A 288,358-nucleotide genomic window follows, 5' to 3' on the forward strand; every position below is an offset into this window, starting at 1 on the left:
TGTCTAAATTATTAAAGCAATATTTCTTATACTGCAATCAATTCCCAACAAATTCTTTAAAAAACTAAAAAAATTATATTCTGTACACTGTCTTGTACCTATAAATTGTTTAAGTAAGCAATATTCGACACATTGTATAAATTGTTTAAACAATATTCCATACATTGCAATCGGTTTCCCGCCAAACACTAAATTAGCTGAGTCTTTTCCTGCCAATTTGAAGGTGTTGGAGGGGAGGGGAAAGGCTATGGTGCTTTCCAGATGCGGAGGGATTAATTAATTGATAGATTTAATTAATTAGTTAATCAAATTGATATCAGAAGTGTGGTTAAATTGGCAAGGGTATTTCCCTGATTGGTGGGAGAAAGGTGCTGGAGGGGGAGGAGCTGTGGGAGGGGGAGGTGAAATGGCAATGCAGTTAACTGAACAATAGCTTAAGGACCTGTCAATCAAAAGTACAAATTATCAACAGGGGTCATAATCATCTTAGCAGAACAATAGGTTAAGGAACTGTCAATCAAAAGAGAACAATAGGTTTGCCCCTGAATGTATACCCGCCCCTGCTCTACGCAACCTGCACTAACAAGATGCGCTCATAACCCTGTTGCCCTACTACAAATGTTATCTGACCAGAACAGATCAGATTCCAAAGTAAACTCTCTCCTGAACTCTGAATTACAGAAATCTTACAAGACAACTTTTATCAACGATATTCAAAAACTGGAATGTGGTTGTACATCAAAAAGTTTACGATGAAATATGGTGTGTGAACTTAATTGTCAAGATAAACTAAGACACCGCCATAAACAATTGTTATGTAACACTGATAACTTCCTTCAAGACAGGAAATTATACATGCTCATTGACGACCAGAACTCTGCCAAAAATCAGTCCATGCCAGTATCCCACAGGGATCTGCAAACGCGCCAGCACTTTTCAACGCCTACATCAACGACATACCCACAGCTCCACAAGTGTCAGTTAGCCTTTATGCTGACTATATTAAATTTTCAATAAGAGAGAGGAAATTAGATCAAGGGATTGCGAGACTGCGACGACAACTGGCTCTCATAGAGCGATGGACATAGCTACACAATATTAGCATCAAACCAAATGAAACAGTGGCCATTATTTCCACAAGACGCCGACCACTTATCTGAACGAGTCTCCATATTGGAAACCATCTTATTCCTTGGTCACCTTTGATAAAATACCAAGGCGTTTATATAGACACAGAATTACTCTTCGCCCATCGTTCTGCTGCAAATAAGAAAGCTGGACTAAGCATATTGAGACGTCTCATCCCCTTCTTCAAGGCTAAGGATCTGAATGTTGCCACGAAGATGAGTCTGTACTGAACTACAGTGGAGCCCACACTGCACTATGGAGCGACTTTCTGGGTCACAACATGTGACACCAATTACAAAAACCTCCAAGTCAGAGTAAACAAATATCTCGTATGGACCCTTGGAGCGCACTGGAGGATAAGGACAAAGGAACTCCACGATGCCCTCCATGAAAGATAACTGGGCCAAAAAATGCGGGAAAAAGCCCTAAAATATCTATGACAAGATCAACACGCAATGTCACACCACTCGTCAGATAGCAACAATAGCCACAGTCCTCCACCAATGATGGCACACATATAATATGCCACGATCGATCCTGGCAGACGATGGAGTTGCGCCTGCAGGACACTAAATAACCTCAGTTCATGTATGGATCTTAGTAAAGTAAATAAATAAATAAAAAAAGTATGCCCACACCCCTACAGGCTAAAGGAGCCCTTTGTGTGCCAAACACCTGTAAACAAAGAGCAATAAATAAGATCTGAAACCTCTCCCTTACCTAACACACAGACAGCAAAATCACTTAAGTTATAAGGTCCCACTACAAGAAAGCCCCAATGGGACAGTTCAACATTGTTCCAATATTATTACTAAACTTTATGTCCCTCGCAGCAATTATTCACTTGTAGATAGGTGGCAGAAAGCTACTCCCCTGCACTTGAGTGATAGTTTGCTGTCCTTTTACTATTACCCATCCTTCGAGTACCCTACATCCTTCCACACCAGCGATTTGCGAACTGAAGTTCTGTAAATAAAGAATATGTAAATGTTATTGCAGAGTCTTGTACCGCAAGGACGCAGGGGAAGGATGTTGTTATGGGTGGCCGGTATCGTCTTTCTACAACACAAATGCACACATCGATTTATACAGTTCTTTATTTCCAAGCATTGGAAGTTTTACTTAATTTGGATAGAGTCCATGTGTTAATAGTATAAGCTAATCAGTAATAGTCCTCTTGCAGACCGATATAAAGTACGATATTCACTGCTAGTGAAGTACTATTCTGGTTGAGGTAAACAAATCCAGTTATAGACACTAATCTGGTTGCTATGTACTGTCATAGCCTGTGATGAACTAAACCTGCTCTGTGAGTAAACTGACACCAAGCTGGATGGGTGACTCAGTGAGCGAGTGACGCCCTTTGGTTGGTTGGGATGGCCTAAACACATGCTGTCGAGAGAGCGTTGGCGGAGTTTTGCTTGGGGTGTGTCTTTGGCCTCTATTGTGGAAGGCGCGGTTGAACCAGCGCCTGCTAATCGACCTTCGCGCTTCATCATTGCCGACGTGTGTGCTGGCGACAGCTTACACCAGCGCTTTCCTCCCTCCCTGAAATGCTGTACCGTTGTTGTGTCTCGCGAACGACAATGGGAGAAAGGGGGGGGGGGCGGCGAGAGAGCAGCAAGCTGGCCATAGAGATGAGCAGAATCATGGGGCAAATGCGACACATAAATTTGATTCTGGTGACGGAGCTGCAAACCATCGGGACCTGCAATCAAGTACGTTACTGGACCACGCTTTTTTCCCAGTGCCCACGGGTGCCATAATCCCTGCCCAAAGCAATACTTGCGTACCACTGGCGGCGCTGGATGCTGCGGGGGATGTAGCAAGTGTAGTAGCGTCCGATGGCGTCGGGAATGCAGAAGTTCCGCCTTTGATGGCCTGTCTCGTTGGTGGGAGCGATAGGAGACGAGAAAGGGTTCCCGTGTGTGGGTGGCGCGAATCTTGACCATCTGTTGTTTAAAAGTGCGTAAGAAGCTTTCTGCTTCTCCGTTGGACGGGGGGTGCAACGGAGCACTTGTTAGATGACGATGCTATTTCGTTCACAAAACTGTTCAAAATCGAGTGAAGTGAACTGTCCTACACAAGTACTTCTGGTAAACCTTCGATGCAAAATGTGGAGGACAACTCTTGAATGGTACTACGTGATGTGGTAGAAGCCATAGGCACTGCAAATCGGAACTTGCTAAAACAGTCTACCACTATGAGACAACGAATGTTCCAAAATGGTCCGGCAACGTTTTTGTGCACTCGTTGCCTTGGCGATTGAGTCTTAGGCCAAACTGCGAATATCTGCGGCGGAGGTGATTGGTTGTCCGTGGATGTGCGGTACTGAGATGTCATCCATTCACCCATGCCCTGCCGGCCGCTGTGGCCGAGCGGTTCTAGGCACTTCAGTCCGGAACGGCGCTACTGCTACGGTCGCAGGTTCGAATCCTGCCTCGGGCATGGATGTGCGTGATGTCCTTAGGTTAGTTAGGTTTAAGTAGTTCGAAGTTCTAGGGGACTGATGACCTTAGATGTTAAGTCCCATAGTGCTCAGAGCCATTGGAACCAACATCCTTTTTCAACACTTTGGGAATAAGCACACGCGATTTCCACCGTCATTTTGAACTAGAATCACAACCTGTTGAACTGAAAAGTTATGCCGACGTGCAAAATATCTGCGCACGGCTGACTTCTGGGTACTGTTCAGTGTATGAGGCCAAGACGTGCGAATGCAGACGTGGGTCTGCTTTCGTGGCGTGTGCGATTTTTCTGTAGCGCAAGGGAAAAGATTCCAGAAATTCAGGGTCCTGTGCATCGACTTGGCTCAAGATACGGGAGATACATCAAAATAAGAGTTTAAGCCAATCGGAACGTGAGATATGGCGTCTGCAGATACATGCTTTGCTGTAGGTCCATACACAATTTCATAGCGATACTGCGAAAGCAAAAAATCCCAACGTTACAATTTTTGAGCAGTGCGTGTAGGAATCAGCTTTGACGGATGCAACGTGGACTGGAAATGCTTGTGAGCTGCTACTAAAAAGAACTAGCGACCATACAAATAGTAATGGAATTTTGTCACACCATACACAATAGCGAGAGCCTCTTTTTCAATCTGTAAATAATTGCAGTTTCAGTGGGCAGCTTTGAGACAAAAGCAATAGGAATGTCTTACTCACCAATTCTGTGAAAAAGCACAGCTCTGATTCCGTAGGAAGAAGCGTCGACTTGCAACACTACTGCCTTGGCAGGCTCAAAATGCACTAAACATCTGCCACTAAGCAAAGTATTTTTGAGTTCCTGAAACGCATCTCGACAGTCTTTAGTCCCCACAGAAGATACATTTCTGCGACGCAAGCGATCCAATGAGGCCGCGATCTGAGTGGCATTCGCTAAGAACCGAAAGTAGTACGTCATCTTGCCTACTACTGGCTGCAGACACATTGCGAGAAACAAGCTGGTCACGGTTTGCAAGCATTTGAGGTTAGAGGGGGTGGACACCCTGACTGTTTATCATATGGCCTAAGTACTTTAGTTCTGTTTGAAAAAAGTCATACTTTTCGAGACGACACTTGAGTCCTGCTTCTGAAAACACTCGAAAAAGGGTACGCAAATTGGCTATGTGTTCCTCTGGTTTAGGACCTGAGACGACAACGTCGTCAACGTAGTTTGAAGAAAATGGCACTTTTGCCGTCAGCTGTTCCAAGTAACGCTGAAAAATGGTGGATGCGGCAGCACTGCCGAAGGACAAACGCAAAGAATTGAATAGTCCTAAGTGTGTATTTACAACAAACATTTTCTGTGTTTCTTCATCCAATGGAATTGGCAAGTAGACACCACGAAAATGTATTTTCGAAAAGTAACGTTCTGCACCAAGCCTGTCCATTAGTTCCTCAGGGCGAGGTAACGGATAAGCGTCCACTATTGTCTGTGGGTTGACTGTAGACTTGAAGTCAACGCAAATGCGAATATGGACAGTAGGGTTAGGCCACAAAACGAGTGGACTTGCCCATTGACTGGCCTGAATGGGAGCAATTACACTATTACCTTGAAATTCTTTCAATTCACTGACTACTTCGTCGCTTAAAGCAATAGCACCAGTGTGGTCCTGGAAAAACTTACGCTGTGCATTGTCAGTCAGTTTAACGTGTGTTACAAAGTTATTAGCTTCTCCCATTCCTTCTGAAAACAGTTCAGGAATTTCTTCAAGCAAGCTAGCTTCACTGTCTTCTGGTTCAAAAGCAGACACTGGACGTAAATTGTCTTGGATGCTAAGTCCAAACAAGTCAACGGCATCTAAACCGAATATGTTCTCACTGTCTCTTGGTTTAGAAAGAGCAAAATTCACTGTCGTAGTGGGAGATTTGTAAGTGACAGGAAAACTACTCTGTCCAAGCACTGGAATGTCCTGTCCGTTGTAAGCAGTGAGGTGCCTGCTAGATTTAGAAAGGCGTGGTGAGCCCATTATTATGTGGCATGATTGAACAAAGTTACTGAGGCACCTGTGTCTAACTGAAAGTTATCACGATGGCCAACAATTCATAATGAGACAAATAGTTTGTTTGAACGTCATTGCACACCACTACGGCGATAAGGAGGGCCAACCTTAATCTTACTTTTGTCAGAGACTTTTGTAGGTATTGAAAACACGGCGTTCACTGCATGTGCACGAGCCTAGTTTTCCTGGGAGCGGGCAAAATTGGAATTATTGTGGCGTTGAAAACAAACTGCTCTGATGTAGGTGTGCATAGGTTGACAGCGATACGTAGTAATAAATGTTTCTCGGGCTCCAGCCGCGTCAAGCTCTTTAAAATCCACGAGTTTTCGGCCGAGTACTCTTAGGCCATTTTCAAGCGGTGATTGTCTTCTGGCTGCCTCTGCCGTCCTTATATAGCAGTGCTGCCTTCAAATGGTTCAAATGGCTCTGAGCACTATGGGACTTAACTTCTGAGGTCATCAGTCCCGTAGAACTTAAAACTACTTAAACCTAACTAACCTAAGGACATCACACACAGCCATGCCCGAGGCAGGACTCGAACCTGCGACCATAGCGGTCGCGCGGTTCCAGACTGTAGCGCCTAGAACCGCTCGGCCACCCTGGCCGGCAGCGCTGCCTTCCGTGACGTCATTGGTACCCGCTCCGGCACCATAAATGGTAATCTTTGCGCTTCAACCTTCCGATGGCCGGGTCACACGCTATGCTTAGCTCCAGGCCGCCGTCTCTATTGAACGTGTGGTGACAAATTTTTATTTCGATCGCTTCTGTTATTATGCTGTCCCTTAATCGGTTAGTGCATGTGGTAATAGATGTGTCGTCGAATGCTATACGATGACCGTTTTCTAACGCATGGTCTGCTACCGCTGATTTTTCGGGGTACCGTAGAGGAAAATAATAACAGGAAAGATGAGCCGACTTCCAAAGAGACATAAAATCAAATCGGTCTTCAGAGCTCCAGTAAAAATTCGACAACTCTTGAGGCCTGTAAAAGACGAAGTAGGCCTCAGAACGCCAGGAGTATATGAAATACCATGTGGGATTGGACAGTTCTATATCGGACACACTGTGCGTAGTATTGAACAGCACTGTGTAGAACACGAGAGATGTTTTCGTTTACGGTACCAAGAGAAATCAGCTGCACTGCACTTGTAACCCCTTTGCTCCATTATTGCTGTATTCTGAAACTATTTGTTTTTGTTGCACGCACACTGTACATTTCTGGACACGTGTTCATAGGACCTTTATTCCTCAATTTTCAGTCAAGAGTCAGTCCCTGCAGTTTGTCGGTTTGATTAATGTTCACCCTGTATACACATAAACATGTTTACTCACACTTTACTTGAAAACATGTATCAACTACTTTATTCCATTAAGGAAGAGGGAGGCAACGCAATTGGAGATTGACCAGATGTCCTAATGTAGAGTAATTGTCCGGTCCTCCAGTGAAACAGTGCAGTGCAGTGATGGTGTTTGGCCGGCTGGGGTGGCCGAGGGGTTCTAGGCGCTACAGTCTGGAATCGCGCGACCACTACGGTCGCAGGTTCGAATCCTGTTTCGGGCATGGATGTGTGTGATGTCCTTAGGTTAGTTAGGTTGAAGTAGTTCCAATTTCTTGACCTCAGAAGTTAAGTCCCATAGTGCTCAGAGCCATTTGAACCATTTTTGGTGGTGTTTGACGGAATAAGACTACTACTTGATTCGTGTTTCTGAACCATATCTTGTCACGGAAGGAGATTGCTATGAAACAGTTGTAGATCTTCTCGTCCTATTAGAAGTTGCAAAAAAATTCACCATCTTCAATTTAACTGCCTCCTACTGGCAAGTACCGCTACTGGTATCGGAAGAATAACGGAAGTATACCACCTTCCCAGTAAATGGACATGCCCACTAAGATAGCCCTTTACATGCCGGTGTTAGCATGATCGTGACTGTATTTATTTGGACCTTGGAGTCAGTTCTGTGCCTGGACCTTGGATTTGAGTAATTCTGCATGCCGATGACATTTTCTTGACCTCAAGGACGTTCCAAGAACGCTGCGAAATGAAGGAAGATCTACTAGCACCCATTTCCACCACAGGGATGAACCTGCTGTTGAAAAAGGGGAAGTTGTGTTTCCAGGACACACGCTCCCTAGGTCACGTACATAGCCTGAACAAAGTTAGCGCTGGGGTAGACGTTTCCTGTCCCCGAAGATATACCGACAGTTACGAGTTTTTCTAACCGTTCCTCTGATTTTTCCAAAAGTATGTGCGGAGATATTCGAAGTAACTGAGCTGCTTTAGAAGGATACTGCCTTTCTCTGGACGACAGAATATGAGACCGAGTTCGAAACCGTTAAAAATTTGTTAGCTTAAAACATTGTGCTCTGCCATCCGTAAGTCACTGAAGAATTCATTCTAAAGACAGACAGTTGCTATTATCAATTGGCTTCCGCACTATTCCAATAGTATTGGCAAGAAGAACATCCTGAACACCGTATCATGTAGTTTGCGAGCAAAGTGATGCCATGAGAATTTACGTTTTATACTCGTATTACCGCGAAAGAGTTCCTGGCGTTCGTGTGGGGTCACCAGAGATGCCACAGTAGGTAATTAGTCATCAGTTGACGCTAGTAAATGATCACAAGGATCTCCATTTCTGATGTGATCTGTATACTCAGTGAAATTCTTTCAGTGGAAAATGAAAGTGATCGTATGGCATTGCTGGCCGGGAGGCCCCGTACGGGAGAGTTCGGCGGCCGTATTGCAAGTCATTTTTAGTTGACGCCACTTCGGCGACTTGCGAGTCAATTATGATGACGAAGGGCACACAACATCCAGTCCCCTGCCCGGAATCGAAACCGGGCCCCCTGCGTGGTAGGCGGTAACGCTACCGCTACGCTACCGAGGCGGACTCTGTCAGTGGAGAGACTTATAGATGCGCGTTTTCATCTACGACTTGGTATGCCAGAGGAAAATCTGGACCACCCTGAAAGTGAAGAAATCGACGTGTTTGTAGTCAAAATTGATGCTCACGAATTAGGAAAAGTTAAGGAATTCGATTAGCTTGGAAACAAAATAACCGGTGACGTACGAAGTAAGGAGGATATAAGAAGTAGACTAGCACAGGCAGAATTCATTCCTGGAGAAGAGAAGTATACTGGTGTCAAACAAAGACCTTGATTTGCGGAAGAAACTTGCAACAATGTGCGTTTGGAGTAAAGCATTTATGGTAATCAATCATGAACAGTGGGAAAACCAATACAACAATGAAACGAAGCGTTTGAGACGTGGTGCTACAGAAGAATGTTGAAATTTAGATGGTATGATAAAGTAGGGAATAAGGAGGTTGTCATCAGAATTGATAAAGAAAGTAATATATTGGAAATACTGACCAGAAGAAGGGACAGGCAGAAAGTACATGTGTTAAGACATCAGGGGGAAACCTCCAATGGCACAAGAGGGAACTGAATAGAATACAGACTGTACGAGAAGACAGAAATTAGAAAACACACAGTAAATAATTGGGCACGTAGACTGGTGGTGCAATTATGATATGATGAAGAATTCGTGGCTGGCGGCAGCAGACGAGTCAGGAGACTGGTGACTCAAAACAAAAACAAGTAAAAAATCGGATCCAGGATATCCAAGTTGATGCAGTAATGAAATTCTTTACGCACCAATCCGAATACGGCATATTAGCCGCAATTCGGGGGAAAACCCTTTCAGATAACACGAGGAAACTGGTACTGATCGACCACAAGGCTGAAGGAGATGTGCTACACTGTTGTTGCCACCGAGACACCGAGAATTGTGTATTCTCAAATCCAAAGACGTCCGAAAGAACAGACACCACATATGTAACTTAGGCAAGGAAGGCCAGTGTGGAACCGCGTGACCGCTACGGTCGCAGGTTCGAATCCTGCCTCGGGCATGGATGTGTGTGATGTCCTTAGGTTAGTTACGTTTAAGTAGTTCTAAGTTCTAGGGGACTGATGACCTCAGATGTTGAGTCCCATAGTGCTCAGAGCCATTTGAACCATTTTTTGAAGGCCATTGGTCAGTGCAATGGTAATGACCACTCTGTCCGGATGGTGTAGTGGTCAGCACATCTGCCTAGTAACCAGGAGCCAGGGTTCATATCCCAGTCTGCCACAAATTTTCAACTTTCTCCATTGATATAAATCAGTGCCCACTGGCAGCTGAATTCTTTAATTCCTTTGAGTATTAACGCACATTAACATATATTCAGTAAGTACTGCGAACGTTATACTCTTTATCACGTGTTTGGTGAGATATGTAGAAGATTTTTTTCATATCTGTCCCCTACCCGCGTCCTCCCTAAAAAGCAAAGGAACATGCCACAAATTGCGGTCGCAGACATTCGAAGCATTTTTTATTCTTCAGAACGCTGCCATAGCTATGCATCTTGAATAAACGCTAGTGGATTTCCAAACTGTTCAAGTTGAAGGAGTAATCTCTAACTGGAAAAGAGGAAACGTACCCTAGCAGAATCCGCTGATTTTCTGCATAACTACTGAGCTCACTGAATCGATGGGTTTTTAGTTTTATAACAGGATCCGATTGTATCGCACGTTCAAGTGATTTTGATCTATCTTTGATGGAGATGACAATGTTTGTTCTATGTGTGTTTATTTTTCGTTTTCACTCATTCCTTCCTTATGCAAGGCTGTCTAAGGCAAGAGAAATACTGACTGCTGCAGTGACCCTATATTTTTAGTAATGATCACCATTATGGAACAGCATACCTGAGATAGTTTAATTGTGTTTGTACTTGTAACGAGATAATTATTATATGTCTGTCACATCTGACAGTGAAGGTAAAGTAAGAATATGTCAGTGGAAAATTTCAGACTAGAAACATCTGTTAGTTATGTTCAGCCGAGTACCGTATTCCCACCAACCAAGAAGTGGCCATAGATATTACTCTTGGCACCATGGTTCCCTCCCCATTCAAGATTATTATAAAATATCCCTCTAATCTGTCAAAGAGAATCCAGTCATTATCTGTAATTGTAGTTAGAAAAAGTAGTTTTTTCCAATGGTGTATGTGAATGTTACTTATGTAGGCATTTAAGTTAATGCTTGCCTTATGAACTGTGTAGGTGATAACCATTACTTGCAATTTTCAATTTGAGTGCATTGCTACAAGAAACCATGTTATTCAATGTCTTTGTGTCAAATACCTAGGTGTGAATGATCATCTCATGGGGAACAGCTTTTGTTACAGACAATACATTTGCTGACGCTTTCCTGCGACGCTAGGGGTCTTTTTATTATTGTTATACCCCAGAGGGATGTAAGGGTCTAGGCGCTCTATGTCATACTCTATGCATACACATGTATGCAGTGCATCTTGCCTGTAATCAAGTCATCTGCTCCGCATCGGGTGGGTCGATGAAAGTTAAAATACCTGATTCGCTTCTAAAATACCTTTTGCCACTTAAAGACAGTGATTCTAAACGTTTTCTTGTTGAAAATACAGTAATTTAGTAGGCCCTGCCCCTTAGAGGCGTAACCAGTAATAATTAGATGCCTTGCAACGGTGGAAATCGTCAACAAACATTTTGTGTCTAACAGACGTTCTTCTCCATGACTTGATCTATCACTACAAGACGTTTTATGCAAAGACTGCTATCCTATGTGTGTAAGAATAACTGTTAGTACCCACCACGAGCGTCGGTGTTTTTGCGATTTATTTCACTTGAAAGTTGTCATAATGTACTTCACTGAGCCAAAGAAAACTTTGACTTTCTGGATTTATGCTACGTTTATTGAACTACAGGTCAATAGGGCGACTAACTTCTTACTGTTTCAGACCACTACGTATGTAGATGTGTTACTTCTGTGAGTGATAGCAGTAGTCGTCGTGTCAGAAAAAAAACCACTGGAAAAAGTGCACTTCACCACTCTTCCACATTCTTGAATATTGCGCCAGATACTTAACCCCATGATTGCGTACCTGCAGAGAGAACAGGAGACAAGAGTTCCGGGAATCTCACCTTCCTCAATGAATCTGTATTAATTCATTTGCGATTACCACCGACCACAAATCCTACTTTTGGTGTGGGCCAAGAGTGCTTTGACCTTAAGCAGTTGTTTGTCCTAAGGGGAACGGCTACTGATCGAGAGACTGGTAAGCGACCGAGAGATTTCGTGATGCTGCACAGCTGATGCTCCATGTTATATCCCAAGGACGTCCTACCTGCTGCCTACCCAAAGAGGGATGGTGGGAGCCTTCTGAGGTGTCTGACTTCCCGAACGACGACGATGACAAGCAAGACTGATCCCCTTATCCAGCTGCTTTTTCGCCGCACGAGTGCCGAATGTGTGTGCTGTAGTACCAAATATACGTGTAGTACTTTTATGTGTTTTTATTGTATTTGTGTGTACTATGAATTTTACATTCATGAATTTTTTGACGGATAAACCAGTTATTTTGCCTTTCGTTACGTTTACCTATGTTTGTATAAAGACCAGAGAACAGTTTCTTGACAAAAGGAGTGACTCTCTAGTAAAGCAGTATATTGCTCCCTCCTACGTATATCTCGTGAAGAGACCATGAGGATAAAATCAGAGAGATTAGAGCCCACACAGAGGCATACCGACAATCCTTCTTTCCACAAACAATACGAGACTGGAATAGAAGGGAGAACCGATAGAGGTACTCGAGGTACCCTCCGCCACACACCGTCAGGTGGCTTGTGGAGTATGGATGTAGATGTAGATGTAGATGTAGATGAAAGCAATGAGCCACGAACTGATTCCACAGTATGGTCTTTGATTTTCTTGAAAAACGCTCTCCGTGGGCTATAGTACCGTTTGAAAAGAGGTTTACGGAATGGTGGGTCAAAATAAATGAAGGTAAATGCCAAGCTACATTTCACCAAAGAAAAAGACTGTATTTAGATCACCAACTTCCGTTATTCAATGAAAGCCTCCCTTAGACTGATTCCACCATATACCTTTATGTTCACTTCTACAAACATCTTAGGAGTACCTCAACGAAACATATAACTGATAAAGCAAACAGTTTATTTGTAAGCTGCCATCAGGTTTTGTTCGTGGTTTAAAAGCTGAATCTTCTATTGGATTTACACGAATCGTCCTGTATTTCTCACATAATTAAATCACTGCTCAACAAAACAAACATAATCAGTTCGATTACCTACGAAATTGAACAGTTACCTCAATTAACTCAGTTTAATACACACAAACGCAAAATACCTAGTTTAAGAGTCATTGACAATATTAAGCTAATGCCTTGGCAAACCTGGACATGGGACCTGGAATGTGATTCAAATGAACACGTATTTCGATGAAACAATAATATTCGCATAAGTCATACCATGATTGCCGAAGATTAATGTTTAAGGACAGAAAGCGCTACAGATTGGTATGCGTATGCATCTCAGAGTTCAAAGCATGCTGAATCTTTAACTGCAAACGAGTCTTCAAAATGAAGGTTGACATTACTCAACATCGTTATAAATGACTCGAGTTCTCTACAGCCAACTTCAAGGTCATGGATGTATCCCACCATACTAATAATCTGCAGACACACCTAACTTTCCATGAAATGAATTCGTTCTCTCTCGTCATGGCGACTGCTAATCCGAAACATAAGCACAAGGATAATATGGTTCTCGACTCGTGCTAGAAAATTTACAATGCAAAATCTTCCTTTAGCCGTTTTTTACTTCAGTGGTTCCTTACCTTACCATCTCTTACCCTTAATGGTCACCTTACCATACATTTACAATGATTCGTGGTCGGTCTATCTTGTACTGAAAATCATTGATTAAATTGCTTCGTCCTTGTCGTGTCAAGTTCTGTCTTTAATCGTCTCTTATCCCTTTGGTTTTGTCATGGTTTTGTCTAGAAGCTAAGTTACCTGTTTTGTCAAGAGTTCGTGGCGAAACACAAAGATTATCACTTCATGCAGTCATCAAACTAGCCAATAAAAAAATCAGCGTATTGTTTTATACGTCAATTATCCTCATCTACATATACATCTACATCTACATTTATACTCCGCAAGAAACCCAACGGTGTGTGGCGGAGGGCACTTTACGCGCCACTGTCATTATCTCCCTTTCCTGTTCCTGTCGCGTATGGTTAGCGGGAAGAACGACTGCCGGAAAGCCTCCGTGCGCGCTCGAATCTCTCTAATTTTACATTCGTAATCTCCTCGGGAGATATAAGTATGGAGAAGCAATATATTCGACACCTCATCCAGAAACGCACCCTCTCGAAACCTGGACAGCATGCTACACCGCGATGCAGAGCGCCTCTCTTGCAGAGTCTGCCACTTGAGTTTGCTAAACATCTCCGTAACGCTATCACGCTTACCAAATAATCCTGTGACGAAACGCGCCGCTCTTCTTTGGATCTTCTCTATCTCCTCCGTACCTGGTACGGATCCCACACTGATGAGCAATACTCAAGTGTAGGTCGAACGAGTGTTTTGTAAGCCACCTCCTTTGTTGATGGACTACATTTCCTAAGGACTCTCCCAATGAATCTCAACGTGGTACCCACCTTACCAACAATTAATTTTATGTAATCATTCCACTTCAAATCGTTCCGCACGCATACTCCCAGATATTTTACAGAAGTTACCACTACCAGTGTTTGTTCCGCTATCATATAATCATACAATAAAGGATCCTTCTTTCTATGTATTCACAATACATTACATTTGTCTATGTCAAGGGTCAGTTGCCACTCCCTGCACCAAGTCCCTATCCGCTGCAGATCTTCCTGCATTTCGCTGCAATTTTCTAATGCTGCAATTTCTCTGTATACTACAGCATCATTCGCGAAAAGCCGCATGGAACTTCCGACACTATCTACTAGATCACTTATATATATTGTGAAAAGCAATAGTCCCATAACACTCCCCTGTGCCACGACAGAGGTTACTTTAACGTCTGTAGGCGTCTCTCCATTGAGAACAACATGCTCTGTTCTGTTTGCTAAAAAATCTTCAATCCAGCCACACAGCTGGTCTAATATTCCGTAGGCTCTTACTTTGTTTATCAGGCGACAGTGCGGAACTGTATGGAACGCCTTCCGGAAGTCAAGGAAAATGGCATCTACCTGGGAGCCTGTATCTAATATTTTCTGGGTGTCATGAACAAATAAAGCGAGTTGGGTCTCACACGATCGCTGTTTCCGGAATCCATGTTGATTCCTACAGAGTAGATTCTGGGTTTCCAAAAACGACTTGATACTTGAGCAAACAACATGTTCTAAAATTCAGCAACAGATCGACGTCAGAGATATAGGTCTATAGTTTTGCGCATCTGATCGACGACCCTTCTTGAAGACTGGGAGTACCTGTGCTCTTTTCCAATCATTTGGAACCTTCCGTTCCTCTAGAGAGTGGCGGTACACAGCTGTTAGAAGGGGAGCAAGTTCCTTCGCGTACTCTGTGTAGAATCGAAATGGTATCCGTCAGGTCCAGTGGACTTTCCTCTGCTGAGTGATTTCAGATGCTTTTCTATTCCTTGGGCACTTATTTCGATGTCAGCAATTTTTCTTTTGTGCGAGGATTTAGGGAAGGAACTGCAGTGCAGTCTTCCTCTGTGAAACAGCTTTGGAAAAAGGTATTTAGTAATTCAGCTTTACGCGTGTCATCCTCTGTTTCAATGCCATCATAATCCCGGACTGTCTGGATATGCTGTTTCGAGCCACTTACTGATTTATCGTAAGACCAGAACTTCCTATGATTTTCTGTGAAGTCAGTACATAGAATTTTACTTTCGAATTCACTGAACGCTTCACGCATAGCCCTCCTTACGCTAACTTTGACATCGTTTAGCTTTTGTTTGTCTGGGAGGTTTTGGCTGCCTTTAAACTTGCAGTGAAGCTCTCTTTGCTTTCGCAGTAGTTTCCTAACCTTGTTGTTGAACCACGGTGGGTTTTTCCCGTCCCTCACAGTTTTACTCGGCACGTACCCGTCTAAAACGCATTTTACGATGGCCTTGAACTTTTTCCATAATCACTCAACATTGTCAGTGTCGGAACAGAAATTTTCGTTTTGATCTCTTAGGCAGTCTGAAATCTGCCGTCTATTACTCTTGCTAAACAGATAAACCTTCCTCCCTTTTTTTATATTCCTATTTACTTCCATATTCAGGGATGCTGCAACGGCCTTATGGTCACTGATTCCCTGTTCTGTGCTTACAAAGTCGAAAAGTTCGGGTCTGTTTGTTATCAATAGGTCCAAGGTGTTACCTCCAGAAGTCGGTTCTCTGTTTAATTGCTCGAGGTAATTTTCGGATAGTGCACTCAGTATAATGTCACTCGATTCTCTGTCCCTACCATCCGTCCTAAACATCTGAGAGTCCCAGTCTATACCTTGTAAATTGAAATCTCCACCTAAGACTATAACATGCTGAGAAAATTTGTGTGAAATGTATTTCAGATTTTCTCTCAGTTGTTCTGCCACAAATGCTGCTGAATCGGGAGGTCGGTAAAAGGAGCCAATTATTAACCTAGCTCGGTTGTTGAGTGTAACCTCCAACCATAATAATTCACAGGAACTGTCCACTTCTACTTCACTATAGGATAAACTACTACTAACAGCTTGAGTCTGGACACCCGCGACCGCTACGGTCGCAGGTTCGAATCCTGCCTAGGGCAAGAATGTGTGTGATGTCCTTAGGTTAGTTAGGTTTAAGTAGTTCTAAGTTCTAGGAGACTGATGACCTCAGATGTTAAGTCCCATAGTACTCAGAGCCATTTGAACCATTTGACTCATTCCTTCACATCTGCCAAATTCTCACAGCGCAGTATTCCTTCATGCCTGCTAACCTCAAACTCTCGTCCCCTCAGTTCTAGCTAACATCACTGACTCAATTTATCAAGCTCCGTGACTTCTTGCTCAGTGCTCCTTCGCTTCTGGTGAGCATATAACAAAAATAAGTCTAAACCAATGCACTTATCAGTACTCCCTACACCGTCTTCCAAACTTAACCTGATGACACTTGGACTTCATCCATACAAAACTCTCCTTTACTATCTCATGATTCCTTTATTTTTACATGGAATTACTTTATGTTATTCTTACATCTTTTTTATATCGTACCTGAGAGTGAGTATTGTGTCTCAGTTCATTTCTTATTCTTCTCATTCCCTACCTATCTTGACACGATTAATTTTCAGCTTTGTAGAACATATAGTTCCGCGACACTGTGAGGCACAGTTTTGTGTACCTTGTAAGGTCCACAAAATATCTAAAGGAATTTCCTGCTTGAAAATCGACTCCTCTATGATCCAATTGTTGTTTACAGTGAGGTCAATTTCTCTTATCAGTCTTTGCTTACTTTCCTTTCTATCCAGAGCTAATTATAAGAGTTAATAGTGACATTTACGTCTGACAGGTGGCTAATTTATAATTTCTTATATTCAGTCTGCAGGTGGTTGGTTCGTCAGAACTACTCTTGGAGTCGTTCCAGTAGCCTTGTATGGTAATTCGTTAACTACATCCTGAAAGTCTACCAGATACATGTCCAGCAGTCGATGCTTATTCTTACAACACATATGGCATATCTCAGCAAGCTCTCTGATTATCCTCCTTGCACGGTTCGAGATTGGGTAGTATCGTGATGTATACATTTTTTACCTTCTTTTTCTTCGTAAATTTCTTCCAGCACCATGATCTAAATTTTGGTCCACTGTCCTCATTTTGCCAACAGGACAAGGAATGTAACTGGTAAAAGCACTTGTTACTTACCTATTAGTGGCGTTCTTCAGTAGTGCGAACACAACAAAATTAGAAGTGAGTTCAATGGTCACTAGTGTATACTGATATCCCATCTGTGACGTCGGTAGTGGCCCAAAAACATCCGTGGCCGCAACGTCTCTATTATCCTGTAGCTACAACTGGGAACATGGGAGCCCAGTGCATGACACAAGTGGGTTTTGCCTTTTGACAAGGTGTACATTTACTCTGTACCATTCTTATCCTCCTGCCCATGTTATTAAAGTGCAATGACTCTCTCAACTCGGTGTAACGCTTGCGGAGTCCAAAATGAGGGTGACTGAGATATGTGTACCAAACCAGCTTGTTGACAAATTCCTCTGTGATACACAATAACCTGTTACTCTCAGCTGGGTTGATACGTATAAACAAAAAGCCGTATCTGGTCAAATAGTACTGCCTGATAATCGCTTAAGTCCTCTAATGACGTTTCTCCTTGACCTCCCTTCATAATGAATCTCTGTCCTGCTCTCTTCCTATATTAGTACGCATTGTACCATCAAAACTTTCAAACTTTACTCTCTTCAAGAATAATACGTCAGAATTTACGTCTTCGATCTCACTGTCACTTTTCTACTTTGGTTCTCTAGGCGCTCTTGATAGTGGATCCACGACTATGCTTTCTTCTCCTGGCATGTGTACTACACAAAATCTAAACTCTTAAACATAAGTTGCCCACTGTAAAAGTCGTTCACATATAAATTTGGCCATCATAAAGAACTCCAAGGCTTTGTGGATAGTGTATACTTCCATCATCCATCCCATCAAGAACTGCCTTAAGTTTCTGAACCCCCATCCAAGTCTCTCACTGAATAATTTTTTTCCTTTCATCAAAATACGACTACCGAATAAGACAATTTCCTTCATTATTTCTCCATCTTATTAAATTTCTTAAAACAAGGGAATGCCAATCCCAGTCCTTGATGCATCTGTTCACATGCAGAACACCTTCCTTAAAACAGGGTGGTATTGTGAGTAATACTTTACTAAATTCTTCGAATTAGGGGTGTTCTACGTCAGTCATTCAAGCAACTCAAATTGAGTATGACAATGGTCTCACTTACGAATCACTTGTAAATGTTTACTAGGTCGAAAAATGCATGGAGTTGATGTTTCGTTCTTGGTACTGAGTACTTTCCAGTGGCTTCTAATTTCCCTCGATTTTGTTGGATTCCATCGACAGAAATTATATGTCCAATGAAATCTACCTTATTGTGTCCAAACACAGATTCTCCTAAATTAATATTACCCCTTGTTTCTCAGTAGCTTTGGGTAGTTGATGTAAGAGCTTGTCACGCTCTCTCCATGTGTTTCCTGCAGTAAGTGTGTCATCAAAATACAGTTTAACAAAAATCTACGGTGCACTTTCTCTTCGAATTTCTGTAGAAAGGTTGGAATTATCTGAGGTGTATGCAAAAATACTCGGTCACGTAAGTTTAGTACATATTCCAGTCAAATTCTTGCTTCTTCTGATTCAGTTTGTCTCTGTCTCCCTGTAGATAACTTATAATTCACTTTTATTTGTAATTACCAAAGCACAGATTCCCTCTTCTGTTCGTGAGTTTTGCGGTAGCAAATCTACCTGCCATGTACAAATCCATGTCATATGTCTTCAGAAAGTAGAGTCCCAGTATTGTTTCAACTTGTAAGCCATGTACAACCATTAACTTGGCTTTGAAATGAAACATCTGGAATGAAAAATCTACCATCACATATTCTTTAACATCTTCACTCTTGGCGATCATGGCAATTTCAATCTTCACCTTCGATGTCTTAAATAATGGCCATCTTTTTTCACTATTTCTAACATAATATATAAACATTTCTAAAACTGATACTTGGCGAGCAGTATCTCTTGTACACTCTGAACTATTCTACCATTCAAATCAGTGTCGATGGCTGGATAGTCACAGTGGTCTATCTCTTTGTCCTCACCCTACAATGTGCTTCCAAGCTCTGCTGAATCCATGTAGAATACTCCTGCTGTCTTAGCAGGGAACAGTCCTCCCAGGAGTGTGTGCAACTAGCCAATTCCAGGAATCGCTTTTTGGTAATTGTTGCTTTGTTTGCGCCTTATGTCGGGTTCATGAACTTTTCAAATTTCCACTCCTTTTTCTTGTCTGTCGTAATGTCTCAGTTATCTTGCCAGTTGTCACGACTCCAGTTATTTCTCCTATCATCTCAGTCCAAATCTTTGGGGGTAAATGGTTCGATGTTCCTGGAAATAAAGAGTAACTTTCCACTGATACAATCTTTTCTTTGTTCTTGTTCATGTAGATCGCGTGACAAGGTATCGACGGTTGGGGTGGTGCTACCGTTGGATGGTGCTGCATTGTAGGCTCTCTTACTTCGTCTTCCTCTCGAATTTCTTCTTCTATGCTGGGATTTGTCACATTCTCTCTTGCATTAGTCCTCGAATTTCTTCTGTTCTCCATCTCTTTCCTTAGCGCGTCTTAAGTTTCTCTTTTCTTCCGGCTAATGTGTGCCTGCATCTCCTTCGTTTCTGCATCTCTTCGTTCTCACGCAATCGTGATGTCCTATCTGATGTGGTTTCGTTGTGCGTCGACAACTGCACGACGACACTGGTCACATAAGGAACGATTTCCGTTTGAAAGCATCGCTGCAGCATACATGCAACGCAGCGCCACTCTGATGCGGGTATATAAGCACCAACATGTAGTCAAGGGATTAGTGTGGCAGTCGTGTCTTCCTGACGTGTGTGCGGCAACTGCCGAAATGTGACTTATTGCGATGTTATTACCCAATTCATCGAAACAAGACCATTATGCTGTTGTTCTTTTCTTGGCTGCCGTAGGACAAACACTGGTGGAGAATGATGAATGTGTATGGAGCAGCAGGTCTTTCGAAAATCACAGCTGTGGAATGATGCACCAAGTTCTGTGCTGGTCAGGATTTGACACAAGACGCCAGTCGATCTGGGTGGCCAGCCTCAAACAATGTGCATGATGTCAACTCGTATGGGAGACACTGAAACACCTCCCCTATAGTTTTGACCTCCCCTATGCGATTACCACGCCTTTGGTCTCTTAAAAATGCCTTGAAGGGTCGACGATTCCTGTCAGACAAGGAGGTGCAGCAGGCAGTTATGGACTTCTTCATACAGCAGGACACTGTGTTCTACCAAACGAGTATCTACAGCCTGGTGCATTAGTGGGATGGTTACTTCAATGCTCATGGCGGTTTTGTCTGACTGGCATACCAATTCTGGACTTAAAAGACTTTGAACGGAAACGTTTTGATGACCGCTTACACTTCGACTTGATCTGTTACTTTTACTGTCATATTCTTCTGTAAGTTTTAATACTCGTCCTTCCATGACTTCATGCTTTCAATATTGTTTGTGTTGCTATCAATGTTCTACATGTTGGCATCAACATGTTTCTTTAACCCGTCTGTATTCTCTGTCAACGTATCAACCTTCCTATCGGAGTCTTGTGCCTGTTAATCCATTTTCTTCGTGATGTGTTTCTTTACCTTGGTATCCTGCCAGTAAACCTCTCTGTCTAACGATTTAATTTGTTCTTCGCATTTCTTCAAGTATTCGTCAATTTTCTTGTTCATAGACCCAACTTGGTCTTCTATTTTTTGTCTAGATTCTCGTTAATCTTGAGTCGTTCTTCCAGTTCTCGCGTCCCTTTATTCCTCACTTTTCTTAAATAAATTTTCGCTTTTTTTTAATGATTCATCCATTTTCTTGAACTCACTCATTTTTTCTCTTGACTTTTCCGTAATATCTCTTCATTCTCCTTGAGTAAGCCTTCGGTATTCTTGAACTGCATGTCATGTTTCTTGGAGTGGTCAATGAGGAAACTCTGCAGATAGAATGCTGCAGGTTGTTGCGGTGTGCGCCAATAAGTGGCAGTGTGTTCTGTAATTGCGTGCCGTGTTGTGCTATCTGTGAAATTTCTCTGTCGTCTTCTGTTCTTAACTCAATGTTAGACGCTACGTAGTTAACTTTCGCCTGTCTCTGCTCATTTCCCATATTAGTTTGTTTTGTAATGCTATATCCCATGGCTCATTAAAATTTACATTCTGTATATTAACTTGTAGCCCTCCATGTCTGAACCAGTGTCTACCATTTCTTAGTAACCCGGAAGTTCTCTCTCTACTTTGCTCTACTTGCTAAGGTTCTAGTCCGTGGCTTGTAAATTTCGGTGTGCCTTATAATCTCTTAACTTCAACATTCCTAAGCTCTGAATAAAAACCATGGTCGGCAATAATCTGCTCAGGTCTCACATACACACTATAATTCTATCCGTCCTAATACAAAACACACAAAGTACATGGTAAAGTAATTAAATACTGTCCAAAGGTACAACAAAGATCTTCAGCTGAGCAACGATGGACCTATGTCAACCTCGCTTCACTGAAATAAACACATAAAGTAATTACTCACCAGCAACTAAAACTAATTTACGTTGGTTATTTAAATGATAATTGCGATGGTAGATGAAAATCCTTTTTCAAATTTTAATTTTAAATTTGGAAAAAGTTTCACTGATCTGAATGAGGCGTCAGTAGTTCACAAGTAAACGCATCCTGAGCAGAGTCGCCAAATTGTAACATGTCGCTGGGTTTCATTGTCCGTTTCAAAACGTAAATCTTTAATTTTATATACACTCTAAGATAAAAAACAAAGAACAACGAACCACGAAGGAATTATCGGAATGGAATGGATATCGGTACACGTGAACTGGGTGATTTATTCGAGAGAAAGAGATTCACACATTGAGCAAGACAACAATGGGTGGTCCTGCCTTTGGCTACCTCTGGCTACCTCTGGCTTTACACTGATTAACAGAGTTATGGGATGTCCTCCTGAGGGATACCGTGCAAAACTCCGTCCAAGTGGCGCTTATATCGTGAAAATATCGAGGTGGTAGGAGGATCCTGCCTATAATGTTCCAAACATTCTCCACTGGGGAGGGATCCGGCGTTCGCTGTGCTGTAAGGGTGGCGTGGACGAAAACCAAAGGAGTTCTGCTGTAGAATCAAATGGCACCCCACGTCATCACTCGTGCTTGTCAGACTATATTCCTAGTAAAGATCAGGTAGGTACCCCACCGCTGTCCATGTCGTCTCCAGACACGTCTTCGCTGGTTATTGGGGTTCATTTCTAAGCGAGGCTCGTCGCTGAATTCAACTCCAGTAGATGAGATTCCAGACCCAAGATGTGTCTGGACACGCCCCTGACAGCCATTGGATACCGACCTTACTGTGGCCCGCCATACTGCCGACAACCAGGAGTGATGGTGTGGGGTGCAATATCATTTCATAGGAGGGCCATTTGGGTGTTGTGGTATCGATAGCTACGATGCCACGGCGTAGGTGCAAGTTCGTAGGTTGGCACTACTACACCGACACCGACGACAGCGCCCTCTAGCCGACGCTGCGCAGCTCTACGAGCGCCGCTTCAGATTCAGCCACTTGATTTCGAGCAGACGACCGACCAACATTGTTTCATTTTCATAGTGGGCAAGCCACTACAGGTTTTGCCTGTGTTAGCTTTGATACATCCGGCTTCGCACCTACGTGCTCATCTGTACGCAAAGTTAAGTAATATTTTAATTTGTATATGTTCATACATTTGTAAAAGAGCTTTAATGTAAAAGCAGTACCGAGAGTTGTAACTCATCTGCTCCTCCTAGCTTCCTACATTCGGCCTACCCTTCAGTTTTCAGGAGCAGATCCACACGCCGCCTATCCAGGCGGGATACAAAAGATGTCGTCCGGGTCACCCTTACAGGTTAGCAGGATGTCGACGATATTCTGTGCCCCGTTTTGTTGCCCTTCAAGGCAAGCAATCCTGGGCTTACATTTCTGCCAGATAATATCCTCCCACTCACGGCCAGAGTTTCTACTGCTTATTCTCTTTCTTGCCAACCCTAACTTGGCCAGCAAATTCGCCGGTTCTATTCACAACTGAGTTCGTTTGGAGCAGTATGAGCAGGGCCCGTGAAACATATCGGGACATAAAGCTCTGATGTGCCATTTGGATAGAATTGGGCACGATATCCCTCAGGAGGACACCCAATAACTCTGTCAATCAATACCAAGCAGAATACCTGTTTACGTAAGAGCCCGAGGTGAACCGACGCGTTACTGACTTACTCAATTTGTGAAGCTCTTTCTCTTGAATAATCATCCAATCTTTTTGAAACTGTAGTCATATTTGTGTCTACATATGTAAACCACACCTACCGATATCTTTTTACCACGATTGCTGAAAGTTTTTGTTTAAAGATAGCGGCGTATCGCTATGCTGTAAGGGTGATGCCGATAGAAGGAAGCCATGCGTTTGCTGCGTCTTTGGCTGGAGTTGTAAGAACGTCAATCCTCTAACTTCAAGGAAGTCATTACAGTAATAAATGAAATTAATGAAAATCGTTAAAAATGTCTCGAGTTTCCTTACAGTTAGCCTCGTGGTTACGGCTGTATCTCATCGTACTCATAATCTGCAAGTGGTGGATGAAATGGCTGCAGAATCAGTCACCGACTCAGTACCAACAACTTACGTCTAAGTTCAGCTTAGCCTAATGAGTACCTCTCACTGTCGAATTGAAGTCTGCCCGAAGTGCCTCCCAGCTGTGAAGTACTGCCCAAGGTACTGAGATTCATTGGAAGAATCCTAAGGAAATGCAATCCGAAAACAAAGGAAGTAGGTTACAGTACGCTTGTTCGCCCACTGCTTGAATACTGCTCAGCAGTGTGGGATCCGTACCAGATAGGGTTGATACAAGACATAGAGAAGATCCAACGGAGAGCAGCGCGCTTCGTTACAGGATCATTTAGTAATCGCGAAAGCGTTACGAAGGTGATAGATAAACTCCAGTGGAAGACTCTGCAGGAGAGACGCTCAGTAGCTCGGTACGGGCTGTTGTCAAAGTTTCGAGAACATACCTTCACCGAAGAGTCAAGCAGTATATTGCTCCCTCCTACGTATATCACGCGAAGAGACCATGAGTATAAAATCAGAGAGATTAGAGCCCACATAGAGGCATACCGACAATCCTTCTTTCCAGGAACAATACGAGACTGGAATAGAAGGGAGAACCGATAGAGGTACTGAAGGTAACCTCGCCACACACCGTCAGGTGGCTTGCGGAGTATGGATGTAGATGTAGATGTAGAAGGTGCGACCTGGCTGAAGAGTAACTTCCTCCAGTCTACTTTTGACCCAGAAGACTCGGTTCTCTCCGTTTTTCTTGCATTAAATAATTTTGGTTGATCGAATGATATACCCTGTAAGTGCTGACTAATGAAAATCTGCCTTACAAGTTGCTGGTCTCCCTTCCTTACTCTCATATCGGCCGGTAAACCAGTTACGAAAATCGTTATATTTTGCACTAAAAACTTTTCCAGCTCTTTGTCCCTGTCTGTCAACGATAGCCTGCCAACCAATAAGGCTGGACTTCCGTAAGTACCGTCGTGTTTCTCACTCCCACTTCTAATCTGCTTAGGTTAATCAGTGGTAGCTTTTGTTTCAATCTGTCGTACTTTTGGGCTTTTGTGGGTTGACTGAACATAGCGGAAGTATCTCACAATCTGCAACGGTGCCGAGATCTTTGCTATTCCCACACCATTCTTATAGATATTATATTAGCGGCCTGTGTATTTCGACGAATCCTGACTGCCTGCAGTTATGTCCACAACAGCCGATCTTCCGGGATAGTGCCTAAAGGACACTACTCCCTAGCCCACTCAGCTACCTGGGGAGGGCCCTCGCACATGGGCTTGCAGGCGTTCTGCGAATCCTGCCAGGGCTGTTTCCTTGTCGCCTTTTATGACCATGGTGGAGCCCTTCATATACAGCCAAGTGGAAGATATTTCCATAGAGTCATCTTATTTAAGTGTATACAAATTTCAGTATAGGAGACTGTAATGTACATAGTTAAGTATTGGCACTCACTGGTGCCCATTTACATTTAATTTATCTGTGTGTATTAATTTACTTCAATCCGATTTGTCTTTTTATTGCTGGATATGCATCAGTTACGGGACAGTTTGGTAAAAATGGTCAGGTAAATATATTAGCCTCCACATATGCTTTGTTAAACAGAAGGCCTTCTCTACATAGGAAAAACAGTCTCTTACTTTAAAAGAAGATAATACAGAGTCTTGTGTGCTTGCCCCATATGGGGACATAAAGTGTCTACGCATCTCATCAAATTTCACGTTGTCCACAATATGACATTGTGAGTAATATTAAATTCTCCATGGGTCGTTAGACACACAACGATTCACAATGACTTACAAATTAAAACCGATTCAGAGCAGATCCGCTCAATATCTGAAAGATTTTTCACTGAACTTCCTTACTCAGCCAATAATCCACATGTGATATCACTGACTAGCACTATCATAAAAATCCCAAATTGATACTGACACCAAGTCAGTAATACAAACTAAGGCTGACATACAGGGGTTAGAAAAAAATATGGGAACACCACAAACCCATTAATTTACCATGCCTAATAAGGGTGTAAGAAACCCGTTGATATTGTAAACAGCTTTCATTCGTAATGGATAACTACACGTCTTGTATGGTTTCAATGGATTCTTATACCATTCTCCCTCTAAAATAATGGCAAGGTAACGATTGTGAAGGTGGGTAGTGACCACACAGCCTTCTCTCCAAAGTAGGCCACAAAAGCTAAATAATAATGAGGTATGGTGACTGTAGTGGCCAGTAGAGTTGCGACAAATCGTTTTCGTGCTCACAAAACCAGTTCTGGACGATACGAGCTGTGTGAAAGGTGGCCCTGCCGTCTTGGAACACAGCGTCACCATTGGGGGCGAAACACTTTACAGCGGAATAGACCTGGAAGGGCAAAATAGCCACACAATCCTTGCCAGTAATGCGCCCTTGCAGAGTGACCGTGGGGCTAATGGGGCCCAATTCATCAGAGAACCCCCGTCATGTTTCACTCTTGCCTGGTGTCGCTGAGGCAACTCAGTCATCAGGACAGCACCAGACGGGGAGTGTGTATTCGTAGGTGGAGCAGAGAGCGTCCAACAGCAGTGAGAAGAGCGGCCACTGGTCGAGGGCTATCACTGAGCAGTTGGGCGGGAAGCAACCCTTTGAAATCGCTGAGCTTGTAGGTTATTCGTCCAGCCGATATATATTCCTCTGGTGTTCAGGTAGCAGTCTTTCTTAAGCAATGACGTCATCTGGTCTTGCATTGTAAATTGGACTGTGGTGGCCTTTTTGGTGAGCATATTGCATGTTAGTTTTCCTTACAACATTGTACTACACTCTCGCTATCGTTAACAGTGACTCACGCCATGTATATAGTTTGAGATATATCGCTGAATGTGAAAGGATGATAACTAATTATTATTCTATTGTGATTTAGCCAGTGTTACCCAGGAGTTGTGGTCTTGGCAGGCCGTCAACTGATAACTGAGAGTCGGCTGCTTCTGAAGACGTTATCATTTACAAATTTTTGGGTTTCGTTCTTCCTTGGGCACCTGTCGGTACACACCCATGACCATCTGCCAAGAATCTCTATCGGAATTGCTCCACTTCATTTCTTACATTTAACTAACACATTCCTCGGTCATGGCAGATCACCCACTTCCAGTTGAAAGATCCCTGTCTCTGGGCCTGGCCACAAAAATTTGATTTATGGTATTTCATGTCATTACTCACCAAATTTTAAAATTTTAAGTGGTAACACAATCTATGCATTAAGAGATGTAACCTGGGGTTAACATGAATGTAGAAACTCTGTCCATGTCTTGAGACAGCGTAACTTCGCAAATTTCCAAAATTAAATTCATCCACTATTTGAAAATGAGAGCACTTATCGACTTTCATCAGTCTTCACACATAGTTTATAAACTTTTCGAAACTTTTCTCGCTGATATACAAAATCCTGAAAGGAGGAAAGTTCATCGCTTACTACGCTTTCGCTATTCATGCAGTATAACTTTAGTATCAGCCATTATATTTTTGTTTATTATTTCTTTAACTACTAAGTCTGTCAGCAACAGACTTTGCATTCAGTCTTCACATGTACTACTAAATGTACCTACAAAATTATATAACTGAACAACACGTATTTGAGAAGATATGAGATCACAAACATCGAGATGTGCTATCAACTAGCTTTTCTTAAAATGGAGCGCAAATTGCCCAAACATACTCCTCCATTGTTCACACATGGGAATTCTGTTCCTTAAAGAATCAGAGGTTGGAGTATTACTGCTTAATAAACTATCAATAGGGTCCTCGTTTTATGTCTTTACACCAGCTAATAATCCCATGCTCTTTGCAAGGAAAATTATCTCTGTTTCACCAGCGTCTAAAGTTAGTAGTTGCTCACTACAGATCCTCCTCTCCTCTGATGGATTGTTGAGACGCTGTTCCACGTTGGCTACGAAATGCCTGCAGGAATGAAACGAGGCTAAAATTTTGTTTTGACCGTTGTGCCTAAAAGATTCACACGGGGAAGCAAAATCGATTACTGCAAAGAATTCCCAATCTCGTTATCGTTAGTTCGAGTCCGCTCCTCCGGACCTTAGCAAGTCATTTTACATTTCAGTGTCCCGCTACTGTAATGGGATCGCCGCCTGTGTGGCTGTTATCCCGCGCGGGCTGCCGGCGAGTGTAGGAGGCGGCCGGGCAGCTTCCGGGGCGAATCCGCTGGGAAGCTGAGCACAGTCAGCGATTCTTCCACGTCACCTGCCAGGCCGGACCGGGCCGGGCGAGCTGGAATATGAGATCGCAGCGAGTGGAGGAGGGTGCGCGGGCGGTGGCATCGCGGAGCTTATCTCTGCCAGGCTTCCGCCTGTCTGCTGCTCCCTGTCTCCACGGGGCCCACTACTGAAAAACAACGGCCGGAATACAGACAACGCTGTTGATGGTCTTCTACAGCAGGTTTGTCGACGCACCTCTCAAGTCCTGTGATCCTCTTACATGGAACTTGTTCCCTTCCTTCGTCACATTTGCAGGTCATAAGTTTTAACTTCAACAGAAACTGAATTTCTGATCAGAATCGCTAACGTAGCCATCTGTGAAGCAGGATATCCTGAGAGAAAAACCTGTTTCCTAATACAAATGTCATCAAAAGTTAATCGTGTTAAGAATACAGGCGAACGAAGATCTAGAGAATGTCGTCAGTGTGTAGTATGAGTGCCAGTGTGGTATGAGACTAACAAGAAAAAGTCTTAAACGATGGTTTGCAGTACTGAAAAAAATATAAGACTCTCAGAAGTGAATGACTATAGTTAGAAGAGATAGAGAAATTTACATACTTCCGAAGTGGGATCACACGGAATGGTAGAGAGATGAAAGAATTTATGAGCGAAATACAGCGGAAATAAGTTCATTTAATTTGGAATGGAAGTTACTCACCAGCAAGAACATCAGTTTGGAAATAAGGATGACGGTTTATGAAAGTATTTGTCTGTAATGTGGCCCTATTTGTTGTGTGGTTTGAATAACAGGTAAAAATGAGAGACGACAGCAAGAAGCGCTGGAAATTTGGTTCCACTGGAGGATGTTAAAGATCAATTGGAGGTTGCCAATGATGAGGTACAGAGAAGAATTCATGAAAAAGAGGCAAACTCGTCGGACACATTTCAAGACACGATTACATCATTAGAACGATAGCAGGTTTCAGTTTCTGAGGGATGAAATCGCCGCAGGTAAACAGGAATGGTATATAGCCACCGAATTATGGGTGATACACGGTGCGATATGTCTGATATGTAGTCGAAAATCAAGAGGAAAATAGAAGGATGGAATGACTTATTGCTGCTGGAGGTCAACTTCGGGGTTGAACGCTAAATAATAGGATAAATAATATTTTGTCTTCGAGAATCTCAGAACTGGTTTTCCCGTTTTTTTGTGGTCTTCCTCTACGACGTTACTATGTGATTACGTATTTGTACATAATTTTTGAATATCTATTATCAGCCAATACTTAATCATGATCTAACCATATTAACATATGAGCTTCAGTTGCTTGGTATGTACTCTTTATGTTCTGGCGTAACCACAAGCGCCGAAACGAAGAGGAAGAACCCAAGACCAGAGAATGCGGTGTGGCGACGTCAGCCAAATAGCCCGTTGACAAGGACCGCGCTGCGCCAGGAGCGACCTCTGCAAGAAGTCAATATAAGCGCCGCTCTGCCAACCTCGGCTGGACATTGGTGGACAGGATTCGCACGGCGTAGCGTAGCAGACAGTGCTACGATATAAGATTGTAGTAATCCATATCCACTGCCTCGTTGAACGTTGTGTATAGCAAGGATTCGGGTTTATGTTGCATGTCGCTCACTTTTTGCGACACCTTTGTATATTAGAGTTAAGTACTGTCTATCTGCTTTATAGAAATAAAACTACTAATGTTTTTGCTTGAATTGTAGTGTAGCATTCCGAAAACGCAGCATACCTAAGGTACCCTATACGAGAGAATTGGGCAAGACCCAACAACTGGCGAAGAGAATCATCTGAACCCAGTGCCCGACGGCCACGAACTTTTCGTTAATATTGTGCTGGCGCCTTAATTCTCACTTGTCTTTACCTGGCAGGGGCGCATATTGCTTTAATATTTTCTTGTCGTTTTTGCTAATAAGTGTTTTCAGATGAGCGTTGTATAAAATCTCTTTGTATATATTTTAGTCTTTTTGTTACATTTGTCACATCCAATATGCCAATCCGACCTGGTCCACGCCCTTCTCAGGCGCTGCAGCTGCAAGTGTTCGATGCAACACAGCTAATGCAGATGTTTCAGTTTCAGACACAGCAATTTTCTACTCTGCTCAACACGGTGCAGCAGACCACCTTTCGACAGTTTAGTGACCAAGAGGAGGAATGGCTCGAGTGGCTGCATTAGTTCGATGCCCATACGCTTGCTCACAACACCACAGTTACTGTGAAACATCCCTATCTATTATCCACTGTAGGAAATGCAGCGTTCAGGTTAATTCAAAAACTTTTTCCTAACGCCTCTCCAAGTGAACTTGCGAATGACAGTGTTATCTACCCTCTAACTCACTATTAAGACAAACAAGGGAATGTGGTAACACCTAGGTACCAATTTTTAAATTGCAGAAAACGGTCAGAACAGAATTATAGCGAGTGGGTAGCAGATTTGCAGGGTATAACAAGGAAATGTAAATTCAAATGTGCTTGCGGTGCTTTATATTCAGATGTCATATAGCCTGATGAGCACAAGTACAATGTACCTGATGTCAAAATCAGAGAACAGATTTTAAAACGGTCCTATCCATCATTTCAGCAGTTGGTGCAAATATTAGATCAGTACGATTCTGGTTCCCTGGTGGTTGATAAATCAGTGCAGTCCCTTGCTTGCGGTCGCCCCATTCCGCACCGGCGGCGTGCACTACCCACGCCGAGCAAAAAACGTTGCACGCCGCCTCAGCAAATCCCTACCAGGTGGCTACACAGGCGAACAGAATTAAGTTTTGCGTTACGTCTTGCCCTAGGTTTTATTATTGGCACAAACGCCAAGACTGCCCCTCCCGACAAGCTCAGTGATATGCTTGTGGTAGGAAAGGACATCTGCAGTCCGTAAGTTTGCAACGGAACAAATTTCAGAATTCGGCCCACACACAAAAATCTAGTCACAACGCCAATGTCATCAATGCCGTATATTCCAAGTCTGCAGCACGTAAGTGTGCAGCTTCTTCAGTGATACTCCAGTCAAACAAACTTTTTGTTCATTTACTTATTTGTGGGAAACGTGGGGAATTTCAGTTGGACTCGGGTGCCTGTGTCACATTGCTCAATCGTCACACATATGAACTGTTAGGCTCCCAGCGCCATTCTAAACCTAGCGTAGAACTGACGGCTTATAATGGCCAAGACCTTCCCGTTCTTGGAACATGTACTTATCCTGCTATGTATCGCTCGCATACGCGAACAATGACTTTCACAGCGCTACAATCAAGAATGAGAGAACATATTTGGTCCTGATTCTTTTGATTTTTTTGGCCTTCAACATTCAGACAATGTGTTGACAGTGTTAGCATTCAATGCAAAAGACAGTGTAGTTAACTTGCTAACAGAATTCCCAGAACTCTTTTCTGAAGGTTTAGACAAGGATCACAATTTAGTTGCAGATATTACTCTAAAAGATAATTCTCAGTCAAAAATTTGCCGCGCCAGAACTGTTCCCATTGCCTTACGGGACAAAGTCGCGGCTGAACTTAAAGAACTGCAAGATAATGGAGTTATTGCGCCCATATCAGCTAGTCAATGGGCAAATCCACTGGTTTTGCTCCCCAAACCTTCAGGCCGCATTCGCCTCTGTGTTGACTTTATGTCTACAGTCAACCCACAAACTGTAATTGATAATTATCCATTGCCACACCCAGAAGATCTTATGGACAGATTAGGCGCTGAACGCTACTTTTCAAAAATTGATTTGCGTGACGCATTTCTTCAAATATTGCTCGATGAACAATCTCAAAGAGAGTGTATAGTAAATACTCATTTGAGCTTCTTTAAATATTAGGGTTTGCCTTTTGGCAGTGCTTCCGCAACCCTCCATTTCAACGGTATTTGGAACAGCTGACTGCAAAAGTGGCAAACTATTCAAACTATTTGTACGATATTGTGGTAGCAGGTCGTAAACCTCAAGAACGTACTGCAAATTTATGTGCTTTGATTCGTGTGTTATCTGATGCCGGACTAAAGTGTATACGACAAGTATGATTTTCTTAAACCGGAGTTGCAGTATCTTGGTCTTGTTATAAACAGTCAAGGTGTACATCCACAGTCGCTTTTGTTAGCCATACGTGACTTGTCAGTTCTTCGCAGTATCACGGAACTGCAGTCACTTTCAGGAAAAATAAACTATTATATTCTGTTCATACCGAATGCTGCACAAATCGCAGCTACAATGTTTCGCTTGCGTCGCAAGAATGTCCCTTTCGTTTGGACAGATGAGTGCCAAGTAGCTTTTCAAAAACCTTAAGATGCAGTGCTCAGTGATCGATGCTTAGTTCCCTTTGATCCTTAAAAACCAGTTGTATTGCAAGTTGACGCTTCCTCTTACGGGTTAGGTGCAGCGCATTCGCACAGAATCGGTGATAAAGACAGACCTATTGCTTTCGCATCAAAAGTGTTTTCCAAATCTCAGTGTAACTATTCACAAAGATGCTTGGGCTATTGTGTATGGTGTCACCAAATTCCACCACTATTGGCATGGCAGAAAATTCCACATAGTAACGGATCACATGCGTTTGTAGTCCTTGTTTTATCCGACGAAACCGTTTCCTGCACGAACTGCCCAAAAATTGCAAAGATGGATTTTGTTGTCTGAATACCAGTACGAGATTGTGTATCGTCAGACAGCTCAATATGGTAATGCGGACGCGCTTTCACGTTTTCCGATTGGCTCTGATTCAGACTTCGACGCCTCTGCTGCATCTTGTTGTCACACACATGCTCAGGATTCTGAATTGCTGAGGTCTCTTCCACTGAACTATAGGAAAATTGCACAGACCACGGAAGCCGATTCTGATTTGAAAATTTTGCTAACATACATTCGCACATCTTGGCCTCGTTCTTTGCATAGCTTAAAGAACTCTGTAGTTCGCCGATACTTTTGCTCGTCGGCATAGCCTCGCTGTACAGAAAGGTGTGTTTCTTGTTCAGAATGACAGTGGACAGTGACGTGTGTTGATCCCTAAAGGTTTGCAAAAAGAAGCGTTTCAGTTACTTCACCAAGGACACTCGTGTCACTAAGGACACTGGGGGATTGTTCGTACGAAACAGCGCATCGACACTCCACTTGGCAGAACAGGTGACGTCATAGTGTCACGCATGTGCGGAAAATCAGTCCTCTCCGCCACAAAAATTCTCTGCTTGACCTAAGTCGCAATCGCCATGGCAACGTGTGCACATCCACTTCGCGGGACCTTTTTGGAAAAATCGTTGGTTGATTATGGTTGAGTCATATAGGAAGTTTCCTTTTGCAGTGCCAATGAACTCGACAACGTCACGTCGCACAATTCAGGTGTTGTCATCGTTTTTGTCTAGAAGGTTTACATGAAGTAATAGTGTCAGACATAGAATCTCAGCTCACCTCCAATGAATTTGAAACATTCTGAGAGCGCAATAGCATACAGCATGTAACTAGTGCACCGTTCCATCCACAGTCAAACGGCGAAGCGGAAAGTTTTGTCAGAACATTCGAGCACCATATGGCCAAACTTCGCTCCACACACACCAGAGATCAAGCCTTGGAACTGTTTCTCGCCTCCGATCGTTCGCATCTACGAGATGGACCATCGCCGTCGGAAGTGCTTCACGGCCGCCGCCATCGGACGCTGCTCCACCTGCTCCACCCTCCTCAGTATGCAGCACCGAAGGAAGGACGCAAGTATGGCTTCGCGCCGCACGATATTGTCTTTTACAGGGTTTTTAGCGGCAGCAGACTGTGGGCGCGAGGCGAGATCGCACGTCGACTAGACGCTTGCATGAATCTTCTTTCATGTCCAGAGTGCTTGCAGCTCCGCCATCAAAATCAACTTAGCCTCTGTCATGAATACGATTATATTTCAATCTCTCTTCCCTCAGATTCACGGGTCCAGAGGACAGCGCCGCCACAGCAGCTGCCAGAGGGTGTAATCACGACACTGCGAGACGACCCCATGGAGATGTAGCCTTCGCCTCCTTCGCCTCCTCCGCCTCCACTCTTCCTACCAATGGAGCCGGAGACGCCCACACCGCAGCAGTCGCCAGCTTCTTCATCTGGTTCATGGCAGCAGGATGTGGACGGATGCCCTTTTAAACTACCTCCGTGGGCTCCACCAATTGCACTAGTTTAATGAAATGTTCTACGTCCTAGTTCTTATATCAGCATCTGCAGACATTGCAGACATTTCAGTACAACTTTTTCACTTCTTCCCCCATCTGTGAACATTGCATGAATCCACATTTTGCATTTCACGTTTCTCATCATTTCTCCTATTCTATCTTCTCTACACAACCCGTACCATTCCTCTGTTTTATGGGTAAGTTTCCGTGGTGGCGTCCCGGTAACGTTTTCAAGTTCACTAAAAAAGTCAGCCGGCCGCGGTGGTCTAGCGGTTCTGGCGCTGCAGTCCGGAACCGCGGGACTGCTACGGTCGCAGGTTCGAATCCTGCCTCGGGCATGAGTGTGTGTGATGTCCTTAGGTTAGTTAGGTTTAAGTAGTTCTAAGTTCTAGGGGACTTATGACCTAAGATGTTGAGTCCCATAGTGCTCAGAGCCATTTGAACCATTTGAACTAAAAAAATCTTTACTGTGTCCTAACACTCTTATATCCCCGTTTGTTCGTATTTACAGCATGCTTCGTAACTGTTGAATCAGGTACATTGTACCTCGGGTACGTACATTTAATCCATGACCCGCATATATCGTTGTAGCTGAATGAAATTATCTGAACTCCAGTTTCCATACCGCGTTTCTGTTCCCATATTGTAATAAAAAATAATTACTTAACTAATTTCATAAGATACAGAACGCACTTCATCACATCATTTCTAGACGTTATGTTGCACTAATAGTGCTAAACGCAATTTTCAAAGTTCACTATAAGGACAAGTTGCTTAAATTGTACCGGTGCAATATCGGAAATTTGGAGCTGCACTGTACAGGAAACGTCACCAGTTCCTATTTGTCAATTTCCTACAAATGAACCATAACGAATACAGAAAAATGTGTATTCATCCACAAATGAAACATTTTGTTGTCCTTTTCTTATAAAAATATTGTTTTTCGCGGCACACACAAGAAGTTGAATGAAAAGAACAACAAAATCAACGTTGTCTCAGAAGACATGTTCCTCAACACAAAGAACTCAGAGACGACAAAATGGGTCCAAGAATTAGGTACTTCACTAGCTTAAGCCGTACGGATTTTGTAGCAGTGGTACAAGTTAGGAGAACATACATTATAGGCAACTCTTTCCTAACTGTTCTTTTACAAAGGACACTCCAGGACCACGGCCCCACTATAAATCCCACACAAATACAAATATGAGTGATATACAGATATTAGTGGCAGCGCCGCTATGAAATAGCTGAAATCGCTGAAACTGGACGAGGAATCACGATATAATGGACTTACTCTTAGATTCTATACAGTGTTTGCGTGTTATTTAGACCGTCTTTTAACCAGATACATCGCAGATCTCTTTAACAAACCAACTGTGACCAGCAGTTAGACGAAAGTTGTCACACCCGTCTAAACAAGAGATCAACAAAAACAGTATCGAATATCCCTGATATCCACTAGGTGTATTCAAATCAAATGTGTGTGAATTCTGAAGGGACCAAACTTCTTAGGTCATGGGTCCCTAGACTTACACACTACTTAAACTAACTTATGCTAAGTACAATACACACACTCATGCTCGAGGGAGAACTCGAACCTCCGGCGGAAGTGGCCACGCAGTCAGTGACATGACACCTCAAACCGCGCGGCCACTCCGCGTGTCAACTACTTGTATTATCTTAGCATATATTCCGATATGGAGACATCTTTCATGTCATCAGCATGGATACGAAAAACATAGGTCATGCGAAATAAAACTGCCACTTTTCTCTCATATTCTGAATGCCTTCGCTCTAGACAGTCAGGTAGATGCAGTGTGTATTGACTTTCTAAAAGTATTTGACTCCATACCATCCCAACACTTTTGAGTGAAAGTAAGGTCACATGGAGTACCAAATGAAATATGTGGATTGAGGATTTGCAGACAGAGGACACAGCATGTTATCTTGGATCGGGAGCCATCAACAGATGTAGAAGTAGCTTTAGGTCGGACCCGCAGAAGTCTATTGAGAGTGAAATGATAATTAAATGACACCCTAGCTCCAAACATGTGTTGATATACTTCATTGGGGACATGCTGAAAATGTGTGCCCCGACCGGGACTCGAACCCGGGATCTCCTGCTTAGATGGCAGACGCTCTATCCATCTGAACCACCGAGGGCACAGATGATATTGCGCCTGCAGGGACTTATCCCTTGCACAATCCCCCCGAGACCCACAGTCCCAACATGTCCACACCACTACATTCGTAGTGCGCATAGTGTAAGCAGAAGATCCCAGGTTCGAGTCCTGGTCGGGGCACACGTTTTCAACATGTCCCCAATGAAGTATATCAACACCTGTTTGCAGCTAGGGTGTCATTTAATTATCATTTCACTCAAACGAAAGCTGCGTGGTCATCAACTGTAACTGTTCTGTTGGGAACGGATACTACATTCATATATATGTTGAGACTGTTTCTGTTAATGTTTGTGTTAAAGTCCTGGCGGAACGTTTTAATAATATTCTCAGACCTCAGACTTTTTACAGTTGATGCAGCAATCAATGAGGAAGCACTGCCGAAAAATAGCTGAAAGTCTTGATGTCAGGGCAGTTCAATGGCTGCCACTTGCTTTAAGTGTTCAGAAATGTAAAATCGTGCACTTCACAAAATGCAATAATATAGTATCGGGCTACGCCAATATCAAAAGATAGACACCTCACACAAATATCTAGATGTAGCACTCCGTAGAAATATGAAATGCAAAAATCACATAGTCTGCACTGGGGGTTAAGTAAGTGGTAGGCTTTGGTTCGGTGGAAGAATATTGAGTAAAAGTGGTCTGTAAAGGAAGTTGGGTACAATTACTACTTTGACACAGCCTACAATTTTGCTGATGTCTGTAAGACTCAAACAAAACGTCACTGGCCGGCCGGTGTGGCCGTGCGGTTCTAGGCGCTTCAGTCTGGAACCGCGTGACCGTTACGGTCGCAGGTTCGAATCCTGCCTCTGGCATGGATGTGTGTGATGTCCTTAGGTTAGTTAGGTTTAAGTAGTTCTAAGTTCTAGGGGACTGATGACCTCAGATGTTAAGTCCCATAGTGCTCAGAGCCATTTGAACCATTTGAAAACGTCACTGTGTGGTGGAATCCATCATATGCAAAGAAGAAAATGCTGAAGCAAGCCTGAACTGGCAGACTCATGAGGAACCAGATCAGCTATCCTACGAAAGCCAGCTTACAGGGCTTCAAGGACCAGTGTTAAGTGTTGTATCTGGGAATATGCTCCAAATCTGTTCACATCGTTCCCATAGTGAGGACAGAGACTAGATCACAATAATCACACAACATGCCCAGCATCCTTTAGGTTGTTATTCGTCCCGCGCTACGTATGAGGATGGAATGAGCAGAAATGCTAATATGTGCTCCAATAGGAAGTAGCCTTTGGCATTCACTCGAGGTAATAGTACAGATGCTTATAAGAAAGTAAAAACTGTAAATTTTTTCTATATTACTCGTGCGCGACGTTTATCTCGAAATGAGACCTCAGTAGATATGGACCAATAAAGACGACTTTTTAAATGAGGTACTTTGGTAGCTGTCTTGGATTTTGTGATTTGTCGACGCAAAGAATTGATGTCTGTTAAATTTTAATTTGCCTAACCTTCGCTAGAGTCGCCGTAACTACGGGTCAGTTTTTATTACAAATAAACACACACCAAAAAAAGTTTTGCATTACCTCTGTTCCGAGAGTTCCGGGACCTGTACAGAAACTGGAACGGAGATTAACATAAACATCATTTCTGCCCTTGTTGTTGCTCATGAGAACCACACTTTGCATGTTTTCCACCTTACAGAGAGACCTTCAGAGGTGGTGGTCCAGATTTTTGTACGTCTAATATCCAGTAGCACGTACTCTTTCATTGATCCATGCCTGTATTCGTCTTGGCATACTATCCACAAGTTCATCAAGGCACTGTTGGTCCAGATTGTCTCACTCCTCAACGGCGATTCGGCGTAGATCCCTCAGAGTTGTCGGCGGGTCACGTTGTCCATAAACAGCCCTTTTCAATGTATCCCAGGCATGTGCGATAGGGTTCATGCCTAGAGAAAACGCTAGCCACTCCAGTCGAGCGATGTTGATATCCTGAAGGAAGTCATTCACAAGACGTGCACGATGGGAGCGCAAATTGTCGTCCACGAAGACGAATGCCTCGCCAATATGTTTCCGATATAGTTGTACTATTTTTCGGAGGATGGCATTCACGTATCGTACAGCCATTACGGTGCCGTCCATGACCACCAGCGGCGTGCGTTGACCCCACATAATGCCACCCCAGAACAGAAGGGAACCTCCACCTGGCTGCACTCGCTGGACAGTGTGTCTAAGGCGCTCAGCCTGACCAGATTGCCTCCAAACATGTCTCCGACGATTGTCTGGTAGAAGACCTATGCGAAACTCATCGGTGAAGAGAACGTGATACCAATCCTGAGCGGTCCATTCGGCATTTTGTTGGGCCCATCTGTACCTCGCGGCATGGTGTCGTGGTTGCACAGATGGACCTCGCCATGGACGTTGGGAGTGAAGTTGCACATCATGCAACCTATTGTGCACAGTCTGAGTCGTAGCACGAGGTCCTGTGACTGCACGAGAAGCATTATTCAACATGGAGGCGTTGCTATCAGGGGTCCTCCGAGCCATAACCCGTAGTTGGCGGTCATCCACTGCAGTAGTAGCCCTAGGCGGCTCGAGCGAGACATGTCATCGACAGTTCCTGTCTCTCTGTATATCCTCCATGTCCGAACAACGTTGCTTTGATTCACTCCGAGACGCCTGGACATTTCCCTTTTTGACAGCCCTTCCTGGCACAAAGTTACAATGCGGACGTGATCGAACCGCGGTATTGACCGTCTAGGCATGGTTTAACTACAGACAACACGAGCGATGTACCTCCTTCCTGGTAGAATGACTGGAACTGACGGCTGTTGGACCCCCTCTGTGTAATAGGGCCGGTCGGGTTGGCCGAGCGGTTCTAGGCGCTACGGTATGGAACCGCGCGATCGCTACGGTCGCAGGTTCGAATCCTGCCTCGGGCATGGATGTGTGTGATGTCCTTAAGTTAATTAGGTTTAAGTAGGTCTAAGTTCTATGGGACTGATGACCTCAGAAGTTAAGTCCCATAGTGGTCAGAGCCTTTTTTTTGTGTAATAGGCGTTGCTCACGCATGGTTGTTTACATCTTTGGGCGGGTTTAGTGACATATCTGAACAGTCAAAGAGATTGTGTCTGTGATACAATATCCACAGTCAACGTCTATCTTCAGGAGTTCTGGGACCAGGCTGATCCAAACTTTTTTGATGTGTTTAGTTTCTAACGAATAAAAAAGTTGTCTCTTTTAATTTAACATACTCGCAATTTTTCAGTTATTTCTGTATTGTGTTGAGCACTACATCTCTGTATGTCATATCCTATTGTTACTGTGTCAGGATCAACAGTATTACTATGTTGTATAAGAATTATTTTATCAAGTGACACTCTTAAGACCCACTCTGTAGAGTTGTGGCACTGTGATAATGGCTTACGCTCTGAAGAATCTCGTTATAGCTTCACAAATAAAATTAGATATCTACAGAAAAAGAATTAGCGAGAGTGGATCTAGACCGGGGACTGGTTAACGAAAAACATCTAGTGTGTGAGAGTGCCATTACCGACGGTGGTACCCAAAATATTTCGGCAAAACTTCACTGCACTGAAATGTAGTGGTTGGAGTAGAGGAAAGAAGAGACACCTAGTAAGAGGCACCACAGATCGTATCTTATTCAACAGCAAGTATAAAACATATCTGATACCTAATAGCAGTTTTTACAAAATCTCTTGCATTGACTGTAACAAACTGTATACTGATCGAACAGATAGGCCTACAATAGCAACACCGACTGAACATGAACATAGGTTTAGAAAATACGTGCTGAATTGAGGTCATAGGTACGCAGAAGTGCTACGTGTAGTCAAGAAAGGGAAAAACTAGAAGCAGTTAAGCTAATAATGATGTAGTTCGAAACCACCACCTGAATCTAAATTATATCTGATAAAATCCTCACTCTCAAGCTTCACGTCATCCTTTCTCTCAACAACACGCTCCCATCACCACATTAGACTCCACATACTTGTACAATATGCTTTTCATTGTATCTCACTTAGTGTTTCCTTACAAACTTCAGCATTACATTCATACTACTTCTATATTTTAATGTGGTGTGTTTAGCATTCTGTGTTTGATATAAAGGCAGAACAGAATTTGTGCAGTTTAATCCTAGCAGCCTGAACTTACGCAAAAGGAAACATTTCTAAAATTCAGTATGCTGATGCTACTTGTCATGTTTGAGACTTACCATTCTTATACACTGAAGAGCCAAAGAAGCTGGTACAGCTGGCTGATATCGTGTAGGGCTCTCGTGAGCAAGCAGAAGTGCTACAACATGATATGGCATGGACTCGACTAGTGTCTGAAGTAGTGCTGGAGAGAACTGACACCATGAATCCTGCATGGCTATCAATAAATCCGTAAGAGTACGAACAGGTGGCGATCTCTTCTGAATAGCATGTTGCAAGGCATCCCAGATATGCACAATAATGTTAATTTCTGTGGAATTTGGTGGCCAGCGGAAGAGTTTAAACTCAAAAGCGTGTTCCTGTCGTCACTCTGTAGCAATTATGGACATGAGGGACGTCGCATTGTAATGCTGGAGTTGCCCAAGTCCGTCTGAATGCACAGTGGGTATGAATGGATGCAAGTGATCAGACAGGATACTTACATCTACATCTACATCTACATCTACATCCATACTCCGCAAGCCACCTGACGGTGTGTGGCGGAGGGTACCTTGAGTACCTCTATAGGTTCTCCCTTCTATTCCAGTCTCGGATTGTTCGTGGAAAGAAGGATTGTCTGTATGCCTCTGTGTGGGCTCTAATCTCTCTGATTTTATCCTCATGGTCTCTTCGCGTGATATACGTAGGAGGGAGCAATATACTGCTTGACTCTTCGGTGAAGGTATGTTCTCGAAACTTTAACAAAAGCCCGTACCGAGCTACTGAGCGTCTCTCCTGCAGAGTCTTCCACTGGAGTTTATCTATCATCTCCGTAACGCTTTCGCGATTACTAAATGATCCTGTAACGAAGCGCGCTGCTCTCCGTTGGATCTTCTCTATATCTTCTATCAAGCCTATCTGGTACGGATCCCACACTGCTGAGCAGTATTCAAGCAGTGGGCGAACAAGCGTACTGTAACCTACTTCCTTTGTTTTCGGATTGCATTTCCTTAGGATTCTTCCAATGAATCTTAGTCTGGCATCTGCTTTACCGACGATCAACATTATATGCTTATTCCATTTTAAATCACTGCTAATGCGTACTCCCAGATAATTTATGGTATTAACTGCTTCCAGTTGCTGACCTGCTATTTTGTAGCTAAATGATAAAGGATCTATCTTTCTGTGTATTCGCAGCACATTACACTTGTCTACATTGAGATTCAACTGCCATTCCCTGCACCATGCGTCAATTCGCTGCAGATCCTCCTGCATTTCAGTACAATTTTCCATTGTTACAACCTCTCGATACACCACAGCATCATCTGCAAAAAGCCTCAGTGAACTTCTGATGTCATCCACCAGGTCATTTATGTATATTGTGAATAGCAACTGTCCTATGACACTCCCCTGCGGCACACCTGAAGTCACTCTTACTTCGGAAGACTTCTCTCCATTGAGAATGACATGCTGCGTCCTGTTATCTAGGAACTCCTCAATCCAATCACACAATTGGTCTGATAGTCCATATGCTCTTACTTTGTCATTAAACGACTGTGGGGAACTGTATCGAACGCCTTGCGGAAGTCAAGAAACACGGCATCTATCTGGGAACCCGCGTCTATGGTCCTCTGAGTCCCGTGGACGAATAGCGCGAGCTGGGTTTCACATGACCGTCTTTTTCGAAATCCATGCTGATTCCTACAGAGTAGATTTCTAGTCTCCAGAAAATTCATTATACTCGAACACAATACGTGTTCCAAAATTCTACACCTGATCGACGTTAGAGATATAGGCCTATACTTCTGCACATCTGTTCGACGTCCCTTCTTGAAAACGGGGATGACCTGTGCCCTTTTCCAATCCTTTGGAACGCTACGCTCTTCTAGACACCTACGGTACACCGCTGCAAGATGGGGCGCAATATCCTTCGCGTACTCTGTGTAAAATCGAACTGGTATCCCATCAGGTCCAGAGGCCTTTCCTCTTTTGAGCGATTTTAATTGTTTCTCTATCCCTCTGTCGTCTATTTCGATATCTACCAATTTGTCATCTGTGCGACAATCTAGAGAAGTAACTACAGTGCAGTCTTCCTCCGTGAAACAACTTTGGAAAAAGACATTTATTATTTCGGCCTTTAGTCTGTCATCCTCTGTTTCAGTACCATTTTGGTCACAGAGTGTCTGGACATTTTGTTTTGATCCACCTACCGCTTTGACATAAGACCAAAATTTCTTAGGATTTTCTGCCAAGTCAGTACATAGAACTTTACTTTCGAATTCATTGAACGCCTCTCGCATAGCCCTCCTCACATTACATTTCGCTTCGCGTAATTTTTGTTTGTCTGCAAGGCTTTGGCTATGTTTATGTTTGCTGTGAAGTTCCCTTTGCTTCCGCAGCAGTTTTCTAACTCGGTTGTTGAACCACGGTGGCTCTTTTCCATCTCTTACGATCTTGCTTGGCACATACTCATCTAACGCATAATGCACTTACATACGTGTCACCTGTCAAAACTGTATCCAGAGGTATCAGCGGTCCCATATCACTCCAACTGCACATGCTTTACATTATTACAGAGACTCCACCTGCTTGAACAGTCACCTGCTGAAATGCGGGCTCCATTGATGCATGAGGTTGTCTCCACATCCATACAATTTGAAATGAGACTCGTACGATCAGGCAACATGTTCCTAATCGTCGACAGTCTAACGTCGGTGTTGACGGGACCAGGTGAGGTGTAAAGATTTGTGTAGTGCAGTCATCAAGGATACAGGAGAGTGCCTCCGGCTTCGAAAGCCCATATCGACGATGTTTCATTGAACAGGTTGCATGCTGACACTTTTTAATGGTCCAGAATTGCAATCTGCAACAATTTGCAGAAGGGTAGCACTTACGTCACGTTCAACGATTCTTTTCAGTCGTCATCAGTCTCTTCCTTGCAGGATCTTTTTCCAGCCGCAGCGATATCGGAGATTTGATGGTATAGCGGATTTCTGATGTTCACGGCACACTCGTGAAATGGTCGTTCGCGAAAATCCCCACTTCATCGCTACCTTGGAGATGCTGTGTCCCATCGCTCGTGCACCGACTATAACACCACGTCCAAACTCACACATATCTTGACAATATGCCATTGTATCGGCAGTAATCGATCTAACAACTACGTCAGAGACACGTTTTCTTATATAGGCGTAGCCGACCGCAGCGCCGTATCCTTCGGGCACTTTCCTAATGATTTCGTTGCCTTTGAGTTAACATTGTGTACAAACTCCATAAAAAAGTTTTTGGGATTGTTTAAATTCCGCCACTGTGTGAATCATTACAGTGAGTATGAGTGTAATATGTATGATAAATAAAACCGTCATAAAACAGTTGTAAGACTTTTAAAACATGTACAGTTCACTCAAATAAATTACATATCTTTCAAAACGGCAGCAGCAAAATGTATTGTTTCAAAGTTTAGAACATGCTTTGTACGGAGGAATATGTTCCTCTCAGAGTGACAAATAAAATTTTAATTGGTGCTTTGAAATTTGACATGTGTATATTAAAACTGACAACTTCGAATCTATTTGTACGTATTCCAGAACGCATACCGGGATATTTCCTACTACGTGGCACGACATTCTCAGAGACCTGGCCATTGTTTCCTTACCACGGACTGTAGCCAGGTTAGAAAGATTTATGAAGAGGTCACCTAGATAGTTCTCGTTTCTGAAATCTCTCCAGCTCAGTTCCGTCAAGTAAATGAGAAATTCATCAAGCACACATGAATTACGTCTTGCGTCACAAAGAGAAGGGAATATGGCAGTTCGTCTGGTGCTGCACTGTGCGCCCACAAATTGTCGCTGCCAGCCAAGCCCTGAAATGAAGCCGTTCCTAAGACCAGGCACGGCCTTTGTGTGAGATAACTACATTATGGCGCCGAAGTGACGAGTTCCAGCAAGAGGAGCAAGCAGCTGCTGAATAGGAGATCGGGAGTCTGCTGTCATTTCGACTTTGAAAAAGAGCAAAGAGGGCCCCCATGTAGTTGGTTACGAAATTCAAATGATACAAAAACGTTTACGTACTTTTTACAACCTCTTGCTTACTATCAATCAGCCGGCCGATGTGGCCGTGCGGTTCTAGGCGCTTCAGTCTGGAACCGCGTGACCGCTACGGTCGCTGGTTCAAATCGTGCCTCGGGCATGGATGTGTGTGATGTCCTTAGGTTAGTTAGGTTTAAGTAGTTCTAAGTTCTATGGGACTGATGACGACAGATGTTAAGTCCCATAGTGCTCAGAGCCATTTACTATCAATCAAAGCAGCTTTTGTGTAGTTAGTTTTGTTGTGAAGGGCTGTTTCATATGTGAGACTGAGACTGTTGTTTCCAAGAGAAAGATTATATGATACACTACCGATGTAGTGTACCACAGATACCACTCTTCCAGTTTTTATGCAAATTATTCTCTTGACTTCACAATGCAGAAGAAAATATTACATAACAACTGAGTAAGAATAACAGTATATTTGTTGTACGTTATAGTTTGTGAGCAAGTAATTGGATGCTTGCGTAATGTACGTTCTCCTCTTATGTCTATATGTTGGACTTCTTTTTCGCTTTTAAGATATCTGCAGCTGATTGCAATTCTTGGAATCTTTCATATTTACACGATAAAATAAGTACTCTGGAAATTCAATACGCAGACTAATTTTCGACGGGAATTAAAATAATCTTTCGACGTCTTACCTGTTTGTTCACCATCTACACTGTGAAACTGTTACTTAGTCTACCTTGACGATTATGGATGTTTTGAATGACACTGAAGGTAGATGTTGTCTGAGAATTTATAACACCGAAAAACTTCTCTATAAAATCAAATGACAACTTTAACTAACAATAGAAACGGTGCAACTGAATCGCCAGGAGATATAGTGTAGTTCTCTGGGGCAAAGCTATGAGTGGCGTAAAAGCATCGGTGTCTGAAAATGTAAATAGACACCAAGATTCAGGTCTGAATGAAGACCATAACACTTCCAGCGACATACATGATTACACACGTTGCTTTACTTTTAATACACTACTGGCCATTAAAATTGCTACACCAACGAGAAGTGCAGATGATAAACGGGTATTCATAGGACTAATATATTATACTAGAACTGACATGTGATTACATTTTCACGCAATTTGGGTGCATAGATCCTGAGAAATCAGTACCCGGAACAACCACCTCTGGCCGTAATAACGCCCTTGATACGCCTGGGCATTGGGTCAAACAGATACCACAGTTCGTCAAGAGTAGTGACTAACGTATTGTGACGAGCCAGTTACTCGGCCACCATTGACCAGACGTTTTCAGTTGGTGAGAGATCTGGAGATTGTGCTGGCCAGGGCAGCAGTCGAACATTTTCTGTATCCAGAAAGGCCCGTACAGGACCTGCAACATGCGGTCGAGCATTATCCTGCTGAAATGTAGGGTTTCGCAGGGATCGAATGAAGGGTAGAGCCACGGGTCGTACCACATCTGAAATGTAACGTCCTCTGTTCAAAGTGTCGTTAATGCGACCAAGAGGTGACCGAGGCGTGTAACCCATTGCACTCTTTACCACCACGCTGGGTGATACGCCAGTATGGCGATGACGAATACACGCTTCCAATGTGCGTTCTCCGCGATGTCGCGGAACACGGATGCGACCATCATGAAGCTGTAAACAGAACCTGGATTCATCCGAGAAAATGACGTTTTGCCATTCGTGCACCCAGGTTCGTCGTTGAGTACACCATCGCAGGCGCTCCTGTCTGTGATGCAGCGTCAAGGGTAACCGCAGCCATGGTCTCCGAGCTGATAGTCCATGCTGCTGCAAACGTCGTCGAACTGTTCGTGCAGATCGTTGTTGTCTTGCAAACGTCCCAATCTGTTGACTCAGGGATTGAGACGTGGCTGCACGATCCGTTACAGAAATGCGGATAAGATGCCTGACATCTCTACTGCTAGTGATACGAGGCGGTTGGGATCCAGCACGGCGTTCCGTATTACCCTCCTAAACCCATCGATTCCATATTCTGCTAACAGTCATTGGATCTCGACCAACGCGAGCAGCAATGTCACGATACGATAAACCGCAATCGCGATATGCTACAATCCGACCTTTATCAAAGTCGGAAACGTGATGGTACGCATTTCTCCTCCTTACAAGAGGCATCACAACAACGTTTCACCAGGCAACGCTATTCAACTGCTGGTTGTGAATGAGAAATCGGTTGGTAACTTTCCTCATGTCAGCCCGTTGTAGGTGTCGCCACCGGTGCCTACCTTGTGTGAATGCTCTGAAAAGCTAATCATTTGCATATCACAGCATCTTCTTCCTGTCAGTTAAATTTCGCGCATGTAGCACGTCATCTTCGTAGTGTAGCAAATTTAATGGTCAGTAGTGTATTATTTTGTAAAAAAGATCTTGCATGATAGGCGTTTGACTCTCATAAAACTGATCTCATTAAAATCAACGAAGATTTGTAGTGGAGAAGTGCTCCATCTCTTTTCTTGATTCCTCCAGCTATTGACAAACGCTAAATTTGAATTTCGACAGGAAACAGGTGATAACACGTGTCATTTTGCAGATGACATAACTTAATGAAGAGCACAAATATGTGCAGGACGTGACTACCAGCTTGATCGGATCTGTACGAAAATACCAAGTGGACCAAACACATGTGTATATGAAGTTTTAATGATAACTGGAAACATTTCTGGCCATTCTGTAGAAGACATTCAACATTACCACTTGTTAGGCGACACAACAGCAACTGATGTTCTTACCATGACACTGTCGCCAAAAGGATACGGATTACATCAGTGGAAGTTTAGCACATACAATTTATGTGGTTCTCAACAGATACAAGTACTTCTACTTCTCAATAACATTGCCCTATAGTTCCAGCAACAATGTAGAGTTGTGAAACATGGAAAATCTCGGGCAAAATGAAAAAGAAAAAATGAATTTTTGCCAGTGACGTTGCCTTAGAAGAGACCTTGGCATCGTATACCACAAACAGTAATTGCCGAGAATGTCTTTTGCCAAATCTCTCTCCATATTTGTAACAGGACACCAGCTCCAGGTCAATGGAGCTTCACCCTCATCGCCATCTTCACCAGCCATTTGATAGCGACTGTGTGGCAAAGTCCTGCTGTGGACACTCCCTTGCAGTTCGTCTTTCAGCTACACGCGTTCACGTTGCTCGTTGTTTTTTCCTGACATCATTAACCAATTCTCCATTATGTCATCATTTCTGTATTTCTTACCTATCAGAAGCCAGCAAAGGAAGTCCTTGGTCCATCTGTAGCTTGAAATTTAGATTCTTGGTTCTTTCTTGCACCAGTTAAAACTCATCCGGAATGTGGTTCAGATTATAAGCGTTATGGCAACTTGAATTGTTAACAAAAGCTTAAGTATAACATTGCCGATTCGTTCTACCCAAGTCAACGTCAGACAGATAACAAGTAATAATTTGTGGTCACAAGTGCCTATCTCTTTACTTCTTATTGCTGTTCACTGGAGTTTTACTCATGATCAACTTGGAGTGAAGTATACCACGCGTAATAGGACCGAGTAAGGAGTTAGAATCCAGGACAGACAATTTGGAATAGGCTTCAGTGTAGTACGTCAGTCTAGAGCCTCGAAACTACTAATTAATAGAGGAAAATGTTTTGTATGTTCTACGAGTAGCAACTTACAGATTAACTTTCAATATGCACTGATGATAACGAAATGTACCATGATATTTTAAAAACTATCCCTCACATAACAAAAAGATTTACAGTGCATATTTCTGCTTAAAATCATTATTTAGATAAAACATTCCGTGGCGACACGTTCGCCACACAACGTACCTCCGTTCTACCTTCATTACTATTATTTCGTCTAATCTATTCTTGATCCATTTATTTCTTTTCCTTCTTCTCCGAGTATTTCCCTATATGCATTCACCAGTTGTTCCCAGAACGACCGTAAGTCTTTAAATGGTTCTCACATTGAAAGTCTACCCTATGAGCCAAAACATTATGACCACTGTCCACCGCTAGACTATCTGCTGCCCGGTGGCTCTGAGTGCACGTGGCGCTGTAAGAGAAGTATAGGAACAGAGTAGAGAGGAATGAGGAATCATTGTGACGATAAGTGGCGCAAATGAGGAAGTCCGACAACTTAAGCGACTGTGGCTCAGTGAGTGGGAGCGAGCATCTCGGAAACGGCGAAGCTGGTCGGTTGTTCACGTGCGGCTGTCTTGACCGTCTATGGAAAATGGTTGAAGAATGCTGAAACCATGAGTAGGCGACAAGAAGTTGGACATCCATACCTGATCACAGAAAGTGGGGATCGGAGACTTGCCCGCTCTCTAAAGCATGATAGGCTGCAATCTATGGCAGATCTGACTACAAAATACAGTGCTTGCGTAGGCACAAGTATTTTTGAGCACACCGTTTAGCGCTCACTGTTGAACATGGTGTTCTGCAGCAGAGGACCCCTACGTGTTCCCATTTTGACCCAACAACATCATCAGTAATGATTACAGTGGGCACGCAATCATCGAGATTGGACCTCAGATGTATGGAATCGCTTCGCCTGGTCGGATGAGCCCAATTCGATGGTCTTGTCCAGACACGCCTTCATCCAGGCAAATGACTGCTCCAGATATGCAGCGCGCCACGGACGCAGGCCAATGGGAAGAGTATTGTGTTACGGGGCACATTCACCTGGGCCTCCATGGGACCTGCGGTGGTCATCGAAAACAACATGACACCTGTGGTCTGCATCAGCTTTATTACGGACCACCTGTAGCCCCTTGTGATTCATGAGCTTTATTAATAACCACCTGTAGCCCCTTGTGCTTCACGTCTTCCTCAACAGCGATGGAATCTTCCAGCAGGAGAACGGTCCATGTCACAAGGCCAGAATCGTGCTGCGATGGTATGAGGAGTATGAGTGAACTCACGTTGATGTCTTGTCCGTCAAATTCGGCTTATCTGAGTCCGATGAAACCCAGCTGGGATGATATCGCGCGCCAGCTCCGTGCCCACAAACCAGCCACCAGTAAATTACGCGAAGTGTGTTACCTGATCGTAGTCATCTGATGCTACAAACCTCTTGAAACCTACCAAGTACTTGTCAAATCCATGGCACGCAGAATCACTGCTCAATTGCATTCCAGAAGTTTCAAATGTCCAAATGTGTGTGGATTCCTAAGGGACCAAAGTGCTGAGGCCATCGGTTCCTAGATTTCCACACTATTTAAACTAACTTAAACTAACATATGCTAAAAACAACACATACACCCTTGCCCAAGGAAGGATTCGATCTTCCGGTGGGAGGGGCCGCACAATCCGTGACATGACGCCGCAAACCGCGCGGCCAATCCGAGCGGCTCCAGAAGCTTACCAACACACTTTTAAGTAGGTGGTTATAATGTTTTGGTTTATCAGTGTACTTGTTAATGTAATAATTGGGTCTGTACGGCCTCTCTTGCTGATTACTATTGTACTCTACTTGAAATAGTATCCACTGTTATGTCTAGCTCTACCCATAGGTCTGGATTCCTAAGCGAGTTGTATGTGTTTTCGTGTGTTATCCTTTTTCGTCTGGAATCTGTATACGAGGTGCAGTATAGTTTTATATGTCCAGGGGAGCCAACTTTGTTGAATGCCCTTTCTTGGTGCGGGTGAACGTTCCTCCGATGGGTCTCCAGGTAGGAAATTTGGCAATCCGCGGTTTGGGGTAACGTGTTTTATTCCTAGTGCATGTTCCACTTCCTTTTCTCTATGTCCATTCACCGTCTCTTAAAGTGTCGTTTACTGCTGATGTCGTCTTATGTGTTTCCTCTTATTTTGTCTCTGAAGAAATACATAAAGCTAAGAGTAGTTACATATGAAAGAAAGCCCAGTTCCGAGAGAATGTGGAAGAAGTGGGTCGACAGGAGAGTGGAAAGTTCGTTATAAAGTTGACTCAAATATCCGAATGAAGGCCATTAAACGGAAATCAATTAAGTCGCACTCGGACTAAAATGACCAACATATCATAATTCATTTCAGGGCATTGACACAAAGTTTTTGGCAATTGATAGTAGAGTTTCGTTCTACAGTTAGCACAGACGAGGTGACTATGTCTTTTTGATCGGTTACTGCAGCCATGCGGCCGCGACGCCAACCAAAAGCTCTGGGGAAGCGGCGAGGTCGGGACCGTTGACAGTGCAGCGCGGCGCGCTCTGCTCTCCCCACCATCCATCACGGCTGCCCAGAGGCGGCAGCTTCCCGATCGCCCACCACCTGACTGATCGGCGGCCTAACCCAAAAACAGGGACCTTCCTGGCGGCGTGCAAACCCTTCTCTCTCTGACAAAGCCTGTTTTTACACCTAGAGGTGATTTTTCCTTTCAGTCTGCACTACCACAACAATGTACCTATTTTATAACTTCTAGTGCCAAATATTCTTTTATTTTATTTACACCAGATGTTAAGGGAAGTTAAATGAGACAAAACGCACTATAAACGCAAATGCTGCTGTCGATGTAATCGGTGGCAATACTCAGAGCTACATGAAGAATTATGTTACAAACTAACAAATAGTGATCAAACGTATGTGTCAGATGCTATCGTGCAAGATAGGAGATTGCTCTGTAGTAAGGTATATCGCATGAACGTTAAGTGTGACTGTGAGACATGGCATGCGAATCTGACTTCGAAGTGTAAGGGGTAATTTTAACAGTAACAAAGGGTGTATTGGATGAGCAGAACTCCGTGAAGATCACTATGGCCTCTTGAGGAATGCAGGAACACGTGAGGCAAATACTAACCCTAAGTAATATGTCGAAACAATTTGTAGATTCAGAAGAATCTTTTGAAAATGTTGAATGGAATGTGCTCCGAATTTCCGATGGTAGCAGCCTTGAAATACAGCAAGCGGAAAGATGTTCCCGTCTTGCACCCAGGACAGCAGTTAAAAGAGTCTAAGGACATGAAAGGCATGCGGTAGGTAACCAGGGACTGGAACAGGGCTGTAGCCTATCCTCGATGTTATACATTGAGCAAGTAGTAAAGGAAAGCAAAGAGAAAACTTGAAAGGGAGTTAAGGTCTGCAAGAAGAAATAAAAAGTGTAAGATATTAACTGAATTTTCTAGCGGTGCTTCACGGAACATTAAAATTTCTCTGTAGAGTAGTTTCATAAGACTGTTGCTTCGTTTTTTTTTTTTTTCAAATAAGGCTCGTGTGGTTCACCGCGTTACGGCGGCTGTGTTTGTTGATCTCCACAGGAGGAGTGAACAGCGGAACTAAGTCAAATTTTAGGCCTAATCAACGTAAAATGCATGGATTTTGTGGCATTGAATTAATATTTTAATATACATCGAAGAGCCAAAGAAACTGGTACAGCTGCCTAATATCGTGTAGGGCCTCCGCGAGGACGCAGAAGTACCGCAACACGACATGGCATGGACGCCACTAATGTCTTAAGTAGTGCTGGAGGAAATTGACGCCATGAATCCTACAGGGCTCTCCATAAATCCGTAAGAGAACGAGGGGGGTGGAGATCTCTTCTGAACAGCACTTTGCAAGGCATCCCAATTATGCTCAATAATGTTCATGCCTGGAAAGTCTGGTGGCCAGCGGTGTTTAAACTCAGAAGAGAGGTCCTGGAGTCACTCTGCAGCAATTCTGGACGTGTGGGGTGTCACATTGTCCTCTGGAATTGCCCTAGTCCATCGGAATGCACAATTGGCATGAATGGATCCAGGTGGTCAGACAGGATGCTTACGTACATGTCACCTGTCAGAGCCGTATCTAGACGTATTAGGGGTCCCATATCATTACAGCTGCACACGCCTCACACCATTACAGAGCCTCCACTAGCTGGAGCAGTTCCCTGCTGACATGCAGGGTCCATGGATTCATGAGGTTGTCTCCATACCCGTTCACGTCCATCTGCTCGATACAATTTGAAACGTCCAACCAGGCCACAAGTTTCCAGTCATCAACAGTCGAATGTGGGTGTTGAGGGCCCAGGCGAGACGTAAAGCTTTGTGTCTTGCAGTGTAAACGGTACACGAGTGGGTCTTCGGATCCGAAAGAACATATCGATGATGTTTCGTTGAATGGTTTGCACGCTGACACTTGATGATGGCCCAGAATTGAAATCTGCAGTAATGTGCAGAAGGGCTGCCCTACTCTGACCTTGAAGGTTTCTGTTCAGCCGTCGTTCGTCCCGTTCTTGCAGGAGCTTTTTCCGGCCGCAGCGATGTCGGAGTTTTGATGTTTTAGCGGATTCCTGACATTCACGGTACACTCGTGAAATGGTCGTACTGGAAAATCCCCACTTCATCGCTACCTCGGAGACGCTGTGTCCCATCACTCGTGAGTCGACTATAACACAACGTTCAAACTCACTTAAATATTGATAATCTGCCATTATAGCAGCAGTAGCCGATCTAACAACTGCGCCAGGCACTTGTTGTCTTATATAGGCTTGCCGACTGCAGCATTGTGTTCTGCCTGTTAACTTATCTCTGTATTTGAATACAGATGCATCTACCAGTTTCTTTGGCACTTTAGTGTATTACGTTCCATTTTAACGTTCCTCATCCAAATGTATCATGTTCCTCCATCATTTTACCTGGTCCGTTCGTAAATGTGAGTGAATGAATCTCTTTTAGTATCCTTCTTGTTTATTTTCTGGTGGGAGTGGAGTTGGTTATCGTCTGCTGAGAGCACGTGATGTGTGCTTCTCGTTAGGAGGGGAACACAGGATGATAAACTGAGAATCCCTTTACCTGGGCAGAGAGGTTTATCGCTTTTGGTCCGAGGTTTGTTTTCCTGTCAGGTTGGTGGAGGAAGCAAACCACTGTTCAGAATGACGTCAAATTGCAACGGAATATTATTGGAGAAGGGGGAAAACGTATGGCAGAAGAAAAATAAATAGTTACAAAGTGTACCAATAGGTGGTGCTCTAAGCATCATAATTTATTAATGGTCGACTACAAATGACAAATGAATCATACAACAATGCCTAAGGTGTTCGTTTGACGTTAAAAAAAACTGCACTACTTAGTGTGCATGGGTGTACAGGTGTGGTACTGTTACTTACATAAGCCCATCACCACGGCAAGGCCATATCACATCGGACGGGAACAATCGATTTTTAATTGTCTGAGGCCAAAAACCTCATGAAAAGCATCACTCATATCGGTTTTAAGTTGTCCTGAGGCCAAAAACACATAAAAAGCATCACTCAAGTCGGTTTTTTGTTGTCCTGAGGCCAAAAACCGCATAAAAAATCATCAATCAAAATCAAATCGGATTATTAATTTTCGTGTGACTGGCGCAAAACGTGTTGAATGTGCTGTCCACCGTTTTCTGCAACAATTTGAAATCGAGAAACAGCAGGTTCCACAACTGATCGAAGTGTTTCCGGTATCATGTTAAGAATGTGTTGCGCAATGTGTGCCTTCAATGCAGCTGAGTTTCCAGTCGGAACACTGAACACCACATCTTTCAGATAGCCCCACAGCCAGAAGTCAGACACGGATTAAGATCAGGCGGTAGGAACAGCCAGGCTGCAGGGAAATGGCGGCTGATAATTCTAGCATTTCAGCTGCTTAACTGAATTTTCATTGTGCAGAGTTGCGCCATATTGCATAAAAATGATCCCATGCACACAGCCACGCTTTTTGAGAGCTAGAATGACGTGGTCGCCCGAAAGACACCCATAGCGCTTGCCAGTGACGGTACAGGTAACAGGATCGGAAGCACTTGTCTAGCCCTATGATGAATGATGCCGTAGCCCTGCACCACACAGTGACGTTTCCACGATGAGGTGGTACTGATTGATTTGCGTGTGGATTTTCCGTTGCCCATATTCGACAATTCTGTGTATTAACACACCCTGTCAGATGGAAGAGGGCTTCGGTTGTCTACAAAGTATTCCACGGCCAATCAATGTCCACTTCCATGTGAACAAGGAATTGTGAAGCACAGATCTCTCTTGCGGGCAGATCTACAGGAAGCAACTCGTGCACATGGATAATTTTGAACGGATAACAAAGAAGGATGTTTCGTAGGATTTTACGCACCGTATTCACGGGTGTGTCCAATGTTCGGGCAATTCTCCGTGCACTACACGTTTGCACAACACCAATCGTGTCCTCCTGCATTGCTGTGGCCACTGTTTCCACTGACGTCGAATCAATTCGTTTCCTTCCTCTACCAGGTTGCACACCAAAAGAACCCATCATTTCGAATTTCCGAATAATTTTCATCGGACGAACGCCCTTTTTTTAAACATCTGCAGAGCGACATGTGTACGGTCATCGTTCATGTAATACAGCCTTAGAAGCAGAGCTCGATCCTGCATTGAGGCATTCATGGAGAAAGTCGCAGACACGAAAGGAGGAGAACCCTTGCACCTGGCGTGTTTATACCAACTTCAGTGGGTCGTGTGTATGAGAGGTGTTTTCATTCACGTGTTATGACACATATAGCGCCATCTATTGATCAATTTTCAGACTAATTTTTCTTCTGCCGTTTTTCCCCCTTCTCCGATAATATTCTGTTGTAATTTGACGTCATTCTGACCAGTGGTGTCATTTCTACATCGTTTTGAAAGTTTAACTATAATCACCCTGTCTATAGAGTCGCGCTTTGCCTAGGTGAAATTTCGTTCAACTACTTAAGTTCTTCAGCTTAACTGAAGCGTCATGATTTCAAAGTCCGTCTGTGCTACGATTCTGCAGTATACACTAATTATTATCTTCATAATTACATTATTCGTACCTTGCTTATTTTCTTCGGAACCTCGTGGTGGGCACGATCCACCACAGCCATGCAGAGATTGAACTAGTGAACCTATATCTAAAGTGAATGTGAGTGTAATTGAATCTTCGTAAGTGTGTGACACAACTTTTCTGTTCTTCCATGAGTTTTCCAATCTGTGTTTCGTGTACTTTTATCTTCACGTTGCAACTTGTACTTGCGATTCAAGAGCCTCCTGTTCTACTACTGCAGTGTTATAGGTCTCTTGCTGATTTAATGTGTTTTGTGCTCGTTATATTTGTGGAATTATCTGATCTTCGTGGTTTAAAGGGTAGTTTTTGTAACGCTTTAGATCGGTGGGTACCACGTGCGCTTTGGATTATCGGAGGCCGTCATCCTTGGTGTTTTAATTCTAAATTGTTTGTTGGGAGAATTCTAGGAAAGTGTTGCTCATGTATCACGAGACAGCGTACGGAACAATAGTGTAACCCATTCCTGAGCACTGTTTGAGCGTTTTGGTATCCACACCAGGTGGAGTTAAAGGAAGATATCGCAGTAATAAACAGGTGTTCTACCAGATTTGTTACGCGTACCTTCAAACAACTCGCAAGTATTGCAAAAATCCTCTGCGAAACTAAGTGACTGCTTAGATTGAACACAGCGGTCCTTTCACAAATCTACACTCCTGGAAATGGAAAAAAGAACACATTGACACCGGTGTGTCAGACCCACCATACCTGCTCCGGACACTGCGAGAGGGCTGTAAAAGCAATGATCACACGCACGGCACAGCGGACACACCAGGAACCGCGGTGTTGGCCGTCGAATGGCGCAAGCTGCGCAGCATTTGTGCACCGCCGCCGTCAGTGTCAGCCAGTTTGCCGTGGCATACGGAGCTCCATCGCAGTCTTTAACACTGGTAGCATGCCGCGACAGCGTGGACGTGAACCGTATGTGCAGTTGACGGACTTTGAGCGAGGGCGTATAGTGGACATGCGGGAGGCCGGGTGGACGTACCGCCGAATTGCTCAACACGTGGGGCGTGAGGTCTCCACAGTACATCGATGTTGTCGCCAGTGGTCGGCGGAAGGTGCACGTGCCCGTCGACCTGGGACCGGACCGCAGCGACGCACGGATGCACGTCAAGACCGTAGGATCCTACGCAGTGCCGTAGGGGACCGCACCGCCACTTCCCAGCAAATTAGGGACACTGTTGCTCCTGGGGTATCGGCGAGGACCATTCGCAACCGTCTCCATGAAGCTGGGCTACGGTCCCGTACACCGTTAGGCCGTCTTCCGCTCAAGCCCCAATATCGTGCAGCCCGCCTCCAGTGGTGTCGCGACAGGCGTGAATGGAGGGACGAATGGAGACGTGTCGTCTTCAGCGATGAGAGTCGCTTCTGCCTTGGTGCCAATGATGGTCGTATGCGTGTTTGGCGCCGTGCAGGTGAGCGCCACAATCAGGACTGCATACGACCGAGGCACACAGGGCCAACACCCGGCATCATGGTGTGGGGAGCGATCTCCTACACTGGCCGTACACCACTGGTGATCGTCGAGGGGACACTGAATAGTGCACCGTACATCCAAACCGTCATCGAACCCATCGTTCTACCATTCCTAGACCGGCAAGGGAACTTGCTGTTCCAACAGGACAATGCACGTCCGCATGTATCCCGTGCCACCCAACGTGCTCTAGAAAGTGTAAGTCAACTACCCTGGCCAGCAAGATCTCCGGATCTGTCCCCCATTGAGCATGTTTGGGACTGGATGAAGCGTCGTCTCACGCGGTCTGCACGTCCAGCACGAACGCTGGTCCAACTGAGGCGCCAGGTGGAAATGGCATGGTAAGCCGTTCCACAGGACTACATCCAGCATCTCTACGATCGTCTCCATGGGAGAATAGCAGCCTGCATTGCTGCGAAAGGTGGATATACACTGTACTAGTGCCGACATTGTGCATGCTCTGTTGCCTGTGTCTATGTGCCTGTGGTTCTGTCAGTGTGATCATGTGATGTATCTGACCCCAGGAATGTGCCAATAAAGTTTCCCCTTCCTAGGACAATGAATTCACGGTGTTCTTATTTCAATTTCCAGGAGTGTAGTATCTTGCTTCTTATATTTAAAAAAAAATTAAGATTTATCACATTGATTCATTAGAAAGTTAAATGGATCTGAGATTCTCCTTGAGGGCAGTGCAGGGGCTAATTTATGCACTCGTAAATAATTATTGTTGCTACACTGGACAGTTCATTTATTCTTAAAAATGTTCTTAATATTCAAAATTTTCTTAAACATTAGGAAGGGCTTGGAGTGTTGGCGACCGTGAAATTAATACTAATATTAGGTCTAGATGCTTTCCCGCTCTCAGTTAGGACATCTTACAACATGATAACAATATTAAATAGGAAACACTTCGTAATGTTATAAAACGTTATATTTATTTGGTCACCAAATAAATATAAATATGTACATCATTAGGAAGTGTTTACGATTTAATTTTAAAACTTAAAAGGTCTCCAATGACACTGAAATTCTGTCAGAGACCACAAACGGCTTGCTTGTTCTGTGGAGCCAAATGGACAGTGTCTTGAAATGAGATTGCAAGATCGATTTCAACAGAAGCAAAACAAAGGTAATATAGTGTAGTCAAATTAAAGCAAACGATGCTTAGAGAATTAGATTAGGAAATGAGACACCAAAAATAGTGGAGGATTATCGCTATTTGGAGTGCAGAACTGCTAAAGATAGTCGAAGAACAGATGGTGCAAAATGCAGACTGGCAATAGCAAAAAACGTTTTGGGAGAGGAGAAACTTGTTGTCATCGAATGTAACTTTAAGTGTTAGCAATCTTTTTTTTGATAGAATTTGAATTTGAGTGAAACATTTTGTGGAATTGAAAAGTAGACAACCCGAGGAGTGTAGAAACTTTTTAAATGTGGTGCTACAGAAGAATGTGAAAGATTAGACGGGTAGAACGTATAATTAATGTAAAGGTACCGAATCGAATTCGGGAAAAAATGGACTACAAGGAGGGATCGGTGGGAGGATGCACCCTGAGGCATCAAGGAGTAGGCAGTTTGGTACTGGATGGAAGTAAGCGGGTTGAAGCCCACATCTGTTGTAATGCTCAAGTAGAGCTAGTGAGGCTTGTGCAGTACACATTTGGGTGGAGAGTTGCGTCAAACCAAACTTAGAACTGAAGAAAGCCAAGAAAAGAAAAGGCACGACCACATCTGAATGTTGTAAATTATGCGTGCTCTTTGAAAGTCGCATCTGGAAGCGGGAGAGATCTGGAGAGTTGGAATGAGAGTCCCCAACCGTTCTTTCCAACAACCTGTCGTCTTCTAAAGTTGTGTCCCCAGCGCAGAAGACAGCTCATCGGTCGTGGGATCTTCTTCATCAGAGGCTGCTATGCTGTCAAATTGAACCTGTGATTGTGCTTTTTACGTGATGCCACTTGCCCATTTTAGCCTCTGTATTTACAGAAGGCAAGATATGTAAGGACTGAAAATGATGGTAGGCGACACCTTTCATTAATATATCACGTTTGTTTATATTTTAAATAATCACACACATTACACTGTCTTGTACAGCACTCGACATAGCATTTTTAATTGTACGGTGACTTTTCTGACAAGCGGCTGGTCCCGACGGAGGTTCGAGTCCTCCCTCGGGCATCGGTGTATGTGTTTGTCCTTAGGATAATTTAGGTTAAGTAGTGTGTAGGCTTAGCGACTGATGACCTTAGCAGTTAAGTCCCATAAGATTTCACACACATTTTTTTTTCTGACAACTTCCGATGTAGAGTAAGACATGTCCGTCCATCCTTAACGAGAGAAAGATAGTTACGCTTCCATCTTTCTAGGACGCCCGAAAGAGAGCTACATGTCCGCCTGTGAAGAACACCCGAAACATAGTTACACGTCCTTCGCTCCAGAAGGCCCGAAACAGAGTGAGTAGCGCAGCCAAAGTACTTCATCTCCCAGGCGCGCCAAAGACACCCGAAGGTGTCCGATGCACCTCAGATGCAATGTCGTTGCTCTTATGTTTCCAAAAGTAGTGAAATTTAAGAAACAAAAACGATAGATTCGTAGGGTAGCCATGAGAGATTGTGATACTAAAAACTGAGTTAAATGCAATGAAATGTATATAAATAATTAATAAGAGAACTAGGCGTTTTCTCGCCTAGCACCCGAATGTGCCAACCAATCAGAAGCAAGTTCAGTACAACTCACGAACTCTCCCACGAGACTGGTACGTACTGTACCATCTGTCGCTTGCACCTCACCCCACTTTTGTACCGTATGCTACTTCACGTGTATCCAACTACATCAAGGTGAGCTTCTAGAAAAATAAAATAGTGGCAGCCACAGCCAGGAATATCACACATCCCCCTCCTTTGATTTCCAAAATTAGTCTGTTCTCGAAGACAACTATCAAGTCAGGAAATTAGAAAATTTTGCCCCAAGTTTAGAAAAAAATTGAAGTTTCCAATTTCTCAGTAGCTCCAATACTCTCTTATTCATGGAAGTTCTTAAAAAAAAACCTAGGAAATGGTTGTTTCTAAAATATCACCCCAATTAACAAAAAATATAGTAAACATATATTTTCTCATCTTAATTCTATCAAAATACCTTAACTCATAACATAATGAGCTTCTTCTTGTTAGAAAATATCATATATGCCTTTCGGCTCAGTGCCGTCCACTTTTTTTTTTTTACTTATGCCAGCTTTAGGCCGTCCATATGTTTACTATCACACAGCTCAGAAGTACTCTAAATTATATATGCATATAAGTTTCCTTACATTAAATTCATACACAGATGTTACATAGTTTTACAATATACAGAATGTTGCACTAAACGTAATACATTAATATCTACAAAGTCTTTCTCACTGCTATGATGGCTAAAGGGCTTTCATTTGAATTGTCTCCTCACGCGGCTATGACATGAATTAGATTTTTGTGTACAGACACTAGAAACTTCAAAACTATTACTTCTACTACGTCAGATTCACATAAAGGATCAGGTTAATACTGGTTCTTTTCCCAATAGCGCTGAAAGTAATCCTTATAACTATCGCAGCTGCTGTTTTTGAAGCTCCTAGCTTCACATATTTCTATTCTTATGCTGTTTTGTGTACTTGTGGACCAGTATTGGTTTAAGAATGCTCTAACAAATTTTTGGTATGTTTTACATGTGTTACTGGCTCCTGTTCCCCATGAAATTGCGTCCCCTTAAAAACGACTGGTTACAAATTTGGTTTTTTGCTGTTCTGTCATGTTGGCAAGTATGATGCCATCAAACTGTCGAATGAAAGAAAGCTTTGCTACGAAAGTTATGAAATTTGTAAGCACCGGCATTACTGTCTACTTCATTAAAATGAACAACACCCTTACGTTCTTCCTGTTCAAATCACTTTTCGAGTTTCTGTTTTAACACAACTTCCATATTATCTATATTTTTATTCTATTTCTCTCCAACACCCTGAATCATATTGGTAATACCACTACAAACAGATTCTATTCCTGATACTTTACGGCTGAGGACTGCAGTTTGGTCCTTTAACTCTACGACTTGCTTGTTTTGCCTTTCGTGGGTGTCTTTGGAAGTTTTGTTTATTTTACTCTCATAATTACTTAATTTAATGACTTCATCCCTAACTGACAATACCAAAGTATCTTGAGCTTGCATGAGATCATTTATTTTCACTACTTCATTATCAATCTTACGATTAACCATACTTTTATTATTATCTTGTGTAGTCAATGCATTTGCTCCTGCTGTTCTATGGCTTAATCTACTTGTTCTACCCGTTGATTCATTAGCAGTGGCAGTGTCAGAGACATCACCTCTGACATCACCAATCACCTTTTAAAATTATCATTAACATTTATGTTATCTATATCAGAATCCACCTCTCCAATTTTACCATTGCTACTATCTGAAATTATGTTTAGTTGGAAAATGGTTAAAATGGCTCTGAGCACTATGGGACTTAACTTCTGAGGTCATCAGTCCCATAGAACTTAGAACTACTTAAACCTAACTAACCTAAGGACACCACACACATACATGCTCAGGGCAGGATTCGAACCTGCGACCGTAGCGGTCGCGCGGTTCCAGACTGTAGCGCCTAGAACCGCACGACCACCTTGGCCGGCTTAGTTGGAAAACTTCAGTTTCTACATCAGATGTTTCTGGTAAATAACTATCATCCATTTTATTTTGTACACTTTCCTCATCTACCATTGAATGTAATTTTTCCTGTACATTCTCCATTATTGACATTAGGTTAATATGCTCTTTACTTATATAACTAGTTTCATCTGACATGTCCTCTAATTGGCTTGCCTCTTCAATTTCATTACCCTGTGGCTGCACTGTCTCTAAGATCGTATCGCGTTTCTCTGTCCCCCGACATCTTGTTATTAAAGGAATTGTTGCGAAACAATTTAACAATATTCTTAAAAATCCCTATGATTGTCAATACTAGCTTCCTCTCACTAGGTGTAAAGTGATTAGCGTACACGCTATCTCCTTCTCTGCCGCGATGCTGCTGCTCGGCATATTGTTTTTGTCGTGTTGGGTGTCTTCGGCTGCCGTAGTCTATTACAGACGCCGATCCCTGCCGTTCGCCGGTCTCTGACGTTGGAGTGCAATTGACGGAGGAGGCAGGTGTTGCTTCCAAGTCATTCGCCTCGCCTGCTGTACGCTGCTCTGCTAACTGCTCCCTGAAGAGTTGTTTCTCGTAGCGGGAAATAAAATGTAATCTCTTTGGACCGCGCACACACTTTTAACTTAACACTTCGATTTGCGTTTTCGCGTTTTCACTTTCAACTACACGACGCGGATTGATTACAGGCATTTATAAAGTACTTTGCCTAACATTTCAAAGAAACTTACAAAAGTTGAAACAGGATATAATTTCACAGTTAACACAGTGTCGCTTTTTATCTTATTCACTGTTAATACACTACTGATTCGGGCATTTTATGATAATTCTTATAGTTCACTTTTCTCACTATGATTTTCACGTCTCATACAGTTCACAGTTGTCATTAACGGATAGTAGCCTACAAATTAGGTGTGCTCTTTGGAAGTCAGATCTGGAAGCTGGAGAGGTCTGGAGACTGAATATGAGTCTCTGAACGTTCCTTCCATCAACCTTTCGTCTTCGAAAGTTGTCTCTCAGCGCAGAAGATAGCTCGTCGGTCATGGATCTTCTTCGGCGGAGGCTGCTAAGCTGTCAACTTGAACCTGTGAATGTGCTTCTTATGGGATGCCACTTGCACAGATCTTTCCACTGTGTCTACAGGTAGGCTACACCTCTCATTAGTGTATCCTACTTGTTTATATTTTAAATAATCATACATATTACACTGTCTTATACAACATTTGACATAGGTTTGTTAATTGTATAGTAACTTTTCTGTTAACTTTCGATATAGATTAATGGATGCTGATATTTTGCCGAATGTCGAGCACAGTTACATTTCTGACACGGGTAACATGTGTGAAATATGTTTGGTCATTAATCTGTTAGTGACCGACTTCCAACAGCTACTTTTGATATTTGAAAGGAACTAACGCAGACCACGTCGAGGTAGACCCCCAGAAACTGACGAAAGCTCTGTTTGATACCGGATGAAATGGACGCTTCACACAATATTGTATCTCAAAGACTGAGATCATGAGCAGTTTCATAGTTCTAATCATTTGTGATTATCAATGTACCTAATTTGAAGTGTTGATCCATTTCAGTCACCTGTATAGTACTTGATCTCACTACTTTTACAAACTCTGATGTACCGTTAAATTATTCCTTAGAAAAAAGTGCTGAAGAAATCCGTTTCGCCGAAATGGAAAGCCTTGGAATATATTGTTTATGAGCGATTAACGGACTATGCTATAACATGTAACATCTGCGATAACACAAGCAGGCTACCGAAAACCACACCACACGGAATATGCATTAATACAAATTATGGACGCTATTAAACACCACGAGGAAAGTCATGAAGTGACCACCGAGACGCTGCTTGACCTCATCAGGATTATTGATGCTATTTATTCCAACATATCAGCTGCAAAACTGAATCTGTCAAATAGGACAATAGTGTGGGTCGACCTCTGCCTTAGAAACAGAACCTAGCTGTCACTCTGAAAGGATAAAGTACCGCCCGACATTGAAAATAGGTGCAACATTCTTCGTTATTCTTGTAAGAACAACATATTTTTTGTAGTAATAACTCAATTTCACTTAATACACCGAAGGAGAGAAGGAAAATTTATTTGTTTAACTGATCACATGTGCACTCCCACAAAATAAATCCCTACATCCAATTTGGTGAGATCTGTGGAATGAATGAACGTATGGTCGTCTGCTAACAACAGATAGTGAATGTGCTATATATGATCATCTTAGAGACGGTCCTTTGGTCACCCTTGGTGGAACCAAACAGAAGAAATTTACCTGAGCTTTGAGCGCCGGAAAAGTGGCTGACCAATACGGTAGCATGGTGCTCCCCCACCTCGGCGGAGATGCAAGATGACCTGAAGAACGGTCATGTTTCAGCACTGTCTTAGGTGTGCTCTGTAAAGACATAAGAGAGTGGAGAGGATGGTATGCATGTGAAATACTTAAGAGCAGTTTGGAATAATTATTTCTCTATTTCAGGAACTTTCGGGGGGGAGAATTAAATGACAGGCAGGTAATATTAAGGGGATCGTAGTAATCGTCGGAAGTGACCAACGGTCACAATGAAACCACGTGTAGCAATAAGTTGAAATATTTGCGATTGCTAGTACTAAGTTGAAATACTTGCGAGTGCTAGTACTACGTTGAAATACTTCCGAGTGCTAAAGTTAAGCTGAATTACTGGCGGGTGTACTATAAGTTGGAAATATTTAAGAAATGGCGTCTGCACGACTTGAAATGAGGGACGAGCACTTCCATGTGGTGAGTACTGTGTGAGTCTCAGTCTGTGTATGAGGCAAATGATAATGAGAAGTACTCGTCCAAGGTATCAGTTGAGGATTCGCGTGTGTGACGAATATGATCTTAATATTACTTTGCGTGTTATGTTTCCGTGTGACGCTAGATTCAAACTCTGATACTCTGAGGGAGAAGCAAGGTGAGTCAGCCCTCTATCCAGCAAACGCCACTTGGCTTGCATTGCACAGGAAGACGTGCATATATCCGCCAGAGTTTCTTGTAGGAAAGAAAAGTTACGAAGTGGAGCAGTGTCGTGTGAAACTGGGATGAATACTAATTGAAGTCGGAAAGCTGAAAGTGAAGTGATTCTAGCGTTGTGACTATTCTTTGTGATGTATTCTATGTTGCCAGTGTGATGTATTTAATGTAATTTAAGTATGTGTGGTTTGCATGGGAGAGCAGCAAGATAGGTTCAGAGGCAGTGGGTTATGCGTGTTCCTTTTTGTACCGCTCGGTCTGGAGTAAATTTTCGTGGTGATGGGTGTGAGAGTTGAAGTGTGAGATATAGCGAAAGATCCACCATCCTATCCAGAAAGTGAACTGTAGCGTTAGATAATTACGAGACCATAAGATAGAGAATCACCAATGTAAAGCCATGCACACTGGGCGGAGTTTCTCATGTGTAATTGTTGTATAAAATGTAATGGTATGTTTAGGTTATCTTTGAATCATAATAGAAATTATCGGAATAAAAATGATAGTGAAAAGAAATAGATTGGTGGCCTTGTTCTTCGAATAGTGTGTAGTCATAATATCCAGAATTTATAATGTGTGCGCCATTCATATGCAGTGCGATGGCCACGTGTTGATGAAAGCCGTTGGGTAAGAAAGAAAATGTGGTGTTGCCAGAGCGTAGTGAACAATCAGAGTTGTGTAAATTCGTAATAGTCAGATGTGCGTTATCCGTTTCCGTTACGTAATATTCAAACAGGAGAATAATTTGTAGCTTAATTGTGGGTACTAGAGCTCATAATCAGTCATTGATGTTACTCGAGAAATAAGAATAAATCCACTCACTTTTGCAGACCACTCATCTTTCAAGCCTGACTGCTTGATGCCACAGTATGAGCAAGGCATGTGGGTGCCTCTCAACGTACCTGCTGTGGACGAAGAGGTCTATTGCCTTCATTTCTCTTTTTCACATTCAAAAACAAACCATATGACCGATTTCAGGCCATTAAGACAGCTGACTGTAAAAAAAAACTTGGCGTTGGCTATCTGTCACTTTTTGTATCATGTTATCCTTAGCTATACGTAGTTCCCCTCCCCCCTAAACCCCCCCCTCCCTCTAAAGGATCACCATCTTAACTAAACGTGGGCCTCACGGATGGGAGAGGGGTGTTCAGGATGCTTAGTGAGTTAGCGAGACGCATATCACAGCGGCCCATTTCATGTAACTCTCGAACCCTCATACTAACGATTCGACACAGATATTGCTTTGCGATTGCATACTATAAGCTCTCTGCCGACACCCGTCCAAGAACTAACGCTACACTCAGCAGTTATCTCGAAGCTTGGCGGGTGCAGCGCTACTGCATAAACCTCAAGGGCACTGTCACAGTTATTCTGCTGGGGTACATCTATAATCCTGGCACGGCTACGGTCACCGCAAGTAACCTCTCCTGATAGTCCAGTATCTTCTAACCGATTAACCGCTGCCCGTTTACTGGAAACCTCGCACCCTCACATTGACGATGCGACGCAGAAATTGCTTCGCCATTGCATAATACAGCCTCACTGCCGATTTCCCTCCAAGAGACTAACGTCCGCTCTCAGCATTTGTCTCGCCATTAGGCAGGTGATGCGCTACTGCATAAGCCTAAGGGAAATTGTTAGTCATTATACTAGTGTACATCTACGATAATGGCGCATCAACGGTCACCGTATGGAATCCTACCTGGAGGTCTCGTAGATTGTAATCTATGCACCACTGCCCGTCTGCTGTAGCCGTCGTACTCTCACAATAACGATGTGACACAGAAATTGCTTCGCGATTGCATACTACAGTCTCCCTGCCGACATCTCTCCAAGAGACTAAAGCCGCCATCAGCACTTTTTCCGCCATTAGGCGGGTGCTGCGCTACTGCATAAGGCTCGAGGAAATTGTTGGAGTCATTCTGGTGGTGTACATCTATGATACTGGTGCGGCTATGGTCAGCGCATGGATCCCGTCCTGGGAATCTACTAGCTTGTAACTGGTGCCCCTCCCGTCATTTAATGTAGCACTGTCACCCTCCTATTGAAGGATTCGACGCAGAAATAGCCTCGTGATTGCACCATATAGGCTCTATAGCGACTTTTCTCCAAGAGACAAATGCCGCCCTCAGGAGTTGTCTCGCCATTAAACAGGTGCAGCGATACTGAATAAGCCTGAAGGACAATGTCTCAGTCATTCTGCAAGTGCACATCTATGATCCTGGGTGACAACTCCTCCCCTGGGAGTCCTATAGCTTGTAACTGATGTACTACTGCCCATTTACTGTAACCCTCACAACGGGAACTGCTTGCGAAAGCATACTATAGGCTCTGCTGACTTCTCTCCATAACACTAATGCCATCCTCGGCAGTGGCCTCCCATTAGGCGGGTGCTGTGCTACTACATAAACCTTGAGAACATAGTCGAAGTAATTCTGCTAGTGCACATCTGTGAAACTGGCTCAGGTAAGGTCTCCGCATGGAACCTGTCCTGGGAGTCAAGAAGCTTTTATCTGATGCACCGCTGCTCGCTTACTGTGAAACTCGCACCATTACATGGACGATGCAACACAGAAATTGCTTCACGATTTCATACTACAGGGTCCCTGTCGATTTCTTGCCAAGACACAAATGCCGCCCTCAGGAGTTGTCTCGCCATTAGGCGGGTGCTGCGCTGTTGCGTAAGTCTCGAGGACGTTATTGAAGTGATTCGCAAGCGTACATCTATGATACAAGTGGGACTAAAGTCGCCACATGGAACTTCTTCTGGGAGTCCAGTAGCTTGTAACCGATGCACCGCTACCCGCTTACTGTAACCCTCATACCCTCACATTAACGATGGGACACCGGAATTGCATCGCGATTGCTTACTTCAGGCTCCCTGCCGACTTCTCTCCAAAAAACTAATGCCGCCCTCAGGAGGTGTCTCGCCTTTATGCGGGTGCTGCGCTTCTACATACGCCTCGAGGAATTTGTCGCAGTCATTTTTCTAGTGTACACCTACCATAAGCGCGGCTATGGTGACCGCATGAAACCTATCCTTGGAATCCAGTAGCCCGTTTACTGTAACGCTCACACCCTGATATTGACGGTACGACACAAAAATGGCTTCGCGATTGCATACCACAGGCTCTCCACCGATTTACTTCCGAGAGATTAATGCCATCTTCAGAACCTGTCTCGCCATTAGGCGGGTGCTGTACTATTGCATAAGCCTCGAGGATAATATTGGAGTCATTTTGCTGGTGGGCAATATTCACTAATGGACACTACCGGTGCCATGGTGACTTCTTTCCAGGAGACTAATGTCGCTCTCACGAATTGTCTCACCATTAGGAAGGTGCTGCGCTAGTACATAAGTTTCAAGGACATTGTCTGAGTCATTCTGCTGCTGTACATCTATGACACTGGCGGGGCTACGGTCGACCCATAGAACCTCTTCTGTCAGTCCACAACCTTCTAAATAATGCTTCGCAACCAATTTACTGCTACCCTTGCATCCTCAAATTGACGATTCCACAAAGAAATTGCTTCGCGATTGCATACTACAGGCTCTCTGCCAATTTCCTTCCAAGGGACTAATGCAAACCCTAGGAGTTGTCTCGCCGTTACTCGGACACTGGGGTAAGCCTCGAAGAAATTACCGGAGTCATTCTGCTAGTGTACATCTATGATTCTGGCGTGGCTTCTGTCACCACATGGAAGCTCTGCTGGGAGTCCAGTAGCTTGTAACCGAAGCACTGCTGCCCATCTGCTGTAACCCTCGTACCCTCACATTGACGATGGGACACAGAAATTGCTTCATGATTGCTTACTACAGGCTTCCTGCAGACTTCTCTCCAAGAGACTAACGCTGCCCTCAGGAGCTGTCTCGCCAGTAGGCGGGTGCTGGACTATTCTATAAGCCTCGAGGACACTGCATGGGCCATATCCTGCGAGTCCAGTAGCTTGTAACCAAATCAGCACTGCCTAATTACTGTAACCCTCGCAACCTCACATTGACGATGCAATACAGAAATTGCTTAGCGTTTGCATGCTATAGGATTCCTGCCGATTTCTCTCCAAGAGACTAATGCACCCTCAGCAGTTGTCTCGCCATTAGGCGATTGCGTACTACAGGCTCTATGCCGACTTCTCTCAAAGAGTCTAATACCACCCTCCGGAGTAGCCTCGCCATTACGCAGGTGAATCGCTACTTTATAAACCTCGTGGACATTGTGAGAGTCATTCTGTGATTGTGCACCTATGATCCTGGCGCAGCTACAGCCACCGCATGGAACCTCTGTTGAGAGTCCAGTAGCTTATAACCAAAGCACTGCTGCGCGTCACTCGTACCCTCACACTGATGATGCGACACCGGAATTTCTTCTAGATTGTATACTATAAGCTGCGTGCTGACATCTCACCAACGGACTAATGATGCCCTCATGAGTTTTCTAGCCACTAGCCGGGTGCTGCTCTATTGTATTAGTCTCAAAATATTCTCGGAGTCATTCTGCTAGTGGACTGCTACTACCCTGGTGCGGCTATGGTCATCACATGGAACCTCTCCTAGGAGTCCAGTAGCACTGCTGCCCATTAACTGTATCTCTCGTACCCTCACATTGGCGATGCGACACAGAAATTGCTTTTAGACTGCATACTACAGGCTCCCTACCGAAATCTTTCCAAGAGTCTAATGCCGCACTCAGGAGTTGACTCGCCACTAGGCGGGCGCTGCACTATTGCATAAGACTCAAGGATATTGTCGCAAACGTTCTGCTAGTGTACCTGTACAACTACGGTCAACACATGGAACCTCTTCTGGGAGTCCAGTAGCTTGCAACCGATGCACCGTTGCCCGTTTACCGTAGCCTCATACCATCACATTGATGATGCGACACAGAAATTGCTATGTGATTGCATACTACAAGCTCCATGTCAACTGCTCGCAGAGAGACTAACGCCATCCTCAGGAGTTGTGTCGCCATTAGCTTTGTGCGTGGCTATAGCATAAGCCTCGATGGCATGGTTGGAGTCATTCTGCTTGTGTACATCTAAGATACTGACGCGGCTACAGTCACTGCATGAATACTCTCCTGGGAGTCCAGTAGCTTGTAACTGATGCACTGCTGCCTGTATACTGTAACCCTCGCACCAAATGACGATACTATACTGAAATTGCTTAACGATTGCATACTAAAGCCACCATGCCGAGATCTCACCAAGAGATTAATGCCACTCTCAAAAGTTGCCTTACCATTAAGTGGGTGCTGCGCAGCTGCATAAGCCTTGAGGAAATTATCTGACTCATTCTGCTAGTGTACGTCTGTGATAATGGCGCTGCTGCGGTCACCGAATTGAATATAACCTGGAGGTCGAGTAGATTGTAATCGATCCACCAATGCCCGTCTGCTGTAAGACGCGTACCCTCACATTGACGATTCCATATATTACAGCTTCGCGATTGCACACTACAGGCGGCATTGCGTCATCTCTCCCATAGACTAATGCCGCCCTCAGTAGCTGTTTCACCATTAAGCATGTACTGTGCTAGTTAATACGCCTCGAGGACATCTTCTCAGCCATTCTGCAATTGTACATCTGTGATCCTGGCCGACTATGGTCACCACATGGAACCTCTGTTAGGAGTCCAGTAGCTTCTATCTGCTGCACCGCAGCCAGATTAATGTGACCCTCACACCCTGACACTCACTATGTGACACAGAAATTGCTTTGCCATTCAATATTACAGGCACACTGCCGACGTATCCCCAACAGACTAATGCCACCCTAATGAGTTGTCTCGCCACTAGGCCAGTGCTGGGCCACTGCATAAACCCCGAGGATATTGTCGGAGTCGTTCTGTTGATGTACGTCTATGATACTGGCGCGGCTATGGTCACCACATATAACCTCACCTGGGAGTGCACTGGATATAACCGATTCACCGCAGCCAATTTACTGTAACGCTAGCACCCTCACTTTGACCATTCGACACATAAATGGCCGGCCGAAGTGGCCGAGAGGTTATAGGCGCTTCAGTCTGGAACCGCGCGACCGCTACGGTCGCAGGTTCGAATCCTGCCTCGGGCATGGATGTGTGTGATGTCCTTAAGTTAGTAGGGTTTAACTAGTTCTAAGTTCTAAGGGACTGATGACCCCAGATGCTAAGTCCCATAGTGCTCAGAGCCATTTGAACCTATTTTGACACGTAAATGGCTTCTTGATTGCATACTACAGGCTGTCTGCCGATTTCCTTCCAAAAGACTAATGCCGCCCTCAGAAACTGTCTCGCCAGTAGGCGGGTGCTGTACTATTGCATAAGCCTCGAGAACAGTGTTGGAGTAATTCTACTTGTGTACATCTCTGATACTGACAAGGCTACTACAGTCACTGCATGGAACACTGGGAATCCAGCAGCTTATAACCTCTGCAACACCGCTCATTTACTGTAATCCTCGTATTCTCCCAATGACGAAGCGACTGAAAAATTGTCTTGCGATTGCACATTACCATCCCCCTGGGAACTTCTTTCCAAGAGCCTAATGCCGCCCACAGAAATGCTGTTGCCATTATGTGTGTGCTGGGCTATTTTACAAGCCTTGACGGCATGGTTAGAGTCATTCTACATCTGTACATCTCTGATACTGAAGTGGCTACGGTCACTGCATGTATAATTTCCTGGGAGTCCATTAGCTTGTAACCGGTGCACTGCTGCCGTATACTGTAACACTTGTACCCTCACTTTGACGATACGACACTGAAATTGCTTCGCGATTGCATACAACAGCCTCCCAGCCGAGTTCTCTCCAAAAGACTAATGCCACTCTGAGCATTTGTCTCGCCATTAGGCGTGTGCTGGGCTATTGCATAAGCCTCGAGGAAATTGTTGGTGTTATTCGGCTAGTGTACATCTGTGATACTGGCGCGGCTACGGTCTCCACATGGAACTTCTCTTGGGAGTCCTTCAGCTTGTAACCAAAGCACCACTGCACACTGTCTCTATCCCCTACACCCTCACACTGAAGATGCGTCACAGAAATTACTTCGCAATTGCATACTACAGGCCCTATGTCGACTTTAATCCAGGACATTAATACCGCCCACCGGTGTTGTCTCGCCGTTAGGCGTGTGTTGCGCTTCTGCATAATCATCCAGGAAATTGTCGGAGTCTAATAGTTCAAATGGCTTACCACTATGGGACATAACACCTGAGGTCATCAGTGCCCTAGACTTAGAACTACTTAAACCTAACTAACCTAAGGACGTCACACACATCCATTCCCTAGGAAGGACTCGAATCTGCGACCGTAACAGCAGCGCGGCTCCAGACTGAAGCGTCTAGAACCGCTCGGCCACAGCGGCCAGCTTTCGGAGTCATTCTGCTAGTGTACATCTAGGATACTGGCGTAGCAACGGTGGCCGCATAGAACCTACCCTGTGAATCCAGTAGCTAGTAGCCAGAGGTAACCAGAGGTTGCATGCTGAGACCATAGGCGCGCCAGTATCACAGATGTAGACTAGCAGAATGACACCAACAGTGTTCTCGAGGCTAATGCAGTACCCTAGCACCAGCCTAGTAGCGAGACAACTGCTCTGGGAGGCGTTAGTCTTTTTGAGATATGATGGCAGGGTGACTGTAATACGCAATCAACAAGCAAATTCGGTGTCGCATCGTCAGTGAGAGGGTGCAAGTGTTACAGTAAACGGCATGCGGTGCGTCAGATACAAGCTATTGGACTCCCAGGAGAGGTTCCAAGCGGTGACCGTACCTGCGCCTGTATCATAGATGTACATGAGCAGAATGACTCCGATAGTGTCCTAGAGGTTTATGCAATAGGTCTACACCAGCCTAATGGAGCGACAACTCCCGAGGGCTGCAAGACTTGAGCCTGTAGTGTGCAATCGCGAAGCAATTTCTGTGTCTCATCGTCAATGTGAGGGTATGAGGGTTATAGTAAACGGGCAGCGGTGCATCGATTACAAGGTACTGGAATCCCAGCAAACTCCTGGAGAAACTACTAGCTGACAGACTGACTGCTCACCGAGTGCTGCATAGGATGAGCAACAGGCCATTCGGTTTCAGGCCTGGGCGATCGGCTTCTGATGCAATCACCTTGGCGGCCGAGGTCTGCGGCTCAGCCCCGTGTAAATATTTTGGCATCATGGTGGACATCAGTGGCGCCTTTGACAGCCTGTGGTGGCCTTCGCCCTTCTCCTTCCTGCGGGAGAAAGTGTCCAGGGCTACTATAAAGCTGTTTGAGGAGCTATTGTGAGGATCGGGAGGTCTGGCTATCATCCCCTAGCGGGAAGGTCGGAAAAAGCTATTACAAAGGGATGCCCCCAGGGCTCCGTGTTGGGTCCCCTTTTCTGGGACATCCACATGGAGCCACTTCTAGACAGCTTGCAACAAAGCGAAGAGGTGCTAGAGGTGATAGCCTACGCTGATGCCCTCCTCCTATTGGTCGGCGGCCGAAGTCGCGAGGATATAGAACCAAAGATAGAGAGGGCTATGGAAAAACTACAACTGTGGTGCCATAATACTAAAATGACCATTTCATCCACTAAATCAACTTACCTCTTCCTAAAAGGACAGCTAGTTAGAAATCCAACCGTGGGAATCGAGGGCGCACCGGTTCTTTGGGGACGGGAGACACATTACTTGGGAATCATCATCGACGAAAGGTGGAACTTCAGAAGGCACATTGAAACTGTAACCTATAAAGCTTTATAAGTATTAAATAACCTCATTTCCATTGGACACAAAAGATTTTACCTTCACCATCATCTGATAAAATTATATCATAACAGCATATTAACGTCAATAGTGTGTTACGGCTCGGGAGTCTGGGCACAGAGGCTCACGGGGGTGGTGCCCGCCATGATAGTGAGAAGGGTACAAAGGCATCTGTTACTAAGATCTGTGGGGGCTTATAGAACATCCCCAGTGGGAGCCCTGTTAGTCATAATGGGGCTCTGTCCTCTGGACATTAAAATAAGAGAACAGGCCGCATGGTACTGGGCTAAGAAAGACAACATCACAAAAATAGAAAAAATTATGGGAGCACCTGTTAGGGATAAGGGTGAGATAAGGAGGAGGGGTGAAGATTTATCGCAGGAGTTATGGGAGATGGACGAAACTGGCAGAAGGACTTTTCAGTTCTTACCAAATGCAAGGGAGAGAATGGGAGTGAAATATTTTGAGCCGACTCGGGGATTGTTCCACTTCCTCACTGGTCATGGCCCCTATCCGGCATATCAATGACGGTTTGGGAAGAGGGCGACGCCCGCGTGTGACTGTGGCGCATCGGAGGGTACTCCTGACAATGTGGTTTACGAGTGCCCCCTTTTCGATGATGTAGCAGCCGCACTACGACAAAAACTGCCGAGTAACAATACTTACGACCTACTGAGACAAGAAGAGACTTTTCAAACACTGAATACATTAGCCAACGAGGTATCACGAAAAGTAATGACAATATTCTTGAGAGACATTTGTGACTAGTTGCTAATCATCAATCGCGTCCAGCACTACTATCCCCGTTCGTGGATAGGTCGACTAAACAGTTGGAATCCGCCACGTGCAGGACTAGGGTGACTGGGGTGATCTATTTCACGGAATTGACACATGCACCGGAAATGACGTAGATTAGTTAGTAGTTTAGTAGAAAAGAATAGGATAGTAGACTAGGAACCTGCAGCGACAATAAACTCCTTGCCTGCCTTGTGTCAGAGGCACGCTCATCTGGCTTAGCTCGATGAGCCAGGCACTCAAGTAGGTTTATACTAACGCTGGCATACATGTAACGCTGCAGGCAGTTAACACAAATCACCAGTAGTTATTAGAAAGTAATGTTAACATTAGAAATAGTCTGCCCATTAACACAAGTAATACTGCCTGTAGTCTTGCAAATTGATATGTAGTAGCTGCAATTATAAATAACATTGTGCAATATTAGGACCCACTAATGATCGAGGTGGTGGGTTATTCTTGTATAATTATTGTGATTGGAAATAAAGATTTTATTTTTAAAAATCCCAGCGTAGGATGTATGTGGTGACAGTAGCCGCGCCAGTATCATCGATGTACACTAGCAGAATGACTCCGACGTCTTCCTCAGGCCTTATGCTGCAGCCCAGCATCGCATAATAGCGAGACTGATCCTGATTGAGGCTCTTGTCTCTTGGAGGAAAGTCGGCAGCGAGCCTGTAGTATGCAATTGCAAAGTAATTCCCTTATCGCATCGTCAATGTGAGGGTGCGAGGGTTACTGTAAGTGGGCAGCGATCCATCGATTTCAAGTTTCTCGATTTCCATGAAGTGACCGTAGTCGCGCCAGTATCACAGATATACACTACCAAAATGACTCCGAAAATTTCCTCGATACGTATGCAGTAGTGCAGCACTCACCTAATGACGAGGCAACTCCTGACGGCGGCATTAATCTCTTGGAGAGTAGTCGCGCAGGGGGCCTGTAGTACGCAGTCATGAAGCAATTTCTGCGTAGCATCGTCAATGTGAGTGTACAAGGGTTACAGTAAATGGACAGCGGTGCATCGGTTACAGCCTCCTGGCCTCCCTGGAGAGGTTCCTTGCGGTGACCCTATCCGCGCTAGAATCATAGATGTACAGTAGCAGAATGACTGGGACAACGTCCTTCTGGCTTATGCAGTATCCCAGCAACCCAATAATAGCGAGACAACTCTTGTGAGCGGCATTAGTCTCTTAGAGAGAAGTCGGCATAGAGCATGCAGTATGCAATCGTGAAGGATTTTTTGTACCGTATTGTCAATATGAGAGTACGAGACTTACAGTAATCTGGCAGCGGTGCATTGGATGCAAGCTACTTGACTCCCAGGAGAGGTTCCTTACGGTGACAGCTGCCATGCCAGTATCATAAATGTACACTAGCGGAATGACTCATACAATTTCCTCGAGGCTTATGAAGTAGCGCAGCTATGGCCTAATAGCGAGACAACTCCTGAGGGGGCTTTAACCTCCTGGTTATTAGTCGTCATAAGGCGTGTAGTACGCAGTCGCGAAGTAATATCTGTGTCGCATCGTCAATGAGAGGCTACGAGTGTTACAGTAGATGTGCATCGGTGCATCGATTACAAGCCACTGTACTTCCAGCATAGGTTCCAAGTGGTGGCGTTGGATTTTTACTGTAGTATATAGGTTCGAGAAAGGTGATTCGCTTAGAGATATGATTCACTTGTGGTTGTGATTCTTCTCAGTCAGTCATCGCCTTTAATTCAGTGGAAATATAACGGAACGTCTGACATGGTATCGACACATAATACGTTACACATACTGGATAAATATCTAGCGGCGCGAGGGAGTTGCAGCCGGCCGGAGTGGCCGAGGGGTTCTAGGCGCTACAGTCTGGAACCGCGCGACCGCTACGGCCGCAGGTTCTAATCCTGCCTCGGGCATGGATGTGTGTGATCACTTTAGGTTAGTTGGGTTTAAGTAGTTCTAAGTTCTAGGAGACTGATGACCTCAGCAGTTAAGTCCCATAGTGCTCAGAGCCCTTTGAACCATTTTTTTGAGGGAGATGCAGATACCAGTCACATACCGCGTTCCTTAGCCGAATGACTTTCAAAATTCACCGATTCTATCAGGAGGTTACACAGTTGGCTGTTAATACATACATTCCTACGGTTATGGGCCCGGTATTTGTCTGGACAAAAAAGACCTAATTCAGAGGTAATGTCGTACCTAGATTTATAAAGCAAGCATATAGCTTTTAACATGGATACCAGTGCTCACCTGCAGAACGACGAGCGCTTGTGAGAGTAACATGCAGTAGTAGTTGTGATCGGGATTTTTTGTTTAACATGTGCTCGATTCCGTCTATGTCACGATGGTATGACTCTCAGGATGAACATAAGAGACATACACACCCATCGTTGATTTTTGGTCAGTATTATTTGATGTCGTATGTAACCAGTTAATTAAGAGGTAATATTATACTTAGTATTAGTGCCGCGTGTGTAATATGTTTCCATTTGAGCATCAGGTTTATAGAGTATATCTATTTGTGTAAAGGAAATGTCTATGTGCTGTTGTAGGGAGGGTATGGATTTGACTTGGGGTATTGTGATAGCGAAGGGAAGAGTATGTCAAGTCATAATAATGGTAGTGATATTTATATTTCCAGAGCCACTGCCGACAGCAGGGTGTATTTCCAGTACTTCGGTCAGTGCCGAATACACTTCAGTTGAGGCCGCGCTCATAAGATTTGGCTCAGAGCACTATGGGACTTAACATCTATGGTCATCAGTCCCCTAGAACTTAGAAATACTTAAATCTAACTAACCTAAGGACATCACGCAACACCCAGTCATCACGAGGTCATAAATTTTAATTCTAAGTATAATCATAGAAGATATATGTGAGGGGTTTTCTGGAATGTGTCCATGTATGCAAAGTCTGTGGTGGTATTGATTCGGGTTCCCCTGTTAATGGTAGCAGTCTTCTGAATGCAGAGCACTCTTGTAGTGTAGGAATGTATTAGAGTTAACTTTACCATCTTCTAGACGAACGAATAGCGACTAATACTTAGTATGTGCTGGGCGGCTTTCGTGATCAAGTGCAACATTGAGAAGATGGTGCGTTTGCGGTGGAGCGTTATTCCCTCCCATGCAAATTGTTCGGTCGACGGCTTCTGGACATTTGGTGCCTTTACTTAGTTGAGGGAACATCGACTGTGGTGTGTTGGACACACGTTTTCCTGTTCTCTAGACGCGGGAAAGATCATAGTTGGTTTGTAAAGAATATTGATCGTCTCGAATCTGTTAGATGGCCGACTTCGGTATTCGAGAGTGCGAATATGTTTTCTCTACGTTTTTGTAGTTAGTCAGTGGTTTACAGCACGCTGCACCTCGCTAAAGTTTGACGTTGTGCATTATGTTGCTAGTGCGGTGTTTTTGATACCGAGAAGTACAGCGAAAATTGACGGTACTCGGTGATATATTGCCTGGTTGGAGATCGGTTTTACGCTTCAACATTCTTGCGAGCATCGTTTGTATTTGATGACCTGTACACAACTTTGCGATGTTTAGTTGTCTGTGCAAAATGGTGAGCAGTGTAAATAGTTTATTACTACTGAGTGTAGCGTCTGTAGAAAGAAAGAACAGGGTGGGGGTGTATAGATTGAGAGAACCGACGGTGCCATTTAGCAATCTTGGCCAAATAATGACAGAAAGCCCCAGAAAGAAAAGGTGGATGGTGCTTTAATACCGATGGCGTTAGTAATTCGACTGGTAAATTCGATACGAGCTAAAGAGAATGCTCAATTGATTGTGGTGGGATATAGGAGCGATGAGAACATTTGCGTATGTTGCGAGCAGGAAGGCTATCACGTTACGTCCGGCAGGAAGACTGGATTCGGCGATATTTTGGTAAACAGTTTCTGTTAGGGCAGGGATTTTGGTGCATACAAGCTGAGACAACAAGACAGCGAGCGTTAACTATTTCTGGGGCACTATAAAAATTACGGAGAGCTGGACTTGGCTGATTTTTTTTTTTTCACAAAGCCATGTGACGTAAGAATAACATTGAGAATGTTTTAGGTGGCGATGTGTCAGTCAAGCTGGAGCGTGTACGTGCGGTTGAAAGCGTGTGTCAACACGCTCTGTGCTATTCTGCCTTCAATGGTAAAGACAAGTGGCGCCTGGAGATGGCTCGAATATGAGACTGGCGTGAACGCGCTTTGGAATGCAATGACAGTATAACGGTGGCTGCATAGAGCAGACTTTCACCTGCAATCGGCGGCCGCGGCTTGGGGCTGTGACGGAGTGCGGTCCTGGACGAACGTATGTGTGTGCTTTGACAGCTGACGGGCGCGTCGACCGCAAATGGGCGCGAAAGAGATTGTAGCGTTTGCGCTCTGTAAATATGTCTTCGCTCCCTTCCGATAGGCGTCCAGGTAAATACGTATTGGGATAGGAATTTATCAGAAATGATGTATGCATGAGATGGCGCCGTTTGCGGGAAGCGGGCGGGGGTCTGTACGTGGTTTGACAGTTGACTGATGCGTAAGTTATCGCTACCTCCTGTGTACTCTACTGGGCAAGGCGCGGTGGACTGTGCTTGCGAGTGTTGATTGCATTATTTTGCGAGCAGGTCTGTAGGTTGTGATATACGCTATTTGGACAGTTTGCGAGTACTTAGCGTGTCTAATCATCAATGTGCTGTATTATTTAGGAGCAGTTTGCTATTTTGTACTGAAATTACGAGTTGGTTGCGTGGTTGCTGGCTGTGCAACATGGCCCCGGGCACATCCGGGTGGGTGTTTTGTGATAGTGTGATAGATATACCCTACCGTTAAATAAGTTGTTTCAAAATAAGTAGAGTGCTGTGAATCCTTACTCTCCCCTGCAGCCCAGAGCAGGCTGAGTCGTTCTCCCTCACTATCTTGGTTTACGTGACAAAAGGGGCGATAGCGTCCTCTGCTGGTGGTACTGGGTACTTGACCTTGTGGAGAACACACGGTTTGCCAGCATCGTAGATAACTGTACTTGCATCATCACTTGGTGTTACTGTGGCGTGCTCTGGGGGCGACGAAATGTACTAAGCCAGTGGGGGTCTGGAGCTCGTGGTGAACCCACTAGGTGGCGCCATCTTAGGTAACGGTACTTGTGTCATCACGTGACGTCACTACAGCGTCCTCTAGTGGCATCGATATGAACTAAGTCAGTTAGGCTATGGACTCAGTGGCGGATACACTTGGTGGTGGTGCTGCCTCTAATTGTTTAAATAAAGACTGGTGTATGATTTCGACAGCTGACGATTAGCAAGCAGAGTCTTTTAAAAGGATTATCATTTTGACAATTTAGGAGTTGTTTGGCTATCTGGACGTAAATGCTCTGCATTGTTTATGAGTGGTTTGCATGTCTGTAGGTTGTGCAATGTGTTATTTTTGATGGTTTACAATTAGCAAAAGTGTGGGTAGAGCTTTATACATGAGTTATGTAGGACTAGTTTGCCTCTCTGTGTGCTGTGGGGCATGTCTGAGCGTGGGTTCTGTGATACATATACTCCATCGATAAATAAATTGCTCCCAAATAAATAAAGTACACTCCTTCCTCTCTCCATCAGTGTAGTGTGTGCTGAGTCCTTTTATCACCCATCCCTAGAAAGGGGTGGTGGTCTGGCGACTTAGGTTAGTGGTGGTGGTGAGCTTCGTTTGTAGCAATTTTCTTACGTTGGTAGCGAAAACACAAGTGAGCTTTGTTTACTAGCAGAATTCAAACTTGACGCCAGTTCCTAGGAGGAAGTGGCGGTTGAGTAGCTGAGGATAGTACTAGTGTCCTTCCTTTTGCACAACTTTCTTAGGTTGGTAGAGAAAGCGCAAGTGACCTTTCTTTACTGCCAGATTTCTAACTCGGCGCCGGTTCCTAGGAGGAGGTGGCGGTCTGGACCTTCAAAAGTAGTTGAAACTAGATACTTGAACACCTCTTCATATCTATATGAAGTCGAATCATGTGGCCAATAGGAGTGCCGCATTCTACGGGTGTGGGGTTGCTAGGTCATGAATGAACACAGCGCTGATGGTGGGAAAATGTGTAATTTCTCATTTGATCGTGGAATATTGAAATTGTAAATTTACATATTGAATATGATTAAAATTGAAATCTAATTAACTACTTAGGTAATTGATAGGTTAGATGTGCAATGTGGGTGTTACTTTAATTAGCATGTTTACAGAAGACTACGTCCGGCGCGTGTATGAATGTGGTGGTCGAGGGTGTGTGACGTAAGCGGTCGGTCGCCCATGGGCTAGTATCGTGGCGCGTGTCCAGTTATAACGGGCATGCGTGAGAAAGAGCAGACGATCTTGTGCCATCACCCGATGTCGCGGTGGCGTCCTCTGGTGTTGACAATATGAACTAAACCAGTTGAGCTCTGGAGCTTGGGGTGGATACGTTGGGAGCAGCCATCTTGAATAACTGTACTTGCGTCATGATCTGACATCAGGAGAATGCCCTCTGGTGGCACCAATATGAACTAAGCCTGTTGCTGTCCAGACCCAGGGGCGAACACATCTGCTTGAAATTGTTTACATAATAAAGACAAGTCCATATTTCCTGCCATTTTCCAAGTTGTGACGCATTATCATGTTGGAATTAGAACTTCGAGCCATTACCTAGAGGGGGGGGGGGTTACAGGGTTACGTTAGTGGAGGTAGCCTAATTGACGTTCATCCCGCCAAAATTCTAACTTCCCGCCAAAATCCGCCATCTTGGATGACGTCACTGAGGCACTTTCTGGTGGCGACGATATCAACTAAGCCAGCTGGGCTCTAGAGCTCGTGGAGAACACACATGCTTGAAATTGGTTAAATAATAAAGACAAGTCCGTTTTTAACGCCATTTTCGTAGTGTGACGCATTATCCTGCTGGACTTTGAATTTTGCGACAATTTTTTCTGGAGGGTTAAGTTAGTGGAGGTAGCCCAATTGACCTATCTCCCAGCCAAAATTCAAACATCCCGCCAAAATCCGCCATCTTGGATGACGTCATGTGCTGTTGCCAAGTCTACATGTTGCCATCTTGGATGATGTCAGCGCCGCCATCTTGAATAAATTTGACAACAATAGAATGTCGAGTGGCACCTGTGTAGCCCCCCTACTACTGAATGGAACCTCCCCTGGGAGTCAAGTAGTTTGTAACTGATGCACTGCAGTCCATTTACTGTAACCTTTGTAACTTCACATTGACAATGCTACATAGAAATTTCTTCGCAATTGCATACTACAGGATCCTTGCCAACTTCTCTCCAAGAGATTAATGCTGTCCTCAATAGGTGTCTCGACTTTAGCCAGGTGCTGGGCTATTCTATAAGCCTCGAGGACATTGTCGGAGCCGTTCTGCTCATGTAGATCTACGATCGTGGCAAGGCTACAGTCAACACATGGAAACTATCCTGGGAGTCCAGTAACTTGTAGCCGATGCACCGCTGCCCGTTTACTGTAACTTTAACCCTCAGTTTGACAATGCGTCACAGAAATTGCTTCGTGACAGCATACTACAGGCTCCATTCCGACTTCTCTTCAATATACATATTCAAATAGATAACTATAGCTTTTAGCTTTTCTGTTCCCTAAGAATTTCGTTGAATTTCAAATATTTCTTCTTATTGTTTCAGTGCAAATCCAGAAGCACTAAATCACGGAGAAAATGAATGCTGTAGAGCAACAGCAGAGACAGTATCAGCAATTTTAAGTTCTCTTGAAGCAATAATATACCTTAACAAGTAATTAACTGTGATAAGACTTGGAGAAACACAGAATCACGTATCTGCAAAACTTAAACTAAAGTGAGATAAAGAATACTGATGGTGGTTCATCAATCTGGCATCACTCATTCGAGTCATAATGCTAGAAGCAGGGCTCATACTTTGAAATTAGTTCATCCTTTTGTAACATGTCAGCTGGCAAATAATATCTGTGCAATATATATCACGTAGTAGTGGTACAAGTTGCATAGGGAACATGTAGTAATCAAAAGTCTTCACGGGGCGACGACTCTTAATCAGTTCCATGTAAGCATCTCAGAGCACATTACAAACATTTCTTGATTTCACCCGCTCAAACACTTTGTAAGCAGTAACATTCTCTTTTCCCCACGAATCCGTAGTCCTCAAGACTAACTGTCGTAACTTGCACTATGTGATCAAAAATATTCGGACGCCCCCAAAAACATACGTTTTTAACATTAGGTGCATTGTGCTGCCACCTACTGCCAGCTACTCCACATCACTGACCTCAGTAGTCATTATACGTCGTGAGAGAAAAGAATGAGGCGCTCCGCAGAACTCTAGGACTTCGAAAATGTGCGAATTATTGATAGAGAAAGCGAATACACAAGCCAGCATTTCGTGAATGTAAACCACTAACACTCACACTAGTAATTTCATGCAAGTAATTTCCCAGACCTGTGCTATGAGATGGTGTTCTGAGGGAAGGAGAATTTTACGACAGCAACACTTGTCCAAATGTTATGCTGAAGCCCACACAGTGGGACATCTAGCAGACACAGTGAGACGCCGGAGCCATTGCGCAGGCTGTCGCCAAAAGCTGACCCTGTCCCTGCTTTTAATCACGACCCTTCAGAAAGCCTTTCTACAGGAACACAGCTAGAGTTGCAGATAAACGTCCATGGAAGCCCAACTCAAAACACTGGTGACCCATTGTAACTACCTGTGTTAAAACTCGCATGAAAGAAAATGCTGTTTATCTTAGTATTATGTAGCAGAAGTTAAACTCTGCCCTACAAAAGAAACAACGACTGTGATAGGCAAAAAGCTCTAGTGGGTGGAGTTATAACAAGTACGAAAGCTCTGATTGGCCAGAAAGAAAACGCGTGGCCACCAGCTTTGATATAGGCAGATGTAGACTGAGAAATTCGCCATGAGACGATTGGCATAGTCATTATGTGAACACTTGTTCACAGGCTCGTCTTAACTTGTAAGGAGTTAAACTGCAACGTCTTCTAGTACGGATAATAGCACTGAGCACTGACAGTTAACGCTTGCGAGCCATTTGAGGGCAACAATGTACACGCTATTCCAGCCAAATAGAGTGTATCATCCCAATTAACTTAGCTAAGGGGCGGGCAAACGTTGTACGCGACTCATGAGCGCACACCGCTGCACGTGTGCTGCTCGCTTGCAGGCGTCGACCGGGGCTGTGGCGACAGCCGGCAGGTTGCGGCAGTGTAGTGCCAGGCTAAGCTGCGGACGTTGATGCGAACCGAGCACTATGTAGTGAACGTTGTATTTCAAGAAACGGAGAAGTGGAGATTTGCTATCTTTTAAAAAGTAATGGGAGAATCATTTTTTCTTTGTGCAAAAACGTGAAAATTCGAAATGTTTAATATGTGGCAGTATTCTTGCTGGTGAACGGAAGTTTAGTATTGAAGGCCATTATAATAAATTTCACAAGTACGAGTACAATTTAATGTCGGATTCTGAGCGGATGGGGAATTGACTGAGCTTAAGAAGAGCGATCTGACGATACCAGATGAATCTGTCGTAGTTGGCCGGCCGGAGTGGTTGAGCGGTTCTAGGCACTACAGTCTGGAACCGCGCGACCGCTATGGTCGCAGGTTCGAATCCTGCCTCGGGCATGGATGTGTGTGATGTCCTTAGGTTAGTTTGGTTTAAGTAGTTCTAAGTTCTAGGGGACTGATGACCACAGCAGTAAAGTCCCATAGTGCTCAGAGCCATTTGAATTTGTCGTTGTTGCTGTTGTCACGAGAGATCTGCGACTTTCTCTCGTCATGTCTCTCATCTAACTGATTTAACATTTTATGGAGCACTGTTTTCAAGTTTTCAGGACGACAACAATAATAGCCCAGCGGTATGTGCAAGTTATAAGACTGCGCTTAATATAGCGAGAGCTGGAAAACCATTTGCTGAATTAATAAGTCTCGGTTAAGAGCAAACATCAGTGATGAAAATTTACGTAACTGTTTGTGTTTGCCTGTATGTAGAAATTTAGTTCCAGATATTAAACGTATTCTAAATTCCACCTGTGATATTAAGTAAAATGTATCGTAGGTAATAGGTACTCTTTCAAACCATGATTTCTTTCAAGCACTCTTACTAACCTTATTCATTCAGTCAATAAAGCAAGGTAGGAAACAAAACGCATTACAGAGAAAGGAGCGGACAGAAGGTATGGTGGGGATGGGAGGTAAGAGGGAGGCCAGCTTGCCCCTGTGTGCACGTGGAACACCTGTTAACTGCACGCGTGAAAGTGCACTGCACATGTGATGATGATGTTTGGTTTGTGGGGCGCTCAACAGCACGGTTATCAGCGCCCGTACAATTTCCCAACCTTTGCTCAGTCCAATTTTCGCCACGTTCCTGGATGATGATGAAATGATGAGGACAACACAAACACCCAGTCATCTCGAGGCAGGTGAAAATCCCTGACCCTCTGGGAATCGAACCCGGGACCCCGTGCTCGGGAAGCGAGAACGCTACCGCGAGACCACGAGCGGCGGACGCACTGCACATGTGCAGGATTCCTGCCCGCCCCTGACTTAGCTAGAGATCAACTTGGAATCTCGGCTTCACCGAAGGCATAGGAAATGTATTGCACTGGTGTTTAACAGTCGAGAGAGATTTAGAATAGATTCTCAGGTTCACAGCTCGTGCTGACAGACGCCACTACCGCCGCTTAGAACTGAGGTTGTCTCCGAGTCTCCTATTTTTTTCGTATATTCAACCATGACTTGTAGTTAAACATATTCACGATTGTCAGCCTAAATTGAAGCAGAAACTCGAGATATCCGACTTAACAAAAGAACTGATCGGTCACTGTAGACTGCTTTATATGCTGAATTTATTGCATTCTTCTAATTGTGTAATTCTTTCTGATTGCTCTTTACCAACCCCCATCCATTAAATGATTATTTTAATTGTAACTTTTATGTCTAATTGATATCTCTGGCCCCAATTTTATTTAAGTTGTATCGAGCCCCAGACGTGGTCATCAACCCTCTTACTATTAAAAAAATTTTCGAATGGTTAGGAATTTCTTTTCACTGTCGGGAACGCCCAATATCAATATTTTAGCATCCTTTACTCATTATAATTATGATATTATGAAGTTATACTTCGAGAAAAAAATAAACCTTGATAACGAAAATCTAAGATTATCATTTCTTTCTAACATACAGTTATGCCTGCACCTGTACATTAATTTCTGTCGGCGATAGCGTTTCCTGTACAAGGAATGTAGTGGAACCAACATTGAGATCATTGTCTGCTTACATCACTATCTGTCCTGCTGCACTCTTCTGAATTCTGCATGCATGAGACGATATCTTCCTACGATGCAGGCCATTGTTTCAACACCCAATTCCTAAAACACTCACAGAGCGTCCTTGCACAACTGTGGTAGGAAGATAAATGAGAACTAGTCTCCGACATGTTAGAGTCCCTGAATGTATACTTGCCCCTGATATAGGCAACCTGCAATGTGGGACGATGCTCCTATTGCCCCACCACTGTCATGGTGTCAAAACTGGTTCTAACATTCAGCGTGGAGTCTGTTTGTTCTAAGTCGTGTATTCCTACCACTTTCACGCAATGACACTCTGAGCGTGTTTTTTAGGGAATTGACTAGTTTGAACCTGCGACCTGTTGCTGGTAACGAGACGCCAGACCACACATGACATGTAGAGTTCAGAAGAGTTCAGTGAGACTAGCGATGATATAATCAAATACTTAATGATTTCAGCGTCAGCTCCACTGCACACCCTGTAAAAGAATCTTAATACCAACTAAATTTAGTGGAAGGGGTTCAAGGCTTCCCTATTTTTAGTTAGCTGGTAAAATAACGTCGAAAAAGCAGTTATGTTTACCATTGGAAATTTTGTTCTACTCACAAAACATTGTTTATAAATTGCACTATTGATAAAAGGAAGTATTTTAATACAGGATGATAGAAACCAACTGCGTTCAACAAAAATGTGAACAAATATTCCCTGAATGGGTTTCCTAGTTCTACAATGGATTGAAGGATGACCTATGCCATATCACATCTATAATCTAGATTTAAGTTAAGTTTCATAAAAGAGAAAACTATCAAAATGGTCTACAGTGACCCTCAATTATCTTTAATTACTTATTTAACTTGTCGTAAATTAAAGTGGCTGATGTGGCTTCTCAATAATTATACAACAGAAAAATCATCACGTTTCAGATTTTAACTTCTAGTAGCAAATGCGAGTACCACGAAGTTTAATTGACGACCGACACTAATATTACGCAAAAAGGGGGTGTAACAGATGAGACTTCTGCAGTTCTGAGTGAAGCTTTGTGCGCCGTTATGTGGCATCATGTGCGTTCATTACCTTGTCGTTGGTTAGGCAGCGTCAGGGGGCGGCGGGCGGCGCAACTCCACACCTCGCCATCTCTGAAGCAACTCCTCCTAACTTCTCTTTACTACAATTTACCGAAGTTGGTTTAAGAAAAGCTATCTGGCTGTGTTTTCAACTGACCAGTCAGGGTCTCAATGTTAACCTTAAGCTCTGCCTACAAAAATTCTGTCTGTCCAATGAGAAACGTTATACTTTTCATGGTGGGGCAATGTTTTTAGCGTTTGAAACGTAACAGAGACGCGAAAAAGTCTTATGCTAAAACTTGCAGCTGGTGTGGCCCTTTTAGTGTTATCGTAAGATCTATACTGTTCTTCTGGAGGGCTCTATCTTTTAACATGGGCTAGGGGGTGGTTCTGGCGGTCAGCTGGCGACGTGGGTATCTGTCCCTTATCGTAGGGCCTCCTAGCCTACACGATTCTGCTCATGGCTTCTGTTCTCATTTCTCCTCTCGGAACTGCGTCTGTTTCACGATGGGAAGGTATGACATGCATTTAGGCGTTCTTGTGTTAGTCTGTGGTATTCCATTTGCTCACTGTTTGATCGTATGACTTTGGTTAATTTAATGTCAGCACATACTGCCGGATTTGCTATCATCTCAGGGTTTTCATGGAAGGTGTTGGATTTGCCGGACACCTTACATATCACCACCCTTCGAACTTAATTTTTGCACTGAAGTTAGGCAGTGATTGAATAGTTGTCTATGTCAGTCAAAAATTATTCCATTATCTAAATTTTGTTGCCTACTGTTCAGTCACGTTATTCTGGTTCTATGCTAATTTGTAATACTAATTTATATATTTATATTCTTCCACATTATTTTCAAAAATATGTTTATATTGACAAGAGAGAATATTTTTATACTATTATCTTTATTAATTTTTAATTATTTTTCTTTTTTATTTAAGTGTGAAGTTTGTTTTTTAAGAAGTTTGTTATCGAAAGTGAGGAGTCTTTCACATCGATTTTCTTAGAAGTTACTTTTATATAAATGTAGTAATTAAGTAAAATCTATTCCTAACACAATTTCTAAATATCATGTACAAGTAAAATGTTTTTGTTTCTAGACACTCATTTCAACATTGTTACACAATTAAGAATTATTTCCAAGAATTGCTTTGACAAAGAAATATACATACACAAGTATTGAGATATTATCCTAACAAATGGTACAAATGTTAAATAAAAGGGAAAACATCCTACAAGATAATTTTTAATTCTTTGTTTTTATGAGGAGAAAATAAGTAAAATATAGTTATTCTTTTATTTTTATGAGGAGAAAATAAGTGACATACAGTTTTAGTGTTTATTATGCCTTAATTTTGTTCTTTATATACCGTCCATTTCAGAACTAATGACTTATTTTTATCGATAGTCTATTCTTTTACTTAAGTCCATAGTCAATGACTGTTATTTTGTAGTTTATTAGCTGTCTGGTGTGCTTAACTTATTTACTTTTTCACATGTTTCTTTTGCACAATTCCTACATCACATAATTTGATTTCACACATTCACACAATCCTATGAATGTTTACGCATGAGGTTGGCGAATGTTTTTACACAAAGGTGATGGACTTGAGCGAGATGGATGTGGGCAAGTATTTGATATACAGCTTCGTTCGTCGTTCCTTGTCGGCTTTGCAACGGTGTGTTGCTGTTGTGGAGGTCCCATAATGTAATGGCGCTGTGAGTGCAGAATCTCGTGGTTTACTGGCTTTGTATGCGTGAAAGTCATCGCTATGTGTCGCTGAAAGCGGTCGTTTTTCGTTGTGCTACTTCGCTGACGACTAGATTACAATAGGATAGGGATTTGGGAGGGTATGTCGTCTATTCTTCACCCATCTTCTTTCTTTGTCTCAATTTTGCGAATCTTCAACTTCTGTTCTTCCTGCTTTTTCACTGCTTCTTACTTTATTCTCGGTTCTTCTCTGGGCAGGAGATGGGAATATTTATTGCTAACTAGTTGCTTTGATGTTCTCCTCTTAGTAACAGTTTGATAAATTGTTTGGACATGTCATTTTTACTTTGTGGAAGTTTTCTTCAGTTTCGTAATGCAGCGTGCTGTTTAATAGCAGTAGTGTGACTTTTACACATTTTTTTTGCCAGTGGTGGCTTGCCCAAGCCCTCTTCTCGTCAGGCCGTTTTTTGCTCGCTCCGCTGAGTCGGGGCGTCCCAAGACCCTCTCCGCCTTCCGTGTGTCTCTGCAGGGATCTGCTTAGCAGCAGATTTACTGCCCACTTCGGATACAAGGGCCTTCTGTTGGTCTCGCTGTCCTTTCCCTCCTCTCGACGCTTCTGCCTTGTAGAAATCGTGTCTTGCTAATTATGTCCTTCTCTTTCTTGACACTTCTCTCGTTGCAACTTGTGGGTCTTTGCATCTGGTTGTTGCTGGAGTTTTTACAATGGTTCTTACAAAAAAATTTATTTGTATTCATGTAACATACGTCTAGTACCTATATTGTTTTACGCATTTTTAAAAAGATTTACAAATTTCGGCGCCCTTTCCATGTTACAATTCTAAGATATTTTGAGTCTTAACTTCAACAAGAATCCTCAAATTCGTTTTTTATTTTTGTGTGGTGTCATGGTGTAGAGCATTTTAGTATTTCATGCTGTTAGACTATCTATGCTTTATCCCTTCACCTTAATCTATGGTACTACTGGTTTTATTTTTGTTTTTATTTTTATTGAAACTACTTTCTTTTCCCCACCTTCCTTTCTCTTCATTTTTCTTTCTCCTGACGACCTTATCTGCAACATGAACTTGAAATAGTGTGCTAATTATTTACCAGTAATAAAATTAATCTTCAAACTTTTTGATATGGCTCACATGGTGAAGTCCTAAGGTTTTGCCTGTTTTTGGGTTCATTAGTTCCACAGGATTGTCATGAGCAATGAGGGTAATTATGACAGGTCCTTTGTATGCAGCGTAGAATATATATATTTTGTGTTTCTGTTTGCTGGAGAGATGGTGTGTTTTTACAAATACTTTCTGGCCTACTGACAATGTTCTTTTAATTGCTATTCTATCTGCTCCTCCTTTTCTTTTAATGGCTGCCTTTCTGATGTTGGAGAGTGCTGTTACTTTTAAGTACAGTAACTGGAGGTACTAGTGTAGTGCTACGTGGCATTTCATTTATTACTTCTTGAAAATCTTTAAGGTATATATCCCAAGTGTTGTGTCTTTTTCCTGCATATAATCGGCATAAAGTGCCTATGTTCTTCATATATCGTTATGCTGGATTTACGCTAGGTTTGTACTTAGATATGTAGATGGGTTTTATTTTGTGTTGTTTTAACATGTTCTGCCATTGAACTGATTTGTATTGTGGGCTATTATCCGAAATTATTCGTTCCACTCAACCTACTTGTCTGAGAAAATCTTGTTTAAATACTTTACTTATAGTAAGACCTGGTGCCCGTTTTAATGGTGTCAAAGTAACATATTTAGAAGTAAGTTCCGAAACGACAAATATGAAAATACATCCATTTTTTGTGTGTGGGAGGGGCCCCATCAAATCTGTTGCAGCTATTTGTTTTAATTTTTAGGGATTATTGGAAACATAGGTGGCTTGGTTTGGAAAGTGACGTGTTTAGCCCTCATACATTTTTTGGTTTTGACTAATACTGTTCTAATTCGTCTTTCCATATTAGGAGAATGGATTGTTTGTTTTATTTTTAAAAAGCATTAATTGGGTCCAAAGTGGCCATTACTTAAATGTGTATACCATATGTACTTATTAATTAGTTCGTCTGAGATATAAATTCATTCATCGCAACATTTCGTCTAAAAAATAAAACATAGTTTTTTACCAGATAGTGCTGTCGAATGTCTGGAAAATCCTTACTCCTCCACTTGCGTTTGATTCCTAGTATTTCGGGATCCTTGTCCTGTTCTTTGCCTGTGTTTTTCAATGCTGCCGTAATGTAGTTTTCGAAAGGTACTTGTTTCATATAGTACATTGTAAACTAGTCTTCTGCTGCTTCCAAACCTATGTTATTGGATGCACCCTGTGGACATCGTGGAAAATCATCTGCTAATACATTCGCTGGTCCTGGTATGTGTGTAATAGTGAAGTCAAATTCTTGTAGTATTAACAACCATCTGGCTAACCTCCCATGAGTTAGTTTGGCCGATAACAGAAATTCTAATGCTTTGTGGTCAGTGTATACCTCTGTTTTTCTTCCGAATAGGAAGTATCGAAAACGTTGGAAGCCCCATACAATGGCCAATGCTTCCAGCTCCGGGACTCAATAGTTTTTCTCGCTTTTTGTGAGTACACGACTGGCAAATGCAATTGTTCTATATGATCTTAGCCCTGCCTGTTCGTATTCTTGGAATAAAACAACTCCTAAACTTGTTTTCGTGCTATCAGTGGCCATACAAAAATTTTGTGTTAGACCAGGATTTGCTAAAATTGGTGCTGTTTTAAGTGCGTTTTTCACTTCTAAAAATTCTTCATTGGCTTGTTGATCCCATACCCATGGCGTGTTTTTTGCAGTCAATGCACATAGGCGTGGTGTTGCGAGAGAGTCGATCCAAATAAATTTTTTATAGAATCCGGTGAGACCTAGAAATCCTCTGAAAGATTTCTTCTTGTATGGAGTACAGAATTTTTTGATAGCCATTAGTTTTTCTGGGTCGAATATTACCCCTTTCTCTGAAATTATGTGTCCTAGAAATATGACCTCTCGCCTTCCAAATTTGGATTTTGTTATATTTACTGTGACCCCATGCTCTTTCATGATCTGTAAAAACTGATTTAACGTGTCGTTGTGATGTTCCCAAGAGGGTTCTGCTATAATCACATCATCAACATAACAAGTAGTTTTTTGTAAAATTTCAAGACTGGGTATAGCATTAAATCCCCTAATAAACGCTGTTGATGATATGTTGAAACCAAATGGCAATCGTTTAAATTGGTAACATCTACCGAATACGATAAATGCTGTAAATTTTCTACATTCTGGGGCCAATTCTATTTGCCAGAAACTACTCCGTAAATCAATTGAGGAAAATCTCTTAGCACCGTGGAAGTTTTGTATAAATTCCTCTAATTTTTCTGGGCGATCTGTCTCAGTGATTATGATTGTGTTGATCTGTCTGGAATCAAGCACTAACCTGATGCTCCCATCTCGTTTTTGTACAATATGGAGCGGGCTGTTATATGTGGAGGTAGCTGGTTCAATACTACCATCATCTAACATTTTAGATATCTCCTAGAATACTTTATTCCCATAGCTTAATGGGACTGTATAGGGTGGCACTCTAAATGGTTTGTGCTGTTATACTTCAAACTTGTACTGAAAGTGTTTAATATTGCCAGTCTTAGGTAAAAATACCTCTGCTTTATCTCGTAAAATACCCTCTAATTCTCTTTTACTGTGTTCCGAAATACCTTGAACTTCTTGCAATTTTTCGTCGATTTCTTTATGGACTTCTAACATGAGTTGAGGCGATCCCCGCTTTTGTGCATACCATTCTACTTCTTCATCCTCTTTATCTCGCATCATTCTTAATTGTTTGTTTATAACTGGTATTTCTTCTAATTTTAGCTTTTGCTCAAAGAGAAGTGTGACATTCCCGAATGTTACACTACCTTTCCCCATATCTATTATCGCTCGTCTCTTATTTAAAAAATCTGCACCTATAATCATATCTACAGTTAGTTTGTGTATAATCACGAAGTTGGCCTCAATCTTTTGACCTTGGTACGAAAGAGTTAACCTTGGTTGTCTCGTAACTTCCGCCGCATTGTTTCTAATAGGACCTCTTACTTTAATCTTACGTGTTTTCAGAACTGGCAATTCCTCATCGGCATTACACTGCATAAATACATTTTCTGAGATCGCGGTCAGTTCACTTCCGCTATCAATTACAATTTTGACTGGGATATGCTTTACCATTGCCTTCACAACTTGTTGAATTTGAAAGGGTTGGTTCTGTTCTTCTTCTTCTTGCATCAACGAATCCTCCACTGAATCATACATGAGTCTTTTCAGGAATTTCCCTTGTGAATTCGAACTTTCTGTAGGATAAGCTTCGACTGCTACTTCTCTCTCTTTTATTTCCTATTCTCTATTTCTTCTTTCATTTACGCTTTCTTCAACATCCTCTACTTTTTCCTCATCTTCGTGTATCTTCTCCTTCTTCGTCGCTACTTCCACATAATCGCATTTAAATGCTCTAATTATCGCTTCATAACTTCCTTCAATATATACGTTGGGTTGTGTGCGCACTAGTAACTTATTTTCAACTTCTGTCGACGGCGCATTATCCTCATTGAATTCGCTTTCCCTGGTTTCCATCTCAAATAGCTTCGCAATACTCATTACTTCGTCCTTTCCTCCTACATTCGTTGTGCATGCCTCTGTTAATACATCTTCCTCGTCAGTATTCTTCCAATTAATTTCGTCCCAACACGATATTGTTATTTTCCTGTCTTCGTTTTCATATGGTCCCTGCGGTTTTGTTTCTTCCTTCTTCTCTTCTCATGATAAGATATTTACTTCTCTGTTCAAGGTGCTGCAATTATCCTGGGTCGGTGCGTCATTCTCTTTGGCATGGGCGCTTAGCTATCAACTCGAACGTTTTTCGGGGTTTGGTGGTCTTACCTCCACCTCTTCTATCTGTATTCTCTTTTCTTGCTCCGCTTGTTGATATTGGTTTCTTTGTTGACAATTTGTCGGTCTATTGGTTCTCCAATACCCGTTCCGGTTGTCATTGTTCCCTCTGTAATTGTTGTTGCCGTTCATGGGTGAATTATAGTTATTGCCGTATTCTCTTCTAAATCCATAACCGTTTCTTTGTTGAAATCTGTTGTCGTTTCTTGGTGCGAAGTTATCACGTGGTTCATAATTATTGTTTCTTCGTACTGTGTCTTGTGGATTCCACTGCTTTTTGCTTTCGTTTTCACGTGCGCTTCGTCTTTTTCTTGCGTCATATCCCGAAAATATAAACTCTAGTTTCCCTTAGAATTCGTTTAAATGCTTCGACGTCATTGCCTCCGCGACCTACTAATGATTGCTGGTATTTCAATGGTAACTTCATCGAGCATAATTTAATCAACTCTCCGTACTGTATGGTACATCTAAGTATTGATTTTTCCTTGCCATTACATCGAAAAATTTCACGGGACTCTTCTCTCCTGAATTTGCGAAATATGGATTCTGTAATAATTCGTACTTCACACTGTTCTGTGCTTCGCTGGACCAATATCGTGAGAGAAATTTTTCTCTGAAATCTTCGTACGATCGGCATGTCACGGCAACATTCTGCATAGTTTCTGCGAATGTTCCTGACATGTGTGCACATATAAAGTCTAATTTGTGTGCTAGCGTCCAGTGTTCTGGTAAGCCTACTCGGAATTGATCAATAAACGTTCGTGGATGTAATGAGTCTCCTTCTCGAAAGTGATGACATTTTCTGACTGTGAGGAAGTGATCGTTGTCGTACTTCGTCATAGTTCCGTATGAAATTCGCGATTCTTCGCCACTTTTATTTCTGTTCATTTCTTCCGTCGCTATTTTCGGTTGTGGTAGATCCATTGGATATTGTCCACTGTAACTTTCGCCTACCCTTGCGTAGTATCGTTGGAGTGGTACGCAATAATTTTCTTCCATCGGTTGTGAACGTGCACTGTACTCTTCGCGACCTGGCTTTCCATTGTCACGTATTGGTTCGGTATCTTGTCTGGCTAACCTTGCCGCTTCATTGCACGATCGAAACTGTCTTGAAACATACATTTGTGGTTCTGCATGTGTTTGTGGTGCCGTTTGTTCATCAAGAATTTCGAAACGTGTTTGTTGCTGTGCAGGCTGTCTGATTTCACGTATGTTACTTTCCGCCTGTGATTGGAATCGAAAATGCATGATATCTTCGTTAATTGCTTGTTTTTCCGGTGCTGTTACAGATACAGATGTGGTTGCAGACTCAGTGCTTGTTCGATCCTGTTCACTACGCTCTTCAATGGTTTGCAACAACTGTGCTCGCAATTTCTGAAATTGTTGCTTCGTTTGCGCTTCTATTTTGGCTATGCGATTATCATATCTTTTCAGCGTTGCTTTTGTGATACGTTTGTGTAACACACTGTTTTCAACAATTTCACGTGCTCTATCTGCTGCTTGTCTAGTAATTACGTTTATCTGTTTCTCTCTTGACTTCTCCCTGGGTGTTGTTACGTAATGTTTTGATCTCGTCCTGAATGTCATTACGCAATGTTTGTACGTCCGCTTGTACCTTGTCAATGTCTGTTCTCAATTGATTCTGACCTGTTATTAAGTTTCCTATCACTTTTCGGGATTCTTTTGCCTCGTCTTCAATATGACTTAGGTGTAACTGAATTTTTTTTGTTTTGTGCTTTCATCTCACGCTTTAGTCTCGTGGTTTCTGCATTCTGAATTTTAATTTGGTTCGCAATTTCTTTATTTTGCCTTGTCATGGTTTCCATAATTTGTTGTAATAATTCTGTCAGATTGGTGGGTCCTATTGCGTTTTCTTCCGACGTCCTACGCTCTGTGTTTTCGCCCAAGTGTTGGTTTGCAACCGATTGCATTGAACTGTGCGGTGACACGTTTCTGCTCGCATTCCTTGTACTCTGTGGTGAGGGAGCTCTGATTACTTGTACTATGGGTTCTACGTATTCAAGACGCAAGTTAGAATCCTCATCGACTGTCTCTCTACTTTCCTGCTCCTCTGTCGTATACTGACCTACGTTTTCTATGCCTTGGCGTACATTATCCTCGTTATGGTGCGTTATCTGTCCTATTTCTCGCGATACTGCATCGTCTGTTGTACTGTCCTCTATTCTCTGTCGATCTTCATGCTGGGTCTCTACCTCAATTGGGTCAATGTCTCGATCTGCTATTGCTAATCTTTTCGAATCCCTTATTTTCTGTTTTAAAAGCAATTCACGCGCCCTACTTCGCGTCAACATGCGCTCATACGATCTCACGCGTTTCATAAACTTTATGTTCACATGACTTGACACTTATTATACCCAAGACTGACAATCCATTCTGCTTGTTGGGTCAGAACCAACTTGTCAACGATGTATCCGCCACCTATGCGCTTGCATTGGAGAGAAAACTTAATTCTAACAATATTAAAATTCATAACTTAATTTTGGTATTGTCTCTGCTAGAATGTCTCACTTTCTATTGAATACTTTCTTACTATCTATCGCTGCAGGTACTGTTTTCAACTATTTATGGCTTTAAAAAAAATTTGTTACGAAAAATTTTTAACAGGATATTTTTCTGACCTAGTTGGGCATGTGGTCGACCTTCAATCATGGTATTTTACCATCCTGGCAGGTCGCCATACTCTAACATTCAGCGTGGTGTCTGTTTGTTCTAAGTCGTGTCTCCCTACCACTTTCGGGCAACGACGCTCTGAGCGTGTTTTTTAGGGAATTGACTAGTTTGAACCTGGGACCTGTTGCTGGTAAGGAGACGCCAGACCACACATGACATGTAGAGTTCAGAAGAGTTCAGTGAGACTAGCGATGATATAATCAAATACTTCTACATCTACATCTAGATTTATACTCCGCAAGCCACCCAACGGTGTGTGGCGGAGGGCACTTTACGTGCCACTGTCATTACCTCCCTTTCCTGTTCCAGTCGCGTATGGTTCGCGGGAAGAACGACTGTCAGAAAGCATCCGTGCGCGCTCTAAAATCTCTGATTTTACATTCGTGATCTCCTCGGGAGGTATAAGTAGGGGGAAGCAATATATTCGATACCTCATCCAGAAACGCACCCTCTCGAAACCTGGCGAGCAAGCTACACCGCGATGCAGAGCGCCTCTCTTGCAGAGTCTACCACTTGAGTTTGCTAAACATCTCCGTAACGCTATCACGGTTACCAAATAACCCTGTGACGAAACGCGCCGCTCTTCTTTGGATCTTCTCTATCTCCTCCGTCAACCCGATCTGGTACGGATCCCACACTGATGCGCAATACTCAAGTATAGGTCGAACGAGTGTTTTGTAAGCCACCTCCTTTGTTCAAATGGCTCTGACCACTATGGGACTTAACTGCTGTGGTCATCAGTCCCCTAGAACTTAGAACTACCTAAACCTAACTAACCTAAGGACATCACACACATCCACGCCCGAGGCAGGATTCGAACCTGCGACCGTAGCAGTCGCGCGGTTCCGGACTGAGCGCCTAGAACCGCGAGACCACCGCGGCCGGCCCTCCTTTGTTGATGGACTACATTTTCTAAGGACTCTCCCAATGAATCTCAACCTGGTACCCGCCTTACCAACAATTAATTTTATATGATCATTCCACTTCAAATCGTTCCGCACGCATACTCCCAGATATTTTACAGAAGTAACTGCTACCAGTGTTTGTTCTGCTATCATATAATCATACAATAAAGGATCCTTCTTTCTATGTATTCGCAGTACATTACATTTGTCTATGTTAAGGGTCAGTTGCCACTCCCTGCACCAAGTGCCTATCCGCTGCAGATCTTCCTGCATTTCGCTACAATTTTCTAATGCTGCAACTTCCTGTATATTACAGCATCATCCGCGAAAAGCCGCATGGAACTTCCGACACTATCTACTAGGTCATTTATATGTATTGTGAAAAGCAATGGTCCCATAACACTCCCCTGTGGCACGCCAGAGGTTACTTTAACGTCTGTAGACGTCTCTCCATTGATAACAACATGCTGTGTTCTGTTTGCTAAAAACTCTTCAATCCAGCCACACAGCTGGTCTGATATTCCGTAGGCTCTTACTTTGTTTATCAGGCGACAGTGCGGAACTGTATCGAACGCCTTCCGGAAGTCAAGGAAAATAGCATCTACCTGGGAGCCTGTATCTAATATTTTCTGGGTCTCATGAACAAATAAAGCGAGTTGGGTCTCACACGATCGCTGTTTCCGGAATCCATGTGGATTCCTACATAGTAGATTCTGGGTTTCCGAAAACGGCATGATACTTAATGATTTCTGCGTCAGCTCCACTGCACTCCCTGTAAAAGAATCTTAATACTAACTAAATTTAGTGGAAGGGGTTCAAGGCTTCCCTATTTTTAGTTAGCTGGTAAAATAACGTCGAAAAAGCAGTTATGTTTACCATTGGAAATTTTATTCTACTCTCAAAACATTGTTTATAAATTGCACTAATGATAAAAGGAAATATTTTCATACAGGATGATAAAAACCAATTGCGTTCAACATAAATGTGAACGAATATTCCCTGAATGGGTTTCCAAGTTCTACAATGGATCGAAGGATGACCTATGCTATATCGCATCTATAATCTAGGTTTAAGTTAAGTTTCATAAAAGAGAAAACTATCAAAATGGTCTACAGTGGTCCTCAATTACTTCCCCCCACATACGTCTCGCGTAATGACCATGAGGAGAACATTCGAGAAATTAGAGCCAATACAGAGGCTTACCGACAAGCATTTTTCCCAAGCACTACTCGCGAATGGAACAGGGTTGGAGGGTTCAGTTAGAGGTACAAAAAGTACCCTCCGCTACACACCATTAGGTGGCTTGCAGAGTGTTAAGTAGCTGTAGATGTAGATCGTCGCAGGGCTGGGAGTGGTACGTTGCGGGGAAATGCAGCAGCCGGAAATGTATGGGAGGCAAGTAGTTTTGTTTGCTCATCTGTTGCATGAACGTGCCCACAAATCGTCGAGATTCTCTGTTCGACTGAGGATGAAAGGGAGCACTGCTAACGTGAGTGATGCCATTGGCTGTACAAAATTGTTCAAAGTACTGAGCCGTTGTCGGTAACAAACACTTCAGGCAAACTGTCAAAGCAAAAAATAGATGACAAAACCTGCATGGTACTACACGACGTATTCGAGTTCACGGGCATTGCAAACGGATGGGAGTCAGAACAGATACAGACAAGGAAGGAGAGAAGTAGCGATGGCCAGTGGCAGGAATCCAAAATCATCTGTACAAAACACTTTCTGATTAATATAAAATTTTATTTCTATTAACGGAAGACACATAACTCAACTTGATTCCTACGAATTCTGTGCCCCCGTGCCTCGCACATACACAGCAGAAGTACTTTACTGCCCTCTGTTTCCATTGGCGTGCGGATCACCACCTTCTTGATGCCGTTTCGCGGCGCTGCACTGGTCGGTGTGCAGTCGATGCCTTATGACTGTACAGATTATTAGGAAAGTTATAAAATTAACTGTGAGCACTAGTAGACACAACAGCAAAAATAACCTGCCAGCACGGCAATTAGATTATTATAGAACCACCCTGGGGATACAACGTACGTTATGTTATATGCTCAGTTAGTGGAGCTAACATTTAAAATAGGTGATAGCTGTCTACAGCCAGCAATATAGGCACTGAATACGTCGGATTAAGCCCACTGAGGCAGCAGAAGCAGACAAAAAAACTCACAAAGTGATAATAACGTAGAGGAGAACACTCCAACGCAGTAAAAAATTTACTGTAAAGTGTATACATGAAATTAACTGGCAAGCTTCACTGGCTAAGTTTCACAAAGACACCTGTATCCAACGCTCTATAGAGGATTAAACAGAGCCCCGAGGGTACTTTTTTCTCTATTATTTTTCTTTTGAATTAGCTGTGAAGTCAGTTCTACTCCAAGGTACACAGGGCAATAGAGCAAGGTCCGCTTGCGGAGTCCATTTTGAATTCAGTACAATAATAATTATGAAATGACCATTAGCTCCCCTGAAATTCTAGCGTCACCAAAACAAGAAAACACAAGCACTAATGAGTCGTACAAATGTGACGTGGTCAAGAAATGTGAAAAGCAAGAAAGTTTAAGTTCACTTACTCGAGTATGCGGGTCCTCATACGAGGTGCATTCAAGTTCTAAGGACTCCGATTTTTTTTCTCCGGACTGGATAGAGATAGAAACATGCGCATTGTTTTAAAATGAGGCCGCGTTCATTGTCAATAAGTCCCAGAGATGGCAGCACCGTACGGCAGATGGAATTTTACCGCCAGCGGCGAGAATGAGAACTATTTTAAATACATAAAATGGCGACGTTTTCCTTACTTGAACGGTATGCAATCATTCGTTTTCTGAATTTGCGTGGTGTGAAACCAATTGAAATTCATCGACAGTTGAAGGAGACATGTGGTGATGGAGTTATGGATGTGTCGAAAGTGCATTCGTGGGTGCGACAGTTTAATGAAGGCAGAACATCGTGTGACAACAAACCGAAACAACCTCGGGCTCGCACAAGCCAGTCTGACGGCATGATCGAGAAAGTGGAGAGAATTGTTTTGGGGGATCGCCGAATGACTGTTGAACAGATCGCCTACAGAGTTGGCATTTCTGTGGGTTCTGTGCACACAATCCTGCATGACGACCTGAAAATGTGAAAAGTGTCATCCAGGTGGGTGCCATGAATGCTGACAGACGACCACATGGCTGCCTGTGTGGCATGTTGCCGAGCAATGTTGACGCGCAACGACAGCATGAATGGGACTTTCTTTTCGCCGGTTGTGACAATGGATGAGACGTGGATGCCATTTTTCAACCCAAAAACAAAGCGCCAGTCAGCTCAATGGAAGCACACAGATTCACCGCCACCAAAAAAATTTCGGGTAACCGCCCATGCTGAAAAAATGATGGTGTCCATGTTCTGGGACAGCGAGGGCGTAATACTTACCCATTGCATTCCAAAGGGCACTACGGTAACAGGTGCATCCTACGAAAATGTTTTGAAGAACAAATTCCTCCCTGCACTGCTACAAAAACGTCCGGGAAGGGCTGCGCGTGTGCTGTTTCACCAAGACAACGCACCCGCACATCGAGCTAACGTTACGCAACAGTTTCTTCGTGATAACAACTTTGAAGTGATTCCTCATGCTCCCTACTCACCTGACCTGGCTCCTAGTGACTTGGCTTTTTCCAACAATGAAAGACACTCTCCGTGGCCGCACATTCACCAGCCGCGCTGCTATTGCCTCAGCGATTTTCCAGTGGTCAAAACAGACTCCTACAGAAGCCTTCGCCGCTGCCATGGAATCATGGTGTCAGCGTTGTGAAAAATGTGTACGTCTGCAGGGCGATTACGTCGAGAAGTGACGCCAGTTTCATCGATTTCGGGTGAGTAGTTAATTAAAAAAAATCGGAGGCCTTAGAACTTGAATGCACCTCGTACAATGTAAAAGTGTAGAGCTTGCACCGACGATAACAAAAAGTTCAAATAGCTCTGAGCACTATTCGACTTAACTTCAGAGGTCATCAGACGCCTAGAACTTAGAACTAATTAAACCCAACTAACCTAAAGACATCAAACACATCCATGCCCGAGGCAGGATTCCAACCTGCCACCATAGCGGTCGCTCGGTTCCATACTGTAGCGCATAGAATCGCCTGGCCACTCCGGCCGGCGACGATAACAAGCCACCCAACTCAGCAGTATGCAAACAAAATGTCATAACTGCTAACAGTAAAATTAATGATTATTCCACGTTCGTCACATGAGGCGAAAGGTGCTCACACGGCTAGAAACAGCCCAGTACAGAAATAAACGAGTGCCTTCATGCCCACAGCGTATAAGGCCAGCCACAGGAAAATCACTTGCAAACTAGAAAGATTACCAAGATGCCAACAGACACAGAACTTGAGCATAAAATCACTGTCCGTAGCTGGAAATGGGCACTCACCATGAAATCCGCAGTCCTGATGTGAGACGGATTCACTTAGCCGAGTTTGCTTCCTCCAACTGATTGGATATCTGTTATTTTTAATTAGAACCGCTGTCTTAGTGCCTACAACACACAGCACAGAGAGAGACTGCTGATTTCACACGATTTTCAGCCGACACCGACGTCGACACTTCCGCGGCGAATGCATGCACTCATACATGGTAGAAGGAACATTGAATCGTTGTTCTGAAAACCACAGGCATTGTAGCAACGACTTTGTTCGCCGACCGATAAAACGACTTTAATTAAAACGTCTCCCTCTGTAGGGGAATATAAATAATGAATGTAGGAGTGCAAGTTGTAGACAAATGGTTGACGAGATATGGAAGTTCGGGTCGAGCCTTGTGTCCTCCTCGGCTAGCCTAACGGTAAGGGGACTGCTCCCTATAAATGAGAATTCTGGGTTGGAGACCCGGTCAGGCACCAATTTTCACTGCAGTCATTCCATTATCCAGCTGATGTTTTTCCATATTTGTAACTGAGGATACAGTTCATATATTTCTCTAAAGTTTACGTATGTACGTTAATGTTGAACAGTCTGTTATGACAATCGCAATTATAACTTTCCATAAGAAGGACGTGGAAATTTGACTAAAATCATTTTAATAGTTAATTTCATAAAGAGAGAGAAGCGGAAAATATGGAATTGCATATTAGGCGTAGCCGGGGATGGGGAGGTTGCTACGATGTCAAGATGGCAGGTGGTGGAGGGTTGAAACTGTGTAGAAGGCCCAGAGAGGTGAGGCTGTGAGAACTTGCGCTCTAATTTCAGCTCGCTACGGTGTGGGGCAGCAGCCAAACCGGCCCTCCACGTGGAAAGAGCTGTGGGCTCCACCATCTGACAGACCGCGTCCTGCCTGCTCGCTGCAAATCGCGCGTCCAGCTCTGCTGACGCTTCTGCTCAGTGCTTGGCAGGCGACCGCACGAACACTTGGCGTCACCGGCGCATGGAAAAAATTGGCGATGTTAGTGCTGTGGCCGACTCTGCAGTGAATGACTGCGCCCCAGCAGCTGTTGGTACGCACTGTCAAGGTGCGGCCGCTTCGGTGGTGGAGGACGGATATCGTGTGCGGGATACGACCCCTGCGCAAGAATCCAGATGTTCAAAGGTGTGGGAATTTCTAAGGGACCAAACTGTTAAGGTCATCGGTCCCTACTCTTACACACTACTTAAACTAACTTATGCTAAGAACACCACACACACCCATGCCCGAGGGAGGACTCGAACCTCCGGCGGGAGGGGGCCTTGCAATCCGTGAAATCGCGCCCCCTAGACCACTCGGCCACTCCACGCGGCCAAGAATCCAGCTGGAGTGGGCCCGGAAAGACTGTTGCACCCACGCAGTAAGTTCTGAAGGTGGACTTAGTATAGGAAACTGGAGCCGAAACAGAGACCCGAATTCGTTACTGCTGCTGGCGGCTCTTAGTCGTCTCTTTGTCTGGCGTAGCCGCCCACGTTTCAGTAGAACTGCTACAAAGACTATCGCGTTTTATACAAGGTAGCTAGGTATCTGTTGTGCCAATGTGCCACTTTCTCTTGGTGCTTGACAACAGCACAGAAACCTGCTGGTGGAGAAATCCCTTTGCCTGTACTGCAAGGACTTCTCATTACTGCTGTGGTGGCAGGTTTCACCAAGCAAGCCAAGTCCTTCTCGCAATAATTCGGCAGCTCGGTTATGCAACCCAAATGACAACACACTGAGCTCGCCAACCTCCAGAGGCTTCTGCTATACTCCTGCACATGTTCTCACAAACTTGCCCATATAATGGTAGCAGCACTACAGAGGAGAGAATTTCTTAACAGACACATATGGCACCAGATGCAGAATCTACCATCTTCTTCTCCCTCTCTTCTCTCCCTTTCTTTTTTACAAGATATAAATATCATTCTGCGCGCTTTTTGCCAAGAGGGTGGCTGATGATGCAATGTACAGCTGGATGTGTTAGAGTTGGGAGCCCTCTGAGTGTCAGTGAGGTAATAGGAATGTGTTTTGCCATACTTTCTTATTTATGCAAAGCGTAACTGATGTAAAATATTTATCCAGTCCATCAACCAGCGGCTAGATGGAATCAGCAACCGCTTCGTAACGCCCCAGCGTCGAATCGAGACCGCCCCCGCCGCCGCAGTCTGACAGTCTTTACACTTTAGGGCACAACTACTTCAGCGACTGAGGCTGCCCTTGTTGGGTAGAAACAGAAAACAGATGGAGACTTCTAAATCCCTACTTTTGTGAGAAGCGGATTTGACTTCATGTGCGAATGTAGTTATAAAGTGGCTCTGAACACTATGAGACTATACATCTAAGGTCATCAGTCCCCTAAAACTTGATGCTACTTAAACCTAACTGACCTAAAGACATCACACACATCCATACCCGAGGCAGGATTCGAACCTGCGACCTTAGCGGTCGCGCGGTTCCAGACTGAAGTGCCTAAAACAGCTCGGCCACTCCGGCCGACAATATAAAAGCGAAAAGCGATGAATGTATTTAGTGCGTGAACTAGTTTAGTGGTTATTATGCTAGTCAGATAATGGTTAGAAACACACTCTGTCAGTGCTGAAATAGCTCAAAGAAAACTTTATTTCTTATCTTTACCTCCTCCCATGAACCATGGACCTTGCCATTGGTGGGGAGGATTGCGTGCCTTAGCAATACTGATAGCCGTACCGTAGGTGCAATCACAACGGAGGTGTATCTGTTGAGAGGCCAGACAAATGTGTGGTTCCTGAAGAGTGGCAGTAGCCTTTTCAGTAGTTGCTGGGGTAACACTCTGGATGATTGACTGATCTGGTCTTGTGACATTAATCAAAACGGCCTTGCTGTCCTGGCAAGGCGAACGGCTGAAAGCAAAGGGAAACTACAGCCGTAATTTTTCCCGAGGGCATGCAGCTTTACTGTATGGTTAAGTGATGATGGCGTCCTCTTGGGTAAAATATTCTGGAGGTAAAATAGTCCCCCATTCGAATCTCCGAGTGGGGACTACTCAAGAGGTTGAGAGGGGAGTGAGACAGGGCTGTAGCCTATCTCCAATGTTATTCAGTCTGTAGAGTGAGCAAGCAGTAAAGGAATCAAAAGAAAAATCTGGAGTAGGAATTAAAACCCAAGGACAAGAAAAATACTTTGAGGTTTGCCGACGACAGTGTAAGGACCTGGAAGAGCAGTTGAACCGAATGAACAGTGTCCTGAAAAGAGGATATGAGGTGAACATAAACAAAAGCAAAATGAGTGTAATGGAATGTAGTCGAATTAAGCCAGGCGATGCTGAGGGAATTACATAAGGAAATGAGACACTTACAGGAGTAGATGAGTTTTGCTATCTGGGAAGCAAAATAACTAATGATGGTCGAAGTAGGGAGGATATAAAATGTAGACTGGCAATGGCGAGATAAGTTCTTCTGAAGAAGGGAAATTTGTTAACATCAAGTATAGATTTAAGTGTCGGGAAGTCTTTCCTGAAAGTATTTGTATGGAGTGTAGCCATGTATGGAAGTGAAACATGGGCGATAACTAGTTTAGACAAAAAGAGAATAGAAGCTTTCGAAATGTGGTGCTACAGAATAATGCTGAAGATTAGATGGGTAGATCACGCAACTAATGAGGAAGTACTGAATAAGATTGGGAAGAAGAGGAATTTGTGGCACAACTTGACTAGAAGAAGGGATCGCTTGGTAGGACACGTTCTGAGGCATCAAGGGATCATCAATTTAGTATTGGAAGAAAGCGCAGGGGGTAAAAATCGTAGAGGAGACCAAGGCATGAATACGCTAAACAGATTCAGAGGGATATAGGTTGCAGTTGTTACTCGGAGATGAAGAAGGCTGCTCACGATAGAGTAGCATGGAGAGCTGCATCAAACCAGTTTCTGCACTGAAGACCACAAAAACAACTTTGTATATAGAAGTAAAATAATGTTAACGAATATATGAACACGTGGTTAGTACTATGGCCTTCGAACAACCTTAGTCAAGCCCTGCCCTTCGGCAGTACTTCTTAGTGACGGTATACCATTCTTGTCAAAAATAATCTATTCAGTCACACAGTGACCGCGCTGTCACTGAAACGGAAGCTGTCACAGAAAAGGCCGAAATGCTGAATGCGATCTTTTGAAACTGTTTCACCGAGAAAGGTCTGAATACGATTTCCCTTTTCAAATACCGCACCAATGCCGAAATAGGAGGTATTTAGATAAGTGATACTAACTATAATCTACTAACTATAATCTGTAATTGTGGAAAAGCTTCTAGACGTGATGATATACTTGTTCTCCATCTACCAGTATGTCAAAGTAGGTTGCTGGAGCAACGGAGGGTACCTACTGAGTGTATAATATCCCAGGTCATCCCCGTTTTCAAAAGGTGTCGTGGGACAGATGCACGTAATTGTAGACTTATATCGCTGATGTCAGTCTCTTGTAGAATTATGGAACGCGTTTCATGCTCGCATATTAGTGGAGAACGGAAATACTTCACCATCGATTCTACAAATATAAATATTGCGAAACTCAGCTTAATTTATTCATCCGTGAGACACGGAGTATCGTAGACTTTGATGTCCACGTTTATCCCACGTTTCTTGACTTTGAGATGGCTTTTGATATAGTTTCGCACTACCGTTTAGTGAAAAAATAGAGGTTACCCACCATCGGACCAGATTTGTGACAGTATACAGAACGTCCTTGCAGGCCGGAATAAACACTTCGCTGTTAAAAGTAGCAAAGTCGACACATGTAAAGACAAATTCAGGAGTACCTGAAGTTGCTGTGATAACACCGTTACATTTTAAAATTCGTATGTAAATGCTCTTCTGTATAACGACGGAAGATGTGCGTGGCATTTTGCAGATGCTGAGGTTGTCTATTAGAAAGTAACAACAACAAACAATGCAGCGTGATTGGGCACAGACTGGCAGTTGACCCTGAAAGTAAATAAATGAAAAATGCTGCTTGTAAATAGGTGAGGAAATCCACTATTGAGCGATTACACTTTTGGTGATGGATCAGTGGAAATAGTAACCATCGCATATCTGAGTGACTGGAGTAAAATAAATTGTCCGAAAAGTGTATGTCAGGATGAGATTCACGAGAAGAGTGTTAAGGAAATCCAATTCATCGCCGCGCGGAGTGGCCACGCGGTTTGAGGCGTCATGTAACGGACTGCGTGGCCCCTCCCTGGGGCATGGGTGTGTGTGTTGTTGTTAGCATAAGTTAGTTTAAGTTAGTATAATTAGTGTGCAAGTCTAGGGACCGATGATCTTAGCAGTTAGATCCCTTAGGAATTCACACACATTTGAAAATTTCTAATTCATCTGTCTACATCTACATGATTACCCTGCAATTTACAATAAAGTGCTTCATAAAAGTTATACAGAACCACTTTGTGACTGAAACTTTCCGGTAGATTAAATCTCCCCTCAATGCCAGGGCCTTTGCGTTTTGGGAGAAGGTGCTCTACCGACTGAACTAAACGAGAACTCACAGCGCTACTTCCGTACCTCATTTCCTACCTTCCAAATTTCATAAAATCTCTCCTGTGAAACTGGCAGGATTAGCACTGCTGGACGAAAGGATGTTGAGGAGACATGGCTCAGGTGCAGGCTTGTAGATTGGAGATGAGGTACTGGCGGAAGTAAAACTATGAGGACGGATTCTGAGTCACGCTCGGGGAGCTAAGTTCCCGGAGACAATACTCCCGATAGGCAAAGATCCTGCGTTCGAGTCCCGTTCAAGCACACGGTTTTGATCGTCCTGGAAGTCTCATATCAGCGCAAATTCGTTCTTGACAGTTTAAGACTATTTCTCTTCCCTTGCGAGCTCCGATTTCTCTTATTTTATTACCGAAATCATTTCTTCTTATGTGGATGGGAGTCAAGAATTATTGTCGCAATCTGAGAACAAAGTTGCCAATAGAAATCTCGTGAAGAGATATCTCTGCAACGGGGAACGCTGATGTTTTAGTGATTACCATCCCAACTCTTTATCACATTGGTGAAACTCTGCCCCTTATTTGATACGCAACGACCGTCCTTTCTTTGACATCATTCGATGTCGTCTGTCAATCTTCAGAGATGAGAATACCATACTTCGCAATGGTAATCCAGAAGACGTACAAGTGTAGTGTAGACAGCCTCTACAGTAGATTCCTTGCGTCTTCTTACTGTTCTGCCAATAAAACGCATTCTTCGGTTCGCCTTTCCTACGACACTTCTTATGTGATGGATCTTAATTACGTTATACGTAATTCTTATGTCTAGGTATTTATTTCAATCGACAAGGTTTACATTTGTGTAGCCATAAGAATATTTTTATTGCCAATGTGGGGGACCTCACACTTCTTGTTATTTGAGGGCAACTGCCACTCTCAATATTATTCAGGTATCTTACATAAATCATTTTTCAATTCGCTTCGATTTCTGACGACTTCACTGAACAGTAAACGACGGCATTGTCAGCTTCGAAGTCTCCTAATTTAGATACATAGATCAGAAACAGCAAAGGCTTTCTACAACACAGATATCACTTCTGTTTCAGTCGATGATTTCCCTTCATTTAGTATGAACTGTGACCTATAAGAAAACAAGTGTCAAATTCAGTCGCAAAACTGAGACGATACTCCATACGCACGAAATTTAACAAGAAGGTGCTTGTGAGCAACTGAGTCAAAAGCCTTTTGGAAATCTAGGAATGTGGAATGAACTTCATATCTCGTGTCGTTAGCACTCATTGCTTCGTGTGTATAAAAAGGCAGTTGTGTTTCACACGATAGATGTTTTCTGCATTCATGCTGTTTAAGTGTCAATAGATCGTTTTCTTCGAGTTGTTTCATAATGGTGGAACGCAGAGTTCGTTAAATCCTACTAGAATATATGTCAAAGGTATTGGTCTATTATTATGCGGACTACTTCCGTTTCCTTTTTGCTGATTGATGTAAAGCGTGCAACGTTCCAGTTTTTATGTACAGATCTTTCGTCCAGGGAGTGCCAAAAATAGAACTATTTTATCAGAAAACTCTGGAAGCAATCTACCTGGTGTACTATCTGTACCGAAAACTTACCATTTTTGAGTGACTCAAGTTGCTTCACTACATCGAGGGTTGTTGTTGTTGTGGTCTTCAGTCCAGAGACTGATTTTATGCAGATCTCCATGCTACTCTATCCTGTGCAAACATTTTCATCTCCCAGTACCTACTGCAACCTACATCCTTCTGAATCTGCTTAGTGTATTCATCTCTTGGTCTCCCTCTAAACCGACGGTATCTGCTTCCAAATTTATCATGTTGGCAACTGTACTTTATCCAAATTCTGGAATATTTACTGCCTCTTTTTGGTGAAGGAAGTTCGAAAAACCGCGTTCAGAAACTCCTCTTTAGTTGCGTTGTCATCGGTAAAATCACCACTGCTATCGCATAGTGAAGTTACTGACTGTGCTTGTGGCTGGTACGCTTTGCATACGAACAGAATTTGTTTCGTTTTTCTGCTAGGTTTGGAGACCTAATGTCGTTACTGAATCTGTCAAAACTACATCGCATTGAAGTCCACGCTAAATGTCGCGCTTCTGTAAAACAACTAAAGAAGTGGCTAACAAAAATTTTGCAACACCACTTTTTGTCTATTATTCATCATTCTGGTACCCTTATGAGACTTAATTAATAGAGGAGAGAGATAAGATCCAAAGAAGAGTGATATGTTTTGTAACGGAATCGTTTATTCGGTCTCAACAAACTGCAGTTGCAGTGCATCACAGAGAGGTTTACTGTTTACAAATCCAAAAGAGTATGTTCCGTGGAGTGTTGGGTAAAATTTTACTCACCACATATGTCTTGCGAAATGTCCACAACGAGTAAATGAGAGAAACTTAAGAGTTAATAGGGCGGTTTGCCGATAGTAATTCTTCCCATTCGCTGTTCGAGAGAGAACAGGAAAGTGGCTCACATTTGGTGGTACCGTAAGTAGACTCCACCACATACCGTAAGTTGGCTTGTGGAGTAATATGTCGTCGTAGATGTGGATGTGCAATCATTAGCTTATATTTTAGCGCAGAGAGGAACATAGTGATCGTCAGTGCTGCGGAATCCACATGCTAGAGTAAAAGGCGCTGTGTGTCAGCGTGATGGTTTACTTAGCAGCGTGTGCGACACGCGCTGGCTCCGTGTTCCCCGGGACAGACAGGAAGCAGCGACCACAAATCACGTGGGCGTCGCGACGCTATCTGGGCGGCCACCGCTCAGCGCTATCGCGGGGCGCGCGTCGCCACCTGACGCCTCCGCCCGTGATCCAGCCTCCCCCGCCCCCACCACTTCCTGCCCCTGCCCCGCCTGCTTTCGGACGGGAAGCGAGATAAGGTGCGTCACTAGCGCCGCTGTCAGATGGCTGAGGCGCTCAACTCGCGGCCAACTTCCCAGAGGACGCGCTGACGGGATTGCAGGGTCGCACTCCGCTGTCTTCTCGCCGCCATTCATCCTTTTTACCTTCGCTTGCGGACCCTTATCTAACGGTAAATGTTTCAGCTGCTACTATTACTTTCGTCGAAAATTTCAGCTGGATTACGTCTTCCTACATTTCGACACTGTGACACACCGCCGGCTACCAACTAAGGTACTTCATAGGTAATTGGACCCAGTGCGCGGTTCTGATTGCGAGGGTTTATCAGAGACAACAGTATCGTCAGGAGTGCCGCAGAGACTTTGTCACTCGTGTTCTCTATATTTTCAAATGACCTGCAAGTTAGTGTGAGCAGCAACCTGCGGCTATTTGCGGATCACGCTGTAGTGTATGGTGGAAATAAGCTGCAAGTTTGCTATCGTGGGATCCTTATCTGTTATCACACCCAAGTGGGTTTATACTGACTCTGCACAAGGTCTCTAAAGCAGTCTTATAATTGTGGGCTCTTGCCGAGTCGTTGTTTACAGGGTGCCTGGAGGACGTTGCGTTCTCCGAATGCTATACAACAATTCAAACAAATAACATTAATAGTTTCATTTCTAGAAAACAAATTGACAATACATAACTTTACTACAGCAAATGTCGCTAGCGAGAGGCGACATGAAAACAGTACATTTCTTGCTATACACCGAGTCCGAGGAAACACTTGATACGGATCACGACAATCTGACATCGCAGCAGAGTCGGGCCGATCTGAGCGGCTGAGGCTAGCAGAAGCGGTGTTTATATTCACGTCCTCTAGGTGTCGTTCTTGGCGCGGCGCGGTCCAATTCCGCGCACCATTGGCCAATATTTCCCCTCCGCATTCTCTGATCATGCTTTCAACATCTTCATTCCGGCGCTTGTGGTTACGCCACCCCCCCCCCCCCCCCCGCACTTCACCGCGACCACAAAGCGACGGACCGTCTTCGTGTATGGAGTGCGACCACAGCGGGGAATGCAGGGGTATGGATGCTGTGATGGACCGGTGGTGGAAACGCCCCCCAGAAAACGACCAGTAGCGTACGCGTCCACCTCCTCCTGCCATGAACCAGGCCAAGGCGGCGACTGCTGCGGTGTGGGCGGGTCCAGCTCCATCGACAGGACAAGAGGAGGGGGAGGAGGCCAAGGTTCCGTGTCCATGGGGTCGTCCCGCGGTGTCGGAATGACACCCTCTGGCGGCTGCTGGCCGCGCTACCCTGTGGACCCGTGAACGTGGGGGGGGGGGGGGGGGGGGGGAAGAAATACTGACAGAGTATTGTGTGCGTTACAGAGGCGAAGTTGATTTTGATGGCGGCGCTGCAAGCCATCTGGACCTGAAACAAGATACATGCAAGCGCCAAGTCGACGATCTAGCACCGCGCCCACCGTCTGATGTCACTAAAAACCCTGAAAGGACAATATCATGCGGCGAGAAACGATACTTGCGACTTTCCTGCGGCGCTGGATGCTGAGGAGGGTGGAGCAGGTAGAGCAGTGTGCGATGGCGGCGGCCGTGAAGCATTTCCGCCGGCGATGGTCCATCTTGTAGGTGTGAAAGATACGAGGCGAGGAACAGTGGCAAGGCTTGGTCCCTCGTGTGCGTGGAGCAAAGTTTGGCCATCTGCTGCTTGAATGTCCTGAGAAAACATTCCACTTCGCCGTTTGACTATGGATGGAACGGTGCACTAGTTAGATGCCATATGCCATTGCATTCACAGAATGACTGAAATTGATGTCACGTGAACTGAGGTCCGTGGTCTGTCAGTTACTGCAGGTAAGTTTTCTAGGCAAAAAATCGAGGACAACACCTGAATTTTGCTACGGGACGTTGTCGAGTTCATGGGCATAGCAAAGGGATTTTCAGCACATGCATGATACTGTGACATTATCTGTTCTGTTTGGGCATCCATGCCCTGCCAAGTACAGTATCGATGCGCTGTTTCGTACGAACAATCCCCCAGTGTACTTGATGAAGTAACTGTAACACTTATTTTTGCAAAGCTATGGGGATCAACACATGGGAGCGTCCACTGTCATTTCGTACAAGAATTACACATTTTTGTACAGCGAGGCTATGCCGACATGCAAAGTATCGGCGCACTAGAGAGTACTTTATGATATTCAGTTAGTGAGACCAATATGTTCGAACATAATTGAGAAAAATGTTCAAAGCGGGATCAGCTTCTGTAGCCAGTGCAATTTTCTTATAGTTCAGCGGAAAAGACTGAAGAAATTCAGTATCCTGAGCATCGATGTGACAACAAGATGCACCAAAAGCGTCAAAGTCTGTATTAGGTCCCATCGCGAGACGTGAATGTGCGTCCACATTACCGCGTGGGTAGAGCAAACTAAAGAGTGCGATTCATTGGCAGAACACTTAGAAGGTGCAACAGGTCTATTAAGGAGACTGCTTAAACCACGCTTGTCCTCCCTATTCTGGACTACTGCTGTGTGGTGTGGGATCCTCATCAGATGGGACTGACCCATGACATCGAAAATGTTCAAAGAAGGCAGCTCGTATTATATTGTCGCGAAATAGGGGAGATAGTGCCACAGACATGATACGTGAATTGGAGTGGCGATCATTAAAACAAAGGCGTTTTTCGTTGGGACGGGATCTTCTCATGCAATTACAATCACCAGTTTTCTGTTCCGATTGCGAAAACATTCCGTCGGCACCCACCTACATAGAGAGAAATGATCATCACGATAAAATGAGAGAAATCAAGGTCGCACAGAAAAATTTAAGTGTTCTTTTATCCTGCGCGCCGTTAGAGAGTGGAACGGCAGAGAGACAGCTTGAAAGTGGTTCATTGAACCCTCTGCCAGGCACTTTATTGTGAATAGCAGAGTAACCATGCAGATGTAGATTCAGATGTAGGTGTCGGCCGATACACAATCTGGTACTGGTATTGAGAGAATAACAAATTCCATCTTTGCAATTTTTGTGCAGTTCGTACAGGAACCGGTTTCGTCGGATGAAACAAGGAATGCAAAGGCTTGTGATCCGGTACGAAGTAGAATTTTCTACCATTCAAATAGTGGCGGAATTTTCTGACACCATACACAATAGCCAATGCCTCTTTCAGTTTGTGAATAGAGACACTGAGCTTTGGACAACACTTTTGATATGAAAGCAATAAGTCTGTCTTTATCACAGTTCTGTGCGAAAGCACTACACCGATTCCGTAAGAGGAAGTGTCACCTTGCAATACAGCTGGTTTTCCAGGATGAAAGTGAACTAAGCATCGATCACTGAGCAATGCAAAAAAATGGTTGAAATGGCTCTGAGCACTATGGGACTTAACTTCTGAGGTCATCCGTCCCCTAGAACTTAGAACTATTTAAACCTAACTAACCTAAGGACATCACACACACCCATGCCCGAGGCAGGATTCGAACCTGTGACCGTAGCGGTCGCGCAGTTCCAAGGTGTAGCGCCTAGAACCGCTCGGCCACCCAGGCCGGCACTGAGCAATGCATCTTCAAGTTTTTTAAAAGCTACTTTGTTCTCCTCTGCCCAAACAAAGGTGACATTCTTGCGACGTAAGCGATACCATGGAGCTGTGATTTGTGCAGTATTCGGTATGAATCGAATATAATGGTTAATTTTCCCCAAGGCTGACAGAAATTGTGTGATATTGAGAGGAACTGGCAAGTCGGATGTGGCTAACAAATGCGACTGAAGAGAATGTAGACGTTCACTGTTTATGACATGATCAAGATACTGCAACTCAGGTTTAAAAAAATCACACTTGTCCAGTCTGCACGTTAGTCCTGTATCAGATAACACACGAAACAGAGCATGTAAATTACCAATGTGTTCTTCAGGTATATGACCTGCTACTACAATATCGTTCAAATACCGTTGGAATATGGCGGGTGCGGAAGCCAAAAGGCAAACGCAAATGTTTATAGAAGTACACACACTTTTTGAGATTCTTCAACGAGCGGTATTTGTAGATAGGCGTCGCGCAGTTCAATTTTTGAAAAGTAGCGTCGTGCGCCTAATATGGCCACAAGATCCTCTGGGCGTGGCAATGGATAAGCATCAATGACAAATTGTGGGTTGACGGTAGAGTTAAAATCAACACAGAGATGAATGCGACCTAAAGGTTTGGAGAGCAAAACCCGTGGACTTGCCCACTGACTAGCTCATATGGGCGCAATAACTGCGCTATCTCGCAATTCTTTAAGTTCAGCGGCGACTTTCTCCCGTAATGCAATGGTAACAGTACGGGCGCGGCAAAATTTCGCCTGAGCATTGTCTTTCAGAGTAATGTGTGCAACAACATTGTTAGCTTTGCATAAATATTCAGGAAAGGGTTCCGGGAATTCTTTTAGCAAGATAGCTACACTTTCTTTTGCATTGAATGCAGACACTGACAACACATTCTCCTGAATGTTAAAGCCAGACATATCAAAAGAATCAAGACCAAGTATGTTCTCACACTCACGTGATTGTAGCACTCTAGAAGTCACTGTTCGCGTATGCGAGCGATATATGGCAGACGAAGTACATGTCCCGAGAACTGGAATGTCGTGGCCATTATAAGCCGTTAGTTGCGTGTTAGTTGTAGACAGGCGTGGGGAGCCTAATTGTTGATATGTGGGACGATTTAGCAGTGTAATGGAGGCATCCGGTCTCCAACTGAAATCTCACGCGTTTCCCAGAGATAAGTAAATGAACATGAAGTTTGTCTGACGTATCAATGACGCCGGCCGGTGTGGCCGGGCGGTTCTAGGCGCTAGAGTTTGGAACCGCGACACTGCTACGGTCACAGGTTCGAATCCTGCCTCGGGCATGGATGTGTGTGATGTCCTTAGGTTAGTTAGGTATAATTAATTCTAAGTTATAGGCGACTGATGACCTCATAAGTTAAGTCGGGTAGTGCTCAGAGCCATTTGAACCATTTTGAACGTATCACTGACGAAACTGCACGCTTGCTAGTTGCAGACTTGGAGTATACTGCATTAATGACATCGGCCTTGCGACGAGAGTTTCGTGAGTGGGCTGAATTCTTATGCTTGTTCCGTTGCAAACATACGGATTGTACGTGTCCTTTCCTACCAAAAGCGTGTCACTGAGCTGGTCGGGAGGGGCAGTCTAGGCGTTTGTGCCGTGTATAACAGCGAGGGCAAGACTAAATTCTGTTCTCCTGTGTAACCGCCTGTGTAGCGTTTACACGGTGTAGTGAGGTGTTTACTCGGCGTGGCGAGCTGCTGCCGCCATCGAATGGGCCGATCGGAAACAAGGGACTGAAATTGACAAATAGCTGCCTGCTGAAATGTGCAAGCCGACAAGGTTCCAGAATCGTACTGATCTAATATTTGCACTACCTGGTAAGAAAATTGTAGCTTACGATGCACAACACAGAGTACTTACTGAAAATTTTCAACTATAAATTAATAAAAAATTAAAAAAGTTAAAAAATCTGTACGGTTTGTTAGTATTTCATTTTGAGGTATTTTCAAAAAGAAAGGGAAAAAACGGAACATTTTGTACGTCAATTAGAAAATTATATCTAATTTTAAATTTTTCCGAATAGCTCTTTGTGTGTAGATTATGTTAGCGTTTGGAATTTTCAAAATCGGTTAATATTTTTGTGAGATCGATGAACAGCACTGAGAGTTTTAAACTTGCGATTATCTTCACCATGTGGCCTCTAGATAAAGATACTGCAACACTTTCCGTCACTGGAAGCAAGGTCGCGCGATGAGTGAAGTTACCTAAACATTTTCTCGCGTATTTAGCAGAAAAATATTCTCTCGCTCCGTATTAAACAGTCCTTAACTTCATTCAGAGATGGCGCTGATGTACGATTCATTGAAATAATGCGGGAATGTTTTTCACTTTAAACACAAATTAATTATTTTTTAAAGATATTTCAGTATTCTTACTCACATTTACATGTTACTTGCATTTCATTACTTCCAATAAACTACGAAAATGAGAAGAAAAAGATGTATTTACATCCGAAATAAACTGATGAAAGTAGTTCTTTTAGATATTACTTTGTCGCTCGAATACCAAATATATATACAATCTTAGAGGTTCTTTACTCTGTGAAACCTCTAAACTGACTATGTAGACTGAAGGATTTTGGCCATTACCTTACGAAGTCATCAAAACGTCAGTGGAGGGAGATAAGATAGCCATTTGACAAAACGTTTTCTATACTCACTTCTGTACGATTTATCATTATCCCGCAGGTGGGTTTAAGACCTATCCCAAAGAGTGGATGGTGTGTGCAGCCCAAAATAATGGAGTATTCTGTTAACTCAGAGGCAAATCTCCATGATGCACTGACATACAGCAGGTCAGAGGCTGGAAACTCAGTCTATAGGATACACTGAGTGGAAGGTGTGTGATGACTGTCTAGAGAAAAGCAATATTAATGAATTTCGTAAAGATAGCTATCGAAAAGCTGCACTTGTTGGATTTGTAAAAATATTAACTGCAACTAAAGTTCCGTATGAATGAGGTAGAACCGTAAATTAAGACTTCTCTCAAAAAACATGTACAACAGCCAGTTCATAAAAATTTCATGACTACTCAAGAAGGAAGGATTAGGAACATTTTAGGTAAAGAATAAATTTCTTAAGTTCACCATAATTCATTTCATATCTTTTCTTACATTTAGCTTTTATAAAAAGAACATTAAATTTTGTCTTCTTACATTCACCTTTTATAAGAAATATAAAATTTTACTTCCTTACATTCACTTTCTGCAAGAAAAAACTAATTATTTTGAACATTGGTGAATGTGATAAAAAAAATACTCATTTTTATTAATTTTTCTAAGTAATTTGAATTAAATTAAGTTAGTTAGACCCATAAAGAGGACTGTAGTTTGATGATTCAGTAGGTCCTGGATAAGTTCTCATTTTCTAGTGAATGTATGAGTAAAACGAGTGACTGAGCTAGAAAATGGAAACTGAACCAGAATCTACTGAATCATCCTACTTTTTACCTATAGAAGGGTATATAAACAAACTTAAATAAGATCGTAGTTCAGTGTCCAGATCTGGTAATATCAATCATAAGCGTTGACTTCAATCAATGCAGTCCATCATCGCAGAGTTCAGTTATGGTTTCTTCCAGGGGTCTGATAATTTGGCGAGCTAACTCCAGTAGATTAGTCCACAAAGTCTCGTAGAGTCGGTAGATGTATGTCTACCACCTTTGTTGACACTCTGACTCATGATGTATTGCATAGCTGGTAGTCATTAAACTAAGTCTGTTCCTGTAGGTGCATTCTCTGTTGTTAAATATTGTAACTGTGCCAGGAAAGTCCCCTACAGAGATTGTACATTCACCCAGTATTATCAAGGAAGAGTAAACGTTTCCATGGAACAAGGCCGAAATCTGCATTGACACATGTCACAGTCGACACCATTCATCCTTCGATAATATTACTTAGACATCACTTAATCAAGTGTTTTCAAATACTACCACTTGGGTAGGCTTCCTCTTCGGTATCATGTTGACACTGATTCCCTTACACCCACAGGTGTTCATTTGGCCTGCAAGGAAAACGCACGTTATTAGAAAAGTTTGTTTGGTTTTTCTTTTCCCTCCAGTTCTTTAGTCTCGCTGCAGGGAGTGAAGGTATAGTACATGTTGACATATTCAGTCTTTGAAGTTTCTCTCACAAATGGATGAACTATTTATTGATCGCTGTAAATATACACTTCTGGAAATGGAAAAAAGAACACATTGACACCGGTGTGTCAGACCCACCATACCTGCTCCGGACACTGCGAGAGGGCTGTACAAGCAATGATCACACGCACGGCACAGCGGACACACCAGGAACCGCGGTGTTGGCCGTCGAATGGCGCTAGCTGCGCAGCATTTGTGCACCGCCGCCGTCAGTGTCAGCCAGTTTGCCGTGGCATACGGAGCTCCATCGCAGTCTTTAACACTGGTAGCATGCCGCGACAGCGTGGACGTGAACCGTATGTGCAGTTGACGGACTTTGAGCGAGGGCGTATAGTGGGCATGCGGGAGGCCGGGTGGACGTACCGCCGAATTGCTCAACACGTGGGGCGTGAGGTCTCCACAGTACATCGATGTTGTCGGCAGTGGTCGGCGGAAGGTGCACGTGCCCGTCGACCTGGGACCGGACCGCAGCGACGCACGGATGCACGCCAAGACCGTAGGATCCTACGCAGTGCCGTAGGGGACCGCACCGCCACTTCCCAGCAAATTAGGGACACTGTTGCTCCTGGGGTATCGGCGAGGACCATTCGCAACCGTCTCCATGAAGCTGGGCTACGGTCCCGCACACCATTAGGCCGTCTTCCGCTCACGCCCCAACATCGTGCAGCCCGCCTCCAGTGGTGTCGCGACAGGCGTGAATGGAGGGACGAATGGAGACGTGTCGTCTTCAGCGATGAGAGTCGCTTCTGCCTTGGTGCCAATGATGGTCGTATGCGTGTTTGGCGCCGTGCAGGTGAGCGTCACAATCAGGACTGCATACGACCGAGGCACACAGGGCCAACACCCGGCATCATGGTGTGGGGAGCGATCTCCTACACTGGCCGTACACCACTGGTGATCGTGGAGGGGACACTGAATAGTGCGCGGCACATCCAAACCGTCATCGAACCCATCGTTCTACCATTCCTAGACCGGCAAGGGAACTTGCTGTTCCAACAGGACAATGCAATCCCGTGCCACCCGACGTACTCTAGAAGGTGTAAGTCAACTACCCTGGCCAGCAAGATCTCCGGATCTGTCCCCCATTGAGCATGTTTGGGACTGGATGAAGCGTCGTCTCACGCGGTCTGCACGTCCAGCACGAACGCTGGTCCAACTGAGGCGCCAGGTGGAAATGGCATGGCAAGCCGTTCCACAGGACTACATCCAGCATCTCTACGATCGTCTCCATGGGAGAATAGCAGCCTGCATTGCTGCGAAAGGTGGATATACACTGTACTAGTGCCGACATTGTGCATGCTCTGTTGCCTGTGTCTATGTGCCTGTGGTTCTGTCAGTGTGATCATGTGATGTATCTGACCCCAGGAATGTGTCAATAAAGTTTCCCCTTCCTGGGACAATGAATTCACGGTGTTCTTATTTCTATTTCCAGGAGTGTATTTTTCGCGACCTGTATTACAATTATTATTATTATCATCTTATGATGCCATCATCAGTCACTGTCAACGCGAAAATGTAGCGAGGGTGCTGTTTGTGGATGTTTAAAAAGGAATCCTACAGCCTGCTGAGTAACAAAACCTAATGGCAATTATAAGTAGCTCAATACTTACAAGCTTACACTACATACATAATAACGCGATGTCATGCACATGGAAGCACAAGACGTATGGGAATGTGGACATGGGGCGGGGGAGTGCTTCATGTAAGAGTTGTAGAATCACAGGGGGATGGGATGCCCTCTCCTCCTTGACCTTGGCATGTTGTGCAGAGTGTTATTTTTCCTGGAGTGACCTTGAAGGTAAGAGAGTGCTGATGTTGATATCAACGAAATGTGACATGTGCAATTGTCTCAGCTGTAATATGACACCAGATAAAAAAGTGCTGGCAGAAGATGAGTCAGAGTGTGCTCCCTGCCGCCGTTGGATAAGCAGCTGCAGCAGCAAGTCGTATACTCCTAGCTCACTCATTTGTTACATAGTTTAATTCTTAATTTCTTTGCGTGTTTTTGGTACTTGCATTGTTTAATTCATAAATTTCGGGCGTATTATAGTATTTGAGAGTTGTAGCATCGCGTTTTAGTACCTGAATAGTGTAAATTCGCGTAGTCGTCTGTCAACTGTTTTTGTTTTGAACGGCCAGTGTCGGTTGGTCACAGTCAGTGTGCTCCCTGCCGCCGTTGGATAAGCAGCTGCAGCAGCAAGTCGTATACTCCTAGCTCACTCATTTGTTACATAGTTTAATTCTTAATTTCTTTGCGTGTTTTTGGTACTTGCATTGTTTAATTCATAAATTTCGGGCGTATTATAGTATTTGAGAGTTGTAGCATTGCGTTTTAGTACCTGAATAGTGTAAATTCGCGTAGTCGTCTGTCAACTGTTTTTGTTTTGAACGGCCAGTGTCGGTTGGTCACAGTCAGTGTGCTCCCTGCCGCCGTTGGATAAGCAGCTGCAGCAGCAAGTCGTATACTCCTAGCTCACTCATTTGTTACATAGTTTAATTCTTAATTTCTTTGCGTGTTTTTGGTACTTGCATTGTTTAATTCATAAATTTCGGGCGTATTATAGTATTTGAGAGTTGTAGCATCGCGTTTTAGTACCTGAATAGTGTAAATTCGCGTAGTCGTCTGTCAACTGTTTTTGTTTTGAACGGCCAGTGTCGGTTGGTCACAGTCAGTGTGCTCCCTGCCGCCGTTGGATAAGCAGCTGCAGCAGCAAGTCGTATACTCCTAGCTCACTCATTTGTTACATAGTTTAATTCTTAATTTCTTTGCGTGTTTTTGGTACTTGCATTGTTTAATTCATAAATTTCGGGCGTATTATAGTATTTGAGAGTTGTAGCATCACGTTTTAGTACTCGAATAGTGTTAAATCGCGTAGTCTCCTTCCGCCGCCGAGCAGTGTGTCAGCAGTGCACAAGTGGCAGCATTACTGCATTTACTAGGCAATCTTGTATTTTAATAACCGCTTCAATTTTGTGTCGTTTTGTTTGCGCTCTCTGTAGATTAGTTCAGACGTTCTTTGCACAGTTTTTAGCATGGATAGGGACTGCAACTGCTGTGTTCGGATGCAGGCTGAGTTGGCATCCCTTCGCTCCCAGCTTCAGGCAGTGTTGGCTTCGGTCACACAGCTTGAGGCTGTTGCCAATGGGCATCACTGTGGGGGTCCGGATGGGGGTTTGTCGGGGACGGCCAGCTCGTCCCACGCATCCCCCGATCGGACTACGACTGTGGTTGCCCGGGATACTGCCCGCATTGAGGCTGATCCCTCACCTGTGGTAGAGTGGGAGGTCGTCTCAATGTGTGGCAGGGGGCGAAAGACATTCCGGAGGGCTGAACGGAAGGCCTCTCCAGTTTGTCTGACGAACCGGTTTCAGGCTCTGTCTCAGGCTGATACTGATCTTCAGCCTGACATGGCTGCTTGTCCTGTTCCAGAGGTTGCCCCTCAGTCTGCAAGATCCGGGCAGTCGCAGAGGGTGGGCTTACTGGTAGTTGGGAGCTCCAACGTCAGGCGCGTAATGGGGCCCCTTAGGGATATGGCAGCAAGGGAGGGGAAGAAAACCAAAGTGCACTCCGTGTGCATACCGGGGGGAGTCATTCCAGATGTGGAAAGGGTCCTTCCGGATGCCATGAAGGGTACAGGGTGCACCCATCTGCAGGTGGTCGCTCATGTCGGCACCAATGATGTGTGTCGCTATGGATCGGAGGAAATCCTCTCTGGCTTCCGGCGGCTATCTGATTTGGTGAAGACTGCCAGTCTCGCTAGCGGGATGAAAGCAGAGCTCACCATCTGCAGCATCGTCGACAGGACTGACTGCGGACCTTTGGTACAGAGCCGAGTGGAGGGTCTGAATCAGAGGTTGAGACGGTTCTGCGACCATGTGGGCTGCAGATTCCTCGACTTGCGCCATAGGGTGGTGGGGTTTCGGGTTCCGCTGGATAGGTCAGGAGTCCACTACACGCAACAAGCGGCTACACGGGTAGCAGGGGTTGTGTGGCGTGGGCTGGGCGGTTTTTTAGGTTAGATGGCCTCGGGCAAGTGCAGAAAGGGCAACAGCCTCAACGGGTGCGGGGCAAAGTCAGGACATGCGGGGACCAAGCAGCAATCGGTATTGTAATTGTAAACTGTCGAAGCTGCGTTGGTAAAGTACCGGAACTTCAAGCGCTGATAGAAAGCACCGAAGCTGAAATCGTTATAGGTACAGAAAGCTGGCTGAAGCCAGAGATAAATTCTGCCGAAATTTTTACAAAGGCACAGACGGTGTTTAGAAAGGATAGATTGCATGCAACCGGTGGCGGAGTGTTTGTCGCTGTTAGTAGTAGTTTATCCTGTAGTGAAGTAGAAGTGGATAGTTCCTGTGAATTATTATGGGTGGAGGTTACACTCAACAACCGAGCAAGGTTAATAATTGGCTCCTTTTACCGACCCCCCGACTCAGCAGCATTAGTGGCAGAACAACTGAGAGAAAATTTGGAATACATTTCACATAAATTTTCTCAGCATGTTATGGTCTTAGGTGGAGATTTCAATTTACCAGATATAGACTGGGACACTCAGATGTTTAGGACGGGTGGTAGGGACAGAGCATCGAGTGACATTATACTGAGTGCACTATCCGAAAATTACCTCGAGCAATTAAACAGAGAACCGACTCGTGGAGATAACATCTTGGACCTACTGATAACAAACAGACCCGAACTTTTCGACTCTGTAAGTGCAGAACAGGGAATCAGTGATCATAAGGCCGTTGCAGCATCCCTGAATATGGAAGTTAATAGGAATATAAAAAAAGGGAGGAAGGTTTATCTGTTTAGCAAGAGTAATAGAAGGCAGATTTCAGACTACCTAACAGATCAAAACGAAAATTTCTGTTCCGACACTGACAATGTTGAGTGTTTATGGAAAAAGTTCAAGGCAACCGTTAAATGCGTTTTAGACAGGTACGTGCCGAGCAAAACTGTGAGGGACGGGAAAAACCCACCGTGGTACAACAACAAAGTTAGGAAACTACTGCGAAAGCAAAGAGAGCTTCACTCCAAGTTTAAACGCAGCCAAAACCTCTCAGACAAACAGAAGCTAAACGATGTCAAAGTTAGCGTAAGGAGGGCTATGCGTGAAGCGTTCAGTGAATTCGAAAGTAAAATACTAGGTACCGACTTGACAGAAAATCCTAGGAAGTTCTGGTCTTACGTTAAATCAGTAAGTGGCTCGAAACATCATGTCCAGACACTCTGGGATGATGATGGCATTGAAACAGAGGATGACAAGCGTAAAGCTGAAATACTAAACACCTTTTTCCAAAGCTGTTTCACAGAGGAAGACCGCACTGCAGTTCCTTCTCTAAATCCTCGCACCAACGAAAAAATGGCTGACATTGAAATAAGTGTCCAAGGAATAGAAAAGCAACTGGAATCACTCAACAGAGGAAAGTCCACTGGACCTGACGGGATACCAATTCGATTCTACACAGAGTACGCGAAAGAACTTGCCCCCCTTCTAACAGCCGTGTACCGCAAGTCTCTAGAGTAACCGAAGGTTCCAAATGATTGGAAAAGAGCACAGGTAGTCCCAGTCTTCAAGAAGGGTCGTCGAGCAGATGCGCAAAACTATAGACCTATCTCTCTGACGTCGATCTGTTGTAGAATTTTAGAACATGTCTTTTGCTCGAGTATCATGTCGTTTTTGGAAACTCAGAATCTACTATGTAGGAATCAACATGGATTCCGGAAACAGCGATCGTGTGAAACCCAACTCGCATTATTTGTTCATGAAACCCAGAAAATATTAGATACAGGCTCCCAGGTAGATGCCATTTTCCTTGACTTCCGGAAGGCGTTCGATACAGTTCCGCACTGTCGTCTGATAAACAAAGTAAGAGCCTACGGAATATCAGACCAGCTGTGTGGCTGGATTGAAGAGTTTTTAGCAAACAGAACACAGCATGTTGTTCTCAATGGAGAGACATCTATAGACGTTAAAGTAACCTCTGGCGTGCCACAGGGGAGTGTTATGGGACCATTGCTTTTCACAATATATATAAATGACCTAGTAGATAGTGTCGGAAGTTCCATGCGGCTTTTCGCGGATGATGCTGTAGTATACAGAGAAGTTGCAGCATTAGAAAATTGTAGCGAAATGCAGGAAGATCTGCAGCGGATAGGCACTTGGTGCAGGGAGTGGCAACTGACCCTTAACATAGACAAATGTAATGTATTGCGAATACACAGAAAGAAGGATCCTTTATTGTATGATTATATGATAGCGGAACAAACACTGGTAGCAGTTACTTCTGTAAAATATCTGGGAGTATGCGTGCGGAACGATTTGAAGTGGAATGATCATATAAAATTAATTGTTGGTAAGGCGGGTACCAGGTTGAGATTCATTGGGAGAGTCCTTAGAAAATGTAGTCCATCAACAAAGGAGGTGGCTTACAAAACACTCGTTCGACCTATACTTGAGTATTGCTCATCAGTGTGGGATCCGTACCAGATCGGGTTGACGGAGGAGATAGAGAAGATCCAAAGAAGAGCGGCGCGTTTCGTCACAGGGTTATTTGGTAACCGTGATAGCGTTACGGAGATGTTTAACAAACTCAAGTGGCAGACTCTGCAAGAGAGGCGCTCTGCATCGCGGTGTAGCTTGCTCGCCAGGTTTCGAGAGGGTGCGTTTCTGGATGAGGTATCGAATATATTGCTTCCCCCTACTTATACCTCCCGAGGAGATCACGAATGTAAAATTAGGGAGATTAGAGCGCGCACAGAGGCTTTCAGACAGTCGTTCTTCCCGCGAACCATACGCGACTGGAACAGGAAAGGGAGATAATGACAGTGGCACGTAAAGTGCCCTCCGCCACACACCGTTGGGTGGCTTGCGGAGTATAAATGTAGATGTAGATGTAGAGTTTTTAGCCATAATCAGCCCTGCCCTACTATTTACGTGAATTTTCAAACTGTGGAGCATTACATTTACTTCCGTGAGCCATTTTTAACAGTCGAGTTTAACAAGAGAAATAATAGGGTGCAGGATTTAGCACACTCACCGCAACCATTGGTAGTAAAATGGCTACAACGTGGCTTGGAGTCGGTCCGAAATGAGCTAGGATGACAGATATTGGTATGTCATTCCATGCTCCTTCAGCTACACCCTATGACAAAATAAAACCACACTCCACAAAGAAATTATCTGAATGGAACGGAAGTCGGTAGATACGGTGTACGTGAACAGATAAACAAATGGTGACAATTTTACAAAAATTGGGTAATTTATTCAAGTAAAAGAGCTTCACAAATTGAGCAACTCAATATCGCATTACTACACTCTTGGGCCTTATGCAAGCTGTTAATCGGATTGGCACTGATGGAGTCGTTGGGTGTCCTCTTGACGGATATGGTGACAAATTCTGTCCAACTGGCACGTTAGATTGTCAAAAAATCCCTATCTGGTTAGAGGACCTGGCCCATAATGAACCAAACGTTTTCAGTTGCGAAGAGATCCGGCAAGACAAGCAGTAGAAACTGTTGGAGTGAGTGTAAGTGAAATGTAAGCCAAGAATGTCTTGCCATGAAGGGCAGCAAAAGGAGGCGCAGAATATCGACGGCGTATCGCTGTCCTGTAAAGGTCCCGCGATTGCTATGAAATTAAATGGCACCCGAGACCACCACTCTTTTCGATGTCAAGTTGTATGGCGGGCGACTGTCAGCGACGTATTCCACCGCTGTCCGCTATCCTGACACATCTTTGCTGGTCATCGGGAATTAGTTCAAAGCAGGACTCCTCACTGAAGACAGTTCTACTCCAGTCTGTCAGATTCCAGGCTGAATGTGCCCAACACCGCAACAAAGGGGCGTATGGTGCACAGAGGTAAATAGTAGTCGGCACAAGGGACGCCATGAGCACAGCCACCCATTAACGGCCCTCTTGGTCAACGGGATTCTGAGTGCGTCTCTGGCGATTGCTCGATAGTCACGTTCTGTCGTCTCTCTAGCTCGACTGCTTCCTTCTTCACGCCCTATTCAACTATTGTTAACCCATTCCTGCCAACATTGTCGAACAGTGGCATCACTCATAATCAAATGGCAAGCGATTCACTGTTCACTACAATCGGCTTCTTCGATCCCAAGTACCCACCCTCTATTAAATGCTGACATGTGCTTGTAGTGTTCACGTAAATGCCTGCGAGGCATACTTACCGTTCACCTGAGTACATGGAATAAAATTCACAAAGTCCTTGGTGAAGTTGCGTGGCAGCATCATGCATTCATTCATCGGCGATCAAAGTTCACAGTTTTGAATTTTCTGTCGATATCTTTATAAATATGAATATGTGAAAAAATGCATAGCTCCCCCGTGCCTTTTTTTTAATTGTCTCATCATCATCAGTAGTAATGAGTGGTGAGTTGATGCGTGCCCATCTATCTAAACCCATGATCAAATGGCTTCAACGTTTGAGAGATGTAAAGAACAGGGCAACAGGCGAACATCTTACGTGTTGTGGTAGATTAGGATAGTACAGGCAACTTGTGATCTTTAGTCATCTTGTTTCAATATAGCGTCACAGTGACCTTTAAGGGGAGGTTTACTATCTTTTGGTTAAAAAAATCGGTTTTTTAAATTTCATTCTTGGATCCATAGAAGTGTTTAGATTCCACCCCCGGCACGGATTTCCGAATACGGAACGGAAATGTAATGCACCTGCCTGAAATCGGCCTTTTTCACGCACCAGTCCTTTTTTCTTCTTTCGGAGGACGAGTTATTGTATCGGTGCTTGGGAGGAAACACACAAAATTCAAATGAAAGTTTGAACGCATGTGTTTGGAAGTTAGCCCCCAAGCATTTTCATTCTGGTGCAGAGACTGTGGAGATTGCAACTTTCCTGGCAGTGAGCAGCTTCAACGAAGGGTATTCAGCTATTCTGAAGACCATGACAACGATGGACGTCACCCTGGGACTCTATTCGACACAGTTCGCCAAGCATTCTGACGATCACCGGATTCAAGTGGCCGAAAACCGCTTGTCACCGGCCGTACGAGCGGCTCTGGAGCAGCGTAGGATGGCCTCGATCGAGCAGAACGCCCTCTATGAGGAAGAGAAAGGATTAGTTTAAGGACCCAGAATAGCAGATTGAACGTAAGTTGCATAATATTGCATTTATATGTAGCCAAAACTTCAAACGCGTTTTTCTCGATATGACTTTTCTTATCGTGCGGTATGGTAACTTCATTTCTACTTAACCAATTGGCATGATTCCTTGTTTCCGACAAAGATAACTAAATTGTCTAGGAGTTGTACCACTTTTATTCCGATCCATCACTTATAAATATTTTTACTTGGCCGACGAAGTCGAAAAATCGATGAAAAAACCCTATTTTTTCAGATGGCCTCCATTTTGTTTCCTACGGCCCAAATATCTTAAGCGAGGTACAATTCCTAGAGAATCTTATAAACTTCGCTAACAACAACTGACTTTTGTTTTAAGACGAGCCAACTGACCTGGGACATAACGCACGTGGCGGTTTACATCGAAAGTTTGTTTCGTTCCCACGGCACTTCCGCCTTTGCTCTTCGACATTTCTGGTAGAAAATTTCCAGTTTGTACCGGAAATATCAATAAACATTTTGACCAAATTTGACATTGATACCTGTAACAAATCCCGCGAAAAAAATTCTCAAAGAACATGTTTTTTTCGGGGCAAAGATAGTAAACCTCCCTTTAAGGCAGTGTATAGCCCCTGTCTCAACACATCAGAAATGTATCGGCCGCTGTACCCGACGGCAGTCAACCCCATGACGCCAGCAGCTGGGCCCATACTCATTGACGATTGCAGTTTGTCAACGACCGCTCTCGTCAGAGCTTCCATACACAAATGAGTCCAATGTAATGCTGTGTGCAGAAGCAGGGCACGTCTGAAATGCCGCCATATAACGACTCTTGTCTTCTGAGTTTTCGCTGTCACGTAAATAAAGCTGCATCAATGGTCGCTGCGTCAGACTTCGTACACAGCTCGTGTAGACAAATGTGTTCCTGCAACCAACTCCTATGTGTTCCCGTCTTGAGCGAAAATAACCTTCAGTAACGATTACAGTGGACATGGGACCATAGATCAGTGGTGAAGTTTCGCCAGGGTTACACCGGGTCTATCGCCGCGTCTGGATACGCCATCATCCAGTCGAACGGTTGCTAGAAACACGCACCGCGCTACGGACGCAGGCCAGCGGGGACAGTACTGTGCTATGAGGGCCGTTCACCTAGGCTACCGTGAGACCTGTGGTACTAATCGACACAACTATGACACTTGCGGACGACTTGAACATTATTACTGACCAGCTAATCTCTCCGTGTTTCATGTCTTCCTCGACGGCGATAGCGTCTTTCTCAGGGTAAGCGTCCATGTGACAATGTCAGACTCGTGCTTCAGTGGTTTTAGAAGCATGACAGCGAACTCTCGTTTAGTTCTTGGCCTCCAAATTCGCCGACTTTGAACCCCATGAAACACATATGGAACGTTATTGCGCGCAAGCCCACTGCCCAACCATCAAGGGGGTCCGTAATTTAGGAGAAATACGTGACCTGTGAGTAGACGTGCGGTGCCACATACCTCCAAGAACCACCAGGGACTTGTCAAATCCATGCCACGCAGATTCACAGCTGTATTGCTTTCCATGATTGAACCAATACGCTATTGAGGAGATGGTCTCAATGTTTTGCCTCATCAGTGTATGTACACTGAAATGGCAGTGCATTGGTGGAGCTGTCATTCACGCTGAGATTATTCGTGTGAAAAGATTTACTAAATTTTAGGCATTACTCTCACCACGGACACTGCAGTGGCTGACTGTTTCACGTAACGACCGAGAGCAAAGGCGTTTGTATTGAGTTCTCAGTGATAACAGACAGTCATCACTGCGTGAAATGACCACAGAAATCAGTGTGAGAGGTACGAGGAATGTATCTGTTACCACAGCGCTATGAAATGTGACATTATTTGGCTATGGCAGCAGACGACCGACGCCAGTGCTTTTGCTAACAGCACGACATGGCCTGCAGCGCCTGTCCTGGGCTCGTGACCATATCGATTAGACCCAAGCCAACTGGAAAACCGTGGCCTGGTCGCATGAGTCCCAGGTTCAGTTCGTAAGAGCTGATGGTGGAGTTCATGCGTGGTGCAGACCCCAAGACACCATGGATCCAAACTGTCAACAGGGCACTGTGCAAGCTGGCTGTGGCTCCATAATGCGGTTGTCTGGTTGGCTGTTTTCACATGAATCGTTCATTGGACAGTGTTATGTATCGCTGCTTGGAGACCATTTGCAGCCATTCATGCACTTCATGTTCCCAAACAACGATGGAATTTTTATGCATGTCACTGGGTCGCAACTGTTAGCGAATGCTTTGAAGAACATTCTGAAGAACGGGCGAATGACACGAATCTCATTCAGTTCGTGCACAAAATCCTGCACAAAATCGTGCGCCGACAACACTTCCGTAATTATGGGCCGTCTTAGAGGCAGCATGGCCCAGTTTTGCTGCAGGGCACTTCCAACGACTTGTTACGTTCATGCCACGTCGGTCTGTTGCACTCCGCCGGGCACACGATGTTAGGAGGTATCCCATAACTTGTATTTTTATATGCTATTAAGATAGCTGCTAGTCCCCATCTCGATAGGAACAGGGAGTTCAGAATACACTCGACTGGCCACCAATCAAAGTGCGATGCCTGCTTCGGTGCCCAGATGTAAGATTGGATCGTAACCTGAGATTCTCTGAACGCTTTTGGATGCCCACCTTTGCAAGAAGGCTATATCCATGTCATGTTCATAATGATGATGACTTCGTTCTTTTACTTTGATCAGAGTGACGATTCGCTAAAAGGTAGGTTAAAAAGTAGTGGAAGTTTGCTCATTCTTGGGACAAAGTTTATACAAAGCGGAATATTTTCTGGGCATAACTAACTGGAGCTGTGAGTCCTTAGTCAGTGTTTCTTCCAATGGGCACGTTATTCAGTTTAGGTGTATTCTTTAATTATTTCATATAAATTCTATTGGTGTATGCATTTATGATCTACTCTTTGGATTCTTCTGATAATTAACTTTCATTATTTGGGGCATAATTTTGTCAGTGATACACGGTCCAGTCACATTAATATGAGCATGGTCTGTGTCCGATGTCAACGTGCAGTAACCATTCACAGACAGCAGGTGGAAAAACTAGCAGTAAAGGATGTATAAAGCATGTCAGGGGAACGCAGGAAACAGAGCAGTCGTTGTCGTATTTCGGAGATGGAGCGGTTTATCTGACGTCCAAAGGAGCAGTAAAATTGCCTTTCCTGCCAGGGGTGGGAGCATCTCCATATGTCTATAAATGTCTATGTCTATAAATTGCTCGCTTGCCGCCGTAGTTAAGCATACTTCTTGATGAGTGGGAGGTCGCTCCAAGGAGAGGCAGACAGCGAAAGACTTTGAAAGTAGGCTGTTTATGTTTTCTTATTGGCAACGTTACATAGCGCTCTGTATGAAAATCACTGGCTGTGCTGTGTGCAGTCTGTGGCTAGTTTGCATTGTTGTCTGCCATTGTAGTGTTGGGCAGCTGGATGTGAACAGCGCATAGCGTTGCGCAGTTGGAGGTGAGCCGCCAGCAGTGGTGGATGTGAGGAGAGAGATGGCGGAGTTTTGAAATTTGCAATACTGGATATCATGAACTGCTATATACATTATGACTTTTGAACACTATTGAGGTAAATATATTGTTTGTTCTCTATTAAAGTCTTTCATTTGCTAACTATGCCTATCAGTAGTTAGTGCCTTCCTTAGTTTGAATCTTTTATTTAGCTGGCAGTAGTGGCGCTCGCTGTTTTGCAGTAGTTCGAGTAACGAAGATTTTTGGTGAGGTAAGTGATTTGTGAAAGGTATAGGTTAATGTTAGTCAGGGCTATTCTTTTGTAGGGATTTTTGAAAGTCAGATTGCGTTGCGCTAAAAATATTGTGTGACAGGTTAAGCACAGTCTCGTACACAATTTTTCAAAGGGGACGTTTCATATGTCGACCCTTAGCCTAGGATACCTCACTGGAATATTCTGATTTTTTCTTGTAGTTTGTGTATTTAGTGTAGCTTTTGTTTATTGCTAGCGCGTAATTATAGAGAGAATTTCCTTGGTAGTTGTGGTTTTTCATTGTTGCACAGTAAAACAGTTGTGGCATGCATGTAGATTTGCACCAAGTATTTAGCAGCTGCAATTAACTAGATATTATTTTCAGTGCTATGTTAATGTGTTCTCTTATTTTTGCTCTTCAAATTGTGCTTTTCTGTGTTATCGTGTGAAATATTGTCACAATAATGGTGTGTGAAAAACGTAACACTAGGCTCCAAAGTAAACTGAGAAATAATAGTGACGACGAGCGTAGCTTATCAGCACCACTGTGTAGTGAATTAACATACATTCCAAGTAGTAATTTGGTAATTGTGCATAGGGAAATGGAGCGGGCGGCAAATAATGGTGTAGACAGTGAAACAGGTTGTGAACAGGGAAGCATTATCGATCGATCGGTCGGCAACAGCTCGCCTCAGGAATCCGAAATGACAGGACACAATTTTACAAATACTGTAGATTCAGCTTTTGCGTCCTCACCGTTTTCTCAAATAAGTCAAGGCACATTTTCAGCTTGTCAAAATGTGAATGTTGCCGTTGCAAATGCACTGCCGAAAAGCGTAGAGGAACAGATTCCAGACACTAATGCATTGTTATTACAACTAATGCAACAAATGGAACAAAATCAGAGACAAACACAGCAAAAGCTTCAAAAGTTAGACACAATGGAACAAAATCAGAGACAAACACAGCAAAAGCTTCAAAAGTTAGACACAATGGAACAAAATCAGAGACAAACACAGCAAAAGCTTCAAAAGTTAGACACAATGGAACAAAATCTTCGGAAGTTAGACACCACACTTGAACAAACACGTGAAGATTTCACTACTGAGTTACATAACATTGAATCGAAATGTCAAAAAGTCTGTATTGACGTAAAAACACAAATTTGTGAGCATTTTCAATCTATTTTTTCGCGGCATGAAAATGCATTACAGAATCACGAAGCAGCCATAAAAGAACTGCTAACCATTGTTTATGAAAATCATGAGACTTGTGGGCTAAAATTGACTCAGTTGCATCTACCGATTCGGTTACGCAACTTGCAAAAACTCAGGAAAACTTAAAGGACACAGTAGATTCGATTTCAACACAAATGGACACTCTGAAGCTTGGTTCCGTAAAACACACTGAGGAAATGTGTTCACTATCGGAGAAAGTAGCCGAACTTTCGGATCAGGTCAGTAACTTATCTACGAAGGTAGATGATAATCTGAATGACACAAAACCAGTAGTCTTTAATGACACAGAAGAGTGCGAACAAATTAGGAAACTGAAACAAAATCTGAATCAAATTAATACGCAACACCAAAGAGAAATCCGGGAAGTACAAGATCAGCTGACACAGGTAATACAAGAATTACGTATTTCAGAGGACACTCGCGGTCCAATACGGGAAGAGGGACATAGAAATACGGAACAGCCACAAAATAATAACACAGGGCACTTCGGAAATTATGAAAGAAATTGGCAAGGTACACCGAATTTTGAGATGGAACCGCCGAAACGACGTAAAAATAACCGACATGCGACTCGCCGACATGATGATTTTGATTATAAGCTGTTCATTACTACACGTAAATTCAAAACGTTTAAGAATTCTGCCAACGACATTCATCCACAAGCGTGGCTCCATCAATTCTCTCATTGTTTTCCTCCCAACTGGTCATTGGAGCACAGATTAGAATTTATGTGTGGCTACTTGGAGAATGAACCAGCTGTAAGAATGCGATCGGTCATTCACGATTGTCACAGTGAAGGAGAATTTTATCATGCGTTCCTCTCAGCATATTGGTCTCAAGCTACACAAGACTGAGTAAAAAATAGCATCATAATGATGAAACGTTTCGAACAATCTGAATTTTCCAGTCTTATGAAATATTTTGAAGACATGTTGCATAAGAATCAGTATCTTTCAAACCCATACAGCCCCTCAGAACTCATCCGCATTTGCTTAATCAAACTGCCTGAACATTTACGACATATTATTTTAGCAGGACGTTGCAAAGACGACATTGAAGCTTTTCAGGGACTGTTACAAGAACTGGAAATTGACACTGACAATCGCGGAACGCGAAAACAGGAGCACAACAATTACAGATCACATCCGTCACAATTCCGCGATGACAGAAATAATACACGACAAGGCTATTCTTATAACGTAAATTGTGACCAAAACAGACACCACCCGTATGACAACCGTTGGCAGAGTAGTAATAATTACAGGGAAAGATCACCTCTCCACGGTAATGACTATCACAGAGACAATAAGAGAAACAGACAATTTGGGAACCAAAATAATTATTATCAAGGGAGACAGAATAACTTTAGACACAACGGTCAAACGTGCAGTTACGATTCAGGGAGAAATTCTCCACCACGTGACCGACAAGAAAGAAACTATCGAATCTACCGACATGACGACAGACGATATGATCGTAACGACAGACGTGAATTGCATCAGAACTGGCGGGATTCAAACAGAGCAGGGCCCTCTCGAGGAGGTGAATTTGTAGAAGTTAGGTCTCCAAATCCCAATAACGACACGCGCCAACAAAGAGACAATAGGCAATGACTCATACCGCTGGCAGCCACAAAACGTACTTATGAAACTGACGACGCAGCTGCCGTAGCTAGTAATTACGTAAAAATGGAAGACATTGGGGACATCTTACTCCAGGAACACGACGTAAAACATAACAACATTGCATATCCTGTGATTCACATTACTGTAAATGACGTAAAATTTACGGCAGTACTTGACTCTGGCAGTCCCATTTCAGTAATTAGTGAAACAGCTTTTAGAAAATGCAACATATTGAACGATTGCCCCACCCTTCCGTTATGTAAGATTAAATTACAAGGTGCAATCTTTGGAAAAAGTGTAGATGTACGCCAACAAACCAATTTAGAATTCTTTTGTCAAAGCCACTGCTTCTCTATGAACTTTCTTATTGTTCCATTATTGTCGACGGAAATTATATTGGGAGCAGACTTTTTGAATGAATACAAAGCAATCTTAAACTTTCACGATGCTGAAATAAGTTTAGAGAAAAAAGGTAAGTCAATAGCTTTGAAATTTGAAGATTGGCTCTCAAACCATGATGAGGAAATTAATCGGCTTTACCTTCTGTTAGACAACAGTTCGGAATTTTCTACAGAACTAGACACTAATAATCACTCTGCAAGTACTGACAGGTATGGTATCGACGGCATATTTGAAACTAATGAGTTAATTCAGAATAAAATTCAAACAATTGAGAATTGTAATGACACTGATAGGCGGGACCTTTTTGAGATTTTACAAGCACATTCCACAGTTTTTACTCACAAAACAGGAACAATCAAGGGATTTCAATACCAATTTCGTGTTCGTGAGCATACTAAATTTTGTGTTAGACCATATATAATTCCAGCACATTATAGGGACCGTGTTAGAACAGAAATACAATCTATGCTTAATGAGGGCATTATTGAGCCTGCAGTAAGCTCATACAACAACCCATTACATGTTGTTGAGAAGAAAAATTGATCGATCAGGCTTGTTTTAGATTCGAGACAAATCAATACTATCATCATTCCTGAAACAGACAGGCCGCAGACGATGGAAGAACTTCTTCAAAATTTTAATGGTGTAAAAGTGTTGTCTTCCATTGATCTCAGATCCAGCTTTTATCAGATCGAACTTCATCCAGAATGTAGAAAATACACAGCTTTCCTTTGTTTCGGCGTTTGTTATCAGTTTCAGAAACTTCCTTTTGGTTTGAACATTTCTTCGGCAGCATTCATTCGTGGGTTAAATTCCATATTGCCTGAGTTCTTAAAACGTCACATCACCTTATATGTGGACGATATTCTGATAGCAGAAGCTTCATGGGAACAACACAATCGCATCCTCAACAGTTTGTTACGTATTTTTGCAGAATCTGGAATTACAGTTAACTTGGAAAAGTCTGAATTCGGTAGGTCAAAGGTGAGGTTTTTGGGACATATTATTTCTTCTGAAGGCATTCAGCCGGATCCTGAAAAGTTAGAAGCAATCAGAGCCATTCCAGTTGCATCCACAAAAAAACAAGTCCGCAGTTTTCTAGGTCTTGTAAATTTTTACCGTCGGTTTCTGAATATGCAAATTCTAGTTACACCAAAACTTTGTTCTCTCACTGGAAAAAATACTATTTGGAACTGGGACGAACAAGCACAGTTGGAATTCAATTCTTTGAAAGAATCGCTACTTAATGCGCCAATACTAGCTCATCCAGATCTGTCTCAAGATTTCTGCCTTAGCACGGATTCTTCTAAAGTCGGTCTTGGTGCCCATTTATTTCAAGAAGCCATAGAAAATGACACTACTGTTCAGAAAACCATTGCTTTTGCTAGCCGAGTGCTAACAAAATCTGAAAAAAATTATTCCGTTACTGAATTAGAAGTTTTAGCTATCGTTTGGGCAATTAACAAATTCCGTTTCTTTCTTTCTGGTAAGCACGTAAAAGTATACAGTGATCATCGTGCATTACAATTTCTTATGTCTTCAAAATTAAATCATGACAGGTTAAAACGTTGGGCATTGTTTCTGCAAGAATTCCGCTTCACAATAGTCTACATTCCCGGAAAGGAGAACATTGTTGCGGACGCACTGTCACGCGCACCGGCTGGGTTTGAGAAAAGTAACACAGAAAGCAATCTCGAGAAAAATTTCTGTATTCTTTACATTCAGAAAGTCGCCTTTGAAAACTTCATCACCACATCTTTAAAGGACATTGCTCATGAACAAGATAAAATTCCGATTTGGAAATAAATAAAGAGCAAATGGCATGAAAAAACACACACACAGATTCGGCATTATTATCTGGTTAGAAACAACATAGTGTTCAAACGCTGCACTGTTGATGACAAGCTATGGGTACTTTGTATTCCTGACGATTTTGTTAATAAACTCATTTGGTACATTCATTTCAGCTACGCACATTTTGGCCCACGAAAATGTTGTCATATTCTTCGAACGACTTGTTATTTTAACAATATGGAAAAGCGAATTCGAAGAGTCTTGTTGTCTATTTGTAAACTTTGTCAAAAGGCGAAACCATCTACTATCTCCCATCGTGCTCCGCTGTTTCCTATCATTCCTTCTAAATTAAAAGAATTTGCTGCTGTTGATCTCTTGGGACCGCTTGTCAGAACATCTAATGGATTTTCCTACGTTCTAGTCGCTGTTGAACTTACTTCAAAATACTGGATATCATGAACTGCTATATACATTATGACTTTTGAACACTATTGAGGTAAATATATTGTCGCTGTTGAACTTACTTCAAAATACTGGATATCATGAACTGCTATATACATTATGACTTTTGAACACTATTGAGGTAAATATATTGTTTGTTCTCTATTAAAGTCTTTCATTTGCTAACTATGCCTATCCGTAGTTTGAATCTTTTATTTAGCTGGCAGTAGTGGCGCTCGCTGTTTTGCAGTAGTTCGAGTAACGAAGATTTTTGGTGAGGTAAGTGATTTGTGAAAGGTATAGGTTTATGTTAGTCAGGGCTATTCTTTTGTAGGGATTTTTGAAAGTCAGATTGCGTTGCGCTAAAAATATTGTGTGTCAGGTTAAGCACAGTCTCGTATACAATTCTTCAAAAGGGGACGTTTCAACTTGATGGGGACCGATCGGAAGGCCACCCTGGTTCGTCTCACGAACCGTTTTCTGGTGCTATCTGTGGCTGACGAAATGCCTGAGCCAGATGAAGCCGCACGGCCTGTTCCAGGGAATGCTTCTTGACCTGCGAGGTCAACGCATTCACAGATGGTGGGTTTACTGGTAGTTGGGAGGTCCAACGTTAGCTGTGTAATGGGGTCCATTAAGGAAATGGCTCCCAAGTGTGGGAAGGAATCCAGTGTGTACTCTGTGTGCGTACCCACAGTAGTCATTTCAGATGTGGAAAGGGTGCTTCTGGATGCCATGAAGAGCACAGGGTCCAGCTAACTGCAGGTGGTTGCTCATGTCTGAACTAACGATATGCATCACATTGGATCAGAAGAGATTCTCTCCGGTTTGGAGTGGTAAGCTGAAGTAGTGAGGACTACGTCTCGTTTGCGAGATGACGGCAGAACTCGCCATCTATAAAATCGTCGACAGGACCGACTGTGGTCTTATAATACAGAGCCGAGTGGAGGGTCTGAATCAAAGGCTCAGGCAGTTCCGCGACTATGAGGGTTTCAGATTCTTCCACTAGCGCTGTAGGGCGGTGGGTTTCTGGGTTCTGCTTGATAAGTCAGTGGTTCAATACACAGAGGAAGTGGCTACACAGATAGTGGGGGCTGTGTGCAGAGGATTGGGCGGTTGTTTAGATTAGAGAATCTTGGGCAACTACAGAAAGAGCGTCAGTCGAAGAGGATGAAGGACAAACACAGGAAAGAAAGAACTCGAAATAATCGGTATCGTAATTGTAAATTATCATAAGTGCATTGGAAAAGGACCAGAGCTCTAAGCGCCAATAAAAAGTAATGAAGCTCAGTAGTGGGACAACCTATGTATCGCCCCACATTCCATTGTTGCCAGATGTATCCAAGATGGCGGCGATGACGTCATCCAAGATGATGGAGTTTTATTCATGCTTTTCATCTTTCCATCAAGATGTGTTTTAGTAGTATAGTTATCTTGATGAATCTATATGACTTTTTCATTAAGATTACTTGACATAATTGCTGTCCCATGTTAAAGTACTTTTGTACTTAGCTTTGCCAACAAGATAGGCTAGTTCATTTTCTAAGTATTGGTCAGTAACTGCATCATAACTACTTACAGGATCTTTCGAGTCCTCCAGCATTTAGATGCTTTAAAAATGTTACTTAATCCATTTTGCATTTCCTTAATTATGTTCTCTATTATTGCATGTACTGATGACTTTACATATACATTATAAACATCAATTATATTGTTGTTATAGTGTTTATTTAATTTTTTTGTCTTAGAATTTATTTCACTTTTAATATTTGATTGCAAATCTTTAGTTTCAGATTACAATTCTTTTTTGTCCATTTCCTAGATTCCAGATTTCATTAAACATATTATTATTTGACAATAGCCTTGGCACAAATATACGGAACTGCATATTAATTCATTACAATTTTGTATTGTCCCAGTATTCTAAGTCACCAACAAATCTAAATGTAGCAATAGGTCCTAATCAAAAAATGTGGTCTTTGATATGGCTACCATTCTCTTGCTTGTAGATTTTTTTAACACCACCCTGCTTTATTTTTTTAGCTTTTCTGTTTTTAACTACTTCCTTATATTTCATAAATACATATCGTATTTCTGATTCACTTCGTGTATAGTCTGGATTTTCCTATTGTTTAGTTGCTGGTATGACATCAGAATCTTCAAAATATTAGTGGTACTGATAAGGAAGCACCTGTTTTTCACTCTATGTTTTCTTGAAAAGCTTCCTCTTTTTTTTAATATTTTTCAGCTTTGTTCTAGATGGTTTCTTCCATTTTTTAAATTAATTTTTTGATTGTTCCTTTATCTTTCTACTTTGTCCAGCTTTTTTAACAACCTCTCTGTTATATTATGCAAACATTTATTAAAGATAAAAATTATGAATCCAACTAATCTTAGATAGCTAAGAATTTTATTATCTTGTGTGTGCACATTTCTGCTTTAGGCTTCCTAACCATGCCTACTGTACAAAAAAAGGGAATTCGTCCCGATTCTAACATTTACCACATTTATATTTAAAAATATCAAATTTTTTATCACCACCTACAAATACATGATATGTCTGGCTGAAATTTGAATCATCTTGTCTGAAAATATTTTAAAAATTTATTTTATCTCTTATGAATTAGTTTGGCAGTTTTGAAAATGTCTGAGCTAAGTACAAAAGGTCTGTTCTTTTATGACTTCTTCTAGTTTACTATTCTTCATTTACATTTTGATTTCCAAGAATGAAATCATCAAATATAGTAAATGAATTACCTTGACATTCATCTAGTGGTGTAATTTCATCATTATTTTCAATATAACTAGCTGTCATTATGTTATTTTTATCTTCAATTTTAGTGGTTGGTTGGTTGGTTGTTTGGGGAAGGAGACCAGACGGCATGGTCATCAGTCTCATCGGATTAGGGAAGGATGGGGAAGGAAGTCGGCCATGCCCTTTCAGAGGAACCATCCTGGCATTTGCCTGGAGTGATTTAGGGAAATCACGGAAAACCTAAATCAGGATGGCCGGACGCGAGATTGAACCATCGTCCTCCCGAATGCGAGTCCAGTGTCTAACCACTGCGCCACCTCGCTTGGTAAATTTTAGTGCATATTCCTATAAATTCTAAGTGTTTCAATTGATCTCAGGGTTTTGAATAAACATACAAGCAATTCATTTTATTCCAGTTCAACCCTTCTGGAACTGAAATATAATTGTCAATCATTATGTTCTTTTGAACATTGAATAGAATTTGGTAAAAGCTTACTATGTATGTGTTTTGATTTCTTCTTTGAAATTCTTATTTTTGGTTTCCTATCAGTTTTAGTTTAATTAAACAAAACTAATGTTAAATAAGTCACATATTTCAACTGAGGGGTAAGTCATCGGTTCTCAAAAAAAATTTTACATCAGTGTCTCACTAGTTGGCTTTTACACAACATTTCTAACTCCAAATATTACAAATAAAAATAATAAATTGTACAGTGGTAGAGAAATTCCTGTATGTCAATATACTGTAAAAACTTGGAAAAAGTTATTTCTACCAAAGAGCCAAATATTCACATTAACACAGATGAAATTTTGAATATAGTTATTATTGAGAGCAATGTTAAATTACATGTGGAAATAAAGGTTAGTATTGGCTGTGTGCTTGGATTTAGTGGTTTAACTACTGAAGGTAATGAGAACAACTATGGCTAATGATATGCCAAATTTTATTCCATTTGAATTAATTAATTAAAATTTCAATTTCCTTATGGAATGTTTATAGTAAATACTGATCATTGTCATTGAGAAACTAATAGTATGGCTTCATTAAATCCTAACGCTGAAATTGGTGGAGAGTCAATTGATGAACCATGTTATCCTGTACATATTCCAATTTTAATGATATTCAACTCTAACCATTGAAAATATAATTTGATTGACTTCCATGGTGCTACCCTAACAGTTATTTTAGAAATGGTTTAATAAACTTCTATTTTCAATACATAATTAACAAAACAGAGAGCTTACTTTTTGTTCTTTTGGTGTGAATGAGAATACTGAAAATAACTGAAATCTTCCCAACAAGACCACAAAGTTAAATATAAATACTGGAACTGGTTGGGTTCATGCTAATCATGCTCAGTTGTACATAAACTTTAATATTTTCGGAGCTGATGGTAGAGATTATTGTACATATGAAGTGAAACCCAACAACAATTAAAAAAACTATGAAATGAAGCTGTTCAGTGTTATCACCATAAAGAAAGGTGACAATATTTTGTGTAGAACAGAACTTCCTTTTATTTCTTCATCTTTCCTTATGTGACTGACTGTGTCTGTAGCCTTTGAGTTAACCATGGAGGGACAAACCCTTAATAATGAGAAGATAAAAAATAAGTAGAAATGAAGTACTTTATCCTTTATAAATACTGAGTGGATTTTTCAAAGGTTATAAAGAAATAATGGAGATTTAACAGTATTTTTAACTTAGAGTTCTAGCACAAACAATTCCATTTTTAGCTGGGTTGACCATAATGAAGCTGGGGTTGAAGATATAGCCACACTTCCTAAGGAAGGAAAAATTGTTCTTGAATCATTGGAAACTGGCATTCTTGTGGTTAATTCTGAACTGGATTCACACTTGAGCTAAAGCTAGAAAGAGTAAGAAAATGTGAAGACTCCCATACTTTCTTTGAACCACTAATAGTAGAGAATACTGATTTGCATGGAAAGAGAAGTTTTGAACTTGATATCACCAATTACTACAGTTCTGCAGAATTGACATGCCTTATTCCATCTTTTTTGTTTTGCAGGCAAGAAAGAATCAAGTGATTGACTCTTCCTTGTTTGATCACATCAAATTATGGAATATATATGTAAAGAATGGAAGAAATGAAGCTAATTCTCAAGAAATATTGAAATCTGGATCAACCAAAAAACTACCTCAAAGCATTTTAAAGAGTCACACAATTGAATACTGATGTCACTAAAAGTCCCTTTAGTTTTATTGAAAATTATCTATGTCATAATACATCTAGGTGAATGAATGTGTTAACTACTCAGAAAACAATAATAAAGCTGTGTGCCACATTCAGTATTAAAATTCTGAAGATACACTTGCTTATATAGTCATGTATGGTAAAAAAAAATTTAACATATGATGTTCAGCATAGAATCTTGAGTGAAATTTTTAAACCCCTATAAAATTTGGATCTATATAAATGAAGGCTCCACTGAAAGAGCTTAATAACAGAAACAGTTCTAAATTCTTTAAAAGGCTTAGTGAGTTAGAAGTAAATAATTTATACTACATTACTTACAATGAACATTTAAAAACTAGACCTTGCGAAAATTTTCATGGAGCATGATAATAAATTTAAAATTATTTGCCACAATTTTCAATTTTTGAAGTTGGTAGATTTAAACTGAGATATAAATGAATAAATAAACTTAAATATTGTGATAATGAACTTCATGATCTAGAATTTTTGGTGTAATGGAAATTGGCCACTAGCACCTAGTTTGTTTTTTTTAGTTATTAGTTTCTTGGAGTTCTCTGTGTTTAATTTTTTTTGTTCAGGGATTAATCTTTATTGTTAATTTATACCAATGTCTGTAGTATCTAGGATATTGTTGAATTTTTTGTAGACGATATTGTTTGATCAGTTGTTTCAGTCCTAGTGCAGTCAACCTGCCCACTTACTAGTAATTGATTAACATTAGACAAGGATAAAATCATAGATATCTAACAATGAACATGATAACCAAACTCATGATAAGTTGTGCCATTAACTAGTGTAACACAATGCTCTCAGGCACCACCTACTTCTAAAAATATCCTTTTGTATTATGATGCTTATAAAAAACGAAATGCAGGTAATCAAATTAAACATGCTTTTGTAAATATCCTAGTGCAGGATATATATATATATATATATATATATATATATATATATATATATATATGTGTGTGTGTGTGTGTGTGTGTGTGTGTGTGTGTGTGTTTCTGCTTTATTCTTTTCTTACATTCCGTGAGGACAGCACCTGTGGACATAGTTTCAACACACTATGGTAAATAAAGAATCAATGTACATCCACCACAATTTTCAACGTCATAACCGTAATTATAAATGAGTGTGTGTATTCGAATGAAGTATGCAAGGTGAAAACAAATTTCAGTGGACGAGTGATACTATGCACCTCTTATTCTATGTTACTGAGCAGCTTTCTGTCCACATTGTGCTGCCACGATGGTGGAGAGCTCCTTCGTGAGATGTCCTATCTTCTGTTTGTTTTCGGTAACTTGCAGATCTATCCGTGGTCTGCATGCCGCCTGTCAGGATGATTTGATTTCTCTGAAACTCGTAAGATAGAAGTAGTTATGAAGACATGCTAGATTCTATTACAGATTCAGTTCACACGAAATTTGTGGAACCTGCAAGTTAATAACGAATGTGGGAATTGATCACGTCGTAGTTCTGGTATCAGTGAACACTTCACTATCGATCACGGTAAACTTTGCACACACCCAAGGGCGTTGTGTCATCGTGACAATCGCAAAACAATGGGATGATATTTCGCAGCAGCAGCTGCAGCGAGGGGTGTTCTATATGTTGCTTTAACACCTTAGTCATACGGCTGTGGAACTTAGCGTTCCCAAAGCTGCCGACACATTACGCTCCTATCTAAAAGAACTCGCAATGAGCCTGTGCACTTGCTGCAAGGGTGAACTCTGTGGCAGTCCCGTTGCTGGGTAGACTTATGCACTAAGTATTCATCCAAAACAAAATTAGACGGGAGTCACGCTACCTATGCATATGAACGAAAACTTTAGACCAAACAAAAGACAATTCGACTACAAATACAAAAGCCCACAGGAAACGGAACGGTGGCAATCCCTACGGAGCAGACAGATAGTAAACACGTCGAGATGTCCACAACAGAAAATAAGGACTTTGATAATTTATCGTGACACATGCACAAATATTTACAGAACGGTGTCTGACGCACAGCTGTCATTCACACAAAACAAGCAAAATGAGACCTAGAGAAACACACATAAGAACAACAAAAAAGAGATATTCTAGAGACTAACATGGACCCTATTCTTCACATAGTAACACGTCATGAAAATTTCACAAATGTGGGAAGATAAAACCTAATATTAACAACCAAAAAATGAAAAGAACAAGTGACAAAGTTCGTATTCTAAAAATAATTTGGCATGGCACTCATGGTGGAGTGCGAAGGATTTCTTCGCCCTTATCGACTCCAGCTCCAATTTTTCTGAATGAACAATCCTCTGCACAACAAATGGCCCGTTCTAAATCGAGAAAAACTTACGACACTTTTGCTTTGCCTTATTTGACAGGTGAAAGAACTTGACACGTACCTTGCCCCAGAACTAAATTCCTGTTCTCTAGCCGTTCTATCATCGCGTGCCTTTCTGCTCTACTGCGCCACCTGAATACGTTAAAGTGTGATTTCAATAACGCTTTGAGGCTCCGTGCGAGTCCTGGGAGGGAATTCCACAATCCTTCTGATGAAATCCGTTGGTTGCAGAGCTGTCACTGGGGCCAGTTGCATGACTCCGTGCAGTGTCCTATTCAAAACATTGCAGAAATTCCACAACTCTTTAATTACCCGCTCTGTGAGGTTGCCACTTGGGTGGTGGGAGAATATGAAAACCAGAGTTAATTTATGTCTCCTCATCGCATCTTTCCACAAGGACGCCCGGAACTGTGGACCATTATCGGTGATCATTTTATCGAGATGTCTCACTTGTGAAAGGATATCCTTTCTGAATGCTCTTGAAACGGTCTGTGCTGTCGTCCTCTGTATTGGCGTTAAAGTTACGAGTTTTGACGTAATTTCAACGAACACTAAGATTAAGCAAAACGTTATCATGATCTGGGGTAACGGTTCCATAAGGCCTATGGCTGCGGGTTGCTTCAATTTGAATAGTAGAAATGGGGTAAAGGGCGCCGGCATACTTGTAATGGTGTCCTCAGTTTTCTGGCAGTCCTTACAAACTGACAAAATGCGGAGGATTCTTCGTTTCATATTGCTGAATTCGCCAATCCTTGATAACTTCATAAAGCAATTTCTCGCCCCAACGTGTCCATAGATGAAGTGGGTGTGCAACATGATATTTTCAGCGAGGTGTTCCGACACACGAGCTCCAGATGGAATCATCCACACTACCCTTATGGAATAAAATCCCTTCCGAAGGAGGTAGAATTGTCTGATCACAGCCTCTCTCTGGTCTTCCCATTTCTGCTTTTCTTATCTATTCCCAGATGCTTATCCTGTTGGTTTCTTATGTCCCTCATGGTAACTGTTGTGCCTTCTTCCAACATAATCCTTCTCATACAGTAGAAACAGAAACCGTCTCCCTGGAGTTCTTCATAGTTGCTGTCATTGAAGCCAGAGTCCGAGACAAGGCATAAGCAATGGTGTTCGTACTGCCCTTTATATGCACTATCTAAAAATCAAACTCCTGAAGCTAGAGCGCCCATCTGGCGAGTCGTTTACTTGGAGATTTCGCCTTGAGCTGGAATTTCTGAGCTTTGTGGTGTGTGTAGACCTTTGTTCTCTGAAAATATAAAAAATATCTAAATTTCTGGAATCGCCACCCCACGGGGAGCACTTTCAGTTCGGTTACGGAGTGGTGTTTCTCGCTTTCCGTGAGAACGCGTATCCCAAACGCCTTTTTCCCGTAGAGAATATCCAGCAGCCGCATATTTTTGGAAAGTCATTTTGCCGTCGCCGGTGTAGGTGCTAGCTGTCACTATAGAGAAATCTTATGCGAGGTTTGGGTATCACAGAATAGCTGCCTCCTGTAAGGCCGATATGAGCGTCTGGAACTGTTGTTCGGCATCCTCGTCCGGTCCCCAGGGCGCATTATTTTCCGTCAGTGCAGTAAGGCGTGAACAACTTCATATTTCAGTGTGTATGAATAGTTGGTAGGAATTGATGCTGCCAAGGAATTCGCGTAACTGTCGCTTCGTTGTCGGGTGAGGGTACCTCTATATGGCGTCTGTTTTTTCTGATTCGTTGACATTCCCTTTCTTGTAATCACATGTCCCAGGAAATAAACTTTTATTAATCCGAAACACGACTCCTCAATGCTGACTGTAACACCACGTTCCTTGAAGGTGGTCAATAGTTTTTGTAGTTCGATATTGTATTGCTGCCATGATTTATTCACTAGTAACAGATCATCAACCTAATATGTAGTGACTCTCTCCTTGAGGAAATCACTGAGGATATCACGTAGACTTCTCATAATGCCAGCAGACAAGATATTCAGCCCGGACAGCAGCCTCCTGAACTTGTAACACTTCCCGGATGCGAGGAAGCCTGTGTACTGCTTACATTCCGGGTGGAGTTCAAATTGCCAAAAGTTACTGCGCTGATCGATCTACAAGAAAACCGACACGTCATAGGAGTCCTGGAGCAGTTCCTCAAGCCTCTCTGGTCTGTCTGTCTCTGCATCAAGTATTCTGTTAATTTGACGGGATCTAAAACAAGGTGTATCGACCCATCTTTCTTTTCCACTTCCTTGATGGGGTTGTTGAAAGTACCGGGTGATCAAAAAGTCAGTATAAGTTTGAAAACTTAATAAACCACGAAATAATATAGATAGAGGGGTAAAAATTGACTCAAATACTTGGAATGACATGGGGTTTTATTAGAACCAAAATGCAGGATGGGGTTTTATTAGAACCAAAATGCAGGATGGCGCTCCACCCCATATTGCTAGACGCGTGAAAGATCTCTTGCGCGCGTCGTTTGGCGATGATCGTGTGCTCAGCCGCCACTTTCGTCATGCTTGGTCTCCCAAGTCCCCAGATCTCATTCCGTGCGATTATTGGCTTTGGGGTTACCTGAAGTCGCAAGTGTATCGTGATCGACCGACATCTCTAGGGATGCTGAAAGACAACATCCGACGCAAATGCCTCACCATATCTCCAGACATCCTTTACAGTGCTGTTCACAACATTATTCCTCAACTACAGCTATTGTTGAGGAATGATGGTGGACATATTGAGCATTTCCTGTGAAGAACATCATCTTTGCTTTGTCTTACTTTGTTATGCTAATTATTGATATTCTGATCAGATGAAGCGCCACCTGTTGGACATTTTTTGAACTTTTGTATTTTTTTGGTTTTAATAAAACCCCATGTCATTCCAAGCATGTGTGTCAATTTGTATCTCTCTATCTACATTATTTCGTGATTTATTCAGTTTTCAAATTTATACTGACTTTTTGATCACCCAGTAGATATCGCCAGCTTTATCACCCTTTCTTTCAACATCTATGAAATTTCGAATGTAAACTAGTTCCGATACGCATGTGAAATGGCGTGAAGCAGAACGAAGAACTTTGTCTGTGGTTTGACCTGGAACTCAAAAACGTAATTTTTGATCGTGCCTGGTTTTGGCATGAACACTTCAGTATTCATTTTGTTCTGTAACCACCATGTTATGGACCGAAACCACTTCCTCCTTGATGATCTCCTAAACATGTCAGACTTTTCTTCCTCATGAGAGGTTCTAGGCGCTTTAGTCTGCAACCACGCGACCGCAACGGTCGCAGGTTCGAATCCTGCCTCGGGCATGGATGTGTGTAATGTCCTTAGGTTGGTTAGGTTTAAGTAGTTCTATGCTCTAGGTGACTGATTACCACAGATATTAAGTCCCATAGTGCTCAGAGCTATTTGAACCATTTTTTTTTCTTCCTCATGAATGTATTCAGGTTGTATCACCGCTCTATCAAATCTATTGTTGCCCACTTGTGATCTATAGCTTAAAACTATCAGAGTGTAGCTGAGCTCCAATAGCTTGCTCGTCAAATTTTATAGTCATGTCGGTTTCCTTATTAAGGGTAACCAGGTTCCTTCCCCGGGCAAGAATTCCTTGGTGCTACGTCAGAAAATTCATCCCTATTATGACTTCACTTGAGGGATTGAAAACCACTAAGAAATTTGTCTCCAGAAGGTGCCCTTGACACCTAAGTTCATGTCTGGTCTGCAGATTCACGTCAGTCCTCCTCTATAAACAGTCGCGCGTAGCTCAGCATTCCTTATCGTACCCGTAGTTACTGGGAGCAGGTCCTCTCTGCTGACCACCTGTTTTACTTTCGTAAACACTTCGCGTATGTCCTTATAACCGATTACATTTATGCCGTTTTGAGCGAATCTCGTTGCGGAGTTATTCTGAACCACCTCCTCACGTTTGGCGTAAGTTATGATTGTCACGTCGCTGCTGTAGTCCACTGGAAGGGGTCGGACATCTACCTTCCGTTCGGTCGCTGTTGTTATTATTATGGTTCTGTCTACCGCATCAATTGTCTCCGTACTGGTTCTACCCTTGTTCGCTCCAGTTCCTGTCAAACCTAGGGGCATTTTCAGCTGCGCAACCCGGATCCCCATAGTGAATTATTTAAATGTTACGGAGCTGTTGTCACCACACTTTCCAATTAATGTTTGCTGATTGTGAGTGGGAAACTTGCTGAAACAAAACAGAATTATCTGAGACGCGCTATATGAGGAGACTAAAAATCAAATTTTCCTAAACTATACGTGGAACATTTTGAGAGAGAATCTGTATCCGGACGGTTGTAGCTCTGGCCACATAATTAATTCTTGCGTAACGTGATCGTGCATTTATCGCGACCACTATGTGGCGAGAAGAGCGTCTCTAAATTCGTCGGAAGAATTGCAGCGTGCTGCAACGTCTCTCATTTTTTCCGCAGCGTAACTTTCCATATGAGCACTAATAAAGTCCAGCTTCACACTGAGTGGCCACCAAGAGGGGAGTGACTTGGTAAACTGACAAAGACAAATCTTGTGATGTAAAGTACTCTCTACGTCTCTGAAGTTCTGAATTTTGAGAGCGTGTAGGAAGTGTTTATGATCGAATGTGGGTGTTTCTTCCACCCTGGAACATCCCATCGACTAAGATATCTGAACAAGTTCGACATTACGCACTAAATCATGTCTACAGCGACTGTCGTACGGACCTGAATTACCGCTAAGGGTGTCCGGTGTAGCTTCTTGCACCCGTCTAGAATGGACCTCCTAGTGCACATTGGTCGCGTCTCTGTTGGAATAGTGTGAGCCGCCTCTTAAACCGGAACCCCTCACTAAAGACTGAATCGACAGCGACACACTTAACTTTACATTGCCTGTTTTGAGCGCTCGCTCAAGGTGAACTATTGAATCATCTGGAGGAGGAGATTAGTGTTTAACGTCCCGGCGACAACGAGGTCATTAGAGACGGAGCGCAAGCTCGGGTGAGGGAAGGATGGGGAAGGAAACCGGCCGTGCCCTTTCAAAGGAACCATCCCGGCATTTGCCTGAAGCGATTTAGGGAAATCACGGAAAACCTCAATCAGGATGGCCGGAGACGGGATTGAACCGTCGTCCTCCCGAATGCGAGTCCAGTGTACTAACCACTGCGCCACCTCGCTCGGTTTGAATCATCTGGTTTTGTGACTTTATTCGAGATGCACTCGACCACGACCTCACCTTCACTTAGTCGACTGGTGAAGATGTTTGTGTTCTGAATCGCTGTTTGACTCGTGTGCTTCGCTATCCACACTGCAGTGATAGCTGTCTTCCTGGCTCCTGCCGCTTCTAATTTAATTAAATGTGCTTCTCTTTCTGCAACAATTGCATTTTGTTTTGCTTCTGCACACGGTTTGCTATTTTCAATATCTTTTCCTCAAGTTTACCAATTCCAGTGGACATTTACTTCTTAAGTTCTTCAAAATTTATATCTCGTGCATTTTCCGACTCCTCCCTCCTCTTCTCTGCCTCATTCCTCTTTTTGTTCCCCTTGAGAATTTCCGTATGAAATTCTTCGGCTTTCCCTTCCCTCTTTCTTTGTGCTTCCTCCCTTCTTTGATCTGTCTCCTCTCTTTTTCTTTACATCTCTCTAAGATGAGCTAAAATTGGACCCTACGGTAGTTCATATGCCATACTGGTACCAGGGGATGCAACTTTGGATTCTCGCGCGCGATTATGCTGACACCGCCTGTCGGACCTAATAATCTACCATCCTTTCCTCGAGAGAATTATGAAGGATAGTTTTCCCTCCGAAAACAACACATATAAAAAGAAATCTTATACTAGTTAACGAGGCTGTTGACAACGATGATTTACGACACTCATCAGAAATGTAGCACAGAAAACACAAAATCTTGAGTTATCATGGAAGATAACTAGCTTAATAAAAGATAAAGAAGACATGAGGATTAGCTGGTAGGAGCGGCCAGCTTAAATCTACCGTCGAACTAAAAAAAATTTCAAGTAATTTATGGGGGAGAGGAAAAGAAATTAAGTTGTGTCAGTGTGAACATTAGGGTACGAATCCTAAGGCAAGGGTGGCCACTATGGGAACTAGCCACAAGTCTGCTATCACGGCTCCCTTAACTGATACGCAGGTTACGGGGCAGAATCACAGTGTTACCCAAATCGTACCCAAGTGGATTTATATTGAATCTATACAAGGTGTCTAACGCAATCTCATAATGGCCCTGACATATATCCTATTTAGGGCGGCTAGCCTCTCATATAATTTATTTACTAAATTAGTTGATCGAAGTTCTCCTCCAGAAATGATGATGGGAAAGGATTCTGGTGAGTGTGGCTGTTTAACAGATAAATGAAGCGCAATGTTGATCATGAATTTGTACAAGGAACAATCGTGGATATGAACGTAATCCAAATATGGGAATAGTCCTCAGCCTCTCTCTAATTCTGTTCCACCCCGCGCGAAGAGTGCCTGCTCCGTTGTGTCAGAACTCGGCCAATCGTCGCCAATCAACAAAGTTTTCACAAGTTATGGCTCAAATGGCACTGATCACTATGGGACTTAACCTTCTAAGGTCATCAGTCTCACCAGTTATGGCCTTACAACAAATTCGTGTGACTCCCACTACCATTCTCCACCAAACTAAGACCCAGTATCATGGCTTCCCACCAATTCCTGGCGTAGACTACAAACGTGTGCTGACGTAATATCGAGGCATCCTATTTTAGCCTTCACCAGGACTTAGTGAGGGAAGCTTTCTAGTGAGAGGCGCCAACAAAATATGATCACTGTGGTGCCACGTGTGGCGCCATTCTGTCGGCTATTTCATGGAGCTCTGAGGCCACATTTGCAAAATGTCTCCAACAGTAGCATAGCCGTGGCGCCTAACTGGCATGCTCCTGCTCAAAACATGAGGCTTTCACTAGAAATCTGCCCTCGACCGTTGTAAAAATAGCGAGCATTCCTCGCTCTGGCCTGTGAGACTTTCATCTCCTGACTAGTCGCTGCGATTGTGAGCAGTTGGCTTTCTCTCTGCCCTAAAGTTCCCAGCCAAAGCGTTCTGCTGCTGCAGCTCGTCCACAATGTGAAATGAACTGAATTCTGATATGCATGAATGTGAAATGAACAGAATTCTGATATGCATGAATTGTACTCCAAATCATGTACATGGTGGTACCTAGCATCCGAATACCTACTTCGCACGACAGTATGATATGAATGCAAAATGACGTTAATTAGCACGTATACAAATTCAGATTATACCAATGCAAGATAGGCTGGTCTGTCGGCCCTTAATGAGTGTATAAATAGGCCATAGAGCCTGCCGCCTTCCAACCGGAAAGTATTATCGTTGAGTATCTGTAGAAGGATACAGAATTTCTATTTCTTGTGATTAATGGCAACTTGCTCTAAATGTGCAAAAAGTTAATGCGTATGAGTAGTTGGAAAAATACTTCCGTAATGTTCGAATACAATACCAGTGGTGCGCTGCTTGACACAATCAAGTCCATCACATATTTGGCTTTAACGTTACAAAGTGGTATATAACGGAACAAGCACATAAGGATGGTTGCACGGAAGGTGAATGGTCGACTTCACTTTGTTGGGAGAATTCTAGGAAAGTGTTGCTCATGTATCACGAGACAGTGTATGGAACAATAGTGTAACCCATTCCTGAGCACTGTTTGAGCGTTTTGGTATCCACACCAGGTGGAGTTAAAGGAAGATATCGCAGTAATAAACAGGTGTTCTACCAGATTTTTTACGCGTACCTTCAAACAACTCGCAAGTATTGCAAAAATCCTCTGCGAAACTAAGTGACTGCTTAGATTGAACACAGCGGTCCTTTCACAAAACTATATTGAGAGGATGTACACAGCTAGCATTTGTGGCTGACTATAGAATGATTCTACTGGACCACAAAGAGAAGATAAGAGAAATTAGGTTTCATATGGATGCGTATAAACAGTAGTATTTCCATGGTTCCTTTTGAGAGTGGGCAATAAATCGTATGATTTTTCGCGGTACAGGGCACTTTCCGCCTTTTGCCGCATGGTGGCTTGCTGAGTATTTATGAAGGTATACTTGAAGGACATATGAAGTACCAACGCAGGTATGTGACTGACTCCATGAATATTTGACCGAGAGTAGCCTTTATGTGACACTGGCTGGCGAATGTTCCATAGTAGCGAAATCAGCACTTGGTGTGCCTCAAGGATGAACCTCTTATTTTCTCAGTATGCACAGACGGCTTGTCAGATATGTTCGGAATCATTGTGACATTGTTCGCTGAAAATGCGATTGTTGACAGGAAAGTGTTGGGGGCCCACTCCCAATTTCTCTACAGAACCTTCTGTCGCTCCGCAGCTTCAGAGTTCGAGTCGGTGCTTCACACAGTTTCCCCCATGTCCAAGAGAATGGGGTCCTGCAGGGCTCTGTACTGAACGTTCCACTCTTTTTAGTGGCCATTAATGGTCTCACAGTATCACTATTCTTATACGCTGACGACTTTCATATTTCCTTTTGCTCATCTACTATTAGTGTGGCTGAATGTCGACAAGAGGGAGTCGTACGAAAGGCTCAGTCATGGGCCCTCACCCACGGCTTCCAGTTTTCAGCCGCCAAGACTTGCGTCTTGCATTTAGTTTGCGGTCATACAGTTCGTCCGCACCCACAACTTTATCTTGATTACTATCTCGTTAATTTCCTGGACGCTTATCGCTTTTTAGGACTAGTTTTCGTCGCCCACTTAACTTGGCTTTCCCATTTCGTCAGCTTAAGGAAAAGTGCCGGCGGAGCCTTAACATTCTTCGATGCCTGAGTCACACTGACTGTGATGCATATCATCCTACATTGTTGCACCTATACGAAGACCTTGTACAGCCCCGTCTTGACTATGGGAGCCTGGCTTATGGTTCAGCATCGCCTTCAGCATTCCGAATGCTGGATCCTATACACAACTGTGGAGTTCGACTTGCGACTGGAGTTTTCCGAACGAGCCCTGTGAACAGACCACTCGTAGAAGCTGGGGTTCCTCCATTGCCGACTGGGCGACAATAACTGCTTGCACATTATACCGCGCACATTCGCAGCTCATCTAAACTTCCGAAGTACCGTCTCTTTTTCCCTAACACGGCGATCCTAACACGGCGATCCATCTGTAGGAACGGCAGCCCAGATCGGGGATTACAGTTGTAGTCCGTGTCTGGTCCCTTCTCACAGATGCTTCGATGGTTGGAGGTCACGTTGAGTTCGCTTATGCTCTTGCATGGCATACTGAACAGTGCTCCGTGCCAGATGGCTGCAGTGTTTTCACTGCACAACTGGTGGCCAACTTTCCGCTCTTGAGCATATCCGTTCATGGGCTGCGAAATCCTTCCTCATTTGTAGCGACTCCTTGAGAGCTTTACAAGCTCTCGACTAGTGCTTCCCCAGTCATCCTTTGGTACTGGCCATCCAAGAGCCTGTTTACGTCTTCAAGCAACGTGGACGGTCAGTGATCTTCGTATGCACACCAGGACACGTCGGAATCCCGGCAAATGAACTTGCTGACTAGCTAGCCAAAGAGGCTACCTGTAAACCGCGTCTGGAGACCGGCATACCGGAATCTGATCTTCGATCGGTAACATGGCTCTGACAAGGGGAAGGCTTCAGACACGGCCAACCGATTCGGCTCAAATTAGCTTGTGTACAACCTAAAACGAAGGAATCTAAGATATTTTGGGTCAACCTAAAGGTTATGACGAGCAATCGACTCAAAATTGGCGGGGTAGATAGATAATTGTAAATAAAGCATTTTTCATCATCAGGTACGGGGTCCGAAAACGCATGCTTTCCAGAAATTAAGGTAAGGAACTTTTACAACTGTCGCTTCTGTACCCACATGGTAAATGCTTTTCACCGACAGCGCCGATAGCGCAACGGCCAAAGTATCCGGCTGGGAATGATAGAACCCGGGTTCGAATCTCGAAGAAACCTAGCGGATGTTCTTCTTTTCGTTTGTAGTATTCCATATCGCAATTGATAGGGATAGGAGGGTTAATAAGGTAAGTAAATCAATAAGGAATTATACTAATAAGGTAGGCAAATAAAGTTCTCAAACCTCTTGGGATAGTAAACAACTAAAATATTACTCCAGGTCACTTTACAGTGGCTCTTCCAATCACTGTTACGTGTCCTCACTTTTCTTCGAACAACTAGATGGATGGTACATGTCACATAAACATTCGAAACAAGTATCCTCATGGCACCGAGATCATCTAATGAATGCAATCTTTCGACATCAACACTGTTCCTTCCGAAGAGTCGTCGGAAAACAAACTTGGTTACATTTTAAAATATGTCTTTTTCGGGAATTAATTTTTACGGGCACCACGCATACGATATCATTTCCTGAAAAATCGGTGCTGAAAGTTGGTTATGAATTATGCTGTGAGTAGTTATTGCATTCGTGCGGTTGTGCAATTCTCGCTGGGTTTCCAGAAGCACACTGCAATTCTGAAGCCTGGAAATAAATTTCTTAACCTGGCAATAGAAATAAACATCACACGGCTGGCACACAGGTATGCAGTTTGGCGGTATTACTTTTACTGTGCACGTCGGCTGACCCTCGCCATCTATAAACATTGTGTCATATATTGTAGTATTAATTTGTCCACTCCAGGAATCCAATATTAGACAAAACTTGTTATCAGAAATGTATGGTTTTAAAACATTCTCAATAAATGTTCTGTAAGTAGAATTCGTCAATTTCCCGGATTTGGAACAGGTAATGTAAATATTTTTCAACGAGTCGGTTAAAAAAAATCTCTTCTTTAACCCGAGTATCAAATGAAACATTCGTTTCTTGTAAATACAGGAAAACCTTAGGCAACACTCTTGCAGAGGCCGTTATGGCATATTGCGCCATGTACGAATGTGTTAGTTTGTTTTTACTACCAATTGCGACAAGGGTTCGCTTTTCTCCCTTATTGGATAGCGTGCGTCGAATATTTACCCGATACTCGCATCCTGTTTGATTGGTGCTGATCACGTAATCACGATTAAAACCGGTCATAAGAGACGCCATTTCCGTGCTGAGAAGAGCCACCACTTTCTGTATATCTTCTATATTTCTTACCTCCTTATGATAGACTATTTAGTGACGTGCCGTTGTCGAATTTTATACTTCGATATGAAATTTCTTGCCCAATATAATGATGCAGCAAACGTAAAGTCCTTGTTGGCCGTATACTGAAGCGCTGCAACTGCAGCCCACTCCTGAAGTATTCTCGTTTTTACAATCTCGTTACGACAGTGATATTCGACAAATCGGTCCTATGTCCACTTATTTATCGCCTGGTATTTGTCGTATCTTGTCCCTCCTTCAACGATATCACTTTCCCACAATTTCAAGTCCTTCTTCCTTTTCGGGGCTGTTGTTGCTCCATTCTTTTGTAGTTTTTGTAAGTTCCAATTTGGATGATTCCTGGCTAACGCCGGCCGAAGTGGCCGTGCGGTTCTAGGCGCTGCAGTCTGGAACGGCGAGACCGCTACGGTCACAGGTTCGAATCCTGCCTCGGGCATGGATGTGTGTGATGTCCTTAGGTTAGTTCGGTTTAAGTAGTTCTAAGTTCCAGGGGACTAATGACCTCAGAAGTTGAGTCCCATAGCGCTCAGAGCCATTTGAACCCGGCTAGCGCTACCGCCGTTACTTCAAGGGGTATAGCGCCGTAGTTCAATCGTTTAGTAAAGTAACCGGTTCGCAATACTCGTCGAGAACAGATGAAGCACATATTCCCTGTGACGTGGAGATTTCCAAAGTATTATGACCATTTTCCGATTCACTAGTCGGGATATCTTCCGCTGAATCACCTTCTACTTCGTCTTCATGGTACAGTACTTCAGTATCAACAAAAGTCATTTCGTTCGTCAGCTCCAAAAATCGCTCGACGATAGCTGCTCCTGTCAATCTTGAACGCCGAGAAACAGAACTGCCTGCTTCCGGGAGTGCATTGATAATGCATCTGTCTTGCAACACTTTTACAAACCAAAACACAGCGTCGGTAACTTCCTGCTTGCAGTCGTCTGTGACAGGCTCCCAACTATATATTACAGCATTAGTCGAAGGGTGTACATCCTCCATTATTCAGATTATGCACCTGGAAGATATGACACAACAAACAATAACTAGTTACTACGGCATTAACAGACGAGCTAATTACTACAAACTACATACAGTGCTCGTCATATCTTACTTACGGGAGAACACTGTACTGATTCACACAACGTATTTCATTCGGCGCATTAACAATGGAAAAATCACTACACGTATCCGCAAGGTTCGCGGCAGCCTAATGACGGAAAACAATTCTTTCCAATTGACTTCTGTAAGGCTCATGCTGGACACCTTCACTTTTCCAGGTTCACAACGATGATATGACGAAGAGGCAACCGGGACAAATAACTCTCACGGCGTGCATTCTGTCCCGTGTCTCGCTGTAAACAAGCGTCGCGCGGTTGGCTATCTGTGATACCTCGTTAGGAATGTGCAGTTGTTTTCATGTGACAAGGCTTAAAAGTTAAATATTTTACTAACTCACGGCGTTTGGGAAATTAGTATGCCTACCTTATTTTTATCTTTCCTTATTGATTTACTTACGTTGTTAACCCACGTATCCCTATCAATTGAGATATGGAAAAATACAAACGAAAAGAATAACATTCGCTAGGTTTCTCCGAGATTCTAGCCCGAGTATTCCGATTCCCAGCCAGTTACGTAGGCCGTTGCGCTATTTTTTTTATGAGATTCTGTCGCGCTGACCACTTTTTTTTATTTAGAAAAAAAATCGCTATATTTGACTAAATTTGACGACCTTCTGCACGTCAAGTAGACACGCTACCCATTTTCTTTCTTTTTTGTTTCTTTTTTTCATTTTTTAAAAGTTTATTTTTTTGTTGTAATTGTAAATTTTTCTCCACCAACTTTTTTTTTTATGTGGAAAAAGGCGTCGTTTAGTTACGACAAACAAAAGTAGAATGTACATCCGTAGCAACCACAGAACAAGAGTTCCTTCTAAACTATGAAATAGAATTCGAAACTAATAGTGTGATGATAGAGAATAAAGAAAGAAAAATGTAACCAAATCCCGCACGCCATTCCATGTGCATGGCCCATCTGCGTACAGATTCCATGTTCCAAATTGATAAAACATTTCGCAGCGTGTGGAGCTCCATGACGGCGGTCATCCTCTCCCCGGTACTCCCCAATTGTGAGGGGGGTTATCGAAGACACTGCGCAAATAGTTCGCAAATAGTTGTCGGTATCGGGGTGTACACTCAAGTGTGCTATGACTGTCCTGGAGAAATTGCCAGTAATCAAGTACCATTTTCTCATCATCTCGAAAGAGGTAGTATATGGACATGCCTTTAAACCATGTGAGAGCGTGAGTCTTCGCAGGTGGGAAATAAGTATCCTCTGGACAAAGGAGGAGCCGTGGCTCAATTGTGCGAGGCGCGATACGTAGGTAGCAGGCGAGAATCTTCTGCACTAGCAGCCATACCCCTAACGCCGATCCAGATCTTAAACGGTGTTCGTCAGTATCCACGAGGTGGCAACGTGGGCAAAGGGGGGAATCCGTCATCCCAATAGCGTGCAGCGTTTGTCGTGTTACAACCTTCCCGTTCACCACCTGGTACCACGCGGCTCGTACCCGCGTGGGGAGGAACTGCTTCTGGACCGCTCTCCACACTGCAGGCCATAGGGTGGTCGGGCTTTTCCTCTCAATCATATTGCGAGGGATGGACCTTAGCAGCAGCCTGTAAAAATCTCTCGCCTTTGGAGTGCGAGTGTTGGGGAGGTCTGGGTGCACGTAACTATACTCTAGAATAAATGCCGAGAGGTGCGAGAGTGACGGTGTAATGTGCGCAATCGTGACAGGTGGCAGAAGAGACGCCGGCAGCAATTCCTCTAACAGATGTCCCGTAAGGGAAGCATCTTTGTGGGTCCACAGTTTCATCATTGTGCACAAGTATAACGCTGTAGCTCTCGCTCGTACATTTATAAGTCCCAGTCCGCCGTCACGCGGGGGAGGGTGAGTGTTTCGTAGCGGACTTTGAATAGGTGTCCGGCGGTAAGGTAATATCCAAACGCTGCTTGCAGTCTGTGTGCCATCGCTGTCGATATCGGCAGGACATGAGCCATGTGGATCATCTTAGTCGCCACGTGAAGGTTGAGGTATTCCACACGCTGTATCAGGTCCATCTGTCGAAGTAGGTTCCGGCGAACTTCTCTGCGTATTGCCTGTAGTAATCGTGCATAGTTCATGGCAGCCGTGCGGCGCACATCCTGTGTAAATGTTATGCCCAAGAACCGGATCTTGTTGACCAGTGGGAGTGGGGCTAAAGCGTCCTCCAGTAGACCTCTCCCAAAAGGCATCGCTGCCGACTTGGCCACATTCATGAGGATGCCCGCTACCAATCCATAGCGATTGATCCATTGTATCACCGAGCGTACCTCGTCATCAGATCGGACAAGTAACAGAAGGTCATCAGCATATATCCTGCAGTGAAATGTGTAATCCCTCAATGACATGCCCGAGAGCCTGTTTTTCAACCCTCCGACAAGTGGTTCGAGTGCGATCGCGTAAAGGATCATGGAGAGTGGGCATCCTTGGCGAACTGACCGTCGGATCGGAAAGGGACCCGCAATCCGTCCATTCACCAGTACACGGGATGCAGCTCCACGGAAAAGGCGCTGAAAGATGGCGAGAAAGTCAGGCGGGAAGCCTATGCGGGCCATAACGGACAGAAGGAACTTGTGGTGAACTCTGTCGAAGGCGTGGTCGAAATCAATGGCGATCAGAGCAGCTCGAAGGCGACAGGATGTGGCGATAGCTATTAAATCCCTGCATTCGCTGGTTCCCGTTTGCATGTTGGTCACTCCGCCCTGTGTCGTTTGCTCCATGGAGAGGAGGAGGGGCAGAACCTTCTTTATGCGGCTGGCGAGTAGTCGGGCGAAGCTTTTATAGTCCGCGTTGAGCATTGTAATTGGCCTGTAGTCCTCGACCGTCCGACCTCTGGAAGGTTTGTGTATCGGTATGAGGAGACCTTCCACGAATCCAGGTGGCACGTGGGAACCGGGGGTCATCAGTTCTTGGTACATGGTGATCCATCGGGGCATCATTAGATTGCGGAAGGTCCGATAAAACTCGAGCGGCAGTCCGTCTGGCCCGGGAGACTTGCTGAGTGCTCCCTTGTTAAGCGCGTCCTCGATGTCGTCCCGTGTAAGTCCAGCTAACAGCGTCGCCGCTGCTGCATTGTCGAGGGTGTGCGACACGTGCTGCAGTATGTCGTGCCCATCCGCTTCCTCTGTATTCACCTCGTCGTAAAACCGGCGATAGTGATCTACAAAGGCTTCTGTAACCGCCGCCTGGGTCATTACGACCCTACCACCTGGCAATATGAGGTCCGTGATCAGCTGCTGTCGGCGTCAGCGGCTGTCGAGCACGATGGGATGCATAGACGGGTTTTCTCCTTCCGCTCGGTCTTGACGTCGCGATCGCACGACGACCCTGTCCAAACGTTTCCTCGTAAGCGACAATATTTTACCTTTAATTCGGCGGCTTTCCATTTGTCGGTTTGGAGACGGTGGTTGGCTGGCGAGTTCGCGGAGCAGCGTGTAATAATAAAAGTCCAATGTGTGACGTTGCCACGCTGCGATATCTTTTCCGAACTTTGTTAGCACACGCCGATACGCTGGTTTGGCACATTCCACCCACCGTGCTAGAGGCGAAGGGTATCGGGGAAGACGACGTTCGCAATCCATCCATGTGTTGGTGATAATCTGACGGCATTCCGGGTCTTGAAGATGTGCCACATTCAGCTTCCAGGGTCCTCGGCTGCGCCATATCCGCTGCTGCTGTAGAGTGCGTGTGCATATGAAAGCGCTATGATCGGAGAAGGCGAGCGGCCAAAGTTCGGCGTCCAATACTCCCGGCGCTAGAGCTCGTGAGACATAAATGCGGTCTAGGCGACTGGCTGATTGACTAGTAAGGTATGTCGGCCCGGGACGGTCACCGTGCACTGTCTCCCACGTGTCGGTGAGAAGCATATCACGAACCAGGAGCCCAATTTCTTGACAAGTCGAGAAATGAGGGACTAGGTCTTTGGGGTGGAGCACTCAGTTAAAATCGCCGCCGAAGATATATTGATCGAAGCGACTGATAAAGAGGGGACGATATCCTCCAAGTAGAACCACGATCGCTCGCGGCGTTGGTCAGTTCCTGATGGAGCGTAAATGTTAATGATGCGCGTGCCCAGTGCTGTGATCGCCAGCCCCCTCCCTGACGGAAGGTAAGTCACTTCTTCGATGGCAATTCCGTCGCGCACTAGTATTGCCGTACCGCTGCCATTTCGGTCCGCCGGTGACATTTATGTCACATAACCGTAGAAAACAGGGAGGGCCGATACACTTCTTGCAACACGGCAATGTCAACATCCGAAGAACGAAGCATCTCACGCAGCAACTGGATCTTCACTGCCGTTCGTATCGTGTTGAGGTTAATCGTGGCGATACGATAAGCTTGTTGCCGAACCGCAGGTGCTAAGTTATCCATTAAGACTGGAATTACCTATGACGCTTCTGACTGTATTGACACCTCCGCATCCCCCCAAACCTCACCTACAGTCCTTTCTAGAGAGCCGGCGCCAATGGCGTGGGCCCTGTTGGCGTAACTTGCATGGTGCCGTCGCCGTCGTGGTCATCCGCCCACGTCGGGGAACTCAAAGCCAGATCGGTTTCCCTAGCTTCCCCAGGACACGGCATGGGTGCATGCACTCCAGAAGGTGGTGGGCAGCATCTGTTCTGTGTATCGGCATCCGATTTTGCCACTGTAGATACGTGTGGTTTGTCCTCAGTTCCGTTCGGTGGTGCCACACTGCAGGAAATGGCGGCTGCCTCTGTGGTAGCGTCGTCGTTGAAGGTTGAGTCGTCATCCTCTGGAGGCTGTGTCGCATCCCGTTCGGAAGTTGCTCTACGCCTCCGCTTCCGTCGCTTCGGAGAGCGTTGCTTCCTGGTGTGTCCTTCTGTGTTAGACAATGGCAAAGATTCACGACGTTCCGGCTCAAAGGCAGCCGTAGGCACAATAAGCGAGTCTACGGCCATGCTGTCGTCATGTATCTTGTTATCCGTCGACGGGGGCGGCTGCATCGGAGTTGAATCCGTAGCTTGTGGAACGGGTGTGTCGTCATCGCCCTGTATTGGAGGATGTAGCCGCGACCCAACAGTGGATGTCGGCTGTCGTGGTGAAGTGGTAGCTGTCGTGAGGGCTGCCGCATAAGTCACGGGAAGCAGCGTCGGCTGCGACGGCGGGTCCGCGTCAGCCGGCGGCAGTTGAGTGATTCGACGTTGGATACATTCGGATCTGAGGTGTCCCTCCTTCCCACATCCAGAGCAGGTCTTCGGTTGCCCGTCGTAGATGACGATGGCACGGCAGCCACTGATATTCAGATATAAATGTACATGTCGTTTAAGTTCTATTCGGACCTGGCGGACTCCATTCAGCACAGGATATGTCTGTAATTGCGCCCATTTTTCCGCAATATGATCATGCACCGTGCCGTAGGGGCGCAGAGCTGTCACGACGTCCTCCGCCGGTAGTTCGAAAGGAAGTTCGAAAAGTCTGATCGTGCGAAGTCCCATGCCAGAATAATCGACGTGCACAGTCCCCACATTGCCATCAGAGTGGCAGAAACGGAGGCCCTGTTTCGTTTCCCGAAGGATCCGTTCACATGTTGCGTCGTTGATGATCTTGATATATACGATACTGCTCACAATGGACAAGTGAATGCCGAGAATGTCGGTCGCCGGGATTTTAACTTCTTCTCGTAGAAATCGTTCAACTTCGAGTGCTTTGGGCCGTGCAAATTCGCTGCGGAACGTAAATTTGAGCGTCGATTTTCTGTATTGGTGCACCATAGTGATCTATATGCTGAGTACGGCACGCGCTAAACGGCCGAGTACGATGTAAACAACACAAGCGCTCGCTCCGCAGCAGGAACACAAACAGCGCGTCCTCACCGCAGCACAGCCAAAGGCCAACTATTACTATCGGCGCTGTCTGCAAAGAGCGTTACCATGTGGGTACAGAAGCGGCAGTTGTAAAAGTTTCTTTCCTCGATTTCTGGAAAAGTTTGCGTTTGCAGATCCCATATCTGATGATGAAAAATTCTCTATCTACAATTATCTATCGATCCCTCCAATTTTGAGTCGATTGCTCGTCATAGCCTTTAGGGGTGATTTTCTCAAAATTGCGGGGGTGTTGATCCAAAATATCTTAGATTCCTTCGTTTTATGTTCTACACAAGCGACCTGCCAAATTTGAGCCGAATGGGTTGGCCGTGTCTCAGGTCTTCCACTTGTGAGCACTATGGGACTTAACATCTGTCGTCAGTCACCTAGAACTTAGAACTACTTAAACCCAACTAACCTAAGGACATCACACACATCTATGTCCGAGGCAGGATTAGAACCTGCGACCGCAGCGATCGGTAATACTTCGGAAGGTTTTTGTGCTATGGAATACAGAATGGTATTCCCTGACTTTGCCGAACCTCAGTGACACTGTGTTTCACGTTTGATTGTGGTCCACATCTTGTTAGAGTGTCAAAATTTAGCCGCTTTGAGGCGTACTCTTAACCTTACTGCCACACTAACTATGGTGTTAGGTGACAATGCCTCAGCGGCTGATCTAGTTTTAAGTTTTATTCCAGAAGGGGGTTTTGTCACTCAATCTTAGGGTGGCCGCGTCTCCCAGGCCTTCACACTACCTTCATTTTAAGCTGCTCCCTCTGGTGCTGTCTGTTCGACTTGGTGTTGGTTTTTCCACCATCTGTGTTTCTCTTGCCTTGTGTTATTAGGTTGGAGAACTTAGTGTGTCGCCGAGCGGCAGGCTCATCCTTTTTCATTCGTGCGATCAGCCAGCCCAAGCCGTAGTTTTAGCACCTTCTACAGCTTTTTTCCTTATTGTTAATCTTTTCAATTTTGGTAATCTTTTCAGTTTTGGCGTCCTACTTTCGTGTTCCCTTCAATGTGGTTACACAATTAGATAGGATTCTTTTAGGGCGTGGTTTTCATCTGAAACCTGTGTGACTAAGGAAAATGGGACTGATGACTATGTCAAAAAACGGTTCAAATGGCTCGGAGCACTATGGGACTTAACAGCTGAGGTCATCAGTCCCCGAGAACTTAGAACTACTTAAACCTAACTAACCTAAGGACGTCACACACATCCATGCCCGAGGCAGGATTCGAACCTGCGACCGGACTGAAGTGCCTAGAACCGCTCGGCCAGTGATGACCATGTTGTTTGGTCCCTTTACCCTAAAAACCAACCAACGAACCAAAGTGCTGTGGTTGTGGAATCGTAAGAAAACACAGACACAAACAACATGTCCACATGGTGTAATGAAAAACAGCTCTCCTTAACTGTAAGATAAAGTCCGTTAGAAAGATAAAGAACACGATACTATCTGATTATAAGATTAGTGGTGAACATCTGGAACGCGTCACGTCACGTAATAACTTGTCTATAACATTAAGAACGTTTCTTGGAAGGATTCAGAGAAAGTATAGCGCATCTGTAAAGGAAACTGTATTGTGCCTCACAGTAGAGAATTGTTAGAGGCTTATGAGTTCTTATCAACAAGGCATGGCAACAGACATCGAATGAACTTAGAGAAGCGCCAGCAGCATCACAGCACTTCACTTTTGCCAATACGGAATTGTAGAAGAACTGCTCGATGAACTTAAATGGGAGTCCCTGGAAGAACGACGACGTAGTTGAACTGAAACCGGGTTGCGTAGCTGTCACTAAAGTGTATCTCGGGCAGAGTTCATGACAATATCATAAGAGACATTATTGCGCGTACACGGGCCACAACTGAGAAAAACAACGCCATGAAGAAACCAAATGCCTGAAGGACGACGCCCCCAAACGCTAATGATGCACAATGCGGTGCTCTAGTCATACTACATTGCCCCCACAGCAGTCACAGTCACACTGACTAGCCTTTACCAGTAACAGAAATAGTGTAGGGTATTGGTTACTAGAAAACAAATTCCACTATGCCGCACCTTGCAGGCTAATTCCACTGGTAACCAGAGCTGGCACACCCCCTAACATGTAACCATCACTTTCACATACAGCCTTATCAGAAGGTGACCTGCGTAGCTTGCACTAGCGCACCGCCCTCCGTAAACAGCCGCATGTGAAAGATAGAGGGCCGGCGCTGGCTAGTCCCTGCCGTTTCCCCACGGCGCTACGAGGGTGCACCTCCATCGTTCACGTTCACCGGCAGACTGGTTACCAGAATTGAGCACCAGCCCACGCTACGTCTGCTTCTCGTTGTCCCAAGGAAGTACTCAACCACAACAGAACTTGCAGCAACATTTGTCTGGAATCGACAACCAAAATCGTTCCCCAAACTGCTCGTTCCTCTTGGTTCAAAGAGTGTGAAGATATTCAGATGAGTACTAAAAGAAATCGGCTAAATTTCGATTACGCGATAAGTCCCATAAATCTGAAGACTGTAACTCCAACTTAATAGTTAGCGATTACAGTTTCAAATAACGTAAAGTGGAACGATCACATAGATAATGTTTTGGGTAGAGCAAACCAACAACTGCGATTCATTGGCAGAACACTTAGAAGGTGCAACAGATCTACTAAAGAGACTGCTTACGCTACACTTGTCCGCCCTGTTCTGGAGTATTGCTGAGCGGTGATCCGTATCAGGTGCGACTGACGAATAATATTGGAAAAGTTCAAAGAAGGGCGGCTCGTTTTGTATTATCGCGAAACAGGGGAGATAGTGCCACAAACATGATACGTGAATTGGAGTGGCGATCATTAAAACAAAGGCGTTTTACTTTGCGACGGTATCTTCACATGAAATTTCAATCACCAGTTTTCTCCTCCGACTGCGAAAACATTCTGTTGGCACCCACCTACATAGGGAGATATGATCATCATGATAAAATATGAGAAGTAAGGACCCGTGTAGAAAAATTTAAGTGCTCCTTTATCCCACGTGCCCTTCGGGAGTAGAACGGTAGAGAAACAGCTTGAAGGTGTTTCATTAAACCCTCAGCCAGGCACTTAATTGTGAATAGCAGAGTAATCGCGTAGATGTAGATGAATATTTAATTTAAGGGCCCATTGTGCCTTGCAAAGTGCGGTATAGATGCTGCTTAACCTGTAAGTTTCATTAGTGGTGCCAGTATGGATGCCAAGTGTATCTTTTTTTAATGTTTCGCAAGAATTATGTTATGACAGTAGTAACACATGTATTTTTCACTCGAAATCTCGCATATTAGTGAGATGTAATCCAGTTTTATTTTGGTGGAAATACGACGCTGTTGTTCGCGATCAGATCTATTATTGTACATTCGTATTATGATGGGCAAGCGGTACATGTTTTGTGCTCCAAATCGTTACGTGTCTCGATAAAAAAAAATTATTTTGGTGCAAGCTCATATTTTCAAGATATCAAACTTTCCTCGTAGTGCGTGGGATCTTGTCCGTTATAGACGACTGCTCGCAAAAATCAGAAAATCTGGGTTCAAGTCTCGGTCTTCTATGAATCTTCAACTGTCTTTACATGGCCTTTGAAGTACCACTTAAACGATTTGTAAATTGTGTTCTCTCTTACGATAAAGGCAATGTTAGCCGGTCATCTTCCAAATTAACTGGTGCATATCTGTGCCACATTGCGAGAAAAAGAGAAGACTCTGTAATGACAAGGCAAGTATCCGTGTTTCTTATTGGTGTAGCAAGGAATTTCATCTGACGCTGATGAAGTCTGTGAGTTCCGGAGCAAACTTTGGCGGTGGAGGAGAAGACGTGACATTAATATCGGTCCTGAGTCTGGTCGGCAGCTGGCGGCTGCAGCCCGCGATCCGGAAACTTCTGACGGAGCCGGCAGAAGAGAACACGGCGCAACATTGCGGCAGGCGCGCCCTTTGATGTAACAGCCGACCACCGGGGGCACAGCTGCCACGCCGCCGGAAACCGCTTCCCGGAAGGCAGCACTGTTCAAGGGCGTTGTTGAAATTTGTTAAAAACTTGGGTACAAGAAGTGGAGCACCCGTTATCTGGACATGCCTTAAAACTCTGTGAGAAATTCTAGAAAACACTTTCAGTTCACTTCTCACGACGTTACTTTCTTCGTAGCATGAGTGATAATATTTTGTTTTGGTTTCCATTCAAAATTAGCAAAGTTTTTTCATCGACGCTATCGTTACCCCTGACATGTGCATTTGTTTTAGTAGATTAGGATACTTTAGATGAACTTCCGCTTTTCGAGATCGTCTGTAAGTATTTCACGGATTACGTTTGCCAATGTTGATCTAGCTGCCAGTGTACTGATGACTATCTACAGTCTCTTTATAAAACTGTCCTATATTTCGGTGGTAGTGATCTTCAAAAGATCTTTCAACACTCACTGTTATCCTTGTTTGTTTTCTTTGTAGTTTCCATACTTCTTAGTGCTTAATCTTTCCAAAGCATTTCAATGTCTTTCATTTTCCTTCGCTACTTCTGTTATTTCTTGCTGGAATACGCCTGTCGTCCACACAGCCTTCTTCGTAATAGCTGAATGAAATATTTGTTTTGTCCCATTGTTAATAGTTCTTCACAATTATTTTCAGTTGCCATGTTCAATTATTTTAATTTTTTCTAAGTATTGTCTTTATGCTTGACATATTAAAACGTATTTATGTGTTTATGCTGGACATGTTAAGACGTTTAAACTGTCCCTTCCGCAACACTAGGGTTTTACAAAAAATTGGTTCAAATGGCTCTAGGCACTTTGGTACTTAATACCTGAGGTCACTAGTCCCATAGAACTTAGAACTACTTAAACCTAACTAACCTAAGGACATCACACACATCCACGCCCGAAGCAGGATTCGAACGTGCGACCGTAGCAGCGCCGCGGTTCCGGACTGGAGCGCCTAGAATCGCTCGGTCACAGAGGCCGGCAGGGTTTCACACCTACTTTTTTTTCAGTTGAGTGAGAGTGTTAATTGTAAAGTTGTACATAATAATAGTAGTTGTGCAAATGGAAACATGTGTCCGTATATCTATTTATATATCTAAAGCCGCCTACCGGATGGGTTGGTATTGCAGACTATGCCTCAATTACACAATATACGATCGTCCCCTCTGAGTGTTTTAATGTTGATAATACAGATGGGATCACTCGTTAATGACCAGATGCAGTTACACCGATCACATTATTCAACAGTATTTGTATCCAGTCAGCTGACGTAGCCTGTCAGGCTCGTTCTGAGCCAATTATGTCTTTGAGGAATGACAGTAACATGTTAACTCTTAGTAGATTATTTATACTTTCTGCTCCTGGACGCAATATCTGTCATCTCTTCGGAGAAATTCTCTTGTATTACAGTCCTAATCCTTACTCATCAGGGGCACAAAATCTTCTAGTATAATTAGTGAGAAATATTTAAGACGAATCTCGTAAAACTGTCGTAACCTAGATTCAGTGTTTCTTCCATTGGTATGGTTCCCATGATCACAAACTCTACACCAGATAAGTAACGAGCGCGAAAACCACAGTAAAATCGTTGCTTTACAAAATGGCAGATTATTTAAAGAACATTCTCTCTTGATTCTGCCAGTAGGATTTGGCAAGATTAATGCGTAGAATTTTTTCGGAATCAGGGTACTTATGGCAATATACAGTCAAATCACCAGATCCTTTATACCACACGTAAGTAGCTTCAATCCACATTCCGACGTCCACGTGTTCTCAGAAAGGATGATAAATTTAGTCATGGTACTGTATGGCTTAGTGTCGCTATTGTTCACTGTGGGAGTATTAAGAGTATAGGTGGCCTTGAAATTGGTGACATCATTACTTACTGTACATCATTATTCAGGGGACTGATGACCATAGATGTTAAGTCCCATAGTGCTCAGAGCCATCGTTATGTTGGTGAAGTTATTAATAAGGATATTGGTACATCATTTTCGTTCTGAGGACACGTGGACGTCGATAGGTGGTCGCGCGGTTCCAGACTGTAGCGCCTAGAACCGCTCGGCCACCCCGACCGGCTCCTTTATTATGGCGCCTTTCATTTTTTCCCTCGAGGTGTCCACAAATGTAAGTTTAAACTTTAAGCGTCAGCCTTGTGGTAATGTTACATCAAACTGAGAAAGTCAAACCTTCGGATGCAGCTTCTTTCCGCTATCTTTACAATTTTGGGAATTTTGTGCTGACACAAAATGTCTGGAGTCAAAATCCTTTATTTCTTCCGTTACAGCCTTACGTCTCTAATCATTTGCGCCTACTTGTACTACTGGATCGTAACTTCATGTCTCATTCGATCTACAAGCAACGTGCATTTCGCCAACAGTCCTTCACAATGGTATACAATTGTCTGTCGTGTATTCTTCTACAAAATTACACCTCATTTGTGGACTCCTTCCGTGCAAGTCTTCTATGTGGTTACAGAGAACTTCCATAAATTCTTTTTGCCATTTACTACGTGCTTCCTGTGTCTTTTTAAATGTGTCAGATCTCGGACTTATTCCATTTCCCCTACCAGAACCAGATTAGTGGTATTTGAGCCTTCTTGCACATTGCGAAACTCATGCTCGAAAATACCACAACTGTTTAACGTCAACTGTTCTGTGGCGTCACCTAGTCTGCTCTCAACGTGCTCTGCCATCCGGTGAATGTTGTTTTCGTTTGCTTTAATGCGCTGTTCGTGATGTGACTGCCCTCGCGAACACCCTTCTTCAGCAACTGATTTCTATCTGTCTGTAATTTCGTTGCCGGCATCGTGTTTGTTAAATCGGTGGTGTTAATATTACTTGCATCGTATTTTTCTACTACTTTTCTGATTTATTAGTAAAAAACCTTTTTTGTTCGTTCCTGGATTTCTTTGATGTCTTCAGTTTTGCACTTTTCCACTACACGTTTTATCTGCTCCCCTAGTTCCTTTACAGCTTTGCATTTACGCTTTCAGTTTGATCAGTTATACATTTGTTATGTTCACCGAGGTCGTTGATGGTTCGTTTAAAAAAATGAAATAACAGCTGGAATTAATAGTTTTCATCTGTAGCACTACCATTCCTTCTGATTGCTGTCGAACCACGTCTACTCATAGGAACATTTTCATGCTTGATGGATGGAGAAAGTACCCTTTCATCATCGTAACACCCAAAATTTTGGATTGCAACTACCACGCCAACATGTGGTGGAATTACATTCTCGGATTAAGAATTATCCAGAGAAATAGCGTTTTCTATTTCCAACATTGCGATAAGACTGTTGATACCCCTACCAACGCTATTTACCTCCCCTTAACAGTTCAGGCTTTGGACTATTTGGAACTGCATATTTTGGACCAGGATAATCAACTTGTCCATTTTCGTGGCGAGGAAATAACTGTACAGGTACATCTAAAGCGGAACCAGCAGCGAGTCTGAAACTGCAGTGACCCAGAAGCGGAGGCGGCGAGCTACAACCTGTCAGGGGATGGCAGCAGCCCCGTATTGTCAACGAAGACCCGATGGGCGTACTTACCCCTCCATGCAAGAGTTTCATATATCTTGATGGATCATGTACGAAAAGAGATGTTGCTACTACAACGCTATCGAACGCTACACGTAATGCTTCAGCGTTCCTGTTTCATGAGATACAATACGAACTCTAACGGGTTTGAGAATTGACCGTACACGCAATGGAGGGATAACGTCAACTGTTAAAATGTATGTCTCTGCTTCTCCCTCGGATTTGAACGATTTAGAAAATGCTGGATGGTTCACTGACAAGCCAACGGACAGAACAGTGGAAGAGTGCAAGAGATTAACCTCCTCTACATCTTTAAAATTGCTTATGGGGAATTTGACGACATACGGCGAATTGTTCTGAATGCTAAACAGGAACCTTTTCTAGTACATAGTGCTACGGATAACAACTCATACATTCAGGGAGCTCAAGAGGAGAACGACATCACAATCAATAAAATAATACGTAAAATGCCTCACATCATAGTATCCGATATGCAGCGCTCCAAGGTTTTAAAAGCTTAAAGCTTAAAAGCTTTAAAAGTCGGTGTATTTCTATAGCTATCATTCCGTTCATGGAACGTTTTAGAGTACACAGTGCTACCGACTGCAAGCAGACAAAAGTGGTCTCTTAAAACTTCCTCTCTGCTAGAGACTACTAGATTCATTATACTTGCGTTTCAGACCCATAGAAGAGGGAATATAGTAAATGACTCCCCTGTATTCGACAAGTTCAAGTTAACTAATGCCAGAGTTTACCTGAACTCTGAGTTCTACGCGTATGATAATTTACACTCGCAGTGGAATGAAACTGAATAGCCGGCCGGCGTGGTCGAGTGGTTCTAGGCGCTACAGTCTGGACCCGCGCGACCGCTACAATAGCAGGTTCGAATCCTGCCTCGAGCATGGATGTGTGTGATGTCCTTAGGTTAGTTAGGTTTAAGGAGTTCTAAGTTCTAGGGGACTGATGACCTCAGCAGTTAAGTCCCATAGTGCTGAGAGCCATTTGAACCATTTGAAACTGAACAGTCTAACATATGGCATGTAAGTGAGGTTCTGTGATTCATACTACGAAGGGGAGGGATGCCTACTCAATTCAGGGAAATTCAAGGAGCTGGAGCCAGTCATCGTAATAGACTGCTCAAAACAGAGCGAGATCATTAAATCAGGATCTACAGATGTACGAATTGAATTTGAACCTTTGAAAAATTTCCCGGAACACACTGCAGCATATTCTCTAGTTCTAAATGACCGTGTGATCAACTACTGCCCTATCACGTGTGTTGTGCAACGAGCTGTATAAATGAACAGGTGCTGCGCCATACACAGAGCGTTCCACAATAGAATCTCAAGGCGTCAACATCATTGCAGATGCTCGGGGGTTCTATGATGATTATAGAAAGTTCATAATTAAAGACGCTGCTTTCGTAGCATACACAGAAGATTCTGGAATAATAGAGACATTCTCAGCACACGGAAGAGTGCAAAGCGGTTAACACATTTCTACCATGGAATTCATTGGGAAGATCCTGGCATACCCTATAAAGATATGGTGACGTCACTTCGATTATTCGATCACCCGGATACCATCATCTACATGAAGGTGAAGGAGAAGATCTCATGGATGCGTCGAATCTTCAAGATTGCTGCTAATTAAGACATGGAAATCTACAGGTGTCCTGCTCTCAATCAACTCCGGAAGAAGGTTGGCGAAAATAGTGTTACTGTGTCTGCTTATGAAAATAATGAGAAATAAATGAATTCTTTCCTCACAACATCTAGGTACCTTTCTTCCACCCTGTTCCTCCTTTAATATTATACAATTTTACCCAGTCTGTGGTTTTCTTCAAGCACAGGAGATATAATGTTAGACATAACTGCTGTATGTCTTTCGAAGCGGACATGGTCACATCCTACTGCTCTCATAATCCAGTTCGTGCTGCACGACAGGCGTAATCCCATGCAAGTTTTGTATATAGACTGCGGCAGCAAAGGAACTGGTAAAGGCATGCGTATTCAGGTACAGAAGTATGTAAACAGGCAGAATACGGCGCTGCGGTCGGCAACGCCTATATAAGACAAGAAGTGTCTGGGGCAGTTGTTACATCAGTTACTGCTGCTAGAAGGGTAGGTTATCAAGATTTAAATAAATTTGAGATTGGTTTTACAGTCGGCGCACGAGCGATCGGACACAGCACCTCCGAGGTTGCGATGGGGTAGGGATTTTCCCGTACAAACATTTCACGAGTGTACCGTGAATATCGGGAATCCGGTAAAACAATAAATCTCCGACATCGCTGGGCCGGAAAAAGATCCTGCAAGAACGGGACCAACGACAACTGAAGAGAATCGTTCAACGTAACAGAAGTGCAGTCGTCCCTAAATTGCTGCAGAATTCAATTATGAGCCATCAACAAGTGTTAACGTGTGGCCCATTAACGAAACATCATCGATATGGGCTTCCGGAGCCTAAGGCTCACTCTTGTAACCTTGATGACTGCACAACACAAAGCTTTACGCATCGCCTGGGCCCGTCAATACCGACATTGGACTGTTGATGACTGTAAACATGTTGCCCCGTCGGACGAGTCGTGTTTCAAATTGTATCGAGCGAATGGCCGTGTACGGTTATGGAGACAAACTCATGAATCCATGGATCCTGCATGTCACAGAAGACTGTCCAAGGTGGTGGAGGCTCTGTAATGGTGTGGAGCGTTTGCAGTTGGAGTGATATTGGACCCCTGATACGTCTAGACGGTACTCTAACAGGTGACACATACGTAAGCGCTCTGTCCGATCACCTGCAGCCGTTCATGTTCATTGTGTATTCCGACGGACTTCGGCAATTCCAGCAGGACAATGCGACACACCACACGTCTAGAAATGCTATAGAGTGGCTCCAGGAACACTTTCCAGAGTTTAAGCACTTCCACTGGCCACCAGACTCCCCAGATACGAAACATTATGGAGCATATCTGGGATGCTTCGAAACGTGCTGTTCAGAAGAGATCTAAACTCTGTCGTACTCTTACGGATTTATGGACAACACTGCAGGATTCATGGTGTCAGTTCCCTCCACCAATACCTCAGACATTAGTCGAGTCCATGCCATGTCGTGTTGCAGCACTTCTGCGCCCTCACGGGGGCCCTACACGATATTAGGCAGGTGTACCAGTTCCTTTAGCTCTTTAGTGTATTTTGTTGTCTTCCATCTTAAAGTTCACCTCTTTAATAGCACTCATCTTCAGAAAAAAGAATTTCATTTGTGTTCTGCACATCCTTTATGTGTACACACATAATGCAACTACCGAGCGAGATGGCGCAGTGGTTAGACACTGGACTCGCATTCGGGAGGACGCCGGTTCCATCCCGCGTCCGGCCATCCTGATTTAGGTTTTCCGTGATTTCCCTCAATCACTCCAGGCAAATGCCGGGATGGTTCCTCTGAAAGGGCACGGCCGACTTCCTTCCCCATCCTTCCCTAATCCGATGAGACCGATGACCTCGCTGTCTGGTTCAAATGGTTCAAATGGCTCTGAGCACCATGGGACTTAACTGCTGAGGTCATCAGTCCCCTAGAACTTAGAACTACTTAAACGTAACTAACCTAAGGACATCACACACATCCATGTCCAAGGCAGGATTCGAACCTGTGACCGTAGCGGTCACGCGGCTCCAGACTGTAGCGCCTAGAACCGCTCGGCCACTCCGGCCGGCTGCTGTCTGGTCTCCTTCCTCAAACAACCCAACCCCCCCCCCCCGCCACCATAATGCAACTGGGAGTAGTTTCTTTGTACATAACAACAACATCAAAGACATATGGTAGCGAATATCTTCATTTATTCAGTTCACACAGATACAATTTGATTCCTGAGATGCAGTTCAGTTCTTGGGATACAATTCAGTTCTTGAGGTACAGTTCAGCTCTTATAGTACAGATCTTGAGGCACAATTAGGGTCTGCTATTCCAGTGAGGCGGAACTTTTTAACTTACATACCACAACAGTAACGCTGGTTGAGAATATTTTTCTGTACAATCTTTTTCCTATAGCAATGAAGAAAAATGTTTACAATTTCCTGGGTATATAAATCTACACTAATTACTAATGTGGTGATACTTTTTATTACTACTACAGCTAAATTCCACAGTCCCAGTAGCATAGCTTTCACAATAATTCTGACTGACGATGTACACTTAGAAACTCGTTTCCAAAGCCAAAATAGCAACGATTTCTTAGAATAATAATTCTGATGGACTCTGAGCTATATGGAGATATACGCATAAAAACTAATCTCACTTGGAATTCCAGCGGCAGGTGAAAACTTAAAAAATTCTTCCATTTACAAGACTCAAATGGTACCTAGATCTGCACATAGGGAGAGAGAGAGAGAGAGAGAGAGAGAAAGATTTGTACATAGTAGACATGCGCTATGTAATCAAAAGTATCCGGACATGTGGCTGAAAATAGCTTACAAGTTCGTGGTACCCTCCATCTGTAATGCTGGAATTCAATATGGTGTTGGCCCACCCTTTGCCTTGATGACAGCTTGCACTCTCGCAGACATACGTTCAGTGAGGTGCTCGAAGCTTTCGTGGGGAATGGCAGCCCATTCTTCACGGAGCGCTGCACTGAGAAGAGGTATTGATATCGGTCAGTGAGGCCTGGCACCAAGTCGACGTTCCAAAACATCTGAAAGATGTTCTACAGGATTCAGGTCAGGACTCTGAGCAGACCAGTCCATTACAGGGATGTTACTGTCGAGTAACCCCTTCGCTACAGGCCGTGCAATATGAACAGGTGCTCGATCGCGTTGCAAGATGCAGTCGACATCCCCAAATTGCTTTTGACAGCGGAAAGCAAGAAGGTGTTTCAAACATCAATGTAGGCATGTGTTTTGATGGTGCCACCCAAAACAACAAGGGGTACAAACCCGTTCCATGAAAACACGACCACACCATAACACCACCGCCTCTGAATTTTACTGTTGGCACTACACACACTGGCAGATGACATTCACTGGGCATTCGCCATACCCACACCCTTCCATCGGATCGGCATATTGTGTACCGTCATTCGTCACTTCACACAACGTTTTTCCACTATTCCACCGTCCAGCGTTTACGCTCCTTATACCAAGGGAGGTGTCGTTTGGCATTTACCGGCGTAATGTGTGGCTTATAAGCAGCCGCACGACCATCAAATCCAATTTTTCTCACCTCCCGCTAGACTGTCATAGTACTTGCAGTGGATCCTGATGCAGTTAGGAATTCTTGGTGATAGTCTGGATAGATGTCTGCCTGACAATGTTGAGTGTTTATGGAAAAAGTTTATGGCAATTGTAAAACGCGTTTTAGACAGGTACGTGTCGAGTAAAACTGTGAGGGACGGGAAAAACCCACCGTGGTTCATCAACAAAGTTAGGAAACTACTTCGAAAGCAAAGAGGGCTTCACTCCAAGTTTAAACGCAGCCAAAACCTCTCAGACAAACAGAACCTAAACGATGTCAAAGTTAGCGTAAGGAGGGCTATGCGTGAAGCGTTCAGTGAATTCGAAAGTAAAATTCTATGTACTGACTTGACAGAAAATCCTAGGAAGTTCTGGTCTTACGTTAAATCAGTAAGTGGCTCGAAACAGCATATCGATACACTCCGGGATGATGACGGCATTGAAACAGAGGATGACACGCGTAAAGCTGAAATACTAAACACATTTTTCCAAAGCTGTTTCACAGAGGAAGACCACACTGCAGTTCCTTCTCTAAATCCTCGCACAAACGAAAAAATGGATGACATCGAAATAAGTGTCCAAGGAATAGAAAAGCAACTGGAATCACTCAACAGAGGAAAGTCCACTGGACCTGACGGGATAACAATTCGTTTCTACACAGAGTACGCGACAGAACTTGCCCCCCTTCTGACAGCCGTGTACCGCAAGTCTCTAGAGTAACCGAAGGTTCCAAATGATTGGAAAAGAGCACAGGTAGTCCCAGTCTTCAAGAAGGGTCGTCGAGCAGATGCGCAAAACTATAGACCTGTATCTCTGACGTCGATCTGTTGTAGAATTTGAGAACATGTTTTTTGCTCGAGTATCATGTTGTTTTTGGAAACCCAGAATCTACTCTGTAGGAATCAATATGGATTCCGGAAACAGCGATCGTGTGAGACCCAACTCCATTTATTTGTTCATGAGACCCAGAAAATATTAGATACAGGCTCCCAGGTAGATGCTATTTTCCTTGACTTCCGGAAGGCGTTCGATACATTTGCGCACTGTCGCCTGATAAACAAAGTAAGAGCCTACGGAATATCAGACCAGCTGTGTGGCTGGATTGAAGAGTTTTTAGCAAACAGAACACAGCATGTTGTTATCAATGGAGAGATGTCTACAGACGTTAAAGTAACCTCTGGCGTGCCACAGGGGAGTGTTATGGGACCATTGCTTTTCATAATATATATAAATGACCTAGTAGATAGTGACGGAAGTTCCATGCGGCTTTTCGCAGATGATGCTGTAGTATACAGGAAGTTGCAGCATTAGAAAATTGTAGCGAAATGCAGGAAGATCTGCAGCGGATAGGCACTTGGTGCAGGGAGTGGCAACTGACCCTTAACATAGACAAATGTAATGTATTGCGAATACATAGAAAGAAGGAATCTTTATTGTATGATCATGTGATAGCGGAATAAACACTGGTAGCAGTTACTTCTGTAAAATATCTGGGAGTATGTGTGCGGAACGATTTGAAGTGGAATGATCATTTAAAATTAATTGTTGGTAAGGCGGGTACCAGGTTGAAATTCATTGGGAGAGTCCTTAGAAAATGTAGTCCATCAACAAAGGAGGTGGATTACAAAATACTCGTTCGACCTATACTTGAGTATTGCTCATCAGTGTGGGATCCGTATCAGATCGGGTTGACGGAGGAGATAGAGAAGATCCAAAGAAGAGTGGCACGTTTCGTCACAGGGTTATTTGGTAACCGTGATAGCGTTACGGAGATGTTTAGCAAACTCAAGTGGCAGTCTCTGCAAGAGAGGCGCTCTGCATCGCGGTGTAGCTTGCTCGCCAGGTTTCGAGAGGGTGCGTTTCTGGATGAGGTATCGAATATATTGCTTCCCCCTACTTATACCTCCCGAGGAGATCACGAATGTAAAATCAGAGAGATTCGAGCGCGCACGGAGGCTTTCAGACAGTCGTTCTTCCCGCGAACCATACGCGACTGGAACAGAAAAGGGGGGTAATGACAGTTGCACGTAAAGTGCCCACCGCCACACACCGTTGGGTGGCTTGCGGAGTATAAATGTAGAATGTAGATGTAAATGTATTACACATTACGACCCTGTTCAATTGTTAGCGGTCTTTGTCAGTCAACAGACGAGGTCGTCCTGTACACTTTTATGCTGTACGTGTCCCTTCAAGTTTCCACTTCAATGTCACATCGGAAACGGTGGACCTCGGGATGTTTAGGAGTGTGGAAACTGTGCATACGGACGTATGACACAAGTGACACCCAGTCACCTGACCATGTTCGAAGTCTGTGACTTCCGTGGAGCTCCCCATTCTGCTCTCTCACGATGTCTCAAGACTACTGAGGTCGCTGATATGGAATACCTGGCAGTAGGTGGCAGCACAATGCACCTAATATGAGAAAAGTATGTTTTTGGAGGTGTCCGGATTCTTTTGATCACATAGCGTAAACATTTACACCACACACACACACACACATACATAAAAAATTATTTACACTATGATAAAAGGTTAGTACTACTACTCTGCAGACACACACACGCACACACTCTCTCTCACTCATTCTCCCCCTCTCACTCAATCATCAGAGTCCCCCAGCCATTTTCTCGCTACAAGTTAATAGTGTGAGTATGTGAGAGTTTCAATCCCGTCGTTACAAATGACCGTTTTATCGTCATATGGAGACAGTCAGATTTTAGATTGCAGCACAATGTACACCTCGAGTCCTTTCGATCGAATAATAGTTCGCCGTCCCATATGTGTCAGTTCCGGTGTAGCACTGCGAACACCTCTGTACAGGCGCCGCAAATAGTCTTCGATAGAGAGGGCTCTTGGTGACACCTTCCTGTGTGCGTTACGCATACATTTTTGATCGCAGACCTACAAACTCCTCAATCGGCAGTCTGTTCACCTCGTCTTTCATAATACCGATGATCTTCTTGTTCTGTAGAACAATTCCTTGAGGATTATCGGCCGTGTATGAGGACATGTCGAATTCATTACTGTGGTACCTCATTACTTCATATGGATCGCAGTTATTCACCCAATAGATGAAGGTATCTGTATCCATATAAAGAAATTTAAGATCTGCAAAATGAGTTTTTGCAAACTCGTAATGAAAGCGGTACATGTGGAGTTAGGATACGTCTAATACGTACGTCCCCACATAAATAGGTTTCGTAAGCTCTACAGCAGTCTTCACCGTCTCCACAACAACAAAGTTCCTATTGAATATGGCGACCCACATTAATTTGGTCTGCCAATGTATTTTCTTACGAGATAGCGCCCATCCCGTTCGGTTCTAATCAAAATTTCATGTCGTTCCCTCAGATTCTCTGATGTTTTACCGGAAATTGTATTATTCATTAATTTATAAAAAATCTCTCTCAAAGTCACACGTCGCACAAAGCTCTTTATCTCATATTGAGATCAATGTATTCCTTCAGCCAGGGCGATTGCTTGAAGGAGACACTGCTGGAGATTATGATAGTGAATAATGTATTTCCGCTGACTGCCCGGGGTTGTCATCAGTTTTGGGATCGAGTCCCCTCATGGAACAAATTGCTCTGGACACAGTGAAAAATCGGCGTGCGTACAATGCAAAACAATAGGATATGTGAGTTCTGCCTTCACCACATACCCTACATCAGAATCAGTCGCCATACCCTCCATAATTTTTCCACCTAAGCCTCTGCATTTGCCTTTGGGCACCCATCGAAACTCATCAATCGACAGTGATTGCTACATCGCGTGGTCGTTACTTACATTCACATACACCGCGTAATTCCAATCAAGAGATGCGTTGAACCTGTCACGAATCTGTGGGTTACTTGCATTCGTATGCCTATGGACACACTGACAAAGTCCCCCATGGATCCATCGCTCAAAGAAAAGAAGCATGTCAGCATCGGTTAATAATTCCAAAACTGCACTTCGTTTTTCGAGCATTCCCTTCTGAGACAACCCAGGTGACGTGAAATAAAAGAGGAGATTCAGAGAATTTTGGACATACATAGACTCTGGAATTTCCCTAAAACGTCCGCAAGCAAGCGCACGTCAGCGTCCATGTAAGGCCGTACATACTGTCCTAAAGTGGAGATTCTGAATTCCCATCAGATATTCACGGCATGCTTATACTCTGCATCCATTACTGCATCGCCTGTAAGGTTGCTGGAGAATGCTGAATTGCAGGTAGCCTGGTTTCCTTGAGTTTCGCCATACTGTCCACATATTCGTGAGGGAAAATACATTTCCTAGTCAAAACCTGAAAGTTTTATTCGTCAGGAAGTGGATCTCGAGTGGTATGCATATCCTCCCGATGTAGAGTTCCAACGACTTTCTGGAGTGGCGCCTGCATAAAACGTAATGTGAGAAGGAAGCTAAGCGTAGTTCTCGGCGTCATTCGTTTGGAGAACAAAATCTATTTGTCAGTGCTCTCATGTAGTACGCTGACCTGATGTTTCTCCAAGCCAAAATCAGCTTAGTGACCAATTAGAAAGTGAACGTCATACCCACTTAAATTATGGAAGGATACGGTTATGTGCCTTGACAGCTGGTACTTCAAATTGTTTGTACTGTGAACTGTGCCATGGAACTTCCCTCTAAGATGACAGTGGTCCCTACGAGGAGTTTCCGCTTTTCTATCTAACGGCATTCCACAAATATGACAGTCAACTGCGTTATTGTGCAAACCTTCATTCTCCTTCGATTCAGTCATGGGAACGTTGTTACTGTAAAGATTATCCACCCCCCTTGAAAGTTTAACGAATTAGTGAGCAGGCAAACCTCAGGATTATGCCTGACACAAGGTTAGTAGCGATTAAGTATTGAATCATAGGATGATACAATTTGGCACAGTGCCTCAAATATTACATGTTTTATTGTAAAGGTGGTATGTAAGGTGGTGAGGTCACCTTGACAACGGGTCACAGGAATGAGGAGGCATTTAAAGTCAGTGAACACTACAAATGGTCATCGCTGCAGAGATGGTGAACATTTTTAAACTATATGAATCTGTTTTCCTTAGTAGGCATAATAATATGTACCGGGTCCTTGGGAGTGCAGTCTACTAGAAGCCCTACTAACGCCTTGTCTGAGGATAAATAATTCAGGTGCCTTAATCAAGTATGCTTTTTACATTCTTTTTTCGACAATTAATTGTAAAGGAGTCGTGACATGTCTTTGATCCAAACATAATGATAATTTGTAAATAATAGATTTCAGCTATCAGTTGTCCTTTTGAAGTTTTCTATTATTTACAAGTCAATAACAGCCGCTTCGTCCAACAGCCTCTGAATGGAGGGAGCCTGATAATGATAATTGCCTATCTCCTTATTGTTCTCATTGGAGAATAAGAGCATGTTTACATACATCATACGCTCACTGGCAACGACAATATGCTTGATGCTTGTCCTGCTCATCTGACTTGCTTTTCTTTTCCACGCTATTTTTATATTTTTTTATGAACCGATATTCCGGTATTCTGCATTTCAAATTTAGGTTCGTCCTGGACCTTGGCGGGGAACTTGATACCAACAAACTTATACCCACCAGGGGTAGTATCTTTAGGTACGTGTTATGTACCGGGACACTTAGGATGATCCCTATGACTGTAATTCTCTCGCAAGCCAGGACTGATTATGCAGAACAAGCCTGATCCTTTCAATTTTCGACATTAATGCATGCCCTCTTATTAGCTATATCTTTAGGCAGCTCTCTATAGCTAGGCCCTCCATCTACCGGATCATAGACAAGCGAATTGATGTCCAGGAGTAGTATTTGACTGAGTGCTTTAGCTGACCCTCTCACTTCCATCTCGGAAAACCGGTCTGCTATAGTACTCAAATTGGTATCACAAAACCACTCGGCGATTGAAGTGATCTGTGTTAGCACCATTTTGCCCCAAAGATAACGAAGAATTGTCTCTTCAATGCCAAAGACAACTTTCGGGCCGGCTCTGGTCGCCGAGCGGTTCTAGGCGCTTCAGTCTGGAACCGCGCCACCGCTACGGTCCCAGGGTCGAATCCTGCCTCCGGCATGGATGTGTGTGATGTCCTTAGGTTAGTTAGGTTTAGGTAGTTCTAAGTTCTAGGGGACTGATGACCTAAGATGTTAAGTCCCATAGTGCTCAGAACCATTTGAACCATTTTGTATGATGTCCTTAGATTGGTTAGGTTTTGATAGTTCTAAGTTCTAGGGGACTGATGACTTGAGATGTTAAGTCCCATAGTGCTCAGAGCCATTTTGAACAACTGTCGGGAGGTGCGACACTTCGACGCAGAACACCGCACTGCATTTAATGGCGTAATACCACAGATCATTGACTACGTTGAGGAGCTCATTATCCACGACAATAAGGCACGACCTTTAAATCCCGACAGGGTCATGGTACCCTCCTGCCGGATTCTAGATCCTCGTGAACGAGGTTCGTTCCTCAAAGTCGTCCACAGTCGCCGAGTATTCTAACTGTGGTATGGTGTCACTGACCTGACGACCATGCAGAAATAGGATGGGAGAGGGAATTTCCGCTAGCCATAGGATCATCTCTATTACTAATACTATAATTACGAGTAGGTGACGAAGTTGCTTGCGGTGATCTGTATGTGCCCTGGTGCACATACCTCGTGAGATCGGCGGGGACGTGATGGTGGAGCAGGAGGAGGAGGATGTGGAATCGGGCCAGTGCGAGCAGCCTGGTTGCTGCTGCCCTGACCTGCCAGCCTGATGAAGAGAGGTCAATGGACGGTAAAGCTGTGCTGGGGCGACGGCGGTGGCGTGGTCAGGGGCAGCGGGGCGGGACCGTCGGCGGCGGCTGCCGCTGCGGCATTCTGCATGGGTACTAGCGGTGCTCCTGCTGGCGAAGCATGCCGCACAGGACTCCGTCTCTATGTTATAAGCTTCGCCGACCTGGTATCCGCGCACGGCGTATTGCGTGAATTGTTCCCCTGACGCATCCGCTTTAGAATAACGGAAAAAATATATGAAACACGACGTTCTAGACATCGCATGCTCTAAGAAAAGCGCGCGAAGTGACTCAGGGGCGGTTTCACAAGTGTGCTACGATCTTTCCCTTTGGAGTCTGTGTTTCAGTGCGGTGGTGGTATTCCTCGGAATTGTTTAAATATTCTTGCGTTATCTGCAAAGCTCTCTCTCTCCCTTTGTTAAGTGAAATCTTTAAGTTATGTATGTGACAATATTTCGTAAAATGTTTAAACATCGGATGTAATAAATCCTGAAGAAGTTCGCGTTTAACATAGCGTATCCGTGTGCCAGGGCTGAGGTGGGAGGCTGAGCATATTTCCACCGCAACAGGGAGCGGTGAGCTATCGTGCCCACCTTATATGCTCTACATCACGATCACATGACTGGAAATTAATTACTCAATCAATGTGTTGACTTCAGCAGTATTTCTGTGTCGATTCTCAGTCAGGCATTTGCCTTGGAAGGAGTTCTCGCAAGCGTCGGCATTCTGCAGGGGTTTACCGGGGAAACGCTGCTTTGTTTGCGGTTCAGTCCGACCACGACCGATGGTTTATGCTCGTCCAGCAGTGACACACTACAGGAGGAGAGAGAAAGAGAGATAGAGAGCAGGTGTTTCAACAGGAATTTATCATGTATCAAGTATAAAAGGGTTGCTGCCAGCTGATGCTATGGTTTGGGGATTTGCCTGACATCAGTCGCAGGGCCCAAATGGACACTCTTGGATACCTGCGTGTGGCACGGCCGTTTACGATCGCATTGCTTTGAAGGAGCCCGAGCAGCCTGCACGTGATGTGGCGCGAGCCGGCACTGGGTGCGAGGCAGAATATAAAGGACGGCAGACGCTGCGTGCTTCGCGATCGAAAGATTTTTAACAGTGTAATTACGTGTGATGACTGTATCATGACAGAATCCCTTGTGCGATCTGACCAACAAAAACCGATCGATTTCATTACATCTTTTTACGTATTTTAGAAGACCTGCATATTCCCAAACAGCAGAGTAAAAGAGATCCATCCTCTGCAAAACGAATTTTTATAAACAAACAATGAAACCTCTGCTATATAACTGAATTTCCTGTCGTGAGATCCTTCCTCCTCAAGTAAAGAGCCGCCAGTTTCCAGATAGGGGAGGGCTGGGGGATATACTAGAGGGGGAGGTTTTAATTAACTGATAAATGTAATTAATTGGTCAATCTAACTGACAGAGTGGGAGGGAGCTATTCCAGTAAATCAGGCCAGAAAGTGTATGTGTATCAGCTGGAGAGAGGAGCAGGGTTGTGGGTTTCCAGAGGGGCTTGGTGGAGGAAGGGGAGGGGAAGGGGTGGTAGGACGATTTTCTGAAGGAGAGATATCCCCAGTAGGTCATCCACTTAGCAGAACAGTAGGTTGAAGACCTGTGAATAAAAAGTAAACAATAGAATTGCCCCTGGACGTATACTTGGCCCTGAATGTAGGCAACCCGCAATGTGGACCAATGCCACCCTCGTACCACTACTGATGTTCTTTCTGAAGTCGAGAGTGTGGCATGTTTGTGGAACACTACAGTTAACCATCCTAGTTGTGAAAGTACCAGTTTGTTGCAGCCATTTTTGTCAGACGAAAATGTTACATGTTTTATTAAATTCAGCAGAAACTGACGACGGCGCCCTCTTCTGTTTGTGTCAGTACCGTGAAGAGGGAGATTTGAAAGTGATCCGATCTTCAAATGTACCTTATATCCTAAAGGTACAATCCTGAAACTGGGTACAGACATATAAAGAAATTTAGAAATAATTCACACTCTTACGGTTGTGGATACATCAACACTAGTCATAATTTGCTATTATTTGAAAGGAAGCAACCATTTAGACCCTTTCATTGTTTAGCATAGTCTGCTCTAAGTAATATAGGTGGATGGTATGCATTGTGCGACTGTCTTTGGAGTGACTCGCAGCAGGACGACAATAATGTCTCACAGAGTTTTTCGAGCGGCGTAAGTGTATAACGTCCATTTTTTGTCATAAACATGGTGATGAACATTCGATTCTGGGCGGACGCACATGTAAATGAAATCGTATGCTGTTTTAATTGGTGAGTAAGCAAAAAGCTCTTAAACACATCTGTATCCTAGTTTTTTGCGTTTCATCTTATTCTACTTCCGATGTTTGTTACATCAATGTAAAATAAGTACATACAACTTACGCTGTCTTACAGAAAACTGAAGCACCCAAAAAGTGAGGAGGGAACGAAATCAAACTTCGCAAGTTGAGTGAATACGGGATGGTATTTCACTGATCACAAAATCGTGTCTCGATTGTGAAGGGTGTCGGAAAGCAGTCGTATTCTCTCCTGAAGCAAGCTGGCATACAACTGTTGTAACTTGTCGTCAATATCCTGGGCAGGGCGCTGTGACAAAGAAGTTGTACTTGCTGGTCTTACACATGTTGAATTAAGAACAGATTTTGGATCTTGCTGGCCACGGTACCTCAAAATCACGCACACTCTTCATAGAGGTGCCATGTGTGGACGAGAAGGGCACTGTTCAAAAATAGCACCACAATACTGTCAAATGACAGGTAACATATGAGGATGCAGATTGTCCGCAGTATATAGCTGTGGTATGAGACTTCCCTCAATCGCAACCAACCACGACCTGAAGTCAAACCCGATAGCTCCCCACGCCATGACACCAGAAAGAACGCGCTGTGGCTCTCCAAAACATTGGAAAAATACTCTGCTCTGGTCGCTGCCATACATGCCGACGATGTTCGTATGTAGTGGTGAAGAACGGTGATTCATAGCTGGATAGCAATGCAATGTTATTTATCAGCTGTTCATTCTTCCTGGTCACGACACGACTTCAAAATGGTTTAAATGGCTCTGAGCACTATGGGACTGAACAGCGGAGGTCAACAGTCCCCTAGAACTTAAAACTACTTAAACCTAACTAACCTAAGGACATCCTACACATCCGTACCCGAGGCAGGATTCGAACCTGCTACCGTAGCGGTCGCGCGGTTCCAGACTGAAGCGCCTAGAACCGCTTGGCCACTCCGGCCGGTGGCACGACTTCAGACGCAACCGTTTGTGTTGTTTTTGTTAACGGCAGCCTACACATGGGACGTTAATTGCTTTCTCCGGCTGCTACTAGATTCTGGCCAATGGTATTTCATGAGATATTATGTTGCAAGGAGGCCATTGCCTTTTCTTACATCGCAGGCACGACTGTGAATGTGTTACGCAGTGTCTGGTGCACAATACGGAAATCCTCCCTTGCGGTGGTCACATGTGATCGACCGGAACGCGCCCTCACGTTACCGTGCAGCCCAGTATCGGGTCACTGTGACATACAAATGTCCCAACGGTCTGGAAATTGCGCTATTAGAGCAACCGGCCAAACCGAGACCCACAATGACCCCCCTTTAATCTTGTATTAGATGCTGATACGTTGTCCATACTAGTACGTGGTGTCTTCGTAACCTCCACGGTATCAGTCAAACTTTGAAGCCTTTTACGCTCCTTATACAGGGTGTTACAAAAAGATACGGCCAAACTTTCAGGAAACATTCCTCACACACAAAGAAAGAAAATATGTTATGTGGACATGTGTCCGGAAACGCTTACTTTCTATGTTAGAGCTCATTTTATTACTTCTCTTCAAATCACATTAATCATGGAATGGAAACACACGGCAACAGAAGGTACCAGCGTGACTTCAAAAACTTTGTTACAGGAAATGTTCAAAATGTCCTCCGTTAGCGAGGATACATGCATCCACCCTGCCTCGCATGGAATCCCTGATGCGCTGATGCAGCCCTGGAGAATGGCGTATTGTATCACAGCCGTCCACAATACACGAAGAGTCTCTACATTTGGCACCGGAGTTGCGTAGACAAGAGCTTTCAAATGCCCCCATAAATGAAAGTCAAGAGGGCTGAGGTCAGGAGAGCGTGGAGGCCATGGAATTGGTCCGCCTCTACCAATCCATTGGTCACCGAATCTGTTGTTGAGAAGCGTACGAACACTTCGACTGAAATGTGCAGGAGCTCCATCGTGCATGAACCACATCTTGTGTCGTACTTGTAAAGGCACATGTTCTAGCAGCACACGTAGAGTATCCCGTATGAAACCATGATAACGTGCTCCATTGAGCGTAGGTGGACGAAACTAAAATGAGCTCTAACATGGAAATTAAGCGTTTCCGGACACATGTCCACATAACATCTTTTCTTAATTTGTGTGAGGAATGTTTCCTGAAACTTTGGCGGTACCTTTTTGTAACACCCTGTACATCCTCCGAGATCTGGTAACAATAAAAACTACAAACAACACTAATGCTCTCTGGTGGCCGTTCTATTTGTTGTACAGAATTGCATACCTAATCATTTTCAGAGCCGCCGATGGTGTGTACGTGTAGCAAGTTGTAGTGAAATCAGACAATGCGTTCTGGTTTCTTCACTTTTATTGTCACACAGTGTATTTACGGCTTGCTGGAATGTGAACTCGGTGTTGTGGGACGTTATTTGATCTTTGCAAACATGTGGACGAAGAAATCCATTCAGTTGTTCATAATACATACTTTTATAATACTTAATGGGACGTTAACTGCATCTCTCAGCTAGAAGCAAGTCAGTTAAAGGTTACAGTAACTTTCTTTTCAATCTTGGTTGCAGGTGTTGGGAAATATGTACCGAACAGTTGCCTTCCTTTGTGGAACACAACCTCATGTACACATTTATTTTATTCCCCTGTGAACTAACGTATCATGAATAATGCAAGAGATTACCTCTTAACGTCTCACTCGCCTTGAAGGATTTTGTGTAACGTTAATTTTAGAGCCATCCATTATGTCGCAGAGAGCTTTAAGTTCTATAAACTAAATATAGTGACACTAGACCAGATCTTGAGCCGGTGAGAATAATTTTTCTCGGATTTATTTACGTTTTTCAGGTTTTACACTGCTTCCACGTCGCCATAAGCCTACACCAGGCGGTGCCTTATATATTGTACTATTTGTTACTGATGTTTCCATGAAAAAGATATCTCTCTCGCGTATAACGTAGCTACGAATTTTAATAATGTGGAATTTTCTGTTTCGCGAGGTAAGAAGAGTTTCTTTGTATACAGTGACTACATGTAGAACATTTCTTTGATTCCGAATAAAATTCAAATAGCCTCTCTTCACAAGCTGAACACGTTTATAATTCGCAGTCAGTATGTATTTAGTTATGTGACGGTGTTTGTGTTGTCCTCACCATTTTATCATCATCATCATCATCATCATCATCATCATCATTCGTGACAGTGGCTGGATTGGACTGGGTAAAAATTGAACTGTGTAAAAATTGGGACTTTTTACGGGCGCTGATGACCGCGCAGTCGAGCACCTCACAAAAATGTTCAAATGTGTGTGAATTCCTAAGGGCCCAAACTGCTGAGGTCATCGGTTGCGCACAAACCAAACATCATCATCATTTAGTTTCGTGACGCTTTCCGAATCATATTTCTATAGGTTTCCACCTGCACTTATATACGCCTTGCACAGATGACTCCTGTAAGGAATAATGCAGTTATATTGATGTCCTCAGATGCAGTTTGTATATTTTAAAGATAATAAGCTTTCGCAGTATATCTTACAGAAGTTGTTCGCCGAGGCTGCCTTTTCCTGTTACAGCTAGACTGCTTGATGGGATTTAATGAACGCAGTGTGAATAAATGAACGAATGGAGTATTTTGTGGCGTGCTGTGCAGCAGTATCGTTCCCCGTACACTGTGCCTGCGATCCTCCTTCAGCCCACAGATATCCGACCCTTTTTTATATTAAAGAACTTATTTCTCAGTTCTCAGCTGTGGAAATCTGTAATGGGGAATAAATGTATACAACATCAACATAGTTAAAAACTACATGACAGCATTATATCAACCAAGCTCCAGCATTTATGGTTTATCGTTGTAGTTAATGTAAATATTGCCTCATTTCTGATATACATATAATGTTTGTATAAAGAAACAGTAAGCATCTCGTATCAGTGTAGAGGACGTGCAACAAATAGCGGTATGCAACACCTATTTTGGTCCACTCTAGCTGTAAGTACACATTACTTACATCTTGTTCCACCAATGCTACAGGTAGCACATCGGACAACAAGTTTCCTCCAGCGAAATGGACAGCTGCCAGGATTTCAGCTTCTTCCCAATTGATGTCCATGCTTTGCAGATCCTTTGCAGAAGTTCTTTTCCAGGTGTTAAGCAGCCTTCGTCTACTTCTGTATCCATTCGTTGGTTTCTGCAACAGTCCTGATTTGGGGAGTCTTCTACCTTTCATGCACAGAACATGTCCTATAAGATTCAGCTTTTTTTTCAGGAACGACTTCGTGCAGGATGTGTAGACCACTTCTTCTCAACTCTTCATCGTTTGAAAGGTGATCGCGACAGCTGATCTTTAAAATTAGCCTCATGCATCGTTCGAGAGAAACATTGAGCTTGTGTGCCGATTTTGTTGACATTTCCCAGTTCTCACTTGCGTATATGGCCGTCGGTAGGATGATAGAGGAGTACAGCCGGAGCTTTGTGCGCGTATTTATAGACTCTAAATGGAAAATGAGTCGTATTCGTTTCAAGGTTGCAAAGGCTCTCGCAGCTCTGCTGGTGATGTCTGCATCTACGTCCCCGTTATTACAGATACGAGGTACGGAAACATTTAAACATCTTGTGGTACCTTTTGTTGCGCTATGAACTCAGTAGATACATTTTCACATATTAGACACTAAGCTTTTGTTTTATGACTATTTTCTCTTTGCCCTACACAACTGTATTTCATCCACCATGGTAGTTGTTTTTGTAAACTTCGTGGGGTTTCTGCCGGAAGAACGATGTCATCATCAAAATCCAGATCCGTATGCCTAGCTGCTCATTTAGACGTATGCCCATGATGGAGTTATCCATAGCTCTTTTGAAAATAAAAAGGAACACCATTACCTGCAGAGTACTAAACATAAACTTCTTTCTCGCATGGTCTGCTGCTGTGAAGGGGCAACCGTTTCCTGCTCTAAAATCAAGAATGTAACACCGTAATATTCCACTAACAGATGATGGTGTGAGCCATCGAAACTCTCAGTCAGAAAAATATAGAAAACTGACGTAGAAAACTTATTTATACCTGATGACTTGGCAAACACCATCCTTCCCATTTCGAGAATCTCAAACGAGGGTTTGTTCTGCTTTGATTTCTGGCAGAAAACGCCTTGATAAAGAAGTCTGTCATTAGTATGGAGTTTGGTGAGCACCACTAGCTGCCTAATGCCTTATACCCTTCGTGGGTTACAAGGACAGTACAAGGATCGACGCTGGATCGATATGTGTGTCAGTGAACCTGACGAATTCTCGAAGGTTTAAAATCATGATAATTACTGGATTGATAATAAAAATTTAGAGATTTACTGATAACAGTCCGAAATTTTCTCCCAACAGGGATTTTATGACGACACTCTTTCAAGCACAGACCACGTGTTTCGATGGAGGACGTTAGGCGTCTTTAATACCCTAAACCTGTAACCGTTCCTTCGTCCTCTTTGTCATGATGATTGTTTGAATTTGGGTGATTTCTTACATCGAAATTCTTCGGCCGGCATTGCTGGTTACTTTTATTCAAAAAATGGTTCAAATGGCTCTGAGCACTATGGGACTTAACATCTATGGTCATCAGGCCCCTAGAACTTAGAACTACTTCAACCTAACTAACCTAAGGACAGCACACAACACCCAGCCATCACGAGGCAGAGAAAATCCCTGACCCCGCCGGGAATCGAACCCGGGAACCCGGGCGTGGGAAGCGAGAACGCTACCGCACGACCACGAGATGCGGGCACTTCTATTCAAGAACTGATTAGTCGCTAATCTGATTATTTAAACCGGTATCCAGGATGGTTAGATAAGTAGCCCAACGCGATACTCGTGATCAACGATAACGGCCATATTATAGCAGAAGTTAATTATAGCCTACGTTTACCTTTGGCTTCATGTCTTCTTATACTCTCAGAACACAAATGTAAAGACAGGCAACTGGCCTTCGCCGAAACACGCTTCACGCTGTTACACCTAAATGGTCACTTACAACCAGTGACGACGCATTCCTGGGTCAAAACCGATTGCAGTAAACAAAGCCGAAAGAAACCGTGTTTAACTGTCCGGCAGTGCGGATATGAGGCAGTATTTATGCTCCCGATGATAACATCCAGTAACGAGATGCATTTTTTTAACGTAACTCTGTCCCACAATGGCGCATTGTGCTGCGTGCACAAATCACAAATGTCACTATTGTGCACACCATAGTAGCAGCTAATTTCGGATAAATCAAAACGCAAAACGAACAGAAGTAGTTAATAACGCTGGCGGCAATTCACACGATGTGTTGCTCGCTGCTGGTTGTTTCGCCGTTGATATCAGCGAAATTAATACACGCCGCACTGTTGCCGCAGCGCCAGCAGCCACCGTTACGGCAGACAGCATCGCCGCCACGCCTGCACCGCCGCTCCCTTTTTCCTTCTGATGTCAGCGCAAATAACCGGGCCAATACTGCTGGGATAGGAGCGAGGAGTGGCTACCTTCTGGCCGAAATTTACTGCCTGATAGCTGCCTGTGACGTTGCTCTAGTTTGTGTGATTATGTAATAAATCTGGCACTCGGATAAACAAGTGACTACATTTCGAAGATATTATTTAGTACCATATAACTGTTTTCTTCTTTTTCTTTATTTTTCTTTTTTTCTCACATCAGAGCGTTTCATTACCTCAGTTTTTGGGTTAATTTCCATATACTTTCAATAACTGTAGTCTATGGAATTGTTATTTTTCGTTTTCTGCCGTCACGTGTTTTAAATATTTCTACGTGCATAAAGTTATGTATTAATTTAATACCGCTTAAAAGTTAACAATATTGTAATCTACTTACTGTTTTCCGAGAGACGAGCTTTAAAAAGTATCGATATGCCGCTATGTGCAATTGGAAGCCACGAAAATCCAGAACTAAGAATTTACTGAAAATCCAGCTATTAAATTTGGACAGCTTATCAGACAATGAACTAGAGAAGCTGTTTACAGTCGACAAAAGAAAACTGTTTGCGTGGAAAATGGCTGAGTCCCACATTAGGTATTCCAGCTGTGTCACAAATTGTGGCAACACTTTCGCCCATAATTTTTTTTATGTCCCCTGCTTTTGCCCAAGTAACTTTCATACTACATATTCCCTTTGAGTTATTATTTGCTCGCTATTTTATGAAACGCTAGTGTCAATATACTTTATAGGAAATTCCTGCTTTGAATGAAAAAATAAATAAACTTATTATGGGTCCAAGAAACCCCCCCCCCCCCCCCTTTGGCTTCCATGCTATAGAAAATTTCCCTTAGTAGGATTTCGTATTTCTCATCTCTACAACAATGCAAGTTAGTTTCTTGTTGGTTGGTGTTCTTGATATTCACAACAATCGGTTTACTTTCAGAGAAAGTGGTTATTGATGTCAGTCAGCTGTTATTTATCTTGTAAACTTGCAGTGAGTTAGTGCAGTTCCCAGCACGTAGGCTTCCAGTAACTTTAGTGTCCCACACAGCAAAAACGAAACCAAGTTAAAATTTACTGATGTTGTCAACAATGCACCAAGATAATGGCACTGTTGGAGGAGAGAAGAATAAAACCTAGATAAATGCATATTATAATTCCACTAAGAGTGGAATTGATACTATGGATCAAATGGCTCATATGTACACCTGCGAGAGGGGAACAAATAAATGGCCTCTATCTGTATTTTACTCTCTCATCGACATTTGTGCTATCAATGCAACCACCATATTCATCCAGCAACATCCAAGATGTTGAGAAGAAATACAACAAACGGAAACTTTATCTTCTGCAAGCTTGGATGAAACTAGTGAAATTGCAGGTAGAAGAAAGAAGTGCCAATGCAAGTGGGTTATCTAACCAAATTGTTCAATCAATGGAGACTATTCTATAAAAGAAAATCAAAGAAGTGACAACTGCAGCACGTCAGCCTCCTACAGGGAAAGGTCGGTGCCATATTTGTGTAAGAAAAGCTAAAACAAAGAAGCAGAAGTACAACAATCTAAGTAAATTAAAACAGTATTGTGGACAGTGTCATAAACATGTATGTAACACAGATTCAGAAAAAATTATGAAGTATTCTCTTGCCTTGAAGGTGAGGACTCAGAGCAGTCTATTGTATATGAACACATCTGTATTTTGTATTGTAATATGTCAATTTTTTATTCACTCAATCCAATATTTATAACAATTAACAACATTATTAAACTGATGCCTTAATCAAAATACAAAAACCATTTTGAAAGTTGTAATTTTTCGTCAGTAAACTTATTTAATACCTGTGGGCTCGCCAACCCCCCCCCCCCCTACCTCCCCCCACCCCTTACTCATCCAAGTTAGAAAAAAAGGCTTGGGCGTCCTAGGATTAATACCAGTTAAACTTTATACACGAAAATAAAGGCTGTCAACATGTAGTGTGCCCCTCCTGTTCGAGTCACATTTTATTTCCTTATTTTCTAGTTTTAGAATTTGCAGGTATCCTGTAGCATTCAGTGAGTAAAGCGGAACTGCAGGACGCACCCAGTCGGGAGTCTCAGACGGACGGTGGTGTGAGGCGCTGTGGCTAGTCATGGAAACGCCCGTTACGTCAGCAGTGAGGTACGTAGGAAAAGCTCAACTGCTCTGGTGCGAAGCTACTAATCTTGCTTAATAAATATTTGCTAAAGAAGTCGCTTTTTTCTATACGCATATTAGGAGAAGCCTACATGGCATAAGTACCTTTTAGAACAATATTATAATGCCAGAAATCCATCATATTAATGAATAAATGAATAGTGTTTAAGATAACGAAAATATTGAACCGCTACAAGGTACAGGTTGCGCGCCACAGTCGTGAGTCGCCTATAGGATTCCTTCCGATTTAGTTCTGCCGTAAGCTCATGCTCACAGGAAATTGCTTGTTTTCAGTTAATCATCATTAATTGTGTCGATATTATCAGTTTATGGTATTTACTAAATAAATAGATCATAATGGCACCCTCTTTGAACATTATTCCGAATAAAATAACTTTCCGCTTCATTACTTAGAATCACAGGAAGTAGAATTACTCTTTACAGAGACCTGACGGCGCTGATACTGCTTCTGCGAGAGACATAAACTTCGAGAACTTCTTGGCAAAACAGGTCGACAGAATTTTACATGACGACTCTCTAAGACAGTCCAAGGACGGATTGTCTTAATCTCCGCAAAACTAAGATGAAAGAGCACGGCTAGTCATACAAATATGTTATACAACGGTATCCTAATACGCGAGAGTATCTAATATTAGGACATGCTATCTCACATTAGGGTTACTTCAGCTTTCTGTCCTAGTAGCTTGGTTCAGACTCATAGCTTTATTAAGTGGTACGCTTCTTATTCAATTTATTGGCTTTAGAAACGTGCCCATAGAACCACCTTAACTCTGGAAATATTACACTACAGTTGGCTTTGACAGTTCAGAATATATGTTAGTTTAAGTCGTTCTCTAGCATGAAGTTAATTTTGTAAGCTGTGTGAAGCTACCAGGTTATTTCCCTAAATCACTCCACGCAAATTCATGGATGGTTTCTTCGAGAGGACACGGCCGATTTCCTTTCCCGTCCTGCACAGAATCCCAGGTTGTGCTCCATCTCTAATGACCTCGATGTCAACGGGACGTTAAACCAAACCTTCCATCTTTCCTAAATCTGTTAAGTAGCTAAGTTTTTCTCCATTTACGGAATGTTTGAACCAATTCAAAGAGAAGAAAGCGCTAGCGGAATCGAAGGAGACGAAAGCGAAAATGTTTTTCTTGGGGAAGAAAAAAGGAAGACACAGGAAAGATACTCTCCAGTCATTCAATGTTGAATTTATCTGAGAACAATGCTTCAGATGTGCAGTCTGAAAAAGAGACTGGAAAGTACTGCAACATGTTCTATGGGCATGTAACTATTTCTCCGAATGGAAGAGAAGTAAGGACAGCCATTTTGATTTAGTTTGAAGTGCGAGATCTAAGTGAATTGTTGTCCGTCACGTTATAGCTTGCGTTGTTCTAACGTTTGGTGAATTTCAACGCCAGGTAAGCTGTTAATTGTTAATTGTATACCCTAAAATGACACATTCTCTTAAAGTGCATGGCATTTGTTATACTTTAGTTATTTAATACGTTTAAATACGTCAGTGATTACACTCCATAAAAGTCGATAATCTCAAAAATGCTCTTGGGGTGGAACGGGACGGGGCAGTATGGGATAGTGTGTCGTTCTGCCCCGTCATATTTTGATGGAAGTAGAAAGCAAACCCAGCCTGGATGTTCATGGATGCCAGACTCTCCCAACCAGCTATGTTCGCCGAACAACTCAGCTTTCCAGATATCGCCCGAGGCTGTCATTCCAATCCCACTAATCTGTCAAAATACTCGGCGGACTACAATACGAAAAGGAAAAACCGTCGTAGTAACAGATTCTCCTTATAAGAAGGAACTGCAGAATGCTGTCGCACGGAATGTAGGCCTACAGAAAGGAGGAGGGTGCACAAATATGAAGAATGTCGGGACAGAGGCGTCAGGTGCAATGCAACTTAAGGCAAAAATATCAAACTATACACCCCAAAAAACCAAAACAGAGGACATCAAAGACCTTAAGAAAAATAAAACGAAGAAGGTGATGGAGAAGAGAGAATCAGAGGGAGAGGATGCTGAGTGTGTCTATTGTGGGGACTTCTACTCCGCTTCTAATGAGGGCTGGGTCGCATGCCAGAGGTGATTCAAGTGGGCACACAACTCATGGGCTGGCATAGACAGTGAAGATGAAGAGGAAATACTGACTTGTGACAATTGTCGAAAAGACTAGTAGTTAGTGGTTTGGTGGTTATTAGGCATTGTACATTTTCAGAATGGCATTAAAATATTTTCTTATTTTGAAGAATGACTTTTTAATTGTTTAAATTACACTTTCCTTAGTCTGAATTGCCTTTTATACAACATTTTGTCATAGTTTAGTACGACATTCGTAATTCAAATTCCACGTTTATGCACTAATTTAACAAAAAATAACCTTATCCCATTCTGCCCCGTGGGTGGGGCGGAACGGGAAATGTGCGAGACTTTCTATGAAAAATTGTAAAAAATGCAAAATCTATTGTTTTAAGTGATTTAAAAATAAGGTACATTAGGTTACACTACAATGTGTTTTTTATAAATTTAAGAAGTGTTTCCTTGTGTTCCTTTATATTATACAAATTGTTAAACATTAAGTATCCCTTTCTGCCCCGAGTTCTCCTAAGTGTTTTTTCTCTCTGTTTCATATTGGCAGATCATTCATATTTCGATTCAGATTCACTTGCTTGTGCTTCATTTATATTTACATTTATTAGGTGTTAAGTTGAAGCAATTTAATGAACAAAATTTAAAGTACAACGATGTCACATATACCTTTAAGTTAACAACAAACGTTGTAATATAAATTGGAGTAATGTGAGGCGAGAAACTTCACATCAGGCATGAGGCTAATATGAGGTCCACCCAAATGAGTCATACAATAAGGTATGGAGGAGGTCAATCTCTGGAAATATGCCTCATAATTCGCTAGATTATCGCATTGTAAGTAGGCTGTTTATGTTTTTTATTGGCAACGTTACGTAGCGCTCTATATGAAAATCACTGGCTGTGCTGTGTGCAGTCTGTGGCTAGTTTGCATTGTTGTCTGCCATTGTAGTGTTGGGCAGCGGCAGCTGGATGTGAACAGCGCGTAGCGTTGCGCAGTTGGATGTGAACAGCGCGTAGCGTTGCGCAGTTGGAGGTGAGCTGTTGCCGACCGATCGATCGATAATGCTTAACTGTTCACTACCTGTTTGACTGTCTACACCATTATTTGCCGCCCGCTCCATCTCCCTATGCACAATTACCAAATTACTACTTCGAATGTCTGTTAATTCTCTACCCAGTGGCGCTGATAAGCTACCCTCGTCGTCACTATTATTTCTCAGTTTACTTTGAAGCCTAGTGTTACGTTTTTCACACGTCATTATTGTCACAATATTTCATACGATAACAGAAAAGCACAATTTGAAGAGCAAAAATAAGAGAACACATTAACATAGCACTGAAAATAATATCTAGTTTATTGCAGCTGCGAAATACTTGGTGCAAATCTTCATGCATGCCACAACTGTTTTACTGTGCAACAATGAAAAACCACAACTACCAAGAACGTCCCCTTAGAACGATAGTACAAGACTATGCTTAAACTGACACACAATGTTTTTAGCGCAACGCAATCTGACTATCAAAGATCCCTGCAAAAGAATGGCCCTGAGTAACTTTAACCTATACCTTTCACAAATCACTTACCTCACAAAAATCTTCGTTACTCGAACTACTGCAATACAGCGAGCGCCACTATTGTAAGCTAAATAAAAGATTCAAACTACAGAAGGCACTAACTACTGATAGGGATAGTTAGCAAATGAAAGATATTAATAGAGAACAAACAATGTATTTACCTTAATAGTCATAATATATATAGCAGTTCATGACAAATTACAAAACTCCGCCATCTCTCTCCCCACATCCACCACTGCTGGCGGCTCACCTCCAACTGCGCAACGCTACGCGCTGTTCACATCCAGCTGCCGCTGCCCAACACTACAATGGCAGACAACAATGCAAACTAGCCACAGACTGCACACAGCACAGCTAGTGATTTTCATATAGAGCGCTACGTAACGTTGCCAATAAGAAAACATAAACAGCCTACTTACATAAAGAAGACATAAACAGCCTAACAGCCTACTTACATAGCCCCCATGCTCCCCACAAAAAATTTTACAAATTTTTTTTGGCCAGTGGCCAATACAGATTTGAAAAATTTTTTCATGACATGCTTACATCTGCACACCTGATTATGACAAGCGTCTTTCTCTAGAATTGAGGGAATTTTACTGCGTTATGAAATGTCATATGGCTAATGAATGATGTTTCATGCCGTCCTTTGTACATATTTGCTCATTTTCTTTAATATCTAGTTTCTAGCTGCACTGCAGCATTGGTTAAAATAAAATTTAATATATGTACTAATATAGTTATTTTATGCCTACAGATCCAGTCAATAAGAAATTTATGATTTACTTCCAAGAAAACGAGGGCACATAAATAGACATTTCCCTTCACAGGAATTGCATAAATAATTTCTTTACGATTTGGTAACTTATCTGCTAATGTAAGTTCTCGTGATGGATCACTTTAGTGTTAAGATGTGACATAGGTATTAAACATGGCCATTTTTACTGTAATATTTTTTCTGCTTGAGCTTTGTCATGTATAGATATAAGTTTTATATTTTTTATATTTTTTATATTTGCTGCTGCTGTTTGCCAGGCATAGTGCTACTGAATTTTAAATTGTGTTACTCTGTTAAGCTAGTTTTACTACTTACTTATTTTTCTTGTTACTGCACATTGGCTCATATTAGTTGTAATGTTGCATTGCTTGGTAATTTAGATTTACTGTAGCTTGCTTTGCAATTTTCCATTTTTTTTTTTTTTGCATTGCTGTTTGTGTTAATTTGTTATGTGCTGCTGCATTGCCTCGTCCCTTAGTTTAGCATCTGAGCTCAGTAGATTTAAGTTAGCTTAAGAGGAGTAGACTATATAAGAAACTAACTATGATGAATTTATAAGAAATGCATTGGGAAGCTATCAGAAAATGGTCTGGCAAAAAAAAAAGGATACTGTACAGTGGAGAAAAACTATTTTTGACAGAGGATGTGAACAGAATACAGAAAGCAGGCTTAGATAGGACTTTTTGGGAATAATGATGAACGAAGGGAGATCTCCATGCAAAATACTGCAGTAAAACAAACCCTGTCCTTTCCTTTTGTGTCATCCCTCTATATGTTTGTGTACCCTTGTGTATTTGTGTTTTTCCTGTCTTTATGTGTTTAGCTGATGAGAGCTATGTTGTAGAACTTTTCTATGTTATTTACTTTGTAAAAATGTTGAGACATTATTTATTCTGTTTTGTTTTAATGCTCATGTGTGAAGTTGATGTTTCGAAAGTTATTCTGATCTTTTATGTATTTACTTATGTCATAATTCCTGTAACACTGATGTATATGTTATTTCGATTCTTTTGTAAGCTTGTACTACAAATGTTATCTGTAGTGTTATGTTCTTTAATGATGTATTTTGTACCTTTGTTATTGTATTTTTATGTTATAAAATTGTAACTGACACCAGTTCATCAAATTAAGTAACTTGTAAGCATTCATTTCACTGCACACTTTTCTGTTAGTCATAGTAATGCACAATATGTGAGAAGTAGGGACTGTTAGTGTTTGCACGTGTCTTGATAATTCAGCAAGGGACTGGATAACAGCATTGCTGGTTCTAAGGACAATTCCAAACTTTTTGTGAGTGCATAAGTGGTGGTTTATGGACTTGCTATACTCTCTGCAAGACTTTTCGATGGTGATTGTGCACACGCACAGTCACAACAGATGGCTGCTGGCCATCTCTACCAGGACTACAGTGGGTCTACACCTCTGGTGGCCCGCCAATACCGTCACCTCTACCAGGACTACAGTAGGCCTGTCCACAATTTCTACAAGGACTGCAGTGGTTCTGCACCTCTGGTGGCCCACCAATACCGTAATCTCTACCAGGACTACAGTGGGTCTACTCTGTGATGACCTACCCACCAATCTTCTTCAAAACGTCGAATGACTCTGCTGTGGGTTTGCTCTGTTATGGCCCATTACCTGTCTGCATGTCAAGAGTCAGCACAGTCTTTCCGTTGGAAGGACAACACTACTTCTTCACGACTGCATGGAAATCCACTACTTCCATGTGCATTGTCTTTTACTGCTCAGACTTTGAGAAAACAAACTGCAGGTTTATTCTTATGATGAATGATCAGGACTGTCTTTATGGACTGTGAGAAAATTTTAGCTTTTGACCAACATTGTATCAATAAGTGTGTGCATTTGATATCTTTGTTATTGTATTTATGAAAAATTTTATCAAATCATTATTGGCCACTGCCCAAAAATATTTTGTAAAATTTTTTGTGGGGAGCGTGGGGGCTATGTAAGTAGGCTGTTTATGTTTTCTTATTGGCAACGTTACGTAGCGCTCTATATGAAAATCACTGGCTGTGCTGTGTGCAGTCTGTGGCTAGTTTGCATTGTTGTCTGCCATTGTAGTGTTGGGCAGCGGCAGCTGGATGTGAACAGCGCGTAGCGTTGCGCAGTTGGATGTGAACAGCGCGTAGCGTTGCGCAGTTGGAGGTGAGCCGCCAGCAGTGGTGGATGTGGGGAGAGAGATGGCGGAGTTTTGTAATTTGTCATGAACTGCTATATATATATTATGACTAATAAAGTAAATACATTGTTTGTTCTCTATTAATATCTTTCATTTGCTAACTATCCCTATCAGTAGTTAGTGCCTTCAGTAGTTTGAATCTTTTATTTAGCTGGCAGTAGTGGCGCTCGCTGTATTGCAGTAGTTCCAGTAACGAAGATTTTTGTGAGGTAAGTGATTTGTGAAAGGTATAGGTTAATGTTAGTCAGGGCCATTCTTTTGTAGGGATTTTTGAAAGTCAGATTGCGTTGCGCTAAATAATATTGTGTGTCAGGTTAAGCACAGTCGTGTATAAATTGTTCTGAGGGGACGTTTCAGCATGTATTCGACACTAGGTCCCACAGTTGCTCACGTATGCTGGCGTCGGTGTCGGTCAGTGTAAATTCACGAGACGCTTCATTTTGGCCCACAAACTTTCATTGGGATTCAAGTCTGGTGCTAGGACAATCCAATCGATGAGGTCCACTTAAGCCCATAAAGAAAACCATTGCAGTGCTGTTAACTCGTCTGAATCGGTGAGTGGTGTTGCTGGAACTGTTCGATAAGGTATCCCTGCCCTGTTCAATCAACCCCAGCACGAGACTGTGATTCGGCCATCACGGAAATGTTGCACCACGTAGTGTGCACCATAACGTGCTCCCTGTAGACCATCACCGGACCCTGATACTTTGAGCTAATTACTGACTGATCTGGAAAGATGACGTGGCCCACGTTCAGTTCAATGAAGTCAAGCCTATAAAGTTTTGTAACACTAATTCTGGGCGATGACGGAACAATGGCACGACAGTTCTTGACATTTTGTGTGACGTCAGATTTCCGGTCCACTTTACTAGGACGAATGTTTTAATATGCATTTTAGTGGCGGGCTCATAGCTTTACTTTCGCGATCAACCAGCCTTCTTGCCGGCTTCCATTGTCTTACTAATTGTTGCAACACGTGACAATGGTATGACCAGATCTATTGAAACTTCTATGCGGCATTTTCTCTTGCTGTGGCTAACGTGGTATGGCATTTGCTTTTCGTTTGAACAACAGTCCTCCTCAGTCACCAGTACCATCGCCACGCGCAGTGGCCGCGTGGGTTGAGGCGCCATGTAACGGACTGCTCGGCCTCTCCCGCCGGAGGTTCGAGCCCTCCCTCGGGCATGGGTGTGTGTGTGTGTGTTGTTCTTAGCATAAGGTAGTTTAAGTTAGTTTAAGTACTGTTTAGGTCTAGGGAACGATGACCTCAGATATTCACGAACATTTGAAGATTTGAACCAGTACCAGCTCCTCTTTTGAAAGGGCACTAATGAGCAAACTGTTTCGCACCCATCAATTTTAAATCTATTCTTCCATTTATTAGCAGTCTTATGAACTCTGAGACCGGCATACCGTAAGCAGTTGCGAACTGCTTGCGGGCATCCTGGGAAACTGGTCTCATTCTTGAGTTTGGTGGCGTTTAAGAACGGATGTTTCATACAGGTGTCAACTAGTATGTCCTCATACGGAGCCGTCAATAGTCTTTCTAAGCCCGACCCTCGGAGCCGTCCAGTTACTCCCGTATCGCACCACCGCTTTATCCGCTTCTGGGCAAAGAGAGGTCGGTTGCCTCACCTGGGTGCTGTCGGTTCGCACGCACTCAAACCATCATGCCGGACGAGTGCCAGGGCGGTCTCTCTTGTGGCCTGCGTTGAAGTTAACTACCCTTATTAAATACTCTTTTGTAATCAAATAGTATGCTTTTATGAATGTTTTTTTCTTTTGAGATCATCTTCGTTCTTACATTTACAGAGCTACAAAACTTTTATGTTTTGAACAGGAGCCCTTCCCTCCCACTCACATAGCTTCCACCGAGCTGTCAAAGTGCCTTCCCCCACCCCTCCCCATACACCACTGCAGTTCTCCTCCCCCCTCCCCCCTCCCCCCCGTCGCCACCCACTCCTGCCTACCATCAGGTATGCCAGTAACTTCGCTGCTGTCCAAAACTTCGCAGACGCTCCCCTGCATCGCTTTTGGGACTAACACTCGTAGAATAATGAGTACCGTAGAGGAACAACTTTCACACAGCTCACGGATTGTTTCTGGAAAGAACTTAGGTGGAGTTTGCAAAGCAGGAGATAGGTTCGTTTGCTTTTCTCTTGGAAAGAGTTAGTTAACCCTGTGGAGTTTTTCTACATGCAGACAGAAGGGGTACATGGATTCTTCCCCGATGGAGTTGGAGATCAGGCAGTAGCCTTAAAAAGTCGTTGATAGTGGCGACTCCATCTGTTTATCATATATATAGGTATAGTTAGTCCTCCGCGAGAACTGGAGGACGCGCATACCAGTGCCGACCCAGCACTCGCTGGATAAGGGGAACGGGAAGGAAAAGACGGACAGCAATTACTTTGTTTTATTGTATTTATGTATCTCATTTTCTTTGCCATTAATTTAGCTGGGAGCGCATTGCGAACGGTGCATTGATTACCCGTAAAATTTGAGAGTTCATTTGCAACACGTTGTGAGATGTCATGTTAATTTCTTGGTAGTTCCCTGCCATAGTATTACGTCTTGAAGGACACTCGAAATCATATCTTTCTTGAGTAATGCTTCTACTTGGTGACCTGTCCTGAAACTGATCGCCTACAGCATTGGCATTTTTGGAATGACTTGACATTTTGTTGGCTTTCAAATTGTGTAACCTCCGGTGAACTTGGATGTGTGTCTTCTTGAGTGTGTTGCAGATTTGCCATTGTGCATGACAAGCTGTATTTTTGTTCTCCATGTACATCCACGTTCTTACTCTGCAAAACATCGTGAAGTGCATAGTACAAATTGTTAGTATGTGGTACTAGCCAGTATCAGATAACGGAATCATTCATAATTTGACTGTTCTTTGTAGACACGGATCTAATGTAAACGCAAATCGAAAAGAAATTACAGAATATTACGTGTACGGAGGCAAAATCTGGCCGCCTTATATGGGGAAAAATATAGTGTACAGGAATCCTGAAGGAAACCAACCTACTTTCAGAAAAAAATGTCGGAATACGTTTTAACAACCCTCATATTTTGCCTCATCATACGTTCTTTCAATCTGTTCGTCATCTGCGGAGCTAGTATGGATTGAATGAATTTTATCCATAGTGGATGCTGTCGAACTTCGTTACTATTCCTTTATAGGGTGAAGAAAAATATCCGCTACCAATCACAATAAAATGTTATTTATTTGTCACACGACCGGTTTCGGGCTTGCGCCCATCCTCAGGTGTTTATACATTCATGTACAGTCGTGCTCAAAAGTATCCGAATGCCTGAATTGCATTTCGCCTCATTCGAATGCAACCCACATAGCGCAGTTGTCTACCAGGTCCTCTAATCGCCCCTCGGCACAGTCGTTTGACTATTGAAAATGGTTCCAACTAGTCATCACTAGAAAACACTGCTCTGTATCGCAATAGCTCAAGATGTAAAGTAATATCAAGGTACTACAAATATCAGGGAACATTTTACCACAGATAAGACGGTTCTTCAGGCTTGTTAGTTCACATTTATTACAATAAATGACATACATGAAATGTTACCACTCTCATTATTACGTCAGATAGGTAATTCACGTGGTAAGTTCGTCGTATTCATGATTTCCTCTTCAAAATAACATACCGTACTTATTATTTAACACAAAATGACGTTAAAAATTTAAGTTATTCACGAGCATCTAGTTGAGAATATGTATGAACTTCAAATGACACGACGAACTGTCTCGTTCTGCATATGGATTCAAACCCAGGTCATGCAGACTAAGCAAAGATTTTGTGACTGACGGAAACTAACAGTCATTCCTGAATAGGCATACAGAGAGTGATATACCTCCATTTTAGACAGTATCAGTTAGCAAATATCAACTTTACATTACATAACGTAAACATTGTTAACGGACGCGAATTCCTACCCAGCATCTATGGTCCTTGTTAATGAACTACGAGAGATGTTAAATATTGCTTCTTCACAAGTAACTTACTTGAAATGCCGTGAGGTAAAGCTTTGCGCTGGACAGGGATTCGAACACAGAACTTAATTGGATGGTCTTCGAAGCACAATCAACTGTGACATATCTGATTTTTTCGGCAGTAGCTAGATGTTTTAACTGAAATGACGAGACGAAACATTAATTTTTTCTTTCCAAGAACTCCAACCTGGCACCTATCGCTGTTATATTCTAGAGTAAACGAACGTTAAAAATGTGTTTGTTACACCAGCAGTGACATGTGAGCATGTTTGAACTAGAAATAATATGACGAAGAGTTCACTGCTGACTGGGAATCGAGCCACACACATATCGTTGTTGGCTGCACACAAAGAGACGTCAGCTACCGAATTTTTCTCCACCAGCAGCTCGGAATAACATCCTTGAATTTACAATGATTTTGCAAACAGTTCTGTGTCTCACTGGGACTCAAAAACTTCAGATACCGTTAGTGTTGACAACGAATGAAAATACGTTAAAAATCAAAATTATTATCCACCAGCAGATAGGTGTTCTCGTGCTAGATCTTCATAATACATAATGAAAGCTTTAGTGCCGGGCCAGGATTCGAACCCTTTCACACGCAATATGTGGAGATGTTGAGGAATCTGCAGTTTTGAACAAACAACAAATTGCAGTCGAGCTGTATTGTCACGAAGGGATCAAATTCCGCCTTAAGGGCGGTCTGAGTTGCATTCCCAGATCAGAACCATTTTTATCGACATACAGAAGCTCAAATAAAAGATGGAATAAGTGTCCTGTGACCCTACATAGCGTTTGTTTCGTCACTAGAAATAAATAACTAGTATAAGAAAGGTTACTGTTGATAGAGTTTCTACGTGTCGCGACTCCTGACTTTATTGTGGTTCAACCTAACGTCTACTTGGTAGAGAAGAAATATCATGATTAACACGAATGTCAGACCACAATGCAATTACACCTTCTTCACTCAGTGTAGCCAGAATAGAACAGAATCTGTCTCTCCTTAACTTCGTAACTACGCTCCAGTCCCTAAACCCAGTTACAGAAATGTGAATCAGACGGACTGCGTATTCCAGGCCGTAGCAGCCGCGTCTTTGAAACGTCAGCTATGGTCACTTCTCAGCCCACTGTAGGATCACATCGGTTCGTCTTCTTCCTGCTGGTAATGTAACTGAGATTTGGCAACAAGGCAAGGTATATTTGGCAACTCTGTGATCGACGAGTTACTTCCTGGTGTACACGGAAATAAGCCTCAAAGTTCACTTGATTTTTCCTGTCATTTACATTGAATAATCTGACTTATTACTAACGCTTGAGTTGTAAGAAAAGATTGTAAATTTACGGTTTTCAGCCCAGGAAAGTCGTTGCACGTGAAAATCGCATCTGATCTCGTCCTTTAAATAGCGGTTTACGAGTTCTAACCACTACTGCTCTCGTAAGAGGAGATGTACATGCTTACCTCTTCTATAGCTCTGTGGCAACGTGCTAATCTGAGAAAAAGCGTCTGTTATGGTTTGCAGTTCCAGTCTTGCTGACTGTAACGTTTTCATCGCTTCTGTGAAAGAGCTACAAGCAGTCAGATCACACATCGATAAGGAATCGCAAGAAAATACTTTCGGCTCATAGTGCAATGGTGAAAAACTTACAATGCTGTACAACAGGTAACGCATCTAACCGCTGCTGACAAACAAATTTTGGGTTTCTAGGAATACATAACTTTATTTAGGAATGCCACATTTGCATACCACTTGAGTATGACACAGCAGACCAACCAAACACAGACCCAGTCGAAATCTAAGTGATTAGTATTTTACTAATTCGTGCCGATAGAGGCACGCTTGTATACAGATACTCAGTTTTATTGAAACAGACTTTCGTCGTATGGTTGTCGTGGGTAGTTTTATTTCATTTCTTATAATACAGTGCACAGTTTTCGTACAGTTTCTTTTAGTGTTGTTAAAACATTAATTAACATGAGAGAGAAATTAATCATCAACGATATATGCGAATTCTCTGATGTTATCCATAACAGTCTGACAATGCACATGCAGTTTATTGATTACATGCATGTAGAAAACTTGTTCTAAGTTAAAGCTGTCAAACAAGGTTTTATGAAGAATAAAATGCCACTGCCACACGACAGTCGTGATGACTGGGTGTTGTGTGATGTCCTTAGGTTAGTTAGGTTTAAGTAGTTCTAAGTTCTAGGGGACTGATGACCTTAGATGTTAAGTCCCATAGTGCTCAGAGCCATTTGAACCACGACAGCTAATGTAGAAAGTACTTTTCTGACGTATTTTGGCATGATGCGCTCTCCCCATACATAATACAAAAGTTTCGCGATGCATCTTCAGCCTGGCCATCTATCAAATCTGAAAAGTACAAAATGTCGCAGAAATTAGCCCTTTTTCCACATGCGACTATTTTGGGTTGAGAAGTGAAGGGAATTATGTTCAAAGTTCCATTAGATCGATAACTTCAGCAGACAGCAGTATGGCGTTTTAAAAAACGTAGCAGTGAATGTACTGAAACTCGCGACGTCTTATCAACACTGGGCGACGCTTACCATTACGCTACTATCTGACACATAGCTCCAACATCTCCAAAACTCAACAACAATTTCTCCAGAACTTGCACATTGGACAGTTCTGTGAGATAATACATATGGCCGGATCTAGACTTCTGAGAGACAGACAGTTACAGCTTTCCTTTGGCACTGCACGACTTTTTTAACAAACGGATAGCGCAATTGAGTAGCTCAAGCCGAAAGGAACACTTCCTGTTTAAATTTATGCATCCTACACTGTTGGCAGTTCTGTGTAGGTGTCAGTTACGTGATTTTATTTCGGTGATTACAAAATAGAGTCGAATGTATGCACTGGGTAGCCGAGGCAGCTAGTTCATGGCGATTCGGTCAACCAAGGAAATGAATGTACTGAACATGCTGCAAACCACTACAGGGAGTCTGTGTGTCAGAATTCTCATCCAGTATAGCGCAACATTATTCTGATAGAAAAATGAGTGACAGAGAAGAGAATGTCGTGGTCTCTTGGATTGATGCTAAGTACGTATGCTTATGGTGTGGGTTCGATTCCAACTTCCGCTGATGGTTTTTGATAAGGAGAGACAGATTCTGTTCTCTTCTGGCTACACTGAGTGAAGAAAGTATAATTGCATTGTGGTCTGACATTCATGTTAATCATGATATTTCTTCTCTACCAAGTAGACGTTAGGTTGAACCACAATAAAGTCAGGAGTCATGACACGTAGAAACTCTATCAACTGTAACCTTTCTTATACTAGTTATTTATTTCTTCTGACGAAACTCCGTCTTTTGTTAATTGATTTGGTATAAATCTCGGAATTGCTGCCGCTACTATTTCTTTGAATTTAAGCCACATCTGGTCTCCACGTATATTATTAATTTGGAATGAGTGGAGATTGTCTCTTAGGAAGGCGTCAAGTCAATTTTTATCTGTTCTTTTGAATAGGTATATTTTTCGCTTTTTTTTCGAGGGGTTTGGGATTACAATATTCAATCTCGCTACGACAACTCTGTGTTCACTAATCCCTGAATCGGTTTTGATGCTCGTTATTAACTCAGGATTATTTGTTGCTAAGAGGTCAAGTGTGTTTTCACAACTGTTTACTATTCGCGTGGGCTCAAGAACTAACTGTTCGAAATAATTTTCAGAGTATTTACTCCTATTTGATTTTGTGTGATAACCCTATACAGCTTTGACCGTAAGTCATGTTCTTAATGGTACTACACTTGACTAAATCCCACTGTATCTAAACTCCACGATTTTAAATTCTGTAATCTAGCTACACGATTAAGGGCAACACGCACTGATGTGTATAACGCCAGGCCTATGTTTCCTGATGGCAGTATCCTCCTAAGTACTTGTCCGCAGCTCGTGGTCTCGCGGTCGCGTACTCGCTTCCCGAGCACGGGGTCCCGGATTCCATTCCCGGTGGGTCAGGGATTTTCACCTGCCTCGAGATGACTGGGTGCTTGTGTTGTCCTAATCATTTCATCATCATTGATGAAAGCGGGGAGATTGGACGGAGCAAAGGTTGGGAATTTGTACGGGCGCTGATAACCGCGCAGTTGAACGCCTCAAAAACTAAACATCATCATCATCATCCTGTCCGCCCCGGTAGCTGAGTGGTCAGCGTGACAGACTGTCAATCCTAAGGGCCCGGGTTCGATTCCCGGCTGGGTCGGAGATTTTCTCCGCCCAGGGACTGGGTGTTGTGTTGCCCTACTCATCATCATTTCATCCCCACCGACGCGGAGGTCGCCGAAGTGGCGTCAAATCGAAAGACCTGCAACAGGCGAACGGTCTCCCCAACGGGAGGCCCTAGCCACACGACATTTCCATTTATCATCATCCTAAGTACTTCACGTCGGGAGATCCGAGTTAGTGATTATTTTACCTCTGGAATATTTTACCCAAAAGGATGCTATCATCACCCAGCAAATGCAACACTGTAATTTTTCCTTGCTTTCAGCCAGCAGTACCAGCATAGCAAGACCATGTTGCCTAAAGCTGTAAGGCCAGATCAGACTACTGCACCTGTAACTAGTGAAAAGTACGAAACATACGACTGTCTGACCTCTACACGCTGTGTATATGGTATGATACGGTATGAAACTATATTTTACGGTAAGTTAGCGACAAACAAGCCACCTCATCTTCGCCAAGTGCGTGGTTCTGGCGGTCTAACCACTTGGCCTATATGCCCATAATGGGCCATCCTTCGCTGTGAAAAATACTGCCTCGGTGAAAACTACGAGTATTACAGGCCGCCACCTCAGCAAATACTAACTGGTAGAGTCAATGCTCATTACGGGGCCTACCCTCGACGTCTGCACGTTTGCTGTGTTGTCCAGTCTCACCAGCTGGCACTGAACTGTGTCAGCAGCCTTGGTAAGCGCTGTAGTATGTTTCACTTCCATCACGTTTGAAGATGAGGAGTTTTGGTTTGTGGGACACTCAACTGCGCGGTCATCAGCGCCCGTACAAAGTCCCGATTTTGAGACAGTTCTTTTTTCCCACAGTCCAATCGAGCCACTGTCACGAATGATGAAGATAATGAAACGATTAGAACAACAGAAACACCCAGTCCCCGGGCTGAGAAAACCCTCAACCTGGAAGGGAATCGAACCCAGGACCCCTTCAGCCAGAAACAGAAACGCTAACCCCTAGACCACGAGCTGCAGACCACGTTTGAAGAAGGATATTGGCGAGGCGTTGTTTACAAGTTCCTTATCCTGAATTCGTGTTGACACTACTGGATTCTCTGTACTTATCCATCGTTATGCAGTGAACTCACGAACGCCATACCGAGTCCCAGCCAGTGACGCCGTCAAATTCCCTTCCTCCACAAGAGCAATGATGCGTTCACGAACAGGCTGTGCATAATGAAGCATGGTTATGAAAGAAACTGGCTGGACGCAAAGCGAGGTGGTTCAGGTATCTGATAATGTGCGTTGGCACAGATAGCTCGACGCGTCTTTCAGTGCGACAGAATACTGCCACCAAATGCGAGGATAACGCCTAACGTGACAAATTACTCCAGAATGAAGTTCCCCTCTAGATTAGGTGATTCCATGTATAAGTAAGTTAAGCAGTTTAATTTCTAGGCTCTCTAAACACACCCATACAGGGTTTAGGTCACTAGCTATTAGTATGAGCGCATAACTACTTTCAACTGGAACGTTAGCGCCAAGATTAGAGCCATTATTTTCCTATGGCGGCGCTGTGAATGCTGATATCGTTGGATATGCTTTTATTGTTCACGTCGATAGTTAAGAGTATTTAATAAAATGAAAATTAACTTTACTTTTCTTAGCAATTATGGAACTATGTAATAATACAGTTAAGAATTATATAGTATCCTAGGACGTATCGTCTCGTATCATTCCCTCTAGAGATCAGAAACGAGCTTCATATTCTCGCTTTAAGCTCGGCACTAGGGCTTGTGATGCCATCTCCAAATTCGGTGTCTCCGTACGCTCAGAGATTCGACTAGTGAGTCTCTGGCACTGACCATTCAGAACCATAAACTCGTCGCTTTAGTCTTGTCTGCTAGAAGTGAACTCTACCACCGTAGAACGGTGGACGAGTGCTCGAGTTCGCAGGTATAGCCGAGGTTTCAAGTCACTGTCGCCACATCAGCAACCGTTACGCATTACGATTACTACGTACCAGCGTAATGACCGAGCGGTTAGCACTGAATATGCTTTTCTTTGTACATTATTTTTCTTAGGTGCGACTGGTGTTGTGTCGGCTACTTTAGGAGACAGCACCAACACAAACAAGGAAGGAGATAAGTTGCGATGGCCGACACCAGGAATGCCAACCTTTTGTACAAAACAGTTGTGGATTAACTGAACACTTTATTTCTACAAAGAAGAGAACCATTACTTAACTTGTAGTACAGGTATGTGCTTCTCTGTGTCGTACGTACAGTTACTTATACATACTGTTGCTACTCGTAGACCGCAGACTAAGTATCGTCTTCCTGTTACTCACTACTGATGTTCTCGAAGTCTGCGACCGACCTGGACCCGACCAGAGATGAGCGGCTGGTTAAGTCAGCATCGACAGGGGACGCTGAACTCTGTATTCCTAGAGGTGTGGCGCAGCCGTCTCTTTCCATTGGCGCCCGGGTCAGCGCCTTCTTGATGCCGTTTCGCGGTGCTGCGCTGGTCAGTGTGCAATCGAAATTTTATGAGTGCGCAATTGGGCTATCGAATCATGCAAAGCTATTATATTTCAGCCTTCAATGTTTACAAATAGCTCTCATTTTTTTCTTTAGTTTCTTTTTCTTTCATCAGTTCGCTTTGCCCCTGGTCTGATACTGACTTCATTCCCTGGCAGTACTCACTATTTGCAATTTTTTTTATTTACAGGAGTTTCTGTTCCAAACTTCTGATGGACATACACACATCAAAAAAGTTTTGCACGACCTCATTTCCGAGTGTTCCGGAACCTGTACAGAAAATTGGAATAGAGATCAACATAAACATCATTTCTGCCCTTTTTATTGCTCATGAAAACCGTACGTTGCATGTTGTACCACCTTGCAGTGAGACCTTCAGACCTCCATATTGCTGTACACACCAGTACCTCTAATATACAGTAGCACGTCCTCTTGCATTGATGCATGCCTGTATTCGTTGTGGCATACTATATTGCTGTACACACCAGTACCTCTAATACACAGTAGCACGTCCTCTTGCATTGATGCATGCCTGTATTCGTCGTGGCATACTATCCACAAGTTCATCAACGCACTGTTGGTCCAGATTGTCCCATTCCTCAACGTCGGTTCGGCGTAGATCCCTCAGAGTATCAGTAAAATCTTCCGGGGTAAGTTGCCGTGGTCGATCTGTAGAACTTCTTCTTCGACTCACCTCGGAAGATGTTCTCCGTAGTTGAGAACGAAACGTCAGGAAGAAGAAGTTCTACAGATCGACCACGGCAACTTAGCCCGGAAGATTTTACTGATAAAGACGCCGGCCGTGAAAGCCTACATGGAATGATCCCTCAGAGTAGTTGGTAGGTCACGTCGTACATAAACAGCCCTTTTCAATCTGTCTCTGGTATGTTCGATAGGATTCATGTCTGGAGAACATGTTGGCCACTCTATTCCATGAAGACGATTGCCTCGCCAACATGCTGCCGATATGGTTGTACTATCTGGAGACGATGGCATTCACGTATCGTACAGCCGTTACGGCCCCTTCCATGACCACCAGCGTCGTACATTGGCCCCACATAATGCCACCACAAAACAGAATGGAACCTCCACCTGACTGCACTCGCTGGGCAGTGCGCCTAAGGCGTTCAGCCTGACCAGATTGCCTCCAATCATGTCTACGACGTTTGTCTGGTTGAAGGCCTATGCGGCACTCATCGATGGAGAGAACGTGATGCCAATCCTGAGCGGTCCATTCGGAATGTTGTTGGGCCCATCTGTACTGCGCTGCATGGTGTCGCAGTTCCAAAGATGGGCCTTGCCACAGACGTCGGCAGTTAGGTTGAGCATCATGCTACCTGTTGCGCACGGTTCGAGTCGTAACACGAAGGCCTGTGGCTGCACGAAAAGCATTATTCAATATTGTGGCGTTGCTGTCAGGGTTCCTCCGAGCTATAATCTGTGGTAGCGGTTATCCACTGCAATAGTAGCTCTTGGGCTGCCTGAGTGAGGCATGTCAGGGACAGTTGCTGTCTCTCTGTATCTCCTATGTCCGAAGAACATCACTTTGGTTCACTGCGAGACGCCTGGACACTTCCCTTGTTGAGAGCCCTTCCTGGCACAAAGTAACAATGTGGACGTGATCGAACCGCGGTATTGACCGTCTAGGCATGGTTGAACAACAGACGACCCGAACCGTGTATCTCCTTCCTAGTTGAATGACTGGAACTCATCGGCTGTCATACCTCCTCCTTCTAATAGGCGCTGCTCATGCATGGTTGTTTACATCTTTGTGCGGGTTTAGTGACATCTCTGAACAGTCAAAGGGACTGAGTCTGTGATACAATATCCACAGTCAACGTCTATCTTCAGAAGTCCTGGGAACCGGGGTGATGCAAAACTTTTTTTTATGTGTGTATATGAGCCTTTTCTAAATCGTTTTTGACCTTAGCGCTGCAGAATATGGTTTTCAGTTGAATGCATAAATGTTTATATGTATGCATGTACTTGTGTATATGAATGTTTGCATGTGTAAATCTGTATCTATAGAAATATCTCTGTTTTTATATATGCCTGTGTATTTATACATTTATGTGTGTACGTCGACTACTGCTGCGAATTTATTTTAATACTAGCTGGGATACCCGGCTTAGCTCAGGGAGTTGATATGAGATTGTGTGCTAGATGGAATAAAAGGCTAAACTTTATGATATAAGAGTTAAAAAAAAGTTACTGAAAACATGTTCTAACTATTTACAATTCTTATTTATAAATGTCCACCCCCGGTAACTGAGTGGCTGCCGGCACGGTAACTCAGCGTGTTCGGTCAGAGGGTTAGCTGTCCTCTGTAATAAGAAAAACTGGGTTAATGGATCAACAACGAAATGAAACGGGTGTCTTGCGACATCCGCCCGAGCAGATACAAAGAACGAAAACGAACAAAATAAGATTAAAAAAAAGTTGTCAGGGTGACAGTGTGTCAATCCTAAGGGCCCGAGTTCGAGTCCCGGCGGGGTCGGAGATTTTTCTCCACTCGAGAATTGGGTGTTGTGTTGTCCTAGTCATCATCATTTCATCCCCATCGACGTGCAAGTCGTCGAAGTAGCGTCAAATCGAAAGAATTGCACCCGCTGAACGGTCTACCCCACGGGAAGCCCTAGTCACACGCCATTAACTTTTATTTATAAACAACATTTTTAATTTTGTTGTCTGCGGTATACATGTAAAAATTTTTCGAATTTCCTACTCGAGAGCAAGCTACACGTAGCTCAGCGTGAGAGAAGCAGAAGTCTTTGAGACTGATGCGACTATATTTTAAAGTTTGTCCTTGCACTTCGTTAATTGTAGAACTGTAGGCTAATTTGATTTGAAATTGCAGTCTTTTAAATTAGAATGGCAATTCATTTGAGATCAGTGGTATCCTGGGGCTAAATAGTGTGCGTCCTTTGTACTTTCCAGTCATAAGTGCGGCTTCGATGGTGTTATTCGGTAGTTGTTTCACTATCATCCTTGTCCCATTACATAGTTTTGGTCAGTTGTGATTTATGAATAGTACGATCGGGGACCTAATTTTAAGTTGAAGCCAATGTAATGATACTCCTGGTACTTCCAAAGTATTTAGAAGTTGTGTAGGTGAGTTCACACCTTTTTCAACGTTTACCATTGTGTGGATAGATTTGCAGATTCTCTCTTCACCGGGAATTTTCTTTTGTATATTAAAGTTGATATCGTTGGCAGTATTATTTTGCGTCGTCGAAATAGCCCTTTCAATGAGTTCATTTTCAACAGTACCGATGTTGCAGAAATCAATGTTGAGTTTAATGGGGCCGGTCGTCTGGTCAGTAGTATACGTGCCTTCGCCTATTTGTAAAAGTTGTTGAGCAAAATGTGCTGCTGTTTCGTCTTTCAATAGTTGGATTCTCATATTTTTAGTTAGTAGCAGTATTTGTACGTTTGGCCAGAGATGTTATTTTTTTAAGCATACATTCATCTCGTCTTCTAGTTCTCACTGTGGATCACTGGAAGTGTTTGTCGAAAATCTCCTGAGAGTATGAATAGAGCTTCGCTCATCACTTCAGAGTTTCCTCGCTTATGTGGCATTGTGCATTCGTCCCAGAGGATAATTTCAGCTTACTTTAGAATTTCGCCCCGTCCAGATGCTCTTGAGAGTTTACATAACAGGAATTATTCTTCGGCTATATTCAACGGTAGCTGTGGGGCGGGATGGGCAGTTCGTCCTCCTTCCATATGGGTGGCTGCAATGCCGGATGATGCCAGTGAAAGTGCGATGTGTTGTTTAGCACTTATTTTCGGCAGCAATATACTTATTACAAATGGTTTCCCGGTACAGCCTTATGCGTCCAAGTAAATAATTCCACCAGTGTTGTTGTCGATCCGGTCCACGATATCCTTGTAAATTTCCTTTTGACTGACATTGAGGAGTGGTCTGTTGTAAACAATGTGCTGAAATAGTTCGTTGATGTGGTAGCTTTTTTTGTTTGTAATTTCGAAGTGTAGCACACTCATAGTATATTTTCGTGGTGCTTGCATCCCAAGTTGTACTAAGGACTGGTTGTTTATTGCTAAACATTAATCTTCTAGGCGCATTAGTGTTTCGTTGCAGAGGACGTCGCTGAATTCGATGATCAGTTCGGGATGAGCTTGTCGGATTTGGTACATTATGTCATGGCTGATATTCTCTTTGGAGTCCAACAGCTGTTTTGGATTCGATGGGGTACATGTTGTTAGGATTACGGCGAAAAAGTCTCTCATTTGTTCAACTGAGATGTTGAGGGAGGTTTCTTGTAGAGTTAATTCCCAGAGGTAGTCGTTTTTCAGTAGTCCTAAGTGTTAGCATGCTTCTGTGTACGTATGGCATAGGTAACCGTCAACAGCCTTGAGATCTGTGAAACTTGTTGGTCCCTGTATTTCGTGTAGCAACATCCGGAGATAGAAACATTCGACGTTGTTCGGATATACGGTGTATACCCAGCCCAGTGCGTCAGTTTTAATGATTGCTGGATGAACTTCTACTGGAATTACTTGGTTTCGTTGTTGAAAGTTTTTCTTGTTTGCAGTATTCTACGTTTATGCGTAGTGTGTTATATGGTGCTACCCATTATTTACTTCCAGTTCGTCGCTGCCACGTATTCGTATTTTTGCTGTGAAGCCACCGTTTTCGGCTGATCGTCTTGTGTATATGGAATAGCCATCACCTCCAGTTTGCGTGCCGTCCGAATATGGTAGAGTTCCAGATCTTCTTAGGGATTGGGAAATTCAGCTTGCATGATTTTGTCGATATCCGTGGGATGAATTCTGTCATGTAGCCGTATGAGGTTCTGTGAGTGAAGCAGTCTTCGCCTTTGCCATTCGATTGTGTACATCCAGCCTCTAACGTTTCCAGAGATGTGGTATCTTGTGATGACTTCAATAAATCTTATTTGTTTTTGCCGGAAAGCTCGGGATATTATGTCGCGTCGAATCATGAGGGCTTGTCCGTATCTTATTAGTTTTTCTTTGATTTCAGGCCACGACGAGTTGCATGTGAATACTGTGAAGATTTCAGGCTGTCCGTATTTTTTAAGTGGATCATTGTATATTGAGCGTATCGTGGAAGTGTCTCTGACTTGATGACTTCAATAAATCTTATTTGTTTTTGTCGGAAAGCTCGGGCTATTAATCATGGGGGCTTGTCCGTATCTTATTAGTTTTTCTTTGATTTCAGGCCACGACGAGTTGCGTGTGAATATTGTGAAGATTTCAGGCTGTCCATATTTTGTAAGTGGGTCATTGTATATTGAGCGTATCGTGGAAGTGTCTCAGACTTCCTATGTATGATGAGGGTAAGATTGCCATTGTTCTAATGTGTTCTGGAATGTTCCACAATGATCTGGGGTGTACCGAGATGTTCCTGAACATTCTGGAATCTTACCGGATGTTCCAGACTATTCTCGAACATTCCATAACATCCCAGACTATTTTGGAGCATTCTGGAACATTCTGGAATGTTGTAGAATGCTCTGGAATACTCTGTAATATTCTAGAATGTTTTCGAATACTCTCAAATGTTCTGGAATATTCTAGAAATTTCTAGAGGGCGAGATTTCTCAGCCCTTACATCTTCAAATGCACGTCCTTCAGGTAAAAAAGGGAACCTCCTTCATGGAGGCTACCACACCATATAACTCCCTTGATCGTAGCCGGTCTCGTTTCCGAGTTTTAGCTGCACGTACATGGTACAATTAGTATTATAATATATATTTATTTAAGCACTATTCAGATAACGCCTATCAATTATATTGGGATATACAAACTTTCGATACGGTACTGAGTGTGTTAGGACAGTAAATGAGACAGGACACAAGTGTATACTGTAAATGGTGAGCAATTATTACAATAAATTTACAGCAGTGTTTGAAAAAGTTACAGAAACGAATGATAAGCTACACAAGGCCATAAATGCAAGTTGTCGTGACTGAAAGCGTACATGAACAGGGTGCGTTTTGATCGTAGGAAAGCAACAGTGACGTTGCATCGTACCCTGTGTTTGTTTGAATGAGCACATACGATTTCCCAAGTTGGAGGCGGAATAAATAAGAATCCAACCATTTTGTTTGCGTTGTATTAACTTTGTGTCTTTCTAGTCTGAAACTGCGAACTGTTTTTAGACATCAGTCTTTCTGTAACGGTGAACAGTTGCAGTTGTATAAGGAGCATCACTTAATTTTCGTTTTGCACTCTACACAGCCTGACAGCTTCTTTAGAGGCCATCTGATTCCGACAGTGAGTCGTATTGCCTTGTCAGTGATATATTACAACAGCAAGATGATGCACTCAACTAATGTACTAAGACACGACTTGCCTTACACCCTTACGCGCTTTAGTACTAGAGAACGAGATGACGTGTAGGAAGCGATAGCAGTGGTATCGTTTTCAGACTCGACATACTAGCGGATCTACTGTGTCAACGGTGCCTTGATATGTAGGGTATGCAACCCTCAACGTTAGTGCCTTACTCACTCCACTCCCGATCTCTGAGTCAACATTTTACAGTTAAATTATTACACAAACAAGTGTATTCATGAAAATAATCCCACTTTCTTTCCTGAGAACTATTACAGTACATAAATGTAAATGAAAGAAAGTGTATTTTATTCAATATGCATGGTGCGCAAGACGTAAGTGTTTTAAATACTTTTGTGACAAATGTATCATGACGGATTGTCGAAGCAAAGACAGGGAAGGACTTCCTGGACAAAAATATCAAGCCATATTCTTTGAGTGGTCACATCAATGTGATAAAGAACATGAGAAGTCGGTGGGTCCTTTGATGCAGCCTTCCTGGCGAGAATTCTGTTATATACTCATAAGAAACTCCTAGCTGTAGTAGAGGCTGAATAATCAGCTTCTGATATCTTCACTCTTCTCTTGGACTGTGATGTAATTAAGTTATTGCCACTATACCTTTTTACCTTCTTATTGACTAACTAGAATAGTATAACAACATCAATTTCCATTTACTGTTGTTACTATCCATTTTTTTAAAATACTAATTCTTTTAACTCTTAAAAAGCTTCCTTTGTGTTATTTCCGATTCCTTGTCTTTTGTCTAGTTTTTTTTTCTTATTTGTGTAATTCATGTTATTGTTGATTTCTTTTCCAGAAATGCAGGAGTATCTGTTTCATTGCCCTGTTGTTGTTCACGCTATGTTACACGCCGCCACGCTACCCGCCATAATTCGTAGCCCTCTAGTGGCAGAGGGTAGCAGCTTGGGTCAACGAATCGGGAAAGCCGACCAAGTAATGTGCGTGGCATGAACTACCTCAGCCGATATTGAGTACAGAGTAAGATATTCGGAGGCACAACTTTCCAGCACGGCCTCTTTATAATGTTTTATGTGTAGAACACGTTTCTTACAGCAACGGATAAAGAGAATTGAAGCAATATTGAAACTTATCATGATGTAAAATGTCTCTGCCCCTTTACGGAGAAAGCCTACAGTTTGATCATTTAGCTATTATGGTGACGACCAGCAAAAACTCCCTTGTTAAAGTACACAGCGTGTTTCAGGAGGACTAGCAAATATTCTAGGACGATTTTGCCTAATAATGTTTACTGCAATAAGTTTTCATTTCGCCTTATTGTACTCCGCTTGCTAAGGGTATATTTAGCATTTGTCCAGTTTAGCCCGATTTTACGTAGCTGAATTTTTCTACTGACCGGTTTCACAGTCTCGGTGAAACATGCCGCTCGTTTTTACAGATGCTGAGTATGCTGAAATGATGCTTGTGTACGGGCCTTGTAATGGAAGTAGACAATACTACAGACGATTTCCTAACGGTGGAGTACCACATGCAACAGTGTTTAGTTGAGTTTTCACTGAGCTGCGCGGGACTGGTGCTGCACCCACCACTCATACATGATCTGAACGCCAAAATCAACCGACAGCGGACGAAGAAGAGATATTATTCGCTTGGAAGAACTTACTGCTTCAAAAAGCACACGCATAATTTCTACGCGTATCGCTCTTCCACATACAAGAATAACACAGACATTACGTATGAATGGCCTCTGTCTTCATCATTTATAGCAGATTCAACACCATCGAGACGGAAATGGAGATAGCAGATTGGAATTTTATCGTAGGCTAACTGAAAACTGTACCTTAGTCCCATTAATACTGTTTAGTGATGAAGCCATCTCTGTCTCAGTAACACACGTAACTCACATCGGTCGTGCGACCAAAACCAACATACCTTTGTGAGGACACAATTCCAGAAACACTCCTCTGTAAATGAATGGTGTGATATGAGAACTAATCAGTTGATTTGTCCTATTGCGTTAACGATTCTTCTTACAAGGACCCGTTACCTAAACTTCCTTGTAAACGGGTTTCCAGCATTACAAAAGGAGGTTCCTCTGGCAACACGGATGGATATCTTATTCCAGCGAGACGCGATCCCCGCACATTTTAGTCGTCAGCTACCACATCATCCAAACCCAACGTTCTCCGGGAAAAGAATCGGAAAAAACAGTCCCCTTTTTGGGCACCAAGTTTCCTGGACTTCACCCCTTTAGAAATTTCGTGTGCTAGTGGTTGAAAGGAGAAGTATACAAAGGAAAATTAAACACAACAGACGATTGATCATTCGGATTGCGAATAGTGTTATCCTCGTAAAAAAATTAAAAAAAACCAAGACGATCTCAGAAGATGTGATGACAAGGAAATTTGAAAGTTGGAAGTGCAAATAATGAAAATAAATTTTGAGCTCAATCGTTGGCCTTCGCTTAACACCTAGTGTTGGTAATTGCTTTGGTTATATTCTAATAGGTGTATCTGCAACCTGTAACCAATAAACATTGAACACATTTTACACGGATTGTCTTATCCGAATTAGTCAACATTACTAACTCCTAAAACATTTACTGTTCCTCTTGAGGCAGCTTGTATGTAGTGTATGTACGTATAATAACAGGGATTCTTTTACGGGGAGTTTTCTCTTATTCATGGAATAGGTCTAGAAAACAGAAAGGACCATTACTGCCTAATGTATCAAGTAAAAATCCCTCTTCAAACTCTTCTCAACGCAATCACATTTTGTTTTTAATTCGTGTTAGTAGTGTACGGGACTGCGATCTCACGCAGTCACGTTTTGTGTTGGCAAGTCTACCAGGCGACAGGGATTTGGTGTCTGCTTTCTCCGAGGTGTGAAAGAGTAACTTGGATGCCCTTACACGAGGTGCAAAGTTCATGCCGTCTTTTTCTGTTTCGCTGCTCTTTTTCTGGGAGCTTCTGCTGTGTAACTGGAGCAGAGAGAGAAACAAGGACCGTGGAGAACTGACTGGTCTCCAGGATCAACGCTTCTCCGGATTACACAGTGGCAGCAGCTGCGACACGAAATTTCTTCACCTAATTGGATGTCACGGACCGTGCGACGTGATTTGATACCCTCCGTCTTTCGCTCCAGGCTGGAGCTAATTGCAATGGGCGGTAGCTCGGTTTTAATAAAAGAGAGAACGTTTAAAAATTAAAGAGGCAAATAAAGGCAATATTCCCCAAAATGCTCAGTACATGACATGTTATACACCTGTTCCATTTATCTTGACTATTCAAATTAACTTTTTAACTAGAAGCAAAACAAAAATGTTATAAAACAAATGTTTAGCTACCCTGAGGATGTGAACCAGCATGTTTCTGTTTCTTGTAACTTTGGTTGTTACGAAGATACGAATGAAATTACGTCTGTTTTTAAATACCACCCTGCATTTTTATCACAGTGTTTCACATAAATATAACGTTATTAAAAAGTTAACCTAAAACTGACTTTACTGGCACACTCCTGTACTAGCACACGATGAAGGTACTCGAGGTGACATAACTCGTCCACTTTGTAGAGTTGATAGTAATCAAACGAGTGCAAAACGAATATGCTGACTGGTCATTCAGTCAGCTATGTTCAGTTGACCGTTTTCCTGAGTACAATTTACATTAACGAACGCTAGGTATTTATGAATCAAAAATTTATATTCATACAGGTAGCGACGGAATACGCAAAACTGTACACTTCGGCGGCTGACGGATGAATGTGTGACGCTACAGCTCAATTTAATAGCACAGCTGTCAAGAATAATAGGCAGGGGACATGTTAATACAAGGGCATAAAGTCTTTGCGAATTTCATTCCGTGTACACAGTTGGACTGAAACTATGACTCACACAGGTGCATGAACAATATACGCATATATGAGTCTTTGAGAGAGAGTGTGTGGTTGGGGTCAAAGAAGCGGGTGAATGGCTAATATCTGAACAGCACGCCCGCATCTCGTGGTCGTGCGGTAGCGTTCTCGCTTCCCACGCCCGGGTTCCCGGGTTCGATTCCCGGCGGGGTCAGGGAGTTTCTCTGCCTCGTGATGGCTGGGTGTTGTGTGCTGTCCTTAGGTTAGTTAGGTTTAAGTAGTTCTAAGTTCTAGGGGACCTATGACCACAGCAGTTGAGTCCCATAGCGCTCAGAGCCCATTTTTCTGAACAGCATCGATGCCACTAATCGACGATGTTGGCAGGAATGAGTGAACCATTGCCGAAACGAAAACAGTGTCAAGGAGGAAGCGGTCTACCTAGAGAAACAACAAAGACCAACCAGTCGTCAGGTAGCCACTCACAGCTCCTGACTCGTAATTATCGTCGATCCTACGCGCAACTGGTGCTTCAGCGACCAGAAGAACCATTAATAGGCGGCTCACAGAAATGGGGCTGAGCTCACGTCGCTCCTCGCACCGGCTACCATTGGCCTCTGCGCACCGACAAGCCCGACTGCAGTGGTGTGAGTCACATTTGGCCTGGAATGTCATAGACTGGAGGAGGAGGAGGAGCAGATTAGCGTTTAACGTCCCGTCGACAACGAGGTCATTAGAGACGGAGCACCAGCTCATACTATGGAAGGGCGGGGAAGGAAATCGGCCGTGCCCTGTCAGAGGAACCATCCCGGCATTTGCCTGATGCGATTTAGGGAAATCACAGAAAACCTAAATCTGGATGGCCGGACGCAGGTCTGAACCGTCGTCCTCCCGAATGCGAGTCCAGTGTGCTAACCACTGCGCCACCTCGCTCGGTAGACTGGAGTAAATTTGTCTTCAGTGATGAGTCGTGCTCCAAAGTGAGCCCCATGGCCTGTCTCCGGGCGGAGGTTCGAGTCCTCCCTCGGGCATGGGTGTGTGTGTTTGTCCTTTTAGGTTAAGTAGTGTGTAAGCTTAGGGACTGATGACCTTAGCAGTTAAGTCCCATAAGATTTCACACACATTTGAACATTCATTCCGATGGCCAGTGGAGATGTGTTTGGAGACGCCACGGACAGCGGCAGGATACCAACCTGACAGTCCCCCACCATACAGCTCGACAACTAGAAGAGATGGGATGGGAAGCCATTTCTTTTCACAGTAGGAACCCTTTGGTTGCCGTCCGCAGCACTCTTACAGCGGAGCGGTTCGTCTACGAAATTCTACGTCCCAATTTGTTGCCTTTCATGGTAAGCCAACCTGGGCTTACATTTCAGCAAGATAATACCCGGCCGCACAGGGCGAAAGTTTCTAGTGCTTGTCTTCGTGCTCGCCTACCATACTTAGGCCAGAGAGGTCGCTGGATCTATCGCAATTCAGAACGTTTCGATCATCTTCGGCATGGTCCTCCAACAAGCTTGTGGTTTTGACGATCTGATGCGCCAATTGGACTGAATTTGGCCGATGCCCTTAATTCTCAGGAGGATATTCAACAACTCTATCAAATAATGCCAAGCCGAATAAATGCTTGCATAGGGGCCAGATGTGTACCACAGCTTTATTGACTTTCTTAATTTGTGAAGCTTTTTCTCTTGAATAAATCATTCATTTTTTCCCAAATTTTTAATCATTTGTTGGTCCGTAAATGTACATCACATCTACTCACTTTCGTCCCATTCGGATAACTCCATCGTGTTGCGTCGACTTTTATTTTCTTACATCTTATTTTATTTTTACAGGGAATCGACACAACAATATTGTATCACTGTTTGCGATACGGGTGCATACAATAAAGTACTGTAACACTTTTATATGGTATGTTGTGTAAAGACAGGCAGTCCTTGCTTAAAGACTGCATCATCATTATTTTCCTTTACTGTCGTTGAAGGCAGGCGTAATGCTACTCTACTAGAGAAACTCTACGTAGAGAGATATCCTTCCTCGATATGGCGTCCAGCGGTCGTCAAAAATCGGCTGATAAGAGAACGAGACTACTGGGTATACGTAGGTCGGAGCTTTGGATAAGATATACCTTACAGCCAAAGAATTAGGCACGTATCAGTGGATTATTTATGTGGAAGGCTAACGGGCAACAAAGCGTTACGCTCCTCTTGCGAAAAGGAAAGATACTTATACAGGCTAGTCAAAACGTTACACCCACTTGAGAAATAGCGTGCTCGCCCATTTTGGGAACACAATACAGCATTGGTTCCGAGTAGCAAGTGGCTATAAGGGGGCACACAGGCCACGCGATACCCGTAAATTATGGTGCGGTGGTTGGTGGGCATGCATCTGGCACTCAGTAGCGTTCCACATGTGTTTCATGAGGGTAAGATCACGCGAATTTGGTGGCCAAGACATCGACGTGAGTTCAGTATGGTGCTTCTCAAACCACTATAGCACGATTGTGGCCTTGTGGCACTGATAGTCATAGTACCAGAAGAATAAGTCAATGATGTAGGGATGCGAGTTCCCGTAGTGCACAGGTGTCATAGTTTCTTAGATTACTATCACAAGTCCCATGGAAGGTAAGGCATTGTTCCCCATAGTATAATAATGCGCTCACTGACCTGCGTCCGTTGTGTGGTGCACGTTCCGAGTAGTTGTTCTCTTGGATGATGGCGTATCTGGACTCAACCATCAACCTGGAGTAAAAAGACGCTTTTCCATTCATCAACGGTACACTCTCGATGGTCTCATGCCCACTGCAATCGTACCTGACGACGTAACTAGGTGCACAAAGGAACACGAACACAGCGTCTGCTGCGGAGCCCCCTGTTCAACGATATACAACCAACAATGTGCTCCAAATCACTTTGTCAGCAGTACCATTGTACTATGTCTTCAGATCTACCCCGTGCATCCTGCTGCACATCGGTAAAGCCTCGGACCTACTCGTACAGGCTCTGCGATGAGATGCGGACGTCGCCTAAACGTGGTTTCACCGTCCTCCGACCACTCTGCGCACGTGCTCACGACAGTATCACGTGGACAGTCGAACGGCCTCACGATTTCCGAGTTCGCATCCATCAAATTCACTAATATTACTTGATTCCCCACTTGCAACCCGTATCATCGCTGGAATGATCTACATTCATTTCCGCTCCACTTATCCACCTTCCTTACAGCGTCACTTGGCCGCAACGCCATCAGATGCATTTTGGTGTCGCGGTGGACCGTGTTCGCAAAATATCGGCCAGCAGTGTAATTTAGTATAGTAAGATGCAAACATCGAGTCGACAGCGTATTATCATCACCGATCGTGGCGACCTAACCAGGTCAGGTAAACTCCGTTAGTTACCCTAACGCGGCAGCCTGAGACTAAGTCTCCAGTATTCACTGAAATTATAGGAACTTCACGCGCCCTGCAGCCACTTGGAACTAAGCTACGTCTCAGTGTCTCACTTCCGACTTTCTATTTGGATAGTCTACACTCGGCTAACCTCGACTTGTGTTTCGTACTGTTTTGTAATTCGTGTGTTGATGCCTTGAGCGAATCAAGACATTGCTCTCGCAGCTGCCTGTGACCATCGTGACCTCGCTGGTATCCAAACCGCTCTGAACTTTCCTGCCTGTTACTGTTCCGCTGGTACCTCCAGAGGTCCATCTGCCCACAGCCACACCGCTGCCATTTACGACTACTTCCGTGTGACACTGTCTTGCCAGGTAGTATGTTTAAGCCCTCATTCCACAACACGTTATGTTGACAACACTGAGGAGAGAACATCAGAGACATAAATCGCCGCCGGCCAGAGTGGCCGTGCGGTTCTAGGCGCTACAGTCTGGAGCCGAGCGACCGCTCCGGTCGTAGGTTCGAATCCTGCCTCGGGCATGGATGAGTGTGATGTCCTTAGGTTAGTTAGGTTTAATTAGTTCTAAGCTCTAGGCGACTGATGACCTCAGAAGTTAAGTCGCATAGTGCTCAGAGCCATAAATCGCCCTGCACGAAATGTCAAGAAAAGGCATTACACCACATGCAACGAAATAAGCAATAACCAAAAACCTGTGACGTCTAGGTAACATGCGACTCGTGTTTGACATTATCGAATCAAACGCAAAAACTTCCACTGTTGCGTCTTTGCGGCAGCTTGTATGAGTTTTCGGTGAGGCAGGCGTAATAGCTCTTTCAGTGAGTGGGTATTATTCGAATAAACTTCAACCTTCAAATTGTCTCACAGATAAAAGTCATAAGCTGTATAGAAGGGTAGCGGATATTATGGACTTTATTGACTGACCTCTCCTCACTAAAAGCCATCTCGTGCAGTAGTAGCATATTTAGAGTGTTTTTCCCGTAAACCCTCTATGTTTTTTGTGTACGTACTGCGTGTGTATGTATGGATGTCTGATTTTGCGTCCAAAAATGCATACGGAATGAAAAATCCTACACTTAATCTAGCTTTTAGATTGGGAGAACATCTGTGACTTCTCTCAAAATCGCGCCTCAGTTTGCCAGACTGACTCTTTAAGTTGTTTAATACGATGAGCCGCCTGTTGAAGCGGCCGAGCGGTTCTAGGCGCTACAGTCTGGAACCGCGGCACCGCTACAGTCGCAGGTTCGAATCCTGCCTCGGGCATGGATGTGTGTGATGTCCTTAGGTTAGTTAGGTTTAAGTAATTCTAAGTCTAGGGGACTGATGACATCAGATGTTAAGTCCCATAGTGCTCAGAGCCAATACTGATTAGCCCCCTTAAACAGAAGACCTCCACTTGGCTGTCACTGATAGCAATGAGTTCAGAGAACAAGCAAATGAAATCAACGCATTTACTGCGATTGTTTCCCTATATGCCGAGCCTTGGTGCGTTTTTTTACCGATTACGGTCCTGGGGGACAGGGTACTGTGGCTTCGCTCAGCTCGATGCCGTTAGTTGCCGTACAGAGGACGTGCATTGTGTACCTATAAATTCTGTCTATACAGTGAACGTAATATACCATCGGCAAACTCCTAGAGCTGAAACTACTTCCGTAGATTACTGACCACAAATCGAGTTTTCTGTTTGTTCATAAGCCAGGAAAAGAAACTCACCTTGTTCGTAAAAAAAGCACTTCAGTATGCCTCAGCCTCCGCAGAGAGGCAAAAAATCGTCACTCTACTTACAGAGAAACTACTTAACTCGCTCCTAGTGGTGAAAAGTTTCTAAGTCATACCCCGCACGATGTGTCCCTTTTCGAAACTTTTACACGCCATACGCCTATTTGCAGCAAGGCAATGGTGCACGCGTGTGCGCTCTTTGCAACGAATCCCCACTCTCATTACAAAAGCAGTGCCTCCCACTACAAGGGTCATGAAACTGCCAGCCAATCACCTGAAATTCATACTCCGTGCAGAGAACTCCTCTGGAACATTCGAAAACTACTCATACGATTGAGGACTCCTCCATTCGAATTCACTTCCCTGTTTTTACCGGGAAACGTGGCTCGTCGCCTGTCGTGACAAGATCTGGGGAAGTCCAACGCCCGTACACTGTTTGTGAACGCCTCCTTCTGATGTGATTATTCAATTTCTCCAGGCGTATTTTATGACGAAATAAATCTCGAGTGAACAGCCTGGTATGAGTGTGCATAGGACAGAATATTTCGGCAATCGACCACGTTGCCATCATCAGGTGCGCTGATGTACATCTCACAACAGGAAATTCAATTACATAGCATAAGATACACTGTTTATTTATAAAATTCAGTTGGCAGTGGCTGGATCTCACTTTTATTTGGAGATAAAAGCCCACCTCTAACAAATATATGTCCTAATTATGTAATTACCCTGCTGCAGATCGGAGGTGTCGTCTTACTGGAAAATTTTCGTGTGCCCACTCACCTTGACAGGCAGGGATCGACTGAGCTATAGCACAGCGCCACCATCAGAGGACATCCCAAGTCCCCTCCCTTTACACCTCGCCACCTCCCTCCCCACCCCTCCCAGGAAAAACTGGTAGGAAAAATTCTCACTCTGTGCTGGAAAGGAAGAACCTCACAACAGGAAATTGAAATCAAAGTAAATATTATACCGATACATATTCTTTATTTAATCCACTTGCGGGAGAAAAGGGGTTACACTTGTATAGACATCATGACTGAACTCCCTCTCTCCCCCCCCCCCCCCCCGCCCTCGCTACTCATGACTTAACAACAGTCATTACCAGGAAATGGAATGAAGTGCGGTATAGCAGCCACCGCGTGTGTGTCTATCGCCAGAGCGCTGTAAAGAAGGTCAAAACAGCCCAATGTCCTAATTAAAGATCATGTTGCTAAACACCACCGATCACAGACTGCCTACTATCATTCTTTGATCCCGCGGCTCCCAGACGAAGCATCAAGTGGCGGCATTCGGTTGATCCGCAAATTCCAAACTCGCTACATGTCTCTGCACTCTCAAGAGGCCACTACCTGATGGTGTGAACCAACGTCTCCAAACACGAAGATAGAGATTTTCATTTCTCCTCAGAATACTGTTTTCCTGTTGCCTAATGCTGGAGACAAAGGGAACGTTGACGCCTTTTCAGTATCAAAAACAGAATGAAATAATCCGTTTGCACCACCCTAGCAAATTAAATTTTTAACAATTTACCAGAGTCAAATAGATCTCTTGAAACACTCACCTTCATCTTATGACGATCCTGCTTCATAATAAAACATATTTTCAACGCTTGATTATGACACACAAGCAATACGCAAATGAGGTGTTGAAATTTCCGTTACAAATATATCGTAGCGCTAAATACGTCCTAGGTCTTGTACGCATCGACATTTGATAACACAAATACCCTCCTCCGCAACAACATTTCCACTAAACATATCTGGTGAAAAAAAAAATTCCGAGCACACAAACTCGCGATCACGAAGCGCGTCGTCCGTCGACTGCAGCGTAGCCCCGTCCGCGCCGGCCGCGAGATAGAGAGACCCACATCCGCACTGCCTAAGCCCGCTCATACCGAACTCATAAGTGCACGCAATGCAACTGTAGGAAACAATACACTGATCAATTGGGAATTTGACGTCGCGATTGGAGTTTTAGAGGGATATACACTGAAGCGCGAAAGAAACTGGTATAGGCATGTGTATTCATATAAAGAGATACGTAAACTGGCAGAATACGGCTCCGGGGTCGGCAACGCCTATATAAGACAAAAAGTGTTTGGAGCAATTCTTAGATCGGTTACTGCTGCTAAAATGGCAGGTTATCAAGATTTAAGTGACTTTGAAAGTGGTGTTACAGTCCGCACACGAGCGATGGGACACAGGACCTCCGAGGTAGCGATGAAGTGGGGATTTTACCTTACGATCATTTCACGAGTGTACCGTGAACATCAGGAATCCGGTAAAACATCAAATCTCCAACGCTGCTGTGGCGGGAAAAAAGTCTGCAAGAATGGGACCAACGACGACTGAAGAGAATCATTCAGCGTGACAGAAGTATAGCCCTCCGCAAATTGCTGCAGATTTCAGCACGACACAAAGCTTTACTCCTCGCCTGGGCCTATCAACACCGAAACTATACTGTTGATGACTGGAAACTTGTTGTCTGGTCGGACGAGTCTCGTACCAAATTGTATCTAACGGTTGGATATGTACGGGAAGGGAGACAACCTCAACAATCCGTGGACGCTGCATGTGAGCAGGGGACTGTTCAATTGGTGAAGGCTCTGCGATGGTGTGGGGCATCTGCAGCTGGAGTGATCTGGGAGCCCTGATACGTCTGGATACGACTCTGACAGGTGATGATGATGATGTTTGGTTTGTGGGGCGCTCAACTGCGTGGTTATCAGCGCCCGAAACTCTGACAGGTGGCATGTATGTTAGCATCCTGGCTGATCACCTGCATCTATTCATGACCATTGTGCATTCCAACAGACTTAGGCAATTCCAGCAGGAGAATGCGACGTCCCACACATCCATAATTGCTACAGAGAGGCTCCAGGAGCACTCTTCTGAGTTTAAACACTTCCGCTGACCACCAAACTCCCAAGACATGATAAAGATTGCCCGTATCTGGGATGCCTTGCAACGTGCTGTTCAGAAGGGATCTCTACCCTCTCGCACTCTTCAGTATTCATGATATCAGTTTCCTCCAGCACTACTTCATACATCGAGCCCATGCTGCGCCATGTTGTGGCACTTCTGCGTGCTTACGGGGGCCCTACACGATACTAGGCGGGTGTACCAGTTTCTTGGCTCTTCAGTGTAGAATACGTAAACTGGTTCTCTCCGCTACATCAGGAAGTAGGAAGGCCTACTGCGTGATAGAATAGAGACAACAGCAAACACCACTGCAAGATAGAGTCTACTGCGGTGTGCTGAGAACCACTAAACATGACACACATAAACCTATACCCAGTCCGTAGGTAGTTGCCGTGGTAGATGTCGGAGATCACTGAAACACTCGCACATCCCGCACACTCACATCCCAGACGTCCACACACAGCGCACCCATCCCCTAGTACACCGCCAGTGTCGACGTTCAGGGACCAGAGAAAACAACCGTAGTGGCCACAGCCGCAGTACTGGATGCTGGTGAATATCAGATTGCAGCAGCCCCGGCCACGGAGGGCATCTGGGGATGAATGACATGGTAGGAATTCGGATGTTATCAATATGTCTAGTGCAAACGTCCATCAATTTGAATCTTCTCTCACGCAACACACACACGTTTGCTTCTGTCCCGCTCACCGAACAGACTGGTCATTTCGCCAGCCCTCACTGCTGTGGGCAAGATCAGACAGGTCGGCGTGTTCTTTATGCCCAGCCCACATTGAGCTAATCCGTTGCATCCGGTTGCCGACTCCTCGCGACTGTCGCAGCAGGCAGCAGCAGTGCACTGCCAAATAAGCAGCTTCAGCTTGGACGTATACAGTAGTTATAAACAATTCCATGCCAACATAGACCTACCAGTTAATAAAATCCAATTTACCCCATGCGAGGCAGTGATGTTGTTGACCATAAACCTTGGATTTCTCGAGCGAAATGTAGATTCCTCCCGTTTGTAGGTGTTATTTCCGAAGAAAGAAGATGCTGGACAATACACGAGTTTTCATATCGCTAACCTGTTGTGAAAATCCTCTACAGCACTATGGTCATTACCTGTTGTGGAAATTCTCTACAGCACTATGGTATAGGCTATATTTCCTCTGAGTATTCTTTCATATTCTAGAATATTAAACTCATTTTTGGCTGATGATAGAATGCTAAGATCGACCACTGTCACAGGATACGTCCTCACTTTCGAACTCTCTCTTAAGGTAACAGCACAATGGTTCCAATGGCTCTGAGCACTATGGGACTTAACATCTAAGGTCATCAGTCCCCTAGAACTTAGAACTACTTAAACCTAACTAACCTAAGGGCATCACACACATCCATGCCCGAGGCATGTCGCGCGGTTCTGGACTGAAGCGCCTAGAAACGCTCGGCCACTGTGGCCGGCAGGTAACAGCACAGAGAAGTTATAAATATAAGCTTCATACTACATATTACATTACAAATTCGGTAATACATCTGATTTTGTTTCGACGGTCGTCTCTCCCTGCGTAGGTGAACATTCAAATATCGTTAAAGGACATTACCACATCGAAAAAAACCTGCGTAGGTGAACATTCAAATATCGTTAAAGGACATCACCACATCGAAAAAAACCTCCACCCACCAGGCGGCATATAACTCATATCAAATTCCAAGCTAATTGATGAAACTGATCATTAGAGTCACTTTACATGGCGAGTAATTTTTCTTTTTATGTAGTCAGATTCTGCTCACCTAATAGTTCAAAAAGGAATCCGATGAGGGAAGGCGATGTTTTCGAGGAACACTGTTGAGAAAGGACATTTGAAGCTGACTACAGAAGGACTCCACTGCCAGCAACAAACTTTTCACATAAGGACTGCGCTATTAAACGCAAAATCACAACTTTGTGACTGTCACCCTGCATAAAAAGCGGTCATTGTTCTACTAGCACACACAAGAGTTGCTGGTAGCATTATGCTTTCTGGTAGAAATGCTTTTAATGATTACAGCCACTGGTGCATAATAGTCATACCACTCTCATATCTCGAAATAAGTCACCTTTTCCGAACATATCTGCTACAGCAGAACTCCATCCTGGCTTTAGACAGTCCCTCTGCATCTTGTAACTGTTCCTCAGTCTCTACCCTGCCCTCCCTGCGGCTTCGTCCTTGTCATCATTCCAGTTAACGTCAGAACTGAAGTCGGACTGCACGCCGTGGGAAAACGGATTTAGCTGAGTTAATAAGTCAGAACGGTCTTGTCGAATACTCTGTGAAAACTGGGAAATTTTTTTGTAGCTCCGCCAATGGTATACAGTGTGTATGGCCGGCACGAAAACGAAGTTTTGTTCTGCAGCACGAGGTAGTATAAGAGACAGTACGCAAACTGAAAGAAAAACGAATATTTGACTACTGCTTTGTTATCCGTTTCGAAAATACATACAAGTACTACAGTCCGAAGGGGATCTGCATCACACGAGGTATGTTTACTTCTCAGATCCGAAAATTCTCTCTCTAATCGTCTTTTTGTACTATCCTACAGAGAAAAATATGAACTATAAAAGTTACGCTAACTTTGTCTGACAGAGAACTTGATGGGATTTTATCACATCTCTCTCTTCCGATGTATCGAAAACAAATACCGTCTTTGTGCTGGCACCAAGAATATGTGGTTATGCTGTTAAATACACTCCTGGAAATTGAAATAAGAACACCGTGAATTCATTGTCCCAGGAAGGGGAAACTTTATTGACACATTTCTGGGGTCAGATACATCACATGATCACACTGACAGAACCACAGGCACATAGACACAGGCAACAGAGCATGCACAATGTCGGCACTAGTACAGTGTATATCCACCTTTCGCAGCAATGCAGGCTGCTATTCTCCCATGGAGACGATCGTAGAGATGCTGGATGTAGTCCTGTGGAACGGCTTGCCATGCCATTTCCACCTGGCGCCTCAGTTGGACCAGCGTTCGTGCTGGACGTGCAGACCGCGTGAGACGACGCTTCATCCAGTCCCAAACATGCTCAATGGGGGACAGATCCGGAGATCTTGCTGGCCAGGGTAGTTGACTTACACCTTCTAGAGCACGTTGGGTGGCACGGGATACATGCGAACGTGCATTGTCCTGTTGGAACAGCAAGTTCCCTTGCCGGTCTAGGAATGGTAGAACGATGGGTTCGATGTCGGTTTGGATGTACCGTGCACTATTCAGTGTCCCCTCGACGATCATCAGTGGTGTACGGCCAGTGTAGGAGATCGCTCCCCACACCATGACGCCGGGTGTTGGCCCTGTGTGCCTCGGTCGTATGCAGTCCTGATTGTGGCGCTCACCTGCACGGCGCCAAACACGCATACGACCATCATTGGCACCAAGGCAGAAGCGACTCTCATCGCTGAAGACGACACGTCTCCATTCGTCCCTCCATTCACGCCTGTCGCGACACCACTGGAGGCGGGCTGCACGATGTTGGGGCGTGAGCGGAAGACGGCCTAACGGTGTGCGGGACCGTAGCCCAGCTTCATGGAGACGGTTGCGAATGGTCCTCGCCGATACCCCAGGAGCAACAGTGTCCCTAATTTGCTGGGAAGTGGCGGTGCGGTCCCCTACGGCACTGCGTAGGATCCTACGGTCTTGGCGTGCATCCGTGCGTCACTGCGGTCCGGTCTCAGGTCGACGGGCACGTGCACCTTCCGCCGACCACTGGCGACAACATCGATGTACTGTGGAGACCTCACGCCCCACGTGTTGAGCAATTCGGCGGTACGTCCACCCGGCCTCCCGCATGCCCACTATACGCCCTCGCTCAAAGTCCGTCAACTGCACATACGGTTCACGTCCACGCTGTCGCGGCATGCTACCAGTGTTAAAGACTGCGATGGAGCTCCGTATGCCACGGCAAACTGGCTGACACTGACGGCGGCGGTGCACAAATGCTGCGCAGCTAGCGCCATTCGACGGCCAACACCGCGGTTCCTGGTGTGTCCGCTGTGCCGTGCGTGTGATCATTGCTTGTACAGCCCTCTCGCAGTGTCCGGAGCAAGTATGGTGGGTCTGACACACCGGTGTCAATGTGTTCTTTTTTCCATTTCCAGGAGTGTATATTGGTGGCAGGAGCAGGTGGCCGGTGATCGATGTCAAAATTGCGAGTTCTGGAGGAGGAGGGTAGACTTTATTTATTTACTCGTTCGGCATCACAAAGGCATAATTTACAATATTCTTATCACTATATACTAAAAAGAAAACAATATGATTCTACACTATATTAGATATGTTTTTGAGCCACTCTATGGCTGAGTCATTGAGTCTATGTATGTCCATGAGTTCACCACCATAGCCATACACTTTGCACACGAGTAGATGGTCCATTGTCTGTATTTCACCGCACTCACATACAGCGCTGTCTGCCAGGCCCCACTTGTTCATCAGGTGTTTACATCTCCCAACGCTCGTTCTGACCCGGTTTAGAGCTGTCCACACTCTTCTTGGTATGTTGAAGCCATCAATCTTCTTGTTCGGATCGTTTACTAAGTTCTTGTTCTTAAATTCACTTGCCGACCATACTTCGTTCCAGGCCGTTCTCGGCACAAAGGCTTGTAGTTCTTCACCAATTTTCCAAAAAGGTGATCTGGATTTAAGCCTGTTTGTCGGTGTCAGATCTTGGTGGATAGGGAGGTCTGGGTTGTCTATAATTTTCCTGTAGGTTTTTAGTGCTAGCTGTGATCGCCTGATTTCTGGAGGCTCTATGTTCGCCAGTACAGGAAGCAATGCACAGGGGGTGGCCCTTAGTGTTCCCGAGATTATTCGCATTGTCTCCCTCAGCTGGACATCCACTTTAGATACGTGTGCACTTCTCCTCCAGACTGGTGAACAGTATTCAGCTACACTGTAGACAAGGGCTAGTGCTGAAGTTCTCAAAGTGCTCGCCCCACATCCCCATGTTGTTCCAGCCAGTTTCGAAAGGATAGCATTGCGGGATTTTAGTTTTAGCTTTGTGTCTTCGAGGTGTGAGCTGTACGTTAGGGTCCGGTCTAGTTTCACTCCCAAATATTTAGGCTTATCCTCATGTCTTATGCTTTGGCCATTCGAAAAGATCTGTAATTTTCTGTGTGTCTCTCTGTTGTTGAGGTGCATTATAGTGCTGGTTGTTTTGTTTTGTTGGGGTTGGGAAGTAGGTGCCACTTGGAGTAATAGGTGTTCAGGACTTCAAGGTCTGCATTCAGTGTTCGTCGAGATCGTTGTAGTTTTTACTCTGATATGCGATGGCCAGGTCATCTGCATATGCAAATTTGCGTGATTTAGTTTCTGGCAAGTCAGCTATATATAGATTGAAGAGAGTGGGTGCTAGTGCCGAGCCCTGTGGCAGACCATTATTCAGAACCATGCTCTTACTGTTCGTACCATGGAGTGAGACCTTGATGTTCCTGTTCGTTAGTATTTTCTTGAGTAGTTTGTAAGTCTGCTTGCAATTTATGATTCTAGTTAGCTTAAGCAGTAACCCTTCAATCCATACTTAAGCTAACAAGAATCATAAATTGCAAGCAGACTTACAAACTACTCAAGAACATACTAACGAACAGAAAAATCAAGGTACGAAGTGTAGACAACCTCCAAGATGGTGTACCCCGGGCAACGCTGTAACAAGGTACAGCGGCGAAAAGTCTACACATCCACGGCGGCCGGACGCGACGATGCCTCCCGGCCCACACAGAGGTAAATAGAGGGTAGACTGATGCTAGATATACACACCTTAATAGTGGAGACAGGAGGCGGACTAGAGATATGACATTAAGAAGAAATGGAAATATTATCCAGCAGATGAGCAATACAGCCTAAAATCGGACCATGACTTCTGTGTGCAAGAGGAAGGTTACCACAGGACGGTGATGAAACTGATGTGTGTTAAATCTCGTCAGGCTACTGATCGTAGTGTTTATTTCCTCCTACGATGGTATTGTTTCTTTGTATGTATTGTGGACTGCCGACAACCATTTTAGAGGGTTGTTGTGAACGTACTATAATTTCTGAACTATAATCGGGCATGAACTTCACAAACAGCATGTGTTATACACTTCTGGGAACCTATGTAGTGTTTGTGTTACAAAGAATCGGTGTTTTCTTTGATAGGTAGTAGTTTTATCAATTGACAGTTTGTCACCATAGTCTTTCTTGGAGAAACTTGCATGGAGAATGTTTGTCATAGGCTGGGGATATATCTCTAACATTACAATATTTATAGCGTTGTCTACCACGCAACTAATAGGTCGGAAGCCACATCACTCTAGCGGTATAGCATGTTGTAAGTGCAGAACCGTGTAACCTTAGGACTGATTGTATGTTCTCTCTTACCAATACCTTCTTGATACTGACCTCAGACACTAGAACAATACTTCCGAATTGACAGGGCAGTTGATGTGCGTAAAATACTTCAAAGGACATCCTGGTGGAGCTCCATAATCTCTAAATCACTGGTTTCTTCTTCATAGCGGTCTGTAATATCACCATGACTCTCTCATATCCGCAATACATCGATAAGGGCTGCTAACCACCTCGACTTGTGCTCATCTGGAGAGATATTCTGTGCTTTGATGGTGCCATGATTGAGATTGATGCGGAACAGTGGTTATGGACTCAGCTTGCTCTGTTCCTTCACGAGACGTTCTATGTAGCTGTCTACTTCTGGTCAGCTGCAAATTAAATCGGCGACACTGCTGCAGGGAAAATTGCTCAAGAACATTGAGGGGACATATTTCAGTCTGTAACATTACCATAACAATCCAAGAATGCTGTGTGACGCCCACCTGCATAGGGAAAGATCGTCAATTGCAGTCGTAAATTACGACCTATGATTGAAGTGCTAGGAATATGTATATCGCCGTCTGGTATACTTTGGTGTGTATGTTCCAGAATTAACAATGTACATTCACAATGGTAGTACTCGCGAAGTAGAGGAGGGGTGGTTTAGCGATGATACAGAAACTGGGATGCATGCTGCCATGTCATTAGTCAGTGCTGAAATTACAGAAAAAAGTGGCAAAATTGCTAAAATAGATCACACTACCAACTGTGATGCTTGTTACAGTACATCGATAGGTTTTTTCCATCGCATCTGCCCACTGGTACGCAGTAGATTACCACATAATCACTGATTGACGTCAGTTGCTCGAGATGGAGAAAGATTCTTTGTAGAGGGGCAACATCTTCTGGGGATGGCCAGTACCAAAATAGTGATCGCGTACATGACTCAAAAATGGGGAATCAGTCGAAAAGGAAAACTGAGCCATAAGCTACCACGTCAGTGTGAAAGGTGAGTTTAAACGTAGAGGTCATCAATCACCTTCAGACAGCTGCTTGGAAACGCACCCCAATGGAACAAACTCTTGCAGTTTTCCTTATGTTGTGACTGTCTTTTATTTAGTCATCCAGTGCATGTTTGTGTATGTGTGTGTGTGTGTGTGTGTGTGTGTGTGTGTGTGTGTGTGTGTGCGTGTGTGTATGTGTGTGTTTTGTGGGAGCAGCAGAAACATGATTTACACCATGCGATGTCAAGTTTTCAGTGAGAGCCAATAGATTCAAACATATTAATGTCAGTTTAGAACCTCACATAGACCTCAAAGTGGTGGTGGGAAAAAAAAGTATGGGGGTGTACGAAGCTGTGGTAATATGCTACTTGGACATGTTACAACATAAAAAGCAATGTATCAGGCAACAAATCAGGGATCCCCTTGCAACTGATAGTCTGTTTTATATGGACCACCTACAGTACAGGCGATGACAATCTGTGCAAGCGACTTCGATCACTGGCCACGTGCTACAATATATCAATACCTGTATATTTAATAGAATCACCACATGCGCTCAGTGCCAGCACGCAGATGGTATTTGTTTTCGATATATCGGCAGAGAGAGATGTGATAAAATCGCCGGCCGGTGTGGCCGAGCGGTTCTAGGCGCTACAGTCTGAAACCGCGCGACCGCTACGGTCGCAGGTTCGAATCCTGCCTTGGGCATGGGTGTGTGTGATGTCCTTAGGTGATTTAGGTTTAAGTAGTTCTAAGTTCTAGGGGACTGATGACCTCAGTAGTTAAGTCCCATAGTGCTCAGAGCCATTTGAACCATTTCTGATAAAATCTTATCGAGTTCTCTGTTGGATGAAGTTAGTGGAGCTTTTATAGACAGTAGTTCTCTCTGTTGGATGGTACAAAATAACGATGACTGAGAGAACGTATGGGTGAGAGACGTGAATGCACCCTTAGTGACGCAGATCTACTTCAGACTGTAGTACCTGTACGTAGTTTGGAAATGCATCACAGTGCAGCAGCAAAAAGTCCTCATCCTTCTTTCAGTTCCTGTACTTTCATTGTACTACTTCGTGTTGCAGAAGAAAACTTCATTTTGGTGCTGGCCATATACATTGTAAGTCATTGGCGGAGCTACAACAAAATGTCACAATTTCCACCGAGTGGTCAAAAAAGACCGTTCTGTCGCATTAACTCAGTTCAACCCGTTTCCCCACGGGGTGCAGAAGGTGGTAGATATAGCGCTCTCCTACTTCTGTTCAGTTCTCACTTTAATTGGGATGATGACAAGGATGAAGCTGCAGGGAGGACTGGGCAGAGACTGAGGAACAGTTACAAGATGCAGAACGACTGTCTAAAGCTATGATGGAGTTTTGGCGTAGCAGATAGGTTCTAAAAAGGGAACTTATTATAGATATGAGAGTGGTATGAATATGGTTCACCAGTGGCTGTAATCATTAAAAGACGTCTCCATAGAATCCAACTCAAGTAAGTGGTTGATTGGATAGACTTGATTCCAAATATCAGACAGAATTTCTACCATAAAGCATAATGCTATCAGCGACTCTTGTGTGGGCCAGTGGAACAAATACCGCTTTTTATGCCAAATGACAGTAACACAGTTATGATTGTGCATTTAATTGCGCAGTCCTCATGTGAAAAGTTTCTTGCCGGCAGTGGAGTCCTTCTGTAGTCAGCCTCAAATGTCCGTCCTCAATAGTGTTCCTCGAAAACAACATCGCCTTCCCTCATCGTATTCCTTTTTGAACTATCTGGTGAGTGGAATCTGACTACATAAAAAGAAAAATTACTCGCCATGCAAAGTGACTCTAGTGATCAATTTAATTAATTAGCATCAGAATCTGATATGAGTTACATGTCGCCTGGTGGATGGAGGGGATGCCTAGGGTATTGTGGGTATGATTTTTGAGTTAACGTTTTTTCGATGCGATGATGTCTTTTAACGATATTTGAATGATCATCTACGCTGGAGAGACGACTATCGAAATGAAATCAGATGTACTACCGAATTTGTGATGTGATATATGGTATAAGCCTTATATTAATAACTTCTCTGTGCTGTTACCTTAAGGGAGAATTAAAAAGTGAGTAGGCATCTTGTGACAGTGGTAGATCTTAGAATTCTATCATCAGCGAAACATGAGTTAAATATTTAGACCTGTGATGCAGGATGTACAGACAAGAAAAGTTATATTTCTATTTGATGAAATGAATCTACATTTTGCAAGAGAAAGTCAAGGTGTATGGTCAACAATATCACTGCCTCCGATTGGGTAAAGTGGAGTTTTTAAACTGGTGGGTCTATGTTGGTGTGGAGTTGCTTAGAACTACTGTATACGTCCTACCTGCAGCTGCTTGCTTGGCAGTGCACCGCCTCTGCCCGCAGCAGCTGTCACTTGGATTTAACAACCGAAAGTAATGGATTAGCTCAATCTGGGCAAGGTACAAAGATAGTATTGACGGGTCTGATCTTGCCCACAGCAGTGAGGGCTGCCGAAGTGAGCAACGTGCTGGGTCAACGCTGCAGAAACCGATATGTGTGTGTTGCATGAGAGACGATTCAGAATGATGGGAGTTTGTGTTGGACATACTGATAACATCCGAATTCCTACGACTCCATTGTTTCCTGGATGCCCTCCATGGCTGTGGTTGGTACAATCTGGCATGTACGAGGGTCCAGGGCTGTGGCTGTGGCCACTGCACTACTTTTCTCTGGTCCCTGAACGTCGGAGCTGGTAGTGTAAGAGGGGATGGGCACACTGTGTGTGGATGTCTGGGAGGTGAGTGCTCGGAATCTGCGAGTATTTCAGCGATCTCTGACATCTACGCATGGCAACGATAGCTATCGACTGGGTCGTTGTTTGTGTGTGCAATGTTTAGTGCTTCTCAAACATCACAGTGGACTCTGTCTTGCAGTGATATATAAGGACCTGTCAATCAAAAGAGTATAACAGGTTTGCCTTTGAATGTGTACTTGGCCATGACATGGGCAACCCGCAAATATGGCGTGATGCCTGCGTTGTCCCCCTACTAATGTGTTCTATGAATTCACATACCACCACTCATTGACCTCGACCCAAAATGTTATCTGACCCTGTTATATTTTCGTCACTGAGTAAAAGGGAAAGTTCCTCTTGGTATGTTCTAACATAAAATTTGCATTGAGACCATGGCTAAATGGAAAGGGAAAGTTACTCTTGGTATGTTGTAACATACAATTTGCAGCGAGACCATGGCTAAATGGAGTCACACAGCCTATTATGATATGACCTGCATCTGATATCCAAGTGATTCTGGCTGTTTTGCCTTCCCTCATTGAGAGATCCTGGTTTCCATCATAGCAAGGAGCCTATTCATCAACATAAAATACTACTGCTTGGCTGAAGGATATGGTGAGAGTTCAAATATTGGTTTAAGGTGAAATAAAACTGTTGGGGTCTAAATTTCTGCTGCTGATCTTTCACCACTGAATATAATTTGATGTATGCCAGTAATGTACAGTGTCACATGGCGGTTGTGAAAAGTTACTAAAGAACTATTGGTTGGAGACTTTTCATAGACGCAAAATAGGACTCGATTCCATCTGCTCCCTCACAAAACGTGGAATGCAGCGGTCTACCTCTGGTCAGCTGCAAATGTAATCGGTGACAGTGTTGCAGGGAGCGTTGGTCAAAGTCAATAAGATGAGTCCTTTTAGTCTCTGACTTAATCCTAAGAGTGCGAGAATGCTCTGTGACTCCCATCGATGTAGGGAAAGATGGGAGACCGCAATCGTAAATTACGAAGTATGATCGAAGTGTTAGAAATATGTAGATCGTTGTCTGGTATACTTTGGTATGCATGTGATCGAGAATTAACAGTAATAGACGTATTGACCAGTCATCTATCTACATTCTCAATGGTATTCGCAAAGTAGAGGAGTGGCGGGTTAGAGATGATACGGAAATTGGGAAGCATGGTGCTGTGTCACTTGCCGGTGTTGTAAAAAACTGGTAAACTTACTAAACTTGATGGCATTATCAACTGTGATGCTTCTACATTACATCGACAATGTCTTTTACATCCCATCCATGCACTGATACTGACTGACATCATTTGCTTCAGATGGTGGAAGAGTGTTGGCGGCTAGCACCAAAACAGTGATCGTATACATGACCGCAATTTGAGGAATCTCTCGAAATGTAACATCGAGCCATCTGCTGTCCTGTCACAGTGAAATATTAGTTTAAATGTAGAGGCTATTAGTAACCTTCAGACAGCTGTTTGGAAACACTCCACAATGCTGCAAAACTCTTTCAGTTTCCATATGATGTGAATGTCTTTTATTTAAAATCATCCTGCGTGTGTCTTGTGGGAGTAGTAGCAACATGCTTTACACTGTGCAATGTACAGTCCTTAGTGAGAGCCAATGGATCAAAATGTGTTAATATCAGTTTAGAACCTGATTCAGACCTCGAAGTCATGGTGCAGAAAACAAAATGCGTGATGGTGTACCACGCTGTGTCATATGCTGCTTGGACGTGTTGCAGTAGAAAAAAACAACAACAGTGTATCAAACATCAACACAGGGACCCTCTCCTGTGACTCATGGTCTGTGGGAATGGTACTCCTAAAGTACAGGCGATGAAACTTTACAGTGGCCTCTAGAGGTGCCTTCGATCACTGAGTGGATCAGTACTTCTATATTTAATAGGATAGCCAGATATGCTCGATGCCTGAACACAGATGGTATTTGTTTTCAATATATATACACTGAAGAACCAAAGAAACTGGTACACCTATTGACTATCGTGTAGCGCACCCGCGTGCACGGAGAAGTGTCGCAACATAACATGGCATGGACTCGACTAATGTCTGAAGTAGTGCTTGCAGGAATTGACAAAATGAACCCTGCAGTCCTACCAATACAACCGTAAGAGTACGAGGGGGTCGAGATCTCTTCTGCTCAGCACGTTGCAAAGCATCCCAAATTTGCTCAATAATGTTCATGTCTCGGGAGTTTGGTGACTAGCGGAAGTGTTTAATTTCAGAGGAGTGTTCCTGGAGCCACTCTGTACCCATTCTGTACGTGTGGGGTGTCCCATTGTCCAGATGGAATTGCTGAAGTCTGTCGGAATGTACAATCGATATGAATGGATGCATGTAATCAGACAGGATGATTATGTACATGTCACCTGTCAGAGTCGTATCTAGACATATCAGGGGTCCCATATCACTCCAACTGCACACGCCCACACCATTACAGAGCTTCAGCTTGAACAGTCTCTTGCTGAAATGCAGCATCCATCGATTCATGAGATTGTTCCCATAGCCGTACAGTCCGTCCATTTGATAAAATTTGAAATGAGACTGACCAGGCAACATGTTTCCAGTCACCAACAGTCGAATGTCGGTGTTGACTGGCCTAGGCGAGGCGCAAAGCTTTGTGATGTGCAGTCATCAAGGATACATGAGTGGGCCTTCAGCTCCGAAATCCTATATCGATGATGTTCAGTTGAAAGTTTCGCATGCTGACACTTGTTGATGACCGAGCACTGAAATCTGCAGCAATTTGCGGAAGGATTGCACAACTGTCATATTGAACGATTTAATTCAGTAGTCATTGGTCCCGTTCGTGCAGGATCTTTTTCCTACTGCAGCGATGTCAAAGATTTGATTTTGTACAGGATTCCTGACATTCACGCTACACTCACGAAATGGTCATAAGAGAAAATCTCCTCTTCATCGCTACCCCTGAGAATCTGTGTCCCATCGCTCGTGCGCCGACTATAACACCACATGACACTCATTTAAATCTTGATAATCTTCCATTGTAGCAGCAGCAACTGATCTAACAACTGTTCCAGACACTTGTTTTTTCATGAAGACTCTGCAGACCACAGCACCATATTCTGCCTGTTTACATATCTCTGTATTTGAATATGCATGCCTATATCAATTTCTTTGCCGCTTCAGTGTATATAGTGTTCTCTGTTTGATGAAGTTATCGGAGTTTCCTTAGTTTATGGTTTCTTTCTCTGTTGGATGGTACAAAATAACGATGCTCTTCTGAACCATTTAAGGCAAGCATAATTTGAGATATCTTGGCGTCCTTCTTCTGCTCAGCAAGACAGTCACTATCTTTATCAAAGTGTTGATGGTGTTGCACAGGGTTTCTTGAGAGACAGTCGGCATCTTGGACTTTTCTTCCACTTTTGTACACTATGGTAATGTCAAACTCTTGAAGACGTAGTGCCCACCGGGCGAGTCGTCCAGTTGGATCCTTAAGACCTTTCAACCAAGAAAGTGAATGATTTAACAACTGTGAATGGCCTTCCATAGAGACACTGTCGAAATTTGCACATGGCCCAGATTACAGAAAGACATTCTCTTTCTTCAGTTGAGTAGTTTATCTCGGCTGTTGTAAGTGTCCTACCTTCACTTTTCCATCTGAAATTTGCACCAGAACAGCACCCATCCCATACCCACTGGCATCTGTGTGTAGTTCTGTAGGTGCTCTCTCATCATACAGACCAATTACAGAGTCAGTCGTCAGAGCTTTTCGCAGCATATCGAAAGAATCTTGTTGAGAACCACCACAGAAAAATTTTGCCTGGGCTTTTAACAACTCTTGGAGTGGCCTGGCTTTAATATAAATGACCTTGATAAAACGACAGTAATAAGAACATACTCTGAGGAAGCTTGTCACATATCTAATACTTTTAGGAATAGGGAACTCCGTTATAGATGTCACCTTTTCTGTGTCTTGACGCACACCTTCGTTTGACACAAAGTGTCCAAGTATTTTGGTTTCTTTTGCTCCAAAGAGACACTTTCTTGCATTAAGTTTCAGTCCGCCTTATTGGAGACACTTAAGAACGACCCTCAGTCTTTTTATCCGTTCATCAAATGTCTCTGAGAACACTATAATGTCATCTAAATAACACAGACACATCGTCCACTTCAGGTGACTGAGAAGATTATCCATCATCCGTTCAAAAGTTGCTGGTGCATTACACAAACCAAATGGCATTACCTTAAACTGATACAGTCGATAAGGGGTGATGAATGCAGTTTTCTCACGAACAGCCTCATCTACTTCGATTTTCCAGTATCCCGATTACATGTCCATGATTGAGAAAAACGCAGCCCCCTTCAGACAATCTAGTGTATCGCCAATTCGTGGAAGGAGGCAAATGACCTTTTTAGTTATCTTATTAAGCTTCCTGCAATCAACACAAAAGCGCCAACTGCCATCCTTCTTCCTGACAGGAACTACTGGTGACGACCATGTGTGCGCGGGATTAGCCGAGCGTTCTATGGCGCTGCAGTCATGGACTGTGCGGCTGGTCCCGGCGGAGGTTCGAGTCCTCCCTCGGACATGGGAGACTGTGTTTGTCCTTAGGATAATTTAGGTTAAGTAGTGTGTAAGCTTAGGGACTGATGACCTTAGCAGTTGTCCCATAAGATTTCACACACACACATGTGAACATTTTCTTCTGAACGATGTCATTCTACCTCGTCGTGAATTATTCGACGTTCCGTTGCTGACACACAATATGCTCTCCAGCTTATTGGTTGATGGGCTCCAGTGCTAATCCGGTGCTTCACTGTCGATTTGTCTAATTTGCTCTTCACCTGTGGATTGAAGCATTCAGAAAACTGTTGAAGAATGGCAAGTAGCTTCTTCTGTTGTTCCTTAGTGAGATCTGTTGATAGTCGAGCTAGAAGATCTTGTCTCGTAGTGGTATCGCCAATTTAGCCCACAGACTCGGCATTGGAGGTTTCTACTAGGCTCAGCTGCTCGGAAATTAACAGCTCAGCGTTTGCTACGCACATGCGTCTTGGAAAAATCTGCGGTTCTCGGCGACGGTTAAGTATCCACAGTTCACCGAATCCGTTCTTAAACGAGACGACAGAGGCTGGGATGACCAAGTTATTCTTCAGTGGTATGCTTCTCTTACATTTCAGTACAAGATCCATGGGTTGCTGCATGACATTACACATGAAAGTTAGCTTTCTAGTGCTGACTGCAGGAATGATCGCTTCATCCAGCACTCGCAGTCTCCACACACTTGGATGTGCATCTTCATGTCCACAGTATCTCACTTCGTGTAGCATAATCTTCGAGCGACCACAGTCCATAATTGCCTGAGAAACTTTCATAAATTCCCATCCGAGAAAGACGTCATGACTACACTCTTGTAAGACGATAAATTCTAAGGGTTGTGTATGGCCACTTAAACCCACACGAATGACATATCTTCCTGTAGGTTTTACATATTTCCCATTAGTCACCTTCGGCAGAGATGTTTTGTTGTCGACAAATATGGTTTTCTGCAACTGGCGACGGTACTTCTCCGAAATGACTGAATATGACGCTCCAGAGTCCACAAGAGCTTGGGCTGGATATCGACGTAGTTTCCTATCACTTTTGTAGTGATCGACGGCGGAGGATTTTTGTCTTCGGCGGCCTCACCTCCAAGGAAGGTCCAGGTTGCGGCGGCTAGGTGATCGGCTGGAGCTTCTAAACGGCGATGGAGACCTTGATCCGCGTGTTGAGGAGCGTCCTCTCTAGCGGCTATCTGGTGGCGATGGTGATCTACGTCGTCCTGCAACCACATCTTCTTAATCATCTTCGTCGTCCCGGAGTTGGCGTCGGCTAAAATCGGTCTGCTGTCTTCTGGCGCGAGCATCATCAAATATCCGCCGCCTTTCTCTACAACATCGCACCACATGTCCCGGTCGTCCGCAGGGAAACACACTGGTTGGTTATAATGGGTCCTCCATACGTCAGTCTTCCTTGGTGCCCAAACAGGTTCCTCATGCGGCATTGTAGGTATGTAACTTCGCCTGGGTCTCGACTTCCTCAACGTTTTAAAGGGAAATGAAGGACCAGAGATTGGGTTCAATGTCTGTTCCACTTCCTCCCTTATGACCTCTTGAAGCGTCTCGGTTTTTTGCTCGCTGGGCAATCCAAGCGCCTTCTGAACTTCCTATCTCACTATCTGACGAAGAACACATGTGAAATCAGTTCCCTCCTCCAGCACAGATACGGCGTTTGGAAGCCGTGCTAAAGTCTTGCGTGTAATTATTTTTTGATGCATTGTCTCGATATACTGGCACTATTTTAAGAAGTCGTCTGCTGTAGATACCTCCTTCAGGAGTAGGGCTTAATACATGTCCTCAGCAATACCCTTCATGAGATGTGCAACCTTATTTTCCTCCTTCATTGTAGGATCCAATATTTTACACAGCTCCAAGACGTCTTGAATGTAGGATGCTGTAATTTCTCCTGGACGCTGTGCCCTGCACTTAAATTTATCTTCAGCCTTGCACTTATGTCGTTGCGCAATTCCGCCTGGAATACTTCCCATCTTGTGAACTTCTCCTCGATGTTCTCATACAATTGCTTGGCAGTGCCCTCTAAGTAGAAAAATACGTTACCCAAACGCACGGTGTCATCCCATTTGTTAAATTTGGCTATATGCTCATATACCTTCAGCCACTTGTTTGGATCTTGGCCATCGTCACCAGAGAACACGGAAGGATGTCTCATGTGGTGGCACACAGTTGCCGTCGTCGTAACGTCCTCTTCTTCTTCTGTCTCTTATAGATTTCGATCTGTTGAATATGGCTCGAACTCGGATTTTTCGCCACATAAACGGCGGCTCTGACGTGGCCTGATGGGAGCCACTGTGTCGTCGATAATGTGCACTATCACAAGTTCCAATACGCAGCATCTCCACCAGAATAACGTCACGTAGATGAAGGTGTAATTAGATGAACTTCACGTAACGAAGGTTTATTCCGCACTAGTACATACAAGAGCGCGGAGCTAACTGCCTCCGGCCAGAACAAGTACGGTATAAATACAGTTACAGAACATTCCAGTAGAATGATTCTTGACATTTGTGGATACTTCTACAATGTACTCGAACCGAATATAGAAATCAAAACTTTACAGTTCAGGTGAGATTTCAACTCACGCCTCTCCATGCAACAGTTTAGTATCATAAGCACGACACCGCGGTGACTGTGCTACTCAGCTTTTTCGGTGACAATATATTCAACTGGATTTAGTAGCTCCTGAAGCAGCTCGTGCTCAAGGAAAAGGGTCTATCCCACAAAAGCGCGCGAAGTGTCTCAGGAATGGTTTCACAGGTGTGTCGCGACCTTTTTATAGTCCGTGTTGAGGTGTGGCGGTGGTGTTATTCCTCTGAATAAAACGTGTATTTATTTAAATATTCTTGCGTCATTTGCGAGGCAGTCTCTCTCTCTTTGTTCAGTGGCATATTTAGTTCATGTGACTTCTTAAAGTTATTTATGTGACAGTATTCCACAACACCAGATGTAATAGCTCTCGAAGTAGTTTGTGTTCTATGACAATGGGTATCCGTTTGCCAAGGATAGGGGGGGGGGAGGAGGGGGAAGGCCTCAGGTACTTAAAACGCAACAGGGAGTGCTTAGCGCGCTGCCCTGCGGCTACCACGTGGCCATGACTTAAGCCAGTGTGGAGACTCTTGGGACAGGGAGCCTGGCACGTTGCCTCTCTTCCAACAGGGCGCAGAGACTCTGGGGTGACCATCTTGCCTCTTGCGTTTCAGAGGACTGACTGGACTTTTATGGAATGATCTACATCTACAGCACACACATTTATCAACATGAGTTGTGAAGCGGAAATTAGCCACTTTGTGCTACAATTTCATTATTTCGTGAAGCGTAATCATCTTCACCAAGTATAACTGCTATCAACACAGTCCCCAGATGCATGATTACAGCTAATATCCTCCTCCTTCTCCAGCCAGATATCTCGTCCATTGAACACAGTAAACAAATACATCCGTTCTCCTAGTCCAGTAGCTAGACACAGACTGAGTCTTTTTCCCGCCATTTTTCCCCAGGCCGCCATCTAGGATTGTGTCGGAAGAGGGGTAAGGGGGAGTGTCGACAATGCTGTCTGGTGGCGGTAATGTGAACTAGGTCAACTGGAATGCAGACTTCATGGTATTTGGAGCTACCGTCTGTGACAACCCATTGTTTAAATGAACAGTGCATACTTATGCTATTCTATCTGGCTGCCCAGCACAGACTGAGTCCTTTTCCCGCCAATACCAAATGTTGGAGGGGAGAGGTGTGAAGGGAGAGGGGAGGAAAAGGGTAGGGGAGGGGAGAGGTGGTGGGGGAAACTTTCTCAGAGGGATCCACGTGCTGGCTCTGGAAAGCCTAAGATGTCATAAGTTGGGCTGCTGTAACTAACTGATCAGATTAATCAATTTGACATCAATTTGATATAAATAGTCCTTGTTCCCACTTTGCCCTACTACTTATGCATAGTAAACTACCTCTTGCTTATGTGACTAATGTCTACTGACCTTAAACTAAGTTCCATAGTATTCTGCTTATAAGAGGGTTGCATGCAGGTTGAGTGTTTTGTGCATTTGTGTGGTAGCCGAGTAAAAGCATATCATACTGAACAGGAAATGTGGTCTATACTTCATCTAAGAACACACAATAAGTTAAGGAACAGTTTACAGAAAATAACAAATCTCCCTGTTTATGAGAAACTGAATCATATAAGATTATCATATGATATGCAATACGCTGAACAGTATCCTGTTTTTGTAGATAAAATTTCCGCTCACTGAAGCCTAAATAAATGCATGGGGTTCCTTGCGCCATAACTGATCGACCTGTTTAGGGACGAAGAATTCGTTAACGTTCTCTCAAGTGATGGGACGTTGGCCTTGAATTACTTTTTTCAAGAGGATACGAGTTTGTCTAAAAGTACAACAAACAGTAAACCAAAACGACCTGACTGTAAGTCTGCAGTGCTATAAGAGCTGTGGGTAACATTAACTAACATTTCTGCTTGGACTTCCTCCTTGAAACCATTGGTACACTGAACAGAAAGCATGGGAAATACGAACAGAAATGTATCACCAGTTCACAAATACCGATTGCGGTTTCAGTAACTTTCAGACAACTGAGAACAGAGGCATTAATGCTTCCTTTGGGTATTAAGAATAACTCTGAAACTGTGAAGTATTTAAGAAAGTACAGCGAGATACTACCTTAACGACCAATTCTGTTCCAGTCCTTCAAATATGTAATATTTTTAGCAATGATATAGGTATAAAAATTTCTTTGATGCCATAGGGTAGTTACTGATTTTTGTCACATTCTTAAATACATAAAATTCGAGCAAGCTTATTGTGAATTTAGTGTTAATTTCCTTATATTTCCCTAAGGTGGCTCATCTCCATTATATTACAATTCTGCTCAATTTTAGTTTCATACCGTCTGCACCGGGATGAGGAAACAGGAGAAACGTAGGATGTAATTCTCACATATACAGACAACAGAAAGCTAAAGACACTTTGGTGAATAATTTTTTTTCAAAAAAATGTCAGTAACTCAGGATAGTGTTCTTTTTGCCAGTGATAGCTTTCTTTTGATGTCCACTTAGCTCCGCCCGTCATGGGTTATTTTGGTGCCTAGGTAGCAGAATTCCTTAACTTCACCTACTATGCGACCATCAACCTTCATGTTAAGTGTCAAGCATTTCTCATTTCTGCTACTTCTCATTACTTTCACCTTTCTTCGATTTAAACTCAATCCATATTCTGCACTTATTAGACTGTTCATTCCATTCAGCAGCTCCTGTAATTCTTGTTCATGTTCACTGAGAACAGCAAGGTCATAAGCGAACTTTACAATTGATATCATTTCACCTTGAATTTTGACTGCACTTTGAAACTATTTTATATTTCCATCATTGCTTCTTCGCTGTACAAGCTGAACAATAGGGACGGAAGAGTACATCCATGTCTTACACCCGTTTTAATCCGACTACTTCGTTCTAGGTCTTCCGCTTATTATTCCACCATGGTTTTTGTACAAATTGTATATTATCCGCGTTTCCCTGTAGCTTACCCCTATTTTTCTCAGAATTTCGAAGATCTTGCACCATTTGAGATTGTCAAATGCTTTTCAGATTAACAAATCCTATAAACGTGTCTTGATTTTTCGTTACTCTTGCTTGCATTACCAACCGCAGTGTCAGAACTGCCTCTCTCGCGCCTTTACCTTTCCTAATGCCAAATTTATTCTCACCTAACACATCTCAATTTTCTTTTTCATTGTGATGTACATTATTCTTACGAGTAACTTGGATGCAGCAGCCGTTAAGCTGATTGTGCGAACGTCAGATGGTACATCCCCGACTCATATATTCTACACACCAACGTGAATAGTCGTTTTGCTGCCACTTCGGCCAATTGTTTTAGAAATTGCGATGGAATATTGTCTATTCCTTCTCATTTTTTCGATCTTAAATCTTCCAAAACTAAACTAAACTCCGACCGAACGGGCCTTGAAGGCTCAGTCGCACCGACCGACCGCCGGGTCGTCCTGAGTAACTGGCGTCACTAGATGCTGATGTGGAAGGGCATGTGGTCAGCACACCGCTCTCCTGGCCATTTTTAGTTTTCGTGACCGTAGCCGCCACTTCCCCAGTCAAGTAGTTCTTCGACTGGCCTGCGAAGAGCACTCGCCAGACCAGACCGTCACCCATCCAAGCGTTAGTCGTGCCCGACAGCGCTTAACTTTGGTGGCCTGATGGGAACCAGTATTTCCTCTGTGGCAAGGCAGTTGGCTAAGTATTCCAAAGCTCTTTCGAATTCTGATTATAATACTGGATCCCCTATCTATCCTATATCGACTACTCCACAGGGGCCTTCAGTGAACTCTTTCCACCTAGCCACTCTCTCCTCTGCATTTAACAGTGGAATTGCCATTGAACTCTTAATGTTAGCAGAGTTCCTTTTACTTTTCCCGAAGGTTGTTTAGACTTTCCTATCTGCTGAGAGTCAGCCCTTCCGACAATCAGTTCTTTTTTGATTTCTTCACATTTTTCATGGTTCCATTTCGCCTTAGCCTCCCTGCACTTCCTACTTATTTCATGCCTAAGCGACTTGTATTTCTGTATTCCTAAATTTCGCAGAACTTGTTTGTACTTCTTTCTTTCATCGATCAGCTAAAGTATTTCTTCTGTTACGCATGGTTTCTTCGCAGTTACTTTCTTTATACCTATGTTTTTCTTTCGAACTTCTGCGATTGTCCTTTTTAGAGATGTCCACTTCTCTTCAGGTGAACTGCCTACTGAAATGTTGCTTATCGCAGTATGTATGACCTTGGAGAACTTCAAGTATATTTCTTCATTGCTTAGTATCTCTGTATCCCACTTTTTTGCGTATTGATTCTTCCTGACTAGTCTCTTAAACTTAAACTTACCCTCCATCACTAGTAAATTGTTTTCTGAGTCTATATCTGCTCACGGTTTACAATCCAGTATCTGATTTCGGGACCTCTGGCTGATCACAATGTAATCTAACTGAAATATTCCCGTATTCCCGGCCTTTTCCAAGTATACATCCTCCTCTTGTGATCTTGAACGGAGTATTCGTTATTACTAGCTGAAATTTACTGCGGAACTCAATTAGTCTTTCTCCTCTGTCATTCCGTATTTTCAAGCCTGTATTTTCCCGTAACCCTTTCTTCTCGTCCTATACGACTTCGGTAATCCGCTTATGCACGTACGTTATACAAACGGTAATCTCGTGACATGCAGAAATAATTTGAGCTGCGGTGGAGCCTACACAGAAATACCTGCTTTTTAACTATATCGGTCAAAACATAATTAAAACTCATGTTTAATTGAATTTCAAAATAACGTTATAATTAACGTTTCGTAAATATATTTATGTTGATTAAAATCACAGATATAAATGTATTTGCCAGTTACGAGAGAATTACGCAATTAATCCGACTAATTTAGAGTTAATGAAATAATTAGAACTGCACATTCATTGCAGTTAAGAGGACACACCAATTAATGATGACTAATTGAAGACTAATTATTTTGGAAATAATTCACAATTATCTGCTGTAATATGTTAGTCCTCCTCGTCGCTTTTGTTTAAGATGTATATAATAACTGTAGATATAGCGATATCTTTTGTCAGTTGTTGTTTGGCATACAATCTTTAAAATTCTGAAGGTAACAGAGATAAAACAAAGGTAGCGGAAAGTTTCTTAGAACTTGCAAGGTAAACTGACAGCACCTATAAGTGGCAGAAGATATGCAAGGGAGCAATGGTTGACAAGGGAGTGAGACAGGGCTGTGGCATATGGCCGATGTTCCTTGATCTGTGCAATGAGCAAGCAGTAAAGGAAATCAAGGAGAAATCTGGAATTAGAAGTAAAATTTAGGGGAAAAGAACGAAAACCTTAACGTTTGCCGACGTTGTAATTAGAGACGACAATAGAATTGCAAGGTCAGCTGAATGAAAGGATAGTGTTACAAAGAGAGGTTACACGATAAACGTCAAGTAAAGCAGAACAAGGGTAATGGAATGCAGCAGAATTAAATCAGCTAATACAGGGGGATTCGTATTGGAAAACGAGGCACTAAAAGCAGTAGATGAGCTTTGCTGTTTTACTAGTTATAAAGTAACTGATCATAGCCAAAGTAGAGAGGATATGAAATGTAGTCTAACAAAAGCAGAAAATCATTTCAGACATTGAGGAATTTGTTAACATGCAATAAAAATATAAGTGTTAGGATATTTTTGTAGGTACTTGTAGGCAGCGTAGCCTTGTACGGAAGTGCAACATGAAGGTAAGCAGTTCAGACAAGAAGAGAATAGAAACCTTTGAAATATGGCGCTACAGAACCGTGCTGAAGATTGGATAGATAGATCTAATAATTGATGAAGATGTGAATCGAACTGGGATAAATACATTTACGTAACAAATTTATTAATAGAACTGGTTGGTTGTCAAGACATGTTCAATTTGTACTTTACGGAAATATGGGGAGATGGGGAGGGGTACATAGTGTGGACGGACATCAAAGCGTGAATACGTTAATCAGATTCAAATGTATGAAGGTTACAGTTGTTATTCAGATATAAACAAGCTTCTTTGCATAGGATAGGGTGGATTAGAGAGCTGCATTAAACCCATCTTCGGACTGAAGACTACAACAACAGTAGAAACAACAAAAACAAATGCTAAAATAGATCGGCTAGTTCTGTAAGGTTTTCCTGTCGTATTTTGTGTGTATAAAGGATAATGATCACGAGGAGTGTTTACAATTACACTACAGTACAATAAAAGCGCCTACAACTTTAATCGTATGTGCTGCACAATACGTATCACTTTCGGAAAATGAGCCACCTACATCCATGTGTCCTACAACTCACACATTTTAATCACCATGTATCGACCGGTAGAACCAGCGTCTGTAATGCAGAGAATTCAGGAGAAGTACCCCATAATTAACCGTTTTTGTTTCTGTAAGCAGCAAGGGCCATAAGGCAGAATGAGAGCAAGTTCCTGTGTAAGGGTTTAACTTTATACGTAACGTAAAGAGAGGGGGTTTGGGTGGGGGGGGGGGGGCGCGGGAGGTGTTGAATGAACTACACGTCTGCCCGCAGCTGAACTACGTACAGACGCGCCCTGCTGCAGATGCTGTTGGCGTAAGGCGGAGTCGATATGGCGAACACGTAGCGAGCAGCGTTGTTTATGCTGGGACGCCTTTGCGGTCCACTGATAACAGTTGCCGGTCGTGTAGCCACCATATTTCGCTTTCTTTCAGTCCAGTGTAGAACTCACGTTCAAACAGTCACCCCTCACAACCTATAAAGGTGTGACGACAACCGACTACTTTCATCGCTCCATCGACGCACGCTGCTGAACTTTCCTTTTTTTTCACGATAAACGGGATGTTTTCTTCGTGTGTGGACGACTACTGAAGTATTTTTGTGCATTAATAACCACCATCAAGCCACCAGCAAAACTTAAAATGCTACTTCTCGTTTCCTTATTTCATTAGTACAACAACAGTTACAATGTTAATTTCAAAATTTTCCCGGCGAAGCGAATATTCAAAGAAATATTTGGCTTGATGCCGATTATCGTTGACTTCACTGCGCGATTCTTCTACTGAATACTTGCTAGTCATCCTAAGGCGAGCCGTCTAAGGCTAATGAAGACTTCTATCTTTTATTGTTATTTCAGTTCCCCACGAAGGTGTGAGCTGGCAGCTAACAAGATCGCTCTTCAGCCAGGTGTAACACAAATTTAAGAGATTTTTTAAAAATACATAAGAAACAGATGCAATAAATTATGTTTAAAACAAATAGTAATCATATTAATGGACAATATTCACAATTATCTAAACTCTTTAAATTTTTTATGTGGAAGTTATGACAATACTATTAATGCTACGGTATAATGGTCATGCTGGTGGTGCATGAAATTGATCATGATCATGGTGGAGGTCGAATGATGGACCCATGTGGTACTGCAGGTAGCGATTAAAGATGAGTGTGATGGTGGAAGGGGGAGGAAGGAAAATTGAAATGTGGAGTAACGCTGTGATTAGAACTGGGAGGCGTGGTACATCTAGGGACGGATTTCAACGTTTTGTAGTGAGACAGTGTTGAATTTCCGGAGGGAGAGGATAAATAATGCATGAAGGTTCGTGAAAGGTGAAATAAGGATGTAGTTGTAAGGCAGGGTACGTGGATTGGTAATTATTGGGTAGGATATTGTGTGCTGAGACTGGGTTTCGTGATTTATGTGTTGGATTCGAAGGTATCCTAGGAAAAGAAGAGGGTGTGGGAAATGAACGAGTTGGCAGAAGATACGAATTAGGGAAGGCAGACGAATTGGAAAGGTATTATTACTTTCAGAGATTTCCAGGGACTTAAGGTATGTAGGGAAGGCAGATTCCGGGAAATGTTAAAGCACTTGGCTATTGAGCGGATGAGGGGTTTATCGGTGGCAATAATAGTAGAAAAATGTCGACCAGAAATGTAGCCTGTTGACAGTTACAGTCTGTTAGAGTTTTATGTGGGATGATAAGGAGGTGTGCATTCCATACTAGGTTTTGTGGATGGTTATTCCTAAATATTTTACTGTATCAGTCAATGGGGTGGGTTGATGCTGACAATGCAGGCTGTGAGGTGAGACTAAAGATGTTGGCTTGGCTTTTCTGTGGATTAACTTGATGTTTCCATGTATTACACCATTCGACCAAGAGATTAATGTAGAGTTGGAGGGAAGAATGATGAGCTCGAGGAGGAGTTTGGTATTGTCAGCATATTGCAGGAGGTAGATGAGGGGATGAATACTCACTGGTGTAATTGTGGAACTTTGTTGTCTTCGTAGTTGCCAGTTGCAGTGGCCATCAGTTATTCTGTCGTATACGATTAGAGCAATTAGTTGTTATGATGGGGATCCACACATTTTCGAACACGTACTAACCTATCATGATTCATTACATTTTCCGCCAAGTGTATCTCTTCGGATTTTCTAACAATGGAATCCCAAAAGTAAGTTTTCTTTGGTCAGATACACTGTTAACCGAATATGGAAGGACTAGTAACTTAGCAATCAGCAAGGTTTTGGCCTAAATCACATGCAATGAAAGTTTTGCTTGTACACTGATTGTTATGTGAAATACTATATGAGAAAAAGATTTGCATCACCTCGGTTCCGAGAGTTACGCAACCTGTATAGAAAATAGGAATAGAGATCAAGATAAACATCATTTCCGCCCTTTTTTTTGCTCATGAAAACCACACGTTGCATGTTGTACCACCTTACAGTGAGACCTTCAGAGGTGGTAGTCCATATTGCTGTACACACCGGTACCTCTAATACCCAGTACCACGTCCTCTTGCACTGATGCGTGCCTGTATTCGTCGTGGCATGATATCCACAAGTTCATCAAGGCACTTTTGGTCCAGTTTGTCCCACTCCTCAACGGCTATTCGGCGTAGATCCCTCAGAGTGGTTGGTGGGTCACGTCGTACATAAATAATCCTTTTCAATCTATCCCAGGCATGGTCGATAGGGTTCATGTCTGGAGAACATGCTGGCCACTCTAGTCGAGCGATGTCGTTATCCTGAACGAAGTCATTCACAAGATGTGCTCGATGGGGGCACGAAATGTCGTCCATGAAGACGAATGCCTCGCCAATATTCTGCCGATATGGTTGCTCTATTGGTCGGAGGATGGCATTCACGTATCGTACAGCCATTACGGCGCCTTCCATGACTACCAGAGGCGTACGTTGGCCCCACATAATGCCACCCGAAAACAGCATGGAACCTCCACCTTGCTGCACTCGCTGGACAGTGTGTCTAAGGCGTTCAGCCTGACCGGCTTGCCTCAAAACAAGTCCCCAATGATTGTCTGGTTGATGGCATATGCGACACTCATCGGTGAAGAGACAGTGATGCCAATCCTGAGCGGTCCATTCGACATGTTGTTGGCCCCATCTGTACCGCATTGCGTGGTGTCGTGGATGCAATGATGGACCTCGCCACGGACGTCAGGAGTGAAGTTGCTGATCATGCAGCCTATTGCGCACAGTTTGAGTAGTAACACGACGTCCTGTGGCTGCACGAAAAGCATTCTTCAACATGGTGACGTTGCTGTCAGTGTTCCGCCAAGCCATAGTCAGTAGGTAGTGGTCATCCACTGCAGTAGTAGTCCTTGGGCGGCCTGAGCGAGGCATGTCATCGACAGTTTCTGTCTCTCTGTATTTTCTCCATGTCCGAACAAGATTGCTTTGGTTCAGTCAGAGACGTCTGGACACTTCCCTTGCTGAGAGCCCTTCCTGGCACAAAGTAACAATGCGGACGCGATCGAACCGCGATATTGATCATCTAGGCATGATTAAACTACAGACAACGCGAGCCGTCTTGCTCCTTCATGGTGGAATGACTGGGACTGATCGACTGTTGGACGCCCTCTGTTTAATAAGCGCTGCTCATGCATGGTTGTTTACATCTTTGGGAGTGTTTAGTGACAATTCTGAACAGTCAAAGGGACTGTGTCTGTGATAGAATATCCACAGTCAACGTCTATCTTCAGGAGTTCTGGGAACCGAGCTGATATATATATATATATATATATATATATATATATATATATATATATATATATATATACGAGGGTAAGCCAATTATTATCCGCAATGTAGTTTAGTTACATTTCTTTTCATTTTGGTAGTACTGTCGTTTTACGTTGACGAATGCTTTGTATATTTGTTGTTATATCTTTGCAATTTTCAAGCTGCTAGGTTAGTTTCTTTATCGCTGCCGTGCTGTTAATTCTGGCTACTCCGCTGTGTATTTGCACAAAAGAAGAGCAACGTTCTATGATCCGTTTTTTGTGGTCGGAAGGTTGAAATTCATCGAAGACTTTCGGTACAGTACGGGAACAGCGTTTTGCCACAGCGGAGTGTCTACGAATGGATTGAAGAAGCCCGAAATGGTCACACAAGTGTTACGCACGATGAAGGATCCGGACGACCGTTTACCGCCACAAATGAAGAAACCGTTGAGCGTTCACGTGATATGATTCTCTTAGACAGTTAACCATTGACGAAGTGTCACATGGTCTGCAAATCAGTTACGGTTCTACCTACGAAATCATCCACAACAGACTTGAGTTTCATAGAGTTTGTGCAAGCTGGGTCCCAAAACAACTCACACAGTTGCTTAAACAAACGCCCTTGGACATCTGCAAAATACATTTGGGTCGCTATTGTAACGAAGGGGACAACTTCTTAGACATGGTAATTACTGATAACGAAACATGGATCCGTCGTTACGAGCCGGAGAGTAAACGGCAGAGTATGGAATGGAAACACCCAAATTTGCCGTGCAAGAAAATGTTCAAGACCCAACCGTCCGCAGGAAAACTGATGCTTACGGTTTTTTTGGGACGCACAAGGTCCAGTACTGGAACATTATGGAAAAAGGGGAACAACAATAAAAGAGTGTACGTTACAGTGAGATGTTAGTCTAAAGCCGGCAGTTCGAAGGAAACGCCGAGGACTGCTGTCAAAAGGAGTTGTATTGTTGCACGACAATGCCCGACCTCATACTGCTGCCAACACTGCTGAAACGCTCCAGAAACTCCTCCATAAAGTCCCAATCTTAGCCCTCTGTCCCTTGTTTGGTCTACTCAAACAGGCATTATGGTTCTGTCGGTTTGTCTCGGACGGAGTAGTGAAAAAAGCGGTGCATTGCTGGCTCGCAGATTAACCGAGAACCATCTTTTATGAGGGCATCAGCAAGCTTGTTCAACGTTGGACAAAGTGTGTTGAAACGCAAGGAGACTATGTCGAGATATGATGCTCTTGTTAGTTCCATATTTGATTACAATAAAATTTTACAACTCCTTTGCGGATAATAATTGACTTACCCTCTTATACACTCCTGGAAATTGAAATAAGAACACCGTGAATTCATTGTCCCAGGAAGGGGACACGTTATTGACACATTCCTGGGGTCAGATACATCACATGATCACACTGACAGAACCACAGGCACATAGACACAGGCAACAGAGCATGCACAATGTCGGCACTAGTACAGTGTATATCCACCTTTCGCAGCAATGCAGGCTGCTATTCTCCCATGCAGACGATCGTAGAGATGCTGGATGTAGTCCTGTGGAACGGCTTGCCATGCCATTTCCACCTGGCGCCTCAGTTGGACCAGCGTTCGTGCTGGACGTGCAGACCGCGTGAGACGACGCTTCATCCAGTCCCAAACATGCTCAATGGGGGACAGATCCGGAGATCTTGCTGGCCAGGGTAGTTGACTTACACCTTCTAGAGCACGTTGGGTGGCACGGGATACATGCGGACGTGCATTGTCCTGTTGGAACAGCAAGTTCCCTTGCCGGTCTAGGAATGGTAGAATGATGGGTTCGATGACGGTTTGGATGTGCCGTGCACTATTCAGTGTCCCCTCGACGATCACCAGTGGTGTACGGCCAGTGTAGGAGATCGCTCCCCACACCATGATGCCGGGTGTTGGCCCTGTGTGCCTCGGTCGTATGCAGTCCTGATTGTGGCGCTCACCTGCACGGCGCCAAACACGCATACGACCATCATTGGCACCAAGGCAGAAGCGACTCTCATCGCTGAAGACGACACGTCTCCATTCGTCCCTCCATTCACGCCTGTCGCGACACCACTGGAGGCGGGTTGCACGATGTTGGGGCGTGAGCGGAAGACGGCCTAACGGTGTGCGGGACCATAGCCCAGCTTCATGGAGACGGTTGCGAATGGTCCTCGCCGATACCCCAGGAGCAACAGTGTCCCTAATTTGCTGGGAAGTGGCGGTGCGGTCCCCTACGGCACTGCGTACGATCCTACGGTCTTGGCGTGCATCCGTGCGTCGCTGCGGTCCGGTCCCAGGTCGACGGGCACGTGCACCTTCCGCCGACCACTGCCGACAACATCGATGTACTGTGGAGACCTCACGCCCCACGTGTTGAGCAATTCGGCGGTACGTCCACCCGGCCTCCCGCATGCCCACTATACGCCCTCGCTCAAAGTCCGTCAACTGCACATACGGTTCACGTCCACGCTGTCGCGGCATGCTACCAGTGTTAAAGACTGCGATGGACCTCCGTATGCCACGGCAAACTGGCTGACACTGACGGCGGCGGTGCACAAATGCTGCGCAGCTAGCGCCATTCGACGGCCAACACCGCGGTTCCTGGTTTGTCCGCTGTGCCGTGCGTGTGTTCATTGCTTGTACAGCCCTCTCGCAGTGTCCGGAGCAAGTATGGTGGGTCTGACACACCGGTGTCAATGTGTTCTTTTTTCCATTTCCAGGAGTGTATATGGGAACATGTTCCTATCGCCAAATAATTCGAAACAAGTTTCTTTGCATGTGACACTCACACAACAGTTCAAATAGCACGTAATTATCTCACATACTGACTTGTCTGCATTTGATTTTGTGTTCATATGTAAAATTAGTCTGTAACGCTGTAATTGAGAAAATCCCATTTATTTGTCGTTAAATGTCTGTATTTGTGCCCTACATTTAATGTAAACTACCTTTTCAGTTTGACGCAACAGTAATTTACTCTTCCTTTCCCAAACGTGCCTCCAGCCGCTGTGAGCGAGCAGTTCTAGGCGCTTCAGTCCGGAACCGCGCTGCTTCTACGGTCGCAGGTTCGTATCGTGCCTCGGACATGGATGTGTGTGATGTCCTTAGGTTAGTTAGTTTTAAGTAGTTTTAAGTGTAGTAGACTGGTGACCTCAGATGTTAAGTCCCATAGCGCTTAGAATCATTTCAACCATTTTCGACCAAACGTGCCATAAGTTTGAGTAGCAGCATCTTTGACACATATGTACTGTATTGTTTTTAATATCAAATTGTTATCAAATTAATCATGCAAATTAGTTAATTGATCAATTAATGACTACCCAACTCCTGATAACGTCATGTGTTTCCCTATGGTGCCTTCCCACACCACCCCTCATCCGTCCCTCTCCCCTCTCCCCTTCCCCAACACACAAAACCACCAACCCAACCACTTAAAACTGCGGGAAACTCATTCAGTCTGTGTTGAGCTGTCGGACTGGGGGGATCAATACAGTATTTATTTAAACAGTTTCACCCTGTTTATATATTCAAACAATTAAGAGTACCACCACCAGAGGATGTCCCATCCCTCCAAGAACATAATGGGGGGGGGGGGGGCGGGGGGTCACGACAGTATGCTAATATGTCGTCAATCACATTGCATTAAACAGTTTAAGGCTTTAATCATTATTCAGACAATTTACAGGAGACAATGCAGTGCAGAATGTTGTTTATTTAACTTGTTTGCAAGGATGGATTTAACACAACTCATGCTAAAAAAAAAGAAAAAAGAAAGAAAGAAAATCGCAGTACCATTCGAATGAAGTAGCACGCAGTCTCAAACTCTACATACAACGCCCCTTCACCTACAAGTTGAAATAAATATCTCTCCTTCAGCTACAAGTCGAAATACATCTGAAGACACTCCTACACTCAATAATTCACCGCGTAAATCAACTAATGACATACATATCGCAAATGGGCTCTAAACTACACCTACATCCAATAAACGCATTGTTTAATACACATAAATGTTTTCTACAAACGTTGCATAAAGACAGCTGTAGTTTGCTTTGCAGTTGACACACTTTGAAATGTTTGAGGCCTGTCACAGGAAATACATCGTCTCAATTGACGGGCTTGTCTAATTACCACCACGACGCGTGCTATGAAAAACCCACTGTATTAATATTAATAATCACGCACCCCGCCGCAGTGCGCACGTGTTTAATGAATGGAATGGAGGTCGTAGAGCCATGCGCTCGGTGGCGCCTGAATGAACCCCGGCCGGAGGTCAGGACGCTGGCCGGTGTGATGGCCACTGTGACGGCCACCTCGTCCAATACAAAGCCCTGCTGAACACAGACCGACTCTGACGAAGAAGTGTAACGTCACGCCACTTTAGAGTGGGACGAGATATTTCAGGAAATTTCCAACTGCCCTTCCCGATTTGGTACCCTTTCAAAATGTAGCCCTCTGATTGGCTGCCCGTGCAGTCTGGTGATTCTATGTAAGCCTCCCACCTACACCCATCATCCTCACAATTTACACCCCTCCGAGAGAACTGATCCCCACAGGCATTTTTGACTATGTGTGCGATGTTGGACAATGCCTAATCATGGGAGACCTCAATGCCAGTGCGGAATCCTTCGGCGACATCATCATAAATCGTTGCGGACACGATCTCCTGTCATACCTAGACGACGAAGATACAAAATTAACAAGACTCACCAATGACGCACCAACGTTCATCAACCACATGGGCTCCTCGATACCTGACAACGTTTCATGCAGCAATTCACTAATCGACCGAATAAACCTTCCCTGGGTCGGAGATAGCGTGGGGAGTGACCAGCATCCCCTCATATTTCAAACAACATTTTTGTCTGCCCCACAAGCACAAAACCAGGCCCAATTAATAATTGATACCAGCAAACTAAAAACAAAAGTTTGTGAGGAAAACATCGCTACCCCCACCACAAGGCATTACCAACATCGAAGAACTGAACGCATAGAACGGCACCATAACCCATGCCATCAACAACGCCGACAAAGACAACGCCCTGACGAAAATCATTAAACCACACGCCGAAAGAATTCCACAAAGGATACGAAACACTCTCAAGGACAAAAGGCAAATATACAAACTATTCAAAAGAACAGGCTGCATCCAATACAAACAAGAGTGGAACCAACTGAATGCCCTGGTCAAACGCCAGTTAAAAGAATACAGATCAGAAAGACGGGCACACGCTTGCCGACACCTCCACCACAAACAAGGCACGAAGTTCTGGAAAACATTCAAACGGATCGGAGCCCTGACACACACAACTGAGCCCTCTCTACTTCACGAGGGCAACATCACTGCAAACGATAAAGAGAAAGTAGAAATATTCAAGGCAGTTGTAGCAGAAACGTACCAACACCCGAGAAACACATACTTCAACGCCGATCCCGGGGAAAACGTGAAAAAAAAGCATAGCCCCAATACTACAGACACTAAACGTCCACACGGAAGAAGAGGCAAAACTAAAGAAGAGTGTCACAGCAGAAGAGACGGAACAGTCCCTACGAAAAGGCTCTAACATTGCACCCAGCCTAGACAAAATAACGTGGAGACAACTAGGACTAGCCTCAAGAAAACAATTAATCGACTGCTTCAGCACCATCTATAATGCCACCCTCAGACTAAAAACAGTACCGAACAAATGGAAAGAGGCAAAAATAATCACGATTTTTAATCCAGGAAAACCCAAAATCATACAGGCCGATCATCTTACTCTCAGTAATCGGAAAAACATTCGAGTCAGTTATAAACAACAAACTGCTAACCTTCGCTGAAACAAAACAGCTAATTCCAAAAACACAGGCTGGCTTTCCGAAACACCACGCCACAATCGACCCCATACTAAGTGTCAGCAGCCGACTAACAGCCCTCTTCCTCGGCATAGAAGGAGCGTTTGACAGAGTGTGGCAAAAAGGGCTCTATTACACACTCCATGAGATAGGAATACCGACCCACCTAACCACACTCCTGTCAAACATACTAGACTACCGAACATCGAGGGTCTACGTTAACGGAAGCCACACAGAAGCCTTCAAACCTGAAGCAGGCGTATCACAGCAAGCGATTCTCTCGCCTCTACTTTACATCTCCGACATCCTTCACCCAACAAGCTGAAGCGAAGGGCTAGCTCATTACGCCGACGACGGGGCCTATTGGTGCCATGAGACAAAAACAAACAGCTACATCAACAAGCTGGAGCTGTGGCTGCGAAAGTGGAGAATAAAACGAAATGCGCAGAAAACACAACTAATTATCTGCAATCACAAACACTTCTCGCAAGCAAAAAATGGGGCACTACCACAAAAGAACATCCATCTATGGGGAGAAACAATACAACCTAAAAACACAGCTACCTACCTCGGAATAACAATAGATAAATCAATGACATGGACGACACACATACAAAAAACAATAAACAAAGCTAGTAACATACGCAATCTAATTAAAGTAATAAGAGGCAAGGCAAATGGGGCAAGCAACAAACCCTAATTCATATCTACAAAGCCTTCGTAAGATTAGTGCTAGAATACGCCGCCCCAGTTTGGACGGCAAGTAAAAACAACATCCAAAAGTTATTGGCACTGAAGAGGAAAATCCTACGAATAGCTGTGCGGCTGGACAGAAGAACAAGCAACGAAATAGTGTATCCAACCACGAAAGTCCTCCCTATAAAGCAGACATGGATTACCCTAACAGCGAAAATAGGTAAAAATAGAGCTACCAACACAACGTTAACAACAGATCTTCTTTATTATACGCTCACAGAGTTCAACTTCCCGCAACACAAGCATTATTTTCCACCAAATTCATCAAATAGTGCATGGCAATCGAAGACGATTGCATAGAAAACGTCAGAATAGACATTCTAAAGCATCTGACAGAAGACGAAAGCTAAAACTGAACAAAGGCAGAAGCATAACAACAAACAGCAACACGATGAGCCTTGCTGAGGTTTTTGAGAGGTTTCCCTCTAGCACCTGGGCGAGTGCCAGGGTCTTAACATCCTCTTACAAGACAATGAAATATAAGATTACACTGGAATAACAGGAAAAGTCCCAACTGATATAATAAATTGTGTCCCAACAACAATGCGTAAGTTAAGCTAAGGCACCAAAGAGCTTTAGGTTCTCCATGTGCCCGCCTTCTCCCATCAGGGACAGGAAAGAAAGGTGAAAAAAGAAACTCTGAGATCATTCACGCACTCTGGCATTCCGAGTTCAGACGCTAACCTGGACGGATTGCTGTTGCACTGCACCGAGAGCATCGAGACCTCGACAAAGGAAAACGTCGAAATGCCTTTCAAGGGAGTGTAAACCGCACTGTCGCTATCCTTTGTTCACAAAAAGCAAAAGAAATTCTCTTGTTTCCCATACAAGTAGGCGAGATGTTTCGGAAAGCCGAAACGAAGGGAAACGTTAATCAGGGATTGTCGCAAGCCAGTGCCCAATCTGCGGGCAGACCAGTCCACGTTTGTAGCGCATAGGCCAAAAAGTAAGGCTAAGGCTCAAAACACATAACAGAGATAAACTCACATAAACGTAGCTACATTACTATAATCCCACCACTATCACATGACACCACGCGAAAAGACGACATGTCATCACACAGGACCACGAATAAGGAACAGAAACCGTGAATCATCGTCACTACCAACACCACAGCAGACAAGGTGACACTAACACCAACACCGACACCGCTTTCTACATCGACCCAAGAACTGATGTCAGCAGCGGCCCACGAGCTTATGCCACCACCGACCTACGAACTGATGCCACCACCGACCCCAGAAACGATGCAAGATACTGACAGACCACAAATTGACATCACAGACGACGAAAACCTGCAAATAGATGACCACAAACGGATAGGGAAAGACCCAGCCAATACAAAGCCGAAGTCCAAAAAGACTTCGGAGACAAAACCTCAGTCGGAGAAAACATCACCTGTAGTTGACAAGAACGCACCAACTAAAAAGAACCTCACACTGGGAGACAAAGACGAGTAAAAATCTAGGCGCAATACTGCAACAAACAAAACAGACACCCCCACATATCCCGAAAAGCAAACCACCAAAATGATAAAGCTGAAGGTAAAATAATCTAAACACCAACGAAAAGCAAAAATCAGTCTTTTGGCAGCTAAAACGTCTAAATGTACAAAATGTCACAAACATGGAGGTGCACAGCACTCACACATCCCCCATCAGAAGCTACCACCCAGACATCGAACTAATAATAAACAAAACCATATGCACGCTCTACAGACCGTAGGCAAAAGTCTCGAGAATCAACAGACCCAACAGGCCCACACAAATAAAACAAAGCTTTGAGATATCTCTCAGTGTTGTTATAGCCTAGGTGGCATTTAAAGTCGCCGAAAACGACATTTAAGAGGAGCAAACAAACCTAGGACTAGAATTTACTAAGGTAAAGAGAATATCCTTCAGAGAATGCGGCAAACCAATCCAAAAAATGCGGGTCATGTCGAGGGCCAAAGACACCATCGCCCATCTGCTCAAAAATCACTTTAAAATCTTCTGTAAATTCCACCCAGTAGAACAGACACATGTTCCAACACCACAGCCAGCGCAGTGCGCCAAACGCCATACGTACATCACAATACCGAAAACTGCAGGAACAAAATTCTATGCAATAGATGTGGAGTACCAGACATGTTCGCAGCGTGTCCCCAAGAACCAAGTAAGCCAATATATGTCAACTTCTCAGGCGACTACTTGTGAACAGATATTGTATGTCCAAAAAGGCCCAAATCCCACTCTGTCGAGGAGACCGCTATAAATCTCTGCACAGACGAACCCGCGACCAACACAGCTCAAACCAAGGAACTACAAGATGTAGTGTGCGAAGATTTCTTCAGAGCCACAACGCTGGTACTAATTAACATCCTGTCAGACAGAAAAAATCTCGCACTCGATGCGACAAGCGTCATATCATTGACATTTTTTAGACGAGAAGTCTGCGTATCCCGGGCCTGGAACAAGATAAATTTTACCATCTCACGAATCAGAAGCGCACAGACACAACACGCGGAAGGCGGCAAACCCACAGGAAACCAGTGGCGGATACATAAAAACGTCAAGAAGGGGGCGCTAAAGATATCTTGTAGGAAAGTTAAGAAAGTCTTATTTAAACTGACTATACACATATGCAAGACAATGCTATCTTATGATTTAAAAATTTACAATTCTGGTTCTCTTCCTTAAATGACGCATTCTATACGCCTATATTTCCTGGCAAATTGGTTAATTACGTCGTCAATAGGACTATTAATGTCAGAGTGAGTGTTCAACAGAGCTAAGTCTCTAAGTCGATCCTCATTCACTGTTGACCTCAGCTAAGCCTTTGTACGCCGCAATGTTGAAAAACTTCTTTCTACTGTAGCAGTGGATCCAGTTAGACAAGCAAATATTTTGTACAGCGAGTGCAAAGTAGGATAGTAAGATCTAGGACAAACAGTCCTTGCTTGCGTAACAGAATCACGATCACTAAGGGCATTTACACTCGTTGCTTGTATTGAAGAATTTCTCACGTTAATCTCTTTTTAGTCACAAAGAGTGATTCTTCTTCAAAGAACGCTAGTTCAGTTGAGCACTGTTTCAATTCATGTGCCAGGTCATTACCGTCATGTTTCAGTAGTTGTGAGAGCAAAAGTACACTACTGGCCATTAAAATTGCTACACCAAGATGAAATGCAGATGATAAACGGGTATTCATTGGACAAATATATTATACTAGAACTGACATGTGATTACATTTTCACGAAATTTGGGTTCATAGATCCTGAGAAATCAGTACCCAGAACAACCACCTCTGTCCGTAATAACGGTCTAGATACGCCTGGGCATTGAGTCACACAGAGCTTGGATGGCGTGTACAGATACAGCTGCCCATGTAGCTTCAACACGATACCACAGTTCATCAAGAGTAGTGACTGGCATATTGTGACGAGCCAGTTGCTCGGCCACAATTGACCAGACGATTTCAATTGGTGAAAGATCTAGAGGATGTGCTGGATAGGACAGCAGTCGAACATTTTCTGTATCCAGAAAGGCCAGTACAGGACCTGCAACATGCGGTCCTGCATTATCCTGCTGAAATGTACGGTTTCGCAGGGATCGAATGAAGGGTAGAGCGACGGGTCGTAACACATCTAAAATGTAACGTCCACTGTTCAAAGTGCCATCAATGCGAACAAGAGGTGACCGAGACGTATAACCAATGCCACCCCATACCATCACGCCGGGTGATACGCCAATATGGCGATGACGAATACACGCTTCCAATGTGCGTTCACCGCGATGTCACCAAACACGGATGCGACCACCATGATGCTGTAAACAAAACCTGGATTCATCCGATAAAATGACGTCTTGCCTTTCGTACACCCAGGTTCGTCGTTGAGTACACCATCGCAGGCGCTCCTGTCTGTGACGCAGCGTCAAGGGTAACCGCAGCCATGGTCTCTGAGCTGATAGTCCATGCTGCTGCAAACGTCGTCGAACTGTTCGTGCAGATAGTTGTTATCTTGCAAACGTCTCCATCTGTTGACTCAGGGATCAAGACGTGGCTGCACGATCCGTAACAGCAATGCGGATAAGATGCCTGTCATCTCGACTGCTAGTGATACGATGCCGTTGGGATCCAACACGGTGTTCCGTATTACCCTCCTGAACCCACCGATTCCATATTCTACTAACAGTCATTGGATCTCGACCAACGCGAGCAGCAATGTCGTGATACGATAAACCGCAATCGCGATGGGCCACAATCCTACCTTTACCAAAGTCGGAAACGTGATGGTACGCATTTCTCCTCCTTACACGAGGCAACACAACAACGTTTCACCAGGCAACGACGGTCAACTGCTGTTTGTGTATGAGAAATCGGTTGGAAACTTTCCTCATGTCAGCACGTTACAGGTGTCGCCACCGGCGCCAACGTTCTGTGAATGCTCTGAAAAGCTAATCCTTTGCATAATACAGCATCTTCTTGCTGTCGGTTAAATTTCTCGTCTGTATCACGTCATCTTCGTGGTGTAGCAGTCTTAATAGCCAGTGGTGTATACTGAATTTCAAATGATAAATATTTTCTTCAACCAAACGTTCTCTCATGTCAGTAGTAACGTGATCCAATGTTGGAATAAAAACAGTTCGTTCCAATATGTGATAGCAGCATCATTATGATCTCAATTTTCCCTGTGTCTTTGTCTGCCTGTAAAAAGAAGAACACTCATCTCCATGTCTAGCTCTTCCATAACTGCCTTCACCTATTCAACAATACGAGCAACGTGGATATCAGTATTAGCTCTCATACCATCGTGCACTTTGAGCTTCGAATCTAATTTTGCTTCTGCCATCGTGACGTCCAAGCTAGGGTCTTGTTAGATTTTGCTGACTGGATGTGTTATCCTCATAACATCACACAGTGTCAACAGAGTGATGATAAACTCGCAATTAAGAGACAGTGCGCGTGCTACATAGGAATGTACCAATACTCCATAACTCGATTCAGTCTAGTCGACTGACGAAAGAAACGAACGAATAGCGTACTGGCTGACTGGTGCGGACGGTGTGGGTGGCAATTCGGCCGGTCCCACAAGGGTGTTGTGGGCGGGGGGAGGGGGGGGGGCGCACGCCCTGCGCGCTCCCCATATGTATCCGCCACTGCAGGAAACCAGTCAAGTTCGCAGGTATGAACAGAAAAAAGTACAAAAATAAGCTCAGTAAATGCGAATGGAGTCAACACAAAGAAACCACTATTTGAGCGACTGTTAATGAAAGAAGAAGTGCAAGTTTTAGGCATAAAGGAAATCAGGGCGAGTCAGGCACCAATAATTATGCTATACTACACGTGCTACAGAAAAGACAGCACAGCGGGGGCAAGCCACAGGGCAGGGACTCATGGAGGAGTAGCAATGCCGTACCACCAAAACCTAGCGGCAATACTAGTACAATTCTCACAGTGCAGTGAAGAACACCAAATCGTATGATAAAAGTAGCTGCAAAAACCCATTAAAACGCTACACATAGCCATATTATACGTTCCACCCACCGATAAACTGCCACTAGAACTAATAAAATAGATCTGTACGCGAGGTACAAGCATAATATTAGGTTATTCCAATGCCAGATCCATACTATGACTATCCAAAGAAGAAGCGATATTCATAAACCACTCCAGATCATCAAAACCGGATCACGTACTACTTACAAGAAACCTAACACGATTCGTAGGCAACGACGAAATGGCATAAGGTATTGGCAGCTGCCATCTGTAAGCACTTATAAACACATCGCTGCTTACATCAAAAAGTATCAAACCAGTAACCAAGACATATGAAGACAGGGAAAATATAAACACTACACAAAACCTGTCACAGACAAAGAAATAAACAGTCACAGCGCTATGGAAGAGCTAAATAACCACATAGTAACAGTAGTTCACGACGCCACATAAATAAGTGCTCCCATAGGAACAATAGCGGCAGGAACACAAAGAATCCCGGTGAACATTTTAGCACAAATGAAACAAAAAAGGCAGGTCCACATACATTTCAAAAGAACTGTGGATTACCCAATAAAAATTCAGTGGAATCGGCTAAATGCCCCAGTAAAGCACTTGCTAAAGGAACACGAGGCCAGGACAAAAACTCAACCCGAAAAACCCAGCACTTTTGGAGAAAATTCATAAGGCAAACCGAGCAAAAGCAGAACCAGGAAGCACCGCTCATAGACAATGACGAAATTACAATATGTGAAAAGAAGAAAGCGGACACATTCCTGGAAGTATTAAAAGAAGTGCACACACGTCCACAAGACGACAGATTCGACGACGAACGAGAGAAAACAATAGAGGCAGAAACAAGAAGCATTTTGGAACAAGCGCAATACATGACATATGACGAAGACCACACGACTTTCATAACGGACAACTCGGTTACGGAAATTAAACAAGCAATAGCTAACGACAAAGTGACGGCGCCAGGTGCAGACAGTATCACACCTGAGACTAATATCCACAGAAACAATTGTGCCACCTCTGCAGAAACTGTTCAGTGCCGCATTCAAAAAAAAAAAAAAAAAAAAACAAAAAAAAAAAAAAACAAAAAAAAAAGTCAAAATGCTGCCGAAACCGCAAAAATCGAACCAAGACAACCGGTCTGGGTGGCCGAGCGGTTCTAGGCGCTACCGTCTGGAACCGCGCGACCGCTACTATCACAGGCTCGACTCCTGCCTCGGGCATGGATGTGTGTGATGTCCTTAGGTTAGTTAGGTTTAAGTAGTTTTAAGTTCTAGTGGACTGATGACCTCAGAAGTTAAGTCCCATAGTGCTCAGAGCCATTTGAACCATTTTGAACCGAAACAAGACGCCAAATGTTATGGGCCGATAACTCTTCTACTAGTCATCGGAAAAACATCTAAAGCTATCCTCACGGATAGACATCAAAGATTCACGGAGAAGAAAAACTTATGACCAGACGAATAAGCAGGATTCCGTAAAAATAGGACGACTGTAGACGCCATACTGCGACTGGTCAGCAGTAGCGTAGGAGCAATAAACACACGACATGTAGCAGCTGCACTACTGCTCGACATTGAAAGGGCTTTCGACGAAATACGGCATATAGGGCTACTACAAAAAGTAATAAAACACGATATACCAACAGAGGCAGTCAAATTGATCCAAACAATAACAACAGAAAGATCTATAAAAATAAAAGTAGGAAAGGAATTCTCGGAAAAGCACACACCAGCAGCAGGAGTAGCGCAGGGGGCGATAATATCACTGCTACTATACAACTAATACACGGCAGAAATACCAAAACCAACGAGGACCTAGCCCTATATGCCGACGATACAGTATTCTGGTGTCAAGCCTTAAGTACAGAATTTATATCTACAAATACGAACAGTTGTGTCAAAACACTAGAAAAATGGGTGGCAACTCTTCACCTTCATAGATAGACTATGACTCAGTACGAGCCACAAAACCCAAACAATTCATAAATCGCTCTATGAAGAGAAAGAGTAGAGGCAACGACGACAGCAAAATGCCTTAGGCTGGAAACAGACAACCTAATAAATTGTGCGACAAATACGACACAAAAAATTGGGATAGCAAACACAAAAGTACCGTGAATGAAACTAATACAGCACCAAACTGGAGGAGCCACAATCCCTATTGTCCCAAACATCTATAATGTTTGTTAGGCCAATATTTGAATATGCCACCATAGAATGGTGTGGCACAGAAACACAGTGTAATAGAATCAAATCCGCTGACCAGAGAATGTTGAGAACAGTCGTAAAACTGCCATATGAACCAACAACCATATTAAACACCACACTTGCTGTAGACTTAATGGAGGAAAGATTACAAAAGCAAATGGCAACATATGGGGACAACAGGATCGTCACTAGCAACAACATCAAGCAACTCTTCCAAAAAGTTCAATACCATCTCAATATACAAAGATAAAAAAAAACCATATCCACCACAAGTCACGGCCACAGTAACAAAAAAAATACACACAGGACACATGAAAAAATCAAGACAATCATCTAAGACAGACAATTACCACAACACCCACGAATGCATTAAACTATAAATTAGAAGACTAGAATAACCAAGGTATACTACTGGACTCCAGATGACGTTTTAGGGGGTTTCCCTCAGCCGTAACGCCAATGTTAGGGTTGTGTATATTACCCCAGCAACAACAAAAAGCAAAAAGAACAATAACAAGAACGAAAATAATACAAAAACACCAAAAGAAAACAAAAATCCAGATTAGCTCTATATCCAAATTCAAAAATATATGGTGCCATAACAGCAATACGTAAGTCTAAGCTAAGGCTCCAAAGCTACATTAACCCCTCCACGAGCCCACCGCGCCATTCTGTTGGAGGAATGAAAATAGAAGAAAAAAAAGAAAAAGAACACTGGTCTTGTCTACTGCATAAGTTACAGTTCAGTGTCTCTCCATCTGTTTTTTAAAAAATGAAGCGTGCCAGCAGCAATACCATTGAGAGTGGTGCCGGCAAAAGCCGTAGGGAGTTAGAAGACCCGAGATTACCCTTTACTAGACATTCAAAAGGGGTTTTCGTAACATGAGTTCATAAACGAGTTTCACAGCATGCGATAATTTTTTAGTGTGTATCTGTGTGTGTATTGTAAGTATTTATTTATATATTTATTTATGGAGAAAGTATGTGTGTGATAGGAAAAGAGGATTAAAAATGGAGAGAGCATAAAAAAATATTTCAGTATCTCTATTGCTCTTGTTATAAGTATTTACTTATTTTTACACATCATGTTACTGTGTACGCAAGCAAATATATCTGCACGTCATGTGCATCAAGTAAATAGAAAAAGTTTTTAAGTTTCTCCTACAGCTAGCCATTCAGCTCGATTAGCTTTTAAGTGTGATGTAAATAGATCCACCCATTTCATTGTAAATTATTTCCTCTATTTTGGGTGGGCGTGCAGATCCATTCAGTTTATTGTAAATTATTTCGTCTGTTTGGGTGGAATTTCTTTAGTATTGGTGTATGAGAAAATAAAAGTACCTTTGAATTAGTTATAGTCCTTTGTATCTATGATGCGATCCAAAATATTTCAAGCAGTAACACTTTGAATCTGTGATGCACGTCAAAATATTTCAAGCAGCGATACTTTTAATCTGTATTGTGTACCAAAATAACACTGTCTGTAAAATATTTCAAACAGCTCTGATCTAAACCAAAAATCTGTCTGTTAAATATTTCAAACATTGCTACTTTGAATCTGTTATGTGAGTCAAAATATTTCAATCAGTGATACTTTGAATCTGTGATGTGTAGCAGAAGTACTCTCTAAAATATTTCAAGTTGTTACTTTAAGATCCCTACCCTCATAAATGTACATGAAGGCCGTGCAAGACGCACAGGGTATTAGCTTGAAGCATGAGAGAGGTGAGGCTTAAGATGGAGAAAAACAGAATGCATGAAATGTTGAAAATGGACATTACCTATCGAGCGGCCCATATTGGGTTCTGGGAGCAGATAGCATTAGAAAAAAGTTCACACATATTATGAGGTAAAATTTCATTTATTTCTTATCCAATTTAAAACAAATTTTACATTTTCATAAGCATGACACAATACCATATTCTCACATTTTTCTGAGTCGATGGGGAGCAGGACACCCGTAGAATTCCAGGTCTTGTATAGCACCAATCTTGAGATCCAACGCATCCATGTGATCTTATCCTTCCCCTTCACGTAGATGATGGTCCCTGTGTGGTCAAATAATCAAAGCGACGTCACCATATCTTTATAAGGTATTCCAACATCATCACAGTGAATTCCATGGGAGAAATGTGTTAACCACTTTGCACTCCTCCATGTTTTAGCACATATAACATCCTTGAGGTAAAATAACAACAAAGATGTATGGTAAGGAATTCATTTTTATTCTGAAATATATACATTTGTGTGAATTATTTTACAGTGTTCTTTTGGTTCACATCACAGCTATTTGAAATGTTTTGCAGACAGCGTTCTTTTGGATCAAGTCAGAGATTCAGGGTGTCACTGATTGAAATAGTTTGACTTACATTACAGATTTAAAGCGGAAGTCTTTGAAATGTTTAACAGACAGATTTTTTGTTCAAATCAGAGCAGTTTGAAATACCTTACAGACAGGGTTATTTTGGTACACATTACAGATTAAAAGTATCACAGTTTGAAATATTTTGACTCACATCACACATTCAACGTGTTCACATCACAGATGCAAAGGACTATAACTAATGCTAAGGTACTTTTTTTCTCTTCTACTAAAGAAATTCCACCAAAACGGACGAAATAATTTACAATGAAGTGGGTGGATCTATATACACGTACACTTAAAAGCTAATCAGACTGGATGACTAGCTGTACTTGAAACTTAAAAACTATTTATATTTATATGATGCACATGATGTACAGATATACATGCACACATAGACAGTAACACTAAGTGTATAAGTAAGGAAATATTTAGAAGAATTGCAATAGAGGTGCTGAAATATTCCATTTTACGCTTTCTACGCTTATTAACTTTTTTCTCAAGCACACACATATTGTGTATACAAATAAACAAATAAATAAATATTTACACAAACACACACTCTCTCTCTCTCATACTCTTCCTCTCACTCATTCAGAGTCCCCAAACCCTTCTCTCACTACAAGTGAGTAGTGTGAGTACGGGAGAGTTTCAGTCCCATCATGACAAATGAACCATTTATCGCCATGAGGTGGCAGGCCTATTTTTGACTGCAGCACAATGTACACTGTGGTGTCACCGCCAGACACCACACTTGCTAGGTGGTAGCCTTTAAATCGGCCGCGGTCCATTAGTATACGTCGGACCCGCGTGTCGCCACTGTCAGTGATTGCAGACCGAGCGCCGCCACACGGCAGGTCTAGAGAGACGTCCTAGCACTCGCCCCAGTTGTACAGCCGACTTTGCTAGCGAAGCTACACTGACAAATACGCTCTCATTTGCCAAGACGATAGTAAGCATAGCCTTCAGCTACGTCATTTGCTACGACCTAGCAAGGCGCCGTTACCAGTTTATATTGAGATTGTAATTATGTATCCTCAAGAGCGATGTTCTCCAATTATGGATTAAAGTTAAGTATTCCAGAAGCTATGTACAATTTTTGGCTACTATAATTCCTTGTCATTTTCCAGACCTCACGCCAGCCTACGTGAGCTTAAACGCGTGCCTTTCGGCTTCCTCCAAACTCCGTGAATTGGCTCCTGCCAATTCACAACATACACCACATATCCTCTCGATCGAATACTGGATATGTGGCGGCTGCATTACAGCACCGCGAACACCGTTGAACAGGCACTGCAAATAATGTTTGATAAGGGCGCTCGCGATGCCATGCGACGCACACCCTTAGCCCACCCCTGGGATGCATCTTCCAATGCGTGATACACACACATTTTCGATCTCAGACATACAAACTCCACAATGGGCAATCCATTTGCCTCGTCTTTCATAACGACAATAACCTTCTTGTTCTGTGGAACAATACCATAAAGATTATTGGCCGCGTTTGAGAACGTATCGAATTCTTTACCATGGTACCCCATTACTTCACATGGACCTCAGTTCTTCGCCCAATGGAAGAAGTTATCTGTATCCACATAAGATAATTTAGGATTTGCGGAATGAGTTTCCGCAAACTCATAGTGAAAGCAGTACGTGTGGCGTTTGGATAGGTCTAGTATGCACATCCCTACATAAATAGGTTTCGTAAACTCTAAAAAATGGTTCAAATGGCTCTGAGCACTATGGGACTTAACATCTGTGGTCATCAGTCCCCTAGAACTTAGAACTACTTAAACCTAACTAACCTAAGGACATCACACACATCCATGCCCGAGGCAGGATTCGAACCTGCGACCGTAGCAGTCGCGTGGTTCCGGACTGAGCGCCTTAACCGCGAGACCACAGCGGCTGGCGTAAACTCTACTGAAGGCTTCACCATCTCCACAGCAAAAATGTTGTTATTTAATATGGTGATCCGCTTAGAACTTGGGATGGTGATGCATTTCCTTACATCCCAATACACATCCTATTCGGATATAATCAAAATTTCTCGCCGTTCCCTCAAATTATGCATTATTATGATGAAAATTGAATTATTCATCAATTTGTAAAAATCTTTCTCAAGGTCACACGTCAAGATAGATCTCTGCTCGTATTGAAATCAATATACTCCTTCAACCAGGGGAGTTGCTTGAAGGAGACAGCCCAAGTGATTCTAACTAGCTTGACCCCAAGCTGAGTCACTACTACGGATTATGAGAACGAATAATGTACCTCCGTTTATTCGCCAGCGTTGTCATCAGTTGTGGAGAGAAGGCACCTCGCGGAACATGGTGCTCCAGACACAGTGGCAAATCGGCGTGCGCCTGATGAAAACTTACAGGGTATGTGAGTTCTACCTGCACCACATATCTGGCATCATAATTAGCCGTCATACTCTTTTTTATATCTGCCTGGAGTGGGAAACATAAGTCGGAATTGGTAGCAGGACGTGATCGGGGTGTGACGTAAGATCTGATGGCCGAGAAAAGATTGGTCTCAAAGCAAGGCGCCAGCGATCAGGATGATTACTTATCTTTATTCTCCACACTGAAACAGGCACCGTCTATTGCTCTCATAGCAAGTAGCTACGTAATTAAGTTCACAATAGAATTCACAAATCCACAGTGCAATCCAAATCGTAACTAAGTTCTAAGCCCAAGGTTGTCATATAAGATCTATACAACAACACTTCGATATTAACACAGCTAGCGAGCAAGAGCGCGTGGCCGTGGCGTCAGGTCTGTGCTCCAGTTGTATCTCGTGGCCATAGAGGGAGCTGCAGGCAAGAACTATTGAATGGCTTGATGTCTTCAGCCGGAGATAACGCCACGAACCTCCGGCGGCCGCGACGTGAAGCTAAGGCTGACCACCGTGCATGTGCAGCCGGGCTAAGCGACGGCAGGGCGAGCGTGATTCGGTTAGGTCCTCGTACATAGCACCCTTGATTTTTCCGCCTAATGCCTTGCAGCTATGTAACTCGATTTGAAGTATCCTTTGAACCTATCACCAGTCCGTGGGTTATATGCCTTGGCGTGGCTATGGACACATTGGGAAAGTCTTCCACGGACCTCTCGCTCAAAGAAAATAAGCATATCAGCATCAGTCAGCAGTTCGATGTAGCACTTTGCTTCCTTGAGCATTGTGTCCCAGAGCAGTCCAGGTGCCGTGTAATAAAAGATGGTATCCAGAGATTCAAGCACACGTCTGTGTTAATGAAAAGTCCTGCGCACTCGCCTAAGTGAAGTATCGATACTCACGGCATGCTCATACTCTGCATCTGTTATTACATCGCCTGTTAGGTTGCTGCAGAATATAATTAAGTCGGGTAGCCTGGCTTTGTTGGGTTTTGCCAAAATATCCAGATACTCGTACGGGAAAACCCATTCCTAGTCACAAGTTACAACTTTTCCTCGTCGGAAAATACAGCTCAAGTGAGGTGCATATCCTCTCGAGGTAAACTTTCAACGATTTTCTGGAGTGTCGTCTGCATGAAACGTAGCAGGTCAAGGAAGCGGAGCGTAATTCCTGGCGCCATTCGCTTGGAAAATGAAATATAATTCTCAACCTCTCAGGTAGGACACTGACCTGATTTTTCTCCTTGCCGAAGTCAGCCAAGTGCTCAACAAGAAACTGAGCGTCACACCCACTTAAAATTAGGAAGAAAACGGGTATGCGCCTTCTTAGCAGGTACTTCAATATCTATGTATTGTGAGCTGCGCCATGGGGCTTCCCCGTAAGATTACAGTGATCCCTACGAGGAGTTTCCGCTTTTCTGTATAATCACAGGACACAAATATGAAAGTAAACCGCGCTGTTGTACAGATCTTCAATCTCCTTCGATCTGGTCATGGGAACGTTGTCGCTGTAAAACTTATCGTTCTCCTATGAAAGATTTTCGGGCTCATTGAGAAGCCAAACCTCAGGATTCAACGCAAGATAAGATTTGTGGTGGCTAAGTCTTGTATAATACGACGATACAGTTTGGTACGCTGTCTCATATAGTACGCGTTTTTCCCTAAGGGTAGTATGGGAGGCTGTAAGATCTCCTTCACAGTGGATCACAGGGGCGAGGAGGAATTCAAAGTCGGTATACACCACAAACGGCATCGCTCCTGATGGTTAACATTTTACAATCATTTTTAAATTTTATTAATTTGTTTTCCTCAGTAGGCATAATAGCATGCACAGGGTTATTGGAAAAGCAAACCACTAGATGCTTTGCTAAATACTCGCTTCTCGGAAGGGTATTGAGGCACCTTAAGCAAATATGTTTCTTACACTTGTGATTATTCAGTTGAGAGAACGGAAGTCGTGGTACGTCTTTGATCCAAACATCGTGATAATTGCTTTTCTCGTTATTTCTCTTATCGGAAAATAAAAGCATGTTTACGTGCATCTTACGCTCACCGTAAAATTTTGAGAAATTGAGGGCGCCAACGACTATATGCTTGTTCTGCTCATATGACTTGCATATCTCCGGACCATAAACATGAACCGATATTCAAGTATTCTGCGCCTCAAATTTAAGTATGTCCTGGATCTTGACGGGGAATTCGATACCATCAAAGTTATAACACTTACAAATATCAATACCTATGAGATGTGCGCTGAAGATGTTTTGCGTAATTTCTTTTGGAAACCAGGCTTGCAAAACAGGCACGATCAATTTTGTTTTGACCATTAATGCCTGCCTTTTTATCAGCCATTTCTTTAACTAGTTCTGTATAGTTGGACTCTCCATTTACTGGATCACAGACATGTGTCTCGATTTCCAGGTGAACTATTCAGTTGAGAGCTTCAGCTGACCTCGTAACTTCCGTCTTAGACAACTGTTCCAGTACAGCTCTCGAAATGGATTCATGAAATTAATCAGTGATTCATGTGTTCCACGTTAGTAATAGGGTAGTGGCGGCATCAGTGCCATTTTGATATCAAACTGGTATGCAAATTTTAAATAAATTGAACAATTAATTCCCTCCCCCCCCCCCCCCGACCACGTCCTCCTCCATCCCTGATCACGTCAACCCTCTCCCCCCGATGACGTCATGTGTTTTTGTCAGCTTTCACATGGGCCCCACTGCCCTCACACCATCCCCACTCTCCCCCTGCCCCTGCCCTCCCCTCACCCTCATACCCTATTGACCATAATTTGGAATTTTGGCGGGAATTTGGAATTTTGGTGTTAATTTTTTGTCATAAGGTTCAGGACTACTTACACAACTATATTCGGATGCACCTTAGGATCCTATCCCGAACATACCGCATTACGGATACCCCAGAGAGATGACGGGATTGGGTTTATTGGAGCCATCCTCAACACATGCGGAGACATAGACACACAGAAAAATAGAAAAAAAATGCATTTCCTTTGTAGAATATTTGGTTGTGAGTAACTGGGCGCATTCAAGTACAGTACTATACTGTCCGACTAATGTATTTCTGTACCGTACATAACAATAATACACATGAAGGATTGTCGCCCTCCATCGGATGGGCTTCTAGCACACAAAATAGCGGAATGGGGATGATTATGTTCCATCATCGTGGATCTTTAGGAGTATAAAAATAGGCGTGATAGGCATTGCAGGATTCCATGATTTGTTATTACTGGCGAATCTCGACAATATTGTTACGGTATATCGGTAATATGGCATGCATTACAGATGTTATCCTCTTTTACCAGGATACTTAAATGTGCTTACATTCCCTACAGAATTTGAGGGGCTGTAACATTGTCGCAAATAACGAATAACGGTGGAAATCGAGACGTCGCGATTGGTAATATGAATGCATAGTCTCTATACATATGTGTGTAATGCTGTCAGAGGTGGATGGTTGTGAATCGAATGCATAACTTGCTAACTGTTCATCTACAAAATACGCTGCCGCGGGTGCGAACTCCGTAGGTATGGGGAAGGGAAGCTGTCATGGACCAGGATGCTATGTGCAGCCAACACACTGTCAACTACCGGATAACTTATTACTAGGATAAAAAAATTCGTGAAACCTACAGTTTGCAGATGTCCTGACGTGGTCGTGGGGGCCTATCACAATTAGGTGATGTAAACAAAAGTGGCGAAGCTCATATGGTAAGCGATAAGAGCACATATGACGAAAAAGAATATCAGAGCAGCAGAAGAAACCACTTCTGAACACATGTCAAGTCCCTGTTGCAGATCCCTGTACGGTAGAGTGGAAGTCAGATGAACGTGTAGAAGTCTGTCAGACTTTGAGTTACCGCGTGATTTCATGAGTCTGCAGACAAGCTCTCTGATGTGCCGTAGCAGTGAAATTATTTGTTACCACACTACGAGTTTAGAATATGCAGCACTCGCTGAGTCTCATCAAGATATGAGGCGATTGTTACTATACTTTTCATGACCTATCTATGCGAAATGCGTGTATGTAGATCATCAGGAAGAGGGGTATTCTTAAGACAGAGATTTAACAACCAGGTTTTAAATTGTAAGACGTTTCTAGGGGCAGATGTGGACTCTGACCAAATGTATTGGTTGTGATCTGTAGATTAAAACAGAAGAAACTGCAAAAAGGTGGGAATTTAAGGAAATGGGACCTGGATAAATTGACTAAACCAGAGGTTGTACAGAGTTTCAGCGAGAGCATAAGAGAACAATTGACAGGAATGGGGGAAAGAAATACAGTAGAAGAAGAATGGGTAGCTCTGAGGGATGAAGTAGTGAAGGCAGCAGAGGATCAAGTAGGGATAAAGACGAGGGCTAGTAGAAATCCTTGGGTAACAGAAGATATATTGATTTTAACTGATGAAAGGAGAAAATATAAAAATGCAGTAAATGAAGCAGGCAAAAAGGAATACAAACGTCTCAAAAATGAGATCGACAGGAAGTGCAAAATGGCTAAGCAGGGATGGCTAGAGGACAAATGTAAGGATGTAGAAGCTTATCTCACTAGAGGTAAGATAGATACTGCCTACAGGAAAATTAAAGAGACATTTGGAGAAAAGAGAATCACTTGGATGAACATCAAGAGCTCAGATGGAAACCCAGTTCTAAGCAAAGAAGGAAAAGCAGAAAGGTGGAAGGAGTATATAGAGGGTCTATACAAGGGCGATGTACTTGAGGACAATATTATAGAAATGGAAGAGGATGTAGATGAAATTGAAATGGGAGATACGATACTGCGTGAAGAGTTTGACAGCGCACTGACAGATCTGAGTCGAAACAAGGCCCCCGGAGTAGGCAACATTCCATTAGAACTACTGACGGCCTTGGGAGAACCAGTCCTGACAAAACTCTACCATCTGGTGAGCAAGATGTATGAAACTGGCGAAATACCCTCCGACTTCAAGAAGAATATAATAATTCCAATCCCAAAGAAAGCAGGTGTTGACAGATGTGAAAATTACCGAACTATCAGTTTAATAAGACACAGCTGCGAAATACTAACGCGAATTCTTTACAGACGAATGGAAAAACTAGTAAAAGCCGACCTCGGGGAAGATCAGTTGGTACACGTGAGGCAATACTGACCTTACGACATATCTTAGAAGAAAGATTAAGGAAAGATAAACCTACGTTTCTAGCATTTGTAGACTTAGAGAAAGCTTTTGACAATGTCGACTGGAATACACTCTTCCAAATTTTAAAGGTGGCAGGGGTAAAATACAGGGAGCGAAAGGCTATTTATAATTTGTACAGAAACCAGATGGCAGTTATAAGAGTCGAGGGACATGAAAGGGAAGCAGTGGTAGGGAAGGGAGTGAGACAGGGTTGTAGCCTCTCCCCAATGTTATTCAATCTGTATATTGAGCAAGCAGTAAAGGAAACGGAAGAAAAATTCGGAGTAGGGATTAAAATCCATGGAGAAGAAATAAAAACTTTGAGGTTCGCGATGACATTGTAATTCTGTCAGACACAGCAAAGGACTTGGAAGAGCAGTTGAACAGAATGGACATTGTCTTGAAAGGAGGATGTAAGATGAACATCAACAAAAGCAAAACGAGGATAATGGAGTGTAGTCGAATTAAGTCGGGTGATGAGGGAATTAGATTAGGAAGTGAGACACTTAAATTAGTAAAGGAGGTTTGCTATTTGGGAAGCAAAATGACTGATGACGGTCGAAGTAGAGAGGATATAAAATGAAGACTGGCAATGGCAAGGAAACCGTTTCTGAAGAAGAGAAATTTGTTAACATCGAGTATAGATTTATGTGTCAGGAAGTCATTTTTGAAAGTATTTGTACGGAGTGAAGCCATGTATGGAAGTGAAACATGGACGATAAATAGTTTGGTCAAGAATAGAATAGAAGATTTTGAGATGTGATGCTACAGAAGAATGCTGAAGATTAGATAGGTGGATCACATAACTAATGAGGAAGTATTTAATAGGATTGGGGAGAAGAGAAGTTTGTGGCAGAATTTGACTAGAAGAAGGGATCGGTTTGGTAGGACATGTTCTGAGGCATCAAGGGATCACCAATTTAGTATTGGAGGGCAGCGTGGAGGGTAAAAACCGTAGAGGGAGACCAAGAGATGAATACACTAAGCAGATTCAGAAGGATGTAAGCTGCGGTAGGTACTGGGAGATGAAGAAGCTTGCACAGGATAGAGTAGCATGGTGAGCTGCATCAAACCAGTCTCAGGACTGACGACCACAACAACAGCAATACCTTGTATGGGCGCTATCTTGCAATTTTTTAAGTTCAGCATCCTGCAAAAGCGACTTCGATCACGAGCCACCTGCTCAAGTGAACCATAACCTGTATATTTAATAGGATAGTCACATATGGCCAATACCGGAAAGCAGACTGTATTTGTTTCAGGTATATCATAAGACAGGGACGTGGTAATATCTTATCGGGCTCTCTGACGGATGACGTTAGCGGAGTTTCTATAGTTCGAAAGTTTTCTCTGTTGGATGGTGAAAGATACCGAGGTGGGAGAGAATGTTTGGGTGATAGATGTGAATAGACCCTGAGAGACGCAGATCTCCTTCGGACTGCAGTACTTGTATGTAGTTTGGAGATGTGTTGCAATGCAGTACCAAAATCTTCGTCCTTCCTCCATACTGTGCATGGTGTGAAGTCTTCCTAGTTTTCCCAACAAGACACACCTCCGTAACTGCTCGTGCTATCTTTTCTACTACCTAGTGCTGCAGGAGAAAGCTTCATTTGGCGCTGGCCTCAAACATTGTACATGTTTGGCGGATCTACGACAAAATGTTCCCATTTCCAACGAGTGGCAAAAACGCACTCCTGTCACATTAACTCAGCTCGTGCTGTTTCTCAACGAGATGCTGAAGGTCTTAGATATTGCGCTCTCCGACTTCCTTTCAGGTCCGACATACATTGGGACGATCACATGGACAAAGCTGCAGGGGGCAGGGCAGAGACTGAGGAGCAGTTACAAGATGCAGAGGGACTGTCTACTGTTTTTGCTGTATGGGATTCTTAGCAGGTAGGTTAAAAAAATTCGACTTGTTTCGAGATATGAGAGGGACACGAATATGATTCACTAATGGCAGTAATCATTAAAAGATGTCTCTACAGGATAAAACAGAAGTATCTGGTAGAATGGATAGACTCGATTCCAAATGGCAGATGGCATTTCTACCAGAGTGTGTAACGCTTTTAGCTATTCATGTGTGCCTGTAGACTCAAGACCGCTTTTTTTGCAGGGTGATGGTAACATAGTCGCTACGACCGTGTTTTTAATAGTGCGGTCCTTAGGCGAAATGCACTGTGTTGGCTGCAGAATCTCTCTGCAGTCCGCTTCAAATGTCGGTTCACAAAAGCGTTACTCGACAGGAACATCGTCTTCCCTCCACGGTTTCCCATTTGACCTACCTGATTAGTGTCATCCGACTACTAGAAAAAAAATTACTCGCCATGCAAACATACTCCCATGATCAATTTAATTACTTAACCTATGAAATTGATATGAATGGTGTGCCGCCTGGTGGTTGGAGGAGATGGCTAAGGCACCACGGAATGATTCCTGACAGGCTATTTTTTTTTCTTCTTTCTTTTTTGTTATCACGATATCTTTTAATGAAACTTCAATCACGCACCAACACAGGGCGAGACAGGCTCTCACGATTTGTTTCGTAAGTGCTAGTATGATTAGTAATGCCGGCCGCGGTGGCCGAGCGGTTCTAGGCGCTTCAGTCCGGAACCGAGCGACTGTTACGGTCGCAGGTTCAAATCCTGCCTCGGGCATGGATGTGTGTTATGTCCTTAGATTAGTTACGTTTAAGTAGTTCTAAGTTCTATGGGACTGATGACCTCAGATGTTAAGTCCCATAGTGCTCAGAGCCATTTGAACCATTTTGATATAGTAATGAATTGGTAAAACGGGCCCTACCACAGTGTAGAGAACAGCTACGTCCTCTTAAATTACAGCTGGTTGTTGTCGAACATAAAATGAATGTGTTTTTTTTCCAACATGTGCATGACAGTTTATTTACAAACAATGAATGCGAGAGACGCTCTCAGGTCGTGTAATTTGTCCAACAAGCTGAAAGAAATTGCTTAATGTAGATGTTTTTTTCTTTGGAGTTTAAATTCTCGCTTTTTCTTTACTCCGATGGCAGTTTCGAGATTACGAGGACATTCTGCAGAGATCGGTAATTTTCACACCAAAATAGTCGAAGTTTTTTTCCTGGTATTATGCAGGTTGGACATGTATCTGCTAATCATTTGGGATAGGTGGCAGTGCACTTCGTTGTACGTCATAAAAAAATAAGATGCAAATTATATTCTGTAGTCGAACATAAGAAATTATGCCGATTTCGCCGATAAAAATGAAAGAAAATGGACTGCACCTATTTTAGTGGAACACGGATATTGATTATCATCGCGATTGTGTTCTCCTTTTTTAACAGATGCTCGAATGTAAGAGATGCATTGATGTTAAATACAATTGTTCTCCATCTCAGAATGACAGGCGCGGGGGGGGGGGGGGGCAGTCTATTGTGGGTGGTGACCGGACATAGCCGCGCTCCGACTAGGGGTGTAGCAGTGCTGCTAAATTTCGCTTCTGAACTGGTGAACAGCCGTCGCCTCAAGGCAAGCCGCATACCGCGAACGACCGTGGAGGCTAGCGGAAGGTGTGGTGAGACCAGTGACCACAGTGGGGTGGCAGTGGGCCACAGAAAAAGCGCTCAGTGGAGCAGCTATCCGTTTGGAAAAGCGATCTGAAGTGTTCGCCAGAATGTCATTGTTGTTCCAGAGGAGTCCAGTCTTTCCATGAAATACGTTTAACAGATTGCAAGAAAGAGTTGCATTGACGATAAGCACAATTGTTCTCCATCGCCCGCTCGGGTCGCCGAGAGGTTCTAGGCGCTACAGTCTGGAACCGCGCGACCGCTACGGTCGCAGGTTGGAATGCTGCCTCGGGCATGGATGTGTGTGATGTCCTTAGGTTAGTTAGGTTTAAGTAGTTCTAAGTTCCAGGGGACTAATGACCTCAGCCGTTACGTCCCATAGTGCTCAGAGCCATTTGAACCATTTGTTCTCCATCGTAGAACGGCAGGCTGCTGGGGCGAGAGTTGGCGTGTCAACTGTGAGTGGTCGCTGGACACAGCCACAGAGTGTGGGGGCTGTGTTGCTGTACTTTAGACAAACAAGTTGCACTTCGGATGGCCGTCATTTTATCTCCTATTGTTTAGTTGAATATACGAGTTGTTGTGCTGGCGAAAGAGCATCGGCTCATGGTGGTTAGTGACGACGCAAAGCATGGTGGAGCAGCTGGCTGTTTGAGAAAGCCTGTGTCTTCCCCATAGGTGGATGGATGGGGGAGGAGGGAGGGAGGGGAGGCATAATGGAAGGTAAGAGGGCCTTGATTTTCGACAGTTTGTCAGCGCCTATCGATGAGAACTCATGTTCGCCCCCTCTGCAATCCTTTAGAAAGACGATGTTCCCCAGTACTTCTATTATGACCTGTTGATTAGCAGTCCTCGTTTCTCATGACAATTTCGTGTATTGGCTTAGGTTTCCTGGGCTGCACTATGGTTTTTGAGCAGGTGTCTGTAGTGAACTCTGACGTCAAACAGCTATAGATATTGTATGCTTACAGGTAATACTCTTTTTAAACAAAAAAGTATAAAGATAGTACCTTACACCCCTGCCTTTTTCCTGCCAGCTTTTAGGTGAAGGGTAGAGTTTGAGTGTGTCTGTCACTAGTTTGGAGTGGTATTGCGAAGATTTTTCCCAGCAGGATAAAACCCGTTGTATGGTATCGTCTTTTTTTTGACTTGTATCGCAATTTTAGGCCATCCTTGTGTGGCGCTACTAGTATAGTTGTGTATTTACCACCAATCTTTACGATTAATTACGTAATTAGGACCTATCTTCACTTCATTCTTCCAGACCAAAATAAAAAAGGACGCTAACCTAATCTTCCTCTCCTGCATCTGGACAGTTTCCATGTTTTGGGGGGTGCACTTGGGCTTTCCATCCAGAAGGACCAGGGTTCGAGTCCCAGGAATGGTATCGCCATTTTTAATTACCTGCAAATTATCTCCCGCCTTTTAGCGGGTGGGGGTGGGGTGGGACGTCAGCGCAGCATTGTGATGAAGAGATTCCCAACAAAATTCGAAATTACCGCCCAAATTCGAAATTCTGGCCAATAGCGTACGTGGGGGAGGGGAGAGGAGGGGAGGCAGAGGGGGAGGATGGGGTGGGGGGAGGATGGGGCTCACGTGTAGACTGAAAAACCACATGACATCATCAGGGGGTGAGGATGCGCATGATCGGGGGTGGAGGCAGGTGTGGTTGGAGGTGGTAGTGGGCTTGGTCGTGGGAGGGGGGAGTTAATTGTTTTATTTAATTAATTTGCATAATAATTTGATATCAAAACTTCACCAATGCCGCCACTACAATACTACTCACGTTATTACGCCATTTTCCCACCATTTTCCTCCGTTCACTAGACAAACAATCAAACAACTCTTATTAATGAGTTTTAGTGAAATTAATCAAATACAGTATTTAACTTTGGCGCCGGCCGGGGTGGCCGAGCGGTTCTAGGCGCTTCAGTTTGGAACCGCGCGACCGCTACGGTCGCAGGTTCGAATCCTGCCTCGAGCATGGATGTGTGTGATGTCCTTAGGTTAGTTAGGCTTAAGTAGTTCTAAGTTCTAAGGGACTGATGACCTCAGATGTTACGACCCATAGTGCCATTTTTGAACTTAACTTTGGCAATTACACAGATGTGTCGCAAGCAAAGGGCGACATACGAGATAATCAGTATATGCAGTGACTGCTGATCTCTGACTAAAGTCTTTCCTGTACTGCTATTGAAATCCCTAACGTTGACGCTGCTATCCAAGTCGCTAATCTTGGGGCTGTTATTGAAGTGGGGTATCACCAGTCAGGCGAGGCGCTTATGTCCTCGTCACGTATGGGCCACTGCTGTCGCAATGTTGTCCTTTAAGTGGGTCGGTCAGTGTGCGATTGGCTGACTTCTTCTCACAGCCTTCTCTTTTTTGTCCTTCCCGACTGGCATGCTGGCGTTTGACATTACGTTGTAATATTCCTCCCCCCACCCCACCCCACCCCTCTTCACCAAAACGACGAACTGTCATTGTATATGGAGTATAACAACGGGAGGTGAACGCGGATGGTGGGATGGACCGGAGGCTGTGGCTGCAGGGGACGTCACACTTCTGCTCGTACCTTGCAATCCGGCATTCGTTCTGGTGGAAACTTCCTCCGGAAAACGCCCAGAAGGGTACGCACCCACCTCCTGAGTCCTCTAGCAAGATGTAGAAGGTGTCGGCTGTGGCGTGGGCGGGTCCAGTTCCATCGGTAGGACGTAAGGAGGCGAAGGCTCCGTCTCCATGGAGTCGTCCCTCGGTGTCGTGATGACACCCTCTTGTGGCTGGTGTGACCGCACCGCCCTTGGTATCCGTGAATGTAGAGGAAGAGATACAGAAGCATCACCGTGCCCATGATAGTGGCGAATTTGATTGTGATGTCAGAGCTGCAATCTGTATGGGCCTGAAATGAGATAAATGCATGTGCCAAATGGATGAAGGATCTCGCCTCGCGTCCACCGTCTGCTGCCGCTAAAAACCCTGAAAAGCACAATTTCATACGGGGCAAAGCGATACTTGCCACCTTCCTGAGGCGCCGGATGCTGGGCAGGGAGGAGCAGGTGGAGCAGTTTCCGAAGGCGGCGGCCGTGAAGTAATTCCGCTGGCGATGGTCCATCTCATGTTTGCAAATAACAGGAGAGCAGAAACAGTTGTAATGCTCTCTCCCTAGTGTGTGTGGCACGAAGTTTGGCCATCTGCTGCTTGAAGGTCCTGCAAAACTTTCCGCTTCGCTGTTTGACCGTGGATGCCATTGCCATTGCCTTCACAGAATGTTTCAACTTCATCTAACGTGAACTGAGGGCCACTGTCCAACACTTCGACTTGAGGCAAACATTAGAGGCAAAAAACAGAGAACAACACCTGAACTGTGCTACATAGCACTGTCGAGTTCATTGGCACAGCAAAAGTAAACTTGGTATAAGTGTCTACCACAATCAACCAACAAGTGTTCCAAAAAGGTTCCGCCAAGTCTACATGTGCACGTTGTCATGGTGATTGCGACTTAAGCAGAGCAGAGAATTTTTGAGGTGGAGCGGACTGATTTTCCGCATATGCGTGACACTGTATCATCATCTGTTCTATTTGACTGTCCATATCCTGCCAAGTATAACGTCGACGCGCTAATTGTTTCGTTCGAACAATGTCCCAGTGTCCCTGGTGAAGTAACTGCAACACTTCTCTTTGCAGAGCTTTAGGGATCAACACACGTGACTATCCGCGGTAATTTTGAACAAGAATCACACCTTGCTGTATGGCGAGGCTATGCTAGCGTGCAAAGTACCGGATCACTACAGAGTTATTTGCGCTATGCAATGAGCGAGGCCAAGATGTGCTTATGTGTTTTAGCAAAATGTTCATATTTCAATCAGCTTTCGTGGTCTCTGCAATTTGGAAAATGACGGGTGAGGAAGCACTGCCAAAAGGCAAAGGCAAATATTTAAACAAGCCCAAAGGAGTGTTCACAACACACACGGTTTAGGATTCTTCATCTAGTAGTATTTGAAGATAAGCATCGCGCAAATCATTTATTGAAAAGTAGCTACCAGCGCCTGATCTGCCCATGAGATCTTTTGGGCGTGGCAATGGACAAGTATCAATCACGGTTTGTGGGTTGACTGTACACATAAAGTCAACACAGACGCAAATGTTACCTGAAGGTTTGGAAAGCAAAACCAGTGGATTTGCCCATTGACTACCTTGTATATACATGGAAGAACCCTGGACATACTAAAAGGTATCAAATAGATTATATAATGGTAAGACAGGGATTTAGGAACCAGGTTTTAAATTGTAAGACATTTCCAGGGGCAGATGTGGACTCTGACCACAATCTATTGGTTATGACCTGTAGATTAAAACTGAAGAAACTGCAAAAAGGTGGGAATTTAAGGAAATGGGACCTGGATAAACTGAAAGAACCAGAGGTTGTAGAGTGTTTCAGGGAGAGCGTAAGGGAACAATTGACAGGAATGGGGGAAAGAAATACAGTAGAAGAAGAATGGGTAGCTTTGAGGAATGAAGTAGTGAAGGCAGCAGAGGATCAAGTAGGTAAAAAGAAGAGGGCTATTAGAAATCCTTGGGTAACAGAAGAAATATTGAATTTAATTGATGAAAGGAGAAACTATAAAAATGCAGTAAGTGAAGCAGGCAAAAAGGAATACTAACGTCTCAAAAATGAGATCGACAGGAAGTGCAAAATGGCTAAGCAGGCATGGCTAGAGGACAAATGTAAGGATGTAGAGACTTATCTCACTAGGGGTAAGATAGATACTGCCTACATGAAAATTAAAGAGACCTTTGGAGATAAGAGAACCACTTGTATGAACATCAAGAGCTCAGATGGAAACACAGTTCTAAGCAAAGAAGGGAAAGCAGAAAGGTGGAAGGAGTATATAGAGGGTCTATACAAGGGCGATGCACTTGAGGACAATATTATGGAAATGGAAGAGGATGTAGATGAAGATGAAATGGGAGATACGATACTGCGTGAAGAGTTTGACAGAGCACTGAAAGACCTGAGTCGAAACAAGGCCCCCGGAGTAGACAACATTCAATTGGAACTACTGACGGCCTTGGGAGAGCCAGTCCTGACAAAACTCTACCATCTGGTGAGCAAGATGTATGAAACAGGCGAAATACCCTCAGACTTCAAGAAGAATATAACAATTCCAATCCCAAAGAAAGCAGGTGTGGACAGATGTGAAAATTACCGAACAATCAGTTTAATAAGCCACAGCTGCAAAATACTAACACGAAATCTTTACAGACGAATGGAAAAACTAGTAGAAGCCGACCTCGGGGAAGATCAGTTTGGATTCCGGAGGCAATACTGACCTTGCGACTTATCTTAGAAGAAAGATTAAGGAAAGGGAAACCTACGTTTCTAGCATTTGTAGACTTAGAGAAAGCTTTTGACAAAGTTGACTGGAATACTCTCTTTCAAATTCTAAAGTTGGCAGGGGTAAAATACAGGGAGCGAAAGGCTATTTACAATTTGTATAGAAACCAGATGGCAGTTATAAGAGTCGAGGGGCATGAAAGGGAAGCAGTGGTTGGGAAGGGAGTAAGACAGGGTTGTAGCCTCTCCCCGATGCTATTCAATCTGTATATTGAGCAAGCAGTACAGGAAACAAAAGAAAACTTCGAAGGAGGTATTAAAATCCATGGAGAAGAAATAAAAACTTTGAGGTTCGCCGATGACATTGTAATTCTGTCAGAGACAGCAAAGGACTTGGAAGAGCAGTTGAACGGAATGGACGGTGTCTTGAAGGAAGGATATAAGATGAACATCAACAAAAGCAATACGAGGATAATGGAATGTAGTCTAATTAAGTCGGGTGATGTTGAGGGTATTAGATTAGGAAATGAGACGCTTAAAGTAGTAAAGGAGTTTTGCTATTTGGGGAGCAAAATAACTGATGATGGTCGAAGTAGAGAGGACATAAAATGTAGACTGGCAATGGCAAGGAAAGCGTTTCTCAAGAAGAGGAATTTGTTAACATCGAGTATAGATTTAAGTGTCAGGAAGTCATTTCTGAAAGGATTTGTATGGAGTGTAGCCATGTATGGAAGTGAAACATGGACGGTAAATAGTTTGGACAAGAAGAGAATAGAAGCTTTCGAAATGTGGTGCTACAGAAGAATGCTGAAGATTAGATGGGTAGATCACATAACTAATGAGGAAGTATTGAATAGGATTGGGGAGAAGAGAAGTTTGTGGCACAACTTGACCAGAAGAAGGGATCGGTTGGTAGGACATGTTCTGAGGCATCAAGGGATCACCAATTTAGTATTGGAGGACAGCGTGGAGGGTAAAAATCGTAGGGGGAGACCAAGATATGAATACACTAAGCAG

At 43.5% G+C, this 288,358-nt stretch overlaps 1 non-coding gene across 1 annotated transcript; it reads right to left on the bottom strand.

Moving 5' to 3' along the window:
- Positions 1-36,291: 36,291 nt before the first annotated feature.
- Trnar-ucu (transfer RNA arginine (anticodon UCU)) lies at positions 36,292-36,366 on the bottom strand. Its single transcript has one exon. It is a non-coding gene; the product is annotated as a tRNA-Arg (tRNA).
- Positions 36,367-288,358: the final 251,992 nt, after the last annotated feature.

The sequence above is a fragment of the Schistocerca cancellata genome, chromosome 4 (genome assembly GCF_023864275.1).
Source record: "Schistocerca cancellata isolate TAMUIC-IGC-003103 chromosome 4, iqSchCanc2.1, whole genome shotgun sequence".
Taxonomy (NCBI): domain Eukaryota; kingdom Metazoa; phylum Arthropoda; class Insecta; order Orthoptera; family Acrididae; genus Schistocerca; species Schistocerca cancellata.